At 58.6% G+C, this 269,918-nt stretch overlaps 18 protein-coding genes, 2 long non-coding RNA genes and 1 pseudogene across 49 annotated transcripts in view; 6 read left to right on the top strand and 15 right to left on the bottom strand.

The window, feature by feature from the left end:
* GAS8 (growth arrest specific 8) overlaps window positions 1–1,683 on the bottom strand; it is a 12,376-nt gene extending 10,693 nt beyond the window's left edge. The window contains exons 1-2 of the mRNA XM_036422656.2: window positions 1,563–1,683; window positions 46–123 (exon numbers count right to left, since the gene is read on the bottom strand). Of these exons, the coding sequence (XP_036278549.1) occupies window positions 46–123; window positions 1,563–1,565 (81 nt within the window). The 5' untranslated portion in view covers window positions 1,566–1,683. The remainder of the gene's footprint in view (window positions 1–45; window positions 124–1,562) is intronic.
* A 3,660-nt stretch (window positions 1,684–5,343) lies between these two features.
* Window positions 5,344–13,751, top strand: DBNDD1 (dysbindin domain containing 1). Its single transcript, XM_036422659.1, is given in 6 exon segments — window positions 5,344–5,378; window positions 5,380–5,499; window positions 5,501–5,532; window positions 11,075–11,224; window positions 11,697–11,837; window positions 12,828–13,751. Coding segments are annotated over 6 exon segments (636 nt in total). The 3' UTR covers window positions 12,986–13,751.
* Window positions 13,752–19,678: 5,927 nt separating this feature from the next.
* DEF8 (differentially expressed in FDCP 8 homolog) lies at window positions 19,679–34,904 on the bottom strand. 10 transcript variants are annotated; one of them, XM_036422654.2, is made up of 12 exons: window positions 34,796–34,904; window positions 30,389–30,522; window positions 30,019–30,116; window positions 29,126–29,275; window positions 28,188–28,329; window positions 26,774–26,938; window positions 26,155–26,282; window positions 25,858–25,971; window positions 24,913–24,993; window positions 24,054–24,194; window positions 23,841–23,950; window positions 19,679–20,251 (listed from the first exon to the last, which is right to left on the bottom strand). In XM_036422654.2, exons 2-12 carry the CDS (start codon window positions 30,510–30,512, stop codon window positions 20,131–20,133), a joined length of 1,374 nt encoding a protein of 457 aa, XP_036278547.1. In that variant the 5' UTR covers window positions 30,513–30,522; window positions 34,796–34,904; the 3' UTR covers window positions 19,679–20,130. The 10 variants fall into 10 exon arrangements, 9 of the variants coding, with proteins under 9 accessions (XP_036278547.1, XP_045431892.1, XP_036278548.1 ...); XM_045575936.1 differs by lacking the exon at window positions 34,796–34,904 and adding an exon at window positions 34,137–34,159; XM_036422655.2 differs by lacking the exon at window positions 34,796–34,904 and adding an exon at window positions 31,151–31,190.
* Window positions 34,905–38,517: 3,613 nt separating this feature from the next.
* TUBB3 (tubulin beta 3 class III) lies at window positions 38,518–45,660 on the bottom strand. Its single transcript, XM_036422515.2, has 4 exons — window positions 45,524–45,660; window positions 41,101–41,209; window positions 40,565–40,675; window positions 38,518–39,875 (listed from the first exon to the last, which is right to left on the bottom strand). Exons 1-4 carry the CDS (start codon window positions 45,578–45,580, stop codon window positions 38,800–38,802), a joined length of 1,353 nt encoding a protein of 450 aa, XP_036278408.2. The 5' UTR covers window positions 45,581–45,660; the 3' UTR covers window positions 38,518–38,799.
* A 934-nt stretch (window positions 45,661–46,594) lies between these two features.
* On the bottom strand, window positions 46,595–49,987 carry MC1R (melanocortin 1 receptor). The gene has a single exon (XM_045575930.1). It carries the CDS (start codon window positions 49,428–49,430, stop codon window positions 48,435–48,437), a length of 996 nt encoding a protein of 331 aa, XP_045431886.1. The 5' UTR covers window positions 49,431–49,987; the 3' UTR covers window positions 46,595–48,434.
* Window positions 49,988–52,126: 2,139 nt separating this feature from the next.
* Window positions 52,127–65,703, bottom strand: TCF25 (transcription factor 25). 5 transcript variants are annotated; one of them, XM_036422644.2, is made up of 18 exons: window positions 65,402–65,703; window positions 63,914–64,078; window positions 62,968–63,042; window positions 61,823–61,941; window positions 61,278–61,343; window positions 60,715–60,797; window positions 59,476–59,606; window positions 59,062–59,161; window positions 58,329–58,422; window positions 57,079–57,171; window positions 56,888–56,993; window positions 56,139–56,298; window positions 54,999–55,086; window positions 54,404–54,562; window positions 54,173–54,263; window positions 53,811–53,890; window positions 52,678–52,750; window positions 52,127–52,446 (listed from the first exon to the last, which is right to left on the bottom strand). In XM_036422644.2, exons 1-18 carry the CDS (start codon window positions 65,591–65,593, stop codon window positions 52,327–52,329), a joined length of 1,995 nt encoding a protein of 664 aa, XP_036278537.1. In that variant the 5' UTR covers window positions 65,594–65,703; the 3' UTR covers window positions 52,127–52,326. The 5 variants fall into 5 exon arrangements, with proteins under 5 accessions (XP_036278537.1, XP_036278536.1, XP_036278535.1 ...); XM_036422643.2 differs by having other exon boundaries at window positions 52,127–52,381; window positions 63,944–64,078; window positions 65,402–65,702; XM_036422642.2 differs by having other exon boundaries at window positions 52,127–52,381; window positions 65,402–65,701.
* Window positions 65,704–65,838: 135 nt separating this feature from the next.
* On the top strand, window positions 65,839–81,840 carry LOC118710202. The gene is made up of 4 exons (XR_004985331.2): window positions 65,839–65,954; window positions 76,760–76,762; window positions 79,513–79,534; window positions 81,830–81,840. It is a non-coding gene; the product is annotated as an uncharacterized LOC118710202 (long non-coding RNA).
* SPIRE2 (spire type actin nucleation factor 2) lies at window positions 67,226–93,421 on the bottom strand. Its single transcript, XM_036422640.2, has 15 exons — window positions 93,089–93,421; window positions 83,577–83,620; window positions 78,751–79,107; window positions 75,745–75,825; window positions 75,501–75,665; window positions 75,048–75,134; window positions 74,729–74,852; window positions 74,464–74,633; window positions 73,781–73,970; window positions 72,658–72,779; window positions 71,441–71,575; window positions 71,251–71,318; window positions 69,189–69,216; window positions 68,395–68,510; window positions 67,226–68,070 (listed from the first exon to the last, which is right to left on the bottom strand). The coding sequence occupies exons 1-15, from the start codon at window positions 93,354–93,356 to the stop codon at window positions 67,848–67,850; spliced, it is 2,178 nt and encodes a 725-aa protein (XP_036278533.1). The 5' UTR covers window positions 93,357–93,421; the 3' UTR covers window positions 67,226–67,847.
* Window positions 93,422–100,168: 6,747 nt separating this feature from the next.
* FANCA (FA complementation group A) lies at window positions 100,169–136,535 on the top strand. 5 transcript variants are annotated; one of them, XM_036422669.2, is made up of 44 exons: window positions 100,169–100,765; window positions 101,104–101,213; window positions 101,416–101,500; window positions 101,779–101,921; window positions 102,074–102,169; window positions 102,962–103,035; window positions 105,096–105,208; window positions 105,895–105,977; window positions 106,585–106,618; window positions 107,092–107,158; window positions 107,829–107,941; window positions 108,990–109,066; window positions 109,257–109,398; window positions 109,703–109,836; window positions 110,134–110,244; window positions 111,072–111,167; window positions 111,256–111,315; window positions 112,156–112,244; window positions 112,859–112,919; window positions 113,015–113,064; window positions 115,820–115,896; window positions 117,708–117,827; window positions 119,403–119,539; window positions 119,953–120,023; window positions 120,316–120,412; window positions 120,490–120,677; window positions 121,765–121,861; window positions 122,811–122,987; window positions 124,154–124,227; window positions 124,668–124,796; window positions 126,268–126,352; window positions 127,567–127,733; window positions 128,397–128,502; window positions 129,290–129,349; window positions 129,485–129,589; window positions 130,428–130,537; window positions 131,364–131,517; window positions 132,520–132,582; window positions 132,935–133,037; window positions 133,393–133,468; window positions 133,654–133,810; window positions 133,981–134,073; window positions 134,249–135,152; window positions 135,972–136,535. In XM_036422669.2, the coding sequence occupies exons 1-43, from the start codon at window positions 100,546–100,548 to the stop codon at window positions 134,354–134,356; spliced, it is 4,512 nt and encodes a 1,503-aa protein (XP_036278562.1). In that variant the 5' UTR covers window positions 100,169–100,545; the 3' UTR covers window positions 134,357–135,152; window positions 135,972–136,535. The 5 variants fall into 5 exon arrangements, with proteins under 5 accessions (XP_036278562.1, XP_045431802.1, XP_045431801.1 ...); XM_045575846.1 differs by having other exon boundaries at window positions 117,705–117,827; XM_045575845.1 differs by having other exon boundaries at window positions 133,981–135,152.
* LOC118710189 lies at window positions 107,505–107,762 on the bottom strand (annotated as a pseudogene).
* Window positions 134,377–145,224, bottom strand: ZNF276 (zinc finger protein 276). Its single transcript, XM_036422674.2, has 11 exons — window positions 144,817–145,224; window positions 142,494–142,797; window positions 142,136–142,182; window positions 141,594–142,040; window positions 140,594–140,672; window positions 139,585–139,668; window positions 136,418–136,528; window positions 136,271–136,346; window positions 135,848–135,965; window positions 135,039–135,138; window positions 134,377–134,965 (listed from the first exon to the last, which is right to left on the bottom strand). The coding sequence occupies exons 1-11, from the start codon at window positions 145,025–145,027 to the stop codon at window positions 134,719–134,721; spliced, it is 1,824 nt and encodes a 607-aa protein (XP_036278567.1). The 5' UTR covers window positions 145,028–145,224; the 3' UTR covers window positions 134,377–134,718.
* A 227-nt stretch (window positions 145,225–145,451) lies between these two features.
* VPS9D1 (VPS9 domain containing 1) lies at window positions 145,452–156,294 on the top strand. The gene is made up of 15 exons (XM_036422670.2): window positions 145,452–145,663; window positions 146,836–146,911; window positions 148,177–148,269; window positions 148,369–148,531; window positions 150,534–150,645; window positions 150,729–150,791; window positions 151,167–151,219; window positions 151,317–151,404; window positions 151,684–151,769; window positions 152,052–152,545; window positions 153,538–153,667; window positions 153,889–154,097; window positions 154,391–154,487; window positions 155,337–155,441; window positions 155,699–156,294. Exons 1-15 carry the CDS (start codon window positions 145,565–145,567, stop codon window positions 155,790–155,792), a joined length of 1,962 nt encoding a protein of 653 aa, XP_036278563.1. The 5' UTR covers window positions 145,452–145,564; the 3' UTR covers window positions 155,793–156,294.
* LOC123651683 lies at window positions 150,285–151,320 on the bottom strand. The gene is made up of 2 exons (XR_006740566.1): window positions 151,004–151,320; window positions 150,285–150,852 (listed from the first exon to the last, which is right to left on the bottom strand). It is a non-coding gene; the product is annotated as an uncharacterized LOC123651683 (long non-coding RNA).
* A 1,557-nt stretch (window positions 156,295–157,851) lies between the features above and the next one.
* On the top strand, window positions 157,852–161,734 carry SPATA2L (spermatogenesis associated 2 like). Its single transcript, XM_036422675.2, has 3 exons — window positions 157,852–157,999; window positions 158,327–158,630; window positions 160,185–161,734. The coding sequence occupies exons 2-3, from the start codon at window positions 158,328–158,330 to the stop codon at window positions 161,148–161,150; spliced, it is 1,269 nt and encodes a 422-aa protein (XP_036278568.1). The 5' UTR covers window positions 157,852–157,999; window position 158,327; the 3' UTR covers window positions 161,151–161,734.
* Window positions 161,735–161,817: 83 nt separating this feature from the next.
* Window positions 161,818–170,039, bottom strand: CDK10 (cyclin dependent kinase 10). 6 transcript variants are annotated; one of them, XM_036422678.2, is made up of 13 exons: window positions 169,871–170,029; window positions 167,771–167,843; window positions 167,162–167,233; window positions 166,482–166,584; window positions 166,302–166,383; window positions 166,159–166,226; window positions 165,490–165,635; window positions 165,271–165,340; window positions 164,451–164,510; window positions 164,086–164,209; window positions 163,693–163,832; window positions 162,698–162,750; window positions 161,818–162,392 (listed from the first exon to the last, which is right to left on the bottom strand). In XM_036422678.2, exons 1-13 carry the CDS (start codon window positions 169,955–169,957, stop codon window positions 162,295–162,297), a joined length of 1,176 nt encoding a protein of 391 aa, XP_036278571.1. In that variant the 5' UTR covers window positions 169,958–170,029; the 3' UTR covers window positions 161,818–162,294. The 6 variants fall into 6 exon arrangements, with proteins under 6 accessions (XP_036278571.1, XP_036278573.1, XP_036278574.1 ...); XM_036422680.2 differs by having other exon boundaries at window positions 163,711–163,832; XM_036422681.2 differs by having other exon boundaries at window positions 165,490–165,542.
* Window positions 170,040–171,406: 1,367 nt separating this feature from the next.
* SPATA33 (spermatogenesis associated 33) lies at window positions 171,407–174,213 on the bottom strand. The gene is given in 5 exon segments (XM_045575841.1): window positions 171,407–171,712; window positions 172,152–172,207; window positions 173,844–174,004; window positions 174,007–174,029; window positions 174,031–174,213. Coding segments are annotated over 5 exon segments (573 nt in total). The 5' UTR covers window positions 174,066–174,213; the 3' UTR covers window positions 171,407–171,414.
* Window positions 174,214–174,727: 514 nt separating this feature from the next.
* On the top strand, window positions 174,728–182,161 carry CHMP1A (charged multivesicular body protein 1A). The gene is made up of 7 exons (XM_036422685.2): window positions 174,728–174,837; window positions 176,727–176,746; window positions 177,362–177,439; window positions 178,949–179,095; window positions 179,382–179,510; window positions 179,844–180,031; window positions 181,030–182,161. Exons 1-7 carry the CDS (start codon window positions 174,831–174,833, stop codon window positions 181,049–181,051), a joined length of 591 nt encoding a protein of 196 aa, XP_036278578.1. The 5' UTR covers window positions 174,728–174,830; the 3' UTR covers window positions 181,052–182,161.
* On the bottom strand, window positions 175,132–190,311 carry DPEP1 (dipeptidase 1). Of its 2 annotated transcripts, XM_036422684.2 has the most exons (10): window positions 190,112–190,304; window positions 185,996–186,128; window positions 185,646–185,778; window positions 185,332–185,482; window positions 185,161–185,233; window positions 184,472–184,648; window positions 184,272–184,356; window positions 184,119–184,194; window positions 183,775–183,910; window positions 183,414–183,699 (listed from the first exon to the last, which is right to left on the bottom strand). In XM_036422684.2, the coding sequence occupies exons 1-10, from the start codon at window positions 190,213–190,215 to the stop codon at window positions 183,532–183,534; spliced, it is 1,236 nt and encodes a 411-aa protein (XP_036278577.1). In that variant the 5' UTR covers window positions 190,216–190,304; the 3' UTR covers window positions 183,414–183,531. The 2 variants fall into 2 exon arrangements, with proteins under 2 accessions (XP_045431803.1, XP_036278577.1); XM_045575847.1 differs by lacking the exons at window positions 183,414–183,699; window positions 183,775–183,910 and adding an exon at window positions 175,132–175,306 and having other exon boundaries at window positions 190,112–190,311.
* Window positions 190,312–191,503: 1,192 nt separating this feature from the next.
* Window positions 191,504–214,576, bottom strand: CPNE7 (copine 7). Its single transcript, XM_045575840.1, has 10 exons — window positions 214,378–214,576; window positions 213,380–213,559; window positions 211,048–211,122; window positions 210,499–210,573; window positions 210,215–210,298; window positions 209,398–209,487; window positions 208,548–208,646; window positions 208,291–208,338; window positions 193,297–193,337; window positions 191,504–191,708 (listed from the first exon to the last, which is right to left on the bottom strand). Exons 1-10 carry the CDS (start codon window positions 214,549–214,551, stop codon window positions 191,504–191,506), a joined length of 1,071 nt encoding a protein of 356 aa, XP_045431796.1. The 5' UTR covers window positions 214,552–214,576.
* A 4,636-nt stretch (window positions 214,577–219,212) lies between these two features.
* Window positions 219,213–238,792, bottom strand: DPY19L3 (dpy-19 like C-mannosyltransferase 3). Of its 2 annotated transcripts, none has more exons than XM_036422524.2 (19): window positions 238,662–238,792; window positions 237,491–237,667; window positions 236,929–237,065; window positions 234,643–234,733; window positions 232,776–232,897; window positions 231,092–231,237; window positions 229,717–229,840; window positions 228,954–229,088; window positions 227,662–227,793; window positions 227,074–227,175; window positions 225,883–225,956; window positions 225,560–225,718; window positions 224,590–224,703; window positions 224,197–224,308; window positions 223,587–223,643; window positions 222,906–222,988; window positions 222,103–222,235; window positions 221,781–221,939; window positions 219,213–220,494 (listed from the first exon to the last, which is right to left on the bottom strand). In XM_036422524.2, exons 1-19 carry the CDS (start codon window positions 238,687–238,689, stop codon window positions 220,294–220,296), a joined length of 2,286 nt encoding a protein of 761 aa, XP_036278417.1. In that variant the 5' UTR covers window positions 238,690–238,792; the 3' UTR covers window positions 219,213–220,293. The 2 variants fall into 2 exon arrangements, with proteins under 2 accessions (XP_036278417.1, XP_045431806.1); XM_045575850.1 differs by lacking the exon at window positions 238,662–238,792 and adding an exon at window positions 238,321–238,378.
* Window positions 238,793–241,344: 2,552 nt separating this feature from the next.
* Window positions 241,345–256,962, bottom strand: ZNF507 (zinc finger protein 507). Of its 6 annotated transcripts, none has more exons than XM_036422520.2 (6): window positions 256,788–256,962; window positions 250,031–252,159; window positions 248,774–248,932; window positions 245,448–245,562; window positions 244,525–244,681; window positions 241,345–244,437 (listed from the first exon to the last, which is right to left on the bottom strand). In XM_036422520.2, the coding sequence occupies exons 2-6, from the start codon at window positions 252,155–252,157 to the stop codon at window positions 244,080–244,082; spliced, it is 2,916 nt and encodes a 971-aa protein (XP_036278413.1). In that variant the 5' UTR covers window positions 252,158–252,159; window positions 256,788–256,962; the 3' UTR covers window positions 241,345–244,079. The 6 variants fall into 6 exon arrangements, 4 of the variants coding, with proteins under 4 accessions (XP_036278413.1, XP_036278414.1, XP_045431794.1 ...); XM_036422521.2 differs by having other exon boundaries at window positions 244,525–244,659; window positions 248,815–248,932; window positions 256,788–256,961; XM_045575838.1 differs by lacking the exon at window positions 256,788–256,962 and adding an exon at window positions 253,931–254,292.
* Window positions 256,963–269,918: the final 12,956 nt, after the last annotated feature.

The raw sequence follows: 269,918 nt of genomic DNA, 5'->3' as shown, positions 1-269,918 counted from the left end.
CCACCCACCCCAGGCCTGGACCAATGCGCAGGGCCAGCTGCTCACCTGCTCCTTGGTCATGTCCTCCGGAGCAAGCCCGTCAACAATCGGGGTTCCTTTACCCTTCCCTTTCTTTTTGGGTGCCTGCGGTTAGAAAAGAGAGGCTTGGTTAAGGAAGGAAGGCTTTGGGCAATGGCTTCCCTTTCCGGCTGGCTCATTCCCCTCCTGGTGCTTTGGGAGGGGAGCACCTGCCTGGCACCTCCCTCTCCAGCTCACGGACTGGTGCCCACCCTCCTGCAGCACAACCTCTACCCTAAGCTCCCACCCTGAACCACACGCACATTCTCTGATGACACCTTTGGCTCGGCAAGAAGGAGAAGTCTTCCTTTTCAGAAGAGAACATGTTTTTCCCTCAGAAAGGGAGGGAAGGGAACTGGGCCAAATCCACTCCTAATACAAGGCAGAGGCTGCCTTGGAGTGGATGCAAAATGTACTTGACCTCGAAAGGGGGAACCACAATCAATAACCAATGTCAGGTGTTACCTCCTTGGCTATAATGTCTTGTAACCACCACAGAGAAACAGGCAAGAAACTTTCAATACGTGTTGGCAGAAATGCCTCGATAGCAACAATCAAGAGGATCACACGAGACTGTCTATTCAAATGCGAAACTCCTTCAGAGAGCCTGGTGTGAGGAGCCGCAGCAGCAGCACCCACCTGCCACAGGGGCCTACGTGGTTCTCCACGGGCAGCTGCTCAGCCGTCACGTCGACCAGATGAGAGAAGCTCCCACCCACTCCCTTCCTGAGCAGACACGGAATTCCCAAATGCTGATCCTCTGCCCTCACGTCTCTCAACTGTGTGTGGCCCATATCTGTGTGTATCTCTATGTGTCTGTGACATCTTTTGTGTCTCTATCTCTCTGTAACATGTTCACGATTACAAACAAAGTCATGTGGAAGTCTTATAAACATAGGGAAACAAAAAGAATATCCTATCCCTCAAGCTTGTCATCAGTAGAAGTATGTTGGTGGCCTTCGGCCAGGTGCTTTTCAAACACCCATCCACTGAAGCCTTCCCTCCGAATGTACTATTAACCCCTCTTCTCCAAGAGCCCCGCACCCATCAGAGTCCCACACCCGTGGCTTTGGGGACAGTCACAGCGAGGCTTCCCACGGCGAGATCCTCGCCACCAGCTCCCTGCCCCATGCACCTGCCTGGAACCTGAGTTACTGACAGCTCCTATATGGGGGGGAGGCAGTGGGGGACAGCTGCCGGCCCTGTCACAGGAGAGAGACAGAGGTCTGACTGCTCCCGCCTCTGCAGCACTGACATTCTGCCCAGGACCCCTTGCTGTGGCGAGACTTGCAATCAACCGCCCTGGCACGCCCTGGGTCCTCCATCCCGGAGGCCAGAGATCCTGGGTGATGCCCTGCACCCCAGGGTCCTGGTTGGGGACACGTGTGCCCAGGTCCCCGGGGGATCCCAAGGCCAGGCCGGGCTGAGCCTTCCGGTCCAGGCCGGGCACCGCTCGGGTCTCCGCGCGCAGGGCCCGCTCCCGGGCCGGCTCCCGTCGCCCTCACCATGGCTCCCGGCGTCCAGACCCGCAGCAGCGGCCCACCGCGACCCCCACACAAAAGCTCTCCCTCCGCAGAGGCTGCACCGTCTCCCAGCAACCGCTGGGGGGTCTCGCGAGATGTAGCGAAGATCCTCGCGAGACTCCGCACGCAGCCACAGGCCCTGGCAACGGCAGGAGCGCGTCCCTAGCAACGGGCGCTGGGCCCAGTCCAGTGTCACGGAAATCGGGCAGGTCTGTCTGCAGCTGCGTGATTTCCCCAACAGCCACAAACGCGTTTCCGTGGTGGATACACGCACCCATCGCCGCCCTCCCCTGCTGTTACGTCCACTTGTTAACTTCAGCGCCTAGAAACGCACACAGCGGGTGCTTGATAAAAATGCATTTAATGCAGGACGGAGGGAGGAATTACCCAAATCAGATTCAAAATTTGGGCTGAGACTCTGCCTGGAACCTGACCTCACCCTGTCCACCTCTGAAGATTCCTTCCCTGCTGGTCTGGTGAGGATGGAAAATAGCCAGGTTTCCACAAACCATACGAAAAAATAAAAAATAAAAAAAATAAAAAAATGTAAGGAAGCTCCAAAGTTCTGAAATCAGCAAGTGTCTCCTTCACAGATGTAAACTGCTCAGCCTGAAGAAGCCTCTACTTCAGCCCCTCCCCCTCCTGCTCATGTGAGGGGACAAATGAAAAACTCTGCCCGAGGAATCCAGATGGGCAAAAAAGGTGAGCTGTCAGTTCCTTTCCTAACCTTGCTACAACTTCTGAAGGGATTTCCGAGCCCTGACAGTACACGGTTACCTGCATGTATTGCTGTATCGCCCAGAAGGCTGAGTGTTTGTCCTAAGCTGGTGACCATCTTTACATGCCATTTCTGGTCTTTCCCCCCGTCCCCCGCAACACTCTCAATTTAGCATCCTCCTGACGCGTGGCTTTGCAGCAGGTTTTTTCATCTATTTGGGGATGAAGGGTCCATGTCTTCCCCTGCAGAGCTGCATCAGGAACACAATGTGAGCCATGAAGAAAGGCGTGGCTCTGTCAGCCCCTCCATGAAGGAATACGCCTTGTTTGCTTGCCGAGCTTCAGACACCATACAGCGCCAGGGATCTGAGAACCACAGTGATGAGCCGGAGGGCCTTTCTCTTTGCCCAGCCAAGCCCTGGTTGTTATGGGGGTGGAGCAGCCGGTTGAAAAGGCTGCATTGACCTAGCTTGCACAGAGCTGCAATTTATTTATAGCAGGCCCTGAGGCCTTTGTGAGGTCTGATCCTGCCACTGTGCCTGGGCAGCCAAGCCCTCTGTGCCTGACACCACTGGCCTGATAGGAGCCTCCTCCCCCAAGTCCAGGCCTCCTAGAGGGAATTTGGCAGGCAAGACAATGCAGCTGGAGAACACAGTGGAGTAATTATTATTAATTAACATTTACTTTACAGACCCAATATGCTAGGCGCCTCATGCTGGCTGTTTTTTCCTTTAGAAGTCTGGCTCAGAGTTCCTGAGTTAAATAAACACATTAATAATAATCCCTTTCAGTAAAAAGGGCAAGAATAGTAAGGTTAACTCGGGATAACCACATAGGGTGTTCATTTGTTGCAAACTAACAGTGTCTCTTGGTTCATCAGCATGGATTGCTCAGATGAAAAGTTCATGGCATCCTGGAGAGAACAGGGGGAGGGGGTTGGGAAGAGATTAACCAAAGATCTTATATGCATATATACATACATTACCTATGGACACAGCCGATAGAGTGGTGAAGGCCTGGGGAGGGAGGGAACCAGGTGATGGGGGCAATAAGGGGAAAAGGGGAATATCTGGAATACTATCAACAAAAAATGTTTAAAGAGTTAAAACCGGGATCAGTCAAGAACTGGTAATCACTGAATTGTGTGATGGGTACATGCTGGTTAATTGCGTTATTCTCTCTACTTTGGTTTGAAAATGTTATTAATAAAAAGCTAAAAGCCACGGCCAGCTTGGCTCAGTGGTTAGAGCGTCAGCCCTAGAACCAAAGGGTCATTGGTTTGATTCTGGTCATGGGCACGTGCCTGGAGGCAACCAATTGATGTGGGTCTCTCACAATGATGTCTCTCTCTCCTCTCTTCTCCCTACCTTCCAATCATTCTGAAATAAATGAGGGGAAAATCCTCCAGTGAAGGCTAACCAAAAAAAAGGAAAAAAGGTAAAAATAAATACTGGCCTCTAGATGCCTTTGATAAGAGTCCCTCTGTATACATGTATTCATCTCTCAAGCAGGAATTGTTGAGCAATTACTGTGACAGTTACTGTAGCTGCATAACAAGTTATACCCAAAACACAGCGGCTTCACAGACTGACATATCTGTTTTGCTCATGAAACTGTCACTCAGCAAAGACTGCATGGAGAGAGCTCAGCTATTGGCTCCACATGACACCCCACGAGGGATGGGTGCTCAAAGGAAACACACGGTGGCATCCGAGGGGCTTGGGCTTCCTCACTCAGGGTGGCTGGGCTTTCTGAGAGATCCTCCTAAGACCCTGCCTTGAAGTCACAGAGCATCCTGCAGCCACATGCTACTGCCAGAGCAGTCACACAGCTTGCCCGGCTTCAGGCAGGAGGAGTAAGGTGCAGAGTCTTAATTGGAGTGGGAGGTTCTAGAAGACGTGTGGAATAAACAATGTTGCCGGGACCATTTTGAGAAAACGCAATCTGCTACCCTAGCTGAGTTTGAGCAAGCAATGCCCGCACCACCCACCTTGTAGCTCAGCTTTGTACCCGAGAGGCCAGATTCTCTGCCTCTCGGAGTGCCATAGAGACCAGTCAATGGCTCACAAACTATAAGGGTTAATCCCAGTGGGGCATTAAATCGTTGTCAAAGGGTTTTAAACAACCGTAATCACTGACTGACAGTGTCTCCAAGGCCTTGGGCTCTGGGCGCCGGGAGCTGTGCTGGGCGGTGAAAGTTTGGGTAAGCTGAGGTTGAACGCACTGCCTGCCTTTGAGTGGGTGATTGGCCTAGAAGTTCATACCCACTGCCCTCCTCTGGGAGGCTTTCCCGCTCTCAGCTGGGCACTAACCCTGCCTCCCGATGCTCTTCTTTGGTTTGTTTTTGTAGAAGTGCAGGCCTCGGGCTTGGATTCGGCCTCTGGCTTTGCAGTCTTAGTCGGGTTACTCACCCTCTCGTGCTGAGTTTTATCCCTGAAAAACGAGGGTACCGTCTCCTTAGGGTCCTTGGGAGTTAAGGAGAGGCTGTGCCCCAAGGGCTTGTGTGCGGTCCCGCACCACAGACTGCATTTGGAGGTGGGACTTGAGCGAACCAATCTCTACTTTCAGCCAGCCGCCCAGCCTCACTCCCGGGAGCACCCGCCCGCCCCCCAGGCCGGCCAGTGCCTCCTCATCTCCATCCCCCTCCCAGGACCCCTCCACACCCCCTCTCCCCACACCCCGGTTTCTTCATAACGTGGATCACACCCACAAGTCCTAGGTGTTGGCCCCACGTTTGCTTCTCCCTGTGCGAAGTGCGGGATCGTAGCTGGAGGCCCACAAATATCTGGGGTGAGCGATGGATGGAATTCGCTGCAGTTGCGCTGGAGGGTGCGGGCAGGCGCGGGAGAGTGCGCGCGGGGCTGGGAGGGTGCGGGCCGGTGCTGGAAGGTACGGGTCGGCGCGGAAGGGTGCGCGCGGGCTGGGAGGGTGCGGGCTGGCGCGGGGGTCCGCAGTGGGGCGAGGCCCCGCGGGCGGGGTGCGCAGGCCCGGACCCGGCAGGGGGCGCGCGCGGGCCGAGCCGCACCTGTGCGCGGGGCTGGGGAGGATGGGGCGGCGGGGGCCCCGGAACAGCTGCGGCCCCGCCCCGCGGGCTCCTCCCGCCGCAGCGGCCCCCCGGCTGCTCCCGATGCGCTGAGCCGGGCGCCGGGCGCCGGGAGCCACCGCCGCCGCTGCAGGGCCGCCCGGTCCGCGAGGCTGCGGCTGATGGAGCCCCCGGAAGGCGCACGCCCGGGAGGTGAGTGCGGCCCAAGCCCCGGACCCCGAGCCGCTCCCCGCAGCGGCCGCAGCCTCGTCCCGGGGGCGGGCTCCTCCGGACCAGCCGCCGCCCTGCGGGGCTCCCGGAGCCGCCCCACGGTCCTCGGCGCCGGACAGCCGCCCTGTCTGCTCCGGGGGAGGGGCTCGAGCCCCCGAACCCCTCCCGGCCGAGCCGCGGTCCCAGAGCCAAAGGGGGCGCGCCGGCCGGAGTTGGGGTCCCGGGGGCTAGGCTGGGGGCACAGCGCTCGGGCTGCGTCCGCTTTGTTCGCTCTGACAGCGGCTGCCGGGGAGGCGGCGGGGGCCGTGGCCGCTGGGCCCTGGAGGTCTAGGAGGGGGGCCGCCTGCTGGTGGGGATCGGGGCCGCCTGCGGGTGGGGAGGGGTGCCTGGGCGAGCCCCGGGGCCGCGCGTCTGGAGGCCGGTGAGCTCGGAGGGATACTCCCCGGCCGGCCCGCTGTCCTGGCGGAATGAGAAGTGTGGGAACCCCTTCCCCAGCCTTTCAGAAAGGGTTTGTGGGTCCCGTTCATCCACTGGGAACCAGGATGCAGACGCAGGGCTCCCACCCGCCTGGCCAGGCCCGGTGCACCCTTGTGTCCTGGAGGTCCCGTTCCAGGGCCCCTCCCTGCCACACAGGGACTCGCTGGGGACCCCCCCCCCCCCCCCCCTGGAACCAAATCGCTGGCCGGAAGTGTCCCGAAGCGGCGGGTCCGGCTCGTCCCCGCCTCGTCCGCAGCCCTGGTTGGGCAGGCTCATGCCAGAGGGCTGCCTGGACCCGTTATCTGCCCTGCAAACGCCACACACCAGGGGCTGGGGTGCCGGGTTCCTTTGTTTTGCACTTATGGGAGGGATCCAGCCTTTTCTCAACACTGACAGCCCTTCTCCCCCTCCCCCCCAAAAAACACACACTCCCAGTGGCAGCTTGAGAGCACGAGCTGCAGGGTGTGGGCTCCTGCCCGCTGGGCCAGAGGAGCACAGCCACCCTTCAGTCTTCGGGCCCCACTTACTGGGAGCCCAGGGTTAAGTCACCAGCGCAAGGAACATGGTTCAGACCGGGGCCTGCTCTGTGTAGGCAGCGGGCTGGGCTGGCTGCACGCCGTGTGGTCTAACCAGGTCACAGGAGGGTGGTTGTGACCATGTCCTTTCAGGGCACTAACTTTTGTAAACTTCACTTTGGAGAGTAAAGAGCACACACAAGAGGAGAGAAAACGGTGGGAAAACCCTGACTGCCACCTCCTGCTGTTCAGCGTACCCGCCCATCTCCTCCCTACAGGAGTCATTTCTGGCAAAGCTAGACACATTGTTTCATTCACAATTGTTTCTGCAATTATCTCTAAAAGATAAGTTGTTTGTAGAGCATCGTTCAAATCTCATCTTGGACTTAAATGAATTAGCATCTTAATAATCCAAGCGTGCAGATCCAGAGTTGAAAAGATTAGGGAGTGTGGTGGGTAGTGAACTTCTTGAAGGACCCCAGCTGTTGACTCTGGAAAACTAGGGTTCTAGTCCACCCACAGGCTAAGCCTGAATGGGGTGAGGAGGAGGGGCAGAGAGTCTAGGGACCAGGCCTGGGGAAATGGGGTGTTGGTGCCCCACTTCTGTGACATCTCTCCCTGCAGCTTCTTTAGGACATTCGTTTATTAATTTCATTACTTCCTGTGCTCATGGATGTGCGCAGGCGCCTCCTCCATGATGCTGGGCCAGGGCCCTGGGCACACAGAAGGGAACTTGAAATTTGGGCCGTTCTTAGCTCAGCTGTGCTGGAAAATAGGTCAGCCGCATAACACAAAGTAACTCTATCTACACACATTAGAAATCAGCCCCGGCGGGGGGGCAGATGGTGGCACCCCAACTTCAGTCTCCCCACAGGGAGTGTCCTGGGCATCAGAGACATTGGCAGGCCTCGGCCCTGGCTTGTATGACCCAGCTTGTGGCTCCATCAGGCTTCCAAGCACTCTGCCCTGCTGTGCCCCAGGAAGAGCAGCAGGAAGAGCAGCGGGTCTTCCAGAGATCAGACTGGCCAGAGCCTTTTATTAACTACTAGAGGTCCGGTGCACGAATTTGTGCACAAGTAGGGTCTCTCGGCCTGGCCTGCGATTGGTGATCGGGGCCATCTTACCCAGTCCTGGGGGGAGAGACTGTGGGAGGTTGGCCGGCTGCAGGAAGTTGGCCGTGGTAGTGCACTGACCACAAGGGGACAGCTCCTGCATTGATCATATGCACCCTAGTGGTCAGTGCGCATCATAGCAACCGGTTGACTGACCATTCAGTCAACTGGTCGTGATGGTAACTTAGGCTTTTATATATAGAGAGAGATGGCACAGGTTTTGGGGCTGTCATTTCACAAACATTTATGATACACTGACTGTGTACTAGGGCAAGCCCAGATCCTGGAGCTCAGACCCAGTCCCAGCTACTGAGCCAGGTGCCTGGGAGAAAGTAGGTATACAGCATTTGGTGCATGTCCAAAGTCATCCTGGCTTTGCCCTTTAATGCCAGCCAAAACCAGCCTTGTTTCCAGTGAGGATTTTTAAAATTGAGATATAAGTCACATGTGCTAAAATTCACCCTTTTGAAGTTTACAATTTAGAATTGTTAGTACTTAAGTTGAACTTAAGATGGTTCAACTTAATGATTTTTTTTTTTTTTTTTTTACTTTACAATGGCCATCAGTGATAAGCATTCAGTGGAAACTATACTTTGAATAGTCAGTTTTGATTTTTTCCAGACTACTGATACGATACTGTCTCTTGTGGTGCTAGGCAACTATTGGCTAATGTTCTTCTGAGCATGTTTGGGTGGTCTGGACTAAGCTACAATGTTCAGTACATTAGGAGTCTTAAATGCATTTTCAAATTACAATACTTCTTCTCTTTTTATCCTTACCCAAGGACATTTTTTCCATTGATTTTTTAGAGTGGAAGGTAGGAGAGAGAGCAACATCCATGTGAGAGAGATACATCAATTGAATGCCTCCCATATGCCCCCAACTAGGGCCAGGAGCCTGCAGCCGAGGTACATACCCCTGACCAGGATCAAACCCGGGAATCTTCAGTCCACAGGCTGACATTCTACCCAATGAGCCACATTGGCTAGGGCTACTTACAATATTAGCCACTTACGACAAGTTTATCAGGGTGTAACCCAGTCATAAGTTAGGGAGCATCTGTATTCACAAAGTTGTGCAACCATCACCAGCATCTAATTTTAGGTTTTCAGCAAAGAAACCCTGTTCACATCAGCAGTTACTCCACATCCTACACATACCCCAGCAACCAATCTATCGTCTTCTCTAACTTACTTTTCTATTCTATGGACTTGCCTGTCCTGGACATCTGCACAAATGGTGTCAATATGTGCCCTTTTTGTGCCTGGCTTCTCGTACTAACCATGTTTAAGATTCATCCATGTTATTGCCGGTGTGAGAGCGCTGTTCCTTTCTGTTGCTGAGTAGTGATGGATGGACCCATTCTGTTCATCCGTCATCTATTGATGGACATTTGGGTTTGCTTTCACTTTTGCCTTTTGTTACGCTCAGCGCTGCTGTGAACACTTGCGTACAAGTGTTTGTGTGCATATGTGCTTTTGGTTCCTTTGGGTTTAAGCGTAGGCGTGGAATTGTTGTACAGTGCGGTGACTCTGCACTTAATAGTTGGCCTGTCTAGCACCATGGCCACATGCATTATACGTGAAGCTCAACCCTGACCTTCCTGGGCTCCTCTGACCCTGGCATCTGCAGTGGCATATTGACTCTTAGTCTCCCTTTCCATCACAACCTTCTAGCCCAAGGATCAGTGTCCTTGATGGCAGAAGTTGCATCTTCTTGCCCCACAGCTTGGAGACAGATCAGGGCACCAGGATTTACAGAAATCAGGCCACTGCCAAAAGGAGGCGGAAGAGACTCAAAGACAAGACATACACTATGTGCCGTTGACTCTATGGCACACAGACACTCTGCTGCTTCCGGGATGTTGGAATTTTATAACATGCTTCTTATGGTCAATGCAACAGACCATGGTGCCTGTGCAGTCTGTCCCAAGGGCTGTCTGAGGCTCCTGCCTCCCTCTATCTATAGAGAGGCACGTGGATGCTCCCAGTCCCTCTTCCCCGCTAGATGGGCCAAAGTGTACTCTCAGGAAAACTTTGCTGGGTTGTAGAATGAATGAATGGATGCTTTCTTGTCTAGGGGAGGGCCCCTCCCAGCAACAGAGGGACAGGGCAGCTGTGAGCAGACCCCTGCCTCTATCTTTCCATCTTTCAGAAGTCTGCTTCCGCCTGGGTTGGGCCATGAAAACATCCCAGCTTCCTTGTGGGCACAGGCAGGGGTCTCCTCCCTCCTCAGCCCCTGCTCCCAGCCCTGCACCATGACCTGGGAATGGAGGCTGACAGCTCAGACTCCATGGTCCCCTGGGCAGTGCCAGCAGGGAGCTGAGCCCCTCTCTAAAGCTCAGCACTCAGCGTCCTGCCCTCATGGCTGGTTGTGATGTCCACGTAGAGAGCAGAGCACTGGGCAGTGCCTAGCACAGAGCAAGTCTGAAAACCGAGAGGCATTGTCATAGTTATCACCCCAGAGCCTCCAGCCCAGTCACCCTCACAGGTCAGGTGTGGGAGTGTCTCAGGGTGTGACAGGCCCCAGACCCCTTGAGGACACAAAGTGTCCTGCAGACTCGGCCCCCAAGGGCTTCCTTGGCCCAGCTCCCCCAGCACAGAGCAGGATCCAAATCTCATCTCATGGCCTCTGGGTGGGAAGGTGTCCTTGCCAGGCTGTGGGGCCAGGACAGGGGTGGTGTAACTCTACCCTCTAAGGATGCTCAGAAGCCACGCTCCTGATGCAGCAGAGGTAGAAACCGGATCTCGCGCCTGTCCAGCCTGGCCTGCCCACGTGAGGGCAGCAGGGTGCAAAGCTGGACAGGCTGCTGTGGGCAGAAGGTACACCTCCCCTCAGCCCCACACAGGGCGGGTAGGGCCCGCCCAAGGCCAGGCGCACTGCGCAGCTCTGCAGCTGTGAGCCGGACCCCTCCAGGCCTACATAGTGGTGTCCAGTCTGCTGACTACAGTGGGGAGGACAGGCCCAGCCTCATAGGCAGCTGTTGGCACCGGGATCCCAGCAGGGCCCCTCGTCGCGACAGCAGCAGCTGCTGCTCCTGGGGCTTCATCCACTCTGACTCTGGCTTCCACCCGGGGCATCACACAACCCTGCTGGGGGCCCCAGCTCGGCCGCTGGAGCATACCTGCTTGGCTGTGGGGTCCCGAGGGACGTGTGGGAGGAACATGTGTTGCCGTGGTCCCCGCTCCACCAAACACTGCCCTCAAGGGGCCTCCTGTCCTCACCTCACAACAAACTTAAACATGGAAAACGAGGAGCCTCCTCAGAGAAGCCCCACCATGTCTGGGGTCCTGGCCCAAGGCTGCCCTGAGCACCCTGCTCACTGTCCAGCACCCTTGAGGCAACGTCTCAATCCCCTGCCTGTGTCCTGGGGTGAGGGAACCCTCTGCATCCTCAGGTAAAGCATTCTGTCTTCTGCAGAAATAGTTAAGGAGATTGAGGTGCCACTGGCCGCCCTGGATGCCCCAGCCCCTGGGACAGGGGACAGTGGCCACTTGCCCGTGGTCAAGGAGGAGGAGGTGGGAACCCCAATACCGGCACCAGGGTTCCTGCAGGTCACAGAACGGAGGCGTAAGTACAGGGCAGCTACCTGGCATGCTCCACGGGGACCTGTGACCCCCAGGGAGTGGGGACCATGTGACCGAGGAGGAGGAGGAAGTGGGAACCCCAATACCGGCACCAGGGTTCCTGCAGGTCACAGAGCGGAGGCCTAAGTACAGGGCAGCTGCCTGACATGCTCCACGGAGACCTGTGACCACCAGGGAGCTGGGACCAGGGGCCACGTCCTGTACAAACACTCCCCCAGTGTTGTGAGCACTGAGCTCTTCAAGCTTTGGGCTTGCTGGGCCTCAGCCGTACCATCTATAAGTGGGGTTCCCCAGAAGGCGTTTGGTCCCGAATGTGGAGAGCAGAGTTAAGGGTCTGGCTGTCCCATCTTATTGGTGTCATGCTGACCTTTACCCAGAGCTCCGGGTCTCCTCGGGGCCTCATGGGGGCAGGGGGTCTCACGATGACTGCACCAGTGACATTCCCCCTCCCCCAGAGCCACTCAGCAGTGTGTCCTCCCTCGAGGTGCACTTTGACCTCCTGGACCTCACCGAGCTGACCGACATGTCCGACCAGGAACTGGCCGAGGTCTTTGCTGACTCCGATGATGAGAACCTGACCGGTGAATCGCCAGCTGGTGAGGCTGATGTTGGGACACGGTGGGCATTGGGGGAGGTCCTGGGGCCTGAGACCACTAAACATGCTCCCTGAAATACCGTTTTTTGTAAAATATATTTTATTGATTTTTCACAGAGAGGAAGAGAGAGGGATAGAGAGTTAGAAACATCGATGAGAGAGAATCATCGATCAGCTACCTCTTGCACACCCCCTACTGGGGATGTGCCCGCAACCAAGGTACATGCCCTTGCCCGGAATCGAGCCCGGGACCTTTCAGTCCGCAGACCGACGCTTTATCCACTGAGCCAAACCGGTCCCGGCTGAAATACCGTTTTTAAAAATAATTTTACCTCAATTGTGTTTAAGTATTTGCCACCACAGCACTGTTTTACTCAACATTTCTGATTTCTACATATCTAGTGTTCCTAGTGGCCTCCTCAGTTCTGCTTTTCAAACACCACCACAGCCAAAGGCACAGACCCACTGAAGGAAGAATTTACTAAATGGACACTTGTTAAGCACCATTGGCTGGAGCACAGTCCAGCACACCGAAGGGTCACCATTTCCTTCATGATCAGGGCACATAGCAAGGTTGCAAGTTCGATCCCAGCCTGGTTGGGGCAGGTGGGAGAGACAGCTGATCAATGTTTCTCTCTCTCTTTCTCTCCTTTCCCCTCTAACAATGAATGAACATGTCCTTAGGTGGGGATTAAAAAAAAAAAATCTAAAAAACAGTCACAAGTTAGGCTGAACACAGAGGAGGTGCCATCTACCAAAAAGAGCCCCATGAGTGGGACCAGGGACATTCCTCTCTCCCTGCTCAAACCCCATGCGGGCGGAGGGGTTTAGACCCACATGTCCTCATGGTTGGCACTCACATTTTCTAAGTGCCCAGGGACCCCAATGTGTGGCAGACACTGTGTTGGGAAGTACACAAGGGCCCAGCCCAGTAGCTTCAGGAGAGACACAGGACCCCAGGCCATGCTGACCCTACCCATGTTCCAAACAGGCTTGCACCCACTGCCCCGGGCCGGCTGTCTGCGGTCCCCATCCTGGACTCGGACCAGGGCCGAGCAGAACCGCGAGAAGCAGCACCTCGGCGACCCTGAGCGGCAGCCAGCGATTGTGGACACGTTTCTCACTGTGGAGAGGCCCAAGGAGAACTAGGCCAGGCAGCCCCAGGACCAGGCAGAGGAAATGTGAGGTTGTGGCTCCGCAGACACTTTGCCCACCCACATGGCGCTGGGTCAGGGTCTCAGGCACCCAGCACAAGCACAGCCCAGTGGCCTGATATCCAGTTCCTTCCTGGTCCCTGGATCAGGGCTGACAATGCCTGGGGATGAGTCAGGAGTGGACTGGGCCTTCTGGAACCTTCTGACCACAGGACTGGTGCTCTCATCTGTCACAAGGCTCCCGAGTGGATGCTGGGTGACTGGGGGATCTGAGCAGATGACTGCCGTCTGCAAAGCCCTGGGGTCTAGCCAAATGTGTGGGTGGAAGAGTCTATCCTGAAAACGCCCACCTTCGTTCCAGTCCTGCCCCCTGCCAGCCACCCAGGGAGCAGTGCCAGCAACGGGTCCCCTCCCAGGCCCTAAGACACTGCTCGTCCTGGTCCCTGCAAGACAGCGGCCCCACACTCCCAGCTCAGAACACCAAATACGGCATAACCGCCTCAGACTGCTTGGAGGCGGGCCACCTCTTCCAGTCCCTTGCCCATGCTGTCCCCATACCCTGTCGATGCACATCCTGGCCCAAGGGGCTGGAGGTGTGGGAGAACGTGGGCACAGCCCCTGCCCCCAAATCAGGCCACCAGGCTCAGCTGCTCCCAACACTGCTTTCTGTGTGCTAAGAGACAGGACACATTTCTGGTCTGATTGTAAGTCCAAGACTGGATTTAAAATAAATGTGTGAGCTTGCTTTTTGTTCCCACAGAGACCTGCCCTGAGTGTTCCCCACTGAACCCCCACTGGCACGTGCTCCTCGGCAGGAGCCCTGGGCAGCAGGCCCATTGTGCCTGGCTAGAGGGAGGCCCTCAGGCAAGCTGGCCGAGAAACGCAGGTGGCTGCCTTCCACGTAGGGCAGGAGACACCATCTCCGCCATGCGATCAGCTACAACACGGGGACACAACTGACCAGGCACAGTCAAGAATGCCCCTTAAAACCCCATCCTTTAGGGTGGCCTGCCTGCCCACTCCCCCACTGGGTATCCCCTACACCCATCCTTCCTGCTGCTGTGGAGCTAATTACAGAAGCGGCATTAAAACATCACCCGTCCTAAGGCCCAACCACCGTCTCTTCCTTTGCAGCCATCCCCAGTGTGATGCGGGGAGGGTGCGAGCCAGGGGGTGCCCCGTTTCCTCCAGCATGAGCCCCTGGGGCCTGCTGGGCTGCACTCAGGGCGGCGGATTTGAGTCACCCGTCAGCGACAAGAGTCCTGACCTTTAGTCATTACCGTGAAGATCCTGCCCAACAGAGGTCTGGAGCTCCTGTGTGAGCCTCCCCTTCCAGAGGGAGGTCCTCACAGGGAGGCAGCCCACAGGGACGGCCCCACTTGTGAGCACAAGGCCACGATGAGGCTGAAACCACAACCATTTTATTCACCTGCGAATCGAGGGCCCAGAGAACAGGCGCCTGGTGCATGGCAGGTGGTTCCTCACACCCTGAACCCCTGTGGAAGGTTCTTGGCTGGTGTCCGTCCACAGGCCAGGAGCTGACACAGAGCTCCTGGGGAGTTGGGGCGGGTGGGGGGGGGGGGCGATGGCCCCGAGAGGAGAGGGAAGGTGCAGTGGTAGGGGTGCCAGGCACCAGGCCCAGAACTGCGGGAAGAGGCGCTATGCTCCAGGCACTGGTCGCCACGACTGCCATCTATAACAATACAAGCCCATCTGGTCATATGCCAATTAGACCAGACGTCATACCAGATGAAGCCGGACTGGGAGGGAAGACGGTGCCAGCATCCAGGGGAAGGCCGGCCTACTCTGCATGAATTTCATGAATCGGACCTCTAGTTTCCTCCGTAAACACCGACAGACCCTCTACCAACCCAAACACTAATCAATTCCCAAAACCTCCCCTGATAACGGGCTTCATTCTGCCCCCTCACCAAACCTTGAGGATTTCTCCATGGAGCCAAAGCGTCCCCTCTCGGGAAATTAAGACGGCCGACACTGCACTCTGCCCAAGGCACTGTCCCCACCAAGTGCACCACTGCCACCTCATCGCAGGCATGAGGGTGCTGCATTGGGCACCCTAGCAGGACATGCCTCTGTGGCCCGTCCTCTAGGCACAGGGAGCACAAAGAGTGTCAGAGAGCCCTTAGCCAAAATGCCCGCTTGCAGCCCTAAGTTTAGTCTATTTTCCGTGGTCCTGGAAGTGGCTTTCAGAGCAGAGTCCTAAGCTGGGCTCTCCTGCACTTGGAGCTCCCTGCCCTCCTCTTCCCGCCCCTGGTTCCAGCCCTTCAGCCCTCAGGGAGGGCTGTGTCCTCCTCCAGGCGACCAGCACCCTCCACAAACTCCTTGTAGGTGGACTTCTCCACAAGGGCCGGGAGCCCAGGAGCTCATCGTGCCCGCCTTCTCCAGCGCCTCTCTCCAGCAGCCGCCTGCACACCTGCAAACCATGGCTGCCTACCAGGGGCAGCCTTACGGGGCTCATTATATTCCTCAGGGACAGCAGACACTTCCCGGGAGGATGGCCATGCCCCACCCAGTTCCAGCCACACTCACCTTGTCCACCTGCTCCCGGCACCACGTGAGCAGGTTCAGCGTCCTATCGTGGGTGCAGCCAATGGTGTTGCACTTCTTCATCCATGAGATGGGCAGTGGCCTCACTCTAACCAACTGAGTAACCCAGCCAGGGCAGAACTAGGGATAACACTACAGTAGGTCAAAAGCCAATATAATAAAAACAATCCCAATAAAAGTCACCATAACTAAATTTTTAAAAATACATATATTTTTTATTTATTTTTTTAGAGAGGAAGAGAGAAAGACAGAGAGCTAGAAACAATGATGAGAGAGAATCATCGATCAGCCTCTTGCACATCCCCTACTGGAGATGTGCCTGCAACCAAGGTACATGCCCTTGACCGGAATTGAACCTGGGACCTTTCAGTCCACAGCCGATGCTCTATCCACTGAGCCAAAACGGTTTCAGCCATAACTAAAATTTTTTAAAAAATCTGAAATCAAGGTATCTTTCTAGTATCAAAACCCAAAAACTACACGTAGGTGTATTGGGGGGTTGGGGGGAATAATCAATGTGATTACTGCTCTCTAGGGTGTATCAATAAAAAATAAACAACCTTAAATCATGGAGTAATATTTCAGATTCTAACCCTGGGGGAGGGGTACAACACAGAAGAATTTAAAAGGGGAGGTGCTGGAGCAGGAGGACACGGACTGCAAGGCGAGAGCACCTGCTCTGGTCTTCGGGCTCCTCTTCCGTAGGAGGGCTGCAACAGCGCCCACTGAGGACAGGTGCGAGGCTTCAGGGAGAGTCTGGGAAGCTCAGTCCCTGAGGCCCCAGGGGACAGCACGAGCGGTTACTGGTAGGGCTCAACGAGGGACTGCTAAATTAGAAACTCCTAAAGATACACAAAACTCTCGCGTCCATTAGCTCAGCCAACGGGAGAGCAGCTCTGAGGGGCAGACCAAGCGGAAGAACGTCCGCGGGGCCCGGGCAGAACCGTGCCCGCGTCGCAGCGAGGGGCCGGGAGGAGCGGGACTGGAACCCCAGACGCTCAGCCTGGGCTCTTTGCAGAGCAGAGAGGAGGCAGGGTGCCCGCTGAGGTTCCCAAGGGAGCCCGCGGTGGGAGCCGCTGAGAAGCTGCTCTGCCTGCTTTTCTGAGCCCCCCGTCCTGTCACCCAACACTATCCACCCTCCTCCTCATCTCGGCCCCCCGGGCCGCTCCCCGCGCCGGCCGGCGCCCTCGGATGGCGTCACCCGCCTCCCGGAGCCACAGGTAGCGCGGCCACGCTCGCCTGCGGAGCTGTGCGGAGGGTTCCGACGCCAGGCCCGGCGGTTCGGCCAGGTCCCGGGCCACCACGGCATCGCCACAGCCCGGCGAGGGCCGCCACCAGCCGGAGCCACAGGAGCCGCCGACCACGAGCCGCTGGGGGGCGCGCGCGCGCAGTGCCGCGTCGATCGGGGCACCGAGGCCGGATGCCGGCTTGGGGAGCTGTGCGCATGCGCAGCAAGGACCTCGTTAGGAGTCCACTTTCCGCCTGAGTGTAAGGATGTGAACGGGAGCGCTGCCTTCCCCTACCCAGACGCCTGGGCACAGAAACCAGCTAACGAGTGCGACGGGGTGCTCGGACGAGGGCTTTTAGGCTTATTTTGAATCTGGCATATACGAAGACACGCACTTATGGGGTCCTCCACGGGCAGCGGCTCACGGAAGCGAACCCCACCCACTCCCACCCGGTGGGCTGCTGCGACCGGCGCGCGGAGCGAACGTGTGGGCTGCTGCCCGGATAACCCTCCGAACAGAGGAGCTGACACGGTGTGTGCTGTGCAGCGTTATTCCCCGTCACGACTTTCTGTCTGTTCTCTGGGCCACAAAAACCCGCTCCAGTGGTGATGCGCCTATAGCTGTGCAGCCCAGCGATTTGGACACTGATGGACCCAGAGGCCCTTGTGCCCGCCTTGGCGTCGAGGATGAACACCTGTTGCTGGGCCAGAGAGCTGGGAAGCCCGTGGTGGGCCACGTCTGCGGGGAGGCCCTTCCCCACGTGCTGCCTGCGAGCCCTCTCTCCCCGGAGACTGCTGCGATCTCATGACACACTACAGGCAAACATGCCCGGGAAAGGCCCCTAAAGGTCGCCCCAAATGCCAAAAGGGAACGGAAAGCAATTACCCTCGACATAAACCTAGAAGTGTGAAGACAATTTGAAGTAGGTGAAAAGCTCAGCCAGATCGCAAAGGCAAAGCTTTACTGTCTCTACCGTGGCGAAAATCCGAGATAATAAAGAAAGGTGAGTTCACAAATATTGAATAGCTACCGGTACTCCCTTCAGAGCCTCTCAGTTGACTCGCCATCGAAGTGCAGTCATGAAACTATAGAGCGACTGCTGCGTGTGTGGCTGTAAGGCCAGAGCCAGCGAAACGTGCCCCTGAGCGTTACCACGATACCACGATTATGGGGAGAAGGCTAAGAGTTTGTTTGATGACCTACAGCATGAGCAAGGTGGAAGCTCTCAAAAAGAAACATTCAGTGCAAGTAAAGGGTGGTTTGTGAGATTCAAGGAGCGCCATTGTTTGCCCCACTTCAAGATGATTCTGCACAGCTTTTAGCAACGAGGACGCATACCTGGAGGCGCTGAAAATCATTATCCAAGAAGGTGAGTAGACACACACACACACACACACCCCAAGGAACGATTATTTCTGTGGAGGAAAAAGCTCTGCCTGGGTTTAAATCCTCCAAAGAGCGTTTGATGCTGCTTCTTGTGGCAACACAGCTGGGGACTTTACGTTGAAGCCCTTATTGGTGTGCCACTCAGGAAGCCCCAGGGCTCTGAAGGGGTACGCCAAGCCCAATTTGCCTGTGATTTGGCACTCGAACAAAAAGGCCTGCGCAACCAGGAGCATTTTTCATGAGTGGTTCACATACTTTTTTTGTTCTGCTGTTGAAAATACTGTGCCAAAAATAACCTAAGCAACAAATCATTGCTCATTCTAGACAATGCACCATGCCACCCGTAAATTCGAGCGATCTGTCTGATACCGTCAGAGGGGAGTATCTTCATGACAGTACATCTGGCTACATACAGCCCATGGGTCAAGGTGTAGCCTCTAGCTTCAAAGCTCATTACCTCAGAAGGACTTTTGAGCTCATGCTGGAAGCAGCAGATGGGGAGGCTACAGCTACGATCGGGGAGTTTTGGAGAAACTACAGCATCTTGGATGCTGTAGACAACATTGCAGTAGCTTGGGAGGCACTCAGGCCAGCAACGATGAACAGTGTGTGGAAGAAAATTTGGCCCCAGTGTGTTCAGTTCCAGAATTTTTCCCAAGCAGATTACATTGCACAGCTTCAAAAACCACATTGTGACCCTTGCCAAGACTCCGTTTTGCAGAGCTTGTGGAAGCTGACGGAGATCGGTAAATACAGTCACAGGAGGATGCTCTCTCTAATGAGGAGCTGGTGCAGCTGGAACAGGAGCCAGCAGGAGAGGAGGAGAGTGGAGACAACCTGTTCTGCCTCAGTTAACCACAGAACTCTCGGCAGCCCTCTCACATGTTGAGGCTGGCTTACAGATCCTTACCAGTAGCAGTCCCAATGATGAGTGGAAACAAAGTTTCGAGAGCAATCAGTGGTGCCATAAGTTGCTACAGGGAATTGTACAATGAGAAAAAAGGACGCTCAAAGCAGCTACCTTAGTTTGCTTTTCAGTGTGTAACCAAAAGTTAAAGCCAGAAGCAACAAAATGACCTCAACGAATGAGGCTCAGCCACGACTCTCTGCTTCCAGAGATTTAACATCCCTGAAAACCTTACTTCTGATATTTTGACACTTGGGTATCAAATTTTGACATTAAAATTTTATTTAAATATGTACTTTAAAAATTTGCATGAGCCCTGGACAGTGTGGCTGCGTTGGTTGAGTAGTCAGTCATCTCTTGCACTGAAAGGTCACTGGTTCAATTCCCAGGTGGGGCACATTCCCAGGTTTTGGGTTCATCAGTTCCAGGCCCTATGGGAAGCAACCAATCAATGTTTCTCTCTCTAAAATCAATAAAGACATTTTTTGAAAAATAAATAAATTAATTAATAAAAATAATAAAATTGTATGCTAGAATACTCATAAAAAAAAAACAACTATGAGGAGACTAGCCCTTCTAGACATTAAAACACATTGGGTCTGTAATTAAAGCACTTTAGTAGTCAGAACTCTGGAGTAAATTAGAAAGTCCAGAAATAGATAAAGGTAGACTTTTTTAAAAAATAGCACATGACAGCTTGTTAACCAGTGTTAGTTTCCTGATGTCTTCTGATAACTGCACTGAGGCCATGTAAGGTAATTTCCTTGGTTGGGAGGAATATACACAAGCATTGAGAGGCAGTGGCATCCTCTCTGTAACCTACTGTCAGATGGTTCAGAGAAGAAAGAATGAACCAAATGGGCAAATGTTCACCTGAAGGACATCCAGGAGACAGGTACATGGGAATGTTCTTGCATTTCTATAAGTCCAAGTCAAAGTAAAAATGTTAATTACTATTTCATAACCTGAAAGGGGGAAAACGATGGCATCCTCCCCCTAATACCCAAAGTAGAGCTTTAGTTATTTGTAGCCGAGGTGCAGTTCAAACCTTTAGGAGTAGGGTTGCTGACAGCTTATCTGGATGGCAATTGGATAGAACTGACGAGCAGACATTTCCGAGGTTCTTGGGGTTATAGCCCCTTTGAGATCCTGGTCAAATCTGCAGATACCTCTGTAGAAAAGTGAGGTTTGCACATGATTTGCATAGGGATGTATGGCTTCCTATAGGCCAAGGGTAATGGGAATAGCCTTGAGTTTCAGTGAGAGCCTTGTAGTGGGCCCAACAGGATGTAACAGGCACGGGACCCATTACGTCATGATGCTGCGTCAGTGAGACAGTCCTTCCACCATTAGGACACTGAGCATTCTCTGTACGCCCTGCTCAGTGACCACTGACTCCTAGATCTCAAACAGCCCATGAGACAGTCCGTGTTCTCATCCATCTCGTAGCATAATGGAAGCTGAGGGGAATCCGAGCACTCGGGCCTATGTCTGACACCCACACCTGAGCTCCTCACCCATCAAGAGTGCTGCTCCCCAAACCAGATTGAGACTCAATTGGACGGGGCAGGTTGTGGGCTTTTCCTAGAACCCACAATTGGTTTGCCTGTCAACAAACCCTGACCTGTCCTTGATTCACCACACACAGCAGAGGCTAGAGAACACAGATTTAATGAGTCAGTGACTGCAGATTGCTCCAGCTGGGTGCCCCTCGTCGCTCCTCTCTAAGGTGCTGGCTGTGCAAACTGGTTCCTCTGTGGGTTCTTGTTCTAGCTCTGTGGACTCAGAAAGACCACATGTGATTCTGTTTGGAGACTTGGTCACCCAGAAGGGAGAGGTGTTGGAGCAGGAGGTAATTCAGGGAGATTAAAAAAATAAAATAAAAAATCCAACTCTGTCCAACAAATGCCAGCATGCTAACGTTTCTTCTGGTCACTGATTCTAACACATAAACTCAGGAATGGCTTCTGTCCCCATGACAGAAACGTGCAGCTGTGAGAAAGGTGCAGATCGGAGGCACCTGCCCTTAACCCGTTGTACGCTGTAAGCATCTATAGACCCAAGCGGCGGACCTTCCCCACACGCCATGCGTGTCTATAAAAAAAATGCTTTCCCCAAGTGGCAGCTCTGACCAACCTTACAATCATTTTTGTGAGAATTTTCAGCTGACAATATTTAAGAACACACAAATTGTAATATATTTATTTTTACAATATTCATTGCAAACTGATTTTTTAATTAAATTCAAAATATCATGGCGTGTGGGGATGGTTGCCGTTTTGGACACGTAGTAGTTAACTGGTTAAACCCTCTGCAACCCTACCTACCAGAGAGGCAGGCCTAGGACCTGCTGTTGACCAGCCTTGCTTCTCGCTGTCACACTGAGGCAGGTCAGAGCAGACCTAAAGCCGCCACATGACACTGTCTTGAGCAACCCTTGCATCGGCCAGTGGCCAACAAGCTCAGCTGACCCGCTCTCCTCTTGGGCTTCCTAGTCAAAGGTGAAGGTGTTCCCTCCCCACCACCACTACCTGTACGTGACAGCCAATCACAGGGCAGGGCAGGAAGGACTCTTCCCCCAGGCCTCCCCTCAAAGGCGGGGTCTCTGATGCATGAAACCTCCCTGCAGATGTCGAGGTTGGCTGCAGCTCCTCCGAGGAAGTGCTGTGGGCTTCATCCTCCGTCTGGGGTCCTTTGTCAGATGGGGTGTCACACACCTCATGCTCATCTTCATGGACTCCAGGCTTCCTGCCTGAACTCACTGGAGCAAATATTCCCAGCACTGGACCTCAGGGTCCTCCAAAAAGGCCCTGGCTTGTGGTCTTTGAACTGTCCGGATTCTTCCACAGGCAATGCAGTGGAACAGACCATCTCAGGGGCCAATCTGGTCCCCAGAAATGCCACTCAAACCTAGTGACCTCTGGAACCTCTGCCAGGGCAGGACCCCAGCCACCCAGCTCAGCACCAGAGTGAGCCGGGCGAGGCCCAGCCAGGAGCCACACTGGTGCACCAGGGGAAAGAGCTCCACGGCCCCTTCCCGCCATGTTGCGTAGAAAGAACCGGTGACCCCTGTCGATCCCTGCTCTCTCCAGACCTCTAATCTAAGAGAGAACCGTGGAGGCAGGGCCAGGCCCCGGAGACACCTGTAAAGAGCCTCAGCCAAGACCAGGAGACCCCAAGGGGACAAGGGGTGGAGGATGTGAGCCTCCAGGTAGATCCCAATCATCCACCTCAGGCCAGGGCTGAGGGTGTGCAGCTGGCGTCCTCAGGTCATGTCAGCCACTCCCGGAAGCCCTCCAGGGTTTTTAGGGTAGCCAAGACCCAGCAGCCTGGCTCCAAGGACATGGGGGGCTCTTCATGGGGAAGATGAAAACCCTCCCCCACTCCCCTGCCCATGGAGTCCTGCAGTGGTAGGGCACATTCTGGCCCTCACAGCAGCACACCCAGGAAACAGCCAGGCACAGCCCTGAGTCCCAGCAAGATGGGGCTGATGGTCTTTGTGGTGCTTGCACCCTCTGGCCCAGCGGGTGAGGTCCAGGGGCTGTGCCCTAGGTGTGTCCAGAGCACAAGAAACACCTTGACTTTGGCAGCGACCGGTAGGGTGGGCTCCAGAGAGGCTTGGGAAGGGTGCCCGTGGCTCTAGGCATCCACGCCTGGACCAGGCTCCTGGAAGAGAGACTGCTTCCGCAACATGAGCCGGGCACACTTGGGGCACGTGGTGGAGTTGTCATAGTAGCAGTCCCTGGGGACAGTGACAGGCAGACAGGGTCAGACCCCAGGCACAGGGCGGGCCTCTGCATGTAAAATGTTAGCAGTGAGTCCTCAGGCTTCCCAACTCGGGCTCCCTCCAGAGTTGGGGAAACTGAGGCAGTGTCTCCCAAAGGGCATGGCAGGGTCTGTACCACATGTGCCTGCCGGGCCTGCGACTGGCACCTGTGAATGTCTGACAAGGACAGTCTGGCTCGGATCTTAGTCTCAGGACTCTACCTGCTCCATCGCCACCGTGCACTCTGCCCAGGCACTGTGGAGGCACAGGGGCCTGTGGGCTAATTTCTGAAGGGGCACAGCAGCATTTGACATGTCACACACCATGCAGATGGCTAGCTCAAGGGATTTCACAGCTTCAACATGAACCCTTCCTGTGACAGCAATCCCAGTTCTGCAAAGCTGTGACGTCAGCTGCTGCCATGACCAACAGCAAGTGGCCGGAAACAACCAGTGTGGGCAGAGGGGGGTGGAGGGTGCTGTCCCATCTGAGGCCACTGTGAGAAGCTGTGCAGGGCCCAGCAGGCAGACGCATATTATTAGTAATTGTGCTTCTTGAACAGTTAAATACTTCCTTCCCATGTATGTATATTCTTGTCCCAAACATTCAGTAAGTCTTTAATTCATAAATGCTTACATTTAACTTAAATACTTAATGAACAAAATGTTAGGTATTTCTTTTAGCCTGGGGATTTTTGAGGAAATACCCCTTGGACATTAAAAGTGCCAGGAACTAGATTTAGGAAACCATGGGAAACCTCAGCCCTGGGATAAGGGAGCAGGACAGCCTTGGGGTTCACACAGGGGCCCTCCCCAGCCCCACAGGTGCTTGTCCCAGAGGATCTTGCGATTCAGGCACACACATCAGGGCCTAACTCCCTATCTAGGATCAAGGCAAAGGGCTTTGAAAACCAGGCAGCAAAGACCAAGCCCCAAACATCTTCCCCCTGGCCCTGGCCCTGTGGCTGGGGGATGGGGAAGAGAGACACACCAACCTGTGGAAGACAGCGGAGCAGTCGCTGCACACGGACGTGTGGCTGTCGAAGGGGAACAGCACGTCACCCTCTCTGCAGAGCTCACAAACGAAACCCTTGGCCTGGCACCGCTGGGGATGGGGTGGGGGTGGGTGGGAGCAAGTCAGTGCTGCTCAGAGGCACCTGAAGCCAGGACACGCCACCCTCCCCGCCTGGTCCCCAGGGGGCACCCACCTCACAGTCCAGTTTGATGTGCTTGGCGAAGAGGGTGTGGGTCTCGGTGAGCGAGGAGCCCAGGCGGCCGGTGTGCGCGTCCAGGAGGTCCTGGACCGAGTACATCTCGTCGTTCTCCACAAAATGCTGCCGGTCCTGGAGCTGCGGGCCCAGCGGCCGTGACTCCAAGCCCGAGGCTCGCCCCTCCCCTGCCCGCCCACGCCTGGGTCCGGGGAGCTCGTGGGAGAAACAGGCGTCAGCGCCTCCAGCCACAGGGGCCCCCTTACTGCTGCCCACGCACCCCTCGCCCCTCTGCCTGGCACACAGCTCTTCCTCCCGTCCTGACCCCAACATTCCCACCGCCTTCCCTGCCTCCTCCTGTCCACAGACCTCAGCACCCTCGGGAACAGCTCATTTTTCTTGTCTTCCCCCCCCCCCCCTCCGAAGGGCCCCTCTGAGATGAGGCGAGGATCTCGTTTTGTTCACTGCTCCCCAGGATCTATCAGTGTTTGCCCACAGCAGGCACTCAGTGAGTACGGGCTGAGCAAACAGGTAAGCCTTGAAGATGTGCTTCCCGCTCCACTCTGCCCGGGCAGGCCCATGCCTGGTCCACGTCATGGGGCCACGTAGAGGCTGCAGGGACGAGGCCTGCTTCTCACAGCGCCCAACACACCGATGTGGTCAGAGAACACTTCTGGGGCAGAATTGCCTGTTTGCTTATGGCAGACCAGGTGTTGCCTGGGACAGTGTGGGAGACCCTCGGCTAAAGGCTGCTGTGCCAACACTAACTGTCAGCCACCGGAAAAGACCTGCGCGTGACGGGCCCTCCTCCGCCTGCCTGTCTCCCACCCGCCTCACGCCTCCCCGGACGGCGTCTGACCTGCAGGAGCAGACGCGCTTCCATGGCTTCCTTGCAGGTGATGAAGTATGGCTTCATGAGCAGGATGTCCTGGCGCAGCTTCTGTGGACAAGAGAGGCAGCTGGGCCCCTAGGCCAGGCCAGGGCTGCCCCAGGCGCTTCTGTGTGGCCATGGGGGCTGGCCCTGGAGGGAGTCGTGTCATCGGACACCCCCAGGAAGGGTTTGCTGTGAGTGCTCCAGCCAAGCTGAAGGGCCAGCCAGGACCCCGACACGCCTTCTGGGAGGGATGCAGAGCCCTCCGCAGTCCCGGGGGCCTTGGCTCTGCCTCAGTCACCTGCCCTGTAAATGGAGTCTGATCCTTTCTGACCACCTCCTGGCCTGGCACTGCTGTCCCACCAGCCACTTCCCTCCTGAGCACTGGAGCTGGCTGGGCTGACCAGATTGCCACATGTGTAAAAGGCACAGAGAATTAAAAGATGGAGGACAAAAAATAAAAAGAATGTAATCTATATATATAACAGCCTAACAGACCATAGTTGACCAGTCGCTATGGTGCACAATGACCACCAGGGGGCAGATGCTCAATACAGGAGCTGCCCCCTGGTGGACAGTGCACTCCCACAGCCAACCTCCCCTGGTCCCTCCCCCCAGGCTGGCAGGCCCTGAAGGGGCTGAGCGAGATTGCCCTGATAGGCCCTGACTGTCAGCCAGGCCTAGAGACCCCACCTGTGCACCAATTCCGTGCACCAGGCCTCTAGTGTCTTAATAAGGTATAGTGATCACCAAACAATCTTCTGGGTATATTGGGTGAAATAAATACGTTATTCAAAGTAACTTTACCAGCTTCTTCTTACTTTTGTAATGTGGCTACTAGAAATTCTCACATTTCCTCTGGGCCTAGAGGACAGCTAATGGGCCAGTAACCTGAGCAGGCGGGTCTCGCCGCCGCCCCCACCCCCGCCTCACCCGGATCTCCACCAGCTCCTCCACGTAGTTGAACAGCAGAGGGTTGATCTCCCGGAGCCTGAGCACCGGCCGAGACACCATCAGTGCCAGATAACGCAGGCTGCAGCGCGACACCTGGGGGACGGCAGGGAGTGGCCCCTCCAGCACACACCGGCCCCCAGGCCCAGCCACCCCCCACCGCCGGTCAGCACCTGGCCACGCCCCTATCCGACCACCACGCCCCAGCCCACCTCCCCCCGCTCCCCCCCACCCCCAGGCCTCGCACACCCAGGGCCGCACCCCAGCCCCCCACCTCACCTTGCGGGGCTCGAAGTCCCAGTTGTGCACCACGCGCGCCGGGATGACCGCCAGGTCGTTCCAGTGGCAGTGGCTGCAGTAGTACTGGCCTGTGTAGTCACACTGCCGGGCCTCGCTGGGCACACCCCCTGTTACAAAGTCCCACTACTTTAGGGTCCCGGCCACACGCGTGCGCACAGGGCTTCCGCCACACACGGTGCTGGTCCCATGGTCCAGCTAAACCCCCCCCCACACAGGAGAGGGCCATGGGACATCAGGCAGTCAGAGCATCGTGCTGCCCTCACTATTCTCATCAGTAAAATGGGACAATAGGCTGCTGAGCGGGCCTGATGAATCAGCATCACTACATCTCTAAGGCCTGGCAGTGCGTGCCGACTGCGGGCTTCGTGTGACAGCAGGGCTGCCCCCAGGAGGGCGAGTGCAGGTCAGCAGCCCCGGGAACTCTTAGGGGGCCGGGCTGGAACCCCGTCTGCCCGTGACACGTGAGAAAGTGCCACAGCGGCCCCCGTGGCTTCCCCGGGAGACGGACGGCACCTGCAGGAGCCATGCTGGCCTGGCCGCAGGATGTGTCCAGTGCTCCCACCAGATGTTGGCCTCCCCCTGCCCTCCCGGCACTCACGCAGAGAGATGGGCGCCCGGCACTCGGCACAGCGGTAGTCCTGGCTGTCCAGCCCGGCCTCCGGGCAGATGCTGAGCTCATACTCAGCTTGGTGGCTGACTTTGGAGCGCACGCAGGGCTTGGAGACGAGGTTCAAGCACTTGCTGTGGCAGCGGTAGTAACACCCTGGGGCGGGGACCAGTGATATGCCTCTTAGAGGGTGGGGTCCTGAGGCCCAGGCTGACCTCCAGCTGCCAGGAGCCCCAGAGGGGCCACTCAGGTTCCAGGCCAATCCAAGAGCATCTCACCGCAGGGCCTGGGCCTGAAGGAGTGTGCCCTTCGCCCCTGAACTCCAGATTTGAACCTGCCTTTCCCACCCGGACCCCGAAAGGACTCTAAACCCACCCTGTCTGCGTGGAACGTAGGCTCTTTCTTACGAACCCGCCCTTGTGCTCCCATCTCAGCCTCAGAAACCCATCCGTCATCCCACCTGCTGAGACGGAAAACTAACTCCAGCTGTTCTCTCACGCACACGTTCCTAGTCCTTCCGCTAGTTCCTTAGCAACCACCTCTCACCCCCAACCGCCCACCCTGGTCAGAGTGCCATCCCCCCCTCCACCTTGCATCCCTCCTTCAGTCCACGCTCAGTCAGCAGCCAGTAACCCCGTGACAACTTCAGTATCTGCAGGCCCTGCTGAGGCCACAGCTCACCCACAGGCCAGCTCCCTCTGAGCCCACACCGACCACACCTCCTCTCAGACACAACGCCCCAGCCACGTGGCTCTTCACTGAGGACACCGCACACACCGACCACACCTCTCAGACACAACGCCCCAGCCAGCGGCTCTCTGCTTCACTGAGGACACCGCACACACCGACCACAGGGTCTTTGCACGGGCTCCTCCGGGCAGGAACCTTCTTCCCCACATATATGCCTGGCTGGTCCCTGACCTACGAGTTTCTGCTTCAATGTTACATGATGCCTTTCCATTCCACCCTAAAGCCACACCCAACCCTCTCCCCGACACCTGCTTTTCCCTTTTCCTGTTCTTCTCGACCATGCTCTCTGGTCTAACACACCATGTCCCTCGCTTATTAACTGCCTTCCAATGGCGTGCCCTGCCATGATAGAAGCGTCCTCTCTGCACTTCCCTCCTGCGGCCCCCGAGCTCTTGTAATGTGGGTGGTACAACTGAGAAACTAAATATGTATTTTAACTCATTTAAATTTAAGTTTGAACAGCCAGTAGCCATCATACCAAAAACGCAGGGGTGGATGGAGCCCGGCGAAGGTGGGTTTCCCTCATTCGTGCCCAGGGCTCAGCGAACACCGAGGACACGGCCGAGAATTGAGTCACCTGAACACAGCAGGCCTGCGCAGTCTCTGCCCGCCCTGGGGACGGGATTGCCCACCGGGAGCCGGCGAGCCTGCCCACCTGTGCAGGTGTACCAGGTCTGGATGAGGCCCCAGATGATGGTGTTACATCTGTCGCATGTCTGCTTGACGCTCTTGCTCTTCTCCTTGTAGAAGCGATGCTCCAGGAGCACTCGGATGTTGGGCTCATCTTCGTTGGGGTCCTGGGGAGAGCCATGGGCAGGGTCACCGGTGAACCGGGGTCACAGGGAAGCCCCCTGACTTACTCCTCCCAGGCATCTCTTGTAACCGACTGAGTTTCTCCCAATGTCACCATTTTCTCTTTAGCAATGGAGCGCCCCTGTGATCAGCCAGGCCCGCACCACCTTTTCAGCACCCCTTGCGCCCGGGTGCTGCACCTAGGGCCAAGGGTATGTGAGCAGGAGGGTCATGGCCTTTTCTGCCCTTCTTCTCTTCTTTCTGCTGGCCATGCACAGACGGGAGTGTGGCCACCCAGGGGCTGTCAGGAGGACCATTCCCTGCCACGGCTCCTGGACCATCAATGGCACCTCTGAGTAAAATGACACGTCCCCGTCCTTTAAGCCGCTGTGGTTTGCAGTCTTTGTGACTACAGCCATATCTACATCCTAATGAATACAGCACTTCCCAGTTCCCAGGGACTCCCGGGCCAGTGCAGCCAGGCCAGATGCACAGACTCTGGGAAGACTTTATAGACATGGTTTTTGGCTGCCGGGACCCATCACCCCGACCTTGACACCCTCAGGAAGCCCCGCCTCCCAATCCGAGTCACGTGGTTCAAGGTGGGACTTACTTCACTTGCTACAGTGGGTGGTCACTCGACCCAGGACTGGCCCCTTAGGATCAGACGGATGGAGAAGGAGTCTGCCCAGGGACAGAGAGCCCATCTCTCTACCTGCCCTCTGCTAGCCTCTGCCAGCCCAGGCCTCCCGCCTCCCACTCCGTCCCACCCGCCTCCCGGGCGGCCGGCCCGGCACCTGCCTTTAGTTCCTGCAGCTTCAGCCGGAGGTGGATGAGCCGCACAACGGCATCCTTCTGCCGCTCTGACTGCTCGGGCAGCTCCAGGATCACCTGCTTGCACTCCTCGATGGCCTGCTGCAGCTGCTGGATGTCCGAGGCCAGGAACAGGCCCTGGGGGGACACACCAGCCGATGGCCGCCCACGGCCTCCATCCACACCAGACCCGCCCTCGTGGACAGGTCGGCCCAGAGCAGACCTTGCTCAGGCCCAGCAGGAACCGCCCACTCCGCCTGCCCCCAGCTGGACCCATCTACCCACAGGCCTCTGAAGACCTCATTCAGGATGTTTTACAAAACACAACTTCCTTCTTTTAGAAACTCGCTCGCTTCTCTGGCAGTGCTGTTTCACTAAAGCTGTGGACATGACACTCGCCTGTCCCCAAGGAGAGGAAGTGGCTCTGGCTTAATCGCCAGGCCCAGAGACAGCCCAGCTCCACCCCCCACCCCAACCCCCAGCACCTCACAGTGACCAAGCAAACCATCAAACGCCACAAAACCTACAACTGATGAGACGCCATCCCGGCTACGTGGCTGGTGGGGGTTGTGGGCAGGGAGTTTTCCTCTCTCCCGCCCTCGCCACCCCCCTCCAGCAGATGTCTGTGGAACCCCAGATGCATCACAAGAAGCCAGAGTGCAGGGAGAGGAACAGCCCTACATGAGAAGAGTAGCCCCAAACCCATTTCCCAGGTCCAGCCCTCCAACGGGTTTTGCTAATGGGTGTCAGGTGTCACCTGGACCTCAGATGTCAAGAACCCTAGCTGAGATGCACATGACCCCTCTGCCTGCGGACTGTGGTACACCCCAACCACACACACACACACACACACACACACACACACACACCCTGAGCCTTACCACAGGGCGGGAGAAGTGGTCCTCAGACAGGCCGAGGTCCATCACGCGCTCGGCACAGTGGAACTCCGGCTCCCCAGGGGCCAGCTCAGGCAGGGTCGCTGGAGTGAGCAAGAGCAGGTGTGGAAGGCAACGGAGAGAAGCCAGCCTGCCTTTTCCTAGCGGGAAGCTGGGTCGCTGGGGGTCGGAGGGGCCCCTGAGGTTCAGGGAGCCACGGGAGGTGCCAGGGGGGCCTGGCCCGGACCCATTTGCAAAGGAAAGCGTGGAGAGCAGGTAGCTCCGGGGAAAACCAGCACCTCCCACTGAGGGCGGGCGGGTGCTGGTGTGAGGGTCACACTGCCCACCCAGACCCCACCCCGCCCCCCACACCCACCTTCAGAAGCGACGTCGGGGGCCTCCTCCCCAGCCCGCTGCTCATGCTGCCTCGCCCCACGCTGCTTGTTGAAGGGGTTGAGATGGGCCTGCCGGAACCGGGCCAACTTCTCATCATATTCCATAGCATCCCCCCTGCGGGGCGGGGCGGGGTGGGGGCAGAGGTGAGCAGACAGCTTCCTGGTCACCCGGCCCGGCCCCTCTCTGCATTTCAGGGTTCAGAGGAATGCCTGGCCTCATTCATCTCCATGGGGGTCCGGTGGAGGCCCCCACACCACAGCCTCCACCCTCAGCGGATCCCAAACCAGCTCAGCCTTCAGCCAGGCCTCCTGTGGTCTCCTCAGTAGGATGATGGCGGCCAACACACTCCCAGTGCTCACAGGCAGGACAGGAGGCCATGGCCTGTCCCAGGGGGCCCTGCAGGCAGCCTCCCAGCACAGAGTCCTCTGGCCCCAGGTGCCCCATTTAGTTCCAGCCCAGCCCCGCCCTCATGGTCCGCTGAGAGGGCTGACTGCCCCATGACACACACCCACCAGGACTCAGTTCCTCACTCCTGGTCCACACACAGCTACCACTTCTCCTTCAGACCACCCCAACCACAGCCCGACCACAACTCCGTGACAGCCGCCAGAGCACGGAACCGGGAACCCTGGAGCCAAGCCAGGCCCAGCCCGCCTGTGCCACCTGCACGAGGCTTGGGGCAGGGCCTTCCATGGCCTGGGTCCCGCTGACACTCCACGTGGCCTGCATCAGGGCCTCAGACGTTGGGATCCCAAAAAAGAGGCAGGAAGTGCCTAAGTCACAGCCCGCACTGCTTCCCCGCCCCCTCATCCCCGCCCCCCCCCCCCGTCCCCGCCCCCTGAGAGCTCAGCAAAGGGACACAGGCTGCTCTGGCACCACAGAGGCAGGGGCTTTGGCCGGGGGCAGTTGACATCCAGGTCCCCACACCTAACGAGCTGGGCCACATTCCTAGGCCTTCAGGGAGGAATGAATCTGCAGGAAGTAGAGCTAAGAAAAAGATTCGTACTAAGTGCCTGGGTGTGGGTTATGCTTTCTCTACAGCCGCTTACCGTCAGTGGTAATTCCTAATTATAAAAGACCTAGCCTGTCTGGCTCAGTGGATAGAGCATCGGCCTGAAGACTGTAGGATCCTGGGTTCAATTCCAGTCTGGGCACATGCCCAGGTTGCGGGCTCAATCCCCAGTAGGGGGTGTGCAAGAGGCAGCTGAGGAATGATTCCTTCTCATCACTGATGTTTCTTCCTCTACTTTCCTCTTTAAAAATCAATATATATTTTAAATCAATCTCGTGATTCTTTCCTGCCCTCCCCCAAGAAAGAGAACTGAGCACAGAGGGGACAGCCATACCCAGGGTACCCCCATCCTAACCACTGCAACGTCAGGAACCCCCACCACCTCTCGGACCTGTTTTCCTGTCTGATCTCTGTGGTGGGATGTGGGCTGGCAGCTCCAGTCTGGCAGAGCCTGGCACCATTGGCTCTCTGCCCCCAAGTCAGGACAGGGGCGGCCCAGGTGTGTGGGCTCAAGCCCCCTCTCCTATTGCCTGAGGCTTTAAGCAGCTCACAGGGTGTTAGACCCGCTGCCAGTGACCCCCACCCTCTTTCCTGGGTGACAAGAGTCTCTGCTGACCAGATTCTGTTCAGGCTCCAGGACATCTCCCAGGCCCAAGCGGCCCTCATCCTCACAGCTGATTGGGGTCCTCGTTCCTCTCCCGCTGCCACTGCTCCTGCCCCCACCTCAGCTTTCAGAGACGTTAGGTCCGTTTAACCAGAATCCCCTGTCCACTCGGCATTACGGCTTAGCAGTTTTACATCTGCTGACCCATCCTGCCCCTGGCTGTAAGTCCAGTGTCCAATGCTCTATTCAGAGTTCGGTTCCACACAGAGGTCTCTATCCTCTGTTGCAATCCTCCTAAATAAAATGTGTTCCTACTGTTTTAGCCACAGCACAGGTCTGGTTTTATGTTGATAGTGAGGAACTCTATTGATTTCAGAGAGGGAGGGAGAGAAAGGAACATCAGTGATGAAAGAGAATCATTGATCAGCTGCCTCCTGCACGCCCCACACTGGGGATCAAGACTGCAACCCAGGCATGTGGCCTTGACTGGAATCGAACCTGGGACCCTTCGGTCCGCAGGCTGACACTCTATCCACTGAGCCAAACTGGCTAGGGCGGGAACCCTGGTTTTCATCCTATTACATGATTTCCCAGCAGCTAGATGTTGTCATGCGACTATGTTCTGACCAACAGGATGTAAACAGAAAGCTCTCCTAAGCCTTCTGGGAATTGTTCTTTAAAGGAGGGTGCCCCTCTTCATCTCTTCCCGCCTCTTGCTATCTGTCTGTCTGTCTGGGATGCAGACGGAAGGGGTGGAGCTTGAGCAGCCATCTTGGGTTGTGACACAGAAGCCCTGTGTTACTCACTCTGGGACTTCATTAAAATGAGAAATAAACTTGTTTAAAACACTGCGATTGGGAGAGGATTCCTGTCTTTTGTGGCCAGAACAGATCCTAACCCATCACCACAGCATCCTCTGAAGTCACACAAATCGGCCTCATTCAAACCCCAGCTCTGTGCGCACCTCACTGTGTGACCTTGAGCAAATGCCTACACCTGTGCTTTCAAGTCCTCGTGTTTTAAATGGGGATAATAATGGTGCCCACTGGACAGTGTTGTTGTTGCGATTAAATCAGTTAAATCGGGTTCTGAGCACCTGGTCAGCACACAGGGAGCGTCCCTAGATACTGGGTAACACTAACCACGGGCACTATTATTATCAAGATGCAGACAGATCTGATTCACACCCTGCCTCTCCCAGCAATGAGCGATGTGACCCCATTTTCTTGTCGTAAGTAAATAAGGGAGCGTGCCTAGTTCCGGGGCGGATGGGAGGACTGAGCACTGTAGACAGCGGAGAAGGAGTGTCCAGAGCGGCTGCTGAACAGTCGAACACTGCCATCACTGCCGGCAGCTCCAACAGAGGTCTCCGCCTGGAGCCCACAGCATTTAAAGCACGGCCAGAGCAGCCCTGGCCATGGGTCAGGGAGTGCGCCGGGAGGCAACAGATCAATGTCTCTCTCTCTCTACCACTCCCTTCCTCTCTCCCTAAAAACAACAACAACATACTAAAAATAGGTGCGGCTAGAGAACTCAAAGGCAGGAACAACTCAGCTCTGCCCAGCAGCTCTCATTGGCTGCCAGCCCCCTGCAAAAAGCTCTCATGCACCTCCCCGTGGGCAGTGCCAGTCCCCAGCCTGGCACAGAGGCCCCGGATAAACAGATGATGGGTGACTTCACCTCTCTCGGCCTCCATCTCCCTCCTGACAAGTCGGAGAATCCCGTTTCCCTCTGGGCTGCCAGGGTGGACAGACGATGTCCTCACACGGCGGCCAGGGACACCAGTACCCCCATGCCCACAGGGTCACCCCACAGAGAGCTCAGCCCGCACAGAGGAACAGTCCGGAAGGCAGAGACCAGGAGGAATAGAGACACCGGCCACCCCGACACTGCCTCCTTCGGAGAGTGCGCTCTGGTGGGGCAGAGGGCTCCCTGGCGAGCAGTGAAAGGGAACCGGAATAAACCCCAGCTCCGGGCGCCGAGGGACCCCAGGCTGAGACTCCGGCCCTCACCGTGGCCGAGCGTGTCCTGCCTGTGCCTGGAACCCGAGGCCCTTATCGCCGAGCCTTCCTCCCGGAGAGGGGAGGTCTCCTCCATCCTGTCCGCTCACACCGTGAAGGAGGCGGCCGGGATCCCACAGGGGCAGCAGCGGGTCACTGCCCCTTAAGGGTTGTTTGTCCCTGACCTGGAAGGGTGGCCGCCTCCGGCCTCAGGGACCGGCCACCCCCACAGGGTCCCTCCTCTGCTTTCACTCCAAACAGCAGCACACACTGGGGACCCTCACTGGCAGATCTCACAGGGGCAGGGCTGGTTCATTCCCCCCCCGCCCCCCCCCCCCGTCACACCCGTTTGACAGGTGGGGAAACTGAGGCCTGAGGGGCCCAGCCTCCGGAGGGCGGCACCACCATGCCGTCTGGGGCCTTAGAATCGCACTGACAGCGTTTTGACAGCGGAAGCAGTGACAGGCAGGGACAGTGTCACGGGGGTGATTGGGGGGGGCGGGGAAATCCCCCGTCCGGGGTGAGGGACGCCCAGGCCACCAGCCCCCCTGCGCCCGGTGAGGACGGGAGGCAGGCGTCCCCCCGCGGGTCTGACCCTTCCGGGCGCCCTGGGCAGGTCCCTCCCCCGTGTGACCGCGTCGGGAAAGGGGCCGCCCCAGCTCCGAGCGGCAGGCCGAGGGGGCACCCAGGGCCGCGAGCCCCGGTTCCCTCCACCCGGCACCCCCGCCCTCGCCGACCCCCGGGCTCCCCCTCCGCCCTCTTCGCGCTCACCTGACCGCCGCCGCCCCGGCTACATTGTATCCGCCGCCCGTCCTGCGCGCTACATTGTATCCGCCTGCCGCCCGCTGCTGCCGCCTGCGGCCCGGAGGCCAATGGCAGCGCCGGCCTCGCCCGTCCCCCTGGGGCCTGGGGGATGCTTATCTCGCTGCTGAGGATGGAATGGTGAGGCAAGGGTGGGGAGGGCTGCATAAGTCTGACCCACTGCACTTTCTGAAAAAATATAGGTGGCTTTTCTTTTTCTTAAACCCCAGGGGTTGAGCAGAATAGAAGGAATAGGGAGATGGGCTTCTCCAGCTTGTCAGGAGGGAAACTGAGGCAGAGGTGAAGTCACCCCACGCATTTATTTATCCAGGGCCCTGCGCGCTGGTCCACCTGAGACCCCAGGTGGTGTTCAGAGCATCCATCTACCTGTTTACAGAGGAGGAAACCGGGGCTCAGTGGGGGATGGGGAGGGGATGGTGCTGAAGCCAGGGCTCCCTGTCCCTGCTTTGCTTCTCTCAGTAATCCTCATTGCTGCCTTACACATTTTCACTCTAATGGTCTGTCTCCGACACTCACCCCCAGCACCACCACCACCACGGAAAGGAAGGGCTGGGCAAGGGTTTGTCTGCTTTCCTCGCTGCTGCTGGGCCTTCACAGAGAGCACAGCGGGCACTTAGCTCCGTGGACGGAGGGAGAAGAGAGGCCCCAGAGGGGAATGTCCCACTGCGCAGACCAGACGTGTGTGAGCACCAGCTGTGGAGCTGGAGATCCAGAGGGGAACGTGCGAGTGCACAGGCCCAGGAAGCGAGAGCCCACTGAGCCTGTGAAGGAAAGCAGGTCAGTGCGGTGGCGGGGTTGGTTCGGTGGAAGGGGAAGTGAGAGGACTGAGGTGCAGACCATCTGTAAACACATGGCTCTGATTTGTGCTGAGACAGGAGGCATCGGAAGTCTCCTTTTTCTGAGCAGCGGAGTGAGGTATTGTGTGCATACAGTAAACTGCACGTGTGTGAGTGTTAGAACGTCATTGATAGATCCTCCCTTCCCCCAGCTGATGGACGGAGAATGACATAATCTGCACCTGCGGCCGGACATTTCTGAGCACCTAACCAAGCACCTTATATGGATTGTACACTGAACCACCCATCAGCACCTGCCAAATACCCTAAGGCCCGATTCCCAAGTCCCTAAGTGCCTAATCACGTGCCTTATATAAAACTACCAATCAGCACGTGCTGAGTGCCCTAAGCCCCGTCCCTTCCCATTCCTCCCCTCAAAAGGCGTGTTCCCCTCTGCACCTGTGCTCACTTCCTGTGGAAGGCAGCCCGGCAGGTCCTTCTCCTCTAAGAAAGCCTGTGTCCTGGTGTTCGGCCTCTGTCTCATCTCTCAGCCGTCCCATACACCAAAGGGTGGCGGGTTCGAGCCCCGGTCAGGGACTTGTTCTTTCCTAGAGGGGGAAGGGGACCTGGCCACACGCTGTGGCCTGCTGCTGGCAGCGGTGCCTTCGGGCTGTCTCATCCATCTGCAGGCCTCCGTTTCTTCATTTGTAAGCATCTGCCTGCCAGGTTGTGATGAGTGAAGAGCTCACCACCATGGGTGCTGCCAGGGGCCCCCCCTGTCTAGGATGACTGGCGTTAGCAACTCAGAAACCGTTGCTTAGTATTAACATGCCCAAGTGGAGTGTTGTTTATCTGAAATCCAGCTTCCACGGGCATCCTGTGCTTGCTCTGGCAGCCCAGCCGGCGTGAGGCCATCTCCTCGCTCCCAAACAGCCCTGCACTTGGCCAGGCAGAGGGACGGGGGAGGGTTGGGGCTAGAGGGAGCCTAGGCATGAATTCCTTGGCCCTTCATCCAGACTGCAATGGGCAGGTGGATCTGGGCAAGACAGCCAGTGGATGGCTGACCCAAAACACCCTCCATAGGGTCACCCACTCTGCAGGGTGTCGGGCTTCTAGGAGGTTCTGAGACGAAGCAGCCCCTGAGCTGGCTCCTCCTGCCCTCCTGCCCATGTGTCCCTGCAAAAAACTCCCCTCATTAATAATAACAGACACAGCCCGGCTGGCATGGCTCAGTGGTTGAGCTTTGACCTATGAGCCAGGAAGTCAAGGTTCCATTCCTGGTCAGGGAACATGCACGGGTTGTGGGCTCCACCCCCAATTGGGGGGCCGTGCAGGAGGCAGCAGATCAGTGATTCTCTCATCATTGATGTCTCTATCTCTCTCCCTTTCCCTTCCTCTATGAAGTCAATAAAAATACATTTTTTAAAATAATAATGATAACAGATACACAGAGGAGCTGACACTGCAACCTTATTATGGCACCTGCTGCTCTCACTGCTTTCCGTGTGAGAAAAGCCAGCTCCTCCAGGGCAGGTGGCCAAAAGAGGGGGACTGAGTGATGTGAGCAGAGATGAGGTCCTGTGGGCACTGGTGCTCGGGAGGGACGTGTGATCGGGAGCCATTTAAAGCAACATCAAGGGGGCACAGCCTTGGGCCGGACCCTGGCTCTGCCACTTGCTGGCTACGTCCTCCCTGAACTCATTCCTTTGCCGTGAAAAGCGGACAGTGGTGCAAAGGCCCAGTGAGAGGAGGGCCGAAGGCAGTGGCCTGGGCCCAGCAAGAGCTCCTGTGGTTGTTAGGAGCTGGAAGACCTGGGTCAGCATCAAGCAGGTGTCTCACTCCTTTCAGAACCCTAGAGAACCTGAGCCGTGGACAACCCGGCTGTGGGGGAAGCCCTCCAGTTCCCGTCACTATGTCACCACGCTGCAGGGAGAACCCGGCTCAGACCCCACCCCACCCACTTCACCCCATCCCATCCCACCCCGCCCTGCCACCTCATGTGGGTGCTGAGCAGAGGAGAGGGTCTCTGAGCTGCCTGCACCCTGCAGGCGTCTCCAAGCATCAGTGGCGAGAACGGCTTCTCTGTGGCTGCGGCACAGCTTGGCCCTTTCCCGGCTTCAGTGTCCTTGTCTGGATCAGGGCCCTCAGTCCCAGTCCCACCAGCTCCCTCCTTCCCACAGAGAGCAGCCGCCCTCCTGCTGGGAGGGAGCGGTTTGGGGGCTGAGGGAGGAGGTAACTGGGCCCGGGGCAGCTCTGCATACAACCAGCGTGAGCCCGGGGCACTCACACCTCGTGGGCGTCCGCTTCTCTCCCTGTGGAGGACAGTGGGCAGCCAAGGTCCACCTTTCAGGCGCCCGTGCTGGGCAACAGGTGCCCTGCAGCCACAGGAAGTGACCACTAGGGGGCAAAGGGGCCGCCATCACTCCCTGCCAGCCTGCGCCTGGGTGCTGTGGCCACCAGCAGCCCCTGGCCCCCCACTCCCCGCCCCCCACAAGCCCCAACCCTTCACACATTTTCTCAGGGGTGCTGGCATCCTCCCTGCCTACCTCTCCTTGGAGCACGGCCTCCCTGCCTCTCACAGCGCACAGGGGAGCCGGAGGAAAGCTCCGGAATGAGCGTCACCTGCAGGACGAGGGGTTGTTTCCAAGCCCTCAGAGATCCTGGCTGGGCTCTGAGCTGATGCTCTTCCAAACCAGGCCCATCTCCCCTCCATCACTTCCAGGCGCCCCTTGGGGGCTTGGCCATCATCCCACACCTGCAGGCTCTAAGCAGAGGCCGGCCTCAGCCACCCGCCGCGGAGACCGCGGACTCCTGCCCTGCCCAGGTCCCTCCGACCCTCCTCAACCCTCTGGGCCCCACTCCCCGGAATAGAAAGAAATCTCCAGCACCAGGGAGGGGTATCTGACAGCAATTAATTTATTAAGTACCCCCCTCCCCCAAATATGAACACAAACAAGTTAAAAAAAAAAAAAGCCCACACATAAGACTTCAGACCCAGAGCTGACACACGAGACACGGAAATGGGAGTGACCTACGGAGGGAAGACAGAGCTGAGCGCTGCAAGTACAGAGGACAGACACTCGGGGGCCGGGCGGTGTGCTGTGAGCGCAGCGGGAGCAGTGGCGGGCGGCGGCGCTGGCAGCTACGGGAGGGCCTCGCGGCCTGGACCCTGCTGCCTCACTTGGGGCCCTGGGCCTCGGATTCCTCCTCGTCATCTTCGTACATCTCGCCCTCCTCCTCGGCCGTGGCGTCCTGGTACTGCTGGTACTCAGACACCAGGTCGTTCATGTTGCTCTCGGCCTCGGTGAACTCCATCTCGTCCATGCCCTCGCCCGTGTACCAGTGCAGGAAGGCCTTGCGCCGGAACATGGCGGTGAACTGCTCGGAGATGCGCTTGAACAGCTCCTGGATGGCCGTGCTGTTGCCGATGAAGGTGGAGGACATCTTGAGGCCTCGGGGCGGGATGTCGCACACAGCCACCTTCACGTTGTTGGGGATCCACTCCACGAAGTAGCTGCTGTTCTTACTCTGGATGGCCAGCATCTGCTCGTCCACCTCCTTCATGGACATGCGGCCGCGGAAGATGGCAGCCACGGTCAGGTAGCGGCCGTGGCGCGGGTCGCAGGCGGCCATCATGTTCTTGGCATCGAACATCTGCTGGGTGAGCTCGGGCACCGTCAGGGCGCGGTACTGCTGGCTGCCCCGGGCGGTGAGCGGGGCGAAGCCGGGCATGAAGAAGTGCAGGCGCGGGAAGGGCACCATGTTGACGGCCAGCTTACGCAGGTCGGCGTTGAGCTGGCCGGGGAAGCGAAGGGAGGTGGTGACTCCGCTCATGGTGGCCGACACCAGGTGGTTGAGGTCCCCGTAGGTGGGCGTGGCCAGCTTGAGGGTGCGGAAGCAGATGTCGTACAGGGCCTCGTTGTCAATGCAGTAGGTCTCGTCCGTGTTCTCCACCAGCTGGTGGATGGACAGCGTGGCGTTGTAGGGCTCCACCACCGTGTCCGACACCTTGGGTGAGGGCACCACGCTGAAGGTGTTCATGATGCGGTCGGGGTACTCCTCCCGCACCTTGCTGATGAGGAGGGTGCCCATCCCGGACCCGGTGCCCCCGCCCAGAGAGTGGGTCAGCTGGAAGCCCTGCAGGCAGTCGCAGTTCTCGCACTCCTTCCGCACGACGTCCAGGACGGAGTCCACCAGCTCGGCGCCCTCCGTGTAGTGCCCCTTGGCCCAGTTGTTGCCAGCCCCACTCTGACCTGCGGGGAGTCAGAAGGTGGCACGGACAGGGTCAGGCCTCCAGAACCTGAACGTCCCACCCCAAAGGGCCCCTGTCGCAGCCCTGTGCCCGCTTTCCCTCTAAAAGCGGGGGTCCACCCCTCCTCTCCCCACGGCTCTCCACACCAGCTGTGCTCCTGCATGGCACTGTGTGAAGGGCTCTGGTCAGAAATTGTGTACCTGGAGTGCAGCCGCTGCTCTGTCTTGCTTGGGGTCCTGGGTGAAGCCATCCTCCCTTCCCTTCAGCCCACCCACCCTCCTGGGCTGTGCCCGAAGCATCAACTACAATCCCAGAGGCCCTTGCAGCTCTGGGTCTGGACTGGACTGGTGCCCGTTGGTGGGGGTGCTAAGCTCCGGAAGGAAGAAGTGAGGGAGGCCCTAAGGGCACAGGATCACCCCGCCTCTGGACCCCAGTGACATGCTCATGAGCTCCCTCCAGCCTCTGGGCCACCAGTCCCACAGGGCCCAGTCCTTAGTTCTGAGTTGCACAGCTCTAACTGAAGTGCACAGTGGCTCTGTTCCCTGCACAGAGCCTCTCTCCGGTCTCCAGTGTCAGCTGCAGAAGGGGGTCAGCTCTGCCTGCAGGTTTGTAGAGGGGGGAGGGGGCTGTGGCCTTTTGTTTCCGTTGGCCTAGGTTTGCGGTGCAGGGTCTGCCCAGAGAGAAACTTACCGAATATGAAATTGTCAGGCCTGAAGAGGTGCCCGAAGGCCCCAGAGCGGACGCTGTCCATGGTCCCGGGCTCCAGGTCCACCAGGATGGCCCGGGGCACATATTTGTGAGCTGAGGGGAGAGGGCAGAGTGGGGGATGAGCATCCTGGAGGCTCAGGGCTCTCCCTCCTCTAAATCCTGCCCCCACTGGACTCTGGGTCAGAGGGCTGGAACCACATGTGATATGGGGACTGACACTGGGCAGCCCAGACCAATGTCTCCAGTTCAACGTGGGCATCATCCCACACCAGACGCTAAGCTTCCCTGCCTGAGCCCTCCAGGCGACCCCTGCTCTGGACCCTCAGGAGGACTCAGAAGGGACCTTCCGGATCCTGTCGGACCCCTGGACTGTGCACGTGCCTGTGGCCGAGAACATGTTTGACCTCACTGTGGTGAGTCCCCGGATACACCGAACCTGCCAGCCCAGCAATGGGAGGGCAGGTCCAGGGGGCCCAGCCCAGGTGTCCCCCAGCCCCCAGGGAGGGAGGGGTGCTCACAAGAGGCCTCGTTGTAGTAGACGCTGATGCGCTCCAGCTGCAGGTCCGAGTCCCCTACGTAGTTGCCACTGGGGTCTATTCCGTGCTCATCGCTGATGACCTCCCAGAACTGCAGGGGAAATGGGGGTCAGCAGGGGCTGTGACAGACTGGGCCCCAAAGCCTGCAGTAGCCCCTGGGGGAGACTCTGGAGAGCCCTGAGCTCCGCCATCTGTCAGGAGAGTGTAATGAATGTCATGTCCACGGGGCCAGAGCTCGCCGAGGAGTTCGAGACTCGGCTGACACAAACCAGCTCTGCACTTGCTGACCAGAGTAACCAACAAGCACCCCCTTTGGGTGGCTTTTATTATTCCGTTTTCAGACGAAGAGACAGAGGCACAGAAAGGGGACAGAGTCCACGATGCTTGTGCCCTCAGGGCCGAAGACGGCCAGCGACAGGGCCCAGCAGTGTCCCGACGCCATCAGCCTTAGCCACAGGAACACAGGCCCCAGTGGGGAGTGACCTGCCCAGGTCACCCAGCCTCTCCGTCCACAGCTGGCACAGCCCTAACCCTCAGGGCTCACGCTCCTCCTGGGCAGGCACCCACAGGATTTCTTACACTCCTCTCCCCTGACTGCAGCCGCCAGGGGAGCAGCCCAGGACCAAGGCTCAGAGCTGGACCGCCTTTTCCCAGCCACGTGACCGTGGGCAGGTCCTGAAGATGCTCTGGGCCTCAGTGTCCACATCCTTTTAATGGGTGTGAGGATGGAAACAGGCTGCTGTGAGCGTGGAGTTACCTGCGGGAGTGTGTGACAGTGTGTGATGAAGCCTGAGTGCTGTGTGGAATTAGGAGCACACGTGTCTGCACAAGGACAAGTCCCTTGCTGGACAGAGCTCTGCCCTCCCCCAAGGGCACTTCCGGTTGGCCCCTGCAGGCAGGAGGTCATATGCTATGGCCACTGGCCCAGTGCCCCTCCCTTTTGCTCCTCAGGATTCCTTTCAGAAGCTGAATGGGGGTGAGGTCATCGAGAAGCAACAGGCCTCTTCATAGGAGCCATGTGCAGTGAGAAGGCTGCCCAGTTAAAAAATCAACCATAATTCAGTTTTCATGAGCTTCCTAGTATCTATCTATAGAAGCCTGGGACAGACACACAGACACAGCATAGAAGCCTCGGACAGACACACAGACACAGTGGTGCCACGGCCCATGCTTCTGGGTTGGGGGAGAGACCTCTAATCACAGCATGCCCTTTGGTTCTTTTGGAGTTCTTTGTCACGTGCACGTGTTAACTTCACATGCAAAACAATAATAATAAAGATTAAATTGTTTAAAAACTGAGAGTAGCTCAGTGGATAGTGTGTCGGCCTGCAGACAAAAGGGTCCTGCAGTCAGACTGGTTGCAGGCTCCTCCCCAACCTGGGCCCTGGCCGGAGCACATGCAGGAGGCAACCAATCGATGTGTCTCTCACATCGATTTTCCTCTCTCTCCCACTCTCTCTAAAAATCAATGGGAAAATATCCTCAGGTGAAGATTAAAAAAAAAAAAAAAAAGACATATCCTCGGGGAAAAGACACAGAAATAACAGAGTAACAAAGGAAACCTCAGGACAGATGCCGTACTTTCCACAAAGGCCTGGAGATCAGGAGCTGGAAAAATGAAACCCCCGCTGAGGGGGATCTGGAGGGGAGGTGGTTAAGTGGCACAACCTTACCTGCACTGTTTCCATTTGTTAAGGGGGATATGTTAATAACTGTGTTTGTAATTAAAACGAATAGAGATTATAATTTAAAACATTAAATAGATCTAATTAGACTGTGTAACATTTGATAAATACTAAAGTACAATTTTTACATTAAATAATAAATAATTACGATCACCACTACAGGTCAGGAAACTGGCAGGGGGCCGCAGACCCAGTGTCCAGGCAGGCTCCTAGTTCACCAGTTTTCTGCCTGGTGTCCGGTGGTCAGACACGGGCCAGAGCGCTGTCCGAGGTGCTGATCCTTCGCCCGCCGCTGAGGGGCTGGAGGGGGCGGGCAGCATGGGGCGGGGGGCGGCGGGGACTGGCCAATTCCCGGGGTTTAAGCCCCTCCAAGACCCCAAATCTCTCCCCCACTCTTCACCCCCCAGCCCCGCCCCCAACCCAATTGTAACGGACCAAGGAGGCGCAGGGAAGGGGCGGGACAAGGATAGGGAAACCCCTCTGGTTGGCTGGGAGCCCCACCCCCCGCGGCCACGCCCTGCGGCAGGGAGAAAGGCCCAGACAAAGGCCCAGGGTGGCCCTGCCTCCCGAGGGCGGAGGGAGGGTCTCTGGGCTTCTCGCTCCGGTGGTGGGGGGCAGGGTGCCCCGTGCATCCTGATGTCATAGATTTAAACTCCTCCTCGTCCGGGGAGAGCAGCTTTCTCATCCTTGGGGGAGGGCCACACCCTGTCACCCACCCTGGAGCGGATCCCTGACCCGGAGCCCAACCCGTACGGTCCCAGTCAGGAGCATAGCCCCCTAGTCCAGATCGCTCCAAATTCCCTCCCTCCCCACCCCACCCTCCCCAGAGCCAGCAGCCCGATCCAGGCTCCACTCAGGACTGGAGGCAGGAAAGAGGTGCCCAGACCGCCCCAGTCAGCAGCTGCCGGTGGTGGGCAGGCAGACTCTCCAGATGGGGCCTCAGGAAGTGGGGGATCTGGGGGAAGTTGGGGGACCTGAGGGAAGTTGGGGGACCTCGGGGAAGTGGGGGGACCTGGGGGAAGTGAGGGGATGTGGAGGGAGGGGGCTCTGGGCACTTGCTCCAGGGTTGGTCTCTGGAGATCTTCCAGGCAGGGAGGCGGAAGACAGAAAAGGAAGCAATGATTCCTCTCCGGCCAACGCACGTCTCTCTTGTTTGATGTGTTTAAAATGACCAGATACTAATTGTTAAATCTAACATACATTTAGAAGTCAATGCGAAAGGAATGAAAAGTCACGAGCAGACGCTCTGTCTGCAGAGGACAATGTGGCCAGCAGCCGCAGGTGCACCCCTCTGTCCCCAGAGGAGGCCGTCAGGCTGTGGAGGGAGGGAGAGGCATGGACCCCTCCCCCCCAGGCCCGCGGGGCTCAGGGCTGCCCCCACCCCCACCCCCATCCCGGGGACCCCTGGCCCTCCGAGGAGCAGATGTTCAGAGCAGGCTGGACCTTGTGCTGATTTGGAACCCGCCCCTCCCACCTGGTCTGGCAGCTGCCAGGACGGCCCGGAGCTCCGGTTGGGCTTGAGGCCACCATCCCCCAGGCCTCCCCTCCCCAGCCCCGCCCCGGGCAGCGCAGCTGTGTCCTCCGTGATTGGGAGCCTCGGATCCCGCCTCCGGGACCCATCCCAGGGCCTCCGCCCTGGAGCCCAAGCTGCAATTTACATGTCAGCCACGTGGGTGCCCCGGCCCCGTAGAAATTAGCTTTTTGTTCTCGCCGTTTCCACGGCAACAGCCTCCAGAGGAAGCTTTTCCTGGGCCCCTTCTTTCCGAGGCGTGTCTCCAGCCCCCGCCGCCTCCTCGGGGAATCCGCTGGGCCGCGTCCACGCTGGGCCCTGGCCGTGGTCCTGACCGAGCCCCGCTCCTCCCTCCCATGGTGCCGGGGCCGGGGGGGCCCCGCCCTGAGCCCCGCGGGGACCGAGAAGGGCGGGGGGCGGCGGGCTGGGTCCGGCCCGGGCGGGGTGACCTTGGACCCCGACAGCCTCCCGGACCCGGTGCCCTGACATCGCCTCCCGGGAACGGGCCACGTCTTCCCGCCTCGGTCTCCGCCGCTGGGCGGGGGGCTCACAATGGACGGAGGGGCGGCGCAATGAGCTCCCGGCGCCCGGAGGCGCTTTGTTCCCAGTCCCATCCCAGACTCGGGGTCCCACCAAGACTCGGGGTGCCATTGCTGGGGGTCCGCCCAGGGGGGCTGCGCTGCGGGAGGGGCTGGTCCTGGACCAAGGTCACCTCGAGTCCGGGCCCAACCCGCACCCAACAAAGGAACGGGGTGGGGCCGGGCCGCCGGGGGTGATCGCGGCAGAACGGGGGTCACCAGGCGCCCCGGCCGCTCGGAAGACCCCGTCCCCGGGGCGGGGGCATCGTGCTCAGAGGATGAGCCTCCCTCACACCAGCTCACCCCCCTCCCAGCTCGCCCCCCGCCCAGCCCAGGCCGAGAGGGACCCGGTGCAGCCACGCCCCGCCAGCCCGCTGGTCCCCGGGGGTGGGGGTGAGGGGCGCCGGGGTGGGGGGCGCGGGGCCGGCGGGGTCGAGAGAGGCGGCGGGGGGTCAGGGCGGCCCGGCACTTAGTCATCGGTTTTCCGGGGCGACTGCGCTAGAGGTCGGCGGTGCTCCCGCTTCCCTCTCCAGGGCTCTCCTTCCCTCCCCGGGGCTCCTCTTCCCTCCCCAGGGCTTGGATCGGGCTGGCTCGGACGGGGCTGGCTCGGACAGGGCGCGGGGCGGCCTCACCTTGGCCCCGATCTGGTTGCCGCACTGGCCGGCCTGGATGTGCACGATCTCCCTCATGGCGGCGGCGGCGGGTGCGGGAAGCGGAGGGCCGGGCGGTGCGGAGCCCGGGCCGCCGCGGCTCTTATAGGCCCGGCCCCGCCCGCCGGCGTCTCCGCGGCCAATGGGGGCGCCGCCGCCGCTGCGGCACGGCCGGCGCCTCTGCACCGCGTCTGTCTCCGCGGCGGGCGGGGCCGCTCCCTCCCGGGAAGAGGGTCTGCGGGACCAGGGAGGACAATGGAAGGCCCTCTGTCCTCGGACCCCGCCCCGCTATCCCTCAGCTCCACCGGCTTTGCTTAGGGGCGGACCCCGTCTCCCTCCCCAATGGGGGCGGCGGACGCCTCCCGCTCCCAGTGTATGCACGGGGGGGCCGGCCAGGTACCTGAGCTCCTCTGGACCCCGCAGAGGCTGGGGCAGGGGCAGGGGCTGGGCTGGGGCAGGGGCAGGGGCTGGGCTGGGGCTGGGGCTGGGGTGGGAGAGGAAAAAGGCCCAACAGCCAGCGCAGGGCTAAGACATCCTGAGCCAGCGTGGCCGTGGGTGCGGGAGGGCTGTGGCGGCCCCCTCTGCAGTGGGGGAGCCACCCCCACCCCTGCCCGCTGCTGCTGCCCAGGGCCCTGCTGTGTGGCCCCCCCCCCACTCCCACCCCGGTCCTTCCCCCACCCCCGCCAGGCAGTGCCCGCAGGCGGCACTAGTGGCTCAGGGAATGCTGTGCCGGGAACTGCCATGAGGACACACCAGGGAGGGACCCACAGAGGGGGGTGCAGTCCTGCTGCTCCCCGATGTCATCTGTGGGTCTGGACCCCCCGTCCACGTGGGGCCCAGGCAGTGGGGGCAGGGGCGCGTGTAGGAGCGCTGTGTGCGCTGAGGTTCCTGCAGGAAAAACTGGGGAAGTCAGAGGTGCCGGGAGGGGTCCTGTACCCCACACGTGAGGACAGACACTGTGCCCCACACACAGGCCCACGGGCTTCCCGTTCTCCTGGGCTCGGACATGGAGTGAAGACACCTTAGAGCAGGTCCTTCTGTGGTTCCAGGGCGTCCCGTCGTCAGCTGAGAGAGCTCGGGCACACCTGTGTCCTGAGTGTGTGCCCAGGAGGGGGCTGGTGGGGTGTGGCCGTGTCCGGCCCGCTCTCCCCCCTCCTCCTGAAGCTCCCCGATTTGGCAAGCCTAGAAGCGGGTCTTTTGTTCTCAAGAGAAGCCCCTCCCCCGCATGTCCATGAGGTGGCTTTCTGTGGTTGGCTACTGGCCACTGGGGCTCCGCCCGTCCCCACTCAGGGGGTCCTTGGTGAGCTTTTGGCTGTGCCTCCCTGTCTGAGCAGCAGAAGCTTTGCAGCATCCCGTAGGGCAGGACCCCTCTGGCTGGCCTCCCTGTGGAATGGAGTCAGACCAGCCGGCTCCCCTCCATCCCCAGAGGGCTCCAGGCTGACTCGCCGTCCTGTCCATCTTCCAGAAAGGCTGGCCCTGCCGGGAACCAGCTCCCAGCCCCAAGGCAGCAGTCAGGGCTGGAGCTGCCAGCAGGGTGGGGTGGAGACTGCTCAGGCGGTTGCAGACGCATCTAGAACTACCTGGGAGTTGGCTGATGCCGTCACTTTCCCCTCCATGCAGCTTGTACCAGGAATGGGGCTGGCTGCATGCTCGGCGTCTGGAGGAACCAGTGGCTCCCCGGAAAGAGGCCCCGAGTTTCAGCACAGGGAGGACCTCAGGGCCCCCAACACCATGCAGCAGGGCCCACCCCTGATACCAATCCCAGGGACACCGCCTGCAGCCACTGGACAGCCTCGCCCCATTCTGGGCCGCCTTGGCTCGAATATCTGCCAGGGCTGGTAGGGCTGGAGGAACGAGAACCCGTCCTGACCCACCCTGCACCTTGGACCCCCTGGGGGTGACCCAGAGCAGGCCAGGAGGAGGGCCGGCTGTGCTCTGGCCAAGGTCACAGAGGGTCACGGAGGTCCTGCTTCTGCTGCAGCCGAGGGCAGCTGGGACCAGTCAGCCTCCTCCCCATGGAGGTGCCTGGGGAGGACTCCTCCCTCCGGCTGCCCGGGGCCGGGTTCACATTTACAGAGAAGGCAGACGCAGCATCAGAGCAGGTACAACGGGGCTGGGGCTTCAGGCATGCTGGGCCCTGTGGGGGTTCTGGGATATATAACTCTACCTACCTCACTCCCACCAGGCCACTCCATGGCTCTCCACCCTCAAGCATCAAGCACCTTTGCAATGAGCCAACATGGACGGCCATGGAGCTGCTCCAAGCACAGCATTTATTCCCAGATGCTTCCCGGCCCCGGGTACTGGTCACTAATTCCAACTAATGGCTGTGGCCTCGGCCTGAGCAGGCAGTGGTGGGCACGATCTGAGGGGCCTGTGTGGTGCAAACAAATGGGCCGAGCCCCCAGCTCTCCAGCACCACAAGCCCCAGATCAGCCCCGTGCCCACTGCGGCTCCTGCGGACACGTCCCCCTGCCCGGGACAGGACCTCACTCCTTTCCCCGTGAGGCGCGGTCCTGCTCATCACAGTCCCTTCTCTTGAGGTCCTCGGTGCTCTGCCAGCCACGGACTTCACCTCCCGATGGGCGGGCTCAGGTGGGTCCTCGCCTATCTCTGGGTGCAGGGGGATGTCTCCCGTGTGGGCCATGTCGGTCCAGGAGCCCAGGCCTGCCCTGTGCCTGTGGCCCCATCTCCCCAGCTTCCCGTAACCCCCACAACTCCTGGAGATGTCTGCTGACTCCTCTCTGGCCCAGAGGGTCAGTGCGCCCACACCTTCGGCGATCACTTAGTCTGTCCTTCCTGGCCAGTGACTGCCCGGCCACACAGGAGCGGGCCATGGGATGGCTCCCCTCCCCCAGCCGGCAGGCACCTGGCCGTGGCCCTCGGCGCCCGCTCACCAGGAGCACTGCAGCACCTCCTGGAGTGTCTTCCGGAGCTCGGGGCTGCGGAAGGCGTAGATGAGCGGGTCCACGATGGTGTTGCAGATGACGAGGGCCAGGAAGAGGGGGACGTTCCGGAAGACGCAGTGGCAGGTGGGGTGCTGAGGGCAGAGGACGATGAGCAGGAGGTGCAGGAAGAAGGGGCCCCAGCAGAGGAAGAAGATGCCCAGCAGGGTGGTGAGGGTGGCAGCCCCTTTGAGGCCGAGGCCCTGGGGGGCAGGGCGCTGCCTCTTGTGCAGCCGGGCGATGCCCCGGGTGTGCTGGCAGGCCTGCGCCAGCATGCGGGCGTAGAGCACCGCCATGAGTGCCAGCAGGGCCGCGAAGAAGCTGACCAGGCAGAGCAGGACGGCCGTGTGGGTGTAGTAGGCGATGAAGAGGGTGCTGGAGGCCACGCTGGCCACCCAGATGCCCGCGATGGCCCGCCACACCCGGGGCAGGGTCACGATGCTGTGGTAGCGCAGCGCGTAGAAGATGGAGATGTACCGGTCCACCGCGATGGCGGCCAGGGAGCAGAGGCTGGACACCATGGAGCCGCAGATGAGCACGTCCAGGACGTCGTCCAGCTGCTGCACCGCGGGCGCCTGGGCCGCCAGCGCGCCCGCCTCCAGCAGCAGCGCCACGGCCGTGCCCAGCACATTGCTCACGCTCACCAGCAGGTCCGACACGGCCAGGCAGCAGATGAAGAAGTACATGGGTGAGTGTAGGTTGCGGTTCTTGGCGATGGCAGCCACCACCAGCACATTCTCCACCAGGCTCACCAGCCCCAGGCTGAGGAAGAGCCCGTCGGGAACGGACACCTCCAGGCACCAGGGGTCTGTCTGGTTTGGGGCCGGTCCGGGGTGGGGGGTGGCTGGGGGGGTGGAGTTGAGGATGCCCAGCAGCCTCCTCTGTGAGCCCTGTGCAAGCATCGTCCCCCCAGCAAGCGGGAAGGGGCCTCCTGCTGCAGGCATCCGCTCAGCTCATGGTGCCCCCAGTGGGGCCCGATGCACCCCCAGGGCCCTCCCACACTCACCGTCTCCCTGGCCGGACAGATGCCAGCCCAGGTGCCCCTGCTTCTCGACCAATCTGGTCACTTCCCAGCCAGGACCCCAAGCTCCCCAGCACCAGCCTGCTGGGCCCTTGGCCGACTCCCCACCTCTCCCTGGAGTGGTCGCCTAGGCCCTCACATTTCTTTGCCTCCCGCCTCCCAGGCCAGGCAGGACTGAGGCCCAGGAAGAATGGACCCTTTCTCTACATCCTTCACTTTGCCCGCTCAGCCCCTCCTCCTGAGGGCTGCCACATGATGGGCGTGTGCCCAGGGATTCATCAGAGCACCCTGGGCACCACTGCTGCCACCAGGCGGCAGGCTGGCACCAGGGCCGTTCGGCTCCCTAGGCCGCTGACTCCGGCACAGCCTACATTCCCCTTCCTGCTCACAGCCACTGCAGTCACCGTGTTCTGCCAGCCAGCGCCATCAGGCCTCGGCTCCAGAGGTCTGTGTGGGTATCCTCGCCACCTGCCAGACATTCAAACCCTCCTCCAGACCATGGCAAACACCACCTCCTGGAGGCCTCCTGTTCCTGAGGCCAGTGGTGCTGCTCTGCCTCAGGAAGTCTTTGGCCTTGGCCGTCCACCCCCAGCCCTCGCCCCACTCCGTTAGATGTTCACTGAGGGCAGCCCGTCCCCAAGGCCCCCAGTCCCTTTGCTGAGTACTGCCCGAGGACAGCCTGGCCACATGGGCTGGAAGATAAGCTTTGTCATCTTGGCTGGAGGGAGGGAGGGGTTGGCTCAGAGCTACCGGGAAGGACACCACAGGCTCCACGCCAGGAGCCACTCCAAGACAGACCTCACGTGGTCGCTGTGGGAACGTGGGTCCAGAGTGCCCGTGGGCACCAGGCTGGCCTCATGCCACCCCAGCACTTTCTCACTGAGGATGGCATCTGACCACAAACCTCCTCTGGAGGTGTAGGCAGAGAGGGAAGGGGAAGTGAGGAGACTAGACAGGTAAGAGGCTGGGGGTGCAGATGGGGCAGGAGAGTTGGGGAGGTCTGTTTTTTTCCTTGATTTTCAGAGAGAGGAAGGGAGAGAGAGAAACATCAGTTTGTTGTTTCAATTATTTAGGCATTCACTGGTTGCTTTTTAAAATTTTATTTATATTGTTGAAAGCATTACAGATACTGGTTGATTGTTGTATGTGCAGCTCCCAACCAATTCCAGTGTCCAGGGCGCTCTTGCCAGGCTCCGGTGAACAGCCACCGTCCCTCTGGGCGACAAGGGATTTCGTGGCCTGAGGCCGATCTCCAGCTTCGGTGGATGTGGCCAAACCACTTCCCAGCAGCCTGTTTCTGAGTGTGCAGTCTCCGCTCCCCGTGTGTGGATGGAAGGACAGGCCTCTCCCAGCTCCACAGGCAGCAGGCACAGGACGGGCCGCACTGCGCCCTCCCCCCACTCCGAGACCCTTTGGTGGAGGACCCCAGAGGGCCCAGGGCAGGACCATGAGGCTGTGCTGTGGCAGGAAGGTGGTCCCAGCAGCTGTGAGGGTCCACGGTTCCTGCCACACCGCCCCCAAGGACTGCCTTCCGCTGGGTGAGCAGGGCCCTGCCCGTCACCACTCTTCAGGGCTGTTGTTTCCGGCTCTATGAAGGAGGCCTTTGAGGGGCCCGTGCCCCCCCCCAGCCTGAGACTTCAAAGGGCATGAGACTGGGCAGCCGCTGGCAGGTGACCACAGCCTCTTCCTGGGAGGCCTCGGGCCTCCCGCTGGTTCTCATGCCCTCGCCTGTCAGGACTGTGGGAGGGAGACAGCAGATACAGCCGAGTGGGGAAAAGTCCACTTTGTGATTCGTTACGGTCACGGGGGAAAGTGTAAGGAAGTCAGATAATTCTGAGGCCGTTTGTATCCTTCCCTCTGTGCCCCTGGGAGATGCGTGAGGAATGGCCATGGACAGAGCGCACCCGCCACGAGAGGACGAGCCTGACTCACCCGTGAGGCGGCTGTGAGAGCAGGAAGTCTCTGTCTTGTTACTGCTGTCTCCCCAGCACCAGGAGGCACACGGTGGGCACGCAACGTGTGGACCTTCAGTGTGCGAGGAGCTCCGGGGGGACGGAGAGCTCCAGGAGGGGTGCACGTGTCAGACCAGCACACCAGCGGGCGGGTCACAGCTGTGCAGCCGGCCCGTGGCTCTGCACAGTGGGTCTCAGGAAGAGCTGGCCCAGAGCTGTGTCAGTGTCTTGGTTCAAAGATGGTCTGGTTTCCCTTGAACTTGGGGAGGTCAGGGCCGGGAGGGTGCCCTGAAGACAACAGCAATGCCTGAACCCTTCCAGAACCAAACAGGCTGCTGAGTCACAGGCAGCCTGGTGTGCTTCCCAGCTGCCAATCAGCCAACAAGCCTGCCGCCTTGTCCTGGTCATGCTGCAGATCAAATGCCCCCAATCTCTGCCGTCTGTTCCTAAGCCACCATCTCGCAGGCTCCCGACTCAGTGTTTTCCAATAAAACCATTGTGTCCGACGGAAAGACCAGCCGTGTGCCTGCCCTCCCCCTCCCCCCGGCCCCGGGCCTGCCTGCCCCAGTTCCGACAGAACACAGGCCCTGCTCCACACTGGGCACTGACCCAGCCTGGGAGAGAGCTCACATGCGCAGGCGTCACGTTCACGTTTACAGAAGGCGGAGGCGGGCGGACATGGCATTTTTACTTCAGGGAACTGGTCAGTGTGACCAGACAAATCAGGAACATAATTGTACAGTGTGGGCGTGGAGCTGCGCGCTCAGTCCCACTCCCCGTCCCCCTCGGCATGGTCCTCGTGCGGAGCCTCCGGGTCGTGGAAGTGGAAGGTGGCCATCATGTCTCGCACAGCCAGCATCAGCCTGTTCAAGCCCTGGTTGTGGTCCAGTCCCTCGGCCCCTCCGTCCTCCTGCCTCTCCCCCTGCGGCAACGAGACTCATCTGAGCAGGGCCCCTGGGCACTCGGGACCTGTCGAGGCAGCAGCCTCTGGAGCCACATACACGCGTCTACCTAAGGAGGACAGGCCACCAGGGTGGGATCCAGCCGCCCTGCTGACAGGGGTGTCTTGTCCCATCGGCAGCTGCGGGCTCAGGTAGCCACGCCCAGCTTCCCAGGCAGACAGGGCGCCCTGCTGCTGGCAGCGCTGATGCTGCAGTCACACCGGAAGGGACATGTTGCACCCCGTGGCCAGCAGAGAGGCCAGGTGAGCTCACCTACCTCCATGCTGTAACTGGGCAGTAGTGACCGAAAGAAGAGGGCGATAGTGTTTCCATGGCTGACGGGGCTCAGCCTGAAAGAGAAAGAACAGGGAGGAAATGAAGCTGACAGAACGGCAGCAGCTGGAGACGCGGCTGAGCTGGGGCCTGGAGCCCCAGGGGGCAGCAGCCATGACTCACGGTCAGCTAAGGGGGTACTGCTGGCATCAGGGGCAGCGGGGAGCATGTTCCAGGGCTGGGGGGTGGCCCTTTGTAATCTGGCTTGTTGGACCAGGAGGGAAGCGCAGCCCACCACAGCCAGGTGCCTTGCTAAGAAAAGCTTTGGTTGCAGTGTTCCTCAGGGGTACTGCATCCCAGCTCTATGAGGCACTGAGGTGTTGTTGAGCAGTGACCTTTATTTGCTATGAAAGCTCAAGGGGGTGGGGGACAATCCCTGAAATCCTACAGCCACGCCTCAATGCCAAGATGTCCAGCATGCTGCTTTTCTCTGAGCCTAAGACACTAAAAAATTTCCATTGGAGCAGGTAACTGGGAACTGTTACCTTCTGAATATGCAATCCAACTTTTATAATTTGGTGAGAGAGAAAAAGGACTTCTACAAAATGTGTTCTTTTGAGGTCTGAAAGCTCATGCTCCCTTAAATGGGACAAGCTGTTGGTGAGTCTTCCAGATTTAGGACATTGGCGAGGGCTCCGGGTAAGGCAGTTACTCAGCTCTAGAGGCCAGAGGAAAAAGGCAGCTGTCCATACACACCCAGCAGCTGTCACCTCTTTACCGGGTGAGGGCCCCCCGAATCTCAGTGTATCCTCCTAAAGACCACACGCCACTACTCTCGGCAGTTTCGCGTGGCACTTTCCAGATTCTATACCTGAGATGTTTCCCCACTGCACTGGACATGCCACCAGGACAGAGGTGCCTGACTGCTTCCCACTGTATGTGCAGCACCTGCTACAGAACCTGATGCAGTGAAGTTCCTGGTCAGACAAATACACGGAAAGCTCCAGGCCTGGAAAAGCTGATCCACGACCCCAAACCACTCTGCTCTAGAGCCTGTCTGGAAGAAGCAGCAAGTCCCAGGCCCGAAGCTCTGATCTGAGAGCCAGATGCAAAGGCACCAGGAGCAGGGACAGGTACCTCTCTGGCCTGGTGTAGGAGTAGATGGTGTCTGAAGGAGGCAGAGGGTCAAAGCCCATCACGGACTGCGTGGTCACTTCCTGCAGAACGAGACAGAGAACGGAGATGCAGCCAAGTCCTGTGCTGTGCCTCTGCTCCCCTCTCTGCCGCCTGTCAGCAGATTCTGGTCTGGCCAGGGCCTTCCTGCTGGAGTGACCCCAGCGGCCAGGCTGTGCTTACTGTGCCCCAGGCTTTGGGTGAGGGTGGGACACCCACCACCATCCACACGCCGCAATCTCTGCCCAGGGTGTCAGGACGCAGCTCTAGCGGCCCTGGGGGAGGGGCCAGCTCCCACCAGCTCCCACAGCAGCCCTGCTCCTTACCGGGGGCAGCGCAGCAACAGCTTCTTTGATCTCAGAGAGGACCACGTGACGGTGGATGTTTCTGGGCGCTCGCTGGTACAGCACCTTCCGCCTGGGCCGGGGGAGACAAAGGACAGTCACGGAATGGAGCCTTCCTCCCCCACATCACGATGGAGATGCCCGAGCAGCCAGCCTCCTCCTTCCCCTGAGGACCTGCCGGCCCAGAGCGGTCCGACTCCCCGCCGGCCTCACCTGCTCTCGCACTCTGCCACGGCGGGGTCCCCCGCGTCCACGGCCTGGAGGACCGCACGGACGTTCTCCTCCAGCCAGCTCATGATGCTGGGCTCCTTCCACAGGAAGTGGGACCGCCCGAGGTACAGGCTCACCAGCTGGCTCAGCGCAGGGGGCTGGCTGCGGGAAGGCAGGGCCTGTAAGCATATCCCCCCACCCAGGTCCAGCCTCCAGGCGCCTGCTGGCACATACTGGGCACAGCCAGGGTGTGCCCAAAGCCCGAGTGAGAGGAGGCATCCCAGAAGGGCTGCCAACCTGGGGCATGCCACATGCCACTGCCCAGAGGTGGGGCGCCACTCCTGAACATCGCACATGGTCTTTACTAAGGATGAGTTCCTTAACAGGAACGTAAAACAGAGAAAGAACATGGGCACCTATGCCCCGTCTCCCCTCCTCCTCTGCCCCCCCCTCCCATCGGGAAGCCTTGTGCTTGGGCTGCAGGTTGCTCACACGCCGCCAGCTCCATGTCCGACAGGCCAGACCCCGGCAGACGTGCAGACAGCCTGCACTACGCACAGGCCGTGTCTGTGCCCCTCGGGCGTCTTCCTGTCTTTACCTTATTTCGGAACTGGGTCCAAAGAAGGGATGACAGGTGACGGCGGCGTCTGGCCGAACGCTGCAGCACTCGAGCAAGGGCATTAGAACTGTGGGAGGAAGCCGAGGCCCGATGGGTCACTCACGCCCGAGAGGCCAACTCTGAAGGAAGGTTCTCTGTCCTGTTGCTTCTCAGGGGCCCCATCTGCATCTAAGGGGACCCCCTGTGATCCCCAAGCATGGGTGCAAGACGTTCTCCTCCTAAAGACCACACAGCCCCCCCCCCTCGGCAGCCCCTCGCGAGGGAGAACCTGTCTTCCCAGGACCCCCAGGCATGGGCTACAGCAGCACCCAGCTCTGTGCTGCAGTGAGGCGCCTGCCCTGTGCCCGCCCAGAGGGTCTCAGAGAAGGACCCGGCCCGCGGTAGTCCAGGGACCAGGGGCACTGCTGGCATTCTGTGGTGCAGGCTCCACACCCCACCCAGCCCCCTGCTGTGTGCCCACAGCCCGAGGCAGGGCCCTGGCACAGACGCCCTCCTCCACACTAGCAGCCACAGCTCCAGCAGGTGGATGGCAGGGCCGGTTCCCTGAGGCCTGCTGGGCAGCCAGTGTGCAGAGCGGCCAGGCCAAGGCGTGCATGCAGGGCTGGGGTGGCTGAGGATGCAGTGTGCTGGGAGCTTGAGGTTTGGCCTCCTCCCACCCCAGAACCCCATCTCCCCTCTAGCACCACCTCACAAGCCATCCCTGCTCTGGAACATCAGCCCCCGAGGCGGGAATCTTGGCGGCTGCCTCCTTGTAAAGCTGCGTGTGGTGTAAGGACGAGGGGGCAGGGAGGGGGACAACTGCGAGCTCCTTTCCCAGCCACACGCCCCATCAGGATGTGCCACCCAGGGACGAGCCCGCAGACTTCGCACAGACGCCCGTGGGAAGGTGGTCTGGGAGGCCCCGGGATAACCTGTCTCATCCTTCACACTGGTGAGCAGCAGCATTGCACACCAGAAAGTGCAGCCCGGCTGGCTGGCTGCCCCTCCCGTCCCACGTCCCCAGAGCCCAGGGCCTTACTTCCTGCCTCTCAGAAAGACGTCCTAACGCCCCAACCACCCTGAGACTCGGCTTCCCCGCCACTGGCAGCCTGAGGGAGGGGCGGGCCTGGCAGCACCCACCTCCAGGGAACATGATGAGGGCCTGTCGCACCAGGAGAGAGGCCTTTTCCCTCGCTGAGCTGAGCTCCTCTTCTGGGAGGTCTGCCTGCTGGCTCAGCAGGAAGTATGCCAGCGGCACGGAGAAGGCAAAGTTTGGGAGCTGGGACAGGTTCCGGTGAGCCTACGTGGTGAAGACGGAGGCAGAGGCTCAGACAGGGAGCACAGTGTGCGATGACGGTCTCCGTCCGGGCCTTCCCTTTGCAGAAGCGACAGGCACAGTGGTTCCCCTTCATCCTGAGTGGCTGTGCTCAAAGACCCACCATAGGTGCCTGACACTGTGCGTGGAAAAGACCCTGCATGCACTGTTCTCCTCTGTACATGCGTACTGTGCTCAAGTTCAATTTATAAACCGGGCAGAGTAAGTGACGAATAGTAGTGAAACAGAATGATAGATTGAGGTACGACAGCAAAAGCCACATGGTTTTTTCCTTTCACAATCTCACAAATAGTCGATTCATTCTAGCCATCGATCTTAGCGACCTCAGTACATGATTTGCATCAGGAGGCTTGTGGTTTGAGACCATTAGGAAGTGAAATCGGGTGACTGAGCAAAGGCACTCTGACACCCCATGTCGATCTGGCAGCCAAGAGGGCTCCTCAGTGCTCCTGTACCAGTGACACGAGCAGGAGCAGGCGTGTGCCAGGACCCTCGCCACGGTGACCTCAGCCACAGTGACGGGGCTGTGCAGGCCATCGCACACCCCGCCTACCTCCCACTCCTGGAACAGGTGGATCAGGTACTCGTAGTTGCGTGCCCGCAGGGCCAGGTGGTCCACCAGCAGCAGCATGCACAGGGGGTCCTCGTCGGGCTCCAGGCTTCCGGAGGCAGAGGGAGACAAAACCGAGTGGGCCCACGTGGTGTCGGCCGGTGGCCACCGCCATGCCGCCGGCGGACACTCACCTCAGGATGAGCTTGCAGTACTCCAGCGCCGTGCGCGGGCAGCCCCGCTTCTCCAGGAAGCTCATCTGCTTGTAGAGGGCCAGGTAGAAGCTCCTAGACCCAAGACAGTTCCGTGTGAGCCAGGGCGACAGCAGGTGGGGGAGCCACGTCGCCCACGGTCCTCATCGTGCCTGCCGCCTCGCCGCATTTCCTGTGAGGCCTAATCACTGAGTTTTGGAGAATGCTCCTGTCTGCAGAGAAGGCGATGCTTTGCTTGCTATTTGAGTCAGAAGTGCACCCATGTACGTAAGCCCAGCTTCTTAGTTCAGCTTTACCTTGGGGTTTTCTGCACCCCGACACCCAGGGAAGGAAGTGTGTGAGGCCCCAGGACAATCTTGTCTCAGTCCCTCAAATCCGTGGAAAGCAGGATTGTGGTTATGATTTATGGGAAGAGAGTTAAAACCTGTCATTACAACCTTAATCTTTCCTCACATTTCCAGTCACAGCAGCTCTGGTGTTGATGCCAAGGCTGTGACTGGAATGATCCCAGCAGGCCATTGCTTTTATCAACACCCACTGCTTGGCTAATGCCTGGACTGTCCGTATCTTATGACCTGTCTGAAAGAACTTAACCGGGAATTCGCCTGGAGCAGCCAGGCTGACAAGCACAAGCAGGGGAGGAAGCTCAGGTGCAGCCCCCAGTGCAGACGGGGCAGCGGGACCCAGGGCGGGGAAATGCCCCAGGACAGAGGGCATGCCCACCGGCCAGGGCCCTGAAGACCAGGCCGAGGGCAGCGGGGAGGCTGCTGTGGCCACCAGGGCCTGAGCGGGGAGGAAGTTCAGGGCAGCAGAAGTCTCTGTAAGACAAGGGGCCATGCACACAACTGCTCATGCAGAGCAACAGGCCTGGCTGAATTCCAACTACTCACTCCCGGACCACACCCCGCGCGCAGAGCATGGCAGAGCTTTCTAAACTCTTGGGCTCGGATCCTTTTGTCCAAAGACACGGGAAAACACACGATGACAGACCCCATCACGCAGGATGGCTTATCAGGCTCACTTCTAATACAAAGGCATTTAACTCCAGGCCAGCTGATCCAACCGTCCTGGAGCCCAGGCCTCTTGCATTCAAGCTTTAAACCCAGTGAGATGCCTGGCTCAACCTACCTGGCAGGACCCCTTGCGGACAGCCCATGCCCCCTGCTCCCACTCCCCTACCTGGGTCTCATGTCACCCAGGAAAAAGACCAGTCCTTCGGGGAGGCCGCTCACCTGTTCTCGGGTCTGCGGTAGTCCAGCCGGCAGGTCCCACTGGTGAGGCTGAACAGGGGGTGGAAGGCACACTCCATGCTGTACAGCGCTCTCTCTGTGGGCCACACAAACACCAGGGGAGGGCGTCACAGCCACCGTGTGGCAGCTGCAACCCCGTCCTCTGTGGCTCCCCAAAAGGAAAGCTCTGGAAGGGAGTCAGGTTACTAGGATTTGGGGAATCACAGCACAAACGTGACTGACTGACCCTGGGGCTCAACGAGCTGGGAACACCGATTCCAGACAAAAAAATGCACACACACATCCTCACAAAGCTCACACACAGGGGCCACAGTATGGGGACAACCCAGTGTGCCATGTGCTATGAGCACACAAATAGGGTCCATCACCCCCTGGAACATCTCCCAGCCTGGGAGACACTGTTGTGCGTGAAGAAGCCAGAAACACATGATCAGAACTGTCAACAGAGAAATCCAGAGGCAGAAAGCACACTGGTGGTTACCAGGGCTGGGGCCTGGGAGGTGACTGAAGAGCTGAGGTTTCTTTTTAAGTAACAAAAATGGTCTAGGATCCAAAAGGCTGAACAACTCCAACACTTAATGAAGCCGTTATTTTAACGATATCCTGGGAAACCCATTTGTACCCAGTCACCGTGCAAATGGCATCTATGCCGCAGCCTCTGAGACACGCGTGGAGGGGACACAGGCACTGCAGCAGGGCTGGAGCGAGCTCTCACCTACGAGGTCTCGCGCCATCTCCTGATCGTCCTGGAAGCGGCAGGCGTCGCTGAGCTGCAGCAGGGAGTCCACGTGATAGGGGCTCGTCTGCAGGAGAACCTGCGAGGCAGGAAGGGAAGCTGACGTGGCTGTGGCCGGGCCTCCGGCCCTGGGCGCTGCTTTCTTTCAGGCAGCTAAGCCTCGGGGAAAATGTCACCGGGGTGAGTCACGACATCCTCCAGCCCAAACGTGTTCGACACTGTTGCGAAGCCAAATCCCTACCTGCTGGAGTGGCAGCTCAGGACTCTGTGCCCAGGTGTCTCCCCCTCAACCCTCCCCCCGCCCGGGCCCCCGCACTGGAGGAGCGGCGAGCCCCAGAAGCAGTGCCCTGGAGCATGGTCCCGGGGCCCAGGCCTGCGGAGGGACTCACGCACCACGATGTTGTTGGGCTCCATCGACTCCACGGCAGCCAGAAACTTGTGCTGCGTCTGCTGGTACTCCTCGCTGTGCTCAAACGCAAAGAAGGACAGGCCCTTCTTGGACTCCAGCAGCCGCATCGACAAGCCTGGGGAGGACGCCAGGTCAGGCCTCCAGGTGCTCCTGCGAGGAGCCTGCGTGCACCGGTGCGAGCTGCCGCATCGAGGCATCAGCTCCGCCATGAGCGTGGTCCCAGGTGACTGCCCGAGCCCTCGGCTCTTTTCCTACAAAGACGTGTCTCCTCCCAGGAGCACGGACAGAGGACCAACACCAAGGACAACAGGCAGGCATGGAGGAGACGTGACTGTAACCACAACCAGATGCCCTTTCTGCCTGCCTCTCGTGCCCAAATCAGGAGTGCAGGGTCATTTCTGCTGATGAACCTGGAAACTCCCTCTTCAGCGCTTTCATGAAATAAGTCAGGGGTCCCCAGTCACCCCGGCTTACACTTCACTGGCACTGCACTAAGGCACATGTCGCAGGACACACAGCTGAGGCCCCCCACCTCTGCCTGTGCTCAGGGTCTCCCTCCCCTTCCCCCTGCCTTGGCTGGAGGGCTCCCAGGTGCTCCTCCAGGCCCTGTAGCCAAGCAGCCCCGACAGGACACTTACCCACACCCCATCACTTTCTGCATGATTGCTGTTTTTCTTTCTAGTACTTACTAGTTTGCAACAAAATATAAAATGAAACTTTAAAAGTGAACTTGGTTGCTTCCTATGGTATAGTACCAAAAGGGAAAAGCAATAAGGTAGATAAAAAGTTGCATTAAAACATGGTCAAGCCTGGCCAATGTGGCTCAGTGGTTGAGCTTCAACCCAGGAACCAAGAGGTGAGGGTTCGATTCCTGGTCAGGGCACAGCCAGGGTTGGGTTTCGGGCTCGATCCCCAGCAGGGGTGTGCAGGAGGCAGCCGATCCATGATTCTCTCTCACCATTTATGTTTTTATCTCTCTCTCCCTGTTCCTTCATCTCTGAAATCAAGATAAATATTAAACACACACACACACACACACACACCATGGTCAAGAAGAGACACCGTTGGCATGGGATCTTTGCCCCAACAATGGTGGCACCATGGCAGACACCCAACAGCACACCTGCACGGAGCTCTGCAGAGGACTGACCTGGCCCAACGGGCTGACACCAACAGTGCCCAGTGCCGGCCAACGCACACCCCGAACCTCTGAGGCCGCTCACCTGGCTTGGCGTACCGGGGCCAAGTATTCTTGGGGGTCGTCAGCCACGTACACTTGGGGTACACACGCTGCCTCGGCCTCGGCCTGTGGAGAACAGGACGTGGCACAGCTTCACTAACCGCCCCGCCTCTGCTGGCTGTGGGAGCAAAACCTCAGGGCAGGGGTAGGGGGTGAGGCCACAAGGACAAGGACAAAATGTTTCTCTCTCTCCCTCTCTCTCTTCCTATCTAAAAATCAACAAAAACTTTTTTTTTTAATGAACTGTTAAATTAACAAAGATCAAACTTGACCTAGAACCGAAACTTCATGTTAGTTGTGATGCTGACTGAGATGCAAGAATGAACCTGCCTAAGATTTCAGGGCTAGAAGTTCAAAGTTTAAGGATTTTTGGAACTTTTGCTACAGAAGGCAGCGAGCCCAGCAGCCATAGACAAGGTCAAACTCCAGCTCCTCCCTGACCCACCCTCAGGCCCCTCACAACGGGGAACCCTGAGGGTCTCGTTTTTTTCACTCTGGCTTCGAGAACCCCACCTTTAATTGAGAACATGCCCGTGTGGGTCTCACCTTTGTTCCCCTAGGACAGCTCGGGCACCGAAATACCTTTTCAGTTCTGTGTCTGGATTTAAGTGTCTAGAGAATTGAAAATTTTAAAAGAAAAATGAAATTGAGTTCTTATAACGATTCTGAGAATTTTAGAAAGTCCCATAAAAACCCAGTTGAGGAAAGCAGCTATTCTGGTGTCCAAGATGACTAACGGGCCTGCTTTCTCTACCACCACAGCCCCCAGGCGGGACCGGAGGCCGGCCACCTGTCTCAGCCGAGTGAGGCAGTGAAAGACCTGACTGCATCGGGATTCCCACCAGCTCAGGACCAACCTCTACAGCGGGGACTGGGTTCCAGCATCTACAATCAGGACATCTTACGCCAATCGTGTTCCCACACACGTAAAGCTAACAGCGAAAACGGAGGCTTTCCCCTTTCCTCTTCCTCCTGGTCCCTGTTTCCTAAATGTCCGACCATGTACTTGTATCACCTTTACACAGAGTTATTTTCTTCTGTCCTAATAAGCAACTTCCTTGGCACGCAGTCTGCAGCGCGGGGGGAGGTACCTGTGCTCCACATACAGGACGTGCTTCCTCGAGCTTAGGAGAGGGGGGCTGGGGTGGAGAGAGCCACTGCTGTCCTCAATCCTCTCCAAGATGCGATCAATATCTTCCAGCCCATTTTCCTAAAGGCCCCAAACAACAACATGTTAACCACCACCCTCACTTTGTTTTACATGTTACAACCAATACCGATGGCTCATTTTTACAAAGAACTCATTTTTAATCATGCTTGCTTCCTGAAAGACAATAGGGATATAACAGATTCTTCGTAAGCAGCAGCTCAGAATAGACAGAATCACAGAACCAGAAGAGCCCTCAAATATCTGAACCACAAGGGTGCATTTCTCTTCTCATAGGTGCACTCACCTGCTCAGGTAACTGAGCTGGGACTTGAGATTCTGACTGAACAGCCACAAAGACACAACCTTTTCGGAACAAACATGGGACCACAAGGCACAGGGGCAACATGGCAATATGCTTTCTGCCACACTGCTCCTGGGGCACTTACACCTCAGTGCCCGCTATCAGTCAGGGCACAGCTGCAGCAGGCTGAGGGCTCTGCTGCCCAAGAGCAGCGTTTCAGGGGCAGAGGGGGCTCTAACCCTCAAGGGATGAAGTGAACAAGCAAGCGAAACTGGGTAGGTAACTTCCTTTTCATTTCTCTGACTTCCGGATCAGTTATACTACTAGCAGGAAGGAATCCGAGTATCAAATAAAAACAACATGTTTTCCTGTCCCTGCCAACAGTGCTCTGGACAACATGGTGAGGGCCCTGAAACCCCTCCGACTTTATATAAGAAGCGTGGCAGGCACCAACCCCACAGGCTGGCCTGGGACAAGGAGGGCAGGAACTTGCTGAAACGCAGGGAAAGCGGTGTGGCTAAGCTGATTTCCCCCTAACGGCTGTGCTGAGGCTTCAATGCGTGAAGCCAACCGTGGATCTAAGAGATGCTGGCCGTGAAGACCTGGGAGCATTTTGAACTGGGAGCAGCTAGGAAGAGAAAGGCCAAGGGATCTAAGCTTCACAATCATGTGACATCAGAGTCTGGAGGACGGGTTTGCCACAAACAAACAAAAACACAAACAGTTTCCAACAGCACCCTGAGACGCAGCCAGAGAACAGCGGACAGGGCAGCACCCAGACATACCGAAGTTTCTCCTGCAGAACTTTTCTTATTTTTCTGTTTCTTTTTCTTCTTTCGGAGTTTGCCACTCACATTCGACTAATAAAAGAAGCACATCTTAGTCAATGTAAAGAGGGGATAAGATCTTAAACCCTGAGGATCAAAGCAGGAGCTGCAGAAGGACACCGGACGCAGGCTTGATGTCCCCTCGCTCCCACTTCACGAAGGTCCTGTGACCTCACCGACTTCTCTGACAACGACTACCTCCCACCAGTCCCCCGACTCAGTGCAGCCTCCAGCTTCCTCTCACACCTCTTCCCGACACACCTCAGAGGTCCTGTGACCTGACAACCTCACAGGGTTCTGATATCCACCCATCAGCCCTCTGCTTTCATCACTCACTTTGTCACTCACTCTCCCTGCCACGATCAGCCATGCCTTCCCCTGGCCTCTCCTCCCACCATAGTGTGGAGACTCTTTAGGGAGCCCCTCTGCCCGTTAGATCCGTCTGCCCCCAAGTCTCCCCAGCTGTAGTTGTCAGTCCATCCATGTCACCCTCTCGACCAGAGGCTCCTGTCCCCAGAGCCCAGGAGGTTCCCAAAAGCATGTGTTGAGCAAATGAGCAAAAGGTCCCTGGAGGGACCCTCCGTGTGCCATGGAGAACACAAAACTGACCCGGCCGACACCTCTCTTGAAGGCACATCCATCCAGGGCCGTCCACCCGCCTGAGCCCCAGAGGCACAGTCATGAGGAGGGCACACCCACTGAGCAGGGGGCTCTCCCAAAAGGATCTCCTGCCTGGAAACGTCTAGGGGACCCTGGATGGAGCACCCGTGATGTCCACGTCTTCAAGATGTCATACACATCTGATCACGACTCCCGAGGAAAGGTGGGGGCCACTGGGCATTAACAAGACGGAACTCAGAAATGACAGCAGAATGTGTGTGGCTGGGCACCCTTGTCCCCACACCTGCTCCAGGGGCCCTGTCCTGTCATCCACCTCTCCATCCTTCCTGGGCTCGGCACTTCCACTTTGGGACTTCCTTTTGCTCCCGGACACCACAACTTCTGTGCGCAGACCATCGGACTTCTCCCCGTTCACCACAGGCCCCTCTTCAACGTCCTCAATGTTAATCTGCAGGAACAGAGGGGAGGGAAGAGGGCGTCACATGTCATCCTGTTACACATGCATCCTGAGGTACTGAGAGGCATGTCACTAGCAAGGGCAGAGAGGAGGTGCTGAGGGGCACCTGCAAGGCCACTCTGAGATTGCAGAGGAAGAACAGGGACATGTCATGCCTCAAAGCCCACAGGGCAACCGTCTGAACAAATTCTGGTTCAGCTGATGAGCCACAGAGTGCTGGGGCACAGGTGGCTCATGGTGTCGTATCTTCAGAGCTGGCATAATGCAGAATCCCTGAACAGCACAACTTATTTCCCGCTGAGCGCCATTTGTCTGTCTAGCAAATCCATAAGTCTTTGTTTACGAAAAGAGCACGTCATGTGAAGATGCTGGGATTCTACCAAACGGGGTCTGTCTCCACCAGCAACAGGGCAATTCCTACCTCGGCACCTTCTTTTGTGCGGTGGCCTCAGGACACCAGGGCCCCAGAGTGGTCTGGCTGGTTAAGATCTTGCGGCAAAGGGAGGAAGCTGGAATGAGGCCTCCAGTGGACGCTTCCTCCACACTGGCACACCCCCCCCCCCCGCATTCAACTAATGGTGCCACCAATGCCTCTTGGTGGAGGTGGGCACTGGATCTCTCTCACGAAGTCATGCTCCCTTCCTTTACAAGAGCTTTTATTTTTTTGAGCCCCTTTTGGGACACTGATGGTGTTTTAAGGAATTCAGATTTGTAACAACCTCTATGCCAAGCTCAATCTCAACAGCAAGAACGGTGCTGACTCTATGCCTATGCTGGGCACTGGCACGATGCAGGAGACACAGGTGAGCAAAACACGTGTCACCTGCCCACACAAGGTCAAGGAAGCAAGAACAAGATAAGGCTGACACATACAAGGCCACAGCCTGAGACCTGCGCAGAGACAGGGCTGTGCAGACACCTGCACACCATGTTCCACGTTGTGAGGAGCAAAGGTGAGTGTTTGTAAAGACCCTGCAAGTGCCAGGGCGGAGATAGAAATCAAGGGACCGCCCCACAAGGCTCTGAGAAGGGAAGCCCCGCCCACCAATGGGTGCCCCGCCCCTCGAGTTGACGGACCCCGCCCCCTCCCCCATTGCCCCGCTTCTGGACACTCCGGCCCCACTCCCAGCTGCGGACCGGACCGGGCGTGGCCCCACCCCGTGGCTTCAGGCTCCGCCCCTCCCTTCGCCCCGCCCTCCCCGCTGCAGCCCGGACCCCGGGCGGCCCCGCCCCCTGACGTCACGGCCTCGCCCCGCGCAGACCCGCCCCGCACACCGCGCCCCCATCGCCCCCGCCCCGGACACCCCGGCTCACCAGCTCGAAGCGGTTGTTGACGCGGACCCCCTCCTTCCCTGGGCTCCGGGGGCGCGGGCCGCCTGGTCCCGGCTTTGGTCCTTCTTCTTCCGCGTCATCGTCGTCACGGAAGCCAAACTGGAGGGCGCCAGGCCCGAGGGGCTCCTGCCCGCGCTGCTCCCCCCGCAGCCTCCGGAGGGCCCGGCGTGACATAGGACCCAACGGCCGCTGACGTGCGGGGACAGGGAGCTGACCCGGGAGCAGGAAGGCGAGCCGCAGCGCGCCTGCGCACTGGCGGGGCTGGCGTGGGGCTGCGTGTCGCGCCTGCGCGCCGCGCTCCCCGGAACTTCCGCTCTTTCCAGCTGTCACCGACGGAGGTGCGGGCTGGCCCGGACGTGTTCTCGCGAGAGTTGCGGTGCCGGGACCGCGGCGTCTCCGTGTCTTTGGGAGGGAGGAGGGCCCGCGGCGGCGGCGGCGGGGCTGGGGTGGGGGAGCGGGCGCCCGGGCTCCGAGCCTCCCGCCCCGGGACCTGGGCCCTGTGTCGCGGAGGGACGCGCAGGCGGGGGCTGGGAGCGTGGGGGACTGCGCCCCGCCGGTGACCCGCGGGACTGTCCCCTCGTTAGCCGCCAGCTCATCCAAACCCAGCCGCTCCCCAAAGGACTTCCGGACAACCTCCCGGACAACCCTCAGGCCGGACAGACCGGAACTGCACCCGCCAGGTGGCTTCCTGTACCTCCAGGTTTGGGAACCCTGGTCTGAGGTGGAGGCTCGCCATTCTGTGCGTCATACCTTCCTGGGAGGTTTTCACAATAAACATGAAGGACGAAGGACGAGACATTCCGGGGTGCAGCATTGTCATTTTAGAAAGCTCGTTAGGGAATTAAAATGTGCAGACAGGATTGAGAAGAGCAATCCCCTGCGCTTCCAGCCTAGTGCAAGGGCAAGGTGACTGGGTGTGGGGGGACGGGATTGCAGCCTTGAGCGTGGGGATGGCTGTCACTGTGGAGTCAGGCCCGGCTTCATACCAAATACCTCATATACTGCAAGGTAGGGATCCCCCTTTTACAGGTAAAGAAACGGGACTCAGGATCACCGGCACAGGGAGGATCTGGATTTGCATTCGTGCCGAGGTTCCAGAGTTCGTCTGAGGAAGGCTACTGGCAGGGACAGGGAACGGGAGGCAGGACAGCATGCTGCTCCGCCCGGCCATCAGCCTGCGCTGCTCACTTGGATCTTGAAACACTTCACACCAGCGGCTACATAGTTGCTACCTCAAGCTGCCCACAGTCCCACCGGCTCCAGCCACTTCCCCAGCCTCCTAGAAACCCCGCTGCCTGCGACCCAGCTACTAAAGGGTTATGTGCAGCCCAAGTGGGACCTCCAGGACCCATGTCCATGGGGCAGGCATGAGAGCCTGGTGTCCAGTAGACCTGGTCGACATCCCAGGAAAGCAGTGACCTCATCCACAGGGTGGGATGCCAACAGAAGTCGCCTCCCGGGCACATACGGGCAGGCAGGGCACACAGGTGTCCCTCCAGCCATCATCCTGAAGAGCAGGGCGGAGGTGCCCCTACCCTGTGAACTCCAAGGGATCTTGAGGACAAAGGGTGCCACAGACTGGCCGGTGCAGCCCTTGGTTCCACGTAGGCCTAAAGTGCCAGATTACCAAATTGAGTGTAGAGAATGGGAGTGGGCCTGAGTGCCCTCAACTCATGATGGGCCTCCTGACTCTGTCTGGGGGGTGGGGAGGATGCGGGACAGATGGCCCCTCAGCCCAGCTTCTGCCCTTGGCGAACACACCCACTGCTGTGGCTGGACAGTCCGTAGTTCACGCCCCAGACAGGAGACTGTGAGACCACCTTTATTGGGCCGAGGGCGGCCGTGAAGACACGTTTACAGGGCTCCTCCCGGTAACCAGAGCGAAAGCATCGCAGGGCATGGTGTCGGATAGAGGGAGCTTTGCTTCAGGCTTCCAAAGGGGTGGCCCTGGGACACGTGCCTGGGGGAGTCTCAGCCCACTCAAGCTCCACAGGCACCTCCTGACAAGGGAGCACGATGCAAGCAGGAGGCTCCAGTTCACCCGTGGACAAGGCGCCCTTCCACGCCTGGACATCTGCCCAAGGAGCGATGGAGAACACACAGGGGCAGGGTCTTCCCCGAGCCCCACCATCTCTCGCTTCTAGCCTGCCCCCCTTCCTGTCCTAGGCCATCCCCACGCCACCCAAGGAGTCCTGAGAGGAAACAGCCTCCCTGCGGAGGGTCCAAATGGGCAGGGGCCAGGGAACATATAAATATATTGCTGTGTATATGTTATATAAATGTATATGTATATATGTATATATGTACATGCACACTGCGGAGGCAGCTGTGGCCCAGGATGGGGCGCACTCAGCCTGTCCAGAACAGGCCCAGCTCCTCCCCGAGGCCTGGCCACCTCAGGTAGCCTCGGGCTGGGTAGCCGGGGCTGTCACTTGAAGTCGAGAGTCCAGGTGCTGGGGAGGTACAGGGACTGGGTCTGGCGCGCACGGCGAGGGGTGGTGTTAAGGGCGTCCACGCTCTTGCGGCTGGAGCACACCACGTCGGCCACGAAGCTGGTGCAGTCGCTGCAGACGTCCTTCAGGACACAGCCGTGGGTGTACATGTGCGGGAACTCCTCCTCCACGCTCTGCCACTGGGGCCTCTGCAGGGACCTGGCGGGGGAGGAGGGACAGGGACGTCAGGGAGGCCCCCCGCCCATTTCTCCACGTCCACAAGCCCTCCCCCTGCGTCAGGCACGCAAGGTGTTTAGAACGAACATGCCGAGCAAAGTGCACCCTGGAAAGGCTCTTCCTGGAGAGGTGCCTGCGTCCCGGGCCCTCACCACCCACATGGTTTCCACCTCCTGCCACTCAGCCCCCAAAGCCCTCCCAGAGTCTGCGTCTTGTTTCCTTGGGGCATCCCAGGAAACAGGACCCTCCCCATGCCAGCTCCGGGGGCACCGGCATCGCCTGGCATGTGTTGGCAAAGGCACGCACTGGAAGGTGTCTCTCCGCGGCGTGGCTGTGGCTCTGGCCGTGGTCACCCTCGGAGAACCCTCAAAGCCCAGCGTGTAGACGGGGATGTGGGCAAACTTCTTGGAAGGCATCTTCATCTGCAGACAGAGGGTGGCGGGTGGACAAAGGCGTCCCTAAGGCAGCCCAGGCACACTCGGCTCCCCCTCCCGCCTCCTTCCAACACACACCCAGCCGCGCCTGCTCAGATGCGGGCACGGAGCAGGCGCTGTGTGCTTTACACCATGCAGGGTCTAGCGTCGGGCCCTGTGTACAGCAAATACCTGACGGGTAAGGTGGACACATCCCCGGCCACGTGGCCGGATCTAGTCAGAATCTGAAAACAGTGGTGATGAAAACCCCTCTGAAGCAGGTTCCTGTTTCTGGGCTAAGGCGCAGTGAGGGGAAACACTTAAACGTGTCACTGCCCGCTGACCTCTGTGCACGTGTGTGTACGCTGACACCTGAGCTGCTAGAGAGAGCCTCCAAACACACTCAAGGTGGCAGGGTCAGAAGCTAGGATTCTTGAGGGGAAGTGCAGGGTTTCTTGGCACTGTCCTGCTAACATGGAAAGCTAACAAAAGGCACCTACGAGGGTCTTTTAAAACTGGTCTCGGCAAGTGTAGGAATGGATTTTGCCTGGGAGGAGGAGGTGGGCAATGCAAAATGAAGGTGGTGCCATCTGACTGGAGACTGCAGCACACACACACACACACACACACCCCCACCCCGAACACCTAGATGCCTAGAGGCCTCGCTTGGCCCCACGTGAGCCTCACCTTTACGCTGCAGGAAGTGCAGACGGCTCTGGAAGGGAAGAGGAAAGGCGTCAGCCCGGAAGAGGCCCGGGAGGAACGGCTGCTTCCGCGTAGGTGCCCGCCAGTGCCTTGTGGTCAGCTGCCCTGGCCGCCTGCTGGGCCCCTGGTCACTTCAGTACCCGCTGGACTCCCAAATTCTGCTTTTCTTTTTACTTCGCATTACACCCACAATATTTCTGCCCCTCTTGGTTCTTCTTTAGAATATCGGGTCTGGAGTTTTTTTGTTTGTTTATTTGTTTTAAAATATATCTTATTGATTTTTTATTGAGAGGAAGAGAGAAGGATAGAGAGTCAGAAACATCAATGAGAGGGAAATACCAATCAGCTGCCTCCTGCATGCCCCCTACTGGGAATGTGCCTTAATCAAGGTGCATGCCCTTGACCAGAACCGAACCTGGGACCCTTCAGTCTGCAGGCCAATGCTCTATACATTGAGCCAAACTGGCCAGGGCTGGAGTTTGCTCATACCCTCCACATGTGTGTGCCTGACCCTTCCCACCTCAGAAACCATCGGAGCCAGAGGGACCTCCATTTTAAGCAGTGATTAACATTTTTTTATTCCCCCCACCTGATTTAAAACAAAACAAAACACTTTCTTGTGGAAATCTGAACATTAGAATTTTAATTTAGACAATGGGATCCTCTCCTCTACAGCCCACTCCTCACAGATGGTCCCTGCTAGCAATACAGTCTCCATTCTCCTCATGTAAGCGTATGTTAACAAAAGGTGCACCAGGAGCTGCTCCACATTAGTACAAATTGTCCAAATTCGTTTTTTATGCCCAGCCGGCGTGGCTCAGTGTTTGAGCATCGACCTATGAACCAGGAGGTCAGAGTTCAATTTGCAGTTAGGGCACATGCCTAGGTTTTGGGCTCGATTTCCAATAGGGAATGTGCAGGAGCAGCCAATCAATGATTCTCTTTCATCATTGATGTTTCTATCTCTCCTCCTCCTTCCTCTCTGAAATTAATAAAAATATATATAGTAAAAATTTTTATTATTATTATATTCCACTCTGGCCCATGAATTACATTTTCACCATGGCTGGTGGGAACAGACACTGTTCATGGTACTGTTCCTTTAAACCTTTAGGGGAGGGTCAGTGAACTTTTCCTTTAAAGGGTTATGTAGTAAATATTAGGTGTGAATAAATAATGAATAGCGAGTAAACAAATGGGAGTGACTGTGTCCCAATAAAACTATTTACAAAATAGGCAGTGGCTGTGTTTGGCCCAAGGGCTAGCATTTGCCAATCCCTGCTCCAGGATGATTCTTCCAAAGCCTTCAGTCATGCCCTAGCCAGAGGATAGAACATTGGCCTGCGACTAAAGGGTCCCGGGTTCGATTCCGGTCAAGGGCACATGCCCGGTTGTGGGCTTGATCCCCACTGGGGGCGTGCAGGAGGCAGCCAATCGATGATTCTCTCTCATCATTGATGTTTCTATCTCCTTCCCTCTCCTCTCTTCTCTGAAATTAATAAATACATATAAAAAAGCCTTTAGTCATTTCCTTGCATGTATGTGCTGATCGATTATCTGCTGAATACTCTAAAGGGACCTTCTGCATGTCTGGCTCGCTCTCCGGACAGCTCTCTCCTCTCTGGACTCTTTGCTGGGGTCTCTGGTGCCCTGGTCTCCCTGAGTTCCTTAGGCTTAGGGAGCCGACCAGTTTCTGACCCATGGCCTAGCATCTCCCAGCAGTTGAGGCAGTCACAGGGCTAACCCACATTCTTCCTGTTTGCTGCCTGATATCCAATGTCTTGAAAGCCATTGCTTCATATAGTTTGTCCTCGTTTTTTGTTGTTTCAGGTAGAAGGTGCCTGTTCCCCCACCTTGGCTGAAAGTGGGAAGCCCTTAGCTATTAGAACTACAATGAAATTAAAATGCTAAATTCTGTTCTTTAGGTGAAATATCCACGGGGCAGGACAGGGCCCCCACCACCGCAGGACAGAGCTGACCTGGAGCCTTTTTACCGCTCCCTGTGGTAATTCACAGCCGAGCCCCGTGCTTGTAGAAGGCTCACCTCTTGCAAAAGAGACAGGTAGGCGGCCAGGAGAACAGCGGGAACTTGGTTCGGCAACAGCAGCAAATCTGTAAAAAAGGCCTTGTTAGAGCCCAATGTAGTCCAAAGCTCACAGGTCTAGTCCTGTCCTCCCAGGCTCCCACCTAGGGCTCCAGGGGGCGAGGGACGGTGCAGGGTGCGGCCGCCTCACCTTCCCCTTCTTCAGGCTGCTGAAGAGCTCCTTGTTCTGCAGGAACTTCTCCATCTCCGCCTTCACCAGCACCCGCCGCACGTCCATCACCTCCTCCACGGTCAGAGCCAGGCTCTCCACGGGGTGGCTGAACTCCTGGGGCGGGAAGGCCCGGGTGGGGCTCACTCAGGCCCTCTCTACTAGTGCCCTTCTCCAAGGACCCTGACGTCCTCCCAGCCTCAGTCTACCCAAGCCCTGCTGACACCAGCCCCCACCACCACCACCCTGAGGCTGAGCCAGACCCCGAGCCACACCTGGATCCCTGACCCTCAGAAACTGAGAGAGAACACATGCTTGTTGTTTTAAGCTGCTGAGTCTCGGGGTGATTTTTGGTACAGAAAATGGTAACACACACAGAACTGAGGGCAAGCATTACCTTTCGCTGGGGAATATTAAGGACAACACTACCTTGTATTTACACAGCACTTATACTTTTCAAAGCATTTCAACATCCGTTCTCCTCTGAGCCTCTTTTATATATATGTATTTTTAACTTATTTCAGAGAGGAAGGGAGACGGAGAGAGAGAAACATCAATGATGAAGAGAACCATTGATCAGCTGTCTTCTGCATGTCCCTTGTCAGGGACCTAGCCCACAACCCGGGCATGTGCCCTGACCGGGAATCAAACCTGGGACTCTTTAGTCCGCAGGCTGATGCTCTATCCATTGAGCCAAACTGGCCGGGGCTCCTTTGAGCCTCTTGATAAAACGTCTAGGAAATGATAGAGATCACACGCCTGGCATCTCTCCACATGCCAGCCAGGGTCCCATTTAATAAATCTCACACCAAGGCTCCAGTCCCAATGGGGGGTCTCCCAACATGAGCAGATGTTAGCTCTTCCCAATGACAAGTCTCACAAAATGTTACCTGATGAGACTGAGGTGCAGGCAGGGCACCGCCTCACCCCAATAAAATGCTCCCCTGTTGCCTCAGGAAGCCTTCAAGGCACAGGCTTTCTCCTGCTTCCTGACCACAGAGCTGGATAAGATTCCGCATGTTCCCTTGGCAATGTCCTTCCCTGGGGGCGCAGTGCTCCGAAGGCCCAGAAGGTGGCAGCAGAGACCAGCCTCCCCAGATGGCGGCCCAAGCAAAGAGCAGCCACAGACACTAACCACTTGCCCTGGGGTGACGGTGAGCGCTCGCCCAGCCGCCCCGGCAGCCACGCCCCGCACTCACCAGCCACAGGTGACTGGGGTCCGCGGCCACGGAGGGCTCCGGCCTGTCCTTCGCTGAGCGCAGGTCACTGGGCCGGCGGGAGCTGGGGTCGGCCTGGGACTGAACGCTCACAGGGAAGGGACCTGGAGGGAGAGTTTGGAGGCCCCATCAGAACAACCCGGCAAAATCCTGGTGTGGGAGAGCTGCCCAAGGGCCAGAGGAGACACCGGGAGCCGGTGGGTGGCTTCACGGCGGAGGCAGAGTCCTCCAGCAAAGAGCGTGTCACCCCATCACGGCCCATGCAGTGCAGGGGCCCAAGGGACCCAGGAGGGAGTCTGAGCCCAAGAAGAGGCAACGTGGAGAGTCCACGATGGAGCCACGGCAGCCACGGTGCTGGCCACGCAAACCAGACGTGCTGGCCACATGGGGCCTTCCTACTCAGCCTCCCTCTCCCCCCCGCCGCCACACACACACATTGCATTTCATACTGGAGGAAGCTAGCCCTCCCTGGGGTCTGAGTTTTTAGCAGAGTCAGGGGGACAGTGAGGTGTCGCCTGGCCTGGTCCGCTTTACGCCAGAGAGTGAGTCATCACCACCAACTGGGACCGTCCTGAAAGGGCCACATGCTACGGTGACCCCGAGGGCAGAGAGGGGGCCTGGCCATGTCTGGTGGGGGAACAACCCCATGTCCTGCTGGCATGTCGTGGAGCACAGCCCGGACAAGGGTGGACTAACCTGGTGGCCTCGAGAACCCATCTGTCCTCTGTGCTGGCCGACAGGGAGGAGGAGCCCCCCCCCGGTCTGGTTCACTGCGGACACAGGCCATGGACAGAGCCACAGCCAGCAGGACCTATCAATCATCTCCCACTCTCCATCCATCCGCCCCTCGTCCACCCTCTATCCACCCATCGTCCGTCTTTCGACAGTCACCTGTCCATCGCCCAGCTTTCTTTCTGCACACCAATACACTAAGAGAGGTTATCTGTAGGCAATGGGATCATGAGCATTTTTTTCCTTTTTAGAAAAGGTTTTGCAATGAATACGGGTCAGTAAGTCGTCCGGTTAAAGAAGTGGGGTGAGGGCAGCTACACGTACACACAGGATGGGGCGGGGGCGAGGGGAGGGGGTGAGAGGCGGCACTTGCCCTGCTCCTGGGCGCTCGGCCGCCAGATGTGCACGCTGCCCGTGCGGGCCCGGGACGGCTCCACGCCTCCCGGGGGCTGGGCGGCCGGCTGCAGGCCAGAGGCCACCTCGCTCCGCAGCTGGACGAGGTCGTGCTCTGAGAAAGAGCGGTCCCGCTTCAGCGTCACTTCCCCACACGGAGACTCTTCCTCCTGCGGACACACCAGCCTGAGCCCTCCCCTCGCCTCTGGCCCCCCAGCACCCCTGCCCGTCCCAGGACTGGGGGACAGGACACGCGGTACCGCCGGGCCCACGGACCCATAGGGCCATCCTCTGGACAGTGGGAGGCAAGTGCCCCCAGACCAGGCAATTCCCGCAGCCTCGGAAGGTCTGGTGTCAGGGGGAGGCAGGAGGGCGGGCAGGGGCCATGCTGGGACATGCTGGCTTTTCACATCGGCCAGGGGCTGCTCAGCGTCCAGCCCCGAGATGGCAGCCGTCCTGTGCTATGGGAACGGGGGTGGGGTGCAAGGCCACTGTCGCCCCCGAGTCCACCATGCTCGCTCCCAGGGAAGGACCCCGCATTGGCAGAGGGCACTGCCCGAGGCTCTGCACAGAGGACGCCCCACCTGGACCTGCTCAGCCCCGTCTCCCTTCCTGCCCCTCCAGCGCCTCCCTGGCCTCTCCCAGGAGCCCGTGGGGTCTGACCTCAGACGTGCTCATCTCCTCCATCTCTGCCAGGGTGGGCGCCTTCAGCAGCACCCGGGGCCGTGGGCGTTGGGCGCCGCTCCCGGCGTCCGTGACAGACAGGTTGATGCAGGACGTGGACTTGACATCCCCGGAGCAAGCGTTGAGGATGCAGGGCAGAGAGCCAAAGCCTGGGGGGGAGGGAGAAGGGGCAGGACAGGAAGTCAGGGGGGCAGAGGGTAGGGAGGGGGGAGGAGCCGCAGGGAAGGGGGGGTCCCTGGCTCACCGCGGCCGCCCCAGTGCTGGGCCCCCACGGGGCGCAGCCTCCGCTCCTGCTTGATCTCCTCCAGGATCTTCTCGTGCAGGGTCCTCTGCTTCTGGGGGAGGGGCCGGAGCCTTCTCTCTGAGACCTGCAGCGGGGGCAGTGCAGGGGGATGGTTAGGGAGACCCACCGGGAGCCCCGCACCGCGGGGGGCAGACGGGTGTCCAGGGAGCTCCTGGGGACGGGTCCACGGAGACCAGCCCTTGGGCACCTCCCTCTGCACAGATGCACGCTGCCCTCGGGTCCAGGAAGGGGCCCAGGGGTGAGGGCACCGAGTGGGCACCTGCTTCAGCGGCGGCCGCGAGCGGATGAAGTCCAGGATGAGCTCGTGGGCGTCCTTCTTCACCTTCGGCGGGATGTCCCCGTCGACCTACGGGGGCGGGTGGGGGCTCAGGGCCTGGTCCTCACATCCTCCTCCCTGCAACCCGTCAGCGTGGCCTGGGGTCCTGCTCACAGTGCCCACATGGCACCACCCACACTGCCCTGCGCCTGGGGCTCTTCATGGGGAGACGGGTCCGTGGCACCACCTCCCAGGGTCGTCATGGGAACGAGATGAATCCGCACATTTAAAATTCTTAGGGGGAAGGGGGCAGCGGCCACAGGGGGTTCCATCTGCCCGTCACACGAGGAATCGGGGCCACATCTGCCTGCACCCACGGGCCCCCCGGCGGTGGCCAGCACACGGGGAGGAAAAGGGGGGCTTGGGGGGAGGATACGGCAGGCTCTGGCCGCTCACCATGACCTTGCGCAGCTTGTAGTTCCGGGCCCGGATGTCCTGCATCAGCATCTCGAAGGGGGTGAGCTGGAACTCGGTGGGCAGCGGGTTGAACTCCTGCTCCTGCACCTTCTTGAGTTTCACTCCGTGGCGCAGCTCCCGCATGAGCTGGACCCAGAGCCGGGCCTGGGCCCCGAGAAGGTGAGAATGGCCCTGAGCCCTGGCCAGGCCTCCCGGGGTCCCAGGCCAGGGGGGCGCATCTTACCCAGTCCGTGTGCCTCAGGTTGTCGAGCTCGGCCAGGGGCTGCTCCGCCTGCGGCTCGTCCTCACGAAGCTTCTGCAGCATCTGTGGGGCAGAGGGAAGGCGGGGGGTGGCAGCTCAGGGGGTGGATGCCCGCCGGGCCATCCCCACGGCCTGTCTTTACCACATGGGCTACTATTCCACCAGCGAAACCAGGGCCAAAGCCGAAACCTGCGGACTGAAGGGTTCCAGGTTTGATTCCGGTCAAGGGCACATTGGTTGCAGGCACATCCCTGGTGGGGGATGTGCAGGAGGCAACTGATTGATGTTTCTCTCTCATCGATGTTTCTAGCTCTCTATTCCTCTCCCTTCCTCTCTGTAAAAAAATCAATAAAATCAATCAATCAACAACAACAACAAAAAAACTAGGGCCAAAGCTCGGGGCACAGAAAGGTATCTGGGAGAACTAAGCCATCGGCCATGGACCCAGACAGACACATGGTGCCCCATCGCCATCCCTGATAGCTTCTCCTTGGCAAGGGCGGGAACGAGAGCCTAGCACCCAGAGACCCGCTCTCGCCTGGTCTGCACACCCCAGCGAGGCGTGGGGCCCTCCAAAGGGCACGGAGCCCCGCTCTCCCGCGTCTGAAGCGTTTTCCCTCAGATCCCAGCTCACAGCCCTTCCCCGGGAAGGCCTTTCTCAGCTTCCTCACCTGGGCCACACCGGCCCACCCTCCCAGAACACCCACGGCCTCGTCTCTGCACGCGAACCAGCGACAGCACTGCAGCCACCAGCTTCTTTAATGGTGGCCTGCACTAGTGACTCCACGAGGCCACAGCCACATTTCCTGTTTGTGTGTTTCTCCTCATGTTGGTATTCCTGTCTCCTTAGCACAGAGTGGCACATGCCAGGTCTTAAATGTTGGTTGAATGAATGAATGGATGATGGATAAATGGATGGATGGATATACGGGTGGTGAATGATGGGCAGGTGGGTGGATGGATGGATGGATGGATGGGTGGATGGGCAGGGGATAAGTGGGTGGGTAGGGGATGGATGGATGGTTATATGGGTGCATAGGTGGATAGGTGGATGGGTGGGTGGATGGATGGATGGATGAATGGATGGATGGATAAATGGATAGATGGGTATATGGGTGATGAATGATGGGTAGGTGGGTGGGTAGATGGATACATGGATGGATGGATACCTGGGTGGGTAGGGGATGGATGGATGGTTATATGGGTGGATAGGTGGATGGATGGATGGATGAATGGATGGGTGAGAGGGTGAGTTACTCAGCAAGACCTGAAAAACAGTCACAGGTCTGTATTTTATGAGCTGGGAAAATGCCGCCAGCAAGTTCAGGGCCAGAGAAGGGTTTCAGGGATTATTGGATAACTACCACGCTGAGAATCTGAGAAGAAGCTGCTACATTTGCTGCCTCCATTGCCCTGGGTCTTGGCAGCATCTGGGGCGTCTGTTCTCACCAGCTCCCCCACCTGGCGAGGCATCTGCCCTTTAGCATACTGCCCCCTTTCACGCCCCCCTCCCCCCAACTAAGACGGAACCGGTTCCCCTGGCTTCAGCCCCACGCCACCTGCCAAGCTGCTCTAGAAAAGGCTGCCAAGTCTCCGAGAAGCACAGGTATGTGGTTCTAAAAATAGGCTTGTGTGTGGCCTGGTGGTCCCTGTGGGCAAAGGGCGCAAAGGCGAGTCTCCCATCCTTCCTGCAGCAGCACGCTTGTCTGTCCCTGAGCAGCCAGCGTCTGCCCCAAATGCCTGGCCAGCTGTGTCTCCCCCAGAGCCTCCTGGCACTCCCTCCACCACTAATTCCCAGAGGTTCTTGTGGGTCAACGGCTTGAAATCTGGAGCTTTTTAAAGAGTGCCTGTCCTCTGGGTCAGAAATCAATCCTAGCCACAGAACGCTGACTCTGAGCACCCACTAATGGGAGCGTTAGAAGGACATCTCCCAGAGGCAGCGGAGGACGGGGGCCGAGGAGCCACCATCCTTGGCATATTGATGGGCTGCAGACAAGGGCCAAGGGGCTCAAGCAGCGGCTGCCTTGTCCAGAGCTGGGTCCCAGGCCCCTCCAGTCAGAACAACTGAGAGCCTGCTCAGGCCTGAGGGTCAGGGAAGCTGCCCTGAACACTTCTTTGGTTCGGATAGGTGGATAGGTGGATGGGTGGATGGATAGATGGATGGATGAATTGATGGATGGATAAATGGATGGATGGATAAATGGATAGATGGGTATATGGATAGATGGGTATATGGGTGAAAGAACGCCTTCTGCACTCCCTCACCCCACCCCACCCTACCAGCCGTCTGATTTCTCCTCTGTGAGGTGCAAATGGGAAGCAGTTTCCTCAAGACCCGGAGAGGTGAGGGGCAGACTGTCAGCTCCTCACCCTGAGACCGCCCAGGGGCAGGGCAGCCCTGGGGAGACCTCCAGCAGAGGCCCAGCTCTGCCCTGTGCTAGGCTGTGACGGGGGCGGGATACAGCCTCCCATAGTCTCCGCAGAAAACAGGCCATAGATTACCACATGGGTCTGTCAAAGCTCCAGGCACCCCAGCAGCTCTGTGCATCCTGGGGGCAGGGAAGAGTGGCTGCCATTAGCACCTCATCTTCAGGAGGGATGGCACCTGTCCAGGTGAGCTGGAGGCAGGAAGTTGATACCTAACTGAGAGGCAGCAGGCGGCCGCCATGGGGCCCAGGGGTCTCTCCAGGCCTCCCGTCCCCTCGGGGGTAACACTGGGTAAGGTATGAGGGTTACGCACAGAGTGGATTTCCCCGCTCCAAATAAGACAGGAGGACAAAGGAACTGACACAGAAGAACAGCCTGCCACTTGGACCTCCCCTCCCCAGCCCCCATCACCCAGCACCCAGACACCACCTTGGCCCCTCCTGCCTCCTCCTGAGACCCCTCCTGTTTGCTCAGCACCATGGCACGGGGGTCCCCCCCCTGTCCTGGGCCCCTCCCCCTCCTGCCTCCGCCACCGGAACCTCCCGCAGCCTCGCCGCTCACCTCCTTGGCCTCGCGGACCCGGGCCAGGAAGGCCCGCAGCTCCAGCGTCTCCACGAAGAGCGCGCGGCACACGGCCTGGTAGTGGGCCTGGGCGCTCCGGGGGTCGGTGAGGCGGGCGGCGCACAGCCGCATGGCCTGCGCGAAGGTGCGGACGGCCCGGGGGGCGCCCTCGGCCTCCTCCTCCTCCTCCGGGCCCCCGTAGCCCTCATCCGCGGCGCCGCCCCCGCCGTCCTCGCAGTCGCTGTTGGCCATCAGGTCAATGAGCCGCTCCAGCTGCGGGCTGAGCTCCCGCTCCTCGCTCTCATCCAGGCCCCAGTCCAGCGCGCGGTAGATGGCGAAGCCCAGGGACTGCACCATCTGCGGACAGGGGTGCAGACCATCATGGGCGGTGGGGATGGGAGCACCACCAGGGAGGGACAGGGGCTGGGCCTGAGTCACAGGCGGACAGCTGCCCTCCACCGGGGGTGCACCAGGGGCCACAGAGCAAGACACTGGCCCCCAAACAGCTTGGCCACTGTGGAAAACACTGGCCGGTTCTCACAATCAAACATGCATTTCCCACATGACCCAGATGTTTAACCAAGAGAAGGAAACACAAGCATCCACCAAGGCGTGTCCTGGATGCCCACAGCATCCACGCCCGGACGTCTGACCATCGCCCACTGGTGGACGGCACACCAGTGCGGCCCTTTCTTACGGAGAAAACCGGGCAGCTGTTCACAGGCGCAGACCACTGCGCTCCTCTCACACCCAAAACGCGAGTGGGCCCGGCCGGGTCTCCGCGGTGCATGGTTCCCTGATATAAAACTTGAGGCAGCCCTGGCCGGTTTTGCTCAGTGGGTAGAGCATTGGCCTATGGACTGGGGGGAGGGGGGTTCCCAGGTTCGATTCTGGTCAAGGGCATGTACCTTGGTTGCAGGCACATCCTCAGTGGAGGGTGTGCAGGAGGCAGCTGGTTAATGTCTCTCTCATCGATGTTTCTAGCTCTCTATTCCTCTCCCTTCCTCTCTGTAAAAAAATCCATAAAATATATTTTAAAAAAACAACAACAAAAAACCTTGAGGCAAGGAAAGTTTCATCTATAGCCACAAAAAGCAGGCCAGTGGTTCTGAGCCGGGCTGGGCTGGGGACTGAAGGGGGACAGGAAGTTTGGGTGATGGAAGAGGTGTGAGTCCCTGTGGTTAAATGGTAGATACATCTGTCAAACTCGAGTGTCAAGCATACCCCCAAAACTCTGATTACAAAAGACAGAGACACCCTAATAAGTGTTATCCCTTTAATGTAATATGACAGCATACTGTAAATCTGAGAAAGACCAGCTCATTAACACATGCTGCTGGGATAAATCCCGTAATTCTGCATGATAAAGTTTGACACTTGTACTGATAAGAAATGACCTCCCCATTTAACTATTTTAAACTGCGTGTAAATGTCAAAGTATATGTTTTGCGTGAAAAAGAAAAACCTAAGAAATAATCATATTTGTAACTGGTTATAACTGTCAAGAGCCCCAAGCTGGGATCCATGAAACTTTTTATTTTTTAAAGTGCAATTAGCACATTAAAAATCTGTAAGCTAAGGTGTGGCTCAGAGGTTGAGTGCTGACCTATGAACCAGGAGGTCACGGCTGGACTCCTGGTCGGGGCACATGCCCAGGTTGGGGTTGTGGTCTCAGTCCCCAGAAGGGGGTGTGCAGGAGGCAGCCAATCAATGATTCTCTTCTATTTATGTTTCTATCTCTAAAGAAAATTAAAAAAAAAATAAAACAAAAGGACAACAACTCTGCTTATGCTGGGCATTGCGCTGAGCTGGCTGCCAGCCAACTTTGCAACAAGGCACCAGTACCCTCCCGTGTCATAGGGCAGGCACGGAGGCACAGATGCCATCCCTTGCCTGCAGCTAGCAGCTGGCCGAGCTGGACTTGAGACTCTGGTCTGCCATGGCCTGGTGGAAGGCTGTGCGGTGGCAGGGGGAGCTGGGCCCTCACCAGGGCACCTTCCACTCCCCCACCGTCTGCCCTCAGAGGACTCTCTGGCACTCCTGTCATTTCCTGCCTTCCCACCACCCGGCACCAGGAGCTGAGCAGAGCTGAGGGCAGACGGTGAGCGCCAGCATCGAGCAGGGGACGGGTGTGAGAACAGGGCTCTCTGTCCTGCAGACAGGCCTTAGAAAGCACCCTGAACCAGGGGGTCAGCCAGGCTCAGGGGACTGGTGGGAAGGGAAGGCTCCAGCCTAAAGGATCACTGATTGGCTGCCCAGCCAGTATGGAAGGCTGTCTCACCTCTGCTTTAGGCGGGCGAGGTCACAGACCCAGCCTGAGTCACGACCTGGAATCACGAATCACAGGGAAGAGCCCAGCCTAAAGGCTGCTGACACCTGTCAGGTCACTGGGGAGCCCCAGGGGAGCCCCAGGCAGCAGCCAGAGAACCCCCGCCCATGACCCTCAGATGACTTCGTGGGCAGGAGCCACCATTTATTTATTTTTTGAGAGAGGGAGAGAGGGAGAGAAAGAGAGAGAGGAAAGGAGAGGAAGAGAGAGAGAGACATTGTTGAGTGGCTGCCTCCTGCATGCCCCATCCTGGGGATCAAGCCTGAACCCCAGCCATGTGCCCTGACCTGGAATCGAATTGGTGACCTCTTGGCTCATGGGTCAACGCTCAACCACTGAGCTACACCGGCTTGGCCAGAGGCCACCATTCACACCAATTCCCATCAAGTCTTTCTTGGCCCAGGGGTAGGTGCCAGGAATAAATTTCACGCCCGTCCACTCTAGGTCTGTTCCACACACACACCCCACCTTGGACCCTGCTGATCCTAGTGATGGCTCTGACCAGGTCTGTCCAGTGGGGACCACCCTGCCACAGGGGGCAGGACAGACAGAGGCAAACAGAAAGGCCCCCTCACTGTCCTGGCCACCGCCTCAGCCAGCTCCCCGTCACGGAAAGGGTTAACTCCGTCAAAGTGCTCATCTGATAGCTGCTCCTAAAAGCCTCTCTGTGCCCTGTGCACCTGGAAGGCAGGCACTTGCTTTCCCATAAGGAGAAATCTGGGAAGCAGGCCAGAGTCCCAGGACCTCCAGCCCTGCCTGTGGGCGGTGGGCCAGCTGGGGGGGGGGCCATCTCAGTAATGGAAGGAGCCATGAGCCATGGAGAGGAGCTGACGCTGCAGGCCGGCTCCCACAAGGAGCCGCAGTGAGAATCAGGGCCAAGATGACAAGTGCGTCCCTGGCCACGTTTCCTGGGCTGGGGTATCAGGCTAGTTTATGGGCCCAGGCACAACCCTCCAGATTGGACAACCCCCCCCCCCCCCGTCGCTGCCCCCTCCCTGTAAAAGGCGTCAGAACGAATGACAGTGGGTCTCCTTTGCTGGCAGGTGTGGGCCAGGGGACAGCCCTGGGGACACGCTGGGCTGAGGGCTGAGGGGCAGCTGCATTCCAGGGAGAAGCACCTCATACTGAGCACTATGGGGTGGGAAGGGACCGAGAGCCCTGCTGAGCAGTGGAGATGAGTCTTGAAAAAAGGTGGTTGTTCTTCCCCCCACCAAACTCCAGAACACTATACAGGACGGGGCAAGGTAGGTTTACAGTTGTTTGTGTGGAAAAAATAATACAACAACTAATAAATAATAGCACAAGGATACACTGTATGCACTTATAACTGCAAACCCACTTTGCCCACCTCGTATGTAGGCAGCACAGAGCTCGGAGCAGCGCCAGCGACACCGTTTCCGCAGCCGAGGGTGGACCTGATCCCGACGTTACTGGGCACTGCCAGCAGCTTTGGGATGGTTTTGTGATTGTTTCTAAAAAATTCTCCAAGACAGAGGATATAGTCTCTTTCGACCTGAGCCACCACCTGCTCCGCCTAGTATAAGCTCTGTTTAACACAGGAATGTGTATTTGCATAAGACTGGTCTTTCAAAGGCAGTGGAGCCCTGACCGGTATACCTCAGTGGAGCGTCAGCCTGAGGACTGAAGGGTCCCAGGTTCGATTCCGGTCAAGGGCATATATGTACCTTGGTTGTGGGCACATCCCAGTAAGTGGGTGTACAGGAGGCAGCTGATCGATGTTTCTAACTCTCAATCTCTCTCCCTTCCTCTCTGTAAAAAAAATCAATAAAATATATTTAAAAAATAAAAATAAAAGGTAGTGGAATGATAAAACATCAAATTCAGGACCAATTACCTGGGGGCAGGTCACTGGGGGCACAGGGAGAAGTCCTACTGCGGAGGTCTGCGTTCTGGGGGTGTGGGGGTCCCTGGCATTGCTCACACAGCTGATTTTCTTCTGTGGCCCCCTGGCCCACAGCCTGCCAGACATCACACCACCTCTGCTCCCTCAGGGATGGAAGGAGAGGGGGGTAGGCTATCATGGTTTCCCCCTCTCTTTAGGGCCATCGAGGCTCACTGGGGCCCACACCACCCACGTGGGCTCCCCCAACCCCCAAACCTCTGGGTGAAATCTCTTCCTCGGATACCTTCAATGAAGCCCTTAGAGTAGGGGTGTCGAACTCAATCAGAGAAGGGGCCAAAATCTAAAATCCAGCCTAAATCGCGGGCCGAATGGTTTACTGAACAGTCATAAACTGTCATTGTGATGGAAACGCAGCGGAGTGCAGTGATGACAGCGCGGTGCGGGCCACATTGCAAGGCCTGGCGAGACGGATTTGGCCCGCGGGCCTTGTGTTTGACACATGTGCCTTAGAGCATTGTACCCGTGTCCTGTCCCACAGAAACAATGGTATAACTATGTTTTCTAACTTATACTATACAATGCACGAATGCTTTAATATGCATCAAGTAAATGTAAAAATTGTTCTGAAAGTACCTGGGCTTCCCAGCTGGCCGATGAAACCACCATCATTGTGGGCTCTGCAAGAGAGAACAAGCAGTCAGGACCGGCCTCACCACTCAGACCCGCGGAACGAGGGACGGGCACCCAGCCACCTTCCCCTGGGGGACAGACAGTGTATCACCCCCCAAACCCTCCCCTCACCCCTCAGACACCTTCCCCTGGGGGACAGACAGCACATCACCCCCAAACCCTCCATTCCCACAGCAGAAAGCTCACAGCGGACAGGGCCGAGGCCATTCGGCCATTTAGAAAGACATTGTAAGGGCAGGGCCATGGCCATTCGGAAAGACCCTGTAAGCCCCCGCCATGAGCTGGATGCCCAGGTGCGGGGCCAGGATAGAAGGCAGCCCCTGCCCACTCCAGTGTGGAGCCGAACACCCTCAAATCACAGCAGAGCTCTGGCAGCCCAGCTGGGTAAGGGCATCGGCCACCACTCTGGATCTGGGATGGAGCCCCGGGAGGTGGGGCTGTCTGCCTCAAGCTATCCCAGCTAGGAAGTGGTGGTGCAGGACGACCCCAGACACTGAGCTCCAGCCGCCCCCTCCCTTTCCCCATAGGACCTCCCAGGACGCGGACCGGATGAGGCCGGACCCAGCACGCCCACAGCCTTCCTAGACTCGGCAGGTAGAGAGAGCTGCATTAGACAGAGTCAGCTGCCCGACATTCCTTCTGGAACAAGGGGATGTAAACACACCAACCGTGGAGCTGTCTGCTAAGTGAACCTGCTAACCACGCAAATATTTCCAAGATGCCATCAGGCGCCGGGAAGATCGCCGAGATAAAGGGCCTCGGTGTCGGACAGATTCGTTAAACTAACAGAAAACACCCACCAGCTCCAGCGGGGCTGAAACGGGAGCGCCAGTGCACAGAGGCCGTGCTGGGCTTCCAGTCCGAGTCTGCGGCTGGGGTAGGGGAGGCCGTGGGAGAAGTCAGACTCAGAACAAAGGTGCCCCACGACCAAGAAGGGGGTGCAACCAGCCTTCAGGGCTCCTCATTGACTGAGCCTGTCTCCCATTTTTAGAGAGAGTGGAAGGGAGGGGGAGAGACAGAGAGAGATAACGATATGAGAGACACATCGATTTATTGCCTCTTGCACATGCCCTGACCAGGGCAAGGGATCAAGCCTGCAACTATGCCCTGACTGATGTGGCTCAGTGGACAGAGTGTCGGCCTGCAGACTGAAAGGTCCCAGGTTCGATCCAGTCAAGGGCATGCACCTTGGTTGCAGGCACATCCCCAATAGGGGGTGTGCAGGAGGCAACTGGTCCATGTTTCTCTCTCACCGATGTTTTTAACTCTCTATCCCTCTCACTTCCTCTCTGTAAAAAAATAATTATATATATATATATGTCTTTTTTGTTTTTTTTAAGCCCACAACCATGTATATGCCCTTGACTGGGTCAAACCTGGAACCTTCAGTGCACAGGCCGACACTCTATCCATCCACCGAGCCAAACTGGCGAGGGCTCTGGCTGAAATAACTTTAACGCTTAGATCCATGGCTGAAATAATCCATGTTAACCAAAGTAAATGCTCATGAATGCAACTGTGAACTTGGGTTGGGCTGAACAAGCTGCCCCTCGGTGAGGTTTGGGGGAGGCTGTGCCCAGCTCTCTGCACAGAGCCCGTGGCTACCCCACTGACACGTGATTTGTTACGGCTCCAACCTGCATGGCCACCTGATGGGGGCTGCTGCCAGGATTCCCTCTTCACGGATGAGGAAACAGGCTCCAGGAGGTGAAGAAATGTGCTCAAGACCACAGAACTAATCTGGGGCTGGGCTGGGACCCCAACGTGTGGACACCTAACCCACCCAGGACGCGCAGGCCTAACTGCCCGCCAGGCCCTCTCGGTCCCCGAGGAACGCGCACCCGGGCCAGGACCTACTAAAAAAGCAAGCTCTCTGGTTTCCTTTGTGTGGAATCACAGAGGAGGAGACCTCGAGAAGCCACGGGTTCTCTTTGAAGTGATCCTCGCCGTAGTAGTAAGAGACGAAGGACGTCAGAGTCGGCAGGACTGCAGCCTGGGGTTCCCTGGAGCAGCCTCCAGAGGAAGGGCTTCCACCTGCCGCCAGGAGGGTGACGGGAGGAGGCTACCTGGCAGCCTGGGTCCCCTCTGCCTGGGGAGGGGGGGGGGCAGGGGCGTAAGAAGCTTTGTTCAGGCCAGATCCCTACCCACCTCTGCCACCGGGGGTCTTAACTGTAACGGAGGGTCCTGCCTCTCTGACCTCCTCTCCTCACTGCAGATGGAGACCACACGTGCCTGACCAATTCAGAACCAGTGAGGGAAGGAGGCAGACATGTCCTGGATCGCAATGGCCGGCAAGGCTGTGGAGGTGGGACCAGTGGGATACAATGCTGAGACCCCCAGGGCCTTTTGCCCAGGACAGCATAGTATTGGGGTCAGGAGGAGACCCCATCCATCTGGGGGGAGGCCGGCCACGCCTGGGCTCCCCCAGGCTGGAACCCAGGGGCCTTAGATACTGACAGTCACTGAAGACTACACAGCAGAGGGCTCCCAGCCCAGAAGGCTCCTGCTTTCCACATCTCAGGCCTGGGGCGGCCACGTGGCCCCGGCACAGACAGAGGTCCTGCTGGCTGTGGGACGGCCCCACTCGGCGCTGGTGGGAGATGACAACCACCCCAAGGACACGCCCGCTCGCCTCCTGACTGGCGTGGAAGGCACGCCCAGGTGGCATGACGCCGACGACCACTCACCCTAACAGCGACACACGCAGGGGACCCTGGACAGCCGCCAAAGACAGGGAGGTGTCCTCTGTAACGAGACAGGCTGAGCCCCCTTTTAAGGGAAGTGGCGGAGGGAACCCCGTGTTTTGGGGGGGGGCGGGTGTGTGTGCTGGGCCTTCGGCTGTGAGGAGGCTGGACCGCGTGCCTGTCACCCTCTCTGAACTCGGAGCCTGTGATACACCGTGGGGTCAGGACACGAATCTGTGTGCGAGTGAGAAGGAGTGAGCGCACAGCCTCGCCCTCCCTCGGCACGCGGAGCAGGGTCTGGGAAAGCAGAGTGAGGCGTCGGACAGCCTGTGTGGCTGGCAGCCGCCTCCTGGGCCCGCTCTTAGAAAGCAGGGCTCCGCCCACGCAGGTGAGAATGAACCAAAACACCCTGAGCCCGGCATCGCGTGAGCCGCCCACAGTGCTCGCGCCTCGTCAGGAAACAGACCTCACAGCTCGGTTCAGGCACACCTCCGCCCGACAGGGCCCCAGGAAGGAGCTGGCGGAGGCGGGGAGGGAAGACGCCCGCTCGAAACCAGGAACTCGTGTTTGTTTAGCAAACAGAGCTCTCTGGGTCAAAGCTCCGTGTGTGCCGTGGTGTGGCCGGCGTTCCCACTTCACTTCCGCCAGTGCCGCAGGCGGGTGAGGGCACCGTGAGAGTCAACCACAGGTTTCCCCCTCATGCCAGCCGGAACCCAGGAACCCCAGGAACCAAGACAGTGCAGTGGAGACTGAGTTGGTCAGCGCCCAAAGCAATACACACTTGTCTTGCATCTTTTCTTTTTTTAAATCCTCCATCAAAGGATATTTTACCATTGATTTCAGGGGCGGGGAGGAGATACATTGACTAGTTGCCTCCTGCACATGCCCCAACCGGAGCCAGGGACTGACCTGCATCCCAGGTAGGTGCCCTGGGTGCTGGGACAGGGAATGGAACCGTGACCCTTTCGTACTCGGGCCAACGCTCTGATCACTGAGCAACACCAGCCACAGCTGTCTCTGCATCTTTGCAAAGTTCTGGGGCCTCTGCCCCTACAGACCCTCCGCTCCCAAGACCTGCCAGTGTCTCTCAGGGACACCCAGGGAGACCTCGATGGCCACTCAGTAGCAGTCAGCAGCGATGCCCGGCATTCTGCTCAGCTCATGACGGCGAGTGTGAGCTTCCTGGGCACGTCTGGGACCATCTCCTTTGGTCCTCACCGTTGCCCTCTGTGTAGCCCAGAGAGGGTGAGGGCGGGCCCAAGGCCAGCTCGCTGATCCACCCCCGCCCCCCAGCTGCTGGCCTCATTTCACAGACCCTGACGTGTCCCCTTGCCAACCAGCAATGATAGGGACCCCTTCTCAAGGGGTGGGCCCTGGGGACTGCGCACAGACCGGCGGGCCCACACGGGGTCCTGGGCCCCACAGCATCAGCATGGAAGGAACGTGTCAGAAATGTGTATGCTTGGGCCACTCCAAACTGGGCGGAAGGGACACCAGGATGGCCCGTGATCTGAGCTTGCATTTGGCACGTCCACCAGGGTGAAAAGCACCCCCCCTCCCCCAAAAGCGTCAGAACTATAATTCCTGGACCCAGGGCTGCTGCTGCTGCTGCTGCTGATGGAGGAAGTGTCTCCCACTTCCGCTCCATGGCAGGCAGGACACTGTCCCCAGCCTGTCTGTGCCTCTTCCCAGCCCCGGGCACACAGCCTGTGACCCTGAGGGGCTGGGATAGCAGCAGAAACCAGGCTGTTACCACCTGACCTTGAGGCAGAGAGAGTATCTGGATTTCTCACCTCTGACGGTAAGAGAATGAATCCGTATTGTTTCAAGGTGTAAATACGTGGTTTGTTACCACAGCCAGAGGGAACTCGTACACCCTATCCCACCGTCTCCCACTGTCCAATCCCCAGGGAGAGGCCACAGTGCCAGTGCCCTCCAGTGGGGATAGCAGTGCCCGCGCTGAACGGATGGGGTGCCAGGCGGAGGTGGAGACAGTGAGGGGCCTTCCCCACATGCCTGGCTCACCCCAGGCTGCTTTACTGATGGCTGTTCACCATCTCCAGGCGCCTTCCTGGAGGCCCAATCCCCTCGAGGCGTCTAACAGGATCAGAGTGAAACCCCAGTGTCTTCTTGCGGTTAATACTCACTGGCATATTTACTTAAATACCTACATCTCCCAACCAGACCAACCAGTGCGACAGAGCGGTCTCTGTGGGCCACCATGCCCGAGTGGGGAGAGTGGGAGGACCAGGGCCCTGAGGGTGGCAGAGGGGCTGGAGCCAAATCTCAGGGTGCACAGGGACCCCAAGGGCCCCTCCTTAGGAGCCAAAGCCTCTCCTAGGAGCACAGGGCAGAGCTTGCACATGGGGTGGGCTGGTGGCCCATAGGCTGTGGTGGCCTCGCAGGCTAAGCATCTCCTGGGGTCATCAGGGCACAGGCTGTGCTAACCCATGTCTCCTCAGAGATCCCAGCGTGCCAGGGACTGCCTTCCTGTGAGGTCATGCTTGCTCAGAGGTGAGACTACCGGGAATGCCGTCTGCAAACACACCAGCTCAGTCACACCCAGACCAGCGCCCTTTCTAGAGCTGCACCCTCCCACACACACAGCGGCCAGCCGGGCCCTCACCAGGCTAGCTGCCCGCACAGCCCCTTCAGCCTCCACGCCCGTCTCTGAGGGGGAGTGGGTGTCCTCTGCACCGAGAACGTTTTACACCATCAAAAGTGTGCACGGGGGACAGCAGCCTCTCCCAGTCAGGGCTGTGTGTGTGCACATGAGTATGCACATGTCTTTTCTGTGTGTGTGTGTGTGTGTGCATGTGTGCCGGTGTGTATGCATGTGCCTGTCTCTATGTGTGTGTGTGTGTGTGCACGTGCCAATGTGTCTCTGTGTGTATATATTTAGTATTGGTGTGTGCACATTTGTATGTTCATGCATGTGGCCGTGTCTGTGTGTGCATGTCTATGATTGTGTGTGCACATGTGTCTGTGTCTGTGTGTGTGTCTGTGTCTCTGTGTATCTGTCTCCGTGTCTGTGTGTGCATGTGTCAGTGTGTATCTGTGACTGTGTGCGTGTGTCTGTCTCTGTGTGCATGTGCACATAGGGTGCCTGTGTGTGTGTGTCCACACATGGTTCCTGGGTCCAGGGTGGATGCAGACTTCCTACTGCTGTTCCCTCCACAGTCCTTCCCTCCAGGCATATTCCACCATCACCCCGTTTACAAAGGAGGAGTGGGGGTACCAGTGAGACGGCGAGCCCTGGCTGGAGGTAAAGGTGGGAAGAGAACCCCAGCCCCATGGAGCTCGGGACACAGGGACATCACATCCAGTGCAGGGCAGACTGAGTTCTGGGTTTGGAAGCCTTGTCCACCCAGCACAGGTTGTACAGGGAGCTGCCTGCAGCGCTACCCTGGAGAGTGCAGTGCTGGAGGGTCGGCGCTCAGGTCCACAGCAGAGAGGAAGGAGCAGAGGGGCCTGGAGGGACAGATATGAGAAAAGACAGGTGTGACCCGGAGGACAGGTCATGGGAGGCACTCACGTGTCTGAGGAGTGAGGCCCGGAAAAAGTTTTAGCATCAATACCAACAAGAGTTGAAACCAGTTTGGCTCAGTGGATAGAGCGTCGGTCTGCAGACTGAAAGGTCCTGGGTTCAATTCCGGTCAAGGGCATGTATCTTGGTTGTGGGTACATCCCCAGTAGTGGGTGTGAAGTAGGCAGCTGGTTGATGTCTCTCTCTCATTGATGTTTCTAGCTTTCTATCCCTCTCCCTTCCTCTCTGTAAAAAAATCAATTAAAAAAAATTAAAAAAAAAAATTTTTTTTTTAAAAAACCGACAAGAAAAAAAAAATCAGAAAAGCAGGGCAGTGTGCACATTAGCGGAAAAAAGATGGAAGAAGTGTGGGGGTGGGGGTGCACCCAGCTGTGGAGAGCCCAAAGCCTGGAGAGAAGTGCATTTTACTGGCAGATACACACCCGGCAGGTGGGGGACTCACATCACATGACAGACAAGCCCTGCACCAGGCAGGCATTGCTGACTGCTGTGGTTCTTAACTTTGCCTGGGGCAGTGGCTCAGCACTGCACTCCACAGGAATTTCCCTACCTCCATTAAATAAATAAATAAATAAATAAATAAATAAATGAAGGAAGGAAGGAAGCCTTTCCCATCAGGAGGCTCCACAATGGCCTCTTAAAATAACTCCACATGTTACCTTGTTTTCCTTTTTCCCACTTAAAAAAAAACAAAGGGGGCTTCTAGGCAGCTATGAAGAAGTCTTCAGACTAAAGGTTAGGAAGGTGATTCTCCCGGCTCTCCCGTGCAGGCCGAGGGGAGAGGGTCCCCTGGGCAAGTGAAGACACTATTATCCATCCCCTCCCAGGGTGCCTGAGCTCTGTGGCTGACTTCTTGAAACTTATTGTAAACATTTACTTCGCCTGAGGGGGTTTTCCTGATTGCTGTTTACAGCGAGGAATAGCCGTGCGACTCCGGGACACTCCCTTATCACCACTCAGGCCCACGGGAGGCTGGCGGGAAGTTGGTCTAAAGTTCCAGCTGATTCACGAGAGGTCAACAGGACGAGAGGAAAGTCAGACGATCCATTTTCCTTAATCTTGAAAAGGCAGCCAGTCATGAACCTCCTCCGCCTTTATGAGGCATGTTTACGATCAGAAACCAAAGATCGTGTCCACAGGAAAATGAAATGGGGCTGGTACCTCCTCACGAAGGGCAACCAAGGGTGGCCACACGTGAGCTTTGAACCCCAGCCCAGGCTTCCAGCTGACCTGTGAGCGTGGACACAGCAGGAAATGCTACTGGGTCTGCAATGACCAGGAAGAAGGGGCTGGGGAGATGGACAGAGGACAGAGAGGGAGAGAGGGAGGCCTGCCCTCTGGGTACACTTTGGAGAGAACCAATAAGAAGCCCAGTGTGGCTCTCTCACCGTTAGAGGGATGCAGGGTGCATCTCCATTCTAACCAGCTGCTGTGATTTGGGGCAAACTATTTACTACCCTGTGCCTCAATTTCCCCATTATTAAATCAGAGGGCCAGGCCCAGCAGGCTCCTGAAGCCCTGTCCTTGGTGCCAGGAGCCAGACCCTGGGTTATATGGTCTCCAGGGGTGGGGAGGGGCACGGGGATGGTGGTCTAATAAGGAAACTATAGCTGCAGGGGAAACGATCTTTGTGAGTAGGGAACCCCAGGGCTCTGCAGGCGAGGAGGCTGAGGTGCACGGGGCTCCTAGCCCAAGCCTTTTTATTTTTTATTTTTTATTTTAAATGTGTTTCTATTGATTTCAGAGAGGAAGGGAGAAAGAGAGATGGAAACATCGATGATGAAAGAGAATCATGGATCGGCTGCCTTCTGCACATCCACTGCTGGGAATCAAGCCTGCGACCAGGGCATGGGCCCTGACCGTGACCTCCTGGTTCATGGGTGGACGCACAACCACTGAGCCACACTGGCCGGGCCTAGCCCCACCTCTGAGGACAGTGGACTGAGTGCTGAGCCCCAGCTGGACCGCTGTGTGACCTTGCGTGGGCCTGAGTCTCAGTTCCCTGACAGTAAAATGGGAATGACACTGTTCACTTGTCAGCTTTCATTGGACTGGGTGCTTTCCATTCAGAATAAAGCAGCTCACAGTGTCCCACCACAGAGGGGGCAGGAGCAGGGCACAGGGAGGAGGAGAAACAGAGCCTTCGGCCGGCCGGGCAGGGTTCAGCAGACCCTCCCTCTTACAAGCAGCTGTCTCTTCCTGCTAGCTTTGCCCTGGCCCTTCCCCGGGTTCCATGGTGCCTGCCCGTAAGGATCTCTGCAGCCCCACAGCTCCTGGGCTGGAGAGGGTCCAGCCCGCTCCGGCACACACAGTGGCCTTTGTGCTTCCCGCAAGGTATCAGCTCTGGGGTAATAGCATCATATACTCCATACCGGTATTCTGGTTCTCTGGGGAAGAAGACAATTCTTTTCCTTAGAGAGGCAAAAAGTCACCCGAATCCATCATTCTGAATAGACTTCTAACACCTTTAAAGCTTAACTGTTGGTTCTTATTGATGACTAAGAGCAGAATAACCTCCCAAGTTGTCTCCCAAGTTGTACACATGCTCCTGCTCTAATGAGCCTAGGAAACGGGTGGGAATTCAGCAGCGATTCCAGGGAGGCGAGTCCCTCCTCCTCTCCACAGCCTCTCACCAACGGAAAGGACACCGAGGAGGACTTTAATTTCTTCCCACCCCAGGCCCCAGGGCCACAAGGATGCCATACCAGGAACCACTGGGAGGAAGAGACCACAGCCTGGGGAGGCCCTGGCCCAGGTGGGGAAACTCAGCTCCCAGCCAGGTGCTCAGCCATCCAGTTTCTCTCCTCCAAGGCGAACACGCCCAGCGGCATACAGCCCGCCAAAGCACCAGCACTGAGGCTGGGGGGAAGGGGAGGATCCAGGGAAGGCAGAGGTGTCCCAGATCCGGGGAGGGAGGCTTGCAGGTGGAGAGAGGGAAGCATGGGGAGGCGCAGGGGGCTTCCTGGTCCAGCACAGAGAAGGCGAGGGGCTCCCCATCCAGCAGAGAGAGGGGCCCCCCATCCAGCAGAGAGGGGCCCAAAGGGGCGCCGGGTCCAGAGGAGAGAGTGGGAGAGGGAGCTCGGACCGCGCAGAGCCGGAGGAAGGAGGGGGCAGGGAGGGAGGAGGGGTCGCCGCCGCAGCCCAGGGAGGAGCCGCCCGCCCGCCCAGCGCCCCGGCGCTCCCGCCATCCGCGCCCCAAGCCGGGCACACCCCCGCAGCCTCACCCGCGTCGCCGGGCTCCGGCCTCGCGCCCACCGAGCCGTCCCCGCGCAGGAGGAGGTCCGCCGTGTCCCGGATGCGCCGCCGGCCGCCCGGCGCGCCCCGCAGCCCGCGGCAGCCCTGGAAGCACACGGCCCACGCCTGCTCCTCGTTGAGGGGCTGCTCGTAGGCCGTCAGCACCTCCTCCAGGGACAGCTCCCAGGGCTCCGGCCGCCCGCCGCCCGCCGCCCGCGCCGCCGCCGGGGCCGCGCTGGAGCCGCCGGCCCGGGCCATGGCCGCCCCATCATCGCCGCCGCCGCCCGGCCGTTCCCATAACAGCCGCGGCCGACGCACCGCCGCGCGGGGGGCGGGCCCGGCCTCCGCAGCTTTGTCATCCCGCGCCCCGCCCCGCCCCGCGCGGCCAGGTGAGGGCGGAGGGGAGGGGAGGCGGAGGCCGGGGCGGGAGGGGGCGGGGCCTGGGAGGGAGGAGCGGGGAGGGGAGCAGGGGAGTGGGATGGGGGAAAGAGAGCTGGGTGGGGTGTTGGGGATGGGGAGGGAGGGCCGGTAGTGGGGGGCGCGGGCCGGCCCAGGGGGAGGCATGCACCAGACGCCCGGAGCTGCGGGAAAGCCAGGCGGCGGGCATCCAGGCGCGGCTCTCACCCGCGTACTCGCCCGGCATCAGCCCCAAACACACCGCAGTGACTGCAGGGCCTCGGAGCGTTCACGCCGGAATGCGGGGAAGCCTGGACTGAAACATCCCCCCCAACACACACACACACACACACACACACACACACCACACATACACACACGAATATACACACACACGTGCATACGCTTACGGCGGGCAAGGTGACCTCAGGAATGTGTGTATGTGATGGGAGCGAGGGAGCCCTCATCCTCACGTATGAAGCACTTAATAAATGGCCCTTTAAAGAGGAGAGGAGTCCGCGTTGAATGCTCCACTGTCTCCAGGAAAAATGGTCCCAGTTCACGGGTGTGGTGAGCTGCCCTCCCTCAGGCTCAGTCTGTGCCTTCATTCCCACCAGCCCACTCACCGCTGGGGAAGAGTGGCACCAGACAGCTTTATCCAAGCTAATCCTGAGACCTCTGCGGCCATAGTTGTTTTGTTTTCTATTTTGTTAATCCTCAGCTGATATTCCTCTCCCCCTCCACCAATGATTCTTAGAATGGAGGGGAGGGAGGGATGAGGGGGAGAGAGAGAGAAATATCTATGTGAGAGACATATCCATTGGTTGCCTCCTGCATGCATGAGAGAGGGCTGGGGATCAAACCTGTGATCCAGGTACATGACCTTGGGCAGGAATCGAACCCTCGACCTTTCGGTACATGGACAGATGCTCTAACCATTGGGAAAACAAGCCAGGGCTGCACATAGTTTTACATGGTCAGAGTAACAGCCCAATGCAATTGGAGAATAAATGGCAATAAGGCAGTGGGTCACAGACGGGACTCCCTGGGGAGCACACAACATGCAAATTCCTGGAGATTTCTCGCTGCTGGCTGGGGTGAAACTTTGGGTTCCGAAGTTCCCTGGTTGTTCTGAACAGCCACAGCAATGCCGTGATTTTGTCTTATTTGTCGGAGACTTGAGGTGGGTGATAGGCTGGGACCCTACTGTCAAATAATGTCATCTGGAGTTTCAATCTTAAAATGAAAAGGAGTTTGATATAGACAGACCATGCCCCAAGTTTCTACATTCAGCAGCTGGACAACTTTCAGTTCTCTAAGCGTGTGTTGCCAGCATAACAGTGTTAGCACTTGGGAGATGGGGCAGGTGGACCTATGCTACCTCCTGAAAAAATGGTGCAAAGAACGTGGGGCTCAGGTAAAGCTTCCTGCCTCATCTACACACACACACACACACACACACACACACACACACACACAGTTGTCAATAGAGGGAAGGGAGACGTTTCAGGGTCTGCCTTGGGATGGCGACAGTCAGGCCCCTCAGTGCTGTCGGAGGTTTAAGGAGAGTCCAGACCCGTCACACAGTGCCAGGTGTGTGTGATCTGTGGGAAACTGTCCTCCCACACCACACCGGAGCTGGTTCCTGATGGACCCGCTCCTCAGATGGTTTCTGCTTTCGACTCCGTGGGAGTTAAGACTTCCATCTGTATCACCTCTGGTAAAGGGGCACTCCCCGCCCCCACGGCAGGCGGGCAGGCCACCATCCCCCCGTGTCTGCAGCACCTTGGACACAGCATCTTTAATACAGCTCCTGGTGTTGTGGTGACTCCCAACCATAAAATTATTTTTGTTGCTACATCATAACTAATTTTGCTAGTTATGAGTCGTAATGTAAATATCTGTGTTTTCCGATGGTCTTAGGCGACCCACAGGTTGAGAACTGCTGCTGTAGAGCCTAAGACCATCGGAAAACAGTTATTTATATTACGATTCATTAATAGTAACAAAATTACAGTTATGAAGTAGCAACGAAAGTAATTTTATGGTTGGGGATTACCCCAACAGGAGGAACTGCATTAAAGGGTCTCGGCCTTAGGAAGGTTGAGAACTACCGCTCAAAGACCTCCTGTTTCCCTGACCACATGGTTTTAGGATCTCACTTGATGACTTGGTGACAACTCACACCTGCTGACCCAGAAGCCCTTGAGGTCACCTGTGTAAGGGGTGCAGTACCCTTTCTGAACTGGCATTGATCATTTTTTAGGGATCCATGAGCAAGTTGCAAGACATCAGCTGGTGAGATTTAGAACACTGGGTTTTAATAAAAAGTTTTTAAAATTAGTTTTTACTTATCTCTCGGTACCTGAAGGTTTGCCCTCCTGGTTGTGATCAAAATAAGGAAGCAGAAGCATCAATCGGCTCTCTACATGCTCCTGGAAACTATGTTTCCCTCCTAGGTCATTTACCCACACATCTCCCGCTGCCGAAAGTACCACATGAGACCTAGAAGTAGTCTTAAGGAGAGAGGGAAGCCCGGCATGGCCTAAGGGTGGGGCAGTGAGAGGGATTCCAACCTGTCACTCTGCACTCCCCTGGAAGAGAAAACTGGTCACATTGGCCCATTGCTCTGGCAACTAGACATATCCAGGTTCCGGCTGGCTGTGGGCGCTTTGGGCACAGTGATACGTTGCTCCCATTAGTTACAAAGTCAAGATAATCATTTCCTTCTGGATGGATCCCAAGCACTGCCCACATTTTTTATTGTTTGGACTGAGGGCTCTCGTGTATGTGAGCTGGCAGTTGTCTGGGCTGCTCACCAAGGGGAGTGCCGATGCCAGCTTCTTACCCAGGAGCACAGCAGAGGCACCTGGTAGGGAGGGAAATGGGTTTATTCCTGTTGAAAATGGCACTAGGTTTAAAACATAGGGCTATTAGCCCACGAAGTATGATCAGAATCAGAGACATGTTAGTTCTCCCATAACTTGAACTTGCCACTTGGATTTTAGAAATAAACAGTGTATTTCCAGCTGTTACTGGGCAGCACAGTAGAATTGATCGAGGTCAATCATTAACTCAGCTTGGAAAGCTTTGGGGCAAGGTCATTTCTACAGTTATGGGATCACCTGCAGCCTAAAGAAAGGGCTCTTCAGACTTCATTTCCAGTACACAAAGGAACCCCTTACAGTGGGCTGGGCTTGGGGACAGAAGAGAGACATTTGGAGCTTGAAATCGGAGAGTCCCTTTTATCAGTTTATCACATTAGCAGAGACCATCCCCAAATACTCCCCTTATGGTGTAGGACGTCCATTCACACATGCTTGCTGAGCCCTGGGCATTGATGACTTATGCCTGGGAAAGACCAGTGAAAACCCAAACACGCCCAACCCTCATCCTTAGGGGGAAACAGCACACAAAGCACCTTCCCTCTGGGAGGGTGAGAGGGGCAGGTGTGTGATGTGAAGGAACCCACTGAGTATTTCCCCATGCTCTGTGTTTGGTGTTTGGTGGCTCCTGGACGCCAAAAGGAGCAACTGGGCTGGATCCCAGGTGCGTTGTGGACCGGCGGTTACAGGATTCTAGGAGGGGGTGCGGGGCTCCAGTGTGCGAGGTGGCATAGTGAGGGCACTGTGTGTATTGAGACAAAGGTCAGAGTGAGTCAGGTACATGAGCAATTGGGTTTAAGATCAAAGACAATTTGAGCCTGTGGACTCTCCTGGATGCAGGCAGACAGCTGCAGCTGTGGAGAGTGGGGTGCCAAGGTTCTCTCTCGTCCCCTCGCTGATTCCACTTCAGATTAAAAAAAAACAACAAAAAAACAGGTCGGCTTTCCCCAAGGGATTCAAGCACAGAGTGAGCGGCCAGGCCCGTTGCCATGGCTCAGAGGCCCCTGAATGCCCTCTTTGTCTGGCTCCTTACAGCCAGGCATGGCTCAGGGGTCCGGGAGGAAAAGCTGAAACGTGAGCGGCTGAGGTTTTGTGCTTTAGGTTTATTTTGGGATAATGATAAAGGACAAGAATCCCAAGGGATGCTAATAGAGCCGGGCTGTGTTCGATGTCTGAATGGGAGCCCAGAACAGCTCCCAGGGAAGGTTTCCAGGCTGGTGGTGGAGAGGTGAGGAGGGAGAGGAGACACAGAGCTCCAGACAGGACACAGGTCCCAGAGCTCAGCCAGGATGGTGAGGGGAACCCCCAGATGACACCACAGATGGGGCGTGCTGTGTGGGGCATGAGTGGGAGAGGGGGGCTGCTCACCTGGAGTTCCTGATTGGGAGGGAGTGGAGAAAATACGGAGAATACGGTGTTCTTCCCATTGAAGACACTGGGGGTCACTGTTTGGAACAGGGAGTGCAGGATGGCTAACTTCCCAGTGCGCAGCCGTAAGGATCTCTCGGCCATTGCTTCCCTCACAGCCTGCAGTGATGCTCGTTTCCATCACAACTGACGTCTCTGTAAAATTATAGACATCACTACCAATCTGTGTGGCTGATTTCACGTGGTTTGATGTCTACACACTGGCCCCAGACACACAGTCCCTGCCTTTGGTCTTTTGTGGTCTACTTACTACAAACTCACAGGTGCCCTTTTTACACTGAGTGCAGCACGCTCTCCACCCTGTCCTGTGCTCTGGGGTGGGAGGCTTCCATTTTGGGGAACACGTCTAACCCGGGGGTGACCCATCCCAGCTCCGTGGCACTTGGGACCCTCCTGGACCGTGACCCGTGTATCTTCATCTGGCCGGTCACCTCTATCCCTCAAAAAATTGGTAAATGTGTTTCCTTGAATTCTGTGAGTCACTCTTGCAAATTTATTGAATCCAAGGAAGGGGTCGTGGGACTCCCCAGTCTGCTGCCAAATCAGGCAGAAGCTGTGGGTAACCTGGGGACACAAGAGTTAGAATTGGCATCTGAAGTGGGGGCCGTCCTGTGGGACTGAGCCTGTAAGCAGTGGGATCTGGCTCCGTGTGGACAGCGTTAGAACCGAGTTAAAGGGGAGGGCACCCAGCTGCTGTCAGAACTGCTTGTTAAGGGGAAAACCGCCACATGTTTGGTGACCAGAAGTGGCAGGAGTGAAGTGTTCTGTGTGAAAGTTAAGGAGCCACAGAAGACTCAGACAGGTGAGAAGAACGGGGGTTTTTCCTACTCAGGAAACTGGCCTGGCCTTCTGATTCACCTTCAAAAGGGCCAGAGGCCTCGGCCCTCCAACATGCTCTCGCCTGTCTTTTCACGTGTGTATAAAACTCGTGACTGGTAAAAATCTGTGGAAACAAACCTAAAGAGCTTTTCCATTTGAGGTGATAAGAAAGTCTGGGTCACTACCTGATGGGCCTTCCAGTTTTTGTGTTTTTAAAAAAATATATATTTTACCGATTTCTTACAGAGAGGAAGGGAAAGTGATAGAGAGTTAGAAACATCAATGAGAGAGAAACATTGATCAGCTGCCTCCTGCACCCCCCTCCCCCCACTGGGGTTGTGCCCACAATCGAGGTACATGCCCTTGACTGGAATCGAACCAGGGACCCTTCAGTCCACAGGTGGACACTCTATCCACTGAGCCAAACTGGTTTTGTCGGGCCTTCTAGTTTGTTCTCAGCCTGAGAGAGCCAGCCTGCCCAGGGGTAGCTCATCAATGAAGCCCTTGGCTCTGGGTCCACGGCTGGCTCCCCAGTCCCAGGTGAGGTGTGAATTGGGCTTGGGGGCTTCAACCCCCCTAACCCTCAGCTGCCCTCTCTTTTAACTTTTAAAAAATGTTTTGCATGCTTTTATGAGATGGTCACAAGAGGCTCAGGGTGGGTGGGGAGAGTTTATTACATTCATGAGTCTTAGAGCCACATGGGACAGCAGCAGGGGGGACCAGGAGGCAGAAGACAGGAACGAGGGGAAGGTTTAGGCCATTGCCTTTTGGAGTTTCCACAGGAAAGGTAAGGCTGGGCAGGGAGAACAGTCAGGGTTAGCTAGTTGGAACAATTTCGGATCTTTGGGCTGTAGCAGCAGTTCCAAGATGCCTGGCACCTGGCCGCGCGGTGGGAGGACTGTTGCCTCCTGGGTTTGGGGCCAAGTGGAGCGCGTCTGGCTCTGGACTGGTCAGTTTACAGATCACATGCCAGGCCCTTTGCTGCCTCTAAGAAGGGGCTAGCCCGGGATGGGCGGTCTCTCTCCATCCATAAAGGCTTTTTAAGATGTCAAAGCATTGCCCTAACAGGTTTGTCTCAGTGGATGGAGCGCTGGCCTGAGGACTGAAGGGCCCCAGGTTCGATTCCGGTCAAGGGCATGTGCCTGGGTTGCGGACACAACCTCAGTGGGAGGTGTGCAGGAGGCAGCTGATTGTCCCTCTCCCTTCCTCCCAGTTAAAAAAAAAAAAAAAAAAAAAAATATATATATATATATATATATATATATATATATATATATATATTTTTTTTTTTTAACATGTCAGATCATACTACAGTATCCAGAAAATAAAGCAAATACATATAAAATATTAAATACAGCTAGGAGCCCGAAGGAACTCGGGAAAGGCACCCACCACTGAGACTGCACGGGACTCCCCACCGGCGGAGGGCGCCTTGCTTTGGAGTCTGGCCTGTGTTGGCGGCCAGAGGAGGGCGCTGTGCCGTCCACTGCGAAGCCAGGCACACATGGCCCCTGAAATGTCAAGTCAAGTGACACTAAGCACTTAGTTCCTCAGGGTCACTGGCCGTCTCACGACCGTCTCGGGCGGAGGGACCCAATCCACGTCCGTCATTGCAGGTCGCGGCAGGCAGCGCTCCGCGGGCTAACTTCTCCGATGGCCTGAAGGACGCCACCCGCGGTGTTTAGGGTTTGGGTTTGTCAGGCTGTGTCTTCGTGGACAGCTGTGCGTCTTGTTCGCAGGAAAAAGGCATCAGGGGTGCCGCACTTTTCTCATAGGCCGGGGATGCCCTGCTAACCGCCAACGCCACGCCCGGCTCCGGCCGCCAGGGGTCAGGCGCTTCACTCGCTCCGGCCATCTCCAAGAAGGCGGCCGCGCGAGGCCCCGCCTACGTGGGGGTGTGGCCTGGTAGCCGCCAGCCAATGGGAAGGCAGAGCTGGCGGCCAGCCAATGGGAAGGCAGCGCTGGCGGCCAGCCAATGGGAGGGCAGAGCTGGCCAGCCAATGGGAGGGCAGCGCGGGGCGGGCGGACGGAGCTGCCGCCAGCTGCCGGGTCTCAGCATGTCGGGTTCCCGCGCCCTGGCCGCCGCCGCCTCGGACCCGGGGTCCGGGAGCTGCAGGAGGACGTGGGCCGAGCTGCTGGGTAAGTGGGTGTGGGGCGCGCCTCCTTCCCCCCACCTCCCGCCTCCGCCGACCCGACCCGGGGAGGTCAGGGTCCTGCGCGCTCGAGTTGCCTTCAGTACTCTCTGTCTGACCCCTGACCCTCCTGGTGAGCCCGGCCCCGGCCCCTCCCCGTCCTGTGCCCGGGTCCCCGGGTCGCCGCCGCGGTGGCGGGACTGGCGGGTGTGGGAGGGGGTGCGGGCCGCGGAGCGCCGGGGACTGTCCCGTGGCCCTCGCCGGCGGCGGAACGGGGCTTAGGCCCGGGTCCGCGGCCGCGGGGCCACTGACCGGCTGTCCCGTTGTCCGAACCGGGCCGCGCAGCGGGCCGGGCCCAGAGGCAGAAGCCCGGTCCTGAGCGGGGCCGGCGGGTCCTGGCGGCCGCCCTGCAGCTCCTGAGGCGCCATGTGGACCTGAGCCAGCTGCTGCTGGAGGTGAGGAAGGGCTGGGGCTGGAGCCCTCGGTGCTGACGGCGGAGGAGGAAACGGGGTGAGGGTGAGCGTTTATCCCTGGGGATTATGAGGAAGTTCCAGAAGTTTCGCTTCTTCAGACAAAGCGTCTGAGCGCAGGGCGGGAGGCAGGCGGCACCGGCACCGGAGTCGTCTGCCCGCTGCCAGGCCCTGTGCTGGGTTCCAGGTGGACGGCCCTCGACCTGCAGAGCCGGCCCTGAGCGGAGGGATGGACGGGCGGATGGACCGCGGCAGCCCCGGTGCGCTGGTCGGTGAGTCGGTGCTTCCTCCTCCGCAGGCCTCCGGTGACCCCCTCGCTGTGTGCCCCAGAAGCGGGGGTTCGGGCCCACCCGAGAGGGGTTGCTCTCTCTGCATGGAGGAGGGCGAGTCCGATGTTTGTGACTTGCTTGGGGTATGTTCCCCGGAGACCTCTTCTGACCTTCAAAAGGCAAATTTCTGGGCTGCTACAGCTTACAAGAAGGTGTTTTAATCTCTTCAGTCTTCTGATTTAGTTTTTGAGTGTTTCTACTATGTTTTGTGTTTCCTTAAGGCTCTGCTCTGCGGGATCAAGCCTCTCGGCTGGGGGTGCCAGTGGCCGTCCTGTCCAGCCACACAGTGGCCTCCAGCTTTGTGCAGATCTGTGCGGCGCGTGCGGAGCCCTCCCGTGGGGTGTTGCTCGACCCAGAGCAGAGAGTAAGGCACAGCATGATGTGGTCACTGGGCTGCTCGTGTTTTTTAAGCGATTGGGGGAAATGAGGTATTTCTTGATTGCTACAGGTATTTGCCCCCCCCCCTTTTTTTTTTTTTTGCCCATTTTTGAAAAAAGGTTTAACCTCTCTTTTCAGAAGAAACTGTCTTCCTTGTTAGAGATCGCTGGGCATTTACTAGCACACAGTATGTTCTCCCGTCTCACCTTCTGTCAAGAATTGTGGAAAGTACAGGTAAACCTGAGACTGTAATTCTGACGCCAGGGTTTTTCCAAGCAGGCCCTTTTGTTTGGGTGGAGCCACAGGTCGCTTCTTCTGGAATCCCACCGAGCATCTCATTAGTTGCAGAGAGTAGGGGGACGTGTTCAGTAAATGCCGCTGGATGGGAAGGAGGTACCGGCAAACACTGTGTGCGGCTGTTCACAGGGTACAGAGAAGAGGGGCGACTGTATCTGGATGGTTGGCAAAGGCTTCCTAGGAGTGCTGGGAGGTGCAGGAAGTGTAGGAGGAGTGTAGTTTCTGGGAAACGGGTGTGATTGGAGCAGGGAGACTGAGGGACGTGTGTGTGTCCTTGCTGCAGGAGGGAGGGCCTCACTGGAGAGGACAGAGGGAGAAATGGGGCCAGATCACAAAGGGCTGTGCTGTGTTGAAGAGTGAGCTTTATCCTCAAAGCTGTGAGGAGCCACGAGGCATTCTAAAAAGATATTGGCATGTTTCTTTACATTTTGGAATCTTGGGTAGGCCACAGTGGAGAAAGGTCTAGAAGTGGGTCAAGCTAGAGGCGGGCCAGGGTCCTGTCTGAGCCTGCTGGACATGTGGTGGTGAGGACGGGCAGGAGGAGGGGGAAAATGGTAGTGGGCGTGTCCGAAGGCTTGGTGAGTTTTAAAACTAGTGGATAAAATAGTTTAGGCTATGCTGCTATTCCACTTGGATTTTAAATAGAGCCTGGTGGTTAAGAGCACAGGCTGAACATTCTGTATGAAAATGCATCCTGAAGGACTCACAATGCTGCTGTTGTGTTTTCAGGATTCTTTGTTGTTGGAAGCTGTGTGGCGTCTTCAAATACAAAACATTGTGAGCCTCCAAGAGCTACTGGAAAGGTAGTGATAATATATTATTTAAATGCCATGTGATTTGTTTTTTGTAACCTCGTCTTGTATGTCTCATGTATCACAGCCAAAAATTGCCTGGAGAAACTATTACAGCTGACTTTGAACAACATGGGTTTGAACTGCACAAGCCTCCATATACACGGTTTTTCCCCATACAGTTGTCCCTCTGTATCCATGTGTTTTGCATCTTCAGATTCAACCAACTGAGAGGTTAAAAACAGTATTTTTGATCTGTAGTTGGGAGTCTGCTGATGCAAAGGGTCAGCTGTATGTGTGGTTCCACGACATTTTACATACTGGACTTGAGCATCTGCAGATTTTGGTGTTGATGGGAGGGTCCTGGAACCAGTCCCCTGCAGATACTGAGGGCTGATGACTATATTAAACTTGGGGGATCAATTTATATACAGATTTTTGACTCCTGTGTTGTTCAGGGGTCAACTGTAATTTATTATTTAAAGGGAATGTCTTTTTGTAATTGAAGTCTTATCGTGCACAGGCTTGGTAATGTTTTCTTTGTAGAAGATACATTATGTGATATGTTTAAAAATATTTTAAAAACTAAAAAGATATTCAGATAAATATGATTAATATATATGTGTGCAAGTGCTTTTATTTCATCCTGAAATCCCACCAACCCTCAGAAAGGGGGTTTTATAAAAAGGTGCAAGCCATGAAGATGGGAGGGTGTGGGAGAGGACGGAGCAGGAGGCAGATGGACCAGTGGCTGACAACTGAGCACGTTTTAGATGGGCTTGTGCAAACTAGCAGTGTGGAAAGAAGGAACCAATCTAGTGTCGTCTTTCTCCCTGGAAGACTCGGATTGACGGGTGCCTCTGGATGTCAGGGACAGGACGAGAGGCTGTGACTGAAAGCAGTGGCCAGAAGCACTTGGAAGCTCAGATGGCAGCTTTCTGCTCTAGGCAGCCAGGCAGTGGCTCCTCCCCAACCCAAGCAGGAGGCTGGGGGTTTGCATGTTTGTTCTCTGCTCAGGAAAAACTTGTTTGGGGGATTGCCCAGCTGAGTTGAAAATGCCATATTGAAACACTGGTGGTGGTTCATGTGGGCCACATCTGTATTTTTAAATATATATTTTTATTGATTATAGAGAGGAACAGAGAGGGAGAGATAGAAACATCAGTGATGAGAGAGAATCATCGATTGGCTGCCTCCTGCATGCACCCTACTGGGAATTGAGCCCACAACCCGGACATGTGTTCCTTCACTGTAATCAAACCCAGCACCCTCTAGTTTGCAGGCTGATGTTCTATCCACTAAGCCAAACCAGCTAGGGCCACATCTAGATTTTTAAGTTGGATCTTTTTGTTGTTAATTCTCACCTGACGATATTTTTCCATTGATTTTTAGAGAAAGTGGAATGGAAGGGGGAGAGGCAGAGAGAGAAACCCATGATTTAAGTTGGAATTTTATACCAAAAACAATGTTGATTAATATCAAAGAAGGAAAAAATAGAAATTATAAAAGCACTGGAAGGATGTTTTTGTAATCTTGAAGTGGAGAAGGCCTGACTGCTCTAATTAAAAATAGACAAAGGATATCAGTTGCCAGTTCCCCATAGAAGATGTACAGGTGGCCAGGCACATAAACACTGTTATCATGGAGGTGACAGGTGATAGGCGGGCAGGTGAGGGTTCTCCATCGGCTTTGCAGGCCACATGGATTCTCACACAGATTGTGCTGCATGGCCGATCCCGTGGAGACAGCCTGCAGCCTGTAATGCTGCTGTCTGTTCATTTGTATGATTATCTTATTATTGACCTTTCTTCCCCTTTCCCAACTGTCGTGAGCTATTCCAAATAAGTGTGAGTAAACTACTTGAAAATTATTATTTTTGATGTTAGTAGCAGGTGTCCCTAACTTATTTTGATGTTAGTAGCAGGTGTCCCTAACTTCTTGGTATAGAAGGCTCAGGTGGTTGCTAGCTTATTCTCAGTGGCCTAAGCTGCTGAGTGAGTGAAATGAGTGAGGAGAAAATGGCCCGATGGCTGTGGAGCAAGGGTCCAGGTGTGCTGTATGCTTGTCCCCAGCCACTCGGATGTGCAGGCGGTGGTGGCGTGGCTCTTCAGGAACCTGCGCTGTCTGTGTGAGCAGACAGAAGACACCTCTCAGCACGTCGACATCACCAGGGCTGTGCTCTCTGGTGAGTCCATCGCAGAGGCAGGCTTTGGGGCGGGGTGGCGGGGGAATTCATTTAGGTCAGCTTTCTGCTGTGTGGATCTGTGGGACGCAGAAAAGACCCTTACACCCGTGGTGTGGAGATCTAGCATGAAGTCATCTTGGGCCATACCTGTTGGATTTAACTTGAATTGTGTGGAAATTTTGTTAAGTCAGCCTGTTGATCCATTATGTTACGGGGCCTGTAGCTGGTGTGTTGAGTTAAATATTTGTGGATTATGACCTGAATGAGGAGGCACAAGCCCTCATGTGGGATTGGCAAGGAGCTCCCTCAGCATCCCAATTGGAGGAGGGCTATGCTAATTGAGGCTCAGTTTCACCCCCCAGAGAATGTGTTGAGGGAGACAGCAGGGTAGGAGCACCTGTTACTTACAAGGTGGTTAAGGATGTGGCCACCTACTTTTTGTGGGCTCAAGGGTCAGCTGTGTTTTCCTTCCAAATAGAATGGCAAGGAGAGAGTCTAGTTTGGTCAGAGCTTTTAGGTTGGGTCTGGTGACCTGCAGGGCTCCCAGGGACAGGAGCCAGGGTGTCCTCACAGCTGCCTGTGGGTCCGCCCTCAGCCCCTGAAGAGGGTGGTCTTGTGGGCCTCCTGGCCTCCTGGCTGCTCGGGGACTGCAGTGTATGTAAATACTTTGCTTTTGTGGTTTTCAGATTTTGTGCAAGTGTTTGTTTTGAGGGGATTTCAGAAAATCTCAGGTCCAAGAAGAAATGTGGAGGCTGAACAGATGCCCCAGGTAGGAGGAACAACAAAGGTGAAGCATTATAGGATTGTCGAATAAACCCCTACACCTGCACCCACCATGCCACCATGGAGTCCTCTCCTGGACATCCCTGGACCAGTGGCTGACTTTGCTGTGCTCATGAGGTGCCCCCTTCGTGTTCCTCCCCATCCAGTAGGTGTGGGAAGTGGGAACAGGTTGTGATCTCCCCCCATGTCTTCTGGTTTCCAGAGTGCTTGAAGGCAAAGATCTTCACGGCCTGGAATTCCCCTGTGATTTCAGAGGAAGGGAGGGGGCGCTCTTTCCCAGCTGCAGTCCAGACAGTGTCAGCAGGACTCTGCACGGGCAGCACCTGGGTGGTACAGACATGTGGGAAGCAGGGGGCCGGTGGGATGTGACCAGGGCCTGGGCATTCTGGGGCATCACAACAGATACTTCCAGAAAGTCTGCTTTTAACTGTCTAATCTCCTCGGTGTTGGGATGTTACGTAGACCTAAGAGGAAATCTTAACAGTGTACCTCTTTGAAAAGCCAGTATTGTATTTGACTCTAGAGTAACAACTAGCTTTCTTGTGTGGTTCACGGGTGTGACTGAGTAACGGTAACTCGTTCTGTGTTCACAGATTGCTGTGGCCGTGTTGCAGAGAATGCTGCTCTGTGAGTGTGCTGCTCTGTGCCCCAGGCTGTAAATGACTGTTTGTTTACCAGGAATTTTCTGTTTCTACCTTTTGGTTTCAAGTATTCTTCCTGTTTGTATATATATCTCCCCGTAGAGTCCTTGTACCAGAAAATCCCCTTTTTGGTTGTGCTTTAGTATAAACTTAGCCTCCACTTTTTCTCCTGGCTCATTCCTCCAGAGCTGTTGAATGAATGTTTATGTTTAACGGTGAATTGGGGGTGCTTTGTTGTCTGCATATTCTGATTGGTTGTAAAGGCTTCACTGAGACACTGGAACCTTAGAGGCCTTGTGCCGTCTGGGGGTTTGGGTGGCCTGGGAGGTCTGTAACTTGGCAGTGAGGGGCTCTTACCAAGGATGAAATGCCTGCCTTGTCCAGAAACACTTAGTCAGGGTTGTTTTGATGGGCGGTGATGATATGCTTCCGTCTCTTGCTTCCATGTCTTGGCATCAGTCGCACTTGAAACCTTGGCTGCTGGCGTGCAGGAGGAGTCCAAAGCGCACAAGGCAGTGAGGTGCTGGTACGTTCCTGGGGGGTCCTGGGGGCGGTGCTCACTAGGTTAGGGCCCAGGTATTTTAGACACTCCAGTACCAGCAGGTGACTCCTGAGCACACTCCTGCCATCGTGTCAGTGTTAGGAGAGATGACAGCTGGGAGGCACTGGGGTCCCCCGGGTCTGCCTGCTTTCTCTGAGATGAAGCAGGGAGATAGGCACCCCTCTCTGGGCCCCTCATTCCTCCAGGTCCAGACTCCTGCCAGTTGTGCTTAACAGAATGCCTTGATTAGCTGTCAGCGAGTATGGTGTCTTTTTTTTCTTCTTCAAAAATGTGGGTGTTTTTTTTTTTCAAATCTTGATTTGAGGGGCTTTTAGTGCTGCTTCCTTCTAAGGAGCATCCTTCTGTAAGCCTTGCTTTTCCTCCTGTTGGCTGACAGAGAACCGTGGAGCAGCCAATACACAAAACTAGTGTTTGTGCAGGGCTAATGACAGTGGTGGTTTATAGCTTGCTGGGCATTTGCATCCATGAAGTAGGAACTGGGGCTCTGCACCAGGAGCTTCTTCTCGTGTCTCCTCTTCTCTTCTGGAGAGGGATGGAGGAGATCCTTAGTGAGAGGCCTATTGTCGGGAGGTCGTCACCACCGGAAAGTGGAGGCATCTTTTTCCTTGAGATTCTCTTTTTGCTCCATTTGCAGGTTCAGTGGATTCAGTGGACACACATTCCACAGTATAATTTCGACGGATTCTTCAAAGAGGTTTTTCAGGCACACGCTGACTCAGATACTTACTCACCAGCCTGTGCTGAAAGGTGGGTTCCAGACTCGTTTGTTTGGGGACCATTGCCTCCCTTGACAGGGATTTGGGCCCCATGTTAATGCTCTCAGACACTTTGAGATTATTTTATTATTAACCATCCTTTCATTTGAAAAGAACACATTCTCATTAAGAAAATTTACAATTAAAGAAGCGCGGAAAGAAAAACTCATCCTTCTCATCACCAAAATAGAAGTAGCTTTAACACAAAATCTAGTTTTTTTCTAAATAGATTTTTGAAGATGTAGTTATACTTTTAAATTTCAAGGTTTGTTTCCATATGTCATTAACTTATGTATTTTATGTAGTTTCGTGGTTTTCTAACGTGTTTAATATTCATGTCATCTTTTATAATGAGTGTCCTTTGGCTGCTGCCACTATCAATGGCAAGCGTTCACTCTTAGTGATGGACTGAATGCACACCCTGTCCACTGAGCTGGCTCTGTGCTTTGGTACATCCTCAGGAGGGTCCACAGGTGGGATACAGTCGCTCTTGACAGAGGCTGCTATCCTACTCCTGAGGACCTGTGTCCTTCTTTCCACAGCATCCTCATTGATCTCCTGTTGACAGTTAAAGTTTAAAAGCAGTCAAAGTCGCCCTAGTTGGTTTTGTTTAGTGGATAAAGCATCGGCCTGAGGACTGAAGGGTCCTATGTTCGATTTTGGTCAAGGGCAGAAACCTGGGTTTCGGGCTCGATCCCTAGTAAGGAGCGTGCAGGAGGCAGCCAATCAATGATTCTCTCAACATTGATGTTTCTATCTCCTCCCTTCCTCTCTGAAATCAATAATAATAATAATAATAAATTGTTCCAGAAAAAAAGAAAAAGCAACTAGACTCAAATATGACATAGGATCACCAGCAGGTAGCTGGGCCAAAGAGACATTTTATAACCTAGAAATGGTTAACAAACGGAAATGGTGAACTTCACTAATTGAAAAAATACAAATTAAAATAAGGTAGTTCTTTGACATTGCAGCTTTAAAACCCAGCTTTCTGATGATTGCTGACTTGACGTTTTTGTCTGTTCTTCCTCCTGGTGAAGTCTCCGATGCTGTTCAAATGCAGAGGGACTGGAGCTTCGCCAGGACCCACCCTCTGCTCACTGGCCTGTACCGCAGGGTGAGTCACGGGGCAAGACGAGGGCCATGGAGAGCTCCCGCAGAGCTCTGGTTCCATCCAGTACTGACCCCTCAGCGAGGAGAGACGCAGAAGTGTCCCCTTTCAGCTCTGAGTTGTGTCCTCCAGGAAAGGGGTGGCGTCTGACTCTGCCAGCAGGTTCTGCCCTGCCAGCCCAGGCACTTTGTTTCAGCTCTTCGTGCTTCTGAGTCCCGAGGAGCTGGTGGGCCACTTACAAGATGTTCTGGAGACTCACGAGGTGAACTGGCAGCACGTGCTGTCCTGTGTGTCCACAATGGTGATCTGCTTCCCTGGAGCCCAGCGGCTGGTGACCGGTGCGCTTCGGGGGCGTTCTGGGTGTGCGAGTGTGCGTGTGTCTGCGTGCGATGTGCGCAGTGTTGTCGGCAAAAGGGGAATCATGGTGTCCATCTCAGCGAGGATGCCCTGAAGATGCCCTGCATCCTGCGGACTGTGCCCTCAGGCTCTGCCCGCTGCTGCTGTCAGCCTGTTGTAGTTGCTGTTTGGGTTCCGCTGATCAATTTCTAGTCCCTTGAAATGGACATTGAGTAATCAAGTAGTAGGGGGCACTTACTCCCCAGCGGTACATACGCATTTTATTCCATGGTTTTTCATGCCCAGATTGGGTAACCTGTCTGCTGGCCCGTGCGTTTGAGAGCTTTGACCTGGACTGCATGGTCACTGTGTTCCTGGTTGTGCGTCAGGCTGCGCTGGAGGGCCCCTCCGTGTTCCCGTCCTATGCAGACTGGTTCCAGGTGCGTTACCTTTGCTGACCTGCTGGTGTCCCAATAGGTAGTTTGCATGTCCCCCAACTTGCCAAGGAGAGTTTGTGTTAGGCAGTAAATTGTGCCTCTGATGTTCACAAGATTCCATAGTCATGTTTCAGCTGACTAGTCAAAGCTTCGCCATGACATTCAGAATTGTATGAACCAACTGGCTTTGTGGTTTCTCTCTCCAGTAGCAGTTTTCTGGTTTTGAGGTGCTTCACTGACAGGTCCCTTTGTGGACAGTAGGGCATGTGTTGTCGGTGCCTCACACCCATCTCCCTCCAGGCTTCTTTTGGGAGCTCAAGGGGCCACCACTGCAGCAGCAAGAAGGCACTGGTCTTCCTCTTCAAGTTCCTGTCTGACCTCGTGCCCTTTGAGGCCCCCCGGTACCTGCAGGTGAGAAGCCGGCTGCTGGCGCCTTTGCTCATGTCCTCCTCAGTCCAGGGATGGTTTTCCTGAGCAGGTACTTGTTAAACACTGCAAACCCAACAACTGGAGTGTAGGCATGCCCTCAGTGAAAGCGTTGGTGATGATAAAAGGCCAAAAACCACCCCCTGGCTGGTGGCCATACAGGGAGCTGTCGCAGGTCTTCCTTGGAGCAGCTCAGAGAGCTGAGACCGGGAGAACAGGAGAGTTGCACGTCCCACTTTTTATATTTAAGAATGATATGTTTTTATATTGGAGGAGAAGAACCAGGAAGGATATAACCCAAACTGCCAGGGGTCGTTACCTCTGGGCGTATAATAGGTCTGTATCAATCTCATGACTAAAATATTTCTGTAAGCCTTTAGTTAGATAACTATATCTAGCATTTGTTTTGGGGGGTTGGGCACCTAGAATCTCCTATTTCATAGAATCCAGGTGAGAGAATAGGTAGAGGAGTAGATCAAGCCATGTACCATATGGGGTGAAGCCCAGAGCACTGCTCACGTCTCCAGGGCCTCCCCTGCCTGTCTGAATGCTTGACCCCTGGCTTTTAAGATGGAAAGGTGCCTGGTGATTAAGGCGGCAATGGTACCTTCCATCTGAGGAGAGAGGTGTGCTGAGAGCCTCGGGCCCTCCCGCGGGACTCTTGTGCCCATTTCTGAAGGCGCGCCTTCGGGTGCATGTGGAAACCCTCACCAGGATCCCATTTCGTTCCATCCTTTTCTCCCCCAGCTTCTGCCCTCGTGGTCTTTGGCTAATTCTCTGACTTTCCCATCCTGTTGTGTCGTCTGCTGCAGGTGCATATTCTCCATCCACCCCTGGTCCCCAGCAAGTACCGCTCCCTCCTCACAGACTACGTCTCGCTGGCCAAGACGCGGCTGGCCGACCTGAAGGCAAGTCCTGGCTTCCCCTCCTCCCCTCAACCTCCAGCTGCCCACACCCATCTGGTCCTCAGTGTTCTCGCTCCTGTCTTCTGTGCAGGTTTCTGTGGAGAACATGGGGCTCTATGAGGATTTGTCTACAGCCAGGGACGTCACAGAGGTAATTTACCTTGGTGCTGCTGCCTCGGGCCCCCCCATGCCCTCCCTCAGTCCCCCTCGTGCTCACCAAGCACATTCTTGTTCTTGTTTCTTGTGATGGAGTTGAGCCTTTCCTGCCTGGGACCTGGGATGTCTGGTGCAGGTGGAATGTGACAGTTGCCCCAAGTGCTTGTTCTGTAACATCTCTGTTGAGAACAGGAACAGGACCATCACTGCGTGTGGGAAGGGTTGTCTTGTGGGAAGGGTTGTCTTTTGGGAGACCCCGTCCATGTGGGTTTGAGTGGACAAAGTGACCTATAAAACTGCAGGGAGGTGCCTTTTTTTCTCTCTCTAGGAATTACAGGAAAAGAGGTTAACTACATTTATGTAAACCAAATGTTAGGTGTCCATGTGGTATGCGTGTCTTCTTTAAGACCATTTTACAGGTACTTAAAAGTTGTGAGTTGCTGGAGAACTGTTACAAATGCTATTAAAGTGAATATTATGAAATACTTAGTTCCTTTTTCTGTTTAAAATGTACTGCTGTACTTAAGAAAAATATCAAACTTAATTTCTGCTCCTTCTCACCGGAAAATCTTTAGTTGGAGCTCTTTACTGTCCTAGAAGGGAGCAGAGAGGAGAGGTAGGAAGGAGATGGAAGGATGGCAGTGGCTTTCCACAGGGGCCATGTTGTTACCGGGCTGCTCATTGGTCTGACTGCTGAGGGCAGAGAGAAAGCCACCAATGCCTTTTGTGGTTCTGAATTCCCAGTGTGCACGCATCGACTCCGCACCTTTTACCTCAGATGACAAGCCTTCTATTAAGTGTCCTGTTCTTTTCTTTCCTCCCTTCACGGAGTCAGCCCCACCGCCAGGCATCCCAGGATGTGGAGAAGGCTATCCAGGTGTTTGAACACACAGGGAAAATTCCCATTGCCGTCATGGAGGCCAGGTAGGGTCATGCTGGGGCTGTCCCTCATCTTTTCTCAGGGCCACAAGCCGCAGGGAGGTCATGTTTGTGGGGAGATGCAGGAGTCCATGTAAATGTCCCAGCAATGGTCTTGCAGCTTGCTGGTGTGGAGTCCTTGACGTGACATGAGTTTTCTTTAGAAAAGCGCAGGGCACCCCAAAACAGCCAACAGGTGGAACTGAGTGGAACCCACACTGTTCGAGGGACGATTGTTTTTATTAATACTTAATTGGTGACCAGTGTGAAGCTAGTACAGGGAATCAAATACCAAAACTGTGTTGAATTTTATGTGATCCCAAAACTTGTTAAGTTCTGGTTAATACCAGTGTGGATTAGCTTTATTTTAAGGTATTGCTTCTGAAAAATGTGGTCCTACTTCTGGGATTTCCTAGGGGGCAGAGTGTTATCCAGATTCCACAGGACACAGGCGACCAGCACAGACTACCCTTTGTATGAACTGGGACTTAAAAATGTGATGTAATGTCATAGCCGTGAAAGGAGACAGCCCACATGGTGCCACTCTGGAACAGATGTTTTGTTGTGTTCACTGAGGTCCTGGCGCTTCTGTTGTCTGAGCCCTCCCTTCTGTGTTGCAGCATATTTAGGAGGCCCTACTACATCTCTCACTTTCTGCCCGCCCTGCTCACACCGCGAGTGGTGAGTACACATCTTCACGAACTCGGGACCGAGGCGGCAGAGAGCAAGGACATTCCTGCCTGGATCTCACTGGAGTCTCGTGTTTCCTCTCACAGATCCCGAGTGCCCCTGACTCCCGGGTGGCCTTCATAGAGACCCTGAAGAGGTGCGCAAGGACAGGCTGCTTCTAGTAGGGCTTTGACAACGCAGAGGATTCTGGGTCTTTTGTAGAGATGTTTTTGTCACGTGTGTTTTACTTATAAAATATTGGCTCAAAATTAGTTAACATTTTAAAAGAATTTCTTTGATTCTAAGTATTGCCACTTAGCATAATTTTTCAAAGAACATGTAGAAGATTGATTGATCTGGGAGCTAAGTAGTGTTTTTCGTACAAAATCATGAAAGGAAAATTAATGCCAGCTTTTTTTGTATTTGTATGATGTAGCTTAATTTTTTGACATTTATTTCTAGTCTTAAAAAATGTTTTGTCAAAGTTAAATTGGTTTAGAAAAAAGAATTATAGTTCTGAAATTTATTAAGAAAAACAGCCACCACTCACCCCTCCCTGCCACTTTTTTCTGTTTGGATGCAACTGTTTTCAACTCTAGCTGGTTTTATTTCCGTATCTCTAAAGAGCGTTTTTATTTTGCTGCTTATCACATTTTCTATTTTAGGAAATATCAATTGATAATCCCTGTGGAATAAATTCAAACAATTTTTTTAAATTTATTCCATCAATACAATTAGCTGTCCTTTGTACAATAGTTTTAAAAACTCAGTTTTTACTTTTATAAAAAACTGTTCAGATTTGACCTTAGGAATCCAGTTGTTTACTTTTGTTTTCTCTGGAGTTCATATTTGTCTTACCTCATTTTCCTTCTACATATCATGATTCGCCTGCAGATCCTGCCAGTTGTCTAGAGTCCTCTCATTCAGAGTCGAGTATCCAACAGTTACATCTGGAGACGCCTCTTGCAGAGCCTTTTTCTGAACTGCTCCAGTCTGAATTGTTAGCTTCTGGCCTCTGAGCATAGCTGCCATCTGTGTCTCCTTTCGACATCCCTCAGGAGTGTTCCTTGGCTTGTGCTGACCCTTCCTTTTCTGTGTCTCATATCATCCTCTTGGCTTGCTCCTTTATTTTTGTGGAACATACCCTGTTGATGCAGATTTTTCTTAAAGGATGGATGGGAGGTAAAAAAAAAAAAAAAAGTTTGACACCATACTGAGCCTTCAAGTTCAATAGGTAATTTGGTTGAGTGCAGAAATATAGGCTGGAGCTTGTTTTCCTTTCAGTCTTAGAAAAATTCCTCCATTGACTTTCAACCTCTTTGTTGTTGAGATGTTATGAGCTTATGTGTTTTTCTCTCTGGAGGCCTGTAGTGTCTTATTTTTTCGCTGTTCTGAAGTTTTATAGTAATGTGGATTGCTGTGGGTCTGATGTCATTTCTTTGCTGGGCAGATGGTAAGCCTTTAAATCTGGAAATCCATGTCCTCCAGTGCTAAGAAATTTTGTCTATTTTAAAACATTTTGTTATGAGAAATTTAAGATAGAAAACTACAGATAAGAGTATGTATAACCCAGCTTTCATAGTTATCAACAAATGGCCAGTCTTTCATCTGTAGCCCTCAGTTCATCCATTTACCCACCCTTCTGGGTTATTTTGGAGCAAATCCAGACACTATTATTCCACCTTAGCTAATTTCACTGCAGGCTTGCTGTCCTCTGCATGGTTTTTGGAGCCCTTGATTTTCAGATTTTAGAGTTCTTGGATTGTCTTCTGATGTTTTTTCTCTTCTGACATATTTTACATATCTGGTGTTTGGGGATTTTTTCCCCTCTTCAAGTTCACCTGCCTGTCCTTTAGTGAGTTTCACTTTTGCCACCAGATGTTCCTTTTATGTCAGTCTGGTCTTGCTAAACAGCTGTTGTGTTTGCCTTCCCTCTCAGAGTAGTGGTGATAATGGTGCCTGAGGGTTTTCTGTGAATTTCTCCACTTTCTTTTGTTTGCATTGATTTCTACTTTTTAAAAAATACTTTTATTGATTTTTAGGGAGGAAGTGAGAGGGACCGATGGAAACATTGATTGGCTACCTCCTGTGTGCCCCCTGCTGGGGATCGAGCCCAAAACTTGTGCATGTTCCCTGACGGGGAATTGAACCAGTGAGCTTTGGTTCCTGGGCAGTGCTCAACCACCGAGCCCCACCAGCCAGGCTGGTTTCTATTTCTTAAGCTAAAAGCTTTCCACTTCCCAATTGGTTGGTGGTCCCCCTGGGTTCCTACTTTCCAGGCTCCTGATGGGCCCTCGCTCTGGAGCTCAGCTGTGTCCTCTTCCTGTTTGTATCGTCATGGTTTGCAGGACTGGCAGGTCAGATGCCCTCCTGGCTCATGTGGAGGCTTCTTGTCCTGCAGACCATGCCTGTGTCCATGCGTCCCATACCTGAGCTGTCCCTTGTGGCTCCTCTGAGGGTGACTCCATGGCTTCTGTCCTTGGACTTGTCACTGTGTCCTGAGACAGTGCCAGCCGTGGTTTGTAAACGCCCTTTGTCCTTATCACAGGACCTACTCTCTAATTTTTTGTGTTTTTCATCACATTTCAGTGTTTTTGTTAGTATTATTAATTACAGTAGTATAAGTTCCCTTTTAAAATTTGTAAATTTCTAAAACTTGAACAAGAGAAGTAAGAAAATGCATAATCTCCTTGCCCAGTGAAACCAGTGCTGCAGATGTGAGCACATGGCCTTGTGTACCAGTGAGGACGTGATGTAGCGTGGTTTTTCTAAACGGGGTCACAATGTACAGTGCTGTGTAATTACACTTACTCTGTCACATACTTTTGCTTTATTAAAGTTTTTGGAATTGTAAGCTTGAGAACTAGCTTGAATTATAGTTGACCTGATTTTAATCTTTTGTTCTGATCCAGAGCAGATAAAATCCCCTCGTCTCTGTATTCCACCTACCGCCAAGCCTGCTCTGCTGCTGGAGAGAAGACACCGACAAGTAAGGGCTCTTGGCCAGGAGCTGTGGCAGTGGCGCCTCGGTCAGTGCTGTCTGGTTAGGTTACGCTGGGTCTGACCAGGGCTCTGGGTTCAGAGACTGCCCACCACCAGCCCCAGTCACGGACCAGGATGTGATGCCGTCGGCCCCGTCGCTGATGTACCTGAAATAGCACGTTCCTAAAGCAGTGCATGTGTTAGGAACTCTGCTGTTTGTGGTCCCACTGAGGGTGATGAGGTTTCTGCTTGCCTGTCCTGAGTTCAAGCTTTAAACTCGGGTGACCTCTCAGACTCAGCAGCCAGGCTTCAGAACTGTCTCGTTTCTGAAGCCTGTTGTAGGGCTGGGCTGTGACAGCTTTCTGGCTGACCATTTCATTTTTTTGTTTTGTTTTTAATATATATTATTGATTTTTCACAGAGAGGAAGAGAGAGGGATAGAGAGCCAGAAACATTGATGAGAGAGAAACATTCATCAGCTGCCTCTTGCACACCCCCTACTGGGGATGTGCCCGCAACCAAGGTACATGCCCTTGACCGGAATTGAACCCGGGACCTTTCAGTTCGCAGGCCGACACTCTATCCACTGAGCCAAATCGGTTTTGGCTGGCTGACTATTTTGATGGTGGTTGAGTTCTTTGGTAGATTTCGGGGGGGGGGGGGTGTCTTTCTGTTTCTAGGGAGCAGTGACATGGATCTACAACACATCTGAAAGCATGTAGGGGTGAGATGGCCATGCTCAGAGCTCTGGGCAGACTCGGTGTGTTCCTGCCCACCCTACCTGGCCACTAATAAGGCGGTGGCTGTCAGCAGTGCGTCAGGCTGTTTTCTCACAATGTCACTGGACAAGGGGCAGGAGCCACGCTGATGAAGCAGCTTGTGTTTGCTTGTTTCAAACCTCTGAACTGTAGGGCCATGTAGGCTCATGGGGCTTCTGTCTGCCAGAAACCCCTTTCACTAGCATGGATAACTTATAACATGGAGGCCAGCCCGAGTGGGCAAAGAATGAAGGTCCCAGATCTCACTGCTCTCAGATTCAGTGAGACAGCAGTTCTGTTGGGAAGTCCTCTGTGGTGTTGGTCCTCCTCGCCCAGCCCTGGGTCCCACCTTTGGGGGCTTTCAGAATGTTTTCTGCTGTAGAACTTGTTTAACGGCTCATCAGTAGAAGCCTGAAGCTCTGGCTCCTGGTGTCACCGGAGACCTGTGAGGCTTGCTGCACACAGTGTCCTCTCCAGCGACACCAGAAATGAACTGATTTTGCTTTTAAAACACCAATTCTGCCTTTTTTCTTTGTTTTATTTTTTTCCCCACCTATGGTAAACAACTTAGAAGTTTGAGAAACAAGGAATAAGTCATTCATGACTGTCTCCTGCCCAGCCTCCCTTGCTGTGCTGCTTTTTTTTTTTTTTTTTTAGAAAAAGGGGATGGGGGGATAGAGAGATAAAAACATCAATTGACTATCTCTTGCATGCCTCCTACTGGGCATTAAGCCCACAATCTGGGCATGTGTCCTGACCAGGAATTGAACCAGTGACTTCTTGGTTCATGGATCAATGTTCAACCACTGAGCCACACTGGCGGGCCTCATCTTTTATTAGACACATGCTTTTTGTACTTGTGGCAATGGGGCGGGTAGACCATGCTTGTTCTTGAGCTTATTTATGAGTGTTTTGATTTTTGATGTGACAGTATCCAGCCTCAGGAGGGTATCATCCCTCCTTGTGGGCAGAGAACCATGGGAATGAGCAGGTCCGCATTCAGCTGCGTGTTTCCCATATGACTTACTTGTTAGAATCACTCTTCCTGGTCTCGCAGCAGATGCAGCCCTGGGAATGGAGGTGGAGGCAGAACCTGGCTGTGCGGAAGGCTCCCTGGGACTGCTCACAGCTGCACTTCAAGAGCTCAGGGCTGCCATGACAGACCCCGCCCATTATGATGGTGAGGACGGGCAGTGGGCAGGCTTGGAGCTGTGTGTGGCCATGGATGGGGCTCAGTGGCTGGTCCACTCCCTCAGGGTGGTAGTGGTTGGTACTTATTCCTGTGGTTCAGTGTTTGGTAGTGATGCTTGACCCTGGTGGTGTCAAGGATGTGGTCCTCTTTAGACAGGCTGGGAGACCAGTCACTCAAGCTGTCACAGACCCTTGGCAGACGGTGACTGTTCTGCTCTATGGCATCCCAGTAGGACAGGTGGTGGAGAGGAGGCTGAGCGACGGTACTAGTTGGGGTTTTCTTTCTTTTCCTAACGCCTGTGCCTCTGCTGCTGTGTGCATTGTGAGTGTTTCTCTGAAGTAGGAGCCCGGACAGTTGATACTTCGCAATGGTGCACAGCAATCTATGAAATAAATCCTAACTCCCAACACTTTCAGACTTTAGTTATGGAAAATGCAAAATCCCAAATAGTAGGCTAGCCTGCACCGGCATGGCTAAGTGGTTGAGCGTTGATCTATGAACCAGGAGGTCACGGTTTAATTTCTGGTCAGGGCACATGCCTAAGTTGCAGGCTCAATCCCCAGTGTGGGCATGCAAGAAGCAACCAATCAATGATTCCCATCATTTATGTTTTTTTTCTCTCTCTCTCCCTTCCTCTCTGAAGTAAATAAGATTATATTAAAACAAAATTAGTAGGCCATATTTTTACCTAGTAACTGTACAGGTTTTATTTTTTTATCCTTACCCAAGGATATATTCATTGTTTTTAGAGAGAGAGGAGAGAAAAACATCTATCAGTTGCCTCCTGTATGTGCCTTGACTGGTAATTGAACTGCAGCCTAGATGTGTGCCTTGACCAGGAATGCACCCTTTCAGTGCATGGGATGATGCTTCAGCCAGCCAAGTCACCCGGCCAGGGATCTTCTGAATTCATTTTATTCCCCTAAGAAAGAATATTCTGAGAGAGCCTCACGGAGGAAATACTAACAAAACTATTAGTTCTTCTGCTTGCTGGGTGCCTGCAGGGCCTTAGCTGCGATCCTGCAGAGTGTGCCAGGGGTGGGAGCATGGCCTTTCAGAGTTGTGCGCAGAATGTGGCGTCTGGAGATCCTGGGACCTGGCGGGACCCAAAGGCTCCAGCAAGGTGGCTGAAAGGTCAGGTCAGCCTTCTTCCAAAGCAGCAGAGGTTCCATTTCCACACAGTATGGTTGGCCCACTCAGCACCCACCCAACCTCTGGTGCTTCAAGGTTGTGGCTCTTGGCCATCAGAAACATGATGGCAGCTGGGACGCAAGCCTCCAGCAGATGACACAGTTTGGGGGAGAGGTGGTATGTGATTCAGATGAAGAATTTAAATAATGGTGAGGTTTGTGGTGGTGACAGTGCGTGCTCCTTACATGAGCAGTACATGCGTATGGTGACTGCCCCTTTGCCTCGTCACCTCTCCACACCCAGTCACTGCCGCCTGCAAGGAGTTGGCCCTGGGGTGCAGTCAGGGTGGTAGTGTGTAGTTTCTGCGCCCTCATTAGCCCCTCTGCATCCCTCCCTGCACCCCTGCTCACCTGACGACTCTGCCATTTGCAGTTTTGTCTGCTCAGATTGCGGTGGTTTCTGAGAGGCTGCACTCTGCCCTGGGCCTCAGTGAGGATGACGGCAGCTCCGAGGTCTCGAAGATCCAGCTCAGTGTTCTTGCTCCCAAACTGGAGCAGCGGGAGCAGCAGGTGAGTGTGGGAGGCCAGAGAGCACAGCTGTTGCGCCTGCTGGGTTGTGCTAGAGAACTGAAAGCCCTTCTCTTCACTCTGGTCCTGCATTTAAAGTGTATACATGGAACCAAAACATCGAGTCCTTGGTGCCTGGGTCAGCACCCCACCTGTGTGCGCAAAGAACATGCAGCAGAGGCTGTCTGTGGCCTCAAAGTCCACAACATTTGCTCTCTGGCCTGCTCTCTGCTGTAACATTTCACCAGAGGAGACTGCGGGACAGCACAACCTGTCATGTTCCCAGGGTTTGGGAGTGGGGATTCTTGTACCCGTTTGCTTTGGAGTTTCCTCTCTGAATGCAAACCTGTCAAATGTGTGTAAATAATACAAGATCCGACTCATGCATGTTCCCCTCCACGTGTCTCTCCTCTCAGGTCGTGGATCTTCTGCTGACGTCTTTCTGTCAGAACCTAATGGCAGCCTCCACTTTTGCCCCACCGGACAGGTAGTCTGGGCAGTTTGTGTGCAGGTGGCCTGCTGCCCTGGGTGGCCCCCTTGGTGGAGCAGAGCTTCTCCCTGGTTCCATCAGTTCCTGGTCCTCGGGCTTCCTGCTGGGCTACGGGTGGGGGCTATGCTGAATTCACCCAGTGGGGGTGGGGCAGGCGTTGAGCATTGCACAGGAGGCGCCACTATTTGAGGAACTGCCTGCTTCTTGCTGAGGTCTCTTTTGCCTGAGTGCTGGTCCCCCAGATCCTGGGAGGGCTGTTCAGGACTGGGACTGGCCATTGTCTCTGCAGGCAGGGCTCCTGGGCGGCCCGCTTTGTGACGACCACATGTAGACGCTCGCTCCTCCCCGCTGTGCTCACCAGGCTCTGCCAGCTTCTCCATCACCAGGTACAGCTGCTGCCTCCAGCTGGGAAGGGGGCTCTGCACCCTCCCTCCTGCTGAACTACTTCTCGGTCCCATTTTAGGGCCCGAGCCTGAGTGCCTCGCATGTGCTGGGGTTGGCTGCCCTGGCCATCCACCTTGGCGAGTCCAGGTCTGTGCTCCCGGAGGTTCACATGGGCCCTCCTACCCTTGCCAGGGGCCTCTCCATCCCTGAGTTCTTCAGCAGCCTCCTGACATGCAGGTCCAAGGAGTCCTCACTCTTCTGCCTCAAGTGAGCTTTCCCCTGGTCCCTCAATTACTTGTGTCCTCTGTTAGCAGAAGTCAACAAATGTGTCCCTCAGATAATGACGGGTTAACCTCTTGATGTCTGTCCTTCCAGAATCTTGTTTCTATGTATTTATGTGGGAGGGTTGGTTTGTTTATAAAATGGGATCACATGCTGCACTAAACTGTGTGCTAAAATGTTGGTATTAGACTGTGGTGCCCTTGCATGTCGCTCAGCGTCCTTTGCGCCAGTGAGAGCTGCTCCATTTTGGTTCAGGGTCCTGACTTCTGGTTAGGTCCCTGGTTCCCTGTGCTGAGCAGCTGTTGCAGCTGTTTCTCTAGGGAAAACCCCTACCTGTGGAACAGCCCATCCAAAGGTAGACTCATCTTAAAGGGCTCTGAGACCCATCTTCATCCTTTAAGTCCAGGCCAGTTTATACCCCGCACATCCCATCATGCACCACTGAGCCCTTTCCTACCCTTCTGTGTGGGGACACCTGCTAACTCAACAGTGTGATGCATGCAGGCCAGCAGGTGCTTGGGCAGGTGGGTGGGTGGGGTGAGAGTGGCTGGCCTGTCTGAGGAGTTCTGTGTGGTGGATCTGTTGGCTGGGGCTGTGTTCGAAGTTTACTGGCAGTTGATAAAAGGCCTGAGGGATGTAATCAGCAGAAAGGATAAGTGCAGGAAGGCCTGTCTCTGCCTACTACCACCTGATGTCTGCGTCGTCCACACTGGAGGCAGATTGCCCATCCCCATCCCTCTCTTGGGCTTTGGCAACACCAAACAGTCCCCACTGGGAGTCAGTCCTGTAGGTGCCCTGGTCCCTCCCGCCTGCCCCCCCTTTCCCCCCTTTCTCACCGCCTTCCTGACTCTCTGGGCCTCTGGGTGAGTCTGTTCTGGTTAGTCTCTCCCTCCTCCGAGTCTCCACCTGCAGCAGGGACAGAGCTTAGGCCCAAAGGGTATGACGTGAGAGCCACTTCCCCAGTGCTCAGGAGTGGAGGCTGAGAATGGGGACCAGGACTCACACTTAATTCTCTCTGCCTTATTTTCATGAACCACATTTTTATGTTACAATTTCCATTTTCTATTTACAGATTTTGTACCGCGACAATTTCTTACGCTTTGTGTAAGTTTTCTCCCCAGTCATGTGATGCTTGGTACAGCTGTTTATCTCCAGGCCTAATAAAAAAGGTGGGTCTCTTAGGTTCCTTTCTTCCATCCTCCTGAGTCTCCAGTTTTATGCAGGAGTCCAATGCCCATGCCCCTTGTTTATCAGGCTGTCTGCTTGGGCTGGACATGGCCTTTTCCTCCTGTTCCAAGTTAAACGAGGGGGTGTAAGAATCTTCCCATTCAGAGAATTCCATTTCCTCTAGAGAGTTCTGTCTTCTTGTGAGTGCTTTTTAGATTGTTAGGAGATGAGAAATTTAAAGTGTGTGAGAATGTGTCAGCCAGGCAGGTGCGGTTACTGCTGCTTTTGCAGAGATTTAAGGAGCCTCCATGTGAGGTTTAAACCTGGTTCTCAGTCCAGGCTCACCCTTAGGATCAATGGAGAAGCTTAAAAGCCCAGCCTCCTGGCCTGACAGGTAGATTGGTGTTCGGAGCAGCTGGGCCCCTATGCTTGGTGTAGAGGAGCTTAGACTCAGCTGCCAAATTGTAAGGTATGGAATGAAGAGCAGAAGGAGTGGCTCCAACAAGGAAAGTCCCCACTCACACTGTCCAGTCCTGATTCCCATGTGGTGCAGCCTACACGAGAAAAACAGGGAAACGGCTGACTTCCTCAGGTGCAAAGGGTACAAAGGAACACTCCCCAATAGGCTTTGCTTGCCCAGTGTCACTTCCTGGGAAGATAGCAGTGCCAGCTGAGGCCTGGGAAGACAGCACCACCCTGTGAAGGCAAGTCAGACCCAGCCATCAGCTTCTAGGTGTCCACCCAGGGAAACCATCCTGTGTGCACCGAGGTTTACATACAGGCTGCTCAAGGAGATGCTGCATGTAACTGGTCACGGTGCCCAGGGCGCCCCACAGGAAAGGCGACGCTGCAGGTGAGGCCGCTGCAGGTGGCAGTGTCTTCGCTGCCTGCTGTATGTGGCCAGGCGACGTATTTTCTGAATCTCACAGATGCATTGCCGTCTCTCTCCAGTTTCAGTTCATTGTGCTCAGATTGTTCTCAGAAGCCCGAGACCCTCTCTCCGTGGAGGACACAGCCAGCCTGCCCTGGAGGCCCTCGTGCCTGCCGCCTGCAGACTGGCAGCGAGCTGCTCTCTGTCTGTGGAGGCAGAGGGCCTTTCAGGAACTGTTGAAGGAGAAGGACTTTCATGTAGGTACTACGGTCCCTCCCCTTCTCTCTCCCCTCATCCCAACTCACGGGTCGGGGCCTGAGGATGTGGTGGGCCGGCAGATGGCCTGACCCAGTGACATTGGAGCAGCATAGACTTGGCTTTGGTTGAGACTGTTATTGGGATCATTGTAGATTCACACCTAGGTTTAGAAACCAGATAGAAAGAGGCCTTTTACACTGCCCAGTTTCCCCCAACAGTAATATTTTGCAGAGAATTTTAAGAATGGGTGAAAATGTATCTTAAACATCTGCCAGGCTCCGGTTTGGGGCCGGGCTTCTCCGAGCACAATCCCTGGGAGCCTCGGCACTTTGGGCCAGTGTGCCCTGTTGCTCGTCTCTGCTTCCTTTCCATAACTTGCATTTATTTCTGGGATGCTTGCCTGTTTGTTTTGGTCTTAGAGAATAATTCCCATTTGTTTTATTTTTCAGTTTTATTGTTAACTATATCATTTATGCAAGAGTAGGCCTGACGGTCTGTGGAAGGCATGGAGCAATGACGCTGGGAATAGCTGTGCTCACCAGCAGCTTAGCCGATGCCTCCCCTGCACCTCAGGGTGCTTTCCAAGCCCTGGGCCATTGCAGCCCTGCAGGTCCTGCAGCAGGCGCACCCCAGAGCTGCCTGTCACCGGCTTGGCCCTCACCCTGTTGGGATGTGCTATATGCACGTTTCTGTGACATGCTCTTTTACACGCAGTGTTAGGTTCTGAGATTAGTCAGGGTTGATGAGTGAAACTGTTCCAAGAATTTGAAAACAAGAAATTTGCTACCATGAATGTTTGAAGCAGTTATGAAGTTTATTGGTTACTATCTACCTCCTGGAACTAAAGAATGACTTCTTTCCCGGTGTTGCTGAGCGGCAACCTGAGAGGTTTGCAGATGCCACAGACCACTGCTCACACTGCCAGAGCACTCCTCTTAACAATCCAGTTTTCCCGTCTTAGTAGCTTCCCATGCACAGTTAAACAAAGCAACAGAGCAGTTCTTCTCAGGACCTGGGGCCGTTACTGCCTTCCAGCAGTGGGAGGTGGCATGAAGTAGAGGTTACTTTGACCACGTGAGGGTGCTGGCCTGTGGGACTATGGGGAAAGGACTTGTGGTTTCTGGGTTCGATCCTCACTGTGGCACCCAGCTGGTCCTCCTCTCAGTTAACTTTCAGAGACTGGGTGCAGCTGGAACTGGAGATTCACCCGGAAGTGGACTCTCTTTCAGATATAGAAAGGTAAGTGTTTAATAGATTCTGCCCTCAAAGTGTTCTATGGTTTTCTACATTGTCTTAAGTTTTATCATTATATCCTAATGCTCAGTTTAACACATCTGTGAGCAAAATTTCATTCACTCCTTTACTCAAGAAACATTGAGCTGTGGACACAGTACTTGCGCCTGTCCTGAGGTTTCCTTCCTCAGATATGTCTGCACAGGTTTCAGGAGAAAGCACGGATGATCGCCGTGGCTCCTTGCCCACTCATGCTGGGTTTGGTTCTTCACAGACGGCAGTGCCGATGGCTTGGGCTTTTGGTAGTTTGTCCTCAGGCACCCTGGGAGGAGTCCTCAGCTTCTGTCCCAGCTCAGCAGGTTGCTGTGCCCCTCACTGGGATCATTTCTTACTGTGGGAGCTCCTGCTTGCAGACATTACAGCACAGACGTGGTATGTGCTTACAGGCGGGACTTCCACCAGTGGGCCATCCGTGAGCATTTTGTCCCCATGCCCTCCGCTGCCGGGGGCTGTGATGGAGACCTGGAGACAGCGTGCACCATCCTTGTCAGCGTTCTGATGGACTTCTGTCAGAGGTCAGGAATGCTGATGCCAAAAGCATCTTACTTTTAATTTGGGTAGTTGTAGGAATATTTTTATTTCCCTCGTTTCCCACATTATCACCAACAGTGTTGTTACCTGACTTTTTGATAATATTTGTCCTCGTGAGTGTGTAGTGATATATTGCATTATGATTTTTATTTGCTTTTCCTTGATGGCTAATGATGTTGAACATCTTTTTATTAGTTTGTTGAACATTACTGTATCTTCTTTGGAGAAATGTCTGTTCAGATCCTTCACCCGTTTTAAAATTGGGTTATTTGTTTTATTGGGTTGTAAGAGTTCTTTATATGTACTGGATGCTATATCCTTATCAGACATATGAGTTACATATACTTTCTCTCGTTCTGTAAGTCATGTTTTCACTCCTCAGTGGAGTACTTTGATGCATAAAAGTTTTACATTTTTATGAAGCCAATTTATTTTCAGTTTCAGCTTTTATGTTTAGGCCTTTGATCCATTTGAGTTAAATTTTGTAGGTGGTGTATGTTAGGAATCCACCTTTATTCTTCTGCTTGAGGATGTCCAGTTCTCCCAGCACTTTGGGAGAGTGTCCTTTCATGGTTGAACGGTCTTGGTGCCCTTGTCAAAAATCAGTCGACTATACTTGGGAAGGTTTTTCCCCCGGACTCTCTTCTGTTGAGCTACAAGTCTATCCTTATTGTCAGCCTCACACTGTTTTGATTACTGTAGTTTTTACTAAGTTTTAAATTGGGAAAAGTGAGTCCTCCAACCATGTTCTTTTTATTTTTTAAATAATATAAACCAAGTCACTTAATTTTTTAAAAATATATATTTTATTGATTTTTTACAAAGAGGAAGGGAGAGGGACAGAAAGACCCAAATAAATGTAAAGACATCCCATGTTCATAGATAGACTCAGTGCTGTTAAGACTCAGTGGGAGAGAGGTAGAAGAGGATAAAGAGGGGACAAATGGTGATGGAAGGAGACTTGACTTGGGGTGGAGAACACACAATACAATATGCAGATATGTACTATAGAATTGTACCCTTGAAACTACATAAAGTTATCAACCAATGTCACCCTGAAAAATTCAGTAGTAAAATTCAGCGTGGGGGAGGTGATGAGCGGGACCATCCAGGGGAGGGGCCATGGGTGGTTGGCCAGCTGGCCCCGCCCCCTGGTCAAACACAAGGTCGAACTCCTGTTCGAGAGGACAATTTGCATATTAGCCTTTTATTAAATGGGATGTATATTAGTTGATTTATAGATGTTGAACAAGCCGTGTGTCCTTAGGATAAGTTCCAGTGGATCACGAGACATAACTTTTTATGTTATTGGGTTTGTGTTGCTAGTATTCTGTCACAGAAGGTTTTGTTGTTTGTTAGTTCCTGTGACCACACACAACTCTGGAGGCAGGGGAAGAAGGAGCTCCAGCACAATTAGGAGATTCTCAGGAGGCTTTTACTGTGTTTTTGTTTCAGTTCAAGGAGTTGTGACCCCTCAGAGAATTCTGATTTGGTTCTTGGTGGCTACATGGGAAATCGAGATATTTTTTCAAGATTGCAGGTGAGTTAGAAGGTGCAAAATTCAGTGTGTTTACATTATATCCATAATGGGTCCTAAGGCAGCTGAGCAGAATGAAAACTCGCATCACACACACAGAGGCTGAGACCCAGGTGACGGTTGCTCTGTGAACGAGTCATGTGCACATGATGGGAACACAGAGACCAAAGCTGTGGTGCTGGCATTGTCTCCAGGCTTCGGGACATTCTGAAAATAGAGGCAATTAAGAAAGTTTCAACTTTGATGTTAACACAAGTGCTACCCCACTGTTTCTGCTTTATTCTTGGCTGTTCCATTTGGGTGTCGGCTCTGAGAAGTGATGTCAATCACTTCAGAGGATCAACAGAGTGTCTCAGGGTCGGCTGGCACGTTGCAGGCAGCGGGCTCTGTCACCTGTGCAGGAGCACGGAGAGAGTGAGAGCAAGTGTAGTCAACATGCCTGCTGGCCTCAGACCTTCTAGGGCATAAGGATCAGATCTGAGCCCATCTGCCTCCCCATCCATGTGTCCATGGGAACCTGCCTGCAGAAATGCACAGCGTTCTGTTCTACAGGGTCCTGTGTGTGGATTTCATGCTTCCTGGTGGCATTCCTGCTGCCTCTCAGAGTGCCTGTATTTAGGAAATAGGAATGGAAAGGAAAACATGGAGGCTGTGGTTTAGAGCACTGGGGAAATTTACTAACAAATGAGTGAAAATCCCACAAAAAAGAGACCTGATTCCCCTGACCCCTCATCTTGACCTCTTGTTCTCCGCATCCTTCATGACTTGTGTGACTGATGAGGGCAAACACAGCCGAGTATACATGTCAGGTGGACAGTGATTAGATAGGGCATGTTAAGGACACTGTGTGTACACTGAGGCATTTATCAAGTGCCTGCTATGTATAATCCTCACCTGAGTAATTCATCCTCACGTGTGTGCCCCACACTGTATGTGTAGGGTAAGAGCAAATGATAAATGAGTAAAACATTGTATGTGGGTCAGTCTGGATAAAGGTGTTCTTTGTGCTAGTCTTATTTTTGCAACTTTCTAATGATTTCACATAAAAAGGCTTCCCCCCCTTATCCTGAGCCTGTGGAGACTTCTCTCCCACGCCCATTCCTCACTGGGGCAGACAGGAAGCCCCAGTGGGTTCTCTGCTTTCACATTTGGGGACAGAGAACTACTTGGAACCAGAGATGAAAATGCATGAGCATCTCAGCCTTGTTGTTTTCTAGGAGATGGCTGCTGACCTGGAACAGGGCCCAGTGGTGCCCCATGGCCATGCTTGGTCTCGGGGACACTTCCTCTTCAGAATTTTCCACAGCCGGCTCCAGGCTCTTGCAGGCGGATGGGACATGGCTTCCCGCCTTCAGAGACAGCGGGAGCTACTCATGTACAAAAGGTAACAGCACTGGAGTCTGTCATTCATTTCAGCTCCCTGCGCCCCAGCCTGTGGTGGCTGCTTCTTGGGGTTCCATGGAGAACAGGGCCTGGAGATATGAAAAGCACTTGGGAGGAAAGCTTTCTGCTCAGACCCAAGATCAAATCATGTCAGCCGAAACCGGTTTGGCTCAGTGGTAGAGCGTCGGTCTGCGGACTGAAGGGTTCCAGGTTCGATTTCCGTCAAGGGCATGTACCTTGGTTGTGGGCACATCCCCAGTAGGGGGTATGCAAGAGGCAGCTGGTTGATGTTTCTCTCTCATCGACGTTTCTAGCTCTCTATCTCTCTCCCTTCCTCTCTGTAAAAAAAATCAATAAAATATATTTTAAAAAAAAAGAAGAAAAAAAAAGAACTCATGTCAAAATAAGGAAGGCCCTGTGTGCTCAGAGAATGAAATGCTGGAACCTTCCAGTTACTTAGATTGGTACCCTGCTTCTTAGGTAACTTACATTTTGGTTTTGAGTGTCTATCATAGGGTTCAGTGGCTCAGCCAGCCCCAGGCTGGGGACATTGGGGGCTGCAGACCACACTCTGGTTCAAAGAGTGAGTGGGAAAGGTCCTTGCAGCCCTGAGACCTAAGGTCTTGAGAAGCAAAGTTAAGTGATGCACTGCCTCTTCTCCAAGAATCCTTCTCGGACTCCCTCCATCTGTTCTTGTCGGCAACCCCCGGGCAGAACAACCAGCCACCCCTGACTGTGCTGAGTTCTTCCACTTGGTCAACTCTGAGTTGGTAAGTGCCGTGCAAGTTACCCCAGGGCACAGTTGGGAGGCGCGATCTGGTCACTCAGGGCTGGCTCCTGAATTCGTGAGTGTGTTGAGGTCACTTGGAGCTCTAGTAATTGCCATGATGCGGGTCCTGATGGGATGTGGAGCTGTGTTGGCTGGAGCTGGGTGTGCAAGCCCTCGCCCACCACCAGCACAGGCCAGTGAATGCAGGTGTGGGCGCCCTCCCTCCTCCACGGGACCGTCCCCGGCCTTGTTTGGAACCATGAAGGCTGCAAACCATTCGCTCACCATGCATTTCTTTCAATTTTTGATTCTTGAGTGATGCTGTGACCACAATGTCGCCTACCCGGAGGCTCCTTTTCCTTCCATTTTGCAGGTGGCTCACTGTCGGGGCCTCTGATCTTACTAGGCGGCTCAGTACGGTGACAAATGTGTCCCCTTCTCACTTCAGGGAACAGCTTCTACCCAGAGATATTTTTCTCGTTTTTGGAAAAGCACAGCTTTGACTAGAGATTGAACTAGGGCTCCATCTAGCACACACAGCTGCTTTCCTGTCTCACTGGGTACCTGGCCACCTGGAGGCCCCCTACCTACTGTGTTGGCACCGGAGTAGGCAGGCTGGGGGGATTGTATTGCTCAGAGAAGTGTGGAAAGGCAGTGAGCATGAGCAGCCCACCAGAGTCTATGGTGGTGCTGTGAATGGGCAGCTGTCTTCACACCTCCACCTGTCACACACCATCCTCATTCTCCCACCATTGGCTGCTCTCTCACTGACCTGTACTATTTTTCAGAGAAACTTGTGTTCCCGCGGAGGTGCCCTGACACACGACATTACCGTCCACTTCTTCAGGGTAATTCCCTTTCCCTCTACCTCCCACCTGGTCACACAGGAGCCTCGTGTCTGGTGATGCTGGGAAGCCACAGTGTCTTTCAGGGCTTGGGTTCACATGCAAACCGCTGAACTTCTGGCACATTCTCTTCTCTAGGGGCTCCTCCAGGCCTGTTTGCGAAGCAGAGACCCCGCCCTGACAGCCGACCAGATCCTGACTTCCTGTCAGACCGAATGCCCCTTGGTTTTAACCTCCGCTCTGGTAGGCCCAGCTCTCCTGCTGCGGGTGTTGTCTGTTTCCCACTAAAATTGCATCCCAGTTACTGTAATTCAAGAGGAAAAACTTGGGGAGAAATGGGGGCAGGGAGAGTATGTCAGGACACAGGTGGGTGACAGGTCTCCCTGGCTGCCACCCTGTGCCTGCTTCGGGCAGCATGGACCCCTGAAGTGTGAAAGAGCGGCCTTCCCTCCATGTGCCTGGGCATTGGCTCAGTCACCTGTCTGTGCAGTGTTGGCTGAGGCTGGACGGACGGTATCGGCCTGTGCTCTCCTGTGGGTGTAACGTTGTGTTTGTTGAATCTGCCATCTTGGCTGCTGTCTCAGGATGGAGAACAGTGGCTACATCAGCCCTGCCAATCGCCTTGGGTGCGTTACTGGCTGTCTTAGCACCCTGACAACCCAGCTTTCTCTCCCTTCATCTCACTGGTGGGATTCTGACATGTACAGTGTGGAACTTGAGCTACTTCACTGGCAATGGTGGCATTTCGCCTATAGCTCAGTGGTGGCCTACCCTGTGTTTCTCAGCGGGGATATTGGGGAACTGGCTGAGCTATTGGACAGTGTGGCTGAGTCCACGTACAGGCACCGGTGTAGGCAAGGCTTCTGGTTTCCAACCCATGTCCTTGGCACAGGCAGATGAGGGTACCCCACGGAACGGCTCTGAGCCTTCCTGAGATGGAGTACATGAGAGGTTGCCCATGACCTTCTGCAGTGATATATGTGAGCGGGCTGGGGTGGTGTCAGCTGCTGGAGTGGACATACCTCTCTTGCCTAAACCTCAGGGCCCTCATCTATTGATTTGTGACCTTTCTATCCGCCAGTTGTGGTGGCAGCGCCTAGAGCCCGAGCTTCTCTGTTGGTGGAGATGCTTCCAGAGCCCGCTGCCCCGAGAGCTGCAGAGGCTGCGTGACGCCTGGCGGTTTGCCAGCAGGTGGGTGCTGACAGTGGGGCTGGGGAGAAAGTGCTCTGGGTTATCTCCATGGATACCGTGGGGTGTTCATGGGGTGCCTTGTGGGCAGGTGCTACAGGACCCATATGAAAGGGGAGAAGGGGAGTGGCAGAACTGATCTGACAGGTCCCTGAGTGAGAATTCAGGGATGTTTTGGAAAAGACTGATTTCAGCCTAAGTTACCAGTTAAACCCTGCTTAAGTTTCTGGGCCTGAGTGACCTGGTTAACCAGCTCTCCTGGGACTGCTGGGCTGATGGTCTCCAGTATCCTGCTGGATGTGGGGTGCTGTGAGGTCATCAAAGGAATCTCGAGTCCCCAGCTAGCCACCTTTCATTTCTGTGACTTGCGTTTTTATCCCTGATGTGCACCTGTCTCCCTGCAGGGTCAGGGGTGCTCAAAATCTGTTCTGGAAACAAGGAAGGCAAGTCCTGCCCACCAACCTCACTCTACAGAGTAGATAGTACATTCCATCCCATTATGAATTTTCAGCCTGTTTTTCACCTGCCACAGAACCTTTCTGAGCAGCACCGCAGAGTAGGGTCCGAGCTCAGGCACTGGGACCAGTACCCTGGTCAGGCCCTACCGCACCTTGTGTCCAGGGCACAGGCATACTGAAAACTGAAACTGGACCCTAAACCAAGGATGAGCCCATGACAGGCTTGGGCTCTGCAGACTGTTCCCTGCCGACTCTGAACCCGTAGGCAGGTGGATCTGCACTGTGACTGTTTTGGGAACAAGGACCTTAGGTTTTCAGTGGTGACTTGATTGCCAGGCTCCTGTGATGACACACCTCTTTCTTCTTCCCAGCCTCCTGTCCCCCGACACAGAGTTCCCTGACACAGTGTCCCCCGCCCCGGGCCCGGCCTGGGTCTCCGCTGCTGCACTACACTTTGCGATTCAACAAGCTGGGAAAGGGAGTCTGAGGAAAGGCCTGGAGAGGCTGGGCTGTCCCACGGAGGAGGCAAGGACAGCTCTTCTCTCACTTTTCCTCCTAGCAGGCCCGTTGTCAGTGTTCTGGTCAGTGGTGTTTCTCAGCTCACCTAATGAGAACTTCCCCAAGCACACACAGACACAGGAAGTTTGGAGATTCTGACACTTTATTTGAAAGCAAAATTTGCTGGGTTTAAGATTTCATAAGACGTGGACTGTCGAGTTTATTAGTAAAAAGAATATCTTATTTTCATTTCTGAAGTCTTTCATTGACCTTCCTCTCATTCACATCACAACCCAGGGCAGGGCTGTCAACTGCCCAGTGGAACCTGGTGTCCGTCTCCACGGCCTCGGTTCACATGCACCAGTTAGGCACGGCCGAGACAGGGCAGCGGAGGGCAGGTGCTCCAAGTGCAGGCTGGCACCTTGAACTGTTCCTATTGGGTGTTGTGGGACCATCTGTCCCCAGGGCCCTAGAGGCCACCTGTCAGCTCAGCACAGGCCCAGCTGCTGGGCAAATGAATCAGTTGCTGAGCCAATGTATTTTTGGTGATTATAATTTAAAGTAAAAAACCTACAAATAAGATTCTTCCATGATTGTTTTTAGGTGGTTCTGTTGAAAGGCCTGGTGTACCAAGGGGACAGGACAGGGTCACAGAGGCGCCATCCTGCCTGGGTGTGCGTAGGGTCAGGGTCGGAGAGGCGGGTTGTAGCCTGTGGGTTTACCACCAGAGTTTTACAAACATTTCTGGACACAAAGCTGGGGAGCGAGGCTGAGCTGCACAGATGAGCTACCTGTGGTGGGGACACTCAAGCCAAGGAGACCCTGACAATAGCCTGGTTTAAAGACAGCATAAAAATGATCCACACAATTATGGAAAATTTTTCTTTCTGAGAAGATCCACCTAGAGGAAAAGTTTGTGCCCTGGGCCTGGAAGTAGTGATGAGGAATGCTGCATTCCACACCTAGGACTGTTCTGTGGGGACAGCACGGATGACTTCACGTTGCAAGTGTCCCTGTTTGTATTTGCAGCTACTGGTTGTCCTGTTTTTCTTTTCCTTGATGGGCCTGCTGTCGACACATCTGACCCCACCGGTACGTTATCCCTCATGCCTCGGGATTCTTCCCCCGATTGCTTGAAACTGCAGTCCTCAGGTGCCCAGGCCTCCTGGGTCAGGGTGAAGGGTGGAGTCTGCTCACTCGAGTAGAAGCTTCTTGGCCTTGGGTCCTCAATGTCTTCAGCACTTGGGCCCCAGGGTCCTTGGCCACCACCTCCTGCTGGAGTTCCTTCCATCAGACTCTCAAGCAGCACACTCTGTAACAAAGGCTCCCTTCTGTGAGGAGGGTCATCCCTCTGCCCATGTGTGCCCAGCTCTGAACCCGGCGGGAACATTCAGCTCTGCAGCCACTGCTGTCTGAGTGATTCCTCCTCTTCTGTGGGTCACAGGCTGCCAGCTGCCTGACGGCTTTGGACGTTTGTGCTGAGATCTTGGAGTATTTGGAGAAGAGGAAAGTGCCCTGGCTGCCGCTCTTTCAGTTGACAGAGACAGGTAAGAAACCCACTGAGACCTGACAGCAGATGGATGGTGGCCTGTGTCTCCTAGTCATCTGCCATGGGCTAGCAGCGCAGTTGACCTAACAGGGTCAAATTGTGACCCCTGACATTTGAGTCCCTTCAGAAGCAACTTTCAAATGGTTATCTTCTTGCAAAGCATATAAACCCCTACATTTTCACCAGGACAAAAGCATATAAAAGAATTTAGTGGAGCACCGAGGACCCCAGGAGGGTGGCACTGAGCTATCCTGTGGGGGTCCACCTGCCTGGCCCAAAGAGGTACACAAGATCCTGAAGACACTGGTCCTGGGGGACAGTGACCAGGGCTGACTGAGCCCCTTGGGTTGCAGATGCTGGCCTGGGTCACCTCCTCTTCCTCCTGGCACCGGACCAGCATGTAAGGCTGATGCCAGTCGCCTTCTACAGGTAACTCCCTGTTCTGGTCAGACCACATGCTGTCTGTTCCTCACAGGAGGAGCTCACACACCAGGGCCTTCCCTGGCCACGTTGGGTCTCCCTCCAGATGGCACAGGTGGCCTGGAACTTCCTGTGCCAACTGTACCCATCTCTGGGAGGTCTTGGTGTCACCTGACATCTAGTCTTACCACCAGCCTCCTCTCCTACTTTGACGAAGACGCGCTCACCCAGGACGATGCCTTCCTGCCCGTTGCTGTGGACATGTATCTGAAGTTGCTTTGCCTCTTTGTAGCCGGGGAGACAGGTGTACTCTCAAGTCTGGCCAGCAGGACCCAGGAGCTCCAGGGTCAGGCAGGTGAAAGGGTGGACTGTCCAGGCAATTGGCACATCTCACGGGTCTACATCCTACAACCCAAGGGGCAGGTGGCACATCCCACAGGCCCATATGGCAAACTCTCAGGTGATGACCCCTCCTGGCACACGTGTGGGCACCTGACTGTTGTTCTGTCTATTCTCTCTAGGGCTGCCCTGTTGGCCTGATAACTAAAGCTCGTCTTTTCCTGCTGCGATCAATACCTCGGTGCTCCAGAGCGAGCTTCTCTAATATGGCAGAGGTAATGCCCAAATGTTCACCATGGTGTTTGTTTATAAAGCCAAATCACTGTACAAGTGTGAGGATGCGGAAGTCCAACACTTGGCCACTTTTTCTGGTCAGTTCTGGTCACCAGCTTCCCTCCCTGTGCCTTGGTGTTGGGTCTGTGCTGCACTGAGCATGGTGTTTTCTTGCAGCTGCTGGCCACTCGTGGAGACTGTGACCCTGAAGTGAGTGCTGCCCTCCTGAGCAGGCAGCGGGCCATGCAGGACACTGGCCTCTCCCAAGAGCCCTGCCTCTTCTGACTGGACCTGCACACGCACTATTCCTTCGTAAATAACTTATTACGAGCATAATGTGGAGCTCTTGTTGCACGAAAAAGTGGATTACAAATCTCCGTGACTGCTTGTGTGAGGAAAAGGACTCAATTATTTAAAATTTATATCTGGCCCCAAGTCCATGTTTACAGGAAAATGAATTGCTGGTCCCAGAATGGATGCAGAAAGGCTACTCGGCCTTGCACTGAGCCCCCGCCTTCCAGCACAGGAGTGAGGTGCAGCATGGGGTCTGAGTGAGCCACGCTGTGCCTTCAGGTCTCAGGGGAGGAACTATGAAAGTTGTCCTTTGACCCCACCTACCACCTGCTGAGTTCAGGTGCTGAGCACCCTCAGGTGGGCTCAGGCTTCACAGCCTGACCCTCTGTGGTCCTGGGTGGTGGCTCCAGGGGCAGGGCCTTGTCTTGGGTCTGTGTCAGAGGATGGACCATGGACATATGTACATTAAGATTGTGAGCCTTCTCGAACCGCCGGCCACATTGGTCACAGGCAAAGTCCAGCTCAGTCTCAGCCTTGTGTTTGGTCATGTGGTACTTGAGAGATGCCCGTTGTCGGCACTGGAACCCACAGACTTCACACCTAGGGGACAAGGGAAAGTGAGCAAGGATTTGGGTGCCAGTGTGGCCACAAGGAGGCACCAGGCCACACTTACTGCAGAGGCTTGGCTCCCGAGTGCCGCATCTGGTGGACGAGGAGGTGTTTCCGCTGCTTGAAGGTCTGTCCACACTCATCACAGATGTAGTTCCGCACCTCTGAGGAGAGACAGGTGAGCACAGGCCCCAGAAGGCCCACCTTGCAGGCTTTCTACACTCAGTGCCCAAGCAGGAGACCTTGCTGACCTGATTTTACTCGGATGAAAGACAACTATCATACAAGTCGTTAGCAGAGCCCTCCAACCCATGTCTGGAGCTCCCTTAAATTTGCTGCATGTTGGAAGCCAGTTTTCTTAAACATCTTAGAAGGCCCTCTACATACTTGAGCACAGATTCTGAGAGGAAGCCACATCACACGGTCTCAGGCACTGCTATTCCACATTGGAGCACCCATCTTGGAAATCCGTTTCTTAGACTCTTGACCAAGAAACAAATGGTCAAACTATACGACCAATTCCGATCCTGGACAGTAGGTGTATGTCTGGTTCTTGTGTTTCCTGACGTGGGTGGTGTGGGTCACACCATGAAAATGATGAATCTGTAGCAGCCCAGGTTGTGACATGGAGAAGTAGTGGCCCTCAAGCTGACAGTGGTGGCTGCATCTGAGCTTTTATGTCTCACCATTTCTACAATGCATGTGGCTTCCTCTCATCCCAAAAGCATGATGTTTTTTAAAATTTAAAAACCCACCACAATATATGCACAGAAGGACACTGGGATTTCTTTGCTGCCAATTCCACACTGACCAACTGAGCTGACTTGACAACACTGCAGCCCACAAGGCCCATGAGGGGGTCAGGGCATGCACCTGTGTGGATGAGCTTCACATGCCGCTGTAGGTAGCGGTCAATCATGAACACCTTGTTGCAGCCAGGGTGGGGACAGGGCCTCTCGCGTACTTCTTCGTGGTGCTCCTTTATGTGTTTCTGCAGAGGAACAGCGAGGCCCTGATTGCTGGGCTGGGCATGGACAGCAGCTCACCCAGCACGCAGCACGTGCCGCCAGAGGCCTGTGCACCACCCTCGAAGGGACAGATCCCACCATTCCTCACTGAAGACAGGTGCTTTGCCAAGAGCAAAGGCTGGTGCATCCTCCCACGGAGCATGGCAATGGTGGGTCTACTTCACATCTCCATTTCCCCAGGTTGACAGCACCCTTGGGTGAATCTGGACCTGACACCTCCCCCTGCTCCTGTAGACTCCTGCCCTGGTTTCAATAGCGCCTTCCTTACCTTCATGCCATCAGCCCCTCGGTACACAGCTGTGCAGCCTTGATATGGGCACTTGTAGATGGTGGGCAGCTCCTCCCTAAAACACAGGGCACCATGGAGCTGCCGCCCTGGCTGCACACCAGGCAGCACAGCCCACACCGGCCTCACCTTTCACAGCGGAGCTTGTTCTTCCAGCCCGGCTTTGGTCCAGGCTTCTTCCGGATTTTTGGTTCTTCGGGCTTCTTGGCCTCTTTGCTTCCATTCTTTTTACCAGAGACTCTGGGGGGCGAGGGGGAGAGAGAGTAGATCAGATGCAGTGATGTGTCTGACTCTGTACATGGGTCTCACTTTCCTTCATGTTCTCCGACATGATTCAGCTTCAGGGCTAGCCTGCTTCAGTCTATATGCTAACTGGGTGCCATGAACAGGACTCTCAGCCACCAAAGCCAGAACAACTCAGGAGGTGGATGCCCAGTACTGCCCCCCTGACTACAGGAGTGGGTTTTAGGACTGAAGTCTTACTCCTGTTCTAAATATAAAATCAAACACTGGAGACACCGTGGAAAATGGTGGCATGCAGAAGCTTTAGGGGTCAGCCCCTGGAACAAAACCACCATTGAGCTAGAAAAAAAGATAGATTCAATAATTGTGGAACTTTGGACCCTGATGGGAGACTCACAGCAACCTAGGTCCTGAGGGGTAAGTGCTGTCTCTCGGAAGAGTGCTCTGTGTGCTCCACCAGCTGCCACCCCCTTCAACTCTGCCACTGGGGCCAAGCGGGCCATGAGGACTTAGTGTGGGACCCGTAGGGTCTGTTAAAAGTTTAGAGAACATACTTGTTTTCCTTTTTGGACCCAAACATTTAAGGAACTCGGTCAGCAATGAAAGGGAGCCCTGGCTGGTGTGGCTCATTTGGGCATCATCTGTGTACCAAAAAGTTGCTGGTTGATTCCTGGTCAGGGCACATGCCTAAGGGTGTGTGGGAAGCAGCCCATTAATGTTTCGCTCTCAAATTGATATTTTTCTTTCTCCCTCTACCTTCCTCTCTAAAAATGAAAAAAAATAAAAAATTAAAAAATTAAAAAATATATATATATATATATACTTTTTTTTTTTTAAAAGGGGGGGTCTGTAATACTTCTCAACAATAAATGTTATAACTAAAATAAAGTTAAAAAGAAATAGAAGGGAGCATCTGGGGCCATATGTGACTAGCCATAGCTGACATCATCCTCAATGGTTAGAGACTGAAAGTTCCCTCTGAGATCAAGAAAATAATACTGGATATCCCAGCCAGAGAGATTAGGCCAGAAAAAGTAAAAGCCATCTAAATTAGAAAGGAAGGAAAATGATCTTTATTCACAGATGACATGATTTTATATGCAAAAAACCCTATAGAGTCCCCATACAAAATAAATTCAGCAAAGTTGCAGGGTGCAAAATCAGCACACAACACCAGTCCTGTTTCTACATGCTAACAACAGACAAAGTACTTAGAAGAAAACAACAGTAAATCTTCATGATCTTGGATTTGTCAATGGTTTCTTAAATATGACACACAAGCAAAGACAGCAAAAGTAAAAATAGGTAAACTAGACTTCAAAATTAAAACTTTTGTCCACCAAATAACATGACCAAGAGAGTGAAAAAGATAACCCACTGAATAGGAAAAACATAACAGCAAAAAGACAACCCAATTACAATATAGGCAAAAGATTTGAGAGGCATTTCTCCAAAGAAGATATAAACATGAACGTGGCCCTGGCCAAGCAGCTCAGCTGGTTAGAGTGTCATCCTGGCACGCAAAGGTTACAGGTTCTATCCTATAAGATCCATTAGGACACGTACAAAAATCAACCAATGAATGCATAGGTAAGTAGAATAAATTGATGTTTTTTTCTCTTAAAAAAAAAAAAAGCAAGTGAAAAGATGCTCAACATCACTAATCATTAGATAAATGCAAATTAACTTCTCACCCATTAGAATGACTATATCAGTATTTAGAGCATTATTCACAATAACCAAAAGGTGAAAACATCTAAGATGTGGTTAAGCTCTGAACAGGCTATATGGTAAATCTCAAAAGGAGCCAGTCACAAAAGGACAAATATAATTCTACTGAGATCTCTAGACGAGTGGTTGTCAGGGCCTGGGGGGAGGAGGGAAGTCATTGCTTAATGTGTACAGAGTTTCTGCTCAGGGTGATGAAAAGTTTGCAAATAGCGGTGATTGTTGCATAACATTGTGAATGTACTTAATGCCACTGAACTTAAAAATGGCAAACTGTCTTTTACCACAAATTTTAAAGAAGAATTGTAATTATCCTCCCTTTAATGAGAATATTAAAATAACCTTTTTGATGACTACACAGGCTTCTCTCCTTGTCTCAAGTCTGTGCTTTGAATCTGGCTGTGTGTCTCCTGGTCGCTGGCCTTTACCCTCTTCTCAGTGGCATGGGCACCTCTCAGCTGCACTGACAGGTAATTTGCCATTTCCCTCCCAGCCTGGACTACATTTGCAGAGAGAGGAGGCTTCAGGGAGCCTGTGGGTTTTAGAGGTGGGCAATGGGGGGTGGGAACCTCAGGGCTACACACTGATTGATCTCTCCCCAGGGCCGCCTATAGTCCCTATGACAATAGTGGGTTTCTCTGTAACCCACGTCAGAACTTAAAGGAAAAGAACTCGTGACTGCTTCTCAATCTGCCTCTGCGTTTTCTTGGCTGATGGTTGTGCTTGTTTTCACTGCTGTGAAATCCTAAAGGACAGCGCCCATATCAGGCATCGACAACTGCAAGGATCTGGGGGTTCCTGGACACAGTGTTGGGAAGAAAGTGACACAAGTAAAAATCGTCCCTTCCTGCCAGGACCCTACATTCTACCAGCAGAGACAAGTCCTTGAAAAGAGGTCAACACAAGGTCGTTAGACGCTCCTCAACAAGGAAGTGGCATAGAAATCAGTGCCCAAGGCAGAGCTGCAAACAAGTGCAGGGCTTAGTCCAAACCCAGAGACTCATCACCAAGAGCAAGAAGAAAGCAGGAATCAGAGGCTGGCAGAGTGGTGTGGCTGTGAGCAGGACTGGCAGGGGGAAGGCAAGGAGCTTCAAAATGAGGCTGGGTCATGCCCACGGAGCTCCTGCCACCCTCCCCTGGACATCAGCTGCCTCACGAATGACACTGAGGCCAGGCCCAGAGCTGTCCTGGGAAGGGCCTCTGCTCACTCAGAAGCCACACTGCCCTGGACTTGGCAGGCTGACCCAAATGTGCGGGGAGCACAGGTGTGGCGTCCAGTTCCCCGATGGACAACAGCCCCGGGCCTTGCACCAAGTCCCACTTACTTCTTTTCCGGGTAAGGCTCGAAGGACTCATCTGAGGACTGGGTGTTTTGCTTCTTGTCATTGTCGTCTTCACTCAGGAAGTCCCTAGGACAGAAGAAAGAGCCTTTAGCAAGCTCTGCGCAGGTGACAGATCCGATGCGACTTCCTGCCTGGACACCACACAGATCCCCATAGTCCATGTTTTAGTTCTGAAAGATTGAAAGAAACCTGAAACCCCCCAATCTCTATCCCATCTCCTAACATGCTCTCCTCACATAAGGACCCCAAACTCGGAAGGCACCTCTCCAAGGAGGCCCCAGGCGGGTGCGAAGACCCCACAGGTGGTGAGCTACTGAGTAAGTGGACGCTCAGAACATCGCCTCACCCCAGGAGCACCTGTCCAACTGACAGGTCAGCTGTCAGCCATTTCAAAGGTTACAAAGGCCAGAAAAGGCTCTGTGCCTGTAACCTTCGCCCTGAAGTATGAATCACTGTTCACTCTGTTGGCTTGCCATGGCCTTCCCCTTTGGCCGCTGCCACCCGTAAGACAGCCCCCGGCCACTCCAGTCCCAGGGGTGTTTCTGGCACATGCCCTCATTGGTGCACTAAAAACGGTTCTACTCTGTGGACAAGGGTGCATCTGCCTTCTAGCTATAGCTTGCAGGGTCCTGGCTCAGCGGCAGGGGGTGGCCCAGGAGCAGACAACCCAGTCACACACATGCCATGACAAAGGGCCAGAAGCTGCGTTCTCTGCTCTAGGAAATGTGGGGTCAGCACAGAACTAAGGCCGGAAGAAGACAAATGGCAGCAGAAGAGGGTGCCCAATGGACCTCCCAGGAGCTCCGCACACGCAGGTCCTGCTGCCTGGTGGCTGCATCTGCGGGGGACCCGCTGGGACCCAGAAAGCCCCTATCAGGGCTGAGAAGCCTGGAAGCACCCCTGGCCAGGACATGGACAGCGAGCCCCCAGGATGTAGAGTTTGGTTTTCCAAGGAGAAATTTTAGGCTGTTTAAACCCACTCTTCTCTCACCCCTCAGAAAGGTCACTGAACTCGTCTTTTACCCGATCATCCGAGGATGAAGACGGAAACTGCTTCTCACCCAACTGCCCTGAGAAACAAAGAACAAGGCTCCTGTTACCAACTGGTGCGTAGGCAGAGCTCTCAGCAAGGAGTATGGCTGTCTGACGACAGGGCTTTCCTTGTGGTGAGCCTGGGGTCCCCCAGCCTCAAACCCCACCCACCTCCCAGCTCCATCCCCCGCAAGGTCCCAACACTGCCAAGCTCACAGGCCACCCCTGCGTCCAGCACGGGCAGCACTGAGCACCTGATACCCAGCGACAGTCACAGCTGCCGACCTCCTCCCAGAGGTTCCGATCCAGCTGTTGCAGGGTAGGACGACTCACACACCGTGAATGTTCAGGACATTTAAAAACATCCCTGTTATCAAGTGTCGCACACACAGTGTAAATAGCCGTGCAGCCCTAAGGGTCCTCCGCACAGTCTCCGCTTCCTCCAGCCTGAGCATCTCCCTCTCCAAGCCATCCTGGGAGTGGCGCTTTCTGAAAGGACTCACACTCGGGCCGAGCGCCCATTGCAGACAGGGCACACGTGGCAGCTGACAGGCAGGAGCCGGCCTGGCCCAACGTGATGTCCCTGAACAACCACCACCCCAACGGCCTGTTTCCCCACCGCGCAGCAAAGGAGCCTGTCCACACTGGTCCCACTGGGGAGTCACTAGGGTGCTGGCTGAGGCCCAGGGAATGACCCAAACAGCCTCAGAGGCACAGCTGTCCTCTTCCCCCACACCCTGCGACAAGGCCCCATTCTTCCTCCCTCGTGCCCGGGCCGGAGCAGCCGGTGAGGGGATAGCAGAGGAGGGCCTCACAGCGAGCACGGGGTCTGGCCCTCCCTGCCACCCGATGCCCACAAGACTCAGCCAGCACTGCCCACAGGCTCAGACATCCACTTCCTGCGAGGGCCCTGCGGGCTCGGGGTAGGAATCCTGGTCTAACAGCCCAGAAGCTCCTACCTGGAGCCCCACTTGGGGGCAGGCTTGACTGAGGCGGGGGGCTTGGCCCAGGCCCCCCGGGGCTGCCATCTGAAGGGGACTGGGTCACGTCCGTGTTGGGCAGCGTCTCCGTCTCAGTCCAGGCTGTGGTCGCTCCGCCCTGGGAGCGTGGAGGGGTAGCCCCAGTGGCGTTGGACCTTTGATGCTGGGTGAGCCGCGGGGCCGTCTCCTTGTCCCATGTCCACTTGACTGCCAAAGCGCTGTCCAGCAGGAGAGACCCGCAGCTGGGGTCGGTGTCCATGGTGTAGTCATGGCCTTGGTCGCAGCCCCACACGGCCTGGATGATACCGCAGTACTCGGAGGACAGCGTCCTCTGGAGGCTGGGCAGGGCCCCACAGCTGGCCGCGTGTCCATGCACCCACCCCACCAGGCCACGCAGACCTTCCGGGCTTGACGTGATGAGGTCCACTGAGGAAAGGCACAGACAGCAGCCCCGTGGCCGGTCAGCACCCAGCTCACGGGTAGCCCCCTCTACCCCACGCTCCAGGGACAGGGACACTCACCTAGACACGCTCCCTCTTCGGCCTCTGTTGGGGGTTGGGCACCCACCCTGCAAAGGATCAGCATGGACATGAGGGCGGCCTCACAGCAAGTGGGAGGCAGACTCGCTCCCTTTACCGGCTCTCCTGCATGTGGGCTGACCCTGCCCCTCCATGCTGTCCCTTTATACTCAGAGCCTTTTTGGCCCTCCCCTCCCACACCAGTCTCTCTGGAGCTTCCACGTGATACTGCAACCTCACCATATCTCCCCCTCCCTCCCCACTGCACAGGCTCCCACCAGGCACTTCCTGTGCCAAGAACAGCACAGTACATGGGGCTTACCCTGAGCACCCCCAAATGAGCAAAGGAGGGAACACCTACTGTGTGCAGGGCTTCCGGGGGCCCATCGGGGACACGTTGACTCTCTGCAGGAAGGACTTGAGGAGGCCGTGGCATTGGTAGAACTGGGCATGGCAGTTCTTGCAGACAAACTGAGACAAAGCTGGGTCCTGGTGGACGGCCACCCCCAGCAGACGCTGGAAGTCCCTGACGAAAGCACGCTCCCCTGGGGGTGGTCTCTCGGAGACCTGCCCAGGTGCCCGGGCAGAGATGCTGCGGAGGCTCCGTGAAGAGAACTTCCCGTGGCAGAGGCGGCAGTGCCCCATGGCGAGAGCCCGGCCTGCTCCTGGGAAGCACAGGAGACCTTCAGTCAGGCCAGACAAGACACAAGCTCCAGGAGGGAAGCCACGTGGCCAGTAAAGTCACAGTGAAGGATACAAAGTCAATGTGCAAAAACCAGTCCTTAACAAACTATCAGAAAGAGAAATTAAGGAAGCAATCCAACTTTCAATTGCATCATAAAGAATAAAATACCTAGGAATAAATTTAACCAAGATAGTGAAAGACCTGTACACCGAAAAAAAAAACTATGAGACACTGCTGAAAGAAATTGAAGACAAACAGAAAAATAATATTCTGTGAATTTGAAGAATTCATAAAATGTTCACACTACCCAAAGCCATCTAAGATTCAATACTGTCCCTGTCAAAATTCAAATAGCATTGGAAAAATTGATTTTGGGGGGAGGAGGGGGGAAGGGAGAGGGGTAGGGGGAGAGAAAGAAAAACATAAATTTGTTTCACTTATTTTACATTCATTGGTTGATGCCTTTTTTTAAATCCTCACCTGATGAAATATTTTTCATTGATTCTAGAGAGAGAAAGGAAGGGAGAGGGGAGAGAGCGAGAAACATCAATGCGAGAGAAATATCGGACCAGTTGCCTTTTGTAAGCACCCTGACTGGGGACTGAACCTAAAACCTTGATGTATCAGCACAACACTCTAACCAACTGAGCTATCCAGCCAGGTCCAAGAGTATTTTTAACTAAATAGAACTAACAACCTTAAAATATATATGGAACCAGAAAAGACCCCAAACAGCCAAAACTGGAGGCATCACAATTCCTTATTTCAAACTGTATTACAAAGCTAATCAAAACAGTATAGAATTGGCATAAAAACAGACACATAGCCGAAACCAGTTTGGCTCAGTGGATAGAGCACTGGCCTGCGAACTGGGTTCGATTCCGGTCAAGGGCATGTTCCTTAGTTGTGGGCACATTCTCTCTCTCATCGATGTTTCTAATTCTCTATCCCTCTCTCTTCCTCTCTGTAAAAAAATCAATAAAAAATACATTAAAAACAACAACAACAGGCACATAGTGGAAGAACAGAGGACCCAGAAATAAACCTATGCATACATGGTCAATCTATGACAAGGGAGCCAAGAATATACAATGGTGTTGGGAAAACTGGAAAGCCACATGCAAAAAAAATGAAACTAGACCACTATCTTATGCCATACACCAAAGTCAACTCAACATCGATGTTTCTATCTCTTCCTCCCTCACCAAGATCAATAAAAAAAATTATCTTTTAAAAAGTACAAACTTCCGCTGATAAAAGGGAATGTGACTATAATTAACAACACTAATTATAACTGGCTATAACTGTACACGTGGAACTTGCTAAGGGAGTAGAGCTTAAAAGTTCTCAGCATAAAGAAAAAGTCATGATGGATGTTAACCAGACACTGTGGTGGTCATTTCACAGTATTTACAAATACCAAAGGATTGTATTGCACATCTGAAATATGTTCTATATCAATGATAGCTCAGTAAAAATGTTTTCCCAAAGAAAGCTCTCAACAAATAGTTAATAAATGCCTCCACAGCTGTGTCAGTTCGTAAAGGAAGCTGGAGACTTCATCCTGAGATCAGCAGCGAAGCGGGTGTCCCGCTCATCCCGCCTGTCTGGGTCCGTGCGCGCTGAGGATGAAGCCGAGGGCAAGGGCGCCCGGTGCGGAGGCACAGGCCGGGGCCAGGCGCGCGCACCGCACCGGACCCACAGCTTCTGTGCCAGTGAGCCGGCAGCTGAGGCCGCGGAGGGTCAGCGATGACCTCGGCCTGCCGACCACAGCGCGGACTCGGGTCAACCCAGGCCCGTCCGGCCGCGGCGCTCGGGCGTTAACTGCGAGCTCCGCGGGCAGCAGGGCCGGCTCTTGCGAAACATGGCCCCGCGCGGGCGCCCGGGAGGCTCCGCCCGCCTTCCAGCGGCCCCGGGGCCCCGGGGGGAGAGGCGCCGAGGGGAGAGGCCCCGGGGAGAGAGGCACCGGGCCGCGGTCCGGGCGGCTGGCTGAACCCACCTGCCTCGTCCGCGCCGTCCTCGCCCGCGTCCCCACAGGCCCGCGCCGGCCCCCAGCCCAGCCGGGAAGCCGCCAGCGGCGCCTCGTCCACGCTCGGCCTCCCGCGGGAGGGGCGGCCCCGGGTCCGGCCGCCGCCGCCGCAGCCGCCCGAGCCCCTGCGCGGCCCCGCCGTCCCCGGCGACAGGAAGCGGCCGAGCCGGTCCCGCTTCATGGCGGCCGCCCCCGCGCCCCGCCCCGCTCGGGCCCGCTCGGCTCCACCCGGCTGCGCTCGGGCCCGCTCGGCCCCGCGGGTCCCACTCGGGCCCCGAGCTCTCGGCCGCTCGGCCGGACGGTGCTCGCTCGTTCCCGTCCGACCCGCCGCTCGGCTCCGCTGAGCTCCGGGAAAGCGGGGCGGGCGGGGCGGCAGGGGCAGGGCCGCGCGAGGAGAGGGGCGTGGCGGGCAGCGCGAGGGGCGGGGCGGGGGGCGGCCGGAGGGCCAGTCACGGTCGCGGAGCGAGGGGTCGGGTGGAATTCGCACGCTCGCGGCGGCGCCGTGGAGAGGCTACTGGAGAGCCCCGCCCCTTCCGCCCTGGACGCCGGGCCGGAGGGCGGCGCGGGCGGGGCGGCCGGAAGTGAGCCCGAGCTGGTCCCGTGTGTTCCGGCGGTCCGCGGCTCGGGCGGCCCCGCTCCCTCGCGTTCTTCGTTCCGGTCTTCTTCAGGGCGTTCGCCCCGCCCCTGGGCCGCCAGCGCCGCCTCCCCGCCCGGCGCCATGGCCGCTGCGGCCGGGGACGGCGCGGTGAAGCCGCTGCAGTGCGCTATGAAGCTGGCCAACGGAGCCATCGAGCTGGACACCGGCAACCGGCCCCGGGTGAGGCGCGGCGCGGCGGGCGCGGCGGGCGCGGCGGGCCCGGCCCCGCCAGAGGCCGGCTCGGTGGGCGTGGGCGAGGGCGGGGCCGCGGGGGCGCTGGCGAGGACCCCCGGGGCTGCGGGGGTGCCGGGCGCGGCGGCGGCGTCTGACCTTGGACAGCTCCCAGCCTGTCCGCCCCGGTTCCCCGTCGGCTCGGCGGTCGGAATGGGAGCCGCGCTGGCCGGTGTGAAGGGGATGCAGCAAGGCTCGCCAAGCAGCCTCCGAATAGACCTGGCAGAGGCTCCGTGTGTGTGTTTCCCCGGGAAGACGCCGTGGATTTAATCACATTCCCGCGGGGACGGCATCGGAGAAGGTTCACTGCGCCTCCTCCGTGCTGTGCCTTCCCGGTGGCCGCAGCCCCGGCGGGAGGCTGAGCCCGCTCCCCAGTGGGTGGCATCCCGGGCGGGACCGGGTGGAAGAGCCGGCCGAGCCGCCCGCCCGGGACTGCGCGGGAGGGAGCAGCTGCCGGCGAGCCCGGGAAATACATTACGCCCCTCAGTCCCCGGCTGTCCCAAGTCAGAAATCCTCCCCGCAATCCATGGTACTAAGCTCTGAGGTGTAGACTTAAACATCAATAATTTGGAAACCGGGATGCAGTGAACACACACACACACACACACCATGCTGTGCGTTCCAGGTGGCCTCTGTGCAGGGAGCCCCAGACAGAATGCCCACACCCTTGAAACTGGCAATGTTCTAGCGTTCTAGAATCCGGTGTACAGGGAAGTGAGGTTCAGGAAAGGGATTTCCCAGAACCCAAGCCAGACACAGATTCTAAGATTTGCAACAGCACTCCCTCATTAACCTCCCAAGAAAATAAATTACAAGCCCATGAATGAATGGCACAGAAATGAAACCTGTTGTATAGAGTGGACAGTGACACAGCTCTCAAAGTTGCTTCCCCCTGGCCACTTCCTTCCTGTGCTGGAGAGAAAGGCGGAGGGAGAAGGGATGGGTACCCAGCTGAGCATCTTCCCCTTCACGTCTGGAGGAGACTGACGAATCAGCCAACCACCTCAGGCTAGGTGCTCAGGTCTGTCTCAGAGATAAGCAGACACGAGGGCGGCAGGCGGCGTGATGGGGTCCTTGGCCTCTCCTGCCTGACCCCGGCCATTTCTCTCCCCGGGGCACAGGAAGCATATACAGAATACCTGAGGAGCATCCACTACATCTCCCAGGTGCTGCTGGAGGAAGTGGAAGCCACCGAAGGTACAGCTCTCAGCCTCGCCACCACTCCTGGGCTGGTCAGAGTTCGGACACCTAAGCCCTTGGCGGGTTTCAGGCCTGGGGTGTCCCGTTCTACCCACGGGGTCATTGAATGGCTGGGCTCTCAGTCAGCACAATCTATCGTGGTGTGACGTGATGAGGGGAGTGGTGGGGTAGGACATGGCCGGGGGGAGTGACCTGAGAAAAGGCTGGGGCAGCCTGCCCAGCAGAGGGGCGAACAGAAGTGGGTGCTGGGTGTGAGGAAAGGCAGGCCGGCAGACAGGCTGGAGCAGGTTCGTGCATTAGAGGCAGGCACAGAGCTGGGGTGGCTCTCACAGGAGGGTTAGCTCCTGGAAGCAGTGCAGAGGCCGGCATGGGGGCAGAGCCTCCCGGAGGTCCCCGTGGTGGGGACAGCAGTGGTGAGACCTCCTGCAGGTGGATGGCCTGGGGGATGTTCTTTGAATGTGGGCTTACTTCACCAGACTTGCTGGATGGAGGGGGGGGGGGCTTCTGCTTGAAGTGTCTAGCAGTCCAGTGCACAGGGCACCTTAGTTGGGGAGAGGTGGGCGTCACCAGGGACGGAGCCCTGGGGAGCCAAGGAGCTCAGCCGAGGTCTGGGCACTTCGAGATGAGGTCTGGGAGGAGTTTGGTGGCAGTAGCCAGGGGTGTCCTGGGGGAGAGAGACCCTGAGAGGTTGGGGAGCACTTGGGACTAGGGCAGACGTGGGGGATGAGGGCAGTTTCAGTGGGAGTGTGCTGAGGGGCTGGCTGTGAAAGGAGCAGGAGGTGGGTCAGGAGCTGGGCTGGTGGCGTCCAGGGTTTGGGGAGGAGCTCCTGCAGCGAGTGTCTGCTGGTGGGAGAGTGTGTAGAATGGAAGCCCTAGGGAGTGTGAGGGTGGTGTGAGGGTGGGCTGAGCACAGCCGAAGGCCAGGAAGCGGTGATGAAGTTGTCTCTGTGACAGGGTCCCTGAATGGTGGCCCACCTGGAGGAGGTGCCGTGGGTGCAGGTGAAGTCCTCGGGAGAAAAGGCCCCGTTGGGTAGAGAGAGGCTCTGACGGTCCAGCTGAGACAGTGGGACAGTCCGTCAGATACTGGGCTGGCCCTACTCAGAGCCTGAGGGCCGATGGTCAGAGATGAGGCCGGTGGAGGGGGGTGGTGGGCTGGCCTGGGGGTCAGAGGTTAGGAGACAGTAAACTTGCCCTTTGTTTATCTCAGCAAGAATCTGGTTAGTGAATGAGTGATGGTAACCAGTCTTCCTGTCCGCACCCAGACGCTGGGCAGACCGTGCCCCTGGATGCCCTGAAGATGCTGAAGCTGGCAGAGCAGTGTCTGGAGAGAGCCCAGTCCACGGTGGCCAAGCTTGGTGGGTCTCCAGCAGGTTGTCCTGGGGTGTCCCCCCAGTTGTGTCTCCTCTTCGGCCTGTGGGGCTCTGTGCCAGCTCACGGCTCTGTGTGCCTCGCAGGGAAAGCCAGCCTGAAGCCAGCCGTGCCCGTGGCTGCTGCCGCCCCCTCACCCACCAGCCGGCACCGCCGGGTGTACTCGGACGAGGGGGGGAAGCTCCTTCCGTTTCTGCCGCCAGAGATTTTCCAGAGGCTCCAGGTGGTGGAGTCGCAAAGCTCTAAGAAGTAAGATGGGGGCAGAGGCGAGGGAGGTGGGCGGGGCAGAGGCGAGGGAGGTGGGCGGGGCTGGGTTCGGAGGCCAGGCAACGGGAGCTCACCTGGCTAGTTTGGGTGAAATGGGTCCCAGGGTGGAGATGCCCATGTGCAGGGCGGGAACACATACACACTGTCCTTGGAGAAAAGCTCCTTTCACTTCCATAAAACAAGCACACAGGAAGTAAGAAAGTGAAGGAAGGACAGCAGAGATAGATGACAGAATTGTCGAACTGAGTGATCAGACACACTTATAAAGCAATCATGCTCCCTATATGTAGAGGAATAAAAAGCATGTGTGAAAATACATGCAAGTTGCCCTGGCCAGTGTGGCCCAGTGGTTGAGTGTGGTCTGTGCACCAAGAGGTCGCAGGTTTGATTCCAGGTCAGGGCACATGCCTGGTATTTGGGCTTGATCCCCAGTAAGGGGCATGCAGGAGGCAGCTGGTAAGTGTTTTTCTCTCATCGATATCTCTCTCTCTTCTTCCCTCCCTCTCTCTCTCAAATCAATAAAAACGTATTTAAAAAAAAAAAAAGAGAGAGAAGAAAATGCCTATAAAGAAAAGAAATGCCTGCAGGAGCAAGAAACTATAAAACCTGACCTAGCAAATGAAGAACCAAGTAGAAACTAAATGAAAACTGTAGCATCACCTTGTTGTTAAAGTTAAGTGGTAACAGCAACAACAAATTACAGTTGATCCTCAGAGTGCTGGGGGGTGGGAGCACTGAACACCCAACAGTTGCAGATCCGAGCTTGATGTAAGTTGGCCTTTGAATTCCCAGCAGCAGATTGAAAACACAGCTGACCTTTAAGTAACACAGGTTTGAGCTGTGGCTTTTTACACCTGTACTTTAAGTGAGTTTTTAATTTTAAGTGAAATCTGCACAGAAGTGGCTGTGGCCAGTTAAGACCTGTGATGTTCAATGGCTGATTGTATGTCCTCCAGGAAGCACCACGTATGTGCCCAAAGTGACCAGTTAGGCAGACATAGCTGAAGAGAGAATTAGTGAATTGGGTCAGAGGTCAAAAGAACAGCCAGAACGACTCACAGAAAGAAAAGAAAAGAAAAAAAAATTTGAGAGATCGAAGGTCTAACATGTGGTCACTGGAGTTCCAGGAAAAGGGGGGAAAAGACAGGAGAGGCATGTTCTTTGAAGACATAGCTGTAATTTTTTTATTGACTTTAATTTTTTAAATATTTTATTGATTTTTTTAAAGAGGAAGGGAGAGGGAGAGTTAGAAATATCGATGAGAGAGAAACATCAGTCAACTGCCTCCTGCACACCTCCTACTGGGGATGTGCCGGCAGCCAAGGTGCATGCCCTTGACCGGAACCGAACCTGGGACCCTTCAGAACCCGGGACCCTTCAGTCCACAGGCCGATGCTCTATCCACTGAGCCAAACCGGTTAGGGCACATAGCTGTAATTTTCTAGAACTGATGAAAAATACCAAGACCCAGATGCCAGCATCCCAAGCAGATAAACAAGGAGAACCAGCTCCCGCTGGCCTGCTGCTGCTCAGGAGCCTCCAGGCCATTGGGTTCCACCTGGGGCTCCGGCTCAGGGGCAGGGCCAGGACCAGCGCTTCCACCCCAGGGCAGACTCTCCCCCTCCCCCACCCAGGGAAGCAGGACCGGGAGGGGGGGCGGGGGGGACCGAGGCTTTGGTGCGGGGTGGCTGTGGGGAGCTCTCCTCCAGTCGAGGTGATGTCCCTTTTGTGAGCTGCTCACAGCTGCCTTAAGAGTTTCATGTTGTTGCCAAACCCACACGACTGAACTACATCAAGGTCTGAGGTCTGGCTTCCTGGGAGAGGCCAGCTGTCCTGGCAACAGGTCACCCACATTTCAGGGCGCTGTGGTCCACCCATGGTCCGTCCATCCAGACACCACTTCCTGCCGTTCTGGCCTCAGGGCTGGGCCCCCGGAACATCGCTGGGCTTCCTGGGCCCGGACAGCAGTGTGTCCCGTTTGCAGGGAGCTGACCCCCCTGGAGGAGGCCTCCCTGCAGAACCAGAAGCTGAAGGCCGCCTATGAGGCCCGGCTGGCCCGTCTGGACCCCAGCCAGGCCCTGCAGAAGACGTCGCTGGTGAGCAGGGCCCCGGGCGGCTCTGTGCTGCTGACGGGGGGAGAGGGGAAAGCAGGCCTCATTCCTCCCTCCCTCCCCTCCAGACCCTGTCCCTGCAGCGGCAGATGATGGAGAACCTGGTGATCGCCAAGGCCCGGGAGGAGACTGTATCCTTCCTGTGCATCCAGCCTCCGTGTCCAGGGGAGAAACCGGGAAGGTGACCTTGAGCTGAGGGAGGAGAAGCGGGAGAGTAAACGGTGACAGAGTCAGGGTGCAGGAGCAGACTTTTCAGCTTCGGGGGAGCCATGTGCTCCGGAATGGTCCGCACGCCCCCACTTTGCAAAGATCGTCCTGCCCCCCAGCCAGGGGCACCTAGGACTTGCCTCCCGCCCTAGTGGGTGCCCGTCCTCCAGCGCCGCCACTGGACTGGACCTCCTGAAGGGCCGAGGCAGTGCCCTGCCCCTGGCCCTGAGTCCGGCTGAGCCTCAGGGCCGGGCTCAGTGCACGTGCAGGGCATCGATGCGGCCTTAACCCTGCGCCAGCTGCAAAGGAAGATGGAGGAGCGGCGGCTGCGGCTCCAGGAGGCCGCCAACAGGTGCGTCCCCTCCCGCCGGCCTCAGCCTCGGCCTCAGGCAGCTGGGAGGCCTGGGGGTGCCCAGACGCCCGAGGCCCAGCCCGTCCTTCCTCCCCAGGAGGTTCTGCAGTCAGGTGGCCCTGACCCCGGAGGAGCGGGAGCAGCGGGCCCTCTACGCCGCCGTCCTCGAGTACGAGCAAGACCATGTGCGTCCGGGGCAGGTGCCTGGGCGGGGCCACGGCCGCGGCTCTGGGTGGGGGTCCTTGGGCCAGGGTTACCCCTCACCCCTCAGGGGCCCAGGTCCCATGGGCCTGGTCGCGTTGGATCTTCACTGCACCCCAGGGTAGGTATCAACAAGGAGGCCTGGCCCTTTGGGGTGCAGCCCTGGAGGGAGGAGGGAGTGGGGGGAGGGAGGAGGAAGGAGGAAGGAGGAACCCCCCTTTGTGGGGGTCCCGTGCTCTCCTCCACGGTCTCCTGTCCTGCAGGAATGGCCAAAGCTCTGGAAGGCCAAGCTCAAGAGGAGCCCTGGGGACCTGTCACTGGTGACCAGCCTGGTGTCCCACCTGCTCAGGTACCGGGTCCGCAGGCCCCGCCCTCCGGCTGCTGGAAGGCCAAGAAGGGGAGGAGGGGATGGGCCGGGCCATGCTGCCGGGCCCCTCTGCCTGGTGGTGTTTCAGGGCTCTCTTGCTTCCTCCCGGGGTGGCCAGACTATTTGCAGCGTCTCCTTTGGAGGAAGGAATGCAAGATGCCTATGGACGAGGGTCTGGGAGGGTGGGCTCTCAGGCCCCAGCCCCCGGCCCGAGGCCAGCCGGGCCCGCGGTCCTCTAACCCACGGCCTCCGCTTGTCCGGCAGCGTCCCCGACCACCCCATCGCGCAGCTCCTGAAGAAGCTCCAGTGCGCGGTGTACCGGGCGCTGTACCACGTCGTGAGCCGGGGCGCTGCAGCCGCTCCCGCCCCCGGAGGCTGCTCCCTGCCCCCTGACGCCGAGGGGCTGCTGGCTCCCGGGAGCCGGCGCCTCCGGCCCTCCCAGAGTCTCTACTGCATGCTGTCCTCCCCGGAGCCCAGCCCAGCCCCGCATCCGCCTGCCGGCGCCCCCGCCAGCCCCCCCACACCTCCACCCCAGCCCAGGCCCCCCAGCAGAGGGGCGGACGGCAGCCCTCGGGGGTCCCCCTCACCCCTCATGCGCAAGGACAGCTCCTTCGAGGACCTGGAACAGTTCCTGGCCACTCCGGAGAGGTGGGGCCAGGGCCCCGGGCGGGGGACGGACCCTCCGGCCTCGGGGGTGAAGGAGGAGCCGCTGCTGGAGCCGCTGAAGAGCACCGTGAAGGACATTCACAACGCGGTCGGTGAGGGCTCCGCTGGACAGGCAGGCGGCGGGAGCTCGGGCGGCAGACAGGCCGGCCCTGACCTGCAGGGCCCTCCCCTCCACCTTCCTCTGAGCCAAACATCCTGCTCACAGCCAGGCCCCACCCTGCCTCCGGAGCAGCTGGGCTGGCAGCCGTCCCGTCCCCCCAGCCCTGACTGAGGCCTCCCGGGCTGCCCGGCGGACGCAGCCTGGCCGCTGCAGTCTGATTGGGAAGGTCCACCCTCAGGGCCTCGCAGCCCGGGGCCCTGCTGTCTCCTAGGGCTGGACGCACATCCTTCTGAACCGAGGGCTGTGCAGCTCAGCCTGGGGGTGACGATGGCTCCCCCCCAAGTATGTGGGCTCCCTGTGGAGGGCCCAGGGTCTCCCCAATCCCGTGGCCCAGGGACTCCCCAATCCTGAGGAGGAGGGCTCTCGGGGTTTTCTCAGAACCAGCAGCCGAAGCCTGACAGTCAGGGCCCTGTTCTCACTGTGGGGCCCACACTCCCCATGGGACCAGACAGGCCTTGTCTCAGGCAGGTCCCCTCCTCCTGGGTGGGTCCCCCATCTTTTTGAGCAAGTCTCCCTTATCCCAGGAGGGTGCTCCATCCCCCTGGGCCTCAGATTTCTTGTCCTGGAATAGCTGCTAACGCTTCTCCGGTCCTGCAGTCTGGGCACAAACTCTTCCAGAAAGAACCCGCTTCCTTGGCCCCCAGGGAGTGAGGGGCTGGGGGGAGCCAGTGAGCACCCAGGGAGGAGGGTGCAGACTCCGGCTCTGACCTAGGCCATGTAGACCAGGAGGGGGTGAAGTAAAGGGGAGCGGAGGGAGGGCCAGGCAGCAGCCCTCCCCGCTGAGCCAGGACACGAACGGTGGCCCCAGCCACACCGAGGCGGGCTCTGGGAGGCAGGGAGAAGGTGGTGGGTGAGGGACCCGTCTGGGCGAGGTCCGGGGGCTGCCAGCGGCCCACAGTGTGGTGTGCTGGCTCTCTCCGGCAGACAGGCTGCTCTCGCTGACCCTCCTGGCGTTCGAAGGCCTCAACACGGCTGCCTCCAAGGACCGCTGCCTGGCCTGCATCGAGGAGCCCTTCTTCTCCCCCCTGTGGCCCCTGCTGCTGGCTCTCTACAGGTGCCGTCCCAGCCCGGCCCTCCAGGTTCCCGTGTCACCGCCTTCCCGTCCCGGCACACGTGTGACCGCTTCCGGGCTTTCCTCCATTGCATCCTCAGCGGGCGCTTTGCCCGAGGTGGCGCATCCACCCCCTGGAGCAGGGGGCAGGGCCAGCTCGCCCCACCCTGCCTGCCCCAGGCCGGGTCCCCTGGGCAGCTGAGCCTGGCCTCTCTCTGCCGCAGGAGTGTGTACCGCTCCCGGGAGGCTGCCCTGAGCAGGAGCATGGAGCTCTACAGTAATGCACCCCCAGCAACCCTCGGCATCCCCCCCAAACTGCTCCCTCGGGGCCCTGAGACCTCGGGAGCCGGCGCCTATCCCTACTGCGCTGCTGCCCAGGAGCTGGGGCTGCTGGTCCTGGAGTGCTGCCCCCAGAAGAAGCTGGACTGCATTGGTGAGAGGGGCGTGGTCACACCAGCCATGGGAGGAAGGAGGGGGCGTGGTCACACCAGCCATAGGAGAGGAGGGGGCATGGTCACCAGCCTTGATCCTGTCCCAGCTGGGACCAGGCCTGTGTGTCTTGTCTGAGCTGCAGGTCCTCCTGCAAACGGGGTGTGTCCCATGGACATGGGTGTGAGCGCGGCACCCACGGGAGGGATCACCCACACGATGGGTGTGGGCGGTGCTGGGGCTCTTCTAGCTGCCCCTGCCCCTGCCCTCACCCCAAAACTTGCTTCTGTGCCGCAGTGCGGGCCCTTCGCGTCATCTGCGCCTGTGCTGAGAGCTACTACTGGGCCCAGGAGCCTGCACCCGAGGCCAGACCGCAGCCCGGCGCAGCCGCCATGTGAGTCCAGGGAGGGCACAGCCTGGGTGGACACTGGTGCATGATGGCCAGGGACCCTCCGATGGTACTTGGGGTTGCTCACCCCAGATGCACGTGCTTGGTCCCTCCATACACACCTGGGGGAAGCTGCCTGCTCAGTGAGGAGCCTGCTCCCTGCACCGAGCCCCCCGCCCTGGGTTCCTGCATCGCCCCTGCTCACCTCCCCAGGCGCTGCGGCCTGGGCTCTGATGCCTGGTCCGGCCTGTTTCCCCTGGTCCTGCCTGTGGCCGGCAGCCTCCGGCTCTGCTGCCCATCTGGGACTGGCGTTCCCATAGCCCCTGCAGGGGCTCTGCCCCTGGGACCAGGGTCGTCCCGGAGGCACCTGTCATTGCAGCCGGTGGCACCTGCCCACGCCCAGGGGCCTGCAGGTGATGGGCAGGTAGAAATCAGAGCTGAGTGTGAGGTTGGCAGGAAAGTGGGAGACAGACGCCACCTCCACCCACCCCGGGCCAAGGTGCTCACTCCCCACTCAGTTCACTTAGACTCTTCTCACAGAGGGTCGGTGCCTGTGTGCCCAGCTGAGTGACAGTGTGCAGGAGTAAGCAGACTGCCGGGGACCCGGGCCATCCTCCATCCTCCATCCTCCTGCTCCCCAGGCTGGGGCGAGCTTATGGTTAAAGCTGCCCCTGGCCGCCATGGGGCTTGTTTGGGGCCGGCCCGGCTGCTCCCAGGAGCTCTGTGCGGGTGGGTGCAGAGAGCATCAGTAAACCCAGGACCACACGGGGGTGAGGGCTGAGCTGGGCTTCGCAGTCTGGGGGTGGAGCAGCCCACGGGCCCCCGGCGCCTCCGCCAGCATGCCCTGTCCCACAGCGGCGCCGACGACCTGCTACCCATTCTGTCCTTCGTGGTGCTGAGGAGCGGCCTCCCCCAGCTGGTGTCGGAGTGCGCCGCCCTGGAGGAGTTCATCCATGAGGGGTAGGGGCCAGGCTGGGGAGCCGGGCAGGCACGTCCACACGGCCCACGACCCCTCCCCCAGCCCCTTTCTGCCCCCCTCGCTCAGCGCACTGCCTAGATCGGGGTGCGGGACAGCGGGGCAAGCTCTGAGCAGCATCTGCCTGGGGCGTGGGCTGTCTCCCCTCCCAGCTTCCCTGGCACCCCCTGGTCCTGCTACCCAAGGGCAGATGCCCTTTCTTGACTTCGGGGCCTCCTCAGCGACAGATGCTGCCCCACAGGTACCTGATCGGAGAGGGGGGCTACTGCCTGACGTCCCTGCAGAGCGCCCTGAGCTACGTGGAGCTGCTGCCCCGGGGCGCCCTGGGCAAGTAGCAGAGACGGCACCTGCAGCTTCCGCCGCCCAAACCCACGTCTGCCCGGGGAGCTGCTCCCACAGCACGGGGCCTCCCTGTCGGCCTCCAAGAGGCCCCTTGCTCCCCCCAGAGCGCTGTGGGCTCCCCTGGGGGGCACAGGGCGGAGCAGGGGCGGGGGCCGCCTGTCCCTGCGACAGCTCCCGGAGCCGAAGAGAGCCTGTCACGCTGCCCCCGGAGGCCTGGGCCCAGGGGCTTGAACTGCACTTTTATTTATTGACACTGACCACTCCACTCCCCCCTGGAGACCTGGCGTCCCCAGGGGCTGCCCACGCCTGAGGACTCTGAGCCACATCCCCCCTTGGCGGTGGGCATCGAGCACCCCGGCCCGTTCCTGCCCTGCACATCCCCTCCAGTGGGTGGGAAGCAGGTCAGTGCCTGCACGGCCTGCTCTGACTCGACGGGCCCCGGCAGCCACTGACCTGCTGAGAATAAAGAGGTCACTGCACTGACGTCTCCCTCCGTGTCGCTGGCTTTCTCCCCACTCCTGGCCGAGGCAGGACCGCACCCTCTCTCAGTAGAGCCAGCAAGAGCCAGACGCCCAGAGGCCCCTGAGGTCCTCGACACGGGGCCTGCCCCCACGCCCTCTGTGCAGGAGTGGGGCGGCCCTGGGTGGGCCCCTCGGATTGGATGGGCCCCTCTGCAGGGCCTGGTGGGGTAACGGTTGGAGGTCACACCTGGGCAGAACACTCAGTTTTGTACTCGGGGTGGCGAGCACATGGGGCCGCTGAGCAGTGGTACCTTTGACTCTGGCAGAGGAGAGGGCAGGGGTCTGGGCCCCAGCCATGGGCAGCACCTGCTGGGGAAGGAGGACCCCCCGGCCTAGCACCCTGGAGGCTGCAGAGGTGGGGCGCGGGCCCAAGCACAGCAGGTGCTGGGTGGGAGCAGTGTTCAGGTTCTTGGGGAAAAGCTCCTACAAAAACAGGACCAGTCGGCATTTATTGGGCCAGTTTTCCAGGCCTTCTGCAGGTTTGCACCTCAGGAGTGAGAACCCCATGAGGTAACTGCCACGGCCCTTCGCAGCCCACATATTATGGCGAGGGGCGTGGGTGTGAGCCTGCAAGCCGCCTCTGGAGGCCAGCGGGCACCCAGGCCGCTGTCCTGTAGGGGGGGTCCGTGGGCTGGAGTCTGCTGGCAGCGCAGCAGGAACGATGGACTGCACCGCCCACTCACCTGGCGGGGAAGGGGAAGGGTCCCGCCCCAGAGGAGATCCCCCACCCGCGGGTTCCCGAAGAACTCCCGCTCCTTCGTCCCTGGCGCTGCAGAGGGCCTGGCCCGGGGAAAAGGGCCCGTCCGTCCCGGAGCCGCGAGGCCTCCTCTGGGACCGCTGCTGGGACGCTCTCACGGGGTGCCCGCTGAGCCTGCTCTTCGGGCTGGAGGATGCGCTGTGCACCGCACCGGGTTTGGGCTCGGCGGACACAGGTGGGAGCGGACAGGCCCCGCCCCCGGGAAAGGCCCCGCCCTTCCCAGCCCCTCGGGAACGCACCGGCCCCGCCCCTGGGGAAGGCCCTGCCCCTCCCAGCCCCGCGGGAACGCACCGGCACCGCCCCCTGGGGAAGGCCACGCCCCTGGTAAAGGCCCCGCCCCACAGGAACGCCCTGGCCCCGACCCCGGGAAAGGCCCCGCCCTGTGGGAACGCACCGGTCCTGCCCCCCTGGGAAAGGCCCCGCCCCTCTCCCTGGGAAAGGCCCTGCCCCTCCCCCTGGGGAAGGCCCTGCCCCGCTGGGACGCACCGGTCCCGCCCCCGGAAAGGCCCCGCCCCGCGGGAAAGACCACGCCCCCAGGACCGCACTGGCCCCGCCCCCGGAAAAGGCCCCGCCCTGTGGGAATGCACCAGTCCCGCCCCCTAGGGAAGGCCCGCCCCCGGGAAAGGCCCCGCCCTGTGGGAACGCACCAGTCCCGCACCCCGGACAGGCCCCGCCCCTGGGAACGCACCGGCCACGCCCCCTAGGGAAGGCTCCGCCCCTGGGAAAGCACCGTCCCCGCACTCGGATAGGCCCCGCCCCGCCCCGCCCGGCCCGGCCGCCTTGGCGGAGGCGGCGGTGACTGACTCCAGCCCCGCCCCGCGCGTCACGGCCCGGCGGTGGGCGGAGCGGGCTCGGCGGAAGCGCCTGGCTAGCGGAGAGCCCGAGCGGAGCGGCGGGCGCCGGGGACCGCGGGGACGGACAGGTAGGGGGGCGGCCTGCGGGGCTCCCGGCGACCAACGGGAGCGGATCTCTGTCCGGGGGCGGGGGGAGTCCGCGGGAGGGCGGGCGGGGCCCCGGGAGGGGCTGTGGGTCCCGGGCCGCTGCGCCGCGGACAGCGGGTCCCCGGGCTGAGGGGACCTGTGGCTGCTCTTCCTCACCGCGGCGCCCGGCTCCGGAGGCTGGTGGCGCTCGGGGCCTCAGCGGGCGGAGGGTCCCGGTGGGCGGGGGTCCCGGCGGGCGGGGGGGCCCGGCGGGCGGGGGGTCCCGGCGGGCGGGGGGGCCCAGTCCCTAAGGCCCGCCCCGCCCCCAGGATGGGCAGCAGCTCGCTGTGCGAGGACTACCGCCTGTGCCTGGAGCGGGGGCTGCGGCGCGGCCGCGCGGGCGTGTGCGGGGACCCGTCGCTGCGCGCCGTGCTCTGGCAGATCCTGGTGGAGGACTTCGACCTGCACGGGGCGCTGCAGGACGACGCGCTGCCGCTGCTCGCCGACGGCCTGTGGGGCCGCGCCGACCTGGCGCCCGCGCTGCGCCGCCTGGCCCGCGCCTTCGAGCTGCTGGAGCTGGCGGCCGTGCACCTGTACCTGCTGCCCTGGAGGAAGGAGTTCACCACCATCAAGGTGGGCGCCGCGACCAGGGGTCCCTCTGGGGGCGGGCTTTCTGGGGTCTCAGCCCTCGGTCTCAGGGCGCAGAGCGCGCGGAGGGGTCGTGCGTGTTGGGTCAGCTCTGGGCCCAGGTCCCCGTGGGCTCTCCCAACGCGGAGAACAAGGGGTGGGTGGAGACCACCCCAGGGTGCCTGCCTCCCGGGTGGATCCTGCCCTTAAAACTTCCTTCACTGCCCTCCCCAAAGTGGCCTTGCGGCCCCAGTTGCCATAAAAGCCATAGGATGAGCCCACGGGAAGGACTTGAGTTTCTATGGTCACCCAATACCTCCAGGATGTGGGCTGATCCCATTTGTGGAGAAGGAAGCCAGCTGGGTGTGCCCCTGTGAAAGCAGGCAGGGGCCGGGGAGGGGAGGGGGGCAGACTGGGCACGAACCCGGCTCACCCCGGCCCAGGCAGGAAGGCGGTGCTCGGGGCTGGCCTGGCCCCTGGGGTGGAGCCGCCGCCAGCAGAGTGGGGCAGGCGCTGGTGCCTAATTCGGGAGGGTAGGGAGGTGATGATGTCACCGGGCACGTGGGCGAGTGGCCTCCACCGGTTGTCATGGCAGCGGCAGCCTTTCTGGGGAGAGGAGCTCTGGAACCCGCTGCTCCTGGAGGACACAAGCTGGTCTGAGGTTCTGGGACTGGATTCCTCCGCTCAGAGGGAAGGGGGTGGAGGGGGTGTGTGCCTGGCCAGCCCCACGGCAGGCTGAAGCGGAAAACGGGCCTGGCAGTGAGGCGCTCCTGGGCCTCAGTGTTGGGCAGACCTGGGAGGTCCGGTTCTGCCTCCTCCTGGCCACGTGGCATTGGGCCGGCTCCCTCATCTCTCCGAACTCATTTCCCAGATGGTCTCAGCAACAGTCCAGTTTAAGGTTCGTTTCTTCGTTGGGAGGGGAAGGCAGAGCCCGGAGCACAATGCCTGCACGCAGTGGGCTGGCTGATGTGGGACTGGCAGGCAGGCACTGGCCCAGGCTGTGAGCCGGGGAGGGCTCAGGGTCCCCAGGTTGTGGGTTTTTGAGCCACAGGAGGCAGTCGACCATCCCAACAGGTTTTCCTGTTGTGCACACAACTCTGCCGTCCGAGAGCCTCACCCACCTGGAACCCAGAGGCAGTGGGGTGTCCGTGTGTGTGTGTGTGTGTGTGGGGGGGGTCTTTGTTGTGTTCTGACTACTGAGCCCGGAGAACATACATGTGTGTGTGTGTGTGTGTGTGTGTGTCTTTTAAAATACATATTTTATTGATTTTTACAGAGAGGGATAGAGAGCTAGAAACATCAATGAGACAGAATCATTGATCAGCTGCCTCCTGCACGCCCCCTACTGGGAATGTGCCGGCAACCAATGTATTATACATGCTCCTTGATCGGAATCGAACCTGGAACCTTCCAGTCCGCAGGCCTACGCTCTATCCACTGAGCCAAACCGGTTTCGGCCATACGAGTTTCTTAAACTGTGGTGAGGGGGCGTCGCTGGCATCAGGCTGCCACCGGAGTGAGGGTGTGGTGGGCTGCTGCTAACCGAGCCCTCCCTTGCAGACCTTCTCAGGGGGCTACGTGCACGTGCTGAAGGGCGCACTGTCTGAGGACCTCCTCATCCAGAGCTTCCAGAAGATGGGCTACGTGCCCAGGGACAACCACTGCCTCCAGGTGGCCGCCCCACCCCCCGCCGGCCAGCTGGTGCAGGTGGCCCTGGGCTGCTTCGCCCTGCGGCTGGAGTGCGAGATCCTGGGCGAGGTGCTGGCGCAGCTGGGCACCAGCGTGCTGCCGGCCGAGGAGCTGCTGCAGGCGCGGCGGGCCAGCGGGGACGTGGCCTCCTGCGTGGCGTGGCTGCAGCAGCGGCTGGCCCGGGAGGAGGAGCCGCCGCCCCTGCCGCCCCGGGCCTCCCCCGCCGGGTTCCGGGCCCCGCTGGACCTGTACCGGGACCTGCAGGAGGACTCGGACTCGGACTCCGAGGAGGCCAGCCTGTACGGAGGGCCCTCTCCGGGCCCGGGCTCCCCCTCCTCGGAGCCGGCCTACCGGCCTCTGCCGTGGGAGCAGAGTGCCAAACTGTGGGGCCCTCAGGGCGAGGCTTGGGAGCCCATGGAGGAGGCCGAGGCCCTGCAGGAAGTCAGCAGCCCGCCCCGCAGCCCGCCCTACGGGGTCCTGGAGGAGGAGGAGCCGGAGCCCGAGGCCTTCTCCTTCCTCTCCCTGCGCCGGGAGCTGAGCCGGCCCGGGGACCCGGCTGCTCCCAAAGCCCCTGGGAGCCCCGGCCCCCAGCCCGGGCCCGGGCCCGTGGGCGAGCCCCCCGGCTACCAGGTGCACAGCTGCCTGGCCCCGGGGGCCCTGCCCGCCCGCTGCTGCGACACCTGCCGCCAGCTGCACACCGCGCACTGCGCCGCCCTGCCCGCCTGCCGCCTGGGCCACGAGCTGCGTGCCCTGCTCGGCGACGCCCACCAGCGCCTGTGGCTGCAGCGCGCGGAGATGGACACCCTGCTCTACAGCAGCCCCGGGGCCCGGCCCTAGGCCCAGCCAGGCCCCTGGTCAAGGGCTCCCCGTGTTTCCGAGGTGCTCCTCTGGCCCTGGTCCCCTCCCGGGCCCAGGCCCCTGCCACCCCGGAGGGAAGTCCGGGCTCAGCGTCTGCCTCCCATGGAAAGTTCCTCTCACCCAGACCCACCCGAACGTGCTGCGGGGAAAGGTCTAGCCCACATGACTGTGACAAGGCCCCCATGAAGGACCCTCCCCTCCCCACCGTGGGGCCCCATGGTCAGCCAGGAGCCCCTGCTGCTCCCTGTGGTTTTGATTTGGGACATGCTGCCTCCAGACGTCCCGGGGGCTCTGCCAGGTGCATGCTGACCAGGCTGTGGAGGCCCAGACCCTCCCAGACTGTGGGGTCACAGGCCACACTGGCTGGACACGTGCCTGGTCACAGCTGGGCCATGGATGGAGACGATCTGATCTCACCCGAAGGGTGCCCAGCTCTGGACAGCAGGCAGGGGCTGATGGAGCCTGGACCGGCTCAGTCACTCTGGGCGCAGCCCCAGGCTTCCCATGAAGCCCACCAGGCCCAACAGCGAGCACTGAGCCTGCCAAAGCCCTGGCGCGGCCCCCCTGTGCGGCCCCTCCTCCCCAGCCCGTCCCAGCCCGGTCACAGGACCGAGCCTCCCACATTAAAGCACAGAACCACCACGTCTACCTGGAAGCTTTTATCTCGGTTGTTCCTGTAGCACCAGCCGTACCTCCCGGGCTCCGCCCCCGGAGGCACTGGCTCTGCTCTCCTGGGGCCCGGCCCAGACCCGGGTCCAGCCCCTCCACAGCGCGGCCCGAGGACCACGACAGGACGGCATCCGAGTCTGCACGTCCCTGGCCAGCAGCACCCCCAGGATGGGCCCGTGGGTGCTTCCTGAGCTGCTGGGAGCCCAGGGCGTGGCGGGCAGCACCTCGCAGGGCCCAGGTGGGGACACGACAGCTCAGTGGGGTCCGGCTCAGGGTGCCACACCCACCACCCACACCCCGGTGCACACCCCGCTGCTCTGGGGCAGTGGTGGGTGAGGAGGCAGGAATCGACGGTCAGCTGAATAGCTGGCGAGTCCTGGCCGAGGGTCCAGCAGGGTCTTGGGAGCCTGTCAGCATGGCCGACAGGCGCCTCCGGTGGTCAGGGGCTCCGCGGTCAGGGCCTGCAGCGCTTGCTCTGGCTCTCGGACACGGCGGGAGCCGCCCGCTTGTTGCGGTGGTGAGGGAAGGTGGGCATGAGCTCGGGCTCACAGGCTGCGGGAGGGGGAGTCGGCACTGGGGGCACTCAGCATGCACCTCAGGTCCCCGAGCCCCCGCACCTCCCTCTGCGCCTGTGACCTGCAGACAGCATGGCCAACGGCCAGCGGCTGCCCATGCAGGGCCAGCACGCCACCTGGATGGGTCTGGGCTGGGAGTGCCCCCCACCCCCACGTCATGGGCTGGGGCCTGAGGAGCTCTGAGGCCGTCTTAGCATCCCTCCCCCCCACCGCCCCCCCACTCCCCCGAGAAAAAGGCCACCAGCCGGCTCTGCAGACGGAGCCGGAGGGCCCGGGACTCACGCAGGGGCTTCTCCTTGAAGTAGGAGCTCTCCAGGCAGTCCCCGGCCGTCGCCCTGGGGGCAGTCATGTGAGTACACTGTGTCCAGGCGGGTCCCCCAGCTGCCCGACCTGGTGACCCTGGTTCCCATCCCCCAACAATGGACAGGTGGGTGGGAGGGGCAGGGCCCAGAGCGATGGGAGAGGTGGGTGAGGGGGGGCTGGGCCCGGAGCGGTGGGACAGGTGGGGGGAGGGGCTGAGCCCGGAGCGATGGGACAGGTGGGGGGGGGGGGCTGGGCCCAGAGCGGTGGGACAGGTGGGTGAGGGGGGGCTGGGCCCAGAGGGATGGGACAGGTGGGTGGGGGGGGGGCTGGGCCCAGAGCGGTGGGGCAGGGGGGGGGGGGGGGGGGGGCTGGGCCCAGAGCGGTGGGACAGGTGGGTGAGGGGGGGGGCTGGGCCCAGAGCGATGGGACAGGTGTGGGGGGGGGCTGCGCCCAGAGGGATGGGACAGGTGAGGGGGGGGGCTGGGCCCGGAGCGGTGGGACAGGTGAGGGGGGGTGGCTGCGCCCAGAGGGATGGGACAGGTGGGTGGGAGGGGCTGGGCCCAGAGCGATGGGACAGGTGGGTGAGGGGGGGGCTGGGCCCAGAGCGATGGGACAGGTGGGTGAGGGGGGGTGGCTGCGCCCAGAGGGATGGGACAGGTGAGGGGGGGTGGCTGGGCCCGGAGCGGTGGGACAGGTGGGTGAGGGGGGGGCTGGGCCCAGAGCGATGGGACAGGTGGGTGAGGGGGGGTGGCTGCGCCCAGAGGGATGGGACAGGTGGGTGAGGGGGGGGCTGGGCCCAGAGCGATGGGACAGGTGGGTGAGGGGGGGTGGCTGCGCCCAGAGGGATGGGACAGGTGGGTGAGGGGGGGGGCTGGGCCCGGAGCAGTGGGAGCTTGCACTGGCCCGTGACCGAAGTGGACAGACCACAGAGCTGGGCCGCGTGTGGGGGACCCGGGGCCCGGCCCGGTCAGCACCTCTTGGTGGGGTCGTACATGAAGAGCAGGTTCAGCAGGCGCAGGCCGGCCTCCGACAGCCACGGGAAGCGGTGCTTGAGGTTGTTGTAGGGCTGCTTCCGCAGGCTGTACTGGCCGACCAGCGGCAGCCGCGAAAAGCCCTGCGGATGGAGCGCAGCTGCAGGGCCGCCCTGCGGGCGGGGGGGGGGGGGGGTGCAGGGAGGGGAGCAGGGCTGCCCAGCGAGCAGGAGGGGGCAGGGAGGGGAGCAGGGCTGCCCAGTGGGCAGGAGGGGGCAGGGAGGGTTCAGGGAGGGGAGCAGGGCTGCCCAGCGGGCAGGAGGGGGCAGGGAGGGGAGCAGGGCTGCCCAGCGGGCAGGAGGGGAGCAGGGAGGGGAGGCGGAGGCTGGTGCTCACCGGCCAGATGTTCTCACTGGGGGTTCCCAGCAGCTGGACGATCAGGTCCACCTGGTGGATCTCCGACGTGCCCGGGAGCAGGGGCTTGTGGGCCAGCAGCTCGGCCAGGACACAGCCCATGGCCCTGCGGAGCGGAGTGGGGCCTCCCTCACACACCTGTCAGCGCCGCCCGGCCGGCCCGTGGACAGGCCTGGGCTCGCGGCACACGGAGCGGCCGGACGGGCCAGCAGGCGCTGCCTGCCTGCAGGACGGGGCCTCCTGCGGACGCAGGGCTGGCCGGGAGTGCTGTTCCCAGACTGCCCTCCGGGTCCCCGGCGAGGCCGCCTCCCATCGGCCCAGACCGCCCACACGGCCCCCGCCCTCACCACATGTCGATGCTGGTGGTCTGCGTGGTGGTGCCCAGCAGCAGCTCCGGGGCTCGGTACCTGCAGACAGACGCGCCGCCTCAGGCCGGTGCTCCCGGGCCCCACAGGGACCGCGAGCTGCAGCCCACCCACCGGCCACCGTCTGTCCGGAGCCCGAGAGGTCCCGGCGCAGCACTGCCGCCACCCCCAGCCTGCCGCCCCGCCCCCGCCCGCCGCCCCCCCCGCCCCCGCCCCCCGCCGCCCCCCGCCCGCCGCCCCCGCCCCCGCCGCCCCCCCCGCCCCCCCCCCCCCGCCCCCGCCCCCCCGGCCCCCCGCCCCCCGGCCCCCCCCCCCCCGGCCCCCCCGCCCCCCGGGCCCCCCCCCCCCCCGGCCCGCCGCCCCCCCCCCCCGGCCCCCCCCCCCCGGCCCGCCCCCCCCGGCCCGCCACCCCCCAGCCCGCCTTCCTGGGACGCTCTGCCCATGCGAGCTGCCCCAGTAACAGCCGCCCTCGCTGCCCAGCCCGATACACCGGACCACACCGGGTCTGGGTGGGCCACTGTCCGCCGGGTCAGACAGTCCGAGAACACATGGCAGGGGGCCGGCTCTGTCTTCCCTCTAACCACACCCCTGAGCTGCCTCCAGAAACTCGGTGAGCGGTCAGCCAGCCACGTGGACCACCTGACCCCAGGCAGGGAGGCAACCTCCCCGCCCAGCACAGCTCAGAGCCAGGCGGGGTCCTGTGCCGGGAGCTGCCCAGACCCAGCCTCCGAGTGTGCGCAGCTCCAAGGCCGGCCGGACACCCCACTCCCCGCCACCAGGCACCCGCCCGCCCGGGACTCACCACAGGGTGACCACCTTGGGCGTCATTGGTCTCACGGGGATGCCATAGGCCCGGGCCAGGCCGAAGTCCGCTGACAGGCAGCCAGAGGGAAGGAGGCGGGTCACCCAGGGGGGCCAGCCCTTAGCCCTCAGGGAGCCTGTGATAGATCTGCGCCTCGCCCCCCCACCCCCCCATCAGCAAGGGGCAGGCACAGACACCCACCTCAGAGCCAGCACCCACCTGTCTTCACACAGCCCTTATCGGTCATGAGCAGGTTGGAAACCTTCAGGTCCCTGTGACAGAAAGGGAAGGTCAGGGCTCCAGGAAGTGAGCCACCGGCAGTCCTGTTGTCACCATGGTAACATGCAGACGCTTTCCCACGTCTCCTGTGTGGACTTACGGAAACGAGGAGGGCGGGCAGCATAGGCAGCTGGACACCGAGCTCTCGGGACTCCGAGAATCGGCAGAGCCAGGCCTCCGGCCTGCATCCAGCCTCTAGTCTAGCTCCCCAGGGCGCAGGGAGCCGCTGTCCTGCTCTGGGCTCAGATGGCCCCCCACCCCCACCCCCACGTCTGGGCCTTCCTGGCCTGTGTCACAGACCCCAGGCCGCTGTCCACTGCGAGCTCAGAGCCTGCCTGCACGTCCCCATCGGAGCAGCAGGAGGTGGTGTTTGTCCCGGATGCCTTCCCAGGAGATCAGGACAACCTCCGCTGCCCTGGGCCTGGGTCTGCTCCCGCCTCTCCTGACCCTGGGCCCGGTGCACTGGAAGCCGGGTCAGAACAGGGTCAGTACCAGCACCAATGCCCAGGACCCCACCCTCCTCCAGGCTGATGCCATCCCGGCCCGAGGCCCTGCCCCCATCCAGACCCAGCTCCCGAGACTGAGCCCTCTGGCCCTCCGGAGTCCCACCTGTGGATGATGAAGTTCTGGTGCAGGTACTGGAGACCCCGCAGCACCTGCAGCACGATGCACTTGACCTGTGCAGAGGGCAGGACGTCAGGGGGGGTTGGGGGGGACCGGGACCTGCAGAGCCCTGGGGCCCTCCCTCGCACCTGGGCCTCCGAGAAGGGCGTCGGCATGTTCTCCAGGAGGCTGGCCAGGTCCTGCTCACAGTAACCCATCACCAGGAAGATGCTGGAAGCAGCAAGGGGAGCACGGTGCCACCTCAGCCTCCTGGGGGGGAGGGGCTGGCAGAGGGCTGGGCAGGGCCAGCGTGGCGGCCGAAGGCTCACCTCTCCAGGTGGTTGCCCACCACCACCTCCTTCAGCTCCACAATGTTTGGGTGGCGGAGGCGGAGGAGCAGCGTGATCTCGCGGAGGCTGCTGATGGGGACCCCTGCAACCGACAGGCTCAGACGCCCGCCCGCAGACCAGACCCTGCACCCTGCCGCCTCCGTGGGCCCCGCCCCCCGTCAGGGCTCCAGTGCCCGATCAGGAGACGGAGGTGTCCCAACACGCAGCCTGAGCCCCTCCTTCCGCGTCAGAGGCAAAGCAGCAGCTCCCTACACAGACCCGTGTGTGAACCAGCCCTCTGAGCACAGCAGAGCCCTGCCCGCGGCAGCCAGGAGGTGAGGGAGCGCGCAGGCCGCCTGCCTGGGGCCTGGGAGGGGAAGGCCCGGTGGGGGGTGAGAGCTGAGAGATGAGGGAGACTGAGGAGGAAGAGGAGGAGGAGGAGGAGGAGGAGGAGGAAGAGGAGGAGGAGGAGGAGGAGGAGGAGGAAGAGGAGGAGGAGGAGGAGGAGGAGGAGGAAGAGGAGGAGGAGGAGGAGGAGGAGGAGGGGACAGAGGGTGGGTGATGAGTGGAGGCCTCACAGACCAGCCCCCTCTCCCCCCTCGCAGAGGCTCTCCAGGCACTCAGTCCCGGGTCCAGTCCTAAGGGAGCCCCGCCCGCTCCGGGCTGGAAGCCCTGCTCACCATCCTTCTCCTTGTCCATCCGCACTTTCTTCAGGGCCACGATCTCATCCGTCTGGGTGTCCCGGGCCCGATCTGGGAAGGAAACTCGTCCGTGTGGGACGCAGCCCGCTCCCCGGGCGCACGCCCAGTGCACACGCCTCTGCCTGACGTCAGGGCTCCCTTTCCCTTCGACAACCAGGTGCCCAGCTGCAACCCCGCCCCCGCGGCCCCACTGGACACGACACGTGCTCTGGGCACAGGGCACAGGGCTCCTCGTTAGAAAGAGCCCCCTTGAGTTCCCCTGAGTGGGTACGCAGGTCACTGCCTGGTGCTCTGAGGTCCCCGTTTTCACACCAAATCAGGTGCTTTATCTATAAAAAAGATGCCTCCGCACAGCACTGTGACGAGAGGCTTAGCGGTGGGCGCACACCAGCGTCCAGGTGCTGCAAGCTCTCGGGGAGCGCTGCCCTTTACTACGGAAACAGCTGGGGCCACCCTGGTTCCACCGCAGCAGCCTGACGGCTATCCAGACGGGCAATCCCTCGTACAGGTGTTCCTCCTGGCTCCTCCCGGCCTAACACGGCTCCCGTGGGGCTGTCCCGAGCCCCGGCCGCCCCCTCGGCCACTCACACACGATGCCGTAGGTGCCCTCCCCGATGCGGTTCAGCTTCTCAAACTCCTTCACGCTCCGGCACCGGCCCAGCTAGAAGAGAGGGCGCTGGTAACGCAGGGACTGGCAGCCAATGGGACAACCGGAGATGGTCATCCCACACTTTCTTTGTACCGCTATGTCTCACTCACCGAGCAGAGGCAGCCACAGCCCTGGGCTGGTCAGGGGAGAAAAGGGGGGCGATGATACTGGGCAGGCAGCCACGCCCTCCCAACCCCGCGGCCCAGGGTGCCTGTCTAACAAGGTAACCGCCGGCCAGCTGTGGTTGAAGTGAACAGTTCACTTCCTCAGCTGCACCAGCCACACGGGAAGTGCTCAGTGGCCTCAAGTGGCTTGTGGCGACCACACTGGACGATTCAGAAAACAGTTCTGTCACCACAGAAAGTCTCCTGAGCAGCACTGGTCTCAGGGACGCTCTGCAGGTGGCAGAAGCTTCAGAAATACCGGCCTGGGCGGGAATGCTTCCGTGGCAGAGGCTCCTGCCCCTACACACAGGCGTCACTGCTTCCTCTGAGCGATGAAACGGGGCCGCCATGGGGGCTGTTTTCCCAGCCTCCCTTGCAGCTGGGTATGACCACACGACTACGTTCTGGCCAACAAGAGACAACCTGAGTGCTTGGCCCGCCGTGTGGAAAAAGCTGCCTCTCTCAGGAGGGTTAGAGGAGGGAGAAAAAAGCCTCGTACTTAAGCCATTATATCCTGGGGTCTCTCTGTCCTAGCAGAGAGCTTGTACCCCAACACACCTTCATAACGGGGTACACACACATGCAGGCTGAGCAGCCCAGGCTGCAAGTTAGAACTGGATTCTAACAGCTCCTGTTGGCCCCTGCTTCCATTCTCTGGCCAAACCTTGCCCTCCACCGCACTGCTTGCTAACACCTGGGGGGGAGCCAGGTGGCCCGGACTGAGGGAGCTCTCTGTGACCTCACCTCCACCTCCTTCCCTTCCCACCCATCCCCCTTCTCGTTCTCTCCTCCCTGACTGAGCTCCCGCCACTCCTTAAGTCTGCCTCCTCATGTCTGCATGCCCCAGACACAGCACACTTTCCAGCCCGGGGAAATGCCAGCCCTTCCACAAGTTCCTCCTGCGGCCCCCCAACCCCCGCCGTGAATTCTTCTCTGACATGAACCACCTCCTATTGTGCACTGGCTATATGTCCTGATCTGGGAGTGTCTTTTTAAATATATATATATATATATATATATATATATATATATATATATATATATATATATATTGGTTTTTAACAGAGAGGAAGAGGAATAGAGAGTTAGAAACATTGATGAGAGATAATCATCCATCAGCTGCCTCCTGCACACCCCCTACTGGGGATGTGCCCTTGACCGGAATCGAACCTGGGACCCTGGAGTCCGCAGGCAGATGCTCTATCCACGGAGCCAAACCGGTTTCGGCTGATCTGGGAGTGTCTTAACTCGCCGCGGAGAGCAGGGCTCCCAGCACTCAGCGCACCGAGCCGGGGTGCAGCGCCCGCCGGCGGTGGCCGGGGCGGCTCCGGGGCTCGTTCCGCCACGGGCTGTGGACGAGCCTCACTGGGTCCGGGCTGGGCCTTCCAGAGCACCACCAAGTAGCTCAACTACAATCCAGCCGCCAGGGCTCCGGCCGGCCCTGCAGGAGCCGATGGTGGGAAAACCGTTCAACGCCCCGAACTGCCACCCTCCTCTCTGCAAAAGGGGGGGCTGGTGCCTGGCCAAGGGACATAACGCAAGGCCGAGCCTGGCCCGACCCGTTCAGGCAAACCCTCCTCCGACACACGGTGCTTCTGGGTCAGTTTGCCGAGCCCGTTCTGGGCGCAAAACTCTTTAAAAAAAAAAAAAAAAAAAAAAAAAAAGACACTCGAGAAGACGCCCGGAACCCGGGCCGCCCCTACAAGCCCGGGGCTGGCTGCCGGCTTCCGTGCCTGCCGCGAGGAACTCTGGGACTGCCGTTCCCGCCCGTGCCGGAAACCGCGGCGCTTCAGCACGACACTGAGGACCCGGACCTCGTCGGCCCCGCCCGTCCGCAGCGGGCGCGGCTCCCCCGCGAGCGACCCCCGAGCGCACCCTGTGTTCCGGAGGCACCGTGAAGAAGCCTTCCTTACGGACGCACTTCAGGCGGATCTGCTCCGACTCCGCCTCCGGCTCCGCCATGCCCAGCGCGGCGCCCGCTCCCCGGGGCGCAGGCGCACACGGCTCCCTCGGCTGTGGCGCGTCCCCACTTCCGGGGCGTTCCCCCTGGCGACGGTTACCAGGGGAACCGGAGGCCGCCGTGGACCTGAGCTCCCGGGATGCGCTCAGGCCCTGGGGGTTCGCGGCTTCGGTTTAAACCCGGCTTCTGGCGGGGCTGGGGCACCGAGGGAGTGACGGCTGCCGGCGGAGGGGCGGCCGCGAGGGCCGCGGGGCCCGGGCTTCGGAGCGCGGAGGCGCCCGGAGGGAGTGCGGGCAGGGCCCGAGGGGACGGACGGCACCGCACGGGGGGTTGTGGGGGGTGAGACCCGGGCGCCTGGCGGTATGCTCGGCCCTGTCCGGCGGGCTCACTGCGCAGCTGGGGCGGGCGGACGGGGCTGGGGATGGGCGGCAGGAGAGCCGTGCGCGCCAGGGACTGGCCCTGCGGGAGGCCCCTGTGCTAGGACCGCGCTGCCGGCGCTAAATTAACGTTAAGGTAAGCCAAGAACATTGTGTACTAAGTTAACGCGTGGAAATTTTTTTTTTTAAGTTAGTCCTTTATTTATTTTAAAATATATTTTATCGATTTTTTACAGAGAGGAAGAGAGGGATAGAGAGTTAGAAACATCGATGAGAGAGTTATCGATCAGCTGCCTCTTGCACACCCCCTACTGGGGATGTCCCGCAGCCAAGGTACATGCTCTTGACCGGAATCGAACCCGGGACGCTGCAGTCCGCAGGCCGACACTGATCCACTGAGCCAAACCGGTTTCAGCAATTTTTAAAAAATTATTGATTCCAGAGAGGAAAGGAGAGGGCTAGAGAGATAGAAGCATCAATGGGGAGAGAGAATCATGGGTTGGCTGCCGTCTGCACGCCCCCCACTGGGAACCAAGCCCACAACCTGGGTCCGTTCCCTGGACCGGAATCGAACCTAGGACCTGAATGTCTGCAGGCTGACGCTCTATCTACTGAGCCACACCGGTTTCGGCCTTTTGGATTCTTAATACCCTGGGTCACGGAGCAGCCAGGCTAGGAGCCCTGCAGCCCTCCATAGAACTCCACACCTTCAAGTTGAGTGCTCAGAGCCCCACCCTCTTTCGGTGCAGCGACCTCTCATTCACCACCCAGCCCATGCTCCTTCGGAGTGGGCAGGAAGGAGGTGAACAGAAGGGAGAGGTGCCCCCTGCTGTCTATCACTGCACAGCCAGCCAGTTCCAACGGGGTGGAGGTGGTGGGGGGTGATTTAGTAAAACTAGTTTCAGGCCCTCTTGCCCTCGGCCAAGCTGCCAGCAGCTCTGGGGAAGGTGAGACCATGGCAGTCACGGGGCACCGTGAAGGGGGAATGGGCACCTGCAGCTTCCCACAGGCAGGGCGGCACTCCTGGCACCACAGCTGGCACTCAGGGCACAGTGAATTAGGACAGAGACTCAAGGAGTGGTTTATTCGTCAGAGATTAAAGCATAGGCGTCTATTGTGCTGGGATTCCTGTGTCGGGCATAGGGGCCGAATACTACCTCCTCGCGAATGGTCCTCTGCTCTGGGCTTCTGTCGAGAATCTCATTTGAAGCTGAAGTGATCACGATCTTTGGGATGTTGGTGCTGTTCCTGCTCGCCTTAGCTTTCCCTAGGAGGAAGGAAACACCCGGGTGTTGAGTAAGTCTGCAGCGAAGCAGACCACGTCTGTGTGACGGCCACAGCACAGGACAAAGAAACAGGCGAGGTTGGAAGCAGTCAGAACTGTGCATGAACGTTCAAAAGCTTAACCCAGGTCCCTTCTAGAACTAAAGGAGACTTCTGCCATCCATCCACCTGGAGACCGAGCTGCCAAAGGCCCAGGAGGCAGACAGCCTCCACAAGGCAGGCGGGCCCCAGAGGTAAAGTTCAGGTGCAGCATTTCCAAGGGATTCTAAAGCTGGTAGCAGCTCTCTGTACAGAACTTTATCCGTCAGACAGACACTTCTGATGTTGGCCACCTTTTCTTAAACTTGCTCTGTTTACAAGGAATACATAAGACTTGTGAAATGCTGATTTTGTCAAATGTTACAAAAAGCAGAAGGCCCTGCCTGCCTGCAGCCTCTGGGGGTACAGTTCGAGGCACATCCCTGGGCGCCTCTGGTAAAGCACCACAGGGGTCTCTGTGCACACGTGTGTATGGGAACAGCACGCCCAGGGTCACGTGCTGCCCCAGACAGCTTGGCAGTCTCCCGTGTTCCCACGTAACACCTCGTGGGCCTGGCCGCACGGGAACCAGTCACCCGTGCTGAGCCCTGGAGTAACGACAGTGAATAATGACCCACAACAGGCTTCTGAAGTAGGTCCTACGTTTGGCAGATGAAGGAACTGTGTCAGAGGGAGATGCTGGAGCCTGGTCTCAGGTCCAGAGCCCCCTTGAACTTGAATCCTGGGTGATTTTAACCATTGCCCTGGGCACTGCCATGTCATCCTTTCTCCATTTAATTTCATTTGGGGAACTTATTTTTTCACATTGTTTCATACACGTGTTTTATATTATTAAAACTTCTTAAAGGTTATGAATATTTGACTTAAAGCAATATGTGTTGATTAAAAATTGCACATGGCTTGATTCTTCTCCTTGCAGGACATTCAAGGTGGCCACTCACAGGGCTGTGGACACTGGCTTCTGCTTGACTCGTGGCCTCTGGCTGGAAGGCTCAGCGATGGGGCAGCTGACGGCAGCACTCCACCAGGGGGCAGCTCTGGCTCCAGGCCCCAGGCCCCAGGCCCCAGCGAGCATTCCAATGAGCCTGTCCTGGCCCGGCCTCAGAAGCCCCCTCTGCCACATTCGGATGGTCACAGGAGTGATTTAGGGAGAGGGACAAGACCACACCCAGGTGGGAGGAGCATCCGGACACAGCGTGGTGGGGACTTGGGCTTGTGTTGGGGAAGCACCAGCAGCCATGCGTGTACCTTCACTTTGCCCACCCATCACATCCGGTTGGACTTAGAGTTTGGGTGCAGCTCCCAGAGTCCAGGACTCGCCTATCGTCCATGGTTTTCTGAGGTGTGATCCACACACAATAAAACGCAGAGTTCTTAACTGCTCGGCTGGGTGAGCTTTCACGGTGGCACACACCAGGGTAACCACGCAGACATGATGCAGAAGGTACCATTGCTCCAGAGCTCCCGCAGGCCTGTCCCCGGCTGCCCGCACCCCAGCCCAGCCCAGCCCAGCTCAGCAGGCCCTTTGGTTTCTATCCCGTCGTAGTCGAGCCCACTTCCAATAAGATGACAACAGAATCCTCGACCTGGGACTCCCATTCTCTTACGGTATCAGGTGTATTAAAGGGGCTCCGGCTTCTGAAAGGTCTCCCATTCTCAGGCGAAAAGCAGATGCGCTTCCTCGATCGATGTTCTTCCGGGCAGACTGTCTCCCCTCGCTCCCTGCAAACTGCGGCTCCAGAGCCACATGCGGCTCTTTGGCCCCTACAGTGCGGCTCTTCCACAAAATACCACGTGCGGGCGCGCACGTTCAGTGCGACTGGAACTTCGTGGCCCGTGCGCAGAAGTGGGTTTTTGGCTCTCAGAAGAAATTTCAATCGCTGTACTGTTGGTATTTGGCTCTGCTGACTAATAAGTTTGCCGACCGCTGTTATAGGCGACTGTGCTCCAGCCTGGGGCAGCTTTCCAAGATTCGGGTCCAGTCTCCAGGGCATCCACCTGCTGGGACGGAGCAGTGAGCGCCGTGTGTGGGCGCTGAGCCCCTCCTGATCGTGATGCACTATCACTCGGAAACTTCCCCCAACCTTTACTGACCGAATTCCCTCTTCCGTCAAGACCTAACCCTCCACCCTGCTGTCAGGATCCCCGTTCACCCTTCCCCACGCTCCTGGAAGCTGCAGCCTCAGGCTCCGTCCCCTTTCGGGTGGGTCCTACCTTTGACTCCAGGTGACAGCTGCTTGGCCGCCCCGTCTTTCCGTGGAGAGCCCTCTGCAGAATTACAGGAAAGGCTGTCCATCGACCCTTTCTTAGCCTTTGGGCCTGAAAAGAGGCACCCCATCTGCTCCATCCACCTGGAATATATGGATAGTTAATGTGACATGATGGACTGAACCTCGGGCAACGGGTGCATTCTTCTCCAGTTGCCTTCTTTGGTTCAGAGTGGAAAAGGCAGCGTGAAAGATTTGGGTCATGCCGAAACCGGTGTGGCTCAGTGGATAGAGCGTCGGCCTGCAGACTGAAGGGTCCTGGGTTCAGTTCCCATCAAGGGCATGTACCTTGGTTGCAGGCACATCCCCAGTGGGGGGTGTGCAGGAGGCAGCTGGTCGATGTTTCTCTCTCATAGATGGTTTCTGACTCTCTGTCCCTCTCCCTTCCTCTCAGTAAAAAAATCAATAAAATATATTTTTTTAAAAAAGAAAGAAAGACTTGGGTCACTCCATTTCCCTACACTGGATATCTGCACGGAAGAAAAGGTCCCCCGATGCAAGGCCACCGGGACTCGGACGTGGGGGGGCGGGGCGCCCGGACCGGTGCGGCCCGCTGCAGGGAGACGGCGGGCCGGCGCCCTTTACCTTTCCGGGCTTGTGTTCGCTCCCGCCGAGCCTCCCAGGCGAGCCCGCCGCCCCCGGCTCGGCCCGGCCGGGCACCCGGGCACCGGCTCCTCGGCGGGCGCCGCGCCGCTGACTCACAAAAGCCGCGGCCGGGCGGCGGCGCGGTCGCCACGGCAACGCGGTCGCCACGGCAACGCCACCGCTCGCGGGCCGGGCCGCCGTCCTCTCGCGAGAGGGGCCGGCCACCGGAAGTGAGGGACAACCCGGAAGTTCCCACCCGCCGTCCGAAGCCCCCTGGAGATTCGGTGTCAGGGCCTCTGCGAGGGCTCCGCGCCGGCCTGGCCATGGACGGTAAGAGGCCGCCGCCCTTCGGGGCGCGGGGGGGGAGGGCCTCAGGCGGGCGCCCAGACCCGGCTCCCCGAAGCTCGGCGCCCCGACCTCCCCCCCATGCCCGTCGTTCCGAACCCGGCCCCGGACTCCCGATCCCCTGTCTCCGCGCTTCGATCCCCCCCCCGCCCCTGCCCGCCTCGGCGTCTGGCTGCCCCCGACCCCGACCCCGGTGCCGGCGGGGACCTGGCATTTGGGGCCCTGGGACCTCAGGTCAGAGGGCCCCGGAAAAGGAATCGGTGGCAGGACCGCCCGAGCCCCGCGCAGAGAAGCTCAGGGGGCGGGCCCTGCCCTCCAGCAGGTGGAAACTGTGCGGGGCCGCCTGCGCCACCCCCTGCGCCGCCCGAGGACACCCCGGCGGAGGGGCTGCCCCCTCTGTGGACGCTCAGGGGTGGCCCCGCTTTGTGACCTGTGAGAACCAGCCACCGGGCGCCTTTGTGTGAAGGAAATTGGGTACAAATGGCCTCAGATGAACTGCCTCCTCCCCCTCCTCCCCCAGCACGCACCTTGGTGTTGACTCCATCCTCCAGGCAGTTAGTTCTCAGGGGAGTTTCGTGTTACCCTAGCACTTTCTTCTGGGTGAGGTTTTGACATCACAGTTTTGGCCTTTCAGAGTCTGGATGAGATAGCTGGGGGGTGGAAGGGGGTGGGGCAGAGCTAGGCCATCCTCAGCCAACCCTGCTTTCCTGCTCTAAGCCCGCTGCGCCCCGGGCCAGGCTCCCTGGGGTTTCTCGAGTCACAGGTCTGCCCCATGCTGCTTGAAGGACCTGATGTCTTCATTCTGAGCTAGTGCCGTCCACCCTTTGAGGTGTCACCTCCAGACCGAGACGTTGAATCCGTTGAGGCAGCTTTAAAATGTACCGGAGCAGCGGTTCTCAACCTGCCCGACGCCACACCCTTTAATGCAGTTCCTCATGGTGGAGTGACCCCCAACCATAGAGCTATTTTCGTTGCTACTTCATAATTGTAATTTTGCTACTGTTATCAACCGTAATGTAAATATCTGTGTTTTCCGATGGTTTTGGGCGACTCTGCTAGCGGTTCTCAACCTGTGGGTCGCGACATTAGAAAGGTTGAGAACCGCTGCTGTAGAGCCTAAACCACATGTGTCAAACACAAGGCCGATTTAGGCTGGATTTTAGATTTTGGCCCCTTCTCTGATTGAGTTCGACACCCCTAGCCTAAACCATCGGAAAACACAGATATTCATTAACTAGCAAAACAACAGTTATGACGTACCAATGGAAATAGTGTTGTGGTTGGGGGTCGCCCCAACATGAGGAGCTGTATTAAAGGGTTGTGGCCTTGGGAAGGTTGAGAACCACCGGAGTCTGCTGGCTCTTGAGCTTCCTTGCGTTCTTAGCAAGTTCCGTTACCGAGGGGTCTCCTTGGCTCCCTCATGTGGATGGTGAGGCTGCTGGGCCTGGTTCGAAGGCTCTGCTGTTTTTACCCGTTTACTTTCCGGGGGAAAGAGTGTTATAAAAACAAACAGACTGTCCCGTGCGTCCTCAGCCTTATTAAACCGGGAAAGAATCACAGGGTCCGTTGTAAAGTTGCTTTACGTACACACCACCACCTTGAGTTTTCACCGTGGGCCACGCTGCCCGCACACTCACCCTCGAGATCAGCTGGTGCCATCCTGGTGCTGCCGGTGAGCGACCGGAGGTTCAGGAGGCCCTGCGGCCGCCCAGGCCCTGTGTCCACCCATCTGTCTTCCCGAGCCCTCGGCAGCACCGGCCACCCCAAGCCCTGTCCAGCTCTGCGTGCCAGCGGGTCCATTGACCCCGTCTGCTTGTTGGCAATATTGCTCATCACATTTCTTAAAATCCTCACACCGTCTCCTCTCTTTGCAGATACCCTGTTCCAGTTGAAGGTATGTACCGAGGGGCCGTCTGCCCCGGCCCGCCCTGCTGATCAGTGAGCGGGGACGTTGGTGTGAGTCGCACCCAGAGGGACAGACTGTCAATCAGTGACCAGAGCACAGGCACAGCTGGACTGTGACGAGGCGGTTACGGAGTTACTTGGTGGCATGTTCATTCTTATCTCGAGCTGAGGGCAGGGGTCATGTGGGCTCAGCCGTGAAAGAGATGTGCTGTCTTTAAGAAACACACTTGGGCATGAGGCTCCTCCCTTGATGGTCCACGAGGCTTTTAACACAGGGACCTCAATCCTTTAAAATCCCATTGACGGCGGCGGTGAGGGCATCTGAGTGTCCCACCTGTCTGGGGGCCGTTGGCACTCCTGGTGAATCCGGGGCAAGCTCTGCCGCTGTTCCCTCCAACACCCCCCCCCCCCCCCATTAACATCATCCCGGTCAGTCATGAGCATCGACGGGCCAGCTGCTGGTGTCGCTGGTCACCGGGCTTTGCCATGGCATGGCAGGAGGGCCGGTGTGGGCGGCTGCGGCACTTGGCTCACAAGCTCGGGCGTGGGAGGCACCTTGCTGGGGGCAGGGCTTTGCCAGCGGGACCAGGCTCGCTCTGCTCAGTTCACAGCGAAGCAGCTGGAGAAGCTGGCCAAGAAGGCGGAGAAGGACTCAAAGGCGGAGCAGGCCAAGGTGAAGAAGGTGAGGCGGCCGCTGTTCTTGTTCCTGGGTCTCTTCCTCTTTCCCTTTTTAAAAAATACCTTTTTATTGATTACAGAGAGGAAGGGAGAGGGAGAGAGACACATCCATGGTGAGAGAGTCTGTGCCTCCTGCACCCCCACACTGCGGATCGAGCCTGCAACCCGGGCATGTGCCCCAACCGGGAATCGAACCCTGACCTCCTGGTTCATGCCGGCTGGGCTCCTGGCATCTTCTCTTCCTGGCTGTGGCTGCCATGCAGGAAGGGGAGGGACCGCCAGCTAAGGCCACAGTGGCTCCTTTTCTGCCCCGACCCCCAGGCGTCCAGAGCAGAAAGGAGGCATCACCTGTGCTTTTTCCTTGGCTGTCCATGCCTGTTACTCGTTTCCGCTGTTCTGAGTTTGGTTTTTTCCTAAACAGTGGAGGAAGTGGGCTTCTGGCGGTCACTCCTGACCCCTGCACTCTGAGCCCTCTTTTCCCTGCGAAGCTCGGGCCCCAGAGTCTGGGCAGAGGGGAGGCAACCCCTCTGTGGGGTGAGGGCAAGGCTGGAGGCTCGGGGCCCCTCCAGGAGGGACAGAGGGAAAGGCGGGCGTGGGGGAGGGTCTGGCTGCCCTGCTGGGGCCTCTGTGACAGGTCGAATGGGGTGCTGCATTGGGAGACGCCTTGCCCACACGCTCCCAGGGCAGAGAGGGGGCCAGTGAGCCTCCTTCCCCACTGAGGCCTGCGTCCTCCTTTCAGCCTGGGGTGTGTGTGTGTGTGTGTGTGTGTGTGTAGGAGGGGGGCGGTGTGTGTGTGTGGGGGTGGTGTGTGTGTGTGTATGTATGTATGTGTGTGTGTATGTGTGTGTGTGGTGTGTGTGTGTGTGGGGGGAGGAGGGGGGCGGTGTGTGTGGGGGAGGGGGACGGTGTGTGGTGGGGTGGTGTGTGTGTGTGTGTGTGTGTGTGTGTGTGGAGGAGGGGGGCGGTGTGTGTGTGTGGGGGGCGGTGTGTAGTGGGGTGGTGTGTGTGTGTGTGTGTGTGTGTGTGTGGAGGAGGGGGGCGGTGTGTGTGTGGGGCGGTGTGTAGTGGGGTGGTGTGGGTGTGTGTATGTGTGGGGGGGGGCGGTGTGTGTGGGGGAGGGGGACGGTGTGTGGTGGGGTGGTGTGTGTGTGTGTGTGTGTGTGTGTGGAGGAGGGGGGCGGTGTGTGTGTGTGGGGCGGTGTGTAGTGGGGTGGTGTGTGTGTGTGTGTGTGTATGTGTGTGGGGGGGCGGTGTGTGGGGGGGTGGTGTGAGAGGCTTGGGAGGGAGCTGAAGAGACGAGTGAGTCGTGGGAGTGGAGGGGTGGGCCCAGGTGGCCATGTTTCCAGGGCTTTCCCGTCTTGCCCGCTGCGGGCTGGTCGGAGCCCTGCCCTGGACGCCCTGGCTCCTGAGGGGGCTGGGGGCCTGGGCGCCTGCGTTCCCTGGCGCTCGCAGCCCTGCGGGGTGGTGGAGGGCCCGCCAGGCCGGCCCCTGAGCAGCGGCATGCCCGTTTCAGGCCCTGCAGCAGAAGAACGTGGAGTGTGCCCGTGTGTACGCGGAGAATGCCATTCGCAAGAAGAACGAGGGTGTGAACTGGCTGCGCATGGCGTCCCGCGTGGACGCAGTGGCCTCCAAGGTGCAGACGGCCGTGACCATGAAGGGGGTGAGTGTCTGGCCCAGGCTCATACCCGTGGGTGCTCCCTCTGATGGCCGCGTCCAAGGGACTCGCTGGGGCTGGAAGCCCTCTGGGTCTGCGGGGTGGAAGGGAGAGTGCCTGCCAGGGAGAGCACACAGCCCAGAGCCGGGTTTCCTGGGGCTGCAGGAGGGCCGTGCGCCGAGGGCTGCTTGCTCGGCGGGGCTGGATCTCGTCGGCCTGGGTGGAGGACGGCTTGGCCTGTCCCTGGTGGGATGTCCCTCCTCAGTCCCGTTGCCTCCTCCGTCCTGGCCAGGTGACCAAGAACATGGCGCAGGTGACCAAAGCCCTGGACCGCGCGCTGAGCAGCATGGACCTGCAGAAGGTGTCCGCGGTGATGGACAAGTTCGAGCAGCAGGTGCAGAACCTGGACGTGCACACCTCGGTAGGTCGCCCGCTCCAGGCAGGAGGCGGCTTGTGCGGCCGCCACGCTTTAGCAGGTGTCTCTGTGCTGAGCCCTGCGGGGCCACCTTTGAGTACCTGACCCCTTGTCGGTCCCGATAGCACACGGCGGGAGACAGGATGCCTGGGGCAGAGGCCAGCGATCTCCGGGGAGGGGTGGGTGGCTGGAGACAGTCCCTGCCTGACACCCGGGGCTGGAGAGAGTGGCATGGGGAGCGAGCGGGAAGTGAGGTGGTGACTGTGGGGTGGCAGGGGCCCCTGGGAGGCTGCGGCGGGGGCTCCCGGGCTCCCCTGACCACCCAGAGCCTGTCCCCAGGTGATGGAGGACTCCATGAGCTCGGCCACCACGCTGACCACGCCGCAGGAGCAGGTGGACAGCCTCATCGTGCAGATCGCAGAGGAGAATGGCCTGGAGGTGCTGGACCAGCTGAGCCAGCTGCCCGAAGGCGCGTCCGCCGTGGGCGAGAGCTCCGTGCGCAGCCAGGAGGACCAGCTGTCGCGCAGGTGGGTGGTCGTTCCGCAGCTCAGCTCAGCTCGAGCTGCCTGAGGCCGGGGGCAGGCTCTGGGCTGGCGGCCACTGGGGGGCAGCGTGGGACCTGGGCTTCGGCTGCGGTCCTGGCCCTTCTGAGGAGATGGCCTACTGAGAACCCATCCCACCCTTTCTGCCCCCCCTCCCCACCCCACCTCCCCCCTCCCCACCCCACCTGCAGCGCGATGGGCCACCAAGGGAGCGTGGCTCGTGCCCAGCTTCCTAAGCTCCTAAGTTTAAGTGAAGCCCCTTCTGTGTAAGCCCGCCTGAACTCTCCCCGCCCCTTTTCACACCCGACTGTGCATCAGCGTGCTGCTCCCGTCCACAGCTCTCGTGGAAAGGGCTGTGCCTGGCTGTTCCCATGTCAGCTCAGAACCGCCCTGAGGAGCTAGACGGGAACAGAGCGGAGAGGGCGGGTGGGGGCCGAGACCTCTGGCTCCTGGTGGGCGACTACAGCCCCCCCTCCAGCAGCCCTCCACCTGGCAGCCTCCCCTCCTGGCAGCCCCCTCTCCTGGCAGCCCCCCTCCTGGCAGCCCCCCCTCCTGGCAGCCCTCCCTCCCGGCAGCCCTCTCTCCTGGCAGCCCCCCCCTCCTGGCAGCCCTCCCTCCTGGCAGCCCTCCCTCCTGGCAGCCCCCCTCCTGGCAGCCCTCCTCCTGGCAGCCCCCCCTCCTGGCAGCCCTCCCTCCTGGCAGCCCTCTCTCCTGGCAGCCCCCCCTCCTGGCAGCCCTCCCTCCTGGCAGCCCTCCCTCCTGGCAGCCCCCCTCCTGGCAGCCCTCCCTCCTGGCAGCCCCCCTCCTGGAAGCCCCCCCTCCTGGCAGCCCCCCTCCTGGCAGCCCTCCCTCCTGGCAGCTCCCCCTCCTGGCAGCCCCTCTCCTGGCAGCCCCCCTCCTGGAAGCCCCCTTCCTGGCAGCTCCCCCTCCAGCAGCCCCCCCTCCAGCAGCCCCCCCTCCTGGCAGCGCTGCTTGCTTTGCAGGTTGGCGGCCCTGAGGAACTAGGAGCCACGGGGCAGCCTCCGGCCGCGTGCCCTGCCTCCTGCCTTTGAGCTGACCCTGCAGCCGCCGGCAGCCCTCACTGCTCTCAGCACCCGCTGCCGGGCCTGGAACCCCTGTCCTGGGCTGGGCTGGGCGGCGGGTGAGTTTGCACAAACTTCTGACTTTCGTGGGTGGCTTCTGTGACTTTGGGCCAAGCAGCTGGAGGGTCTGGGCTCCCTCTGTGCCCCACTCTGCGAGGGTGCCCTGTGATGGCAGGCTTGCTGCTGACCAACAGCAGGGGGCTCGGGTCCCCGATGTCGGGCGGTACCTGGAGCCCTCCCAGCAGTGGGCAGGCCTCCCCCACCCCAAGGACAGGAGGAGGATGCCCTCAAGGGCCACCCCAAAACATGTCCCCTGCGGCCTTTGCAGAACGTCCGGGGGGGTTCCTGTCCCCCCAGCCTGGTCCTGCCCTTTGCTGCTGGCTGAGCTCCTGGGAAAGCTGGCCCCACACCCAGGCGTGCCCGCTCTGGGGGCGTCCTCACCCCCCTGCTGCCTGTGGAGGCCTGGGGAGTGGGGTGACCCCTTGGAGCCCTCTCTGTGCCAGGCCCCCGGCTGAGGGGTCAGCCACAATCACATCTCCTGCAGTGCCTCCTCCAGCGGCCCCTCCTGCTGTGCTCACACCCTTGACCTTGGAAGCCGCCCTTGGGGGGGTGGGCGGTGCTGTGGCTGGGTGTCCAGGGCGGAGCACAGGGTGTCTGATGACCTGCTGGGATGGCCCGGAGACGGCTCACTTCCTGTTCTTCACGGTCCTCAAGTTTACTTTGTTTTCCTGAAGCTGTTTGGTTCGTTTTGTTTTTTGTTGAGTGTTTCTTTTTGCCAAAATACAAGGAGCAAACAGCAGTGGGAGCGCTGGGTCTGCGTCCTCCTCGTAGGAGCTGGTGGGGGCTGCGCTGTGGGTGCGGCCAGGCCGGCTCTGCTCACTGACCGCCGACCAGCCCTCCCAGAGGCTCCGCTGTCCAGTCTCCTCGCACCTTCACCTGACTCCTGCGCGGGCTCCTTCCCGTGGCTCGTGGGAGGCAGGGGCGTCTGTGCCCGTTGCCTGTAACGCTACTGTAAATAAATGCTGATGCGGAAGGATCGCTTTGGTTTGCTTCAGGGGCTTTGGGGTGAGGAGGGGTGTAGGTGGGACCCTCAGTGTGGCCGTCCGCCCCCATGCAGGAGGCTGAGGGATATGGGAGGACAGATGGTGGGGCCCAGGGAATCAGATTCTCAGGCCCCAGACAGAATCTGCAGTTTTTACCTTGAAGTAATGGTAAACATAATGTGGTTGAGACTATTTCAGGATGAGTATTAAAGCCTTCCTCACAGCCCCCAGGGTCACTTCCCACCACCTGACAGCCCCCCACAAACAGCCCGGCGTAGTGGGGTGATGAACTGATTCCCACACACGTCCCTCTGGTCACTGGGGATGGTCGGGAGAGGTGTTGGCTGGGGGTGAGGCAGGGCCTGGCTGCCCAGAGCCTGGGGATTCACCCTCCTCTCGGGCTGGGAGCTGATCTCGGCTGCCCAGGTGGCTGCCAGGGCCCTCAGGCCACGCTGGGCAGGGTGCCTGAGCAGGGAATTCTGCCGTCGGGTTGCCCCATGCCCAGCACCAAAGCCTGCCTGTCCAGAGGGCACGTTCTTGGGCATGGAGAGGGCTCTGACCTGGTGGGGCCCCGTGGGGTCTGTCATCCAGGAGAATGTTCATCTCCAGACACAGGCCCCAAATGTCCAGCAGGAGGTGCTGTTCCCCTCCTGACCCAGGCATGTGTGCTCCGCCCTGCGGGCCGGGTGAGGCAGCAGGATGGTCACTGTGAGGAGGCCCTACAGGGGCCCCAGAGAGGCCTGCTGGCCTCACCTCCAATCTCAGCAGGCCGAGCCCAAGGGGTGTCAACACGCACATGTGTGTAGGCATGTGTACATGCATGTGTAGGCGCGCCCGCATATGTGTACACACACATGTGTGTGTGTGCACCTGTGTATGTGTGTGCACCTGTGTATGTGTGTGCATGCAAGTGTGTGTATGTGCATGTGTGTGCACATGGGTGCATGAGTATGTGCGGGCATGATTAGGCGGTAGTGGGTGTACAGGTAGGCGTGTACAAGTGCGGGTGGGGGTGGCACTGCAGCCTGGACTGTGTCTAAGGCCTCCAGTGTCCACGTGAAGCCCGTCAGCCCCGAGCCCTTCCCGGTCTGTCCACACGCCTCGGGCTCTGGGGCCTGGACATCCAGCAGGGGCCCTCCCACAGGATGTGCCGGACGCGGAGAGCACTCAGGATGGCACCTCAGGACGCGGGGCCGGTGCTTTATTGAGGATCCTCTGGGCCTGGCCTGCGCCCCACAGCGCACAGCCGAGGGGAGCCCAGGGCTCACAGGGCAGGCCAGTCCTGGAGCGTGGGAGCAGGTCCCAGGATCGGCCACCCCGATGGCCATCTTCTCCGTGCTGGGGCCTGGTCCCCAGGACCTCACAGGAGACGCAGGCCGAGGAGGAGGGTGGCGAGGGAGGCCAGCAGGGCGCCGGGCTGGAGGTGGAGGCCGGGGGCCCCTGAGTAGCCATAGCTTGTCCGGCAGGCACTGTCCAGGGCCCTCTGCTCGATGGGCTTCTCCTCGGGGTCCCGGGCGTGGTCGCTGGTCTGTGGACAGACGGGGTTGGCGGCCGGCGGCGGCGAGGGGAGGTGGGGGAGGACGGGCGCGCGGACAGGCCTTACCTGCTCCACCGCCTCGAAGACCCGCAGCAGGTTGTAGGCCAGGGCGCCCCTGACCTCCGCCTCCGTCCACTGCCTCCGCAGCAGCTCGGCGACCAGGTTCGGGTACTTGGACACGTCCTCCAGCCCCGTGGGGAGCCTGGGGGAGGCCAGGAGCACCGGGCTGTGCGGCCGGGGTCGGGCCCGGGGACCCAGCCGCCTGCCCCGCCCAAGGCACTGGGGGTGCGAGGGATGGCCTTCGGAGCAATGCACGCTGGGAAGGCCCGCAGGACACACTGCCCTCCCCCGGCCCTGGTTTCTGGGGGGCGCGACCCCCGGCCCACACACCGAACAGTCTCCGTCCTCACCTCGAAACGCCGTCGTAGTCCCCGCCGAAGCCCACGGCCCCGGCGCCCGCCACCTTCTTGATGTGGTCCAGGTGGTCTGGCGGGGAGGCAGCGGGTGTGGGTGCCGGGAGAGGCCCCCCGCCCCCTGCCACGCACCCGCGCGCGCCCACCTACCCGCCACCTGCGACAGGTTGGCCTCCATCTTGCAGGAGACGTAGTCATTGTAGAAGTTCACCATCACCAGGCTGCCCGTCTGCTTCTGCTCGGGGAGAGAGAGAGGCTGTGGGCACGGGGCTGGGGCAGCCCTGGCCCCCGAGGCCCGCCAGGGCCCAGGCCCGCCCAGGGCAGAACCGCCCCAGAGCCGCCGCCCTCACCACCAGCTGCAGCACGTCGTCCGGCACGTTCCGCCGGTGCCTGCACAGCGCGAAGGCGGAGGAGTGGCTGAAGATGACGGGGGCCCGGGTCTGGTTCAGGGCGGCCTTCATGGTGGCCACGGACACGTGGGCCAGGTCGATGATGACGCCCAGCCGGTTCAGCTCCCGCACCACGCTCTGAGGGGACACGGGGCTCAGGGGCCGGAGCGCCGGGCCCCGCCCGGTCAGGGGTCGATGGCACAGGCTTCTGGGCTCACCACCGCCCCCTGAGAGCCCAGGCAGGGGGAGGGCATCTGGGCAGGGCCCCTGCTGGCCAGGTGTCCAGCACTTCCCTGGCTGAAGCCTGGGGCCACTGCCCTGACCAGAGGATTCCAGCTAAATGCTCAGCCTGGGAGGCCCCTGGCCAGCTCCGTGTTTATATATAAAAAAAAATGTATTGATTTTTCACAGAGAGGGAGGGAGAGGGATAGAGAGTCAGACACATCGATGAGAGAAAATCATCCATCAGCCTCCTGCACGCCCCCTCCTGGGGATGTGTCTGCAGCTAAGGTACATACATGCCCTTGACCGGAATCGAACCTGGGACCCTTTGGTCCGCGGGCCGACGCTCTATCCACTGAGCCACACCAGCCGGGGCTCAGCTCCGTTTTGCAAGCGAGGGAAGCGGAGGTGTCTGCCCTGCCACCTACCTCCCCGAAGTCCTCCGACAGGCCTCCGCTCTGGACATTGTCCTCCCCGGTGTCCACCAGCCAGTTGTCCGCCCTGGAGGGAGGAGGGCCGTGGTCCCCGCCCACCACAGGGGCTTCTCGCCCGCCCTCGCCCCCCGCCCACCCCCGCCGGGGCCTCCCGGGGGCACTCACCAGGGCGTGTTGCAGCTGTGCGTGAGGGTCAGGTACCGCATGCCCAGGTGGTAGAGCGCCCGCAGGACGCCCAGGCTGCTGTCGATGGAGTGGCCGCCCTCCACGCCGATCAGACTGGCCACCTTCCTCTCCTGGAAGGCCTGCCGAATGCCTGTGAGCAGAGCCGGCCGGGCTGTGGGCACCTGGTGGCAGGAGTGCCCGCCCGCCCAGGGCGAGCAAGGGGAGCAAACACCCGAACTGCTGGCCGAGCTGCACCGGCGGCCTCTGCTCACCAGAGGGCGGTGTGGGGCCGGGGAGGCGGCGGCGGCACTCACCTTGGCTGCTGTTGACGCACAGGAAGGTCTCGGGGTACATCTGGCACATGCGGTGGATGACGTCGATCTGCTCCAGCGTCCTCCTCACCGCGTCCTTGTTCTGGGTGTCGCAGGGCGTGTACGCGGACCAGAACTGGGGGCCACGGGCGGGGCTGGGACCTGAGGCTCCAGGCCCCCCCTCCCCAGAAGCCGTCCCCACAGCCTGTCCCGCCAAGTCTGTGGCCCCCAGGAGACTGGCGGGGGCGGGGGCGGGGGTGGTGGCCTCCACCAGGGAGGGGCTGCCCCTTAGCCAGGACCCAAGGGAGGAGGAGGGGGACCCCAGCATGGGTGAGCCCAGTGGCGGACGGTACCTGGCCCCCCACAAAGCCGGCCCTGAGCTTGGGGATGTTGGTGTGCGTGCCAGCCAGGGTGTTCAGGTTGGCGCTCTTCTCCCGGAGCTGGTTGTTGAACTTGGTCAGCAGCCTCCAGGGCAGGTCGTTGTGCCTGGAGAGGGAGGAGGAAGGGTAGGAGGAGGGCAGGAGGCAGGTCCTGGTGGCCGCTGGACCTTGGGGCTCCACGCTCCCTCTCCGGCCTCTGTCCCCTCTCTGATTCCTGCTCCTCACACGTCCAGGGCTGAGGCGGACCCCAGGGGACACTCATTCCCGGAGCACACCTGAGCCAGGCCACCTGAGCTGAGAGCCCGAAATGGATGGGTCTTCCATCCTCGGGGTCCCATGCACCTGTGCAAGCCACACAGGCCCTGGGCGCTGGTTAGAATGCAGAGTACCAGGCCCAGCCAGACCACCAGCCACTGTGAGCAAGCGCGTGCACACATATGTGCATGCTCACACATACCACACACATGCATGTTCACACAAACATGGGCAAGGGCACACATCACATACATGCTCACACATAACATGTGTGCGTGCACACGCATGTGCATACTCATACACCACACACATGCACGGGCATACACATCACACACATGCATGCTCACACATACCACACACATGTGCATGCACACCCACACATCGCAAACACGTGTGCATGTATATACGTGGGACATTAGGCAGGTGCCCTCTAGACTCCTAACCTGGTAACAAGGGGCTGTGAGGACAGTCTGGGCCTGGAGGGGCTTTGTCCTGGGGCCCCCGGCCCCCGCCACGCACACCCCCAGACTGTGGAGGCCACCCCGGCTCTCTGGGGAGGGGCAAGGGCTTCTGTGAAGGTGAGGTTTGACGGACGCCTCAGGGACAGGGCTGGGGCTCCGGCACCTCGGCTGCCTGAGTGGTGGAGGGGGGGCAAGGCCTCTGGAGGGGACAGCGCTCATTTCCTGAGGACCCCAGTCCCTGAGGGAAACACGGCCCCACCTCCCGCTCCCCCACCTCCTCCACTCCGGGGAAGGTGAGTGCAGTGTGAGTGGCCCACACACCGGGGCAGCTGTTGTTGGAGACGCTGTGGTGGCCACGCCCCCTTTTCCTCGTTAACATTGCCCAGCGGGGGCAGGGCCCCTTTGAACCAGAAACTTCTCCTTCCCTTATGGCTGGGTGTGGCCAGGGCACTCCCCTGTGACAGCGCCCCAAGCTGTCCTTGACAGACGGGTGGTTTCCCCTTTTATGACTGCGGGCCGGCCAGCAGACGTGATGGCTGGAGCAGCTGCAGCCACTTTGCACCATGAGGGGAGGGACCTGGGGCTGGTGGCTGCACCAAGTTCTCGGCCTATGGAGCCCCTCAGAACTCCCTCGGGTTTCTCTGATGTGGAAGCCACCTGTTTGGGTCTTTTACCTGCAATCCACTGTTTTAAAAAGTATATATTTTTGTTGGGTTTCAGAGAGGAAGGGAGAGGGAGACAGAGATAGAAGCATCAATGATGAGAATCATGCATCCACTGCCCTACTGAGGATGGAGCCCACGACCAGGGCACGTGCCCTGACCAGGAATTGAACTGTGACCTCCTGGTTCCTTGGTTGTCGCTCAACCACAGAGCCACCCTGGCCAGGCTGCAATCTGCTATTACTGGTTTTGATCCTGTCAGCCTAGTCCTAGCTCTCCAGGCCTTGGAGCATTCCTGACTGGCCTACTCCAGCCAGCGGACTCCCCAGCGGCCTCCGCACAGCCCCAGCCCTGAACTCGGCCCCCCTCTCCGTGCCCAGCTGCCCTGAGCCCCCCAGAATGAAGGCACAGCTCCTCCGGCTCCTGCTGTGGGTGTCTTCCCCTTCTCCCCAAACCTCCCTCCACTGCGGGCCTCCAGGGCAGACACCTCCCCAGGACCCTAGGGGACTCGAGGTCCAGGGAGGAGATGGAGGGAGGACGGGGGTGGGGCAGGCAGAGTGGGGCACCTGGCACCCCTCTTCCTCTGGGCCCCTACAGCTCCCCGTCTTCCCTGCACCGCTCCCCCCCCCCCCCGTCTTCTCTGCTCACCTTGCAGAGTCTCTTGTCCAACAAACCCAGAGGCTTCTGCCAAGCAGAGAGGCCTGCACATTAATGAGCAGCCAGCATGGGGACAGGGGGGGGGGAGGGGGCTGCTCACACACCGCCAGGCCCCAGGGGGCCCGTGAGTGCCCGGGACCCAGTCCCGGCTTTCAGCGGCGTGTGTGCGTGTGGAGGTGTGTGTGTGTGTGTGTGTGGTGTGTGTGTGTGTGTGTGTGTGTGGTGTGTGTGTGTGTGGAGGTGTGTGTGTGTGGAGGTGTGTGTGTGGTGTGTGTGTGTGGAGGTGTGTGTGTGGTGTGGTGTGTGTGGTGTGTGTGTGGTGTGTGTGTGTGTAGGTGTGTGTGTGTGTGTGGAGGTATGTGTGTGGTGTGTGTGTGTGGTGTGTGTGTGTGTGTGTGTGGAGGTGTGTGTGTGGTGTGGTGTGTGTGTGGAGGTGTGTGTGTGGTGTGGTGTGTGTGTGTGGTGTGTGTGCATGTGGAGGTGTGTGTGTGTGTGTGTGTGTGTGTAGGTGTGTGGTGTGGTGTGTGTGTGTGTGTGGTGTGTGTGGAGGTGTGTGTGGTGTGTGTGTGTGGTGTGTGTGGTATGTGTGTGTGGTGTGTGTGCATGTGGAGGTGTGTGTGGTGTGTGTGTGTGTGTGTGGTGTGTGTGGAGGTGTGTGTGGTGTGGTGTGTGTGTGTGTGTGTGTGTGCGGGGGGTGTCGAACGCTGCAGGAGACAGGCAGGGGTGTGTGCAGGGAGCACCCCCAGGTCAGGGAAGCTGAGGGGGTGCAGGTGCAGGACGAGCAGGGACCGTGTGAGCCTTGGGGGGCACTGGATCGGCTGCAGCCATGGGTGGGGGCGGGTGAGCGGGACTAGATCTCCCAGACTCGCTCTGGCCGTGGTGCTGATACAGACTTTGGCTGGAGGAAGTGGGGTGTCCGGCTCACGGGGTGCCCAGCCCTGAGGGGGGGACGGGAATGGCAATGCCCATGCCCTGGGAGGTGCGGGGGGCAGGTGCATGGGTGCTGCCAGGCTGGCTGTGACCTAAAGAAAGAGTGACGGGTGGACAGGGCCTGTGGTGGACACCACCCTCACCTGCAGGAAGCTGAGGCCGTGGGGCCTGGTGTGTGTGTGTGTGTGTGTGTGTGTGTGTGGTGTGTGTGTGGTGTGTGTGTGTGTGTGTGGAGGTGTGTGTGTGGTGTGTGTGTGTGTGTGTGTGTGTGTGTGTGTGGTGTGTGTGTATGTGTGTGTGGAGGTGTGTGTGTGGTGTGTGTGTGTGGTGTGTGTGGTGTGTGTGTGTGTGTGTGGAGGTGTGTGTGTGTGTGTGTGGTGTGTGTGTGTGTGTGTGTGGAGGTGTGTGTGTGTGTGTGTGTGTGTGTGGAGGTGTGTGTGTGTGTGTGTGTGTGTGGAGGTGTGTGTGTGTGTGTGTGGAGGTGTGTGTGTGGTGTGGTGTGTGTGGAGGTGTGTGTGTGTGTGTGTGTGTGTGTGTGTGTGTAATGCTGCAGCAGACGGGCAGAGGTGTGTGTGAGGTGCACCCCCAGGTCAGGGAAGGCCTGCCACTAGCCCCGGGGAGCTGAGGGGGTGCAGGTGCAGGACGAGCAAGGACAGTGTCCCGGCCAGGCCCCCAACGTCCCTTCGCCCAGCACCCACTCTGCACAGGGACCAGGCTGCAGGGTGCCCCAGGGACCCACCACGTGCCTCCTGCTCCCTCCCTACGGGCCCCTCTGCGGGTGCCTCTGGGGCCTGTGAGACCTCATGGAGGACCAGGCCAGCGAAGGGCAAGACCCCCGTCACAGCTAGAGAAACCGAGTCCAGGAGGAGGAGGGCAGTGCCTGCCTCCCGTCCAGGGCACATGGCCCGGCGCCTGGCTCCCGGCTCCCGGCTCCTGGTTCCCGGTTCCCGGCTCCCAGTTCCCGACTCCCAACTCCCGGCTCCCAGCTTTCAGTTCCCGGCTCCCGGCTCCCGGCTCCCAACTCCCGGCTCCCAGCTTTCAGTTCCCGGCTCCCGGCTCCCAGCTCCCAGCTTTCAGTTCCTGGCTCCCGGCTCCCGGCTCCCCAGCCCATGGAGGCCACTTACCCGTCAATGACAGGTGTGGTCGCCATAATCCTCTTTGCCTGGTCCAGAAACTGGTCCGCGGTGCAGACGGCCACCAGGGGCCAGAGCCACCAGCGGGTCCACATGACGCTCCCAGGGCCTGGTTCCCGGCTGCTCGGGCCCCGCCAGCTGCACGGACGGATGAGCTGGGGCTGGAAGACAGTGCCGAGGCCGTGGGTCCAGCGGTGGCTGCAGGAGGGGCCACGTTATCAGCAATCAGCACATTCCTGGCCGGGAGGGAGGGTGATGGACGGCTGGGTGTGGCTGTCTGGGCCAGGCTGAGGGGTAGTAAGAGGCTGCTGACCCCTGGGGAGGGGCCGGAATCCACTCCGAGGTGGTTGGCCCGGGGCCAGGCTGTTTCTGCCTCCGGCACCGACCTCTGGAGCTCAGGTCTGCAAACTGGAGCGAGGAGGCACTTGAACTTTGCTCCAGCCACACCCCCCTGTGCCAGGGTCTGCACCCCACCTCCTGGCCTGCAGCCTCGGGGCCTCACGGGCTCCGGGGAGGGGGGCTGGGCTCTGGGGCTGAGCCAGAAGCCCAGCGGCCAGTGTGTCCTCGAGGCTGCAGGGCGTGGTCCCCTCGGGAAACCACCCATTGTCTTCACTAGCAGAGAGATGTGGATGGACAAGGAAGCAGGAGGCTGGAGGCCTTGAGGCTCTGGGAGGGTCAAAGCCGAACACCGGAGTCTAGTTCAAAGCAACTTTCACTTCTTAGTCTCATGTAAATCCTTGCTGATAAGATAGTCTGCCTGTTACTGGAATTGCCTGCCTCAGGGCTATGGGTGTGTCCCAAGCCTGAATAGAAGGGATGGCGAGGCCAGAGCCAGGACCTGGGGGGACATGTCCCAGGATGACGGCCTGTTCTCGAACCACAGACATGGCTTCGGCTCAGCCCGCCCTGCTCTGCAGCTCAGGGGGTGCCGGGCTGGACGAGGGTGACGGATCGAGGCACCGGCCTGAGGCACAGCTGCCAGACTGGGTGCACCAGAACCTCAATCATCATGACGAGTAGCATTTAAAAATATATATATTATTGATCAACTGCCTCCTGCATCCCCCCCCTGCCCCCCGGGGATGTGCCTGCAACCAAGGCACATGCCCTTGGCTGGAATCAAACCCGGGACCCTTGAGTCTGCAGGCCAATGCTCTATCCACTGAGCCACACCGGTCAGGGTGATGAGTGGCATTTTTTAAAATATTTTTAAAATTGATTTCAGAGGGGAAGGGAGAGGAAGGGAGAGGGAGAGAGAAACATCAATGATGGGAGAGAATCATGGATCCCCTGCCTCCTGCACGCCCCCCACCCCCCCACTGGGGATGGAGCCTGCCGCCCAGGCCTATGCCTGGACCGGGAATGGGACTCCACTCTCTGGGTTCACAGGTGGAAGCTCCATCCGGAGCCACACGGCCGGCTGTAGGTCTTCTGCTCGCCCTGGAGGTGTCCGTCGCCTCTGTGTTGGGAGCTCTGTGCTTCCATGGGCAGTTTTGGGGTGTCGCTCACACCTGGAGGGAGGCGCCCCCCCTTTCTGTTCCAGTGCTTCTCTTGTTGGAGCTGGTGCTCCAGCCCTCCTCTCCCGCCTCTGCGGGTCTCAGACGCACTCTGGGCGCAGAGGTCCCCAGCGCGGGGCGTGGTGGGCGCGGGTGTGTGTGGGTGTGGGGGTGTGGGGTGTGTGGGGTGTGGTGGGTGTGGGGTGTGGTGTGTGTGGGGTGTGGTGGGTGTGGGGTGTGGTGTGTGTGGGGTGTGGTGGGTGTGGGGTGTGGTGGGTGTGGGGCGTGTGTGGGTGTGGGGTGTGGTGGGTATGGGGCGTGTGTGGGCGCGGGGTGTGGTGGGTGTGGGTGTGTGTGGGCGCGGGGTGTGGTGGGTGTGGGTGTGTGTGGGTGTGGGGTGTGGTGGGTGTGGGGTGTGTGTGGGCGCGGGGTGTGGTGGGTATGGGGTGTGTGTGGGTATGGGGTGTGTGTGGGTGTGGGGCGTGGTGGGCGCGGGCGTGGTGGGTATGGGGTGTGTGTGGGCGCGGGGTGTGGTGGGCGCGGGTGTGTGTGGGTGTGGGGTGTGGTGGGTATGGGGTGTGTGTGGGTGTGGGGTGTGGTGGGTGTGGGGTGTGGTGGGTGTGGGGTGTGGTGGGCGCGGGGTGTGTGTGGGTGTGGGGTGTGTGTGGGTATGGGGCGTGGTGGGCGCGGGCGTGGTGGGCGCGGGCGTGTGTGGGCGCGGGGTGTGGTGGGTATGGGGTGTGTGTGGGTGTGGGGTGTGGTGGGTATGGGGTGTGTGTGGGTGTGGGGTGTGGTGGGTATGGGGTGTGGTGGGTATGGGGTGTGTGTGGGTGTGGGGTGTGGTGGGTATGGGGTGTGGTGGGTGTGGGGTGTGGTGGGTATGGGGTGTGGTGGGTATGGGGTGTGTGTGGGCGCGGGGTGTGGTGGGTGTGGGGTGTGGTGGGTATGGGGTGTGTGTGGGTGTGGGGTGTGGTGGGTATGGGGTGTGTGTGGGCGCGGGGTGTGGTGGGTGTGGGGTGTGTGTGGGTGTGGGGTGTGGTGGGTATGGGGTGTGGTGGGTGTGGGGTGTGGTGGGTATGGGGTGGTGGTGTGTGTGGGGGTGTGGTGGGTATGGGGTGTGGTGGGTATGGGGTGTGTGTGGGCGCGGGGTGTTGTCTGGGTGTGGTGGGTATGGGGTGTGTGTGGGGTGGGTGTGTGTGGGGTGGGTGGGGGTGTGGGGTGTGTGGGGGTGTGGGGTGTGTGGGTGTGGGGTGTGGTGGGTCTGGGGTGTGTGTGGGTGTGGGGTGTGGTGGGGCGGGGTGTGTGTGGGTGTGGGGTGTGGTGGGTGTGGGGTGGTGGTGGGTATGGGGTGTGGGTGGGCGGGGTGGGGTGGGTGTGGGGTGTGTGTGGGTGTGGGGTGTGTGTGGGTGTGGGGTGTGGGGGGTATGGGGTGTGGTGGGTATGGGGTGTGTGTGGGTGTGGGGTGTGTGTGGGTATGGGGTGTGTGTGGGTATGGGGTGTGTGTGGGGGTGGGTGTGGTGGGGGGTGTGTGGTGGGTGTGGGGTGTGGTGGGTATGGGGTGTGTGTGGGCGCGGGGCGTGGTGGGTATGGGGTGTGTGTGGGCGCGGGCGTGGTGGGTGCGGAGCCCAGTGCCATCCAGGCTCCTGTGCCTCGTCCTTGGGGCTGTGCAATGTCTCCCACCCAGGTCGGCCCGGCATTCGGCTCCCAGCCCGAGTCCCTGCCTGCCTTTCGGAGAGAAGGCCCCCGTGCTCGCTGCGTACGCTCTCGCTCGGAGACCGGCCCTCCGAGGTGGCCCCTGGGGCTCCCGTTTTCTCTCCTGGTCTGCGTTCGCTCCGTTCCCAGCTCCTGCACGTGGCATCTCCTTCGGGGGATCCGATCGTTAATGTCGGGGGAGCGGTTTTGCGTGCGCTTCGGGGTCTGTGATGTTTGCTGACGACAGGAGCAGCACGGTGGCTTCCGAGGGCCCGTCCCCTGCCGGCTGACTCGCTCTCCTCTTTGTCTGTCTGTTGGACCCGCGGTTTCCGTCGCAGCCTCTCCTCGGCGGCCAGGCCCTCCCCGTTGGGCGGCAGGAACGCAGCGCAGCGGTGGGGGCTAGCAGGGGAGCGGTGCACACTGCTGGCTCCAGGCTCCGTGCAATCGGGCGAGCTGCCCGCCTTGGAGGGGCTGGTGCCAGAGCTGGACTCCCGGGACCCTGCTTTCCGTTCTGCCTCCTGCCCCTCGAACACCTGCCCCCGGGGGAGCGGGCCTGGCCCCCCCTGCTGGCCGGACAGTGCAGCCTCAACCGCCTCCCCAGGCGGAGGCCAGAGGGACATCTGTCCCCCCCCTTCCCGCCTCCATCACCCCGTCTGCCTCCTGGTCACCCCCCCACCCCGGAGCCTGGCTTAGCTAGATTCTTGTTTGTTTGTTTTTAATCCTCACCAGAGGGATTTTTCCACTGATGGTTAGAGGGAGGGGGAGAGAGAGGGAGAGACAGAGACGCATCCATGTGAGAGAGACACGTCGATGGGCTGCCTCCTGCGGGCGCCCCGACCAGGGCTCCGGCTGGGGAGGGGCCTGCCACGGAGGCACGTGCACTTGACCAGAATCGAACCCGGGACCCTTTGCTCCTCAGGCTGACGCGCTGCCCCCCGAGCCGAACCGGCCAGGGCTGGCAGAGCTGGTCTTGCCAGCAGCCCCCACGTGGCCCCAGGCGGCCTGGTGGGCCCGCCAGCCGTCCGCGCTCCCTGCGGAGGCAGCTCAGGGCTGGTGGCATCCCCACGTCCCTCTCCCCGTGGCCACGCCACCTGCCCTGCGACCCCGGCTCAGTGCGGGTCCTCCACCAGGGACACCCCGAGTGGAGGTGGCTCTGGCCTCATCTCGCTGCCTCCCAACCCCGGAAGCCACCCTCTCACTCTTGACCCTGCACCAGTGACCCCTGCCCTAGCCTGCCCTCCATCCGTGGCCGGAGAAACCAGAACCCTCCTGCGGGACTCCCCTTGGGCCCGCACGCCCTCACCGCCTGTCCCCCCCCCCCCCCCGCCTGTCCCCCCCCTCACTGCCTGTCCCCTCTCACTGCCTGTACCCCCCTCACTGCCTGTCCCCCCTCACTGCCTGTCCTCCCTCACCGCCTGTCCCCTCTCACCGCCTGTCCCCCCCTCACCGCCTGACCCCCTCACCGCCTGTCCCCCCCTCACTGCCTGTCCCCCCTCACTGCCTGTCCCCCCTCACTGCCTGTCCCCCTCACCGCCTGTCCCCCCTCACCGCCTGACCCCCTCACCGCCTGTCCCCCCCTCACTGCCTGTCCCCCCTCACTGCCTGTCCCCCCCACCGCCTGTCCCCCCTCACCGCCTGACCCCCTCACCGCCTGTCCCCCCCTCACTGCCTGTCCCCCCTCACTGCCTGTCCCCCTCACCGCCTGTCCCCCCTCACCGCCTGACCCCCTCACCGCCTGTCCCCCCCTCACTGCCTGTCCTCCCTCACTGCCTGTCCCCCCCCTCACCGCCTGTCCCCCTCACCGCCTGTCCCCCCTCACCGCCTGTCCCCCTCACCGCCTGTCCCCCTCACCGCCTGTCCCCCCTCACCGCCTGTCCCCCTCACCGCCTGTCCCCCCAGGTCACGCTCGGTGGCGTCCCCGGGGGACACAGCAGGTGCCACGAGCAGGCGCCCCTCCCCCAGGCGGCCCCGGAGGGGGCACCGCGGAGCCGAGGCCCAGCCCCCCGGAGCCCCCGCTCACCGGCAGCAGGAAGGGGCCGCGGGGACTGCCTCCGGCCTCTGCTCCCGGTGAGAGCGGGGTGTACTGCTCTTTCTCTCAGGTTTCAGCCCTCCCCCAGCCGCTGCCAGTGGAGCCACCCGCTCAGCGGGAGAACGCCGGGCTGCGCCGGGCCGACCGGGCTAATGCCTCCCACATGTCAGCTGCTTCTCGTTCCCCAGACGCAGCGAGGGAGGCTCCGGGCCGGCCCCCTGGGCGCGGGCCGGACAGGCAGGCCCAGGGACGGGGCTGGAGACCAGGCCTCGGGTCCCCGGGCAGGGAGGGGGCGATCCCCGCAGGGTGGGGAGTGGACAGAGGGTCTGGGAGGAGGAGGCTCAGTGCTGGGGCTCGGGGGGTCCCTGACGGTCAGCAGAGGACTGGGGGTCCCGCCAGATCCCTCCCCTCAGGCCCCCGAGGCCCCCCGTGGCCTCACTCCCAGGGGACCCAGCCCTGGCTGGGACCCGTCTGCCCTGCGGGTCAGGGATGGGGGGTGCTGTGGTTTCCAGCACTGAGGGGTGGGGGCGGGCTCCCCATATTCCCAGCCACTGGGGACCAAGAGCAGCCACTCTGGTCGGAATGTCCTCTGGCGGGATTCCCCGGACTTTCGAAATCCAGGGCAGGTCCATGGCCCAGCTCAGCGCGGGGGGGGCGGGGGGTCACCGAGTGGTTTTGGGGTCATCGTGGGGACACACCCGGCGGGCTGTCCCGTCCCCACCCAGGCTCCAGCAGCCACTGTCCACGCCCCGGCCCCGCTCACCCCCCGCTCAGCCCCCCGTTCACCCTCTGCTCACCCCCCCCCCCCCCACCAGCCACTGTCTCTAAATGGGGCCAGTCCCCCGTCGGCTGCTGCCATGAGGGGTTCAAATGCCGGCCTTGGGAGGAAGGGGGTGGAGTGATGCCCACCTGGGGCGGTTGGGGGGTTCCCCCTCACCTAGGAGCTGAGGGGGGTCTGGAGGAGAAGGGGCTCTGAGGGAGGGGCGTCAGGGAGAGGCAGCTGTGGGGGACGCCCACATGGTGCCCGACCTCACCCTGACCCTCACTCTGACCCTCGTCCTGACTTCGCCCTGACCCTCGCCCTGACCCTCACTCTGACCCTCGTCCTGACCTCGCCCTGACCCTCTCCCCAACCCTCGCCCTGACCCTCACTCTGACCCTCGCCCTGACCCTCACTCTGACCCTCGTCCTGACCTCGCCCTGACCCTCACTCTGACCCTCACTCTGACCCTCGCCCTGACCCTCACTCTGACCTTCGCCCTGACCCTCACTCTGACCCTCGTCCTGACCTCGCCCTGACCCTCTCCCCAGCCCTCGCCCTGACCTTCGCCCTGACCCTCGCCCTGGGCAGAGCTGGCTGTGGGCAGGACACGAGGGTGACGGCCCAGCAGAGGGGCTGGGGCACCTGCTCCTGGAGAGGCCGACTAGGCCTGCAGTGCTCAGGGCGCCCCAGATCGGGCCTGTGCCCCCCGCTCTCCCCCCGACCTCACCGGGCTCCTCTGGTGAAGCTCCCATTTAGGGCTGGGCAAGAGGCAGGGGTCTGGTGCTGCACCGGCTGCAGGCTGCACCCCGATGTGCCTGTTAGGGGGGCCTGGCCGGGCAGCCGTGAGGGCTGCTCCCTGTGTTGCTCTTGCCTGGGGCTCCGACTCAGACCCGGGGCTGGTCACCCTGCCGCCCCAGGCCAGGCTCAGCGCCCCGAGGGGGGAGTCACCCCACACTCTGCCCGTGGGCCCTCGTGGTACCCCTGGTGGGCCCTGGGCCCCCGCCCCCCTCTGGCTGCCTCTGGGGACTGGCTGAGCCCCGGGGAGGGGGGCTCTGTGCCTGCGTGTGCTGTCGGCCCCGGTGCGTCTGAGAGCGGACACCTGGGGCAGTTCCGAGTGCCCGCTGTCCTGCCCCGCTCCGGGGGCTCCCCGCTCCGGGGGCTCCCCGCTCCGGGGGCTCCCCGCTCCCGGGGGCTCCCCGCTCCTGGGGGGCTCCCCGCTCCCGGGGGCTCCCCGCTTCTGGGGGCCTCCCCGCTCCTGGGGGGCTCCCGCTCCCGGGGGCTCCCCGCTCCCCGCTCCCGGGGCTCCCCGCTCCCGGGGGCTCCCCGCTCCCCGCTCCTGGGGGCTCCCCGCTCCCCGCTCCCGGGGGCTCCCCGCTCCTGGGGGTTCCCCGCTCCCCGCTCCCGGGGGCTCCCCGCTCCTGGGGGCTCCCCGCTCCCCGCTCCCGGGGGCTCCCCGCTCCTGGGGGCTCCCCGCTCCCTGCTCCCGGGGGCTCCCCGCTCCTGGGGGCTCCCGCTCCCCGCTCCCGGGGGCTCCCCGCTCCCGGGGGCTCCCCGCTCCCCGCTCCCGGGGGCTCCCCGCTCCCGGGGGCTCCCCGCTCCTGGGGGCTCCCGCTCCCCGCTCCCGGGGGCTCCCCGCTCCTGGGGGCTCCCGCTCCCCGCTCCCGGGGGCTCCCCGCTCCCCGCTCCCGGGGCTCCCCGCTCCTGGGGGCTCCCCGCTCCCGGGGGCTCCCCGCGCCCCGCTCCCGGGGGCTCCCCGCTCCTGGGGGCTCCCCGCTCCCGGGGACTCCCCGCTCTCCGCTCCCCGGGGCTCCCTGCTCCCGGGGGGCCCCGGGCAGAGGTGCCCGAGGGTGGGGTCGAGTCCTCGCCGGGCAGTTTGAGGGGTGAGGCTCTTCGGCTGCATCAGCAGATGGCTCTGCTGATAACGCTTTACAGCCCCTCATCCAGCCTGAGTTCCCTCGGGCCCAGGAGCCCCGCCCTCACCCCCCCCCCCCCCCCCCCGCCTGGACGCACCCCGACCTGGTTCCCTCTGCACACGGGGGGGGGGGGGGGGGGGGCGGCCTCACCTTCTGGCACCCGCTGCTCCCGGGCCGCCTCCAGCTGTGCCTGCTGCCCGGCCACCTCCCGTGGGCACCCCCAGCCCACTGACCCAGCCGCTCCCGTGGCCTCGGCCACGCAGACTAGTCCCCACCAGGGCCCGGCCACCGGCCACCGGGACCTCCCAGCTGCCCTGGCCCCGCCCAGCCCCCTGCGCCTCTCCCGCCGGTCCCAGGAAGGCGCCCACTTCCTCCTGTAGAGCCCGGTTCTCTGAGCGTGGGGAGGAGGGGGAGGAGGGGAGGAGGAGGAGGGAGAGGAGGGGGAGGAGGGGAGGAGGGGGAGGAGGGGGAGGAGGAGGAGGAGGAGGGGGAGGAGGAAGGGGAGGAGGGGGAGGAGGGGGAGGAGGGGAGGAGGGGGAGGGGGAGGAGGGGGAGGAGGGGGAGGAGGGGAGGAGGAGGAGGGGAGGAGGGGAGGAGGGGAGGAGGGAGAGAGGAGGGGAGGAGGGGGAGGCGGAGGAGGAGGAGGAGAGGGAGGAGGAGGGGAGGAGGGGGAGGAGAAGGAGGAGGAGGGAGGAGGGGAGGAGGAGGAGGAGGGGAGGAGGGGGAGGAGGGAGGAGGGGAGGAGGGAGGAGGGGAGGAGGGGAGGAGGAGGAGGAGGAGGAGAGGGAGGAGGAGGGGAGGAGGGGAGGAGAAGAGGAGGAGGGGAGGAGAGGGAGGAAGGGAAGAGGGGGAGGAGTGGAGGAGGGGAGGAGTGGAGAGGGAGGGTGAGGAGGGGAGGAGGGGGAGGAGGAGGAGGAGGAGAGGGAGGAGGAGGGGAGGAGGGGAGGAGAAGAGGAGGAGGGGAGGAGAGGGAGGAAGGGAAAAGGGGGAGGAGGGGAGGAGGGGAGAAGGGTGGGAAGCAGGGCAGACACGACCCTGCCCCCCCCCTCCCCCCCGCCCCCTGCAGAGGAAAGAAAGGTGCCCTCCGGCCACTAAATGCTCGGCTGAGCCCTCAGGTCAGAGAACATCCCAAACAGGAGAGCCGTCACTCTCTTCCTCCCCGGCCTCTTAAGAAACACATTTTTATTATTTTTATTTATATTTTAAAACATGTGTTTACTGATTTCAGAGAGGAAGGGAGAGGGAGAAACATCAATGATGAGAGAATCATGGGTCGGCTGCCTTCTGCGCACCCCCCACTGGGGATGGAGCCTGGACCGGGAATCAAACCATGACCTCCTGGTTCAAGGGTCAACACAACCACTGAGCACGCTGGCTGGGCATAGATTTTTATTTCTTTAGTTAATCCTCGCCCGAGGATATTGTTTCCATTTTTAGAGAGCATGAAGGGGGTGAGGGGAGAGAGAGAGAGAGAGAGAGAGAGGAGACGAGAGGAGAGAGAGAGAGGAGGAGAGGAGAGAGGAGAGGGAGGAGAGAGAGAGAGGCGAGGGAGGGAGACGGAGAGGAGGGAGAGGCGAGGGAGAGGGAAGAGGGAGAGGGAGAGGAGAGGGAGAAGAGAGAGAGAGAGGGAGAGAGAGGAGAGAGAGATGAGAGAGGGAGAGAGGGAGAGGGAGAGGGGAGAGGAGAGGGAGAGGGAGAGGAGAGAGAGAGGAGGAGAGAGAGAGGGAGAGAGGAGAGGGAGAGAGAGAGGAGAGAGAGAGGGAGAGAGAGAGGGAGAGAAGAGAGAGAGAGAGAGAGGGAGAGAGAGAGAGAGAGAGGAGAGAGAGAGAGAGGGAGGGAGAGGGAGAGAGAGGGAGAGGGAGAGAGAGGGAGAGGAGAAACTTCCCCGTGAGAGAGGTGCACCATGGGTTGCCTCCTGCACAAGCCTGGCTGGGGCTGGGGACCGGACTGCAAGCCATGTACGTGCCCTTGACCGGGAATCGACCCTGAGACCCTTGGGAGGGCGGGCCGAGGCTGTAACCACTGAGCCACCGCCCAGGGGCTCCTGCGGCCTGCACTCTCCTGGGGCGACGAGCAGAGGGAACTTGTGTGGCGGGCAGCGTGGCCTTGGGCTCCGGCCATCAGGGCCCGGGGACCTCACCCACAGCTCAGAGTTCTCTTCACACCCCACTGCCCCGCGTTCTGCCAGCAAAGGCGCTTAGAGGGCCCTTCCCCCTCCGCCCCTTTCTCCTGCCCGGCCCTCCGGCCGCTCACGCTCATCCTGGACCCTGCCACCGCTGCGCAACATGCTGAGCAACCCGCTGAGCAAACCCTGAGCAAACCCTGAGCAACCGCTGAGCAAACCCTGAGCAACCGCTGAGCAAACCCTGAGCAACTGCTGAGCAAACCCTGAGCAACCGCTGAGCAAACCCTGAGCAACCGCTGAGCAAACCCTGAGCAACTGCTGAGCAAACCCTGAGCAAACCCTGAGCAACCTGCTGAGCAAACCCTGAGCAAACCCTGAGCAACCTGCTGAGCAAACCCTGAGCAACTGCTGATCAAACTGCTGAGCAACCGCTGAGCAACCTGCTGAGCAAACCCTGAGCAACCTGCTGAGCAAACCCTGAGCAACTGCTGAGCAAACCCTGAGCAAACCCTGAGCAAACCCTGAGCAAAGGGCTGCGCTCCCTGCGGGCTGGGCTCTTTCCTGCCCGCGTTGGTTCTTGCTGATTAAAACCGTCCGCACTTGAACTCGGAGAGTGTTTGTCTTTGCTGCGCGCTGGGCTGGCAGGTGGCCGCCCTCCGCCCTGTCTGACTGCCCTGTTTGTGGGGACTCTGTCCAGCTGCTCTCCCTGGAGGCCCTGGCAGGAAGCGCAGGCGACAGAGCGGCATTCTTGCTGAGCCTCCTGCTGTGACAAACAGCACAGACAGGCGGAGCCAGAGCCAGAGCTGGAGCCGGAGCCGGAGCCGGAGCCGGAGCCGGAGCTGGAGCCAGAGCTGGAGCCGGAGCTGGAGCCGGAGCAGCAGCCCAGTGTGGGGAGCTGGGCCTGGGCCTGCCTCTGCCAAGAACCAGCAAGTGCCCATTTGGGCGAGTCCTCCTGGGCCTGGAACTACCCTGGAGGCCCCGTGGGGTCCGGCTGGCCACCCAGCCGCTCATAGCCCGTGCCTTGAAGGAGGGGGAGGCTGCGGTGCCCTGTCCTCAGGTCCTGCGGGACGGACCAGAGAGAAAGGTCACGTCTGACAGCAGCTCCCGGGCAGACAAAGGGTCCCCGCAGCCCCTCGCGCCCCCTCCAGAGCCCGCCGGGCAGTCCCCTCTGCGCCCAGCGTGCGGGCGGGAGCCTGGAGCAGGCGTGTGGCGGCGCCGGGGGCGTGCGGGGGCCTGACCTGGAGGCGGAGGACGTGAGTGACAGATGGGCATCCCCTGTGCCCAGCCCGGGACCGCCCGCCGACGGGTGTCCGCCCTGAGATCACCCTTCCCGGGGGGTGGGAGGTGAGGAAGGCCTGAGAGTTTTCTCCAGGAAATTCAATAAAAAATTTAAAGTTACCCCATTAGAAAGGGGGTCGGGCCCGGCCGGTGTGGCTCAGTGCTTGAGCATCGAGCTACGAACATGAGGTCAGGGTTTCATTCTGGTCAGGCACATGCCCTAGTGGGGGGCATCATTGATGTTTCTCTTTCTCTCTTCTCTCTGAAGCTCACACACACACACACACACACACTCTCACACTCACACACACACACGCACACACACGCACACACACACTCACACACACACGCACACACACTCTCACACTCACACACACTCACTCTCACACTCACACACACTCACACACATACACACTCTCACACTCACACACACTCACACACACACACACTCACATACACACACTCACACACTCTCTCTCTCACACACACACACTCACACACACACACACACACGGATCTGGGCCCCCGAAGCCCATCTGGGGGTGCTCACTGGCCCTTGTCCCGGCCAGGCCCCTGCCCTCCCACAGGGACGGCATGCCCTCAGGTGAGGCCGGGACAGCAGCCAGGCCGCCCCCGGAAGCGGCTTGCGCGGTTAGGAACCCAGCGAGTGTTTGCTCAGGTCTCCACGGCCGGACGCCAGGCCTTTTGAGAGGAGAGGGCAGGGCCCGGCGGGGTCAGGCGGGGAGCCTGGGGGCCAGCAGGACAGGCTGCCCTCCCTCTGAGCCGGCGAAGAGCCCAGGTAACACTCACCTTGGGCCCCGCTGGGCTGGCTCAGGCCCTGGCCAGGCTCACAGGCCCCTCCGCTGGCCTCCGGGGTCCCCACTCTGCCCCTGCCTGGTGGCCGCCAGCTGAGCACACGGGCCAGCTCTCAGGTCCCTGCAGGACCTGGGGGCAGTCTGGTTCCAGGACACAGTGTCCTCGGGGTGACCCCCCCAGGTCAGGTGAGGGACTGTGGCGTGGTGGGGTCCCCCTGGACATCGGGGAGCAGACCCCGGTCACTGCATCGCTGCCCACGGCCTTGGTCCGGGCCCTGTGAGGCAGGGCCTTTGAGACAGGATGGGTCTGCCCGGCCTCAGGGCTCAGGGGGTGAGCATTGACCTGGACCCAGGAGGTCATGGTTCCATTGTGCCCACGTTGCAGGCTGGATCCCCAGTGTGGGGTGTCAGGAGGCAGCCGATCCATGATTCTCTCTCATCGTTAATGTTTGTGTGTGTCTCTCTCTCCCTTCCCCTCTCTGAAATATATCAATAAAAATATATTTAAAACACACACGCACACACGCACACATGCGCACACACACCAAAAAACAGGACCGAGTCTGTCATGGGCAATTCCAGGCTCCCAGAAGCCCCCAGCCGTCTCCTTGGCAACAAAAGCCCTGCTGTCCGGGCCTTTCCACCGCTGCAAACGCCCTCCCCTGCTCCCACCGACAGCCCCCCTCAAACCCCACGCCAGGCCCGGGGTGTCTGTCACCCACAAGCCCCTGGCCTGTCACGTGCACGTGGTGTGAACCCCAAAATAAAAAGCCAACGTGAGAAGCAACAAGCGTTCATTTCAGATAGAAGCACTGGTTCAGGCCACACCCAGTTCCGTTCCGATGGACGGGGGTGCGGGCGCGGGGTTTCCTGGGCCGGGCAGGGGGGCAGTCACACGGACAGGGCGGGCCCCACTCCGCACGGAGGAGCCGCGTTTTGTTGTTATTGGCACTCGTGTTCCTGAGTCTGGAGAACGTGCCTGGTGTTCAGCCTCCTGTTCGCTTCGCAGCAGCTGCCTGAGGCTCAGGCTGCTCTGCCCGCCGAGGCCGGCCCTGCCCGGGTCAGACGCCGCTGTGCGGATTGCGTGCGGGCGGGCCCCCGGGAGCCTGAGCATGGCTCGCTCAGGGAGCGTGTCACTTCCTCCGGGGCCTGTCGGAGGAAGGCTGCTGGGGATGGGGGTGTGCACAGGACGGGCATCGGGCACCCCGGGTCCCGGTGGGCACTGGCCTTTCGGGGGAAGTCGGCTTCCCCGGAGCCACGGCGGGAACAGGTGGCATCGAGCTTCCCTCGGCCCAGGGGCCAGGGGACCAGCCGATGCTGTGCCGGTGCCACTGGCCCATGGGACCGGCCCCAGGTCCTGGGCGAGGCTGCGTAGGCCTGGGGCTCCAGCCGCCCCGCTCCCCACCCCTAGGGGTCAGTGGTGAGCCGGCAGGACGCCCGCTGGTTGGAGGGAATGCCAGGCAGCAGCTGAACAGGACACGGCTGGCTGGACAGGCCAAAGCCGCCAGCTGGTGCCCGCCTTCCCCGGTGAGGGGTCACGGTGCTCAAGGGAGGGGCGGGTGCGAGCAGGGCGGTGAGCGGAGAAATGGCATCGAGGTGAACCACACAGACCCTGCACAACGCGGAGCCCGAGATAACCGCCCGGCAACGAGATCCCCGGCCAATGGGAATGGTCCCAGCGCCCTCCTGCGGGTCGTCAGGTGGGAGTTGGTGTGTGGATCCGTGTGGATCCGTGTTATCCATGACATATGAACGGCACAGAAGCGGGACTGGGGAAAATGCAACCAGGGAGCTGGCGGAAGTCCATGTAAATAGCCACCTGGGCCCGGCCGCTTGGCTCAGCGCTGGGCGTGGACCCCAAACCAGGAGGTCGGCCCAGGCCCAGCTGTGGGCTCGGTCCCCAGTGGGGGGCGCGCAGGAGGCAGGTAATGATTCTCTCTCATCCCTGGTGTTTCCCTCCCTCTCTCCCTCCCTCTCCCTTCTCTGAAATCAATAAAAATATTTAAAAACGAAAACGGCCGAGGGCCAGGGAGGAGGGAGAACAGAGCCAACAGGCGGAGCTCCTGCCCTGGCCTCAGTCTGGGGTGCGTGTGGGGGCGCGGGGGGCGGGAGACAGGGAGAGGGCGCCCTTGGTGCCTGCGTCTTTGCCACGGTCTCTGGGGCTCGCAGTCAGCATGCCGTCTGGGCTCCGGGTGGCTCTCCTGCCCGGGGCCCGAAGGGCACCCACCACCTGCATGCCAGCAGCTCTCCAAAGCGGCTGGCCAGGCTATCCAGCATGCACTGGGGGTCCTGGATGGCCCCTCACCCACCCTCATCTACTGGGTGTCAGTCTTTGCTGGAGACCCTCCTGTGTCTGGGTGCTGTCCCACGGGGCCCTGGGTGCTGTCCTTGGGGCCCTGGGTGCTGTCCTGCGAGGCCTGGGTGCTGTCCTTGGGGCCCTGGGTGCTGTCCTTGGGGCCTGGGTGCTGTCCTTGGGGCTCTGGGTGTGGGGAGAGGGACCAGCCCGGACCACCTGGGCCTCTCTCTCTGAAGGAAGCCCCGCCCCCTCTGGAGGGTGAGCTGAATGAAGCTGGGCTGAGGGTCAGCTCACACCTGAGACCCCGGCTGGCACCTGGGCAGAGGTTCCTGCCTGAGGCTTCCTCCTACTTAAAGCAAAACCCGGCTCACCCTCCATCCACTCCTCTCCTGGCCTGCCTGCTCCGGGCGGCTGCTGGTCTGACCTGGGCGTTGGGCAGACGGTGGCTCTGTCCGGTTTCCCAGGCCAAGGCCCTGAGTCCCTGTGGGCCTGGGGGGAGGAGGTGGGGGCTGAGTCCCTGTGGGCCTGGGGGGGGGGGGGGGAGGGGGCTGAGTCCCTGTGGGCCTGGGGGGGAGGGGGGAGGGGGCTGAGTCCCTGTGGGCCTGGGGGGGAGGGGGGCGGAGTCCCTGTGGGGCTGGGGGGGGGGGGGGGGGGGCGGAGTCCCTGTGGGCCTGGGGGGGAGGGGGGAGGGGCGGAGTCCCTGTGGGGCTGGGGGGGAGGGGCGGAGTCCCTGTGGGCCTGGGGGGGAGGGGCTGAGTCCCTGTGGGCCTGGGGGGGAGGGGGGCGGAGTCCCTGTGGGCCTGGGGGGGAGGGGGGCGGAGTCCCTGTGGGGCTGGGGGGGAGCAGGGGAGGGAGGGCCGTGTCTCTGCCTCCAGGAGCCCTGCTCCTCCCCCAGTTCGACGCCTCCGGGGCTGGAAGTTTGGCTGCTCTGTGTCTCCTGTTCTCAATCTCATGTTCTCGGGTGCGTTGGCACAGAGCGGCCCAGGGGAATGTGTGTCCCGGGCAGGACACATGGCCGCCGGCCCGCACGCCGTGGTCTGGCCGGCTCCCCGGCTCTGGATCCGAGCCGTGCGAAGGGGGGGATGTGGTGCCCCCGGGTGGCTGGGGGGGGGGCTGGGAACAGGCTTCAGGGAGCCGCTGAGGACACAGACCCCCCCACACACCCCCCAGCTACCCTCCCCCCCGGGCCACGGCCTGCGGGCTCTGGGCCTGAGCCCTGGGACGCAGCTCCAGACCCCCCCCCCCTCCCTCCCGGCTGCGGCTCCGGAGGGCAGTGTGCTCAGTGGGCGGCTTGTTGTCAGAATTCAGTGCTCTGACGCGGAGCCAAGCTGGGCGGGTGCCCAGCGGGAGCAGAGCTCACAGGAGGGGGGCGGGGGGGGGGGGCTGCAGCCCTGGGTGGGATGAGTGTGGGTCCCCTAGGGCAGGGGTCCCGTTGCCCTCCTTGGGGCAACTCCAGCGCAGGGAGGGGGCAGGGCCAGGAGGACCCCTAACTGCCCCCCCCCCCCCCCCCCCCCCCCCGTCTGGCGGCCCCGCACCCCCGCACCAATTACCGGCTCTTAGTCACCATTTCCTCTCCCGCTTCCTCTCAGCACAACAGCCTCCATGACGCCCAGCTGCCCCGTTCCGCTCCCTCCAGCCCACGGCTGACGGAGGATGGCAGGGGCCCAGGAGGGATGGGGACCCCGAGTCCCTGCTCCCCACAGGCAGAGGGGCGGGGGGCCCGGGAGGGATGGGGGGGCCTGGGAGGGACGGGGACCCCGAGTTCCTGCTCCCCCAAAGGCAGAGGGGCGAGGGGCTTGGGAGGGACGGGGACCCCGAGTCCCTGCTCCCCACAGGCAGAGGGGCGGGGGCCTGGGAGGGACGGGGACCCCGAGTCCCTGCTCCCCACAGGCAGAGGGGTGGGGGCCCAGGAGGGACGGGGGGGCCTGGGAGGGACGGGGACCCCGAGTCCCTGCTCCTCACAGGCAGAGGGCACCATCCCGGCCAGAGGCAGAGCTGGTCACAGTCTTCCTGCTGACCAGGCGGGAAGCTGGCTTTGAAAGGATCTTTATTGACCAAGCAGGCGTTTTCCATCCCCCCCATCACACAAGACCCTGGGAGGAGGCCCATCAATCGCCTGCTGCTGTGCAAAACCTCACACCAGCCGGGCTGTGTGGCTCAGTGATCGACGTCGACCTATGAACCGGGAGGTCAGGGTTCGATTCCCGGTCAGGGCCCAGGCCCGGGTTGTGGGCTCCATCCTCAGTGTGGGGCGTGCAGGAGGCCGCCAGTCCATGTTTTCTCTCATCGTTGATGTCTCTCTCTCTCTCTCTCTCTCTCTCTCTCTCTCTCTCCCCCTCCCGCCCCCCCCTTCCTCTCTGAAATCAATAAAAACATATTTTTAAAAACGTGGTGGCATCAAGCCCCACAAGCACGGCGGCCTCGGAGCACAGGAGGGACCGCTGGGTGGCCCCGGCTCAGGGTCTCCCCGAGGTTTCGGGGGGGGGGGGACGGGGAAGGGGTCGGCAGCAGCTGGAGAGGGTGCTGCTGTCCGTGGGGCCTCAGTTCCCGCTCCCCGGCTGCCCGGCCCTCCTGGCGGCTCGGCCGGGGTCCCAGAGCCGGTGCCTCAGTGGGCGGGAGCAGGGCCTTTCGGGACCGAGCCTCGGGGCCCACAGGCCCCACGTGGGCCTGGATTCAGGAGAAGCACATTCACCCCACCTCTGTGAGATGAGAGGGAGCTCACGGCTCCCTCAACAGGAGAGTTGCAGCATCGTGTGCATTTACTGACACACACCATCACCCCCACCCTGTCCACCGCATCCCGGCTGCCGAGACTCCCCCCCCCCCCCCCCCCACACACACACACACAGGAGGGGCGGGGCAGGGAGAACCTGCGTCTTCGGGCCCTTGGTCCAGGACAGGGAATCTTCTAGACTGAGGCTCCCTGGGTCCCTCCTGAACCCTACCAAGGGCCCTCCTAGGAATGCAAGGGTGTCAGGGCTGCACCCGGGGCGGGTGGGAGGTGCAACGGCTGCCCAACCTTTGAGTGGCCCCCCTGGTGGGGAGGGGCTGCCAGGCAGGGCCTCCATGCACTTGGCTCTTTGGGACCTACTGCGCGCTGCAGGCTCTGCTCTGGACGGGGAAAGGGGGTGGGGGGCACGACTCTGCAGGCCAGAGCCTCCCAGCCCCATGGGTGAGGATTCCAATCAAGATTTCCCCTGAAGTATCTTGTCTGAGAGAAACAAACCTGACCTTGAGCCCAGCTCCACTATCCACCCACCATCCACACATCTGTCTATCCATCATCCATCCATCCATCATCCACCCACCCACCCAACCATCCATCATCCACCATCCAACCATCAATCCATCCATCCTTCCATCCATCAGCCATCCATCCATTCATCCCCTACTCTTCTCTCTCTCTCACTCCATCTGTCCATCCACCCACCATCCATCCATCATCCCTCACCCCTGCATCCATTCATCCTCCGACCTCTCTCTCCCTCACTCCATCCATCCATCTATCCATCCATCTTCTCTGGGAGCCTATTTTTAGCTCCTGATTCATCGCCTGTTCAGCAGGGATAATGGGCATTGCCATGGTAACCTGGCTACGCTGGATTTCGGAAGGGCGACGCTGGTCTGTTTGGCAGTGGAGAGGACAACAGAGAGGCCGCTTCCCCTTGCACATGGGGGAGGCGCAGGGCGGGGTGGTTGTGGGTCTCAGGGTGGGAGGGCAGGTATCAGCCTGGCCTGGCCCGGACGCTGAGGCCTGCACCACAGGACGCCTCCTCTGCTTGCACTTGGCGTTCACGCACTCCCACCGGGCCTGGCCGGCGGGCAGACAGGCAGAGTCTCCCCCGCGGGCCAGAGCCAACACCCCCTGCCCCCAGGGGCTGGGGCCCGGGTCCCCGCTGCCCCTTTCCCTGGGCCGAGGGTGCAGTGGGCCCTGGGGGTCGTGCCCGCTGCCCCCGTGGCTGCGGCTCCCGCGGCCCCTCCCTGGGGCGGGGCAGGACCGGCCTCCGGAGCCCCGCTCACCTGGCCCTGGGCGAAGGCCCTCTGCATCTCGGCGAAGGTGGTGGTGAACTCCCCGATGAAGTCGTGCTTCCCGCCGGAGTCGTGGTCCCAGACCAGGCCCCGCGGACCCGGCCTCAGCGCCTGCCCCGGGACCCCGCGGGGCTCCCCGCCCCCGCCCGCCCCCTGCCCGGGGGCTCCCCCACCCCGCAGGGCTCCCCGCCCCCGCCCGCCCCCTGCCGCCTGCCCGGGGGCTCCCCCACCCCGCCGGGCTCCCCGCCCCTGCCCGCCCCCTGCCCGCCCCCTGCCCGGGGGCTCCCCCACCCCGCGGGGCTCCCCGCCCCCGCCCGCCCCCTGCCCGGGGGCTCCCCCACCCCGCGGGGCTCCCCGCCCCCGCCCGCCCCCTGCCGCCTGCCCGGGGGCTCCCCCACCCCGCCCCCTGCCCGGGGGCTCCCCCACCCCGCAGGGCTCCCCGCCCCTGCCCGGCCCCTGCCCGCCCCCTGCCCGCCCTCTGCCCGCCTGCCCGGGGGCTCCCCCACCCCGCAGGGCTCCCCCACCCCGCGGGGCTCCCCGCCCCCGCCCGCCCCCTGCCGCCTGCCCGGGGGCTCCCCCACCCCGCAGGGCTCCCCCACCCCGCGGGGCTCCCCGCCCCCGCCCGCCCCCTGCCCGGGGGCTCCCCCACCCCGCAGGGCTGCCCGCCCCCCCCCCCCCGCCCCCTGCCTGCTCCCCGCCCACTGCCCCAGGACCCCCCCCCCCGCGCCCACCCCTCCTTGCCCGCCTACCCTGGGGCCCTGCCTGGCTCCCGCCTGGCTCCTCCCCCCTCCCCCCCCGCCCGCCTGCCCGGACCCCCGCTGGCTCCCCCTGCCGGCCGCACCTTCAGGGGCCTGGTCTCCTCGCAGCGGCACAGCGAGCTGAGCGACACCTGGAACGGCTGCCACACGGGGCTCAGGTTGTTCTTCACCACCTGGGGCCGCAGGGGGGCCGCCTCAGGCCCAGAGCTCAGTCTGGGGACCCCTCCCGCCGGAAACACCCTCGTAACTTCATCCTGAAAGCTGGCGCCATCCCGGCCGGTGGCTCAGGGGTGAGCGCCGACCTATAGACCAGGCGGTCAGGGTTCGATTCCCTGTCGGCACCACGGCTGCGGGGGGGCGTGCAGGAGGCAGCTAGTCCATGACTCTCTCATCACAGGTGTCTCTCTCTCTCTCCCTCTCCCTTCCTCTCTGACATCAATAATTTATTTTTTTTAACTTTTTAATTTTTAAAATACATTTTATTGATTTTTTACAGAGAGGAAGAGAGAGGGATAGAGTTAGAAACATCGATGAGAGAGAATCATTGATCAGCTGCCTCCTGCACGCCCCCCACTGGGGATGTGCCCACAACCAAGGTACATGCCCTTGACTGGAATCGAACCCGGGACCCTTCAGTCCGCAGGCCGTCACTCTAACCATGGAGCCACACCGGTTTCGGCTGACATCAGTAATTTAAAAAAGCCGAAATGAATTTATCGGGAAAGAAAAGGCAGCTCACCTGCCGGGCCTGACAACAGAACACCCCCGAGTTCTCCCTCGTGGCTCCGCGCCCCCCGCCAGCCCCTGGTTCACGGGGCGAGGGTGTCAGGGTCCCGAGGCCGCAGGGAGGGAGGGCCGGCCGGCCTCTCGAACCCGCGCCTGCGGGCAGCGGGCCCTCACCTCCGTGCGGTACACCAGCTGCTCGCTCCGGTCCTCGTTGACCCGGTACAGCTCCAGGAAGGGGTCGGACTTGCTGAAGACGTCCTGGGGGGCAGGCAGCGGGGGTGGGTGCAGCCCAGGAGGCCCCACCGTCTTCGCGCTGCCACCCCCAGACCCCTGTCTCAGGCCCCGGCCTCGCCTGCCCCCAGAGCAGTGGGTCCCAGCCTCCTCAGCATCTCTCACCTCCTGCTCCTCCCCGCCCCCGACATGGAGTCCCAGCAGCCCAGCCCCGGCGGCGCCCGCACCTTGTTGTCCAGCTGCTGGCCCCGGAAGGAGAGCTCCACGTACCCGTTGTTGGTGGAAATGTCCTCGGCCGTCACCTGCCGGGGAGGCCACAGCTGTGCGCTCGCAGGCGGGGTCGTCCCCCCTTCCGGCCGACTGCCCGCTGGGAGGGCCCCCGTCAGCACAGCAGCCCTGGCCTCCTCTCCTCTCCCCATCGTCCCCGCAGGGCCAGGGCGAGGGGCGAGGGCAGGGCCAGGGCGAGGGGCAGGGCGAGGGGCGAGGGCAGGGCCAGGGCGAGGGGCAGGGCAGGGCCAGGGCAGGGCCAGGGCAAGGGCCAGGGCGAGGGGCGAGGGGCGAGGGCAGGGCCAGGGCCAGGGCAGGGCCAGGGTGAGGGGCAGGGCGAGGGCGGGGCCAGGGCCAGGGCCAGGGCGAGGGGCAGGGCGAGGGGTGAGGGCAGGGCCAGGGCGAGGGGCAGGGCAGGGCCAGGGCAGGGCCAGGGCGAGGGGCGAGGGAGGGTGGGCCCAGGTCTGAGGGCGGGGGGGGGCAGGGGGGCTAGAGGGGGGCGCCCTCACCGTCATGGTGGACTTGCCCGCGTGCCTGCCGACCTTCAGCATCAGCGGTCGGGTCACCTTCTTCTGGGCCACAATCTGGGGGTCAGGAAGGTCAGGGCGGGGTTGGCCGCTGCCGCCCGGGAGACCCCCTCACCCCGCCTCCCCACCCCCTCACTCCTCGGCCCTCTCCAGAGACCCTCGCCGCCTGATGCCTCTCTGTCCCTCTGGCCGCCACCTGCTCTGCCCCACACCCCCATTCCCCTCCTCATGCTCCCCCCCCCCATCGCCCACGTAACAGAGCAGAAAACTGAGGCTCAGAGAGACTGTCCGGCCACGTGTGGGTGGGCCCACGTGCCTGGCTCCACGGCCCAGGCTGGCGGGAGGGGGTGGTGCAGGGGCAGGAGCCAGACGGGAGCTGCAGCCAGCTCTCCACCCTCCTGCCCATCAGTCCGTCCGTCCATCTGTGCAGGAGATTCCTTCCTGGGGTCTCACTCCCCCCCCCCCCCCCCGCTGCCTCCCCCACCAGGTGTGAGCCCTGCCTGGGCCGGCGAGGCGGCCCAGAGATGCCACGTGCAGCCAGGCCACTTGCTCGCCGGGCAGCCTCAGGGGCTGCGTGTCCTCAGCAGATAAATGGTGATTCCCCCCTCCCCACCGCTGCCGGAGGATCAGTGATTTCCTGGGTGGGAGGACCCCACCGTCACTGGCCAAAGGCCCAGGGTGTCCTCAGCTGTCGCCGCGGTGAGGGTGCTCTGACCCTCCCAGCGCTCGCCTGACACCCACCCCCCCCCTGGCCGGGGCTCCTGACTGGCCCAAGCTGAGTCCAGACGAGGGACGGGATCTGCCCATCTGCCCATCGGGGTGCCTCTGGCAGCTGCCAGCCCTCGGGAACGTTCTGTGCGGAGAGAAGCCGGCCAGGGGAGGGAGGGCTCTCGGCGGGGTGTGGGGTGCAGGGTGCGGGGTGCCCCCAGGCTCTCCCACGTGGCTTCCCTTCCGGGGGCTCCGACCAGGGACCACGGGGGGCCGGCAGGCAGCTGCGGCCGTGGCGCTGCCTGCGTGGGCCTGGGCTGGGCCTGCCGAGCAGTTAAAATGGACGCTTCCCTCGCCGGGGGGCCTTCACTCTGAGCGCCTGGGTTCCCGGGAGGGGGCTGGGGCAGAGGTCAGGGGCTCCCTCAGGCAGGGCGCTGGGGCTTGGACCATCCTCTCCCCGCTGCCCCCTCCACCACTGACTGTCACGCCCCGAAGGCAGGGCGGTCCGAGGGGGTCGGCCGGGGAGGACACCGGGCAGGAGGCTCTCCATGGGCGTGTTTGCTGTCTGAAGTTTATGTGAACACCCAGACACGTGTGTCCATGGATCTGCACCCGTGCGTGAGCATGTATGTGTGCATACACGCACATAGCCAGGTGTCTGTACATGTGTGTGCACGCATATAAAACATCCACGTATGTGCACACACATGCAAGCATTCTGCAGCACGCCCGAGCACATGTTTATACACACATGCTCATGTGTGTGCATGCACACACGTGTGTGTTCTGCCCTCCTCCATGCTAAGGATGGCAGGTGGGAGGCACGCCGCCCTGATGCCTTTTCCCGGGGCCGTGTCCCTCCTGACTCTCAGTCCTCTCAGTGTGAAAGGGTGACAGGCTATCCTACACCAGCTCAGCCCAGGCAGCGAGGGGGTGAGTCACTCAGACGTCACGCGTGTGAAAGGCGCAGGGCACACAGGAGGACACCCCGTGTGAACTATGGACACGAGGCTCTGGAGCAGCTGCAGGGGGGGGGGACCTGCGTGACCTGGGGACGCTCAGGCGTCCACGCCGTCCGAACTCCGTCTCCACCTCACGGTCGACCTGCCCCCTGCACGCCACTCCCGCCTCCGTTCACACACGGTGCCGTGTGGAAAGGGCCCTCGTGCTTAGAGGTGGAAAGAGCAGCGGCAGAGCCAGGCAATCTGCGTTAAAACGGCAGAGAAACCACAGGCTTCTCTCCTCCTGTGCGAGTCCTCTCTGGTTGGACGTCAGAACCGGGGGCAGGGCAGGAGGGGGCTGGCCAGCAGCCTTCTAGGCACCGAGTCTGAGCCGCACGGAGGCACTGCCGGTGTAAGCGGCAGGTTTTTTAGCAGTGACTCCTGAGGAGCCGGTGGAGAGGAGCGTGGAGACAGCAGAGCCTGGATGCTCGTCCGAGGGAGCCGGCCGTGCCCACGCCCCCGCATCCCCGGGCGTCGCACCGGCTTGGGGCCTGCCCGGTGCTGCCCTGCTCCTCCCTGTCCCCCCCCCCCCCGCCCGGTCCCTCCTGCCTCATCCTCGGTCCCTCCGGCCTCGCCCGCCCGCCCGCCCGCCTCGGCCGGCCCACCTGCCCCAGGGTGCACTCCATGCCGCCCAGGAAGTCCTCCTCGGGGCAGCCGAGGCCGGGCCCGTGGCTGTCGAAGACCTCGAACCGCAGCCTCTGCGCCTCCTCGAAGCAGTAGTCGAGCGTGAAGACCTTGGAGAAGACGGGGTGCAGGCAGCTGCCCACCACCTCCGTCCGGTCCACCTGCGAGCGGGAGCGGGCGGGCTGCCACCAGCAACCCCACCCGCCCTGAGCCACCCAGCCCACCCCGGCCCGCAGGCGCCCTCTCCTGGGAGACCCCCCCAGCCCTCTGCCCCCCAGCACCCCTGTGAGGTGAGATGGGGGAGAAAGTGCGTTGTACAGAGGGGAGCGCCCAGGGCTGCGACCTGCCCAAAGGGTGCTGGGCGGGGGACCACCCTCAGGAGGGGACACCCCCAGGAGGGGACCCCTCAGGAGGGGACCCCTCAGGCCTGGGGAGTGTCAAGGGGAGAACCCGGGTCGCGGAGACGAAAACGCCGCCCAAGTCCGGTCCTCGGAGTGCAGGAGGGTCCCTCATCCCAGCCGGAGCCCCAGGCTGCCCGGCGGGTCTCCCAGAGCCGCTCCAGGAGTGAGGCGAGGGGCTGGGGCATCTCTCCAGGGGCATCCGGGTCTCGGGATCTAGTCCCGGCCGGATCCCCGCCCCCTCCCTGCTCTGGGCCCACAGGGCACCTCTGTCCAGGGAGAGGACCCGGCACCAAGCAGGGCTCCAGGCGCAGGGCACCTGCCGCCCCAGCCCCTGCGCCCTTCCCCTCCGTCCCGCAGCCCAGCCTCCCGCCGCCTCCCCAAGACCCGGGACCCCACTTAGCGCCCCTCCGTCCCAGGAGCTCCGCTCGCCCGGTGCCCTGGTAACCCCGACCCCGTGCACCCACCTCCCGGACGCCCGCCCTGCGCGCGCGCCCCACCTGCACCCACTGGCCCTGCGCCCGCAGCAGCAGCACGGTGCACCCACCTCCCGGACCCCAGTCCTGCGCGCGCGCCCCCACCTGCACCCACTGGCCCTGCGCCCGCAGCAGCAGCACGGCGCGGGGGTCGGACTTGGTGAGCGGGTCGCGGTCCAGCAGGTGCCGGCAGCTCCGCCGCAGCTCCACCTTCGAGGCGCCGGGCGCCGGCACCGCCCGGGGGACCCCCGCGGCCCCGCACCCCCCGCCCACGCTCATCTCCGGCCCCGGGCTGCTGGGCTGCCGATGCTCTAGGCACGTCCCTGCCTGGCGCGCGGCTCCGCAACTGGGACTGAGGCGGGAGGGCGGCGGGACCAGGCGGGCCTGGGGGCGGGGTCTGGGCGGGGTGTGCTGGGCGGATTGGGGGGCGAACAGGAGGGGCCAGAGCAGCTGGAAAAGGAGAGGGAGCCCTCAGGCTGGACTGGGACCCGCCCAGGAAATGGGGGGAGGGGGCTGGATGGCAGCCCCTCTTGGTCCTGGGGGTGCCAGGCTGAGGCCAGAGTCTGACCAGGTGCCCCTCTCTGCCCCACCTTCACCCCCACCACCCTTCCTGACGGGAGGGGCTGTGGGCAGAGGCCAAACCACCTCCCGCACACCCTCTGCCAGTTTGTGCCCGCTGTGCGAGCGGGGTCCCGGCTCCAGACCCGCTTCCTGAGCCTCTGGCCACTGAGGTGAGGGGCAGGCCACACACACAGGGATGTGGGCCAGTCCGGTACCCCTTCTGCTCCCCCCTCTGTGCCCACCCCTCTTGGGAGCCGGTCCAGGCTCAGACGGCTTTGGAAATCAGCTGGCACCCATGCGTCCTTCCCAGCCCAGCTTCCCTGGATGGAGGCGGTGGGAGGGGCCTCCGGGTCCTGAGTCCACCCGCTGAGCACGTGGGCTGTGGGGGTGCCTCTGGGGCTGGTAGGGGCTCCGGCTCTCCCAGAGCCAGCTTTCCCAGGACCCCGGCCCGGCCTGCGTGCTGAGCGGCTGTGAGGATGAGGATGGGGGCCCCGGTGAGTGGCGTGCTCTGGCGGGCACCCAGCCCCACAAAGGCACGTGCGGTGGCTCCTGCCAAGGCTCAGGGTCTCCCCCACCCCCGTGCAGGCTCCTCCCGCCAGGCCTTGGGGAGCTATCGCGAGGACGGGCCCCCAAGCCTAACTTCAGCACCAAGGACAGCGCCAGCACCACGGGCTCTCCCGTGCTTTGCTGTGCAGACTGCCATTGCGTTAAGCCTCACAGCCATTCCTCAGAAGAGGAAAGCGGGGTTTTGGCCCAGCCAGCCTGGCTCAGGGGGTGAGCGTCGACCTGTGAACCAGGAGGTCAGGGTTCGATTCCCGGTCAGGGCACAGGCCTGGGTTGCGGACTGGATCCCCGGTTGGGGGCGCGCAGGAGGCAGCGGATCCATGATTCTCTGTCCTCACTGAAGGTTCTGTCTCTCCCTCTCCCTTCCTCTCTGGCATCAGTAACAATAATATTTAGTTAAAAAGGCAGGCTGTGGGGACTTGACCGTGGCTGCCCCGGTTCGGCTCTTAGACATCACGGCTCCCAGCCCCCTGTGGGAAGTCACAGGGGACATTTCCGTCAGTGGGGTCTCCGGCCTCAGCTCACGCACGGTGACAGGTCCCACACGGTGACCTCGGGCCTCTGCCGGGGCACGGCGGCTCAGGAAGCACTAACGGAGAAGCCTCGGAGGAAAACGCCGGACTCCGTGCAGCCCTGGTCTTCGGGGCCTGGGCCAGAGCAGCCTTCCTGAGGGCCTGGGGGAGGCAGCCAGGCTGGGGCTGCACGAGCCTCCTCACCGCCCAGCCCCCAAGGGCCCAGGGACCCGGGCGGGGCCGGTGGGGAGGGCAGGGTGCCCGGACGCAGGAAATGAGTTCCCCACACTTCCTATATCGTGTTGCTGTTTCACAGGAAACAATAACACATGTTCCTCGCCGAAAAATTAAAAAAAAGGGAGAGAAGCAAGTCAAAGATCCAGACACAAACGGCGAGCAGTCTATTTTTGTCCCCAGCTTTTTCCCAGGCAAATCTATTTGAATTAATTTTCCGTATGTTGGTCAGATGGCCAGCCCGGGGGACCCTCTTGTCACGTCTCAGAGCTGGGTCCCCGGGCCCAGGACCACTCCCGGCACCGAGTTAGCACCCCGCGAACGTGTGGGCAGTGAGGCCAGGCTGCTTCTGTCTGTCCGCCTGTTTGTTTTGTTGTTGACAACATTGGTTGGCCTTCCTCCTTCACTGAGGGAATGTTGTCGTCCCAAGGCTCCCATGTGGGAACCCTGACTCCCCAGGGGATGGTGTCAGGAGGTGGGGCCCTCATGAATGGGGGTCCTGCCTGAGGACACACCACAGCCAGCAGAGGGCTCTTGCTGGCACCCCACCTGCTGGCACCTCCGCCCGGACTTCCAGCCCCCAGAGCTGAGAGGAGAAGGTGGCGTCTGTCACAGCAGCTGAACACACTGACATTTCACACCTACAGCCCGGGCCAGGGAGCGACCGCTCTGGGGCTGAATCTGTGGGCTGCCTGTTTGGTAAATAAGGTTGTTGTTTTTTATGCAATAAAACTTCAGCAGCTCCAGATGGCAGCCACGGAGAGAGCCCACGGAGGAAAAAGCGGGAGGTGTCGTCCCGTCCGTGAAAACAGAGCCGTGGCTGGGCTCCCTCTCCAGGAACACAGCGGAGTCCTGTCCCAGGGACCACCTGGCCCAGAAAGCCAGAAATATTCATTGTCTTGCCGGAACCGGTGTGGCTCAGTGGATAGAGCGTCGGCCTGTGGACTGAAAGGTACCAGGTTCGGTTCCGGACAAGGGCATGTATCTTGGTTGCGGGCATATCCCCAGTGGGGGTGTGCAGGAGGCAGCTGGTTGATGTTTCTCTCTCATCGACGTTTCTAACTCTCTGTCCCTCTCAATTCCTCTCTGTAAAAATCAATAAAATATATTTTAAAAAAATGAAAAGAAATATTCATTGTCTTCCATGTGGTCCTTTAAGAAAAGGGTTCCAGCTCTAACTGCTTTGGCTCAGTGGATAGAGTGTCGGCCTGCGGACTGCAAGGTCCCAGGTTCGATTCCGGTCAAGGGCATGGACTTGGTTGTGGGCACATCCCCGGTACGAGGTGTGCAGGAGGCAGCTGATCGATGTTCCTAACTCTCTAACCCTCTCCCTTCCTCTGTAAAAATTCAATAAAATGTATTAAAGAAAAAAAAAAAAGGGCTCCAGGCCTTGCGAGCACTCTCCCTCTGGCTCCCCTCCCCTCAGATCCCTGGTGCCCAGAGGGCAGCCTGCTTGCCCAGGGCAAGGGATGAGAGAGGGAGACCCACTGACCTGATCCTGGACCTTTGTCACCAACCAGCCCAATTCCCTTTGCTTCTGTCTGTTCACTCGCTGGGTGCCGCCCTCACCCCTCACGTGAGGACCAGGCCCGGATTAGACCAGGAAGGCGTGAAGGTCAGGAGGCGGGGACACAGGGCGGGAGCATGAGGGCCAGGGAGGCAGGTGGTCCAGGGGGCCGTGTCTCCAGCTGACGGACGGCCTGGTTTCCTCTCCTGACTCATCGGGGCGTTTGATGATATTCTGGGGAAGTGCCCGCAGCCCACCGCCCGCCTGCCCCTGGGCTTTGTGTTCCCTGCACTCTCCCCGCCCCTTTCATCCGTGACCCAGTTCTGCCGCCTCCCCCCAGGAGGCGCTGCCCTCCCTGGGGAATTTCCGGAAGGGTGGGAGCTGGCCGGGCGCGGGGCTGTGCCCTGTCCGCCCCCGGCACTGCGAGTTCATCTGAGCGTGGGGACCGAGGCTGAATGAGGAGGGTGCCCACGGAGGCCGTGCAGCCAAGCCTCCCCGCGCCCCACACCCCCTCTTCACCTCTGACCGGGTGGCCGGACCTCGCGTTTGGAGGCACCCGAAAGGGGGACCTGCAACTGTGCCCCAGCCTTCCCAGGAGGGGTCTGGAGAAGGCTCTGGAAGTCCAACTCCCCTCAGCACCATGCTCCCATTGCCCTGCAGCCCTGGGGAGGAGTCCTGGCAATAGGTGCTCAGTAAGTGTTTGCCAAGTGAGCAGAACAGAGAAGCCAGAGGACACGTCCCCCCTCCCCTGACCCCCACCCGTCTGCCTGCCCAGTGTCCACCCCCTCAGCCCGTGTACTTTCCGTGGCCCAATACCAGCTGCGCCCGGCGTGCGGTCAGCACTCAGTGCCTCTCGGTCAGCATCCTGATGGTCAGTGCCAGGCAGGCCCAGAGCCAGAGCTGGGTGAGCAAACGGACATAGGACTTATTTTTTTTGGGAATATCCCAAAGCTCATGAGGAGGACAGCGAGGTGGCACCACCAAGGATGGGCCCTGCCTGGGGACAAAGAACCTTCTGTGGTGGAAGCTGCAGATCGGCACGAGCCCGAGCTCCCCCTGGTGGCCACCATGGGCATTGCCAGTAACACATTGGGAAATTTGTTTTCTGTTGTCATGTACACCTTACTGCAACCATTGAGCCCACGGCCGGGCCAAACTGGTTTAAACTCTATCAGCTCGTGGCCAATCCTGTGTCATCTATTTGCCCCAGACGAAGGCGGGTTCCTCCCAGCTTCCTGGCAAACCCCCCTTTTCGGTCTTTGGGCTCCTTCAGGCCTCAGTGCATGGACTGGACTCGGAGGAAGGGGCTCAGGAGCCGACAAGGTTTGATGGCGTCACAACAAGATGACACTGAGCAGGTGACTGCTCCCAGGAGCCAGCGGCTCGACCCCGCCGACCGCCACCTGGAGCCTGCGTAGGGGACGGGACAGCGAACGAGAGATGCCGCGGACCTCGCTGATCGGCCGTCAGGCGCCTCGCTGCGCCCGGACCTTCCCCGCCTGCCTGCGCTCTGACCGCGAGGGGACTTGAGAATCGAGAGGAACAGGGGGAACGTGGATTCGGTGGCCATCGTGGTTTAATTAAGCGTACAAAATGCTTTTACCGACAGCTTTACGCGCCCCGTTATCAGAAACGAATCAGGAGAGCAATGACGGGAGCCTCGCGAGCAGACGCAGAGCCCTCGCTGGTCAGGAGGGGGCGGGACTCAGAGGCACTTAGGTGCGTGGAGGGAGGGAGGGAAGGACCGCCCCCGGCCCCTCACAGTGACACCGGAAGACGCCCTCTGCCAAAAATACTGTATTAGTGACTCAGTAAGATACAATGTTTAAAAAATATCCAGACTGTGCAAGGTTCTAGGCTGTAAAAAATACAAAGGCTAAAAACAAGACGTTTATAAAATTCTGCAAACCCAGTCAAGTTAAACAAGTAAGAAGTAAGGAAAAGTTATCTTTCTTGCAGGATAGGTTAGTGGCATCAGTAGGTTTTAACATAACACTGGACGGGGACACACACACACATGGCCACACACACATGCCTGCCCCTTTAGACTTATAATGTGGAACCTGATGCGTTTCTGTGCCTGGCACTAACACATGCACATATATGCGCCCACGCACACACATGCACCCACATACACAACACGTGTTACACCTTACATTTCGGACAGAGCACAGCAGGAAGTTCTGGTTATAAGGACCTAACATGATTGTTTGGAAATATTAAAAGCACGGTAATTTGAAAATATTATAAAACCTTTAGGTGAAACAGGGCCAGGGAGCCGTTAAAAAGCCGCGGGTGGGCCGTCACTAGTGAGACAGTGTTACCTGATTGAGCTGCGCACCTCGATGCGTTTCGGCCACCAAGGCCGATGGCACCTGAAAGCTCAGCGTGCTCACACTCTGGACGGGCCGCGGAGTTCCCACACACACGTGGCTGTTCGGGCCACCGACGGACACGTGCCGTTTCCCGCCATGGAGTCCTACGTCCCTCCTGGGCTGGAGAACATCCCAGAGAAGGACAGACGAGACGACGGAGAAGCTGGAGGAAGACGCTCTGACGCGGGGGCGGCCGTGTGAACACCGCAGAGCAGAGCCTGCTGCGACCACAGCGCCGAGGCCCCGGCCCCATCGCCCCGGACGCCGGCTATCGCGTGTGCCCTGCCGGGGACGGAGCGGGCGGCCCGGCCGCGTCCTTCTGGAGCCGGTAGACGTGGAAGGTCTTGTTCTGGAACACGCGAGTGAAGAGCGCCGTGTAGGCCGGCAGGCCCCTCCGGATCTCCTCGCAGAAGCGGGGGTGGCCTGCCGGCTGCAGACCCGCCTCGTTCTCTCCCGGGCCGTCCATCACCTGAAGCCAAAACAGAACCAAGCGTAATTCGGTAAAAAAAAAAAAAAAAAAAATCAAACTTGTAAGAAACTACACAGTGGGAGGGGCTGGTTCCTCCAGTGAATGTAAGGAACGTGGTTCCTATGGCAGCGGCTGCCTGAGGTCCACGGCCTCCCAGCCCAGGGGGGAGAAAGGAGCCGCAGCTGAGGAGGCATGAGCGCAGGGCATGGGGCACAGGGCACCCTTAGCGGTAAGCTGAGCTCGAACTTGTTCTGAGGGGACCACACTGTTTCTCTCACAAACTGGACCAGGAGGACTCACTGTTAAAACCAAAACCAAAACCCCAGCTCATCAGAGGCCGAGTGAAAACGCCACAGGGAGCAGAACTCATTTGGAGAGAGGAGGAACTCTGCCGGGCAGAAAGCGGTTTCACATCCTCTTCCCCGGCTTCCCCGAGGCCGTCAGGGTGTGGGAGGGGTGGTGTGGCGGAGAGTCCAGTCACACCCCGGGTCGGTGGGGGGCGGGAGGGCTCTGGGCCGACCACAGCTGGCGGCCACAGTCCAGATCCCATGCTGGGCACCTGAACTTCTCCAGAGACTGGCTCTTAGGTCTCTGAGTCTTTCCCAGAGTGCACCTGGGCCCGTGGACGGGGCCGGGAGAGGAGGGAGTCGGCGTGGCTGCCACGGCCACAGCCACAGCGGCCACTGATGCTCGAGCAGAGGCTTCCGAAGGCTGAGGTTTTGGTTTTTGGTTTGTTTTTAAAAAAATATATTTTATTGATATTTTACAGAGAGGAAGGGAGAGAGATAGAGAGCTAGAAACATTGATGAGAGAGAAACATCGACCAGCTGCCCACAACCACTGTACATGCCCCTGACCGGAATCGAACCCGGGACCTTTCAGTCCGCAGACCGACGCTCTACCACTGAGCCAAACCGGTTTTGGCTGGTTTTGGTTTTAACAGCAAAATCTTCCACGTGACCTGTAGGCAGAGGCCCTGACCAGCCAGCTGCAGGCCGGTGTCCTCGCAGGCACCAGGACCCCAGGCCGGCGCAGGGCCTGGGCCGCCCACACCAAGCTGGGCGCTGGCCCTCTCAGCACCGTCCACCCGCCCGCGCTCACGTGTCCGCTGGCCCCTCAGGGCCCCGCCCACCCGCCCGCGCTCACGTGTCCGCTGGCCCCTCAGGGCCCCGCCCACCCGCCCCGCTCACGTGTCCGCTGGCCCCTCAGGGCCCCGCCCACCCGCCCGCGCTCAATCACGTGTCCGTTGGCCCCTCCCAGGGCCCCGCCCACCCGCCCGCGCTCACGTGTCCGTTGGCCACGTCCAGCAGGTCCCGCAGGCGGCAGCCGCGCTGGTGCCGGCGCTCGAAGCAGATGCTGTCCTCCAGGATCACGAAGTCGGTGCCCAGGGCGCGGAGCAGTGCGTGCACCTCCTCGGGGGGCCTCCGTGCATACACCTGGTACACCTGTGGGCGGGAGCCATGACGGGGCGGCCAGGCCCTCACCTCCCACGGGCGGGCCCTGAGCCCTGGACCTGCCCCACCTCGTCCCGGGGCCCTTCCCAGGTCCCAGTCCCAGGTCCCACACAGGCCAGGCCCCACCCCAGCGCAGGGGAAGCTCCGTCCTCACCGCCCGGGTGCGCGCCCGCAGCCCGCTGTCCTCGTAGTGCGGGTGGTTGGTGAGCGTCCTGCCCGTACACAGCTTGACCCCGGCTAGCAGCTGCATGCTGCCCGCGAACACGGCCGTCTGCGGGGTGTTGGAGCTGAAAGGGGAGGGTTTCCCGAAGGTTAGGTGATGGACGGGGTGTGTGAGTGTGTGTGTGTCCACCTCCATCGTTAATCCCCATGCTCTGCAGGAGCGGAGTGGGCATCCTTGGGGTTTGACCGGGCTGGGACCTGGGCTGAGAGCAGCTGAGACCCGTCCCTGGGGCTGTGCTCGCTGCCACCGATGCCGGGACCACAGCCCAGTGCCCCAGTGCCCACACCCCCAGCTGCCTGCCAGCAGGTGCCCTGCACCGCGGGGCCCGCCCACCACTCACTCTCCAGCAAAGGCTCTCGCCCACTTAACGCCAAGAGGTGCTAAGGGAGGACATGGCGGCAGGACCCTGTGAGAGGGGCGGGGTCCAGCGCAGACCCTGAGTGACCCCGTGAGAGGGGCGGGGCCCAGCGCAGACCCTGAGTGACCCCGTGAGAGGGGCGGGGCCCAGCGCAGACCCTGAGTGACCCCGTGAGAGGGGTGGGGTCCAGCGCAGACCCTGAGTGACCCCCCTGAGGTGGGCAGGGCCCAGCGCAGACCCTGAGTGACCCTGTGAGAGGGGCGGGGCCCAGCGCAGACCCTGGGTGACCCCGTGAGAGGGGCGGGGCCCAGCGCAGACCCTGAGTGACCCCGTGAGGCGGGCGGGCCCAGCGCACTGAGTGACGGGAGGCTCTTACTTAATCCAGTGCATCAGCTCCACGGTGTCAGGGTCGTAGAACTCCCTCAGCTCCGACAGCTCGTCCATCACGCCCGGCCAGAGCTGCAACGGAGAGCGAACAGCCGTCTCCCGCAGCCCGCAGCTGCGCAGCGGGGAGGGGAGAGCAAGGGCTGCAGGGCAGGAGCTGACCTGCTCGCTGCCTCCCCCTGCTGGGCTGGGACAAAGCCTCAGGGTCGTGGACATGACCAACACCCTGTCTCTCAGCGGAAGGCCTCCGCCCCGAAGCCAGGCTGTGCGAACAGGGATCATTTCCCCAAACCTGCGTGGCCGGCACCGCCCTGGGCTGCCCTGACCTGCGTGCGCCCGGCCGTCCTCAGGGGACAGGAGTCTCACACACGTGGCGGGGGCCACCACGCTCCGTAGAGAGAGAGCAGATCATGGGGGACAAAGCTCCTACTCCATTCACTGCTAAATGGGTCTGGAAACAGCTCTACGCGCGGGATTGGCATCCTCTGAGCGGTGAGTCAGAACCCAAACTGACAACCACGATCGAACTGGGGTCCTGTTCTCCTGACTGGAAACAGGTCAGTTGCCACCTAAGCCAGCCCCATGGCCATCGAGGGTCCTAACCCGCCCAGTGACCGCGTCACAGCGGCCGTTCTGCGCTGGTCAGCGCCAGGACGGAGGCCCCGCGTCCTACCTTACAGCCCAGGCAGAGCAGCAGCAGCAAGGGGATCGCGTGCCGCACCGCACACACCTGTGGAGACAGCATCCAGGGATACGTGTTTGCAACATGTGTGGCTCACTGTTTTGCTCTGTAAACATATGACTTTTTTAAAATAACAGAGGTACAATCTAAGAGAGCATTTAACGGAGTGTCCAACATGCACAGCCACCGAGCCAAGGTCAGGGCTGGGATCGCCGCCCACACGGCCCCCTAGTGAGGCCAGAGGGCAGGACACTCAGAAGCACCCCGGAGGCGGGTCGCCACTGCCCACTGGCCAGGCAGCACGTTCCAGTCACACTAGCGACAGCTCTGGACAGCGGATTATCGGTGACTGTTAAGTTTTCTTTTTGAGCTTTTCAGGATTTCTAAATTCTGTAGAATGAGCATATCTAATGGATGGCTGGGGGGAAAAGAAGTGATGACAAAATAAAATTTAAAAAATCCTCATAAAATCATAATGTATCGCTCTCTACTTTCAGCCTCGCATCTCAGCATCCGTTTACCAGGCGGATGTGCGGGGACTCCTACATGACACAGAGCTGCAGGAGGAGACACTGACGCCGTGATGGGGAGGGGCACTGACCCTGGCCGGGCTGTGAAGGCGGGCGACCTTCAGGAGGCACCCCCACACTTCGGGGCTGCACAGCCCGGCGGCTGCAAACACGCACACGTGCGGCGTCCACAGGTACTTCATCCTGCGGGGACAGCGGGCGGAGGTCAGTCCCCGGACGGCACAGAAACGCCGCCCGGGGAGCAAGGGCCTCCCGGCCCGGGAGCTGGCGCAGGGTCAGCCCGCAGCGCTCGGACCCGGGAAAATTGGCTGTGACTGCGGTTTGTCCTCGGAGGATCGGCAGACGAGGATGCTTTGTGGGAACAGGGCCGTTAAGGAAGACGGGGACAGCCTCCCGTGACATCGCTCAGCGAGAGCAGGGGAGAGCGGCTGGGTAAAAGGATAACAGAGATGAGACGAGAATACCTCATGGTGCTCAGCGCCAAGGCTCCGAACATGACGGTGTGCGTGAGGTTGTAGGCTGTGTCCGGCCCCAGGCTGACGGCGCACCTTCCCGGGGGACCCTGGGCGGGGGAGTCACTGGACAAAACAGCACAGACAGGTGAGAGCTGGACACAGGGTTTAACTTAGTCAGACCTCTTGTGGAGACATACACATGCCCTCCGTGTACCCGGAAATGAATTATTTCCCCAAGATAAAATGAATCGCCATTTTAATTTGCTCATGAGGCTACGAGTGTCATAAGAAGCAGAAAAACTAAAATGTAACGAATTTCATTTTAAGTGCCGAAACTGGTGTGGCTTGGTGGATAGAGAGTTGGCCTGCGGACTGAAAGGTCCCAGGTTCGATTCCGGTCAAGGGCATGTACCTTGGTTGCGGGCACATCCCCAGTGGGGGGTGTGCAGGAGGCAGCTGATCGATATTAATCTCTAATTGATGTATCTAACTCTCTGTCCCTCTCCCTTCCTCTCTGTAAAAATCAATTTAAAAAAAAAGGACTTCGTTAAATTGCAAGAGAATAGCAAACAACAACAAAAATCCTTTTGAAATGCGAAAACTAAGATCTTGAAAGCCATTTTACGAGTTGCCAGTATTTTTAAAGTTTTTACAAATAAGAAGTAAAGCTGTGCCATGAACGTGGGCTTCGGTTTCTGCTGAACCGAGGACCAGGCCCCGGTGCATTGCCAGCTGGTGATGCCATCAGCCACGCCCACGGAGCGTGGCAGCCACGCGCCTCACGCATCTCCACCATCACCGTTTTCTGTTGGCGGCACCTGCGAGTCAGGACTCCTTTCTAAGTCATCTTCCCGTCAAGTCCCCACCCGCCGGGGGCCGTGAGGCTAAGCAGTGATCGCTGCCTGTGCTGCCTGCCTCCCCGACACCCAGCCTCCCAGCACCGAGCCCCCTGCCGGCGCTGGAGCTGGAGGCCACGCACCTGAGATGCCGGAGGGCGACAGCTAGCGCCGTGGTCGCGGTGACGCCCAGCACAGGCAGGTAGGCGTGGAGCAGCAGCGTGTGCGAGAGCCGCCCGAACGTGTCCCAGGGCAGCGGGCCGAAGGCCTCCTCGCACAGGTACAGGTTCGCGTCGAAGTCCCTGGGGACAGACGGGAACCAGGTTAACCCAGGCCAGGAGACTCCGCCTTTCCCTCAGAATGAGCCTGACATGAACAGCTGAAGGCGGAGGATGACGTTTAATATGAAAAGCAAACACACATTTTATTGTTTAGAGAAAGAAGATGATTTTAAATGTAGCCGTACCTTGTTGCTCCAAATCCGAACTTAGCCTTCAGAAACTTAAAGATGTGCTCGTCTGACCTCAGGTTCAGCACTTTCTGTGGGGAGAGGCCAGGAGCTGTCGGTGCCAGCGTGGGGCTTCCGGGGCCTTCCCGGCACAGGCGGGGGCCACACAGAACCAGCGGCGGCCAGCCCGCGCCACCACGTCCTCAGGGTCCAGGACTCCTAAGCAGGGACCCTGAGGCTGTCCCGTCCTTTTTTACAGCAGAATCTTTGTGTCAGACGGGATCTATGTGTAAGTTTAATATGTAAAGCAGATAAAAGATGGGCTTCTTTGGCTTTAGAAGCCCACTGAGTATGATCTTTTATTTTATTATTTGGAAAAATATATTTTTTTTTAATTGATTTTTTACAGAGAGGAAGAGAGAGGGATAGAGACTTAGAAACATCGATCAGCTGCCTCTTGCACACCCCCTACTGGGGATGTGCCCGCAACCAAGGTACATGCCCTTGACCGGAATCGAACCCGGGACCTTTCAGTCCACAGGCCAATGCTCTATCCACTGAGCCAAACCGGTTTCGGCTGGAAAAATATTTCTTTATTGATTTCAGAGAGACAAGGAGAGGGAGAGAGATAGAAACATTAATGATGAGAGAGAATCATTGATCGGCTGCCTCCTGCATGCCACCTACTGGGGATGGAGCCCGCAACCTGGGCCTGTGCCGTTGGCCGGAATCGAACCTGGAGCCCTTCAGTCTGCAGGCTGATGCTCTACCCACTGAGACACAGTGGCTAGGACTGAGTATAATCTTTTAGATCGGAAAATCAATAATCCGATAATCTGCAGCCTTCAGGGGCCACAAATAGAATTTTTTAAATTGAGAGAGATACTTGTTTAAGGCTTTTATAGTTGAGTTTCTAAAAAGTTTAATAACTCAAAAGGTGAGTTCAAGGAAGAACATGTTAGAGTGAATAGAAAGCGAGGACTAAAATCAATAAAATAATCCCGTTACCGAAACAAGTTAAAACTAAGCCTGTTCAGATCCTGGTACATAGAAACCTACACCTGAAACCTACATGTTCATGTTGACCCAAGTCACCCCAATCCATTTAATTAATAAATAAAAAAATAACCCTCCAAACTGAGCCCGTTTAAAGTAAAACTGGTAACTCTTTAGAAATGCTAAATTAAATATGCCATTTTATTAACCTACCTTAATAATGTTGTTGAGAAAAAGCGTCAGACATAAAACCACAAGTAAATGTAACAATAGTTTCCCAAGCCTATGAAGGAAGTTTCCAGTTTTCAGATTTTTCTAGAAATTAAAAAGAGTTGAGTTTTAATTCTTAAATTTTAATATAACTTCATAAACACATAAGGTTACATGAGGTTTTAAAACACTGGGTCACGCAACACATCGGGGGAGTATGTGGAAAACGTTACCTACTGGTTTTCTTATAATCTCAGATAACTTTGCAGAAACCAAATATAACAGCATCCGGAGCTCAAGGATGTGTGACATCACTTACAACGAAAGTTGAAAACAGGAATGAGAAGGAATGCTTTTGGGTCAATGAACAGCCTGTTCTCACCATCTCTGTGACGGCTCTCACTGATGCTAACCACGAATTTCCAAAAACCCAATGATGCCCTTCCCACTTGTTAGTGGGAATTTGGTCCTAAGTTTTCCTTTGAACGCTGCATGAAAGGTCCCACGAACCAAAACATTTACAGACAGAGAGAGAGAAAGAGAGAGAGAGAGAGAGAGAGAGAGAGAGAGAGAGAGAGAGAGAGATCCTACCTGAAGTTTTCTTGCAATTAACACTGAGAGGTTGAAACTGATGAGCAACGACCCAAGAATCATGGAATTGAAGAACTGCAGGGCGCAGACCAGGAGCAGAGCCGTGACCTGGATCGAGTACAGCCACGTGGCCTGCGGAAGGAGGGGCGAGTGAGGCAGGCGATCAGACACCAGCGCCCCCTCTCAGGTTAGACACGCAGAGAGAACGCCCGCTGGACTATGAGCTAAAAAGAAACTAAGTCACACATTTCTGTTTACTTGTAACATTAAAGAGGCAACAAACTGGATACTATGAAGTGAGGAAGCAAAGGACGCTTTAACTGCGTCCTGGACACAGGCTGACGCAATCTGTAGCCTTCAGCGTTCTTCCAAACCCTTTCAGTTTCTGTTGACAGTGACCATCAGTGTTTGATCACATTCCATTCCGCCCCAGCTCCCCCCACGTCGCCCACTGTGCCCTGGCATCTGCGCGCTCGCGCCCACTTCGCCAGGGACTGGGCCTGCAGGCGCGGCACCAGGAGGCCTGCGGCCTTGGCGTGGGGACCAGCTCGTGGCAGACAGGGCCGCGCACCTGACTCTGGGCCGCAGGGCGGGCATGGTGCCAGCGCAGGCGATGGCGCAGGGAAATGCACATGAGCAGCTCTGGTCAGGGACACGCCGGACAAGAAGCACCTCCAGAATGTGGAGCCACACAAAAACGCCTCAAAGGAAAACTAAGAGCTGGTCCTTTCCCTCTTCTCTTGGAATTAGACCACCCCTGGTTTATGAAACTTCTTATGTAGCAGCAAGTCACATTTCCCCCAGTTTGTGTTCTGGCCTCAAAGAAAGCAGATCCCGTCAGCATTTAAAAGTCAGGCCCTCACACACAGGAGGAACAGCAGGGTGGAATTCCTTATTTCAGAGGGAAGTCCGGCGGCCGGTCAGCAGGGCTCAGGCCCCAGGCTGGTTAGATGTCGCTGTGAGGATTTCACAAGGGACGCCAGGAAGCTGCTACATGCCCACTGACTTCCTTCGGGGGGAGGGAGGGAGTCGGAACACAGCCACACATTCTGAGAGCTGTCTTTTAACCGAAATTTAAACTTCTCGATGAAGGACACCTGATCCAGGTATTTGTGCACCAAATAAACTCGCCATTTAACATACACTAAGCAGAATGAGAGTTAAGATGGTCACACACAGCTGTGTTAACCAGCAGCTCAAACGGCACATCTCCGCCATGCCACACACGTGTGTGTCTGCGACAGGCACAGCCCAGGTCCCGCCCCTGCCCCCTCCCCGCCCTCCCTGCTCACCTTGGCGGCTGGCAGCATGTCCAGGGAGTCCAGGGCGAACAGCCCCAGAGCCTGCACCAGCATCGTGAACTGATTGAACTGCCAGGTCAGACTGAAGACGAACGTCGACGTGAAGATGGTGAGCAGGGTCAGCCACTGTGGAAAGAACCTCAGTGACTCACATGCATTTTATTGATTTCAGAAAGGGAGGGAGAGGGAGAGAAACATCCATGAGGAGAGTGAATCTGGCTGCTTCCTGCACGCCCCCACTGGAGATGGAGCTCGCAATCCGGGCATGTGCCCTGACGAGGAATTGAACGGTGACCTCCTGGATCATGGGTTGATGTTCAACCCCTGAGCCACATCAAACAACGACAAAATGAAACCATTTTCTTTGCAAAGGAGAGATGGCTTAGAAGAAAGCGTCGTTTAACTAAAAAACTGGTCAAGAACCAAGGACTCGCCAAAACTGGTTTGGCTCAGCGGTAGAGCGTTGGTCTGCAGACTGAAAGGTCCCAGGTTCGATTCCGGTCAAGGGCATGTACGTTGGTTGTGGGCACATCCCGGTAGGGGGTGTGCAAGAGGCAGCTCGTCGATGTTTCTCTCATCGACGTTTCTAGCTCTCTATCTCTCTCCCTTCCTCTCTGTACAAAATAAATAAAATATTAAAAAAAAAAAAAAAAGAACCAAGGACTCCACATAGGCCTGGGGCACCCGCACGCCACCCCTTCTGAGCTGGGACGACCCTGGAGGCCAGAAACACGGAAAGGACGAGGGGACTCACCTCGGACACAGGCCGCAGGTTTGGTCTCAGGAAATACGTGATGGCCGCGACCTGGACCGCAAAAAAGGGCAGTGCCCAGTTCTCCCGCAGCGGGATGGTGAACTCCACCCGGGTGGTGTCCGTCCTGCACACAGAAAGCACAGTCCTCACCCGTCCCTGGCCACCTGTGCGTGGCCACCTGTGCCATGATCACCCGTGTGCGGCCACCCATCCCTGGCCACCCGACCGTGGTCACCTGTGCTGTGGTCACCCGCAGTCCCACACAGTGGCTATGTAACATGAAGGACAAAGACTCTGGTTACTGGTTCTCCGTAATCTGTCCTCCCCCACCATCCCCACAATGTAACTGGGCAGGGAGGATGTCCAGGTGCCTGTCCACACGCATGCAGCCAGCCAGGGGGTGATCTGGGTAGACACATGCGTGTTCCTGTGACTGCCTCACTGCCTCCCACTTCACCTGTGCACGCTCCCCTGTGCTCTTCACGCTTTACATGCTCTGAACTTGTTACCATTTCTACGAGCCCCTGGCTTCCCTAGAAGGCGACCCCATCGGGCAGGTAGAGGGCAGGCAGTTCTTTGTCCACTGGTTCCAAGCACTCTCTGTACGCACTGTAGGCTTCCAATAAATATTTCTGCTTTACTCTGAAAGCAAGCACGTTTGACTTCCATTCACTCTTCGCAGGGATAACAGGTTAGATCCAAATGCTCAGAGGCAGCTGGTACTGTGGTCGCACCCGTTGGAACTCTGACCGAGACTTGGCAGCGTGTGTACTGACACCGATATGCACGTGCCCGCACATACACTTATCCTCACAGGCGCACAGATCCAGCGCTGTGAGCTAGCCCTTAAGCTTCAATGTCCGCATCCCTACGACGGGGTGATAACAGTCTCTCCTCTGTAAGGCCCATCAGAGAACACACGGGAAGCATTCTGCAAAGTGCTCGGCCCACAGGAACCCCTCGGTGAGGTTACAGGAGAAAGCAGCTCGTTTGGGATTCTGACATAAGGTGCCCGAGTCTGTAAGTTCCCTCCCCGGTACTGGTGCTGCGACCGCAGGTCAGGCAGCTTTTCTATCTAGACGTGTTTTGTAAAGTGCGATTTCATTCTGCCTGTGTTTGGGAGGGAAAGTCAGGTGACGTGGCATTCCTCACATGCGCAGGGCCTGCCGCTCCGAGGGCCAGGAGCTGTGAGCCTGCGAGCCGCGGTGAGGGTGCTGGGAAGGAATTGCCGTCTCTGCGGTGGGGGGTGTGGCTGGAGACGCTGGCCGCACAGCCCCTCAGACGGACGTGCAGAGCAGCTTCCTGAGCTGGAAGCGAGTGACCCCCCTTTGCTTCCTTTGTGAGGAGGGAGAAGGCGACAGCGACCCCAACTCACCTGTTGGCGACGTACCAGAAGGCGGCCAGGAGCCCCGACAGCCAGGTGCCGCTCAGGAGCCAGCTGGTGGCGTAGAGGGCGGCCACGTAGACCGCCTGCAGCCCGAACAGCGTGTAGATGTAGAAGTACACGGGCTCCAGGTACTTCTGCCAAAGGGACGACGCTCGTTACTGCTGGGGACGCCGGCCCTTCCCTTCACTCACACGACAGTGAAACCCTCAGAGGGGGTGTGATTCCACCCCACAGCCCACAGCCCACAGCCCCAGCCCATAGCCCACAGTCCCAGCCCACCGCCCCCAGCCCCAGCCCACAGCCCCAGCCCACCGCCCACAGCCCACAGCCCCAGCCCATAGCCCACAGCCCCAGCCCATAGCCCACAGCCCCAGCCCACAGCCCACAGCCCACAGCCCCAGCCCATAGCCCCAGCCCACAGCCCCAGCCCACAGCCCACCGCCCCCAGCCCCAGCCCATAGCCCCAGCCCACAGCCCCAGCCCATAGCCCACAGCCCCACCCCACAGCCCACAGCCCACAGCCCCAGCCCATAGCCCCAGCCCACAGCCCCAGCCCACAGCCCCAGCCCATAGCCCCAGCCCACAGCCCCAGCCCATAGCCCACAGCCCACAGCCCCAGCCCACAGCCCACAGCCCCAGCCCATAGCCCCAGCCCACAGCCCCAGCCCACAGCCCACAGCCCATCGCCCACCGCCACAGCCCACAGCCCCAGCCCACAGCCCCAGCCCATAGCCCACAGCCCCAGCCCATAGCCCACAGCCCCAGCCCATAGCCCATAGCCCACAGCCCCAGCCCATAGCCCACAGCCCCAGCCCATAGCCCACAGCCCCAGCCCATAGCCCATAGCCCACAGCCCCAGCCCATAGCCCACAGCCCATAGCCCACAGCCCCAGCCCATAGCCCACAGCCCATCGCCCACCGCCACAGCCCACAGCCCACAGCCCATCGCCCACTGCCACAGCCCACAGCCCCAGCCCACCGCCCCCAGCCCCAGCCCATAGCCCCAGCCCACAGCCCCAGCCCACCGCCCCCAGCCCCAGCCCCCAGCCCCAGCCCCCAGCCCTCCAGAGGGGCTTCATCTTCAGCGAGGGCACGCCCGGTTTGGCACGGGTTTACCTGTTCACCTGAAAAGAGGTCATTGTGGCCCTAACCAGTGTGGCTCAGTGGATAGAGCGTCGGCCTGCGGACTGAAGGGTCCCAGGTTCGATTCCGGTCAAGGGCATGTACCTTGGTTGTGGGCACATCCCCGGTGGGGAGTGTGCCGGAGGCAGCTGATGTTTCTCTCTCATCGATGTTTCTATCTCTCTATCCCTCTCCCTTCCTCTCTGTGAAAAATCAATGAAACATATTTTAAAAAGAGGAAAGAAAAGAGGTCGTTGTGATTTGGTAACTTTCCAATGTCTTTTATTTCAAAGGTAAGTGAGGAGTGTGTCCACCTGAACACTCATTGCTTCCAGACGCACACACATAAGCCCGGAAGCACCACGTGTACCACAGAGCTTACGGGACGTGAATAAAATCAAACGCCATGAGTTACGGAGGTGATAGGACACTGCTGCTCTCCCACCACGCCGGCCGAAGATCAGAACAACCAACGCCAAACTTCAACCGGAAACGGCAGATGCTGACGTTCGCCTGCTCTTAACCACTCAACGCGCACAGCACGGCATACCTGTATGGGCAGAGCTCGGTACACAGCGCTGAGGAAGACCTCCTGGTAGATGTTCATTCGCTGGAGCAGGTTAATGGTCCGCATGGATTCCGTTTTGTTATCATACATTAGGCCACGGAAACCTAAGGTTGGTAGTTGAAAAATCAGGCAAAAGAATTACAATTAAAATAATTCATTTATTCAAAACCACTCACAGATACTTTAGGAAGGGCCAGAGAACGTGCCTGCTGTGGAGCAGACGACACCCTCCGGGAGGCATCCTGATCGAATCAGAACCTGGTCCCAGCCAGCGCCAGAGCCACCACCACCTGATGGGCCACTGAGACCACAGAAACATGGAATGGCAGGCGCCAGGGGCTCCGCAAAACCCAGAAAGCGGGACACTGTCTGATAGATCAATCAGCGTTTCCCACAAAAATTACGAGGAAAATGGGAAGACACCTACAGGTTAGAGAAATCAGGTGGGTTTATCTGGCTCGCAGGGACCACTGAACTCTGGGAGCTGCGGAGCCACCTCGTCCTCTGCTGGCAATGCTCTGGAAGAGCCCCCTGAACAGAGGACGGAGCCGGGCCAGCGACACTCAAACAGGTGGGACAGTCACCTTCACAGCAGCTCCTCCGACACTACTGGACTCTGACAAGTTGGGCTCGGCGATCCTTTGTTGTGGGGACTAATGACGGTGTTTCTGTTTGAAGATACCGTCTTTTTCTTTTCTTTTCTTTTGCAGGGAGGAGCTCGTGACCTGCCCAAGGCCATGTGTCCCCCACCCCCAAGCTCCACCCTCTTTCCAGTCCCAGCCGGTGACCCGAGCCCAGCTCATCAGACAGCTCATCAGACAGAGGCAGGGTCGCCCACTGGAGGCGGGACACATCACTGCCCCCCCAATTCCTCGGCGTCCTGCGGGGCGGGAAGGACAAACCTGTGTCCAGGGCTGACTTTCCACAGTTCACAGCGACGGAGCTGCTCTGCTCCCACGAAACCCTCCCAGAGCAGGTGACACCCACTTCAACGCCCACTCTGAGCACTGGCCTCAGCGCCCTGACTCAGGCCGCCTCAGCCGGCCCTTCCTGTATGACTGTACCTCGAGGGCGCCGAGCAGCTGGCGAGAAAAGGGTTTTATGGAACAGAGTTCCGGCTGACGGACCAGGAGGGCAGAGTTAGACTGAAATACAGGCGTAGGCAATGCACCTTCCAACAGCTGCGGACACCACTGCGTTTGGGCTGATGGGTAACTAGCCTTCTTATGGGTAAAACTGCCTCTCTACACGGGAACGGACTAATTTCTACGGCACAAAAAGAAAGATAAGCAAAATCGCTTATCTTGTTGAGACTGAGAAGCATCTCCTCTGAGGAATTCTTGCCAAAAACATGTCTGAACCCCAGAGTCCAGCCAGGACAGCTGTGCCACGTGTCGGGGGAAGCATGTCAGCGTCTAAGAGTGGGGGCCTCTGGCCTCCGTTCTCCGGAGCAGAGGTGAAGAGTGGGGCTGTGGACACGCAGACACAGTGGAAGTGGGGGAAACGGCCACTGCAGACATAAAGGAATGAGCGGGACTGGGACGGCTGCCATTTCGCTTTGTTTACCAAAGTCCCTCCATTCAGACAACAGCCCTTTCACCTGCCAAGACCGCTCCCCGAAGGATCGTGAGAAAAGTCAGCTGCCAGACCGAGAAATCACAAACGTGAACTGTGGGACGGGGAGGCAGGGATACATGGAGTATCATACAACTTCTAGGGCAGAACGTTTCCGTGTTATTTAACAAGTGAAACAACACACGTCGTGTGGAGCGTGCCCCGTGCCCGGTGCAGAGAGTGTTCTGGCCGGCACAGCGGGAGGAACGCGGGGCCGCGGGACGGCGGCACTCACCCTGCATCAGGCTGGGTGCCTGCAGCATCTGCTTGTAGTAGGAGTAGTACAGCCCGCACTCGGTCCGGAAGGAGATCTCCCGCTCCACCTCCTGAAACGAGGGCAGGCTTTCATTTGGGCTCACACAACCCCGTCCGGTGCCGTCTCTACTGTCACCCTCGAGAGAGGACACAGAACCACAAGGCAGAGGGAAACCACTCTGGAGACACAGTCTTAGGAAATCTCGGCAAACAGCAACAACGGACGGCTGGTGACACTGAGGCTGGGTGTTCCTTTTTGGGGTCCTGTATCTGATTCTCTCTACTTTCAAGGGTGTGTAAAATGTTCTGTAAAAGCATTTTTATTTTTTTTTAAAAAAGAGACAACTAGTTCCGTTTAGTTGATGTTTCAGAGGCAACGTTTTTCTTGTATTTCACAACCGGGCCACGTGCCCCGCCCGGGAATGAAACCGTGACTTCCTGGTTCATAATCCCATGCCCAACCATTGAGCCACACCGGCCGCAAGAAAAGACTGATCTCATCGAGGGGGGAAAGAAAGGCACTGCTCCAAGTGCTCACGGGAGAAAGCTTGGTGTCCTCCCCGCTCCTAACACACCCGGAATGTGTAGGGAACAGAGGGTCGTCATTAGGAAAAACGCGTTCAAACATGATGAATGGGTGATCTTGGCACCAGCTGCATGGAACCAAATGCTATACTTTATCAGACAGACATTTGCAAGTTTTACATCTGCTTCCTGCTAAGGCAACATCTGCTTCCCCCGTTCCAACACTTTCCCAGTGTTACAGCATTTTATACTTTGCCGGGTGGGCGGGCGGTGCCAAGGACGACGCACAGCAATAGCGTTACCTCCAAAGAATGCAGAGCGAGCAAATACCTCCTGTTTTACTGGTGTGGGCTCCACAGGGAGAGTGGTACTGAGGGATTGCAAATGTCTTCTCTGACGATAATGACAGAGGGAAGTGGAAAGACAAAGGAACTGTACTTTTAAGGAACTGTACAGCTCAAACCGGTTTGTAGCGGTGAACATAGTAATTTAGCAGAAGCCCTAAAAGGAAAGCATCAGGAAAGGCACACACGACTGCTCAGGACGCACCACCTGTCTCCTGGGCATCACGGAGGGTAACAAGCCCTCTCAGACAAGCGACACCCAATGCGCAAAGGAAACATCCATTCAGGTTATAAAATCTCATGTCAATCACTTTTGTCGCCCAAATGACGAGGCTGCAGGAGGTGGGGAAGCCACGGGAAGATGAACCTTATAACTGCAACCTGTTTCCGAATTAGGTCCACGAGTCATCTCACCGGCCAACAGCAGCTCACAGGAAGACAGCTGTTCCCCGTCCAGCAAACATTTTCCCGGCACAGACCGGTTACTGTCTGGCAAGTCTGTGCCCATCTGGCAGAATGCACGCCTCTCGCCCTCTGGGTGACAGGGGCTGTGGCCCCAGAGTTGCCAAGCTTTGAGGCGCTCGGACGCCTGTCAGAGGGACTGCACTCCCACCGGGCTGACCCCGAGATGACCAGTCTCGGTCTCACTGTGGCTGCCATGCTGTGGACTAACCCTGACGCCTTGCTCGGTAAGAGCATTCAGTGGGAAGATATTCAAATTCTGTGATAGCCAATAAATACATAACAGTGGGAAATGCTGGCACGAGGAAAAAAGACTGAAAGAATCGAGTGTCTGGAGTGCTGTCAGTTCAGGGGGAACTGCTTTTCCTCACCACGGAACCTTCACTTGCTGGGAAGCAAAAAGGTGTAAGGACATAGCCCTGTTGTCAAAGGGTTTCTTTTCCAAGGAGAAGAAAGAACTCACTTTAAAGAAAATAAAATGACTTCAAGGAAAGACCGGCATCAGTCTGAGGGAACGAGGGCCATTTGCCTGAAGCGCCAAACCAGCCCTCACACTGGACACTGTGTCTGACAGGCTCCTTCCTTCCTTCCTTCCTTCCTTCCTTCCTTCCTTCCTTCCTTCCTTCCTTCCTTCCTCCCTCCCTCCCTCCCTCCCTCCCTCCCTCCCTCCCTCCCTCCCTCCCTGTCCTATCCCTCCTTGTTTCTATCTCTCTATCCCTCCCTCCTTCCACAAACACCTGCTGACCGACTGGTGAGCTGACAGTTTGAAGCTAAGCTGTGGGACTCTCCTGCACCCTCCTCACTCTTCCGTGACCAGCACTGATTTTGGCTGTGTGCCCACACAGGGGCATCTGAGTCTTTATTCAAAACACCGGGCTAATCAGTAAACATTAAACTGACGGAGAATATCATGCCAGGCCCTCAGACACCCCTACCTTGATGTTGGAAAACCATAAGTCGTTTTCATGTAAGGTGGCCAGGTAGACAGACGTCAGGAGTCCGGCACAGAGGGCGATGGCTCCACCGACGGTGAATGACAGAATCTTCCATAACCTTCTGCTGGTACCGCCTTCTGGAAAAACCAAACCGAGAAAGAACGAAGTCAGTAAAGAACTAAGTCTGTCCGCCCTGGCCGGTTTGGCTCAGCTGACAGAGCGTCGGCCTGCGGACTGGAGGGTCCCGGGTTTGATTCCGGTCAAGGGCAGATGCCTGGGTTGTGGGCTCAATCCCCAGTGGGGGGTGTGCAGGAGGCCACCAGTCAGTGGTTCTCTCTTATCATTGATGGTTCTCTCTCTCTCTCCCTCTGAAATCAATAAAAAAATGTTGAAAAAAAAAGAAAGAAAAAAGAATTGCAGTCCTGTCTCAGACCCTCAGGCGTGCTGACTTATCCATCAAACTGAAATGTCGGGGTTCCGGACAAGCGAGGCGGCAGGGCATGATCTTGTGGGGGTGACAGAGGCGCAGAGAGCGAGCGCCCGAGGCCTGTGCATCACCCACCGGAGGGCAGTTTGGGTTCCCGCGCCGCGTCCTCCTGCTGGTCCTCCTGCTGGTCCTCCTGCGGGGCCGCGCCGTCCCCGGCCGCCCCAGCCGCTCTGCCTCCTTTCCTCTGCCGGATGGACATCATGGTGTCAGAGGCGCCCACGCATGGCTCTTCCCAGGCTCCTGCAGACGCACCTGCGGGAGTGGAGTGAATGGGACCCGGGGGCTCAGGCTTCGGTGGCCTTCCCGGGCGCTTTCCCATCCCCCTTCACATCTCCACCTCCAGCAAAGCTCCCGGAACCCCTCAGAGAACCAGCAGGAGGCCGCTGAGACCTGGCAGCCTCGCCCTGGTGGCTTCCCTGCCAGTGGCCTCCCTGCCGGTGGCCATCGTCCCAGAGCCAGGTCCCCGCACCGCCCACAGGGAACCCCACAGCTGCCTCCCCCCCCCACCCCCCGCGCCCCAGGAGCCCCGCAGCCGCCTGCCCCCCGGGCCAGCAGCCAGCCTGGGGGGAGGAGGAGGGCAGGGGGTGTCCCGGGTGGACCTCATTGCCCGCCTCCCCACCCCCTGGGCGCTGCCGTGGGGCCTCGGTGAGTGGCCGCTCCCCGGTAACCTGTCCGGGGTGCGCGGGCCGCGGGGCTCCGGAGGGTCAGGCGTCCCGGAGGGTCAGGCGTCCCGGAGGGAACCCACCCGCCCACTCACCCACCCGCCCACTCACCCACCCGCCCACTCACCCACAGGCTCCAGAAAGGACCGCCCACGGGACTGACACCGCCGCCGCTCCCGCCTCCTCCCGCCTCCTCCCGCCACTCACTCACTCCTCCCTCCGTCCGTCCATCCATCCACCCACCGAACACTCGCTCCTCCGTCCATCCATCCGTCCATTCATTCATTCATGTGCTCGTCCGTCCATTCGCTCAGCATTCACTCATTCATTCATTCGCTCGCTCACGCAGAATCGCGGGGCCCAGCGCGCGGAACGAGCTCGGAGGCCCCGCGTGCAGCGCGGAGGCTGGCAGAGCCTGGCGGAGCCCCACGCGTGGCCCTCCGGGCGCCACGCCGGCCGGACACACGCTCGCCCCGCGGGGCCGGCGCCGTGACGGCCGCGGGCCGCGACGCAGCTCCGTCCCCGGAGGCCGTGCGCGCGGCGGGGACGGTCCCTGGGAGCAGCCGGCCGGCCGGAGCACAGACCTGCGCTCGGCGTCCTCGGCTCGGGCATCGCCGCCCCGGCCCTCGGCGCCCCGCCCGCCGGCCCTGCCCGCCCGGAGCGGCGCGCGCCGCCGAGGAGACGGGGCCTCAGGCGACAGCGCCGGGGCGGGGGCGCGCCGGGGAGGCCGAGCAGGCACGGGCGCTGCGGCCGCGCTCATAGGCTCCCGGAGCCGTCCGTCAGCGTGACCCCGCCCCTCCCCGTGTGGCGCCGGCCGGAAGGAAGCGGTGAACTTCCGGTTGGTTGTCATCCAAGCCGCCGGAAACAGAGCAGCACACTTCCGGTCCTCAGCCTAGCGGGACCACGTCTCCTGTGTGCACACAGCACTGAGCCGGTGGGGCAGGGGCTTGGCGCAGTGCTCGCAAGGAGCACAAAACGATCCTGGTCACAGCATTTTCTGTATTATTATTTTTAACTTTCACCCTAGGGCATTTTTCCATGGATTTTGAGAGAGACTGAAAGCGGGAAAGACAGAGACGGGTTGCCTCCTGCAGATGCCCCGAGCAGGGCCCAGGAGCCTGCAACCTAGGTCCGCTCGAACTGGGGCCCTTGAGTCCGAAGGCCGATGCTCTATCCACCGAGCCGAACCGGCCAGGGCACATGACTTAGTCTTTAATTGTGCGGTTATTTTAGCAGTCCATCGCCTTAACCACTCCGCCACCTCGTCCACTAATTGTGCGGTTATTTTAAACAAGTTGTTTGGTTTTTCCATAGCAGTGATGACGACGCAGTGAGCTATGAGTTATGGTTGAGGCCTCTAAGAGACCAGCAGCACTTTATAAGAATACTGAGAAGGAATATTTCAGTCCTGAAGTTGGTGCTAAGAAAAGCTTTCTTCTTCCCCAGCTGGTTTGGTTCAGTGGGTAGTGTCAACCTGCAGACTGAAGGGTCCACCTGAAGGGTCCTGGCTCAATTCTGGTCAAGGGCTTGATCCCCAGAAAGGGGTATGCAGGAGGCAGCTGATCAGTGATTCATGTTTCTAGCCCTCCCTCTGCCTTCCTCTCAGAAATCAATTAAAAAAAAAAAAAAGCTTTCCTCTCTGGGAGCTTTAAAGGACAGAGCATACTTTTCCTACGGGTCTAATGTGGGCCTTGTGGGGTGTACCGGCTGTCACAAGTTCTCCATGCTGCAGCCCTACAACATGTAAGCCAGGGGCGTGGCTGTGTTCCAGTGAAATGTTACCTACGGAAGTGGAGGAGGGTGAGGTCTGACACAGGGAGGTCATGTAATCTGTACAGGTGTCCACCAGCAACTCAACGTGAGCCATGTGTGGAAAACTTTCTAGTCGTCACATTATGAAGTAAATTCTAATGACATTTAATCCAAAATGTCATCATCCCAACTTGTAACCAATATAAAACAACTATTGAGATACCGCCTGTTTTTTTGTACCGAGTCTTTGAAACCGGTGTCTTGCACGCGTATGGCACACCAGTGGCATCTGTGCTCCACGGCCCCATGTCTGGTGGCTCCCACACTGCACCCTCCGTGCTGGGCTTTCTCCGGTGAAGCTGGAGCTTAGTGCAGAGTGGCGCTTGGTCCTGAAAAGAGAGGGGACTCTAGGCAGGCAGGATGAGGGGTCACAGCCGTTGTGAGGGAAGGTTTGGCCTCAGACACGTTAACACACTGCAGACGGATCACGAGAATTCTCGCTTATTAGTGTTTGTAAAAACAAAAGTATCATACTTTAATAAAAAGATATTAGCTTGTAAGAACATGTAATAAACAATGGGCTATTCAAAATGCAATGGATATTTAATTTTAGAGAGTGCCTTTAACATTTATGTAAAGCCGTTTTTTTCTTGTTCAGTAGAAACTTATCTGGCCCCTGGGTAAAGCCAGCAATCAAACTGCTGGTCCACAGTGTGTTAAGAGAGGGCGGCCCAGGACACTGGGGCACAAATGGATGACCAGACCAGGGAAATCATGATGTTCGCCTCCCGTCCTCACGCAGCAAGCCCACCCTGAGGAAACACCCGGTGTGGACCACATCGCAGCCGGTGGCACACACATCGTGGTGGCCTTCCACAGGAACGTAACTGCCACGCACAGAGCTGGCCTGGAACTTTGCATGAGAACGGAAAGCACGGGAGGATGTGACCTGGAAGACAGAAGGAACGTGCAGCCAGGAAAAGGCTTCCAAACGGGCTGGGTTTTCACAGTGGTGCTAGTCAGCATTTGTTGGACGAGTTATCAGAGGGCGATCCTAAGCCTTAGCTGTCTCCTTGGGAAGTTCATTATCTAAACCTAACTTCCTAAGTGATCAAATCAGTATTTCCCAGGTCAGTACAGATAGAACCTTTTGCTAATAAGCCTCGAGGCAAGTGTTTTGTTTTTTTTTTTTAACAAAAAATTTATTACCAAAATACAATATTAAAGTCAATACGTGACAAATTCCTATAAAGCAAAATAAATTATTCTAACATTGTACAGTATTCCCGAAGGCAGCTGGCGCACGACAGCTCGGCCTCACTGGTGAGCGGGCAAGCTGTTCTGCCGTGAGCACAACCCCGGAGTTTTCGGGCATTAAGGCATGCAGCTCGCTGTGCAGGATAATTTCACAAAATGCAAACCATCCCATTTTACACATTGTCAGGATGAACTGTCGTTTCCCACATCAGTGTTCCAGAAATGTTCAGACTTTGGCTACAGAAGCAATGCTATATAGTGTTACACAATACTCATTTCTTAAAAAAATACATGTCTTCATGTCCTTGAATAGCAAACTCAAGTTCCTATTAAATATACTTTATAGACTATGACTTAGAGCACCTTGCTGTACAATAAAAAAAAAAAAGGTTAAATAAGTGATTATGAAAACTGAAAATATACTGAGTCTCGCCAGGGCAGTCTGCTGTCTCTGACAAGCCTCGTACACTGCAGGAAATAGAATGTAAACGTGGATGCCCCCTGCTCCGTGAGGAAAGAGAAACAACACCCAGCCACCGACGGCCACCTCCAACAGGACGGAAGACCTGGGCGAAGGTGGTACAAGTGTCACCACCACATGGTGCCTCCCGATTGCCGGAGTGCTGGCACTTCAGAGCCTGGCCAGTGTGTTCTGGATTATGAGAGAGGGAGGAAACATGGAGCCCTGAACAGTGTTCCTTATCCTGGGCACATGTATCACCTTCCCCCCCCGCCCACCACCTCTGCTTTATCCAGTAAGTTTATTTGAAAAACTATTTTCCCTATCAACTCTAAGAATTATCAAGTGCTCAGAGTGGAGAACAAAAGGTTCTGTATGGCAACAGGTCAGAGCCCGTGAATAAAATGTTACTTCTAGAAAGGGGACTCCTGCTGGTTGCTTCCTCAATCACTACTGCATGTTTAGTCTTTAGAAATACTCAGTTGTCTTTGGGAGAGATATTTAAGGCTGGCCACAAACCGGGAAGGAGAATGCCTTGGGTAAGAGGTTCCCCCTACAGGCCAGGAGAGAGCTTTTGAGGATTGTCTAGGCCAGATGAACAGTAAAAGACTTTGAACTTCTGGGCTAGTTTTTATCCCATGAGCTAGGGATACTTTAAATCCATGATTCCAAGTGAAAAATTTAAGTAACGATCAATGGAAGTGGTTTAAGGAAATGAAGAAAGATAGTTCAAAATTTCACTGTTGAAATTGTTGGGATTTTTTTGGTTATTCGTATTTTCCAAACGATTACATAAAATTAAAGCCACGGAAAATTTATAAAACAAAATCCTTTGAAGGTTGTTAATTTTCAGAATCAGTTTTTTGTAAAGAAATACCGGGTCATAGCTACAGGCAATGAAGGAGTGGACTGAGGGGTAAGAATATAAGTGATAATAATAGAACTATTTAAAATATTTTATTTGAATTTGAAATGAAATGGTTTTAATTCTGAAAACAGGAGGAAATGAACACAAATCCACAGGCAGTGGACTTGGGGAATATAATTTACGATATGTGAACTTGTTTTACCTTTGTAAAATCCACATACCAGGAATGGAGTAACTTTCATAAATAACTTAGAGCTACCTAAACTGAAATGCTGCAGTTATGATCCATTCTGTGTGTTCACATCATCATGAAAGTGAAATGATGCCTGGCCCCTTAAATCGTTCCTAATGCTACCTTAGAGACGGGAACGGGTCCAGGTCACACCTGGACTTTGGGAAGAGCATTCTTTCCTAAAACGTGTTCCTAGAGCATCATATTCGAACCCTGTCTTCCCCACTGATCGGCTCCGGGGCAGGAGCCGTCAGGAAAAGCACCAGGAGGCGGCCCGCATGGTCCCGCCTCAGACTGTGGGCACAGTTTCCTTCAACAAAACAAGGCGTAAGTAAATGACCAAACTACCAATGCAAACACAACACACCCTGTCCTCTCGACTCTGGAGAACGCATTAATACAAAACGTGTAAAAAATGAGAAGTCACATCTATTTTACGGCGTGCTCCAAAGCAAAAGCCGACGGAGGAATTTCCTAAAAAGGAGAAACCCTAAAGACTTGCCAAATGTTATTTGTTATTAAAAGCTTTATAAACAACCTGAATTTTCATATTTTAGTCACATGTGGTTACCTCCCTCGTGCTAAGTGTAACTAAATCAATGAACTCAAGGGAAGTAAAACCTCAAAGCCCTCATTTGAACAGATTCTGGATCTCACCCTTCTTCCCCCAAATGACTTTTAAGAGATCAAACTATTAAAAAAAAAAAAAAAGAGATCAAACTACTTCCAAGGTCTGATGATCAAGTGCAAATCTTATACTTTGTTGTTTTAACAGACTCTTCCAGCTAAACGCTCGGACTGGTTTGGAAGAGGGGCAGACGGCTGTGTAATTGCCGAGACCCTGTGGTGACCTGTCAGATCCCAAACGGAACCTCTGGGGAGCACCTGCCCTGCGCTGAGACAGTGTTAGCAACCTTAAGGTCTGGCCAAGTCTGGTGCCCACAGGAAACCCTGTAAATTTAAGACATTTACTCCTTAAATGCCTATTTACAATCTAGGTGTTGATTCAGAGGTCTGCTTTCTTTCCTTTTTTTGAAGGAGTAAAGCAACATATCTGAGACCGAGTATCTGACACTTCCTCTCCGTTGGAAGGCTCAGGTAGAATGCTGAGTCTCTCTGCAAAGGAAGAAAACCAAGCCCTGCTTGAGACTGTGTCGCTTTTATAGCAATAGTTTTAGGACAGTTCCTGAAAAACCCTTTCTTAGCTCTTCTGTTTGCATTTCTAGCTTTTAGTAATAAATACACTCAACACTAACAAGAGGTAACAGAGGGTTAATACAGGGTCACGTCTTTGCTTCCTCTCCAACCCATTTCCCCTTGCTCAGAATACTTAAATATTATTGCTGTTCATCCATTTGGAATTCCAGTCACACCTGTCAGTCCCCCGTGTGTCTGCCGGGCGTCTGAGGCGGCGAGACACAGGCCCGCGGCGTCTAGCTCGTGTTGAGAGCTGCGCCGGACTCCTTGTTCAGGATGATGTTGACAATCTCACCCTCGTGCTCCTTCATGTGATCCAACAGGTTTTCTTTGCTGGTGGATTCGAAGCCACAGATACAGCAGCAGAAGAGTAAGACGCAGTACTCCATTCCCGGGGGGGCCGCCCCGGGGCTCTTGTCGGAGCGACACGAGGAGTTGCTTGCGGGGCTCAGTTTCTCGCGCTCGGCGGGAGCCTGGGGAGCCTGAGGAGCCGGCTCCGAGGACGACAGCACGGTGTCCACACCCCCAGTGGGGGGGTCGGCTCCTTCTTCACTGCTGTTTACCTGATTCTTTCCAGGGGATTTCCCTAGGACCCTTAAAGCAAGCACAGCACCAGACCGTGAGTGGGCTAGAATGCAGGGCTGAATGCATGGGACAGCGCAGCCCGCACGGCGTCCGTACCTGCTGCTCTGGGAGATGGCGTCGTTGATGGCCTTGTTCACCTGCTCGTAGTTGTAGTTGCGGTCGCTGGCGTGCTTCCACATGTGCGACTTCAGAGAAGGCGGGTGGCTGCACACGTAGCCACACAGAGAGCACCTGGAGTGGGAGGGAACCACGTCTGTAGAGGAAGCCCACGTAGGTGAAAGCAGGGCCTTGCAAGGCGTGTTCTGTCAGGTTTCACTGAGATGTCACACACACACCTGACCACACTCACCCGTGCTGCACCCAGGACCCCAGGGGAGAGCTGGCACACGGAGTAAGTGTCCTCGGGTGCGAGTGCGAGCCCAGGCCCGGCACTCCCTGTCCTGCCGGCCTCGCTGGGGCGGAAACCGGGTTCCTCCGGCTGCCAGCAGGACAAGCTGACTGCGAAAGCAGCGGTTTATGTGCAAGAGGCCAATTTGCTTAGGAGTCATGACTTCTACCTGCCAGCGTATCGCCATCAACTGAGAACTCTGCTATTTCCTGAAAACTGCTAGAATTAACCTTGGTGGAGAACCAAGTAATAAAATGATCTTGTTCTCCACATGATAGACTAATTTCCCAAAACAGAATCTTTCACAGGGAATTTTATTGCTGTTAAGCGTTCAGACTCTTCTGCTGGAATACTCAGGCCCAATGACTGAACATTGCTGCCTGACGATTCTATGAAACTGGAACCGGCACTGACAGCCACGAGCATCGTCCCTGATTCCAACCAGACACAAGGCTGTGGGCCGGGACTCCAGCTCAGAACGGGGAGTCTTTAACCAACTGAACACCACCTGGGAACGCTGCTTACCATCTAACCTGCGTTCAAACAAGTGCGCGAGTGCTTAATAACTTTTACTTTTTTCTTCATTACAAGTGCTGAGCACAAGCATTAGACCCAGGGCCATCACACTCACCTGTACGGCTTGTCCGAGTTGTGTGTCCGTCTGTGGTTTCTGACACCAACATATGTTGTACTTGTGTAATCACACACGTCGCATCTGTACTGTTTCTGGACTGAAGACTTATTCTCTGGACAAGGCATTTCAGAGTTTTAGTGACAGGCTTTCATTAGTCAAATGGCAGCACTTACATCCCACTGTCAATGAGCACTGACACCAGCAGTACTAATAGCTCCATCCAGGCTCTCTCCAGATCAAGATAACAAGTCAGAAAATGGCTCACAGGCACTTGGACCTGGACCACCAGCAGATATAAAATGAACATCACCTGACTGGGAGACATAGATACATTGGGTTGGTCTCTACATAACCTTGCACAACGTTCTAAAAGGACGGACTTGATGCCAGTGCCCGCTGACTACTAGCAGCTGAATTAACCAGAGACACAGTTAATGTGAAAGGTATTAGTCTAACCAACATGGGTACATTGTCTTAGGGAAACAACTATTTGCCAACAACCTATAATTTAGTATCAGAATCCAGTAAAGTGTGGCTACAAAGTATCTGTAACAAACGGAATATAAACAGCCTAGTGCTTTCTCAGTCTGTGGGTTTCCTCTGTTTATGACTGTCAGCTGTCAATGCAACAACCAGGGAAAAGCAACTGTCTGCTATTACACACCAGGTAACGCTGTGCCGCTAGTGACATCAGCACCCGGGCAGCTCCGAGGACGAAGGTTATAACCAACGTGAATGTGCAGCTGGCTCCACAGGCCCCCGTGCCACAGGGCTGGGCTGCTGAGCCGGGGAAGCCTGGACACAGCCGAGTGACGTGAGCAATGGACACTGCTCCTGAGGATGCCCAACCCGTTTACTCTGAGCACCGAGTCCACAGCCATCCGCAGCCTGCCTGCTCTATCCTCAGAACAAACCAGCACGGCCACGGAAGAGGGCAGAGTGGGAGGAAGCTTAGAGACAACACACCACAGCACAGGGAGGTGAAATGCAGCACAAAAGCAAATCCACACTAAATTTTAACAAAACAAAGAAAATCCTTAATTTAAAGCTTTGTAAAATTGTTATTTTCTTTTGCTAGTACCTACTACGTTTGCCAGACAGAACAAAATGTCCTAATATCCTGGCATAAACAGGCACACTAAGCATGACTATAATCTAAGTATTACTCTTAACTGGTAGGTTAAAAATTTGGACTTGATTAAAAGAGCACTGCTCCAAATGCAGTTTAAAAAACTCTGTGTGAGCAGCACTGCAGACCAACCACGAGTGAAAACACCACGAAAAGCTGCCTGCACACAGACCGGGAGGCTGTGTCACCCGAGCAGCTGTTTCCAGGGAGAAGGTCCTGGGTTTCAACTGAAGACCTTGGGCTTCATCTGTGCTGCCAGCAGCACCGTGCGATCACATGCAAATGATTTCCCCTCTGGGGACTTGGCTTTCTTATCTACAAAACGAGCGACTGGAGGATTCCAGTGCGGTCAGCTCGCCAGGGGCACTGTGTTCCTCTGCCGCCTCTCCAGGTTCCTGTGAAGTCTCTGACGTGTCCTAGCTGCTAACTACTGCGGGCAGGAACCTGCCTGCTGTGTTTACAGCGACTCCCCAGGGCTTGGCAAATTACAGGTTTGCAACAAAGAACAGTTTACTTAAATCTGACAAGGAAGCACACACGGAGGTGCTCTGCCCGCGGCTTTGGTGGAGCGCCATCTGTCCTGGTCACGGGGCCCCTCACTGGCACTGCCCTTCACTGTACTCCCAGCACCAGGGCCAGCCCAGGACGGTCCTGACTTTGGCAGAACACACGTCCCAAGTACCGTGGCCCTGTGCATCCGAGCTGAAACGGGCCCTGAGGCGCCCGTGCCGTCCTAATGGGCAGAGACGGACCACAGGGCACGGCTCCCTCTTCTTCAATGCAATCATGAAGCGGTTAAGTTTCAGAATGCCAAGGACTAATCTGTCCCTCTCTGTGAGCTAGGAACTTGTTCTTTGGTTTGACCACCAGATTCTGAAAGCTCAACGCTGAGTGAATAAAGCGCCCAGGAGGCCGTCCGTCATCTGAACTGTCACTCTCTGATGACAAAGACGGACGAGTGGGCCGGGTGGGGAAGGCATGGCCTGCACGTGAAATCCACCCTCAACCCCAGGCGGCTACAAGAGGGAATGTAGCAGACACACTAATGTTGGACAACTCGCCATACAACGATGAACTGGTTACTTTAATTCTGAGCTCACGTTAATCTTCCCATTAAAACTGAGTTTTAACTTGTTAACGGCCCATGGGGACAGTGAGATGACTGCCTGAAAGAGCAGATTTAGCCTGTGTTCACTGCAGGCAATGCCCTAAGAGACCTGACTATCCCGCCATTAGGAATTTCCGGCCCAAAGCCATCCCAGGTCTGAAGGCTCCTTCACAGGATGCGGAGCGTAATGGGTAAAGGGGGAGGGGCACTCGCCTTTCTGCAGAAAGGAAGCAAACTGTCTAGCTCAGCCATCTCTGCAGAGGCAGATGCTCTGCCATAAACTCCTTTTGTCTGGGAGACGTTTGCAGGGTGACAGCTGCTTGACAGGGGAGGCGGGCGTCAGCGCAGTTCTCAGAAACATTCCCGCGTCGGTTATGCGTGCTGTGGCCATAATGTGATGAACATTACAGGAAAACATTTCACTCTGCAATTGTTTCTAACTTTAATTCTTAGGAAATCTAAAAAGGAAAGTCACCCAATATGTTTTATTCCCCATAAACACGATGCACCACACTCAAGACACGGGAGTTTATCAATTTAAGCGAGCTGACGCAGGGAAGCGCAGCTCAGCACCGTTAGCCAGATTCTCCGGATGTGGCACCGCCTCTTCATGGGGCACGAGCGAAATCTTTTGATGCTAATATTCCTATTAGCCGAGCACTACCTGACGCATGCAGAGATCGGGTGCCGTGTTTGAAAGAGAGTGCAGGTGACATCTGGCAGCAGCCTTGGTTACGACAAGATCACAGCAGGGGCCTCAGTTAGAGTCTGGGAGGGGGCTGCCATCTGTGAGCTGTTCTCGCGGGTCAGCTGAGCTGGGGGAGGGGCAGGCTGCTTCACTGCAGCTTCCCTGGCTCCTGGGCCTGGCACCTAAGGTTCATGCGGCCTTTGGCTCTGACAGGACAGCAGGAATGTCAGTGTCAGATCTCCCTACAAGGGGAAGCTGAGGACTTACTCCCAGTGCTTCGTTCAGGACTCAGAGCGTCCCCAGGAGGAGACCAGAACCCACAGTGCAAAACAGAGGAGGACCGATGCAGCTTTGGTGCTGAAACCCCCCACCGGACAGGCTGCTGAGGGGCTTCTCACCTGGTGTGCGAGTCGTGCGGCCGTGTGGGATGCACACCTACCTTCCTGGGCGCACTTGGCCTCGGCGGTGTCCCTGGGGACCCTGGGCTCAGCAGAAGCCGCCACTGACAGGGGGTCTGGAAGGCTGTGCTGCTCTCTCTCGTGGCTCCTCAGCTGACTCTGGACACGAGAGAAATGAACAGCAATTCCTAATGAACTCACTGCAGTTACAGGAGCCTGGAACCTAGGACACACCACCAACGCTTCCAAAGCAAACGTGCCCCTCATTACCCGAGCCTTTGGCAGTTTACGGAAGCACTGCCCCGGGAGCACCAGGTTCCGTCCTGGCGTGGTGTGTGCACACTCACCGTGGGCAGGCCCGGGGAGAGGGCCGGAGGCCTCCCAGAGCCAGCGCTTTCACAGAAAGAAACGACCAGCCACTGCACTGCGGGCCTCCTGCAGCTGCATCCCAGGAGTCAAGAGCACAGTTGCTGCAGGCACCCCGGGGACTGGCCCCGCCCCCACCCCTACCCCCACCAAATGCCCCCCTGTCCAGTGGCCAAGGCCATTCCAGATTCCAGGAGGGCAATCTGAGTGGAGCGGAATCTCCCTCAAAGGCCTTTCCTTCCTGAACCATCTCACTCCCAGCCTCCCCTGGGTCACCTGAGAAAGTCCATGTCCCCGTTTCCCAGTGGCCCCCTAGGATAGCAAAAAAATACGTCCCCCATCAACTGGCATATCGAAGAAATAAGTCCCAAACCACTGATCCGAAGAATGCAAGTTTCCTTTACAAATCAGCATTACACGCTGGTTGTTGGCTTTGAGGTCGCACATAAGGTGAAAGTCACATAGTCAAAGCGACCTTGAAAGTTCCTCAAACTGCCACACAGCTAACACGTGGCTCTCCGCCCACGGCACTGCCTCATCCAGCCCATTCTTCCTCTGCAACAAACCGAGTCTGCGGGCTGGCTGGGCAGCCCTGGAGGGAACGGCCTGCAGTTGGGGGCCGTGCACTGCCGATGTGGTTACATCTGTGTGTGTGCATGCTGTCCCCGCCGCACACCCCCTGCACTGCAAAAGCCACCCGTTCTGAAGAGACTCTACAACACTATCCAGGCCGGAGGCGGCCAGGAGTCCCAATGAGCCCGTTTCAGTCCCCATCGTCTGGCCAACTACCAAGCCCTCTTGGGTCCGTTTCCCGACGGAGCAGGTGTGGGTGGACTGACCCCCACCACGCCTGGGCCTGCTGAGCCGGGGTTCCCGAGCACGGGGCCGTACCTTATAGTGGAAGGCCTCGGCGCAGCGCTTGCACTGGTACAGCCGGGCCTTGCAGTGGTGGATCATGTGGCTCTCCAGCTCCTTGCTGCTGTCGGCCACGTGCTCACAGATGGGACACTGGTAGGGCTGCCGCTGCCGGTGCACCCGCAGGTGCTGCTTGATGTAGCCCTTGTTCCCGCTTGCGTAGTGGCAGAGGCGGCAGCGGTAGGGCCGCTCGGCATTGGGGATGTACTCCACCACGCCGCCGCCCGACAGGCCGGCCTCGCCGCTGGGCTGGCACTGGGCGTTGTCCTGCAGCTCCTTCAGGATGTCCTCGTCCGAGGCGTTCTGGTCCGTCCTCTCCCGCAGCTTCTCGATGACGGTGAGCAAGGACACGCTGATGCCCGTCTTCGCCTGCCCGTCAGACAGCTCCTGCCTGCCCTCCGGGAGCGCCACCAAGGGGCAGCTGCTTTGGTTAAAGCTCGCTAATGCGCTGGAGGAGTTTTTAAGGGGTGACATCATTTTAGAATAGGCTGCCAAGGTGCTGTCCACCTGCCTCTGCCCGGTGTCCGGGTCTAAGAGGCTGACGTTGCCGTAGTGCCCCAGGTTGGCTCTCGTGAGCTCGGCGGCTCTGATGGGCATTGTGACCAGGGCTTCTGCCGCCAGCGAGTGCAGCCGCAGGGACTCGGAATTGGTCCTCCTTCGGCCCGGGGGCGCGTTCTCATCGGGGGCCAGTCCCGGGTGGATCAGCTCGCTCTCCTTCTTCTCCGTGTTGCTCCAGCCTATGATCAGGCCCCCGATGTCGACGGTGCACTGGTCGGCACGATAGGCCTCCTCTCCCCCCTCGCAGCCTGCCGGGGGCCCTGCAGCGGCCGGGAGGCCCCCCTCCTCCAGCGCGGCGTTCACAAGGAAAGGCTTCTGCAGCACGGTCTCCTCGGCGCCGGGCAGACGCTCCACGATCACGTTCACGTGGCCCTTCTTGTTGGGGCTGCTGCTGATGATCTTCTGTGCCGACGAGAGGAGGCTGTCCGCCATCAGGCTCTCCTCCGCGTCGGAGATCACCTCCAGCACGTCCTCCTCGTGGGGCCCGAGGGCCACCGCCCCGCGGAGGCCCCTGTCTCGACACGCACCCGGCAGGGCCGACGCCGAGGACAGAGGCTCCGAGCTGCAGATCTGAACCTGTACCGCCGGCCCGTTGTGGATGCTCAGCTCGTTCTCTCCGATGGCGATGACCACGGCGTCGACCCCACCAGGCGCAGTGGCCACTGAGGAGCCCAGCAGGCCCAGGGGCTCGTTCTCATTTTCAAATATCGGGTAGGAGCAGTCCACCTCCCCGGCATGCTTCCAAGCGTGCGTCTTCAACATTCGCTGCTGCCCGCACGTGTAGCTACAGAACAGGCACCGGTACATGCCGTACTGCTCGTAGGCGTACCACTTCCTCCTCCCCCTGTCCTTCTCGGAAGCGGCGGGGACGGCGTGCGCCTGTGGAGCACGCAGGCTGACGGGGAGGTCGGGGGTGCCTTCCTGCTTCCGCTCGGCGGGCCTCAGGCACACAGCGCCGGAGGGGCCCACGCAGGGCTCGGCTCTGGGCGGAACCGGGCCGTTGGCGAAGTTTTCGTGGTCATTCACCACGTGGGCTTCCAGCTCCTCTTGGCTTTTGGAGGTGACGTGGCACTCGGAGCACATCAGGATCACTTCGTTCTGCTGGCCGTGCTGCTTGATGTGGTCCTTGAGCACAGAGAAAGACGGGGACAGGAACTTGCACAGGCTGCACTGGTATGACATAGCTTTCCCGTCGTTCTGGGCGAGAGGGTCCGGGCTGGAAGGCATCTGCGCCGGCTCGGCCCTTCGGTCAGCCACAGGGGGCGGGGCTCCTTTGGCTGGGATCTCCCCGAGCTCCTGGGCTTCCGGAGAGCTCGCCCCAGCACTTGGACGTGAGCGCTTCTTCCCAATCAAAAGGCATTTTTGTGACTTTTCATGTTCCACTATCTTGCTCAACTTCTGGATAACATGGATTAATGGATCTGTTTTAGCTGAACTCTGTCCATCAATTTCCAGTGAAGAACTGATGACAGTGTCGGCCGTCAATATAGCTTCCTGTTCCCCAATGTCTGGCACCAACATGGCGACGCTGCTGCTCACTTCCATATCTAGAAAGGGGGACAGACCACAGAGAGATGCCAGGTCACAACTGATTGAACACACACAGCCATTCCCAGGGCCGAACCACCTTAACTTACTATGAAATACCATCCCTAGAGTCGATACATGACTGATGCAACTTTTTACACCAAATATAATTGTAGTTTTTCTTCTCTGCAAGCCTTTGGGATTGTGAAAACATAGAATTACCTTATCGGGAAGGACAGTGAACTCTGAGAAGTACTATGCAACGAAACTAAAGAAAAGCAATCGTCCAGCAGTTCCTCCTTTTACTTCCTTAGTCTTCCCAAAGATAAACCACAAACACGCTGTGGGTTTTCCAGAGCTCATATTAGTGGTCAGCTATCACCCATGTGTGTTACTTTCTTTCCCCTGAAAGGAAAGGGCCATTGAAGACGGAAGCAATTGACATCCTAGTTGTCCACATACGCACGGGTCCTTAGGAAGAGATGCGTCTGGCCGAGGAAGTCACTCGATAGGAAACACAATCTCTTCCCCGCCTAATCTCAAACCCTGCTTCCTGACAGCACCCACTCATTTCAAACGCTCCCTTTGGCCCAAAGTGAGATGATTTGTTGACTTGGATCTCATTTTTTAGGTTTAGGCTTTTCTTTTTTTCCAGCAACAAGTTTTATTCTCCCACATTTCAGTGAGTTTTGGAATCACACATTCAATAAACTCCAGCAAAAGTTTAGTGGCCCCAGCTATAGACCAAAGACCATACCCTGTCACAGGCTCTGAACTCTTATTTCAGGAGCTGAATCGGGGCCCCTGCTAGGACTGTACCCAAACTCCCGCCAGACCCCCCTGTGCTCAGATGGCTCAGCAGGGTCTCCCCTACCCACTCACACCCACTCACAGCAGTCAGGGTGCTCTGGACTTCCTGCTCTCAGGCACAATAGCTCTCCTCTGGGGCCACATCAGGCTTCTCTAGTGCCCTTCGCCCCCACCCCCTTCCCGACCAACCACTCTCACAACCAGGATATGCGCTCCAGCTGTGACAACAGGGACGACCACCCAGCAATCCGGGGCCTGTGGCCCTGTAGCCACTCCCCGCTGAACAACCCGAGAGTACTACCTCCCAAAAGACAACTAGACTGCGGATTCTGGGTTGCTGACCTTCAAGACCGTGACTGGCTGGGCTGCCACTGTCCAGAGTCAGAGTATCTTTCATACACATATTACCAGCCCAGGAAGGATCAAAACTCAAAGTATGGTGTCTACCAAACATACAGCTTTTGCACCATCATGAAGTAGAAAAACCCTGTCTGAGGACCCTCTGTGTTCCCTTACAAAGGCCTTTCTCAGGCAGAGAGAACGAGTGTCCGAAGTCTTCACACTCAGCCTCAGTCACTAAGAGGGACCAGTGATTGCGAGAACACTCTGTGACTTTCTGAGTCACTCTGCTGCCTGTGAATTCCACGTTTAGGTCAAGGGAGCTGTGGTGCTCTCAGGCTTTATTTGTATTTATTTGTTCAGTTAAATACAAACTAATGACAGGAACCTGGCACATTCAATTTCCTGCAGAGACGTGGGGCTCTACTGCAGACGTAAGGCCTCCTTCCCGGGAAATGTGACCTCAGCAAGCTGACTGATCGCCTGGAGGCTAGCTTTGCGCCCACAGGCTGTTCCTCTTCACTCCTTGACATGACAGGAGGGGGGCAGAGCATGCCAACTGCTCCCTGTGCAATGACGAGGAGGAGGAGTTATCTCACCACAAGCAAAACACATTACAAAACAACCTGACCAGGGACTCACGTGGAGAGCCGGGTGCTCAGGGAAACCTGTGGCAGGTGCCCCGCCACCCTGGGCATTTACGTGTCTCACTGCAGAGGCTGCACATGTTGGGGCTTAAGTACAGAAATGGCATCTCTAAAGACAGACAGGATAACATCAAATACCTGAAAAACCAGTTTGGGGACACTCGAAAAAATCAATGCAAAAGTCAAGTCTCAGTAGAACAAAGTCTCTGCTAATCAGATTAGATAACAGCTCGTAATAAAGTCTACAGAAGAGTTAAGTTGACCGTAAGGCCAACTCCAAATTTTCAGAGTTCGCTGAGGCCACCAATGTGCATAAGTATATGGGACTGCATGTCAAGTGAAGTAAAATTTATTTGAATAATAAGGGATGAAAATAAGGACAACAAAGATAATCCTAGTGGTTTAACAGCAACATGGACTGTGCTAATCTGCATCCTATGCACGGTCTCCAGGAGATCGATGTGAAAGCAGCTATGGAAAACATCACCCTGGTGGGAGAGAGGGTTCAAGGAGACTGGCAGGTTTTGTGATTGGAGAGGTGAGCAGGCAGGGGCTCATTATACTATTCTACTTGTGTTGTGCTTAAATGTTTTTTTTTTTTTTTTAAATGTTTAATATAGAAAGTTATAGAAAACATTCATATGTGCAAGGCACCAAGCAAAGTACCAGGAAGAATGGAAAAAAAATTTAAATGTACAGTTCTCACAGTCTAAAACTGAGTTGGGAGAATAAGACAAACCTGGTTAGAAATTTAAGAAAATTAGCAGCTTTTAAACAATGCGACAGTACACAAGGTAAAATCGTCAGAAACAGCCAATGACTAAACCCTAACAGACAGGAAGCGCTCCTTCGGTCTAGAGAGGTAAGCAAAGGCTCTGTGAAGAGTAAGATACACACTCAATTCCAAACGATGTCACTGTCAGCCCCCAGGCCTGTCCCAGGAGGGAGCCCATCACTGGACCCCTGTCCCTGGTTGCTGGGGGGAGGGGGGTCAATGCTGGGGGAGTTATGTCAACGGGGAGCCACACCAGGAGGTCAGGAGGCAGGGAGTAACATCAAGATCCTCATTCCCTGGCCTCCTCCCTCCAGGTGACCTTGAACGGGCTGGTCCCTTCAGGCAGGCTGCTCTCCAGGACACTCCTGGTCCTAGCCCCGCTCCCTGCTCCTGACCTGCTCCAGATCACCGTGCTATCCCGGGGGGTGCCTACCCAAGCCCCTCACCCAGACTATGAGCACCTTTTAAATACCTCCTCCTTGAATTATCCAACGTTGAGGGTGCCACTCGCTTTCTTGGGACTCTGTTGACAAAGGGTGAGACTGACGACAGCAGCCACAACTGTGGCACGGCACTAGAATAAGGAGCCCCTACCCGCCCACCTCTTCTATCCTGCCCCTGGTACTATTAATCTCTTTTTGGCAGATGAGGAATCTGGGAGCACAGATATAAAGTAATAATGGTTTAAGAACTGGAACCCAAGGCTACATGATTCCAAATCTATCCTTTATCAATACACTGACTTCCCTTTATTGTTCAGTGAGAACAAAGTTTGTAACTCGTGATATTGAAGAGAAACTGCCTCTCACTGCTACTTTGTATCAACCTGTAAGTCTGTTTGATCTTTGGGAGGGTCCAGCGATGTTACAAATAAGGAAATAGTAGTGCCCTTTAAGTGGCTTAAAGGTTACAGGGCTGCTAAGTGGCAGCGCCAGTGTTTTCTAAATCAGTTCCCGAAATGAACAGTCCCTTGGATCCATCTTCAACATCCAGCCGTGGCCAAGAAGGAAAGCAGGCAGCATCAAACATTTCTCTCACTCGGAGAAACAAAGGAGTGATTTTTTTGGGTAGTGAGACCTTTCTCAATATTCTATGGGGGGGGGGGGGGGGGAAGGGACCCAATTATGGGATGCACATTTATGTACTTTATCTAATCAGTAGAGTTCAGGACTTTGTATAAGTTATAACAAAAAACCTCTGGAAACTTCTCCCATTTCAGTATATTTTATGCGTTAGCTCTGAATTTATCTAATTGACTCCAAATACTATTGCTTTTGCTGATTCCACTTTCTCATGAATAAGGAACAAAGATCTGCCACTTTTGTTTTTTTTCTTCTTTTTAAATCTTAACTGAAAACAATCTAATAACGGTGATTCTGCAAATGTCAAACACTTCCACGAGCCAGGCGGGCTGGAGGGCAGGCAGCACCACAGACGAGGAGCCAGGTCGGGACCCGGACCCAGCTCCCCGGGAACACAGGGCCAGGCGCGGTGTCACGATCTAGAAAGAACCTGCCAGTCCAAAGGGTGCTTATTCGGTTCACCTGGATGCACCTCACGGCGGAGGTCACTGCCGGGCAGACAGTGTCTGCTCTACCGGGGAAGGGAACGCTAAGTGGGCTCCCCGGGAAGGGAGAGGAGGGGCCGGGGTCCCCCTGCCATCGGGGCTGACGCGCGGGGCCCCGTGGGGAACACGGAGAAAGTGCGCGGGAGGCGGCCGCCCCAGGCCGCCTGGAGCAGGGATGCGGGCCGAAGGCCGAGCGCAGCCCCGCCGGCCCGGAGGCGGCTTCCGGCGCGGAGGCAGCCCGGCGGGCCCGCCACTCAGCCGCCCGAGCCGCTCCCCGGGCGCCCCCGTCTCTCTCCCCGCACGGCCGGTGGGGCTGGGGCTGGGGCGGCGGGGCTGCTTCTGCGCCTGCAGTGCTGCCGGGCCGGCGGCGGGGCGCGGAGCGGGGCCGCCCGCGGGCCTCGTCGCGGGCGCACGGGGCCGCAGGGGGGGCGGCGGCGAGGCCCGCGGGGAGGCGCACATGGCCCGCGGCGGGCGCCCGCAGCGGCGAGGGGCGGCCTCGGGACGCGGTACCTGCGGTCGGGCGGCGGCTGCTGCTCCGCGGGCCTCGTGGGGCCGGCCGGGCGCCCCCCAGTGCCCTCGCCCTCGTCCTCTTCCCGCCGCGTTCCCAGCTCGGCGCCTTCTTTCCCCCGCTTTTCCGCTCCTCACCGGCGATCCAAGATGGCGGCGCAGGACCGGTCACGTGAGACGCGGGCGGTCAGGTGACAGAGGGCCGAGGCGAAGGGGCGGGGCGGTCGGCAGGCCACGCCCACAGCAGCCTCGCGAGGGCGAGCTGGGCGGGCACGGGGGGCGGGGTGACGCGCAGGCCACGCCCACAGGCTCTCGGGGGCGGGGCGTGGGGAGGGCCGGGCGGGGATGGGCTCCGGAGGCCTCTGAGCTGCTCGGGGTCGTCCGGGCCGGGTGCGCGCGTCCCCTGCGGCTTCTCACGCTGCAGCGCCCGTGCGCCAGGCCCCTTGCAGCCTGTGGGTCTGGTGCAGCTGTTGGCTGGGCTGCACCTGAGTGGCTGGTCCCGCAGAGAGAGGTCCCGCTGGGCGCCCGGCTCAGCGTGCGGGAGCGGGGAGCTGGGCCGGGCTGTGCGGGGAAATATATTTTATTGATTTTTTACAGAAAGGAAGGGAGAGAGATAGAGAGCTAGAAATGTTGTTGAGAGAGAAACATCGACCAACTGCCTCTTGCATACCCGCTACTGGAGATGTGCCCGCAGCCAAGGTCCATGCCCTTGACCGGAATCCAACCCAGGACCCTTCAGTCCGCAGGCGGATGCTCTATCCACTGAGCCAAACTAGTTCCAGCTGATGTGGGTCTTGCTTAATGTTCAGCTCAGCCCCTCCGGGTCTGAGAGGCTGGCGGGTGTGGGAGAGGCTGGCGGGGTGCTCACAGTCACGGCAGCAAGAGCAGCTCTGCCATCCGGGCGGGGACGGAGCTCGGTACCTGCTCCCTTAATCCCTGGGATGCTGACTGCCTGGTACCCAGGACCTGGGAGCGAGGACCACAGCCTGTGATGGTGACACCTAGTGGCCCACCTGGGATGTGCGGTGAGGCCACAGCGGGCAGGCCCGGGGGAAAGACTGCCCAGGCCCATGACAGTGACCCAGGCCCAGCCCCTGGATCCGGCCGAAAGTCTGGTGTCTGGTAGCATCTCTGAATTCATATTGGTTTATGGCTGGGCTCCAGGAAAGGCACCCCATGGCCGGGAGTGGGGCTGCAGAGGGGCTGTGGGGGGACATGGGGCCCCCTGGGGTCGGCCCGTGCCTCAGACGGACGGTGTGTGGTTCTGGGAGGCCTGGCCGGGCTGCGGTGGGGCCAGAGGCCCCGCCAGGCTGTGTCTGCTCCCGCCCAGGCCGTGGCGTGGTGGATGCTCAGCCTCTCCTTCGCCCACCACGGGCTGCCTCGGGGGCCGCGGGGGGCCGGCGCCTCGCTGAGGTGGGTGGCCGCTCTCTGCCGCGTCCATGTCCAAAAGCCTGTTGACAGGTGGTATCACCTGCCTGGAAGGCGAGGGGAGCCGATGATGGGATGTGAACGTCTTCCCGCAGCGGCTGCCTCCCGAACGCGCTGCCTCTGAGGATGGGAGGCGGGAGGGAGGAAGTGACAGCAAGAAGGGGCCAGCAATGAGACAGGCGCCAGGAGCAGAAATAAGAGCAGAAGTCACTGCTCGTCAGACGGCGAGGGGCAATCCCGTGACCTAAAAGGTGGTGTTACGGTGACAGCTCCTCCTGGGGATAGACTGCAGGTGCCCTGGTGTCTTGCTGCTGGCTGGGGGGAGAGCCACTTCCTGCTTCCCTCCGGGCAGCCACGGGCAGTGAAAGGCCCCAAGAGGCCCCCGCTCAGAGCCCCCGCCCCCCGACTGGAGCTCCGAGCAGACACGGGTTAGGACATGACCTTCCAGGCATTTCTTCCTTAAAAAAAAAATGCATTTTTTATTGATTTCTGAGATGAAGGGAGAGGGAGAGAGAGAAACATCAATGATGAGAGAGTCACGGATCAGCTGCCTCCTGCGCCCCCCCCCCCCCCCCCTGCTGGGGATCCAGCCCATATGCCCCAACCGGGAATCGAACCGTGACCTCCTGGTTCATAGGTCACTGCTCAGCCATAGAGCCACGCCGGCTGGCCAGCAGAAAAGGGGCTTTGGTCAGCAAGGGCTGCTCACTGCCCTGCACGCTGCGAGGTGGTGTATGGGCTGCAGGTTCCCACCGCGCGGCTTGGGCTGCACTACCTCATCTCATCCCCTCCCCTCCCCTCCCCTCCCCTCCCCTCCCTTTCCTTCCCCTCTCCTCTCCTCTCCTCTCCCCTCCATTCCCCTTCCTGCTCCACCCATTTCCCTCTCTTCTCCTCTCCTCTCCCCTCCTTGTCTCACCCCTTTCCTTTCTCCTCTCCCCTTCCTACCTCTTCTCTCCTCTTCCCTCCCTTCCCTACTTCTCCCCTCCCCTCTCCTCTCGGAGTTGGAAGCCAGAGCAGGCTCAGAAGCCCAGGAGCAGTGGGATTCTCAGGTGGTGAGGGCGTTGTGGGTGAACGGAGGATCTCGTCTGGTAATTACAATGAATGGCTCTGCTCCTCGAGCGAATCCGCCGATAAATCTCCGCTGATGACCGCCTGGGCGCGGCCGCTGCCGCGGTTATGTCTCTGCATCGGCTGGTGGTCGGCCGCCATGCCAACCTCTGGCGTCAGCCTGCTTCCTGACCCCGTGACCCCCGGTCCCAGGAGTGAGCGGTTCCCCCCGAGCGGCCGGCGTGGAGCCAGCTGAGACACAGCTCACCCCTCGCCTCACGGCGTGGAGACGCCCGCAAATCTCCTCCACGCTGGACGAACGCCTTCGAAACCCCGAGCATCCGCCGTTGTGGTCGTGCACGCCGTCCAGCCCACTGCTGTGCGACGCTGGGGCGTGGCCCTAGGGAGGCCTGCACCCCCTCACCGCCCGCCCGCGGAACCAGGCAGGCCCTCCTTCTGTGTTTTTTAAAAAAAGACTTTCACTGATTTCAGAGAGGAAGGGAGAGGGAGAGAGAATCATGGACTGGCTGCCTCCTTCACGCCCTTACTGGGGATGGAGCCTGCAACCCAGGCCTGTGCCCTGACTGGGAATCAAACTGTGACCTCCTGGCTCCTAGGTGGTTGCTCAGCCGCTGAGCCATGCTGGCCAGGCCAGTGCCTCCCTCCGGAGAGTGCCAGCCCCCCGCTCTGCCTGCAGGAGCTGGTCTGCTCTCTGCGGGGCCTGCCTCTGGAGCCCCCTCGCCACTGCTTACCCATGAAGGCCTCAGGGTTCCAGGCTGCAGCCGGCACCTCAGATCTGCCCGTTTCTCAGCTCACGACACACCTGTGTCCCCAGAACTTCTGGGGTGTCCAGAGCGCCATCTCAAACCGAGTTTGCACACCCGGTGAGGTGGGGGTACGTTTGGGTGACTGCACGCAGTGTCACAGACGGTGGAAGGGGATCTGGAGGCAAAATTCCTCAGTGAGACAGGCTCTCGAGCCCGGCCGGCGTGGCTCACAGGCTGAGCATCAACCTACAAACCCAGAGGTCACGATTTGCTTCCCGCTCGGGGCCCAGGCCCGGGTTGCAGACTCGATCCCCAGTGGGGGCCGTGCAGGAGGCAGCTGGTCCATGATTCTCTCTCATCACGGATGTTCCTGGCTCTCCCTCTCCTTTCCCCTCAGAAATCAATAAAAATTAAAAAGAGAAAAAGAAAAAGAGAGAGGGGCCAGGTGGTGGTGCTGCCAGCACCGACTGGAAGTGGGCTTTTCCCGGCTGGGAAGAGAATGTGATGCCGCTGGGCGGATTTGAGTCACTGAGTGATGTGGACGGGATGGCGGCTTCCCGGTCAGTGAGGTGCTCAGGGAGGCAGCTCAGCGCCAGAGCTGTCCACTGAGCCTGAGGCCGGTGGCGGGGGGCTGTCCCCACTGAGACTCTCACCCCGGGCTCGGAGCACACACAGCGTGGACCTGGCCACCTGGCCGGCCGGGCTGCACGGCTGCAGGAACAGAGCGGCTCTGCTCTCCCTCCCGTTGGGGATGAGGGAGAGGGGATCCCCAGGCAGGGACGACATTGAGAGGAGAATGGAAGTGGAAGAGGCGGGAGTGGGATGCCAGGAGAGCAGGGGGGACGGCAGGTGCTGGCCGCCTTGGGAGAGGAGGAGGGGAAGCGGTGCGCCCGCAGCTGGAATCGAACCTGGGACTCTTCAGTCCGTAGGCCGACGCTCCATTCACTGAGCTAGGGCATCGCTGGAGTATTTTAAAAAAAATATATTTTTTATTGATTTTTTTTTTTTTTACAGAGAGGAAGGAAGAATGATAGAGAGCTAGAAACATCGACAAAAGAGAAACATCGATCAGCTGCCTCCTGCACAACCTCCCATTGGAGATTTGCCCGCAACCAAGGTCCACGCCCCTGACTGGAATCGAACCTGGAACCTTTCAGTCTGCAGGCCGATGCGCTATGCACTGAGCCACACCGGTCAGGGCTGGAGTATGTTTTTTACTGCAAATTGCATATACAACTCATTGTTTCATTGAGCATAACAGTTTAGGTTTGCTGCGACGTGACCCCAGTGTGACACCAGCCCCCCGATGCCCACAGCGACTTGATGGTGTCCATGTGTTAGGCCCAAGTGAGCCGCTCATGCTCAGGAGTGACCTTGAGGGGGCAGCAACGTTGCATTCAATTCCGGGGCCCCCCAAGTCCATTCTGAACGGAGAGCAAAAATCGCCATCCATCAGCGTCGCACTGATGGTTATAATTTTATTACCGGAGCATTAGGTCCATAAAGCCTGGCTGCAATGCCATTTGCATTGTGTACAGTTTCTACTGGATGTCTCAGAATGCACGCTTCAGACAACACAACGAAGGAGCTGGTGGTGCCAACGCTGGGATCTATCTCATGCAGGAGTCGAGGGAAACTCCGCCTGCGTCCTTTGCGTGGCGAAACAGTCTCTTGGCAGACTTCTGATGAAGGCCCGTCTGCGTTGTCCGATTACTTATTTTCCTGCAGGTTGTGCAACCCTTTTCTTAAATTTATGACTTTGTAGAGGAAGGTCATCAAATATACGGTGTTGTTTCAGGGAAGGAGAACGTGCTGTGTTAAATAATGAGGCGTAATGAAACTTATTTATGAAGGAAATCGGAGAAATTTATTGCTGAGTCAGTATAAGGGAAACATGCAAATTAAAACAACAACAGCACCCCTGCTTAATAGCATATTCATTACCAGGGCCTTCCAGGTATGAAACAGTTGTGTGGAAGGCAGGGTAGTAGGTGGGGTGCAGTTGCTACATCAGGCAGAATCCACAGTTATGGTGCTTTTTGGTCTTGTTAATTGCTATGAGATGGTCATAGTATCTACACTAATAAAAGAGAAATATGAAAATTGACCGCAACCCCGTGACACCCACCAGCCAATCAGGAGTGAGTATGCAAATCAACCAAATAAAGATGGAAGGCTAATTTGCATATGAGAGAGGACTGTCACTGATTAGCTGCTTGCTACATGATCCCTACAGGGATTGAGCCTGCTTAGTCAGGCCCCAGTTTTCCAATCCTATGGAGTGTGTTGCACCCTTTAAAGGGGTTGAGCCTGGCTGACAACGTTGACCCATGAACCAGGAGGTCACAGTTTGATTCCATTGTCAGGGCACAGGCCTGGGTTGCAAGATGGATCCCCAGTGTGGAGTGTGCAGGAGGCAGCTGGTCCATGATTCTCTCTCATCATTGATGTTTATCTCTCCCTCTCCCTCTCCCTTCCTCTCTGGAAAATAAAATAAATGAAGGGTTGACCATGAAGGTCAACAAGTGACTGATGTATGTGTGTCAACATGTGTGTTTATTGAATCACTTACGCACAGTGTGTGGCTGAACGCGTGTAGACAATGTTGAAAACGTTGGAAACCAGGAGATGTGGGAGCAGCTGCTGTTGTCAGTGTCGCTGGGGGTTCACACGCCCGACAGCCCGCAAAGGCAGTGTTTACGGTCGGGCTCACGCGTCTCCCGGGCTCAGCCTGTGAGAATCAGGGGCCTCCACGGCCACGGAGTCTTCCTGGCCGCCTTGGAGCTGGGCCGCTGCCAGCCCACCGCTCCAGAGGAACGTGGGAGTGCTCCAACCCGGCCCTACGCACGCTTCAAAAATCAAAGGCAAATCCTTAGAAAATGAGGGGAAGAGGCTTTTTAAAATTTTTATTTTATTATTATTGTTTTTTAAAATATATATTTTGATTAATTTCAGAGAGGAAGGCAGAGGGAGAGAGAGATAGAAGCATCAATGATGAGAGAGAATCATGGATCGGCTGCCTCCTGCATGCTGCCCACTGGGGATCAAGCCCACAACCCAGGCCTGTGTCCTGATGGGGGAATCAAACTGTGACCTCCTGGTTCATAGGTTGATGCTCAACCATTGAGCCACACTGGTTGGACAAAAGAGGCCTTGGTGAATTATTTTTTCCAGCTCCTAGAAGATTCTCCAAATTTCCAGTGGTGTTGACCCTGCTAGGATTTCCCACTTGGTCCTGAGGTCCAGGGTGTGTCTGAGCAACACCGCTGCCCGGGACCGAGAAGTGGCAGGTTCTGGCTGTGTCCCCCATGCGGGGCTGTGGGTGGGCCCTCCGATGCCATTACTTCATTCACCCCAAACCCACCACGAGCACAGCTCCCACCAGGCTAACACCCAGAAAGGCCCGGTCCCACAGGCACAGCTAAAAATAAACCGCACAGAATCCCCAGCACCTTGGGATCTGAGGGAGTCTACGGCAGATCATTTATGACTTAAAACAAACAAACAAACAAACAACCACACATTTTTTATTGATTTCAGAGAGGAAAGGAGAGGAAGAGAGAGAGATAGGAACATCAATGATGAGAGAGAATCATGGGTCAGCTGCCTCCTGCATGCCTCTTACTGGGGATCAAGCCCACAACCTGGGCCTGTGCCTTTGACCCGAATTGCCCCCGGGACCCTTCAGTCCGCAGGCCACGCTCTGTCCACGGAGCCACACCAGCTCGGGCTCATTCGTGTCTCTTCAGTGAATGTCTGAAGATGCTTGGGGAGCCTGGCTCGGGGCTGCCGGTGGCCGTCGGAGGGGTCCCCCAGAAATTGCCACAACTGTGGGGAGTTTATTTTACACCGAAACCCGTCGCCTCTCCCCTCAGCGTGGTTCCTGCTCGCCCAGGGATGCGCTCTCCTACCTCCCACCCAGCGTCACACCTCCCCCCAGAGCCTCGAGCTGCGGTTCCCGTGGGCCCCATGGGAACGGGCGTGATGGGGGGTCTCCTGTTCTGCCGGGCAGCACGTGTGCCGACGTCCTCGGTGGGGAGCGGAGTGCTGACGTCGGCTGCCAGGCTCGGGCTTTGTGTCCTTTGCGGAGCCGTATTTTCGGATCTCGGCTCCCCTATCAGGATCCAGGGCATTCTCTGCCTCAGCATTACGGCGACATTAAGGCATCGACTTCCAGGATAATGACCTCGGCTTCTGCAGCAATCCGCTCGGAAGGGCACCCTGGGAATATCTCATACTTATCGGGCTGTTGACCTCGCAGGCGGTGTCTGTGCAGTCTTCGAACACAGTGTCGCTCCAGAAACTCGAAGGAAAGAAAAAAGCAATTAGCCGGCCGGCCGCCTAGCGTCGTGCAGATAAAAAGATCTAGATAATCAGCCCATCGCTGATTGGGCCTGATTGATTAATTAATTAAACGTTTATTGAGCCTGCCTCTCTGGGCACTGGATGGGCTGTCTGAGAGTCAGGGGCCTGGAAGGTAATTTGCCAGCGTTGATGCTGCCTGGGTGTGTGTGTGTGTGTGTGTGTGTGTATGTATGTATGCTCCATATGTATATTGCATGTCAGCAAAGAAAGCTGAACGAGTACAGATAAAAGCAGGTGTCCCCTAACCGGAGTGGCTCAGTGAACAGAGTGTCGGCCTGCAGACTGAGGAGTCCCGGGTTCGATTCCGATCAAGGGCATGTACCTTGGTTGCGGGGACATCCCCAGTAGGGGGTGTGCAGGAGGCAGCTGGTCGATGTCTCTATCTCATTGATGTTTCTAACTATCCCTCTCCCTTCCTCTCTGTAAAAAATCAATAAAATATATTATAAAAAAAAGAAAGAAAAAAAAAAAAGAAAGCAGGCGTCTAAGGGGAAGTGCAGTGGGGTTAAAAATCTTGCCACAGGCATCTTTCTGCGCTTATCTACTGTACAGAAAGTAACCACTTCATTTGACTTGTAATTAAAAAAATATATATTATTGATTTTTTACAGAGAGGAAGGGAGAGGGATAGAGAGTTAGAAACATTGATGAGAGAGAAACATTGACCAGCTGCCTCCTGCACACCCCCTCCTGGGGATGTCCCTGCAACCAAGGTACATGCCCTTGACCGAAATCGAACCTGGGACCCTTCAGTCTGCAGACCGACACTCTATCCACTGAGCCAAACTGGTTTGGGTTGACTTGTAATCTTTTTTTAAAAAAAATATTTTTTATTAATTTTGTACAGAGAGGAAGGGAGAGAGATAGTTAGAAACATCGATGAGAGAGAGTCATCGATCAGCTGCCTCTTGCACAACCCCTACTGGGGATATGCCCGCAACCAGGGTACATGCCCTTGACTGGAATCGAACCCGGGACTCTTCAGTCCCCAAGCCGACGCTCTATCCATTGGGCTTGACTTGTAATCTTAATGAAAATTTAGAAAACATATAAGGCAGCATCTTGGTCCTGCTGTTTGCCTCGCTGTCCCAAATCTTTACCAGGGAATCTGTGTGTGTGTGTGTGTGTGTGTTTTAAGAAATATTTATTTAGTTTTTTGCCCTAGCTGGTTTGGCTTAGTGGATAGAGCACCGACCTGCGTACTGAAAGGTCCAGGGTTCGATTCCCGGTCAGGGCATATGCCTGGATTGCCGGCTTGTTCTCCAGTAGGGGGTGTGCAGGAGGCAGCCGATCCATGATTCTCTCTCATCATGGATGTTTTTGTCCCTCTCTCCCTCACCCTTCCTCTCTGAATCAATACAAGTATATATAAAAAAGAATTATATTTTTGTTGATTTCAGAGAGGAAGGGAGAGATGGAAACATCCACGATGAGAGGGAATCATGGACCGCTGACTCCTGCACGCCCCCTACTGGACATCAAGCCCGCAATCCAGGCGTGTGCTCCGACCTGGAATTGAACCCTGACCTCTTGGTTCATAGGTCAACCCCTGAGCCGTGCCAGCCGGGCTTGACCCGGAAGTGTTTAGTCCCTGGGTCTGTGCTTCGTTGTGGCACGAGGAGGAGCTGTGAAACCCCGGCGGACGGAGTGAAGGAGACCTCCCCTCCAGGCGGGGGGTGTGGGCCCTCAGAGTCGGGGTGCAGGGCCCTTTGCTGCCTGGACGGAAGCTGAAAGGCACAGGTAAGCGGCCATGTTCTTCCTCACCCGGAGCAGAGCGCTGGGCACGGCGCCTCGCTCTGCGGGACCGGAGGTTTGGGTCCAGGCGGAGACTGGGTCCCCCGATGCTGGGAGGCAGATGCTGGTGGCATTTACTCCCCGGCGCCCTCGCCTCCCATCTTCTGTGGGCGGAGAGCCCACTTCCGCCCTCTGGGCCCGCAGCTTCCTTCCGGAAGCGGAAGTTAGTCCTCCTTCTCAGTGAGGAGCACGTGACCGGGCTAAGCCAATCGGGGCACGCCCGTCCTGTGCGTGAGGACGGGCTCCAGGCGGCCCGGCCCGGCCTCCCGCTCGGCTCCGGTGGGACTCGCCGGCCCCGCCCCGGAGAGGGCCCCAGCGGGGGAGAGGGGGGCCCCCTGTACCCGCTGCCCCTCCACTGGAAGCCAGCGCGTCCTCCTGCCTCCGCCTTCCGGGGTGAATTTTCCGTGACTGCCCACCACGGAGTCCCAGCTGCCCCCGGACCCAGGCCCTGACCGCCTGTGTTTCTTTAAAAAAAAAAGTATATTATTTATTGATGTCAGAGAGGAAGGGAGAGGGCGAGAGAAACATCAACTATGAGCCCTAACCGGTGTGGCTCAGTGGATAAAGCTTCAGCCTATGGACTGAAGGGTTCCGGGTTCGATTCCAGTCAAGGGGGGCATGGACCTGGGTTGCCGGCACATCCCCAGTGGGAGGTGTGCATGAGGCAGCTGATCAATGTTTCTCTTTCTCTCCCTTCCCCTCTGTAAAAAAAATCAATAAAATATATTTAAAAATAAATAAAATATATTAAAATAAAAAAGAAACAACGATAGAGAGAGAAGCAGTGGTCTGCTGCCTCCTGCACGCCCCCTACTGGGCCTGTGTCCTGACCAGGAATGGAACTGAGACCTCCTGGTTCCTGAGCCACCCGACCAGGCTGACCCACTTTATCTCGGGGTCTGTGTTGTCCCAGGAGTGAAAGAGGGGATTCTAATGCTTACCCCCCACGGACCCCCCCATGGACGTGGAGGAAAACCCCAAGCTCCAGGGCTTGCAAGCTCCCTTTGGCCTGGGGACAGGGCAGGGCGGGGGGGTTGGGGGTCGATAACAACGCGGCTGCACCCCGTTTCTCCAAACTCGGCCGCCGCCTGGCAGGTTCACACGTCTCTGCCGGCAGGAGAGACACGGGACCCTGGCGGTTGGGCGGGGCTGAGGCTGGGTCCTGTGCTCCCCTGAAAGGTGGCCCACATCACTCCACTCCTCCCAACCTGGGCCGATGGACCTGGTCCTGTGCTGAGGGCTGGGCGGCCTCCTGTGGCCAGGACGGCCCCTCCCCCATCTTCCCATGGCTCTGCCTGCCCCTCCACCCGAGACCCACAGCCTCGGGCCTTGCTGTGCCTGCCCCGGACATGCCCGTGTGCCTGTGCATGTGCCATGTGTGAGCAGAGGCCTGGGATGAAGACAGGGCAGGTCTGATGGGGGTGCTGGGGACCAGCCTCAGATCCCAAAGGTGCCTGTGCACCCATCACTGCAGAAAGCCTCTCCTCCCCCACGGCCAGCCGGTGGCTCCTGGGGCCCCGCTGCTGTCCGTCTGTCCGCCCGCGGAGCCCTCTCGGTGGGGGTGCAGGTTCCGCCCGGACCTGGCAGGGCCGAGGTGAGCGGGTGACTCTGGGCCACACCACAGAGATCCCAGCTGTCGCCTCACCGGCGAGGGAGCTGCTGCAGCGGCAAAGCCAGAGCGTGGGGACGTTCTGACCGCGAGCCAGCGGCGAGGAGGCGCGTGTGGGTGCGGGAGCGCCTGTCCGTCTCTGGCTCTGCCGTGGGCCGTGTGCCGCGGGCCGTGTGCCGCGGCAGGCTCCACACCGGCCTGGGTCTGTGCGGTGAGTGAGCCCGGTGCCATTCTCTGAAATATCAGGCATTTTTACACATTAGGCGCGGCGGGCGCGGCGAGCCGGTGATGTAGAGCAGGCCGTCCCCGTCCGTAACCAGATTGTAAAATATGAACCGAATTAATCATAACTGCGGAGACTAATGGCACGCTTTCTCCTGTTTTATCTTTACTGCCGCTCGGATCATGTTTTCGCGCCCGCCCCGCCCGGCGCGGGGGGCGCGGGCGGCGGCCGCGGGGAGCGGGAGGCAAAGGTCAGACCCGGGGCTGCGGGCGCGCGGGGCGGGATTTATTGTTTTAATTAAAGAGCGTGGCAGTTCATCACAAACTGTTTACGGCGCTCCGCGCGGCCGGCGTTCTGGAATCAGCTGTTTTAATGAAAACGTAATGTCACATCCGTCAAAGTTCTAAATATTTTGAAAGGGAGCGCGGAGAGCAGAACTTTAATTCCGGGCTCCCCGCGACCGGCGCTCGGAATTGCGTTCAAATCCCCGAAGAGGGCCCTGTGGTGGGGACCGCGGCTCCGCGGGCGGCGGCGGCGACGGAGGAAAAATTCCAGGAGCCCCTCGGCTGGCGCTCCATCGAGGAAACGCACGCTGGAGGTTAATGCATCGGAAAACAGAACCATTACGGCCGGCCCCGGGCTTCCATTAACGTCGCCATCACACGGCGTGCGGGGCCGGGCGCCCGGCTGGCTGCGTGTGACCGGGAGGCCGGCCGTGCCGGGTCGAGGGGCGGGGGCGGGAGAGACACGGGACGCCCCGTCCTTTTCTGCGGTGACGCCCCGCGATCCTCGTGTTTGCGCCTCTTTATTTATTTATTATAATGTATTTTATTGATTTTTTTACAGAGAGAGAGAGAGGGATAGAGAGTTAGAAACATTGATGAGAGAGAAACATCAATCAGCTGCCTCTTCCACGCCCCCCCACTGGGGATGTGCCCGCAACCAAGGTACATGACCTTGACTGGAATTGAACCCGGGGCCCTTCAGTCCGCAGGCTGATGCTCTATCCGCTGAGCCAAACCGGTTTCGGCAATGCGCCTCTTTATTTATAACAACAGCCAGGGTGCCGAGGCCGCCTGGATGGCCGGGACGAGCGGTTTGCCATCGGTAATCCCTCTCATGGCAGCCGGCACCCGCGCCCACAGTCCAGCCTTTCTGGGCCCCGGCTATGGGGAGCCGGTAGCACATCCGTCTAATCTGGAGGCCGTCTTTCTAGCTGCCCCCTTGTTGGAAACAGAAATCAAGCCCCTCGTTGGATGGGGCCACGGGAGCCGCCGGACAGGGTGACGGATGTCGGAGCCGGCCACACTTGGTCAGGTTCCGCGCGGTGCGGGCCGTGCTCCGTCCTGTTTTATTAACTGTAATGCCCGCACTTCCTATTACAGACAGGCCCTCGTTCGGCGCGCAGAGGCTCAGTCCTCTAATCAGAAGTGACAGCCCATCCACTTCCCCTCAGCCATTACGCGGTAGCCTAGAGCAAAGAGCTCTGTTTCCTCGAAAATGTTTTGAATTGGGTTATTTTTATCGGAGTATTAAAGTAATTCTTCAGGTTTTAGGCTATTATTTAAGGACTTTGGGGAGAAGACAATAACCTCCCGACTCCGCAGGCCCAGCTCCTGCAGGCAGCGGAGGGCAAAGGGCGTCGTCGTAATGCCGGCTACGTAAGCGGCTCAGAACTCACCGGCGGCGGGAGCCGGGCAGCCAGGTGATTACAGGAAGGCAGCGGGCGGCTGAGTGCAGGGAATTACACCAGGAGAACCGCCCGCACACAGGCCCTGCCTCCCGGATTTCCGTGACAAACGAGCGCTTCTGTTCACGCCATCTTTGCGGTTTTACGATGTGGTCGCATGGCCCGCGGCCTGGCCGAGGAAGCTGAACTGGGGAGGGGTCGGCGTGGTCTG

Source organism: Pipistrellus kuhlii, unplaced genomic scaffold (genome assembly GCF_014108245.1).
Source record: "Pipistrellus kuhlii isolate mPipKuh1 unplaced genomic scaffold, mPipKuh1.p scaffold_m20_p_70, whole genome shotgun sequence".
Lineage (NCBI taxonomy): Eukaryota > Metazoa > Chordata > Mammalia > Chiroptera > Vespertilionidae > Pipistrellus > Pipistrellus kuhlii.
This window is presented reverse-complemented; position numbering and strand designations above follow the sequence as displayed.

Coding starts and splice junctions, on each gene's coding strand:
- DEF8 (XM_045575932.1), bottom strand. CDS start 30,517: ATGCTATGGAATATGATGAGAAGTTGGCCCGGTTCCGGCAGGCCCATC. Junction 26,283..26,773: donor CCGGGCGCCCATCTCTCTGC/GTGAGTGCCGGG, acceptor ACTTTGTAACAG/GGGGTGTGCCCAGCGAGGCC. Junction 24,994..25,857: donor AGGAGCTGGTGGAGATCCGG/GTGAGGCGGGGG, acceptor TCTTGTCCACAG/AAGCTGCGCCAGGACATCCT.
- TUBB3 (XM_036422515.2), bottom strand. CDS start 45,580: ATGAGGGAGATCGTGCACATCCAGGCCGGCCAGTGCGGCAACCAGATC. Junction 41,210..45,523: donor GCAACCAGATCGGGGCCAAG/GTGAGGCCGCCC, acceptor TTTCCCCTGCAG/TTCTGGGAGGTCATCAGCGA. Junction 39,876..40,564: donor GCCTGACAATTTCATATTCG/GTAAGTTTCTCT, acceptor GACTCCCCGCAG/GTCAGAGTGGGGCTGGCAAC.
- MC1R (XM_045575930.1), bottom strand. CDS start 49,430: ATGCCTGCAGCAGGAGGCCCCTTCCCGCTTGCTGGGGGGACGATGCTT.
- TCF25 (XM_036422642.2), bottom strand. CDS start 65,593: ATGTCACGCCGGGCCCTCCGGAGGCTGCGGGGGGAGCAGCGCGGGCAG. Junction 63,043..63,913: donor GGACAGGGCCCCTGGAGCAG/GTGTGGGGACAA, acceptor TTCTTTTATTAG/TCGAATGTGAGTGGCAAACT. Junction 57,172..58,328: donor TACCGCAGACCCGAGAACAG/GTGAGCGGCCTC, acceptor TCTTGGGTCTAG/GAGCTTCTACCTGGCCCTCT.
- SPIRE2 (XM_036422640.2), bottom strand. CDS start 93,356: ATGGCCCGGGCCGGCGGCTCCAGCGCGGCCCCGGCGGCGGCGCGGGCG. Junction 75,666..75,744: donor ACCTGAGGCACACGGACTGG/GTAAGATGCGCC, acceptor CTCGGGGCCCAG/GCCCGGCTCTGGGTCCAGCT. Junction 68,511..69,188: donor GCACTTCCTGCAGCGTAAAG/GTGAGGCTCACG, acceptor CTCTGTCTGCAG/ATGAAGATGCCTTCCAAGAA.
- FANCA (XM_045575844.1), top strand. CDS start 100,546: ATGGGAAGGCAGAGCTGGCGGCCAGCCAATGGGAAGGCAGCGCTGGCG. Junction 101,501..101,778: donor CAGCCCCGGTGCGCTGGTCG/GTGAGTCGGTGC, acceptor TGTTTCCTTAAG/GCTCTGCTCTGCGGGATCAA. Junction 105,209..105,894: donor CACCAGGGCTGTGCTCTCTG/GTGAGTCCATCG, acceptor TGTGGTTTTCAG/ATTTTGTGCAAGTGTTTGTT.
- ZNF276 (XM_036422674.2), bottom strand. CDS start 145,027: ATGAAGCGGGACCGGCTCGGCCGCTTCCTGTCGCCGGGGACGGCGGGG. Junction 136,347..136,417: donor AACAAGCTCCGCTGTGAAAG/GTGAGGCCGGTG, acceptor CCTGTGTTTTAG/GGAGGAGCTGCCCACCATCT. Junction 135,966..136,270: donor GAGGGGCTGATGGCATGAAG/GTAAGGAAGGCG, acceptor GTTCCTCTGCAG/AAACACATAAAGGAGCACCA.
- VPS9D1 (XM_036422670.2), top strand. CDS start 145,565: ATGGCCGCTGCGGCCGGGGACGGCGCGGTGAAGCCGCTGCAGTGCGCT. Junction 151,220..151,316: donor CTCCAGGAGGCCGCCAACAG/GTGCGTCCCCTC, acceptor CTTCCTCCCCAG/GAGGTTCTGCAGTCAGGTGG. Junction 151,770..152,051: donor CTGGTGTCCCACCTGCTCAG/GTACCGGGTCCG, acceptor CTTGTCCGGCAG/CGTCCCCGACCACCCCATCG.
- SPATA2L (XM_036422675.2), top strand. CDS start 158,328: ATGGGCAGCAGCTCGCTGTGCGAGGACTACCGCCTGTGCCTGGAGCGG. Junction 158,631..160,184: donor AGGAGTTCACCACCATCAAG/GTGGGCGCCGCG, acceptor CCTCCCTTGCAG/ACCTTCTCAGGGGGCTACGT.
- CDK10 (XM_036422678.2), bottom strand. CDS start 169,957: ATGGCGGAGCCGGAGGCGGAGTCGGAGCAGATCCGCCTGAAGTGCGTC. Junction 167,234..167,770: donor GGGCACCTACGGCATCGTGT/GTGAGTGGCCGA, acceptor TTTCCTTCCCAG/ATCGGGCCCGGGACACCCAG. Junction 163,833..164,085: donor CCAGTGAGAACATCTGGCCG/GTGAGCACCAGC, acceptor CTCCATCCGCAG/GGCTTTTCGCGGCTGCCGCT.
- CHMP1A (XM_036422685.2), top strand. Junction 179,096..179,381: donor CGGCCGTGACCATGAAGGGG/GTGAGTGTCTGG, acceptor CGTCCTGGCCAG/GTGACCAAGAACATGGCGCA. Junction 179,511..179,843: donor ACCTGGACGTGCACACCTCG/GTAGGTCGCCCG, acceptor GCCTGTCCCCAG/GTGATGGAGGACTCCATGAG.
- DPEP1 (XM_036422684.2), bottom strand. CDS start 190,215: ATGTGGACCCGCTGGTGGCTCTGGCCCCTGGTGGCCGTCTGCACCGCG. Junction 185,779..185,995: donor CCGGCTTTGTGGGGGGCCAG/GTACCGTCCGCC, acceptor CGTGGCCCCCAG/TTCTGGTCCGCGTACACGCC. Junction 184,649..185,160: donor TGTCGGAGGACTTCGGGGAG/GTAGGTGGCAGG, acceptor GTGTCCCCTCAG/AGCGTGGTGCGGGAGCTGAA.
- CPNE7 (XM_045575840.1), bottom strand. CDS start 214,551: ATGAGCGTGGGCGGGGGGTGCGGGGCCGCGGGGGTCCCCCGGGCGGTG. Junction 210,299..210,498: donor GCCAGCAGCTGGACAACAAG/GTGCGGGCGCCG, acceptor CCTGCCCCCCAG/GACGTCTTCAGCAAGTCCGA. Junction 208,647..209,397: donor AGGAGACCAGGCCCCTGAAG/GTGCGGCCGGCA, acceptor CCGGGTCCGCGG/GGCCTGGTCTGGGACCACGA.
- DPY19L3 (XM_045575850.1), bottom strand. CDS start 238,363: ATGAATGAATGGACGGATGGATGGACGGAGGAGCGAGTGTTCG. Junction 234,734..236,928: donor TATGGTTTTCCAACATCAAG/GTAGGGGTGTCT, acceptor CCCTCGTTTCAG/GAGGTGGAGCGGGAGATCTC. Junction 222,989..223,586: donor TGCTCTGCCTGGGCTGTAAG/GTAGGACGCGGG, acceptor TCTCCGTTGCAG/CTCTGGCCGGGCGTGATGGA.
- ZNF507 (XM_036422520.2), bottom strand. CDS start 252,157: ATGGAAGTGAGCAGCAGCGTCGCCATGTTGGTGCCAGACATTGGGGAA. Junction 248,933..250,030: donor CCGAGGCCTTCCACTATAAG/GTACGGCCCCGT, acceptor TCTCGTGTCCAG/AGTCAGCTGAGGAGCCACGA. Junction 244,682..245,447: donor AACTCGGACAAGCCGTACAG/GTGAGTGTGATG, acceptor CTTCCTCTACAG/ACGTGGTTCCCTCCCACTCC.